The following is a 288,358-nucleotide window of genomic DNA, read 5'->3' on the forward strand; positions in this document are numbered from 1 at the left end:
AGTTTTCTGACCTTGTGTTAGTCTGAGGAGATTTGCGAAAGTTCTATGAATACCACAACAATGATAGTGACATTTTCTGAAAGCCAGAAAAAATACCTACGTTTTGATGTATAATTTGTGGAAGTTGAGTGAATATTGAGCAAGTAGCAAACAGTTGTTCGGACATGAAGAGAAGACTGCAAAAGCTTCAGTGGCACACTGGAAGCCAAGAGCATAGCAACCATAACAACGCATGTATTTTGTGAAAAATCACAATTTTGCAACTCAAAACTTTAAGAGGCATAAAAGTAAAACAGTAAAAGATTTGAAAAAGCTGAATCATACCTGAATAGCCCAATAATTTGTGAACATTTTAAAATTTGAATGGTTGTTCTAGGTGAAAGTATGAGGAAGTAGTTAAGTTTCAAAAACAAGCAAATTTTAGCAGAATTGCTGAAGTTTCCCATTCATTTCAATGGGACAAATTAAAGGAAAAAAGTGGAATATTTTAAAAAGTATAATAGTTAAAAATAGCAAAAGTCATAGCCGGAAAGAGCAAAAATAGCTGAATAGTTTAAAATTTGAACGGTGAAAATCGGCTGAAAATTGTGGAAGTAGTTTAACGGCGAAAAGTGTACGGAAGTCCTAAGAATAATAATAATAACTAGAAAAATTTGCATTTCCTGCGAAAATGCAGTGTGGATGCTTAAAGCTGAAGCTGTATGCAAAAAGTAGCTGAAAAAGCTGAAAAGTTGCAGAAATTGTAAAAACTTTGCAGAAGCAAAAGAACTTTGCTAAAATGTAATAACTTAGCAGAACTGCAATCACTTAGAGGAAACTGTAAAGCTGAAGCTGTCTGCTGAAAATAGTTGAAAATAGCTGAAGAAGCTGAAGAAATCAAAGTCAGTGTTTAAAAAGTTGCTGAAATTTTAATAACTTTGCAGAACAATATCAAGTTAAGAAAAATGTAATAACTTAGCAGAAATGCAATAATTTAGAATAACATAACTTAACATAACATAACAAACAAAACCTAGCAGAAATAATATAATTTAGTAGAAAATTAAAAACTTGGCAGAAATATTACAACTTATCAGAACTGCTAGAAATTTGCAGAAATGTAATAATTAGGCAAAACTGTCAACAGATAACAGCTGAAAATGCTGAAGTAACCTCAAAGTTACTTGTTTAACTGTGAAAAATTACCAAAAACATTAGAAAAGGAAGAAAACGTGCCGGCAGATAAACTAATGTGGAACAAAACCAAGGTAAAATTGCGAGTTTGCACAGCTGGTGAAATCTAAAAATGGCAAAAAAACATAACAAAGGCAAGACCCACACAAACAACATTTAGGTAATAAATGCACAAGATGCTGCGGTCAGAGATTAAAACACCCAAAAATAATGTTATTGAAATGCCAAAAAGTGGCAGAAAGTTTAGAAAGTAGAAAACCAGTAGTAGAAAAGTAGAACATTCAAATATTTTTAGAAACATATGATACAAAATATTTACTCAGTTGTTTCCAATGATTACAATAATGGCATAAAGAAATAAAAATACCATTTGGGACAAACAGAAAAATATTAATAGAAAATGCAAATCAAATTGATCTAAAATCTATACAAACAATTGAAGCATCTGTTGGAATTGTGAACATATCCTTGTTTGCCATGTTTATGTTTATGGCCCTAAGATGCGCAGACACATGATAGGCTATTAACTGCAAAAATATACACATATATAGCAAGTGAGAGACAAAAATATATCCTCTGATTTGCTGGAGTTTTGTGTAAATACCATTTGGCAAGGATAAACAACATGTTCCTATGCCACATTAAAATTTTCATAAGCTTAATTTTTTCAATTAGTTTACAGTTTCCTGATTTGATGATAAATATGGTACCAATCTACAAAATACTGTCAAAATGAAGTCCACATTGTGATATATTTGAGGTGTGGAGAGTCACACAGCTGAACAATCGATTTGCATATTTAAAGAAACAAGGATCAAATAAAGAACATCGTTGTGGAATAAATTACAGTGAAAAATAATCACTGCTTTGCGTTAGAGAGTGACTTATGATGAGGTATTAATTGGCTTAACTTTACCTCTAAAAGCTTTTCACATAGTGCTGTGACCAGGGTGAAATCCATCATAAAGTAACTGTAAACAGTAGAACCATTAGCATGAATGTTATGGTTCTACTCTGATCAAAACTCAAGTCAGCTGTTTGACCTGATATAAAATGATAAAGAGGAACACATATAAATGACCTTTATGAACTTTTCAAAATGACTTTATATGTCTGACCCATTATCTATATATATTACAGCAGCGGTCCCCAACCCCCGGGCCTCGGACCGGTACCGGTCCGTGAGTCGTTTGGTACCGGGCCGCGAGAGATGAGGCTCAGGTGTGAAATGTATAGTTTTCAGGGTTTTTATCGGTTTTCAGCGTTATTTTGTTATCGTTTTTATCGTTTACTCGGTTTTCCTGGGTCTTTTCACGTGTGTTATGAATAAATTTTCTTTTTTTCAGTACCGGTACTAGTTTTATTTTGTTATATTTATCCGCGACACCTTAAAGGCCGGTCCATGAAAATATTGTCGGGCATAAACCGGTCCGTGGCGCAAAAAAGGTTGGGGACCGCTGTATTAGAGCAGATGTGGAAAACCACTGTTAGACCTACTCTATACTAATGTAGTTACTGACACCCCATACTAAGGCAGGATTCATACAAACACACATTATTTATTCTCTTAAACACTTTCTTTTTTCACATTTTGAGATTGTGTAATTTCTAAAAAGAATACATGTAATGGTTCAATAGATATAGTTATTTAAATGTCCATAATAATCACATGATCATTTTTGTACATCCTACAATCCAGGATTTAGAGCTGTGTGTCTGTATGAATTCAGCTTGCTATACTTATAGACTTAGATATATTAATCCACTATTTACCCAAACAAGTTACATTGTTTGGGTAAATAGATTGGGTTTGTTCTACAAAATAATTATTCAACAATAAAAAAAAACACAAAAAAAATCTGCACATTAATCCAGAGTTCAGTTTCATATGTCTGATATTGTTAGTTAAATCTGATGACACAAACACAGTCAATAATTCATTGCTAGTGTGACATGTGGTCCTTTTTGCCTTTGACCAATGATATGCTGGGTACTTGGACCAGTTTAGTATTTGCTGTCACAGAGGAATGTTAACCAGAAATCCAGAAGACAAAACTTAAAAAAAATATGTTAATTGCAAACATGTTTTTGCTTAGTAAAAGGATTGAAATTACATGGAAACTGTCACCTTAAAGCCTCATTGTAAATATCATCACAAACAGATGTTTTCCACACAGTTAACAAAGCTCCACCACATCCGATCAGTGCACATAAATCTAAAAGAAAACAAAAACAAATAAAAAAAATAAAATTAACACAAGGGAAGACTTTTGACTTAATAACTACGCTTAAAATAAGTGTTACCTTTGAATATTTGTGGGAAAAATCTGATGCTACCCCAAGAATACAAAGCCACACTGGAAACGATGACAGGCTTGCAGCCCTCTGTCTTCCTGGAGTCAGGTGCCTGATCAGTAGCAGTGAGTTGACAGAAGTCGGTGTCTGTAAGAGTGGCCAAACACTGATACTCTGTCCACTTGAGTAGAGTCTAAGAAGCTGGAATGCAGGCACACTGGACGAGCTTGTTCTAAAAAATACAGAAAAAGGAACATTTTATTTGTGTTAAGGCCTAAAAACTACAAATAAGTTATGCAATGAACAATGTTGAAATACCTTATAGGTGCTGCAGGCCACATAACCAGAATCCAGAGCAATCTCACACTCACATGATGGTGAGGAAAGACATGAGCTCTGCAATGAGGTTTGAATGTCTCAGTTGGGACACTGAAGAACTCAGAAGACAGCAATACCTGCACAGAGAGACAGAGTAGAAAAAGCATAGATTTGTAATCCATAATGTGAATTAAAACTCAAAAAGTGTCAACAAGTATAATCATTTGAGTGTGGAATTATTTATGCACTAAACAGGATTTTAATTAATTAATTGAATTAAAAACACTGACATTTTTTTATCAAAGATAAAGAATCATACCGCTCTCTGCTCTGAGGATCACTGAGCATCTCTGACAGGAAATACAGTTTCCTCAGTAGGAGTCATCATTCATGGTCTCAGAGGTGTGTAGTGTGGCAGCATCATGATGGTCTCCAGATCAGGCAGGAGGTCAGGTGATGGGTGTGTCATCTTCTCCATTGAAGACATACTGGTATGGCAGTTCATAAAACAGCAGTCTCTGTGTGGCATGTAGTTATCTGTGCAGTCCAGCACTGATGGATCAGGTTTGGCTCAGCAGTTCATGAAGATGGTGTTAAGATGTTGTTGTTTCAGCTGAGGATGGTGAAGTTTGAAGGTTTTCCCACAAAGGAAACAGGACTGTGTGTGCCCTGTCTGAAAAAAATACATCTACAAAACATAAAGTGCTTTTAACACCACCCACCCCCCCTCCCCACCCACCCATCTCAGCCCCCAAGTGTCTATATAATGCTGGTATGGGGTGTCAGTTACTAAATCTAATTAGTGCGTCAGAAAGCGGGGGCTACACCTAAAGCCCCCGCTTTCTGATGTCTTTGTTTATTAGCAGCTTTTTCCAGCTGCTCAGAGAATTCTGACTTGGCCTTTATCCACCCAAACCCAAACCCACCCGGATAAAGGCCAAGTCAGAAAATTGATGCAGAAACTTTCCATGTACTTCTAAATCAGTTTTTATACAAATTCTGTAAGCTGTGAAAATGTTTTTCTCTACATAATGTATAATTATAGACATCTCTGGTAGCCTAAAGATAGTTTAAAACTTTTAACATTTTTTACCTGTAAAACATGATAAGCAAAACCTCATTCATCCAAAAAACATTTGATTCTACAAAATGTACTATAATCAAGAAAATATAATTGTCTGTATTTATTCATGTGACCCATAATAAATACCTGCATTTATCTGTGATTTATTTATTTACTATTTCATATTTGAAAGCATCTTGGAGGGGAAGATCTCGTTTGTTGAGATACATACGTCAGAGTAAAAAAAGTATCAAAAAAGGAGATGACAATTAACATCCATGAAAAAATGTATAAGTAGATTTAGTCATTTAAAACATGAGAATAAAAAATAAATTATGTCCGTTTAATGCAGTATATTTCAGATCTGAGGTGCATGATAACAGAAAGCAGATCTCCCGGCTCTGCATGAAGTACAGCCATGATTTGGTGACATGATTAATAACATTGCAATAAGAAAGGGTCTTCTTACAGACAGAGTAGGGAAGACAATTTTTTCCAATGAAAAATCTTTTTCATACTCTACAATCAGTAAACTCTGTAACAAACATGATCTGTAATTGTTTCAAAACTCACCAGACGACTTCATGATTGGCTCGAGGACAGGACACAAAACACAGGGTTGTGGTAACTGTAGTATGATCTCAGAACACCGGAATGGAGACATTGATCTGGCTGAGAAATAAAAATGAGGTCAAGCAGGGTGTTCTTGTCTGTAGTGGCAGAAGTGATCAGCTGTGAATACCCTCTCGACTGAAACTGCTCCAGAATCTGTTTTCTTCCACTCTGCAACTGGTTCTCATTAAAATCTCCACACACAATGATTGGGTGACAGTCCATTATTTCAAGGGAATCTAAAAGACTTACCAGGTTTTGCATGAATGGTGTCAAACTGTAGTCAGGGGGTCTGTACACAACAGCAATGAGTGCAGGGAATGGAGCCTGAACCTTCAACACTAAAAACTCAAGATCAGTGACATTATGCAGATACTGTTTTACCTGAACCTGAAAATGATTCCTCAAATACACAACAACTCCACCACCACTTCTGCTGGCCATGTGAGGAAAGTTTGTGTAGGACACATGTCTGTTGCGTTTGAACATGGTGTAGCCGTCCAAATGAAGACTGTCTGCAACAAAGGAGCCTTGGAGGTGAGACTCTGTGAGACACAAAACATCTGCTAAACACATTTCATGATGACTCTTGATGTCACTGATGTGAGATGGCAAACCCTCCGTATTGTGATGGATCAGTGTAAGAGTGTCAAGTCTGCTGGCTGTTTCTCTGACCTGAAGAAGAGGCATCATTTCCTCAACGCTGGCTTGTCTCATGGTTTGGAGTGCTGCAGTTACCTCGGGATTGGAGTAAATCTTTTTCTCATCCAAGTCCTGCAAATAGAGTCCACTGAGAGACGTCACCCTGCTGAGAGCAACATAAGCCATACCTGGTTCAAAAATGTTCTTCATTGAAACTACAGCTGTCTGTGTTGTAAGACCCTGAGTTTTGTGAATTGTGCAGGCAAATGCTAGCTTTACAGGAAACTGTCTGCGTACCGCTCCTTTAAACTTCAGACTCTCCTCTGCTCTCTCAATGTAAACCAGATCATCAGATGCTGCATTAGCACTGCGGTTGTGTCTCATAGGCTGCCGGTTGTCCATTCTGAGCCCCAGTTTGATTATGTGTCCATCATTTTCAGATCTCACCACCTTTACCAGTATACCAAAAGCACCGTTGACTAAACCGTTTAGTGTGTCCAAGTTTCTGGTCAGCATGACTCGAGCTCCTTCAGCAACATTCAGAGTGTCAGGTAAATCATTTCTCCCACCTGTAAATGGTTTGTCTCTTCGTTCCATTCTGCCTGTACGTTTATCCTTCTGGAAATCGTCTGCAGTGATGATTATGATGTTTGAATGAAGCTTCTTCAGGGTATCTGTGTTATGGGATTCCACATTCTTGTTGGTGGCATAAATGTGTAAGACCTCAGTTGGACATTCTTCTGGTGCAGTCACAGCCTGTGACAACAAATCTCTGTCGCACTGAGAAAGCTCATCCGTCTTTTCTTTCACTCTAATCCTGTTCAGCATCTCTGCAAAGGCCACATCATCTTTCTGACGCATGATCTCGGTTAGAGTGATCATCTGAAAATGTTCCTGCCATAGGTCAATCTGTTCTGGATCGTAAACGCAGAGAGGTTTAGACTGTCGCACTGGTGGCAGCTGGTAAAAATCTCCAACAGCTAAAACTGACATTCCACCAAAAGGTCTCTGAGTGCCTTTGATTTGTTTCAGTCTTGCATCCACATAGGCAAAAAGGGGTTTTGAAACCATTGAAATCTCATCAATAACAATCATTTCTGCATTCATCAGCTCAGATCTGACTTCATCCAGTTGGTTACCAAGTCCTTGAATGGGTGGTTTCAGACTCCTGGGTAGTTTCAGTAGAGAATGTAATGTAGAGCCATTGATAGAAAAAGCTGCTGTCCCGGTAAATGAAGTAAGTAAAACAGTTGGATTTGATATGTCAGCTTCTTCTGCATTAGCAGGCAGTCTGCTCAGGATCTTTGATGCTTCAGAATGAATACACTTAATCAGATGTGACTTTCCAGTTCCTGCACCACCGTTGATATAGAAGAAAAATGGATCTGGGTTCAAACCACAAACTCGCTGAATACACCAGTCTCTTATGGCATAGAACACGCAGGCCTGCTTCTGGTTCAGATTCTGATACATTACACGTACCACGGCTGGATCGACTGCAGGTTGTTCTCTGATGGCTCTGATCTCTGTTACAGCATCAGACTGACGACTGTAGTCGGGGACATTCTCCTGTTCGTTCTCATCATCAGAATGTCTCTCAGGAAGATTCTCATCACATTGCAGCCTCACAACTTCAGATTCAGGAGCAAGATTACACCATTCATCGATCACAACATCCCTATTTTGTTCAAACTCTTCCAGTGCACTCTCAATATCCTCAGAGTTCTTCTCATACTTGTCTTTATTTCTTTTCACAATCCGTTTCACAGACTCACTGTGGTCTGAACATGGAAGTCGCACAAAACCCGAGTTGTAGAAGGACTGATAGGTTTGGAAACATTGTGGTTTCAGTTCCTGCTCTGATCTGTGTGGAAGGTAAAGTCTCAACAGTCGACCATAATATTGCTCAGGATCTTTTTCCTGTGAACAGTGGTAATACCTGATTATAGCTGGTTTATCATTCTTTCGCCTTTGTACAAATCCAAGCTGGTTTAGAAGAGGAAGCACATCTTTTCCTTCATTTGGACCACTCACCAACCGGCACAGGGCAGCAAAATCAGCCAGCGACATTTCCTCATATTCTGGGGTCTCAGGTCTGCATTTGTATTTATCACTCAAACTTGTCATCCAAATATTACAGCTGTCATGTGTTGTGCTTTCCAGGAAGCTCATGGGCCGACTCATTTTTACTGGGTTATCATCTGTTGGTACAAATACAACACTGCGGGAACATTTTTTCATTTTTAGGCCACAGACTCGAGTCACACACTCCTGTGCGCTGATCTCTCTCTTTTTTGAGTAAGCCTGCATCACAGCTCTCATTTCATCACATTCATTGACGGTGTTCTTATCAGAGTTATCGATAACTGTCTTCAGGTATTCAGAGAGGCCAGATTCTTTCTTTGTTATATATTTACAGAGGTATTCTACACATGAATAGGCATTCAAAATGAATGAGACATCTAAATTAGAGTTCCAGGCTTCAAGCAGATCTGGGTTGTAATTGTTGATCCAACAGTCCTTTGGGTCACGTTTCAGAATCAGAGCTGTTTTCTTGTTTATGTTCTGGAGGCATTGTTCATACTCATTCATTGTCAAGTTGCATCGTGACAGAATCTGCTCTATGGTGAGGGAAGCAGCTTCAGGTTCCTTCAGCAGGTTCAACAAAGGTCTGAGTTTGGCTTTTGCAGCTTCAGTGTCTGAATCCTCATCCTGTCTCACAATCATTGTTCTTGTGGATGGTGGTTTTGGAAACCCAAATCTACAACCAGAGTTCACACTCTTAAAGCATGTCTTTGTGTGGTTCTTGCTGTGCTTTTGTAGTTCAGAGACTTTTTTGTGCAGTTCAGGTTGTTTTTCTGGATCAGGGAGTTGAGCTGAGATGTATCTGTCCACAAAGTCACAGACAGTTTGGTCGTCATCCACATCTGCTTCTACCTTTTCTCGAATCCACAGCAACATGTGTATATGCGGACTACCTCTGTGCTGGAACTCAACTCTGTAAAAGTAATCAATGATCTCACCAAGGGGCTGTGCAGGAGAAAAAAGCAAATCTCTGAACAAAGCCTCAACACGCTTATCAAACATCCGCATGGTGGTTACTGGATTTGATCTTAGAATTTCACACTTTTCTGACCAGTCCAGGGCTTCAAAATCAACCTCTTCACCTTGCTGTCTCTTTATTGCTTGAATCACTTCAGGCCATCTCATCTCAGCAGCAGAGAAAGTGACAAAGAACTGAGGTGTTCCTATTTGACGAATCATACTGAATAAATCTTTGGTAGTTTTCTGCCAGTAAGCTGGAGTTCCTCTGAGTGGCTGCATAAATCTGATTGCATCTTTATTTCTTACCAGCTTCTCTACTTCTGTCTTACTTTGTAACATTCCCGATGTGATTTTGCGTCCATCTTTGGTCATAGTTTTACCTTTCCTTAGCTGTATTGTCATGCTGGAATTAGCCAAATGTATTTCAGTGACAAACTGTGAGAAAAACAGGTAATTTGTGTCTTTAGCAAATCTTGCATCAATGTTGAAAAGCCTTGACTTGAAGTAAGCACTTGGTGTGAGTTTAAGAAGTCTCTTTTCATCCAGTGTATTCTGACCGGTAGGAAACTGCACAGGAAATGCCATGGCTTCCAAATGAGGAGTTCTGAAGAAGCTAACAGGATTGTTTCTTTCTGCAGGAGCCACACAATATGTGTTATCAGTGAAACAGAGAATCTCTTCTGAAATGTCAACAGGCTGCAGACAACTTTCTAGAGCAAAACCTCCATTGTTCAAATCACTTTCTGGTTCATCTGGATTTTGTTCCTCTGGTTGTTCATCACAGGATTGCATATTAATAGCTTGGTCACTTTCAGACTCACTTTCGCACAAAAGGGCATCTTTTTCATAGTTGTCAATTTCCATTAAATCTGCTTCATCATAATCATCACTTCCCATGCTGGCTTCATCACTGCTGTCATCATCAGGTAACGTTGGATCACAAAGCAATGCATCATCTCTGATAATAATATCTGTGTACTGTGGATGAATTTGTTTGAGTTTACGCAGGGCTTGAATGAGTTTAGACCAGGTGACAGTCTGGAACAGCTGATGGCCTTTGTAGCACAGTCGTCTTTTCAGCTTTATCCTCATGATCTGTGATTGGCTTCTGATCCTCGGTAAACTGTCAACTGTTTGTTGGACTTCAGATGGTACACACACCACATTACCACGTATGAGTCTCTGTCTGCCCTTTGGAAGTGGAATAATCTTAGCAAATGGTATGCATTTGGCAATCAGATGTCTCTCCAGAATGTTGAGATCGCACAGTTCAGCTGGAATATCCTGCAGTTCTAAACCATTAACAGCAGCAAGTCTTGGCATGCGTCCACTTTTGAGGGAACTGTGACACGTGTGACAGATATACTCCTTTTTTCTCTCAACAGGAAAGCTGCAGTGATCATGACATGCTTCATCACACACATGAACAAATTTACCAGTTAGACACTGCTGAGCTACAGTTTGGTGTTTTGAGTAATTTTCTCTTTTGCAGATTTTCACCTGATTAGGAAAAGAAGCTTTTAGACAAACAGTACAAACATAAGATGGTGCTGACTTAATGTTGGATCTGAAACGAGATATGGCCTCATTCATTAAAGTGTTCTCTGGATGACACTGTAAACTGTCAGCTGGTCGATGCATCTGACGATATTTTCTTTTTATTTTCATTGCACATCTGATATTATGCATCTGTCTAAAAGAAATACTGTTCCAATATTTTACTCTCATTCGTTCTCTCATATTCTCTTTGTGTTGTTGCTGAAATTGTCTCTCTTCTCCATAACGTTTAGTGATGTAACATTTTTTTTTCTGTCTAAATTCTACACTTTCTTTATATAGGTTAGAAACATATGACCTCATGTAAGCTTTATGTTTCTCTCTGAATCCAGCACAAGTTCTGTAATTTCTTCTTATACGTTCCTTCTGCTGTTCTTTGAATATAGGAGATTGTCTATAAGATTCTTTATATGTTTTTCTCATACGTTCCTTCTGCTTTTCTCGAAAAATGGGAGATTCTCTATATGTTCTTGTTATACGTTCCTTCTGCTTTTCTCGAAAAATGGGAGATTCTCTATATGTTCTTGTTATACGTTCCTTCTGCTTTTCTCGAAAAATGGGAGATTCTCTATATGTTCTTGTTATACGTTCCTTCTGCTTTTCTCGAAAAATGGGAGATTCTCTATATGTTCTTGTTATACGTTCCTTCTGCTTTTCTCGAAAAATGGGAGATTCTCTATATGTTCTTGTTATACGTTCCTTCTGCTTTTCTCTGAATGAAGAATCTTCTTTATACATCCTTATGACACGTTCTCTTTTTCTCTCTCTAATTTTAGCACTATCTCTATAGATTTTTCTAAAATGTTCTCTCTGTTTCTCTCTATATGTAGCATTGAGTTTACACAGATTATTTTTGTACACACTCTTCTTCTGTCTGTGATCAGGATCATGAGACTTTCTGCTAGAATCTTTTTTCTTTGCCTTAAAGCTTTCATCAAAAGCGTACATCTGTCTTTCTTTCTTTTTCTGATTTTCCCTTCTCTGTGGTAGTTTTTCTTGGACCAACAGTCGTCTCCTAATCTTTCTCCTTTGCTGTTTATTATGCTTCAACAGTTTATGTGAGAGTTCATCTGTTGTCATAGTTAAACAGGAGGCAGTGTTTAAATCATTCAGAGGAACAGAATCTTTTGTTACCTGAGTGTCTCTTACAGAAGATGCAGAGGTTTCTATTTCTAAATAATCAGAATTGTTCAGCTCAGCAGCTGGCTCATTTGAATAATCCACTCTGGATGACATCACTTCAGTAGCTAAAGTGTCGGCCACAGTTTTCTGTGTCTGCTCAGTGGACTTTGGGGTTTCAAATTCAGGTTCATTTAAAGCTGGTGCTGAAACAGTTGTAGCTGTTTGTCTGTTTTCATCAGCATTTCTTTGGTCAGCAGCGTTTTCACTGTGGAACTCAACAGGCTGTAGCTCATAAGCACAGGTTGGTGCGATGCTACACATTCGGTACAAACGTTTGATCCTGTCAATCATGTCGTTAAGACGTGTGAATTTTAACATAACTGCAGTTCCACCACTTACACTTAGCGACAATGGCATTCCTGTAGACTTACGTGGGTGAGGATCAAAATATGCGTATTCACCTGAAGTCAGCCTGGAAACTGCAATGGCTGTTCCTCCCATGACTAGCAAAGCATAGCAAATGTCTGAAGCCAAACACTGTAGTCCCTGTTCAAGGCTCGGAAGATGATCTGTACCGTCAAATGTGCCATAAAGAGCAAACTGAGACATGTCGACTTGATACTCGTGTCTGCGGCTGATGATCACAGTGGGAAGTTCATCACAGGCTAGAAACACGCTGTTCACAAACCTCTTTCTGGCATCTGAATACACGGCATGGCCTTTGTCCAACACACGGTTAAGATCTGCTCTGGTAATGAATTCATCCTCGTGTAAGAATGACAGGAAAACCAAACTGTTCGCCATGCATTGCTGATTTCGGTACTTTCCATACTTAGCATTGGCCTGGCTTCGGGATGCACAGATGCTACTCACTCGTGGACGACTTTCACTGTTTGCAACCTGTACATGAGACGGTCCTGGAGCTTCTCCATCATGCTGCGTTTGCACAGTTAGCTGGGGTTCAGTCTGGATTACCTGCTGTACTTTAGCATTTGGCACCGATGATGAGCAAACACCTCTCTTTACCACATCTGCATAAGACACTGCGGCTGTCTGAACGCTGAGCTGCACTTCTGGACTGGGAATACTTGTAACAGACACCTTTACCTGCTCACTGGTCTGAGAAAGATTTACCTGTTCCTTCTGCTTTTGCCATCTAAGCTTCTGGGACTGTGACCTTTGACCTTTCCTTGGCATTTTGTGCAAGTACAAACTGGACCTTATATGTATTTATACACAAATGTATACAAAAATCAACCTGTAAACACTGAAAAACTCCTCAAGTTTCTATTAAATGGATAAATGTAAAACTATACAAATGGTAAAGTGTTCTTATAACTGTTTAATTGATGTAAAAGGCTGACTTAAATACAAACTCAATATAAAAGTTATTGAAAGATCTTTAAAAAGTTTTATTGTAGCTTTTTCAAAAACTGTATATTATACTTTTTTTTTTAACCAGACTGGTTAATGAATAGGTCTATACTTCTGTGAAGTAATATGCAGAATAAATCTCAACAATCAATCAACAGGCTATAATAAAACTCTTAGTTTTAAAGTAGACTTTGTGTAAATCTTTCAGATATCTAAAATCTAAAGCAAATATAAGGAGCTGTGGTGGTGTAGTGATCAGATGACAGGCGATGAGGATTCTTCAGCTGGATGTTCTGCAGCAGTCAGGAAACAGGAAGTCTGGGTTCTCAGGGCAGCCTCTAGATGACAATTGTAACTGAATACTTACACTGAGTGACAAAAAAAGGGTTTGTCCTTAAATAATAATAGTTTAAACTTGTAGTCAAATGTTATAGCCAGTGAAACAGACTTGAAAAATGTATTTGAATCTAATTTAATATTTATCTAAATAGAGCAGTCTGAATGTATATATTACAAAATAACCAGATTGTCTTATTACAAATAAACCTTTAAGAGGTGTATATTTTATATAATTTATCAAAGTAATTGCACCTGTAAGCCAAACAGCCAATCAATGTTTATTCCAAAGTGTAATGCAAAATTAAAATGACAAATTTAGGGCTGTGTAAATAGTTTCTACAGTGACTTCTACTGTACTGTATATTCAACTTCTTACTTGTAATTTCCAGTAAAATGAGTGGATATGAGAGAGTTTAACGACAGGAAAGAAGGAGCAGTGAGAGCAGAGATCTCTCAGATTTCTGAAAACAGATCGTCGAAGTTGCGGTAACTTCAATTTCCAAAAACTTGGTTTGTTGTCAACCTTGGTTTGTTGTCAAACTTGGTTTCTTGTCAAACTAGGGCTTATGCTTGTCAAAATTAGATAGAGTACATGGCGGAGAAATGATAGAAGATAGAATCCCTTGTCAAAAAAGATGGAGCAGGGAGAGGGAGAGTGATAGGACAGACTGAATTTGCTTGTTAATGGCTTGTTAATGATAGAGGGAGAGGGTTTTCTGCAGCAGGTCACCTGTAAGACAGAAAGAAAGTGGAATTAGACACACTTCCAATAAACCTGGCTTTACCGTATTTTTCAGACTATAAGGCACATTTAAAAGCCTTTAATTTTCTCAAAAATAGACAGTGCACCTTATGTATGGTTGTGCTTACTGATTTCAAACCAATTCTATGTGGTACACGGCACTCTGTCAAATGTTTTAGTATGACTTTGGTAAGCTACAAAGCAGCACCACTTGATGTATCGTCGGAGCATGGCTACCATAGTCAGCACCCTCGTAGAGTAATTCGTACTGTGCTTCAACATAATATGGTGTGTGTGTATAAGGGCCTGGCACCTGTTGAGAGCCATGCTTATGTAGCAGATTTCAAACTGATCAATCCACATTCATCAGTCCATAAATCCTGAAAAGTAAGTGTATTGTTCTGTATTTTATGTCTTACAACTGAACAATTTTGAGAGTTATTGTAAATGAGTTGAATAAAGTTTGACTTATCTGTTTTGTTTGGCTTAATGTGCCTTAGAATTTAGTGCGCCTTACAGTCCGAAAAATACAGAACATATATATCATTACACACTGAAGAGTTGTACAGTACATTATTAGATTCAACTGAATAAAAATGTTTATCATATGGTGGTGGAACATTTCTAAGGACATTTTCGCATTCTATTAACACAACAAAAACAAACAGAGTCTGTAAACCAAGATATGGTGCTATAGTAACTTACTATAAACATTATATGGTCAAGCTAAACCCACACAATGAAGTCAGAGCAGACAGTTTCAGACCACCTGCTTTAAACACTTCACATGCACTCAACTCACATGATCCTAAATGCCCAAAGGTCTCAAATTCCCGTTTCTGTGTGTACTTACCTGGTACAACAGTATATCATAATGTCTGGGGAGCAGTTAACATAAAAGTAAAAAATAATTTACTCAGTATGACTTTTGGCAAAATGAAAAATTTGGAGACAGATGACTCCTAAACAGCAGTTTCTACATTTTTCAGTCAAATTTGGGGCATGTTTAATACACACTCCACTAAATCTACAATAAACTTAGCATGGCCGATATTAGGGCCTAATTAAAAATGTACTATGATGATAAGAGAGATCTGTAAGTCTGGAAATGTTTACATAGACTTTTCTATGATCTGATTATTCCCAAGAGCTGTGCTGACTCACTGCACTAAACTGAATCTCCTATAATGAGAAACATTTCCCAGAACTGCACCTCAGACAAACCTTTACTTACCAGACTGAGACGATCAGATCAGCAGTCTAGAGAAAGGAAACAATTCATCAGATCACTGTTTGATGATTCAGACTGTTGAGCCTCTTCACACACAATCCAATTTACTGTGACATAAATTAACTAGTAAATTTATTTAAGGCTTTATGAGCTTACTGTAGTCTAAAGAGGAGATAAATGAACTGCAGCGTCTCACATGGCTATAGCAAGTGTAATAAAAGCATTCTTTACTACAGAAATACAAAGAATAGCCACCAATATTTGTTGGCACAAGTGCAGGATATACCAAATATTTCCTACACAGAAGCTTTGTGGCTCCAACATTTTCTACAACAGGTCAGTACTAGTAAAGTGTGAAAACCAAAACTTTTAAAAATGTTAGATACAAAGTAATTATATAAATCAGAAGCAACAGAAAACCTCATCATGTCTGATATGAATATGTAAATCTTAAAATAAATATTGACATGTTACAATAGCAGAGGTGCACCATGTTTTGTAATTAAAATTAAATGTCTTAAATTTTTACACTAAAAAGTCCTCTCATTGTACCCGTTGCTAGGAATATTTATGTATTTTGCAGTGTACCTTTTTGGCAACTTTTCTATTTAATTTTAAAACACATTATATTCACCAAATAAGTGATAAACTAATTAGACACACTGGCTGTAATGTACCTAACAATGTCCACTCACACCTCTGGTTCTCTTAGTTTTTCATTATGACTTTGTGTTTTTGCCAATCAGTAAATGGAAACATATCACAAAAAGTCAGACTACTGTATGTAAGTTGCCAAATGTGCTACGCAATGCCAGGTTCATACTGCTTCAGTTACAATCACTGTTTACTTACCAGCAAAGGCAAAACCAAAGATCTCTTTCACTCTGTGTAACAAAAGACAAAGCACAAAAACACAGAATGAGACAACTCAAATCAGCATCACAGTCAATACTGCATCACTCTGTGTAGTCCAAAAGATTAAGTACACTTCTTTGTTTACCACAGCAACAAACAACTCACCTCTTTTTTCTACACCTTATTAAAGATTACGTCTTCATTAAGGTAAAATGTGGTTTCATCCATTTGTAATAAGCCACACACGTTTCTCAGTTATGTGATAGCTCTATTAGTTTGGTGCTATTAGATAACACAGTAGATTTAATAAGCAATGATTTACTACACCTAGCTCTGCACACTTTATCAAATTCTGACATCACAATTTCAAAGCATGAACAATCATAAATGAAAGCTTGGATGATATTTTTGTAGGCTTCAACATTTGAGTTCGTCTGCATTCAAATTCTGCTTCCTAAAAATATTATCACCTGCACACAGTATCATTTAATATGCTGTTGTTTTAAATATCTACATATCATATTTATAATATTAATGGTGCACTGCTGCATTTTATTTATTTGAAGGTGGACGTTTTTTATATTTCGTTAGTTTTTCACAAAGTGAGAAGTTAAACAGAACTGCAGGTGAAGGTTTTATTTTAAAAAAAAAACAACCTGCACAAACAAGTGTTTGTTAAACAGTTCTTAAAATTTAACTAAAAAACTAAAATTACCTAATTAAAAAAAACTTCTTGTTAAGAGATGTTATTATTCTTATATTATGTGTTTCATCCTCACTCTCTCTCTCCCTTCTGTTAATTAACCCACAGCACAAAAACACACCGGTACAGGCACGTGACTCTTCTTCTCCCGGCTTTCAGTCAGAAGCTGTGTCCCAAAATGTCGGCTGCATCCTCCGGAGGCCGCATTTGAAGGCCGATTATGTCACAGCCAGTCGACGAAGGCTGTCTCAAATGCGGCCGACAAATGAGTCCTTCATTTCATAAACTTTTAACATATTTTTAGGCGAGAAAGTAGCGGTGTAAATTGCAAATATCTGCTTGGTTTATCAAGACATCGCATATTTGCAAAAGTGTGCCGACGTTTTCAGAGACGTCTGTCACCCACCGGCTCGATGGCAAGCCGGGAGGGGGGTTCAGACCCCCGCTCTTTCGCTACTCAGGTTAAACATGATATACAAGTCACTCTGATAACTTAAAAATGTAATTGTTTGCCTTTTTCTGTGTTTTATTTGTTCTGGAGTAAATCTGTTTGGCTGAGATCAAGATTATTAGATTAAATAAAGCTTTATTAATCCATCCGGTGGGTTCCTGCGGGATTTTCACATAGCTCAATAAACGTTAAACGGTCGAGAATTTACTCCAGTGTCCTGTTATATTTTAAATAGCAAGGAGCAGACGGCCGAGTTTATTAAACTCCAGCGAGACAGCGGTGACGCAAATCTGAAGGCTAGACCGTCCAGTTTCACAGCCTTCTCGGTCCACGTAGACCGCGAAGGCCGGGTCCTCCGAAAGATGCAGCCGACGTTTTGGGACACAGCTAATGGCGGTAAAATGGCTCCTTTGAAGTTGCCGACCCTGCTGCTTCAGCAGCTAATCAGTGGTTCTAAAATGACGGCTCATTACCTCACAACCGAAAGAATGAGGCCGTTTTAACTGACTGATTTGTGAAGAGAACTAACTTCAGCTTCCCTAACAGACTCAGAAACACTAACACACCGAATGAACCAAATACAACACAATAACTGTAATAAACAATCAAATGAACCATATTAATTTCACACTGGGCCTATAGCAGCTAGGCTAGGCGTTAGCACTTAGGGCTAGCATACCAAACACTCCTTTTAAATAGTAAAATTACAACGTTTCACTAAAAAAGCAGCCATTGTGTTACTTTAACATGACTTATACTTCGACTGGCTTCATAAGTCACTAACAACAACTGGGTAAATCCCTCATACAGCTTATAGACATTTCATTTCAGAAAAGAGAGACAGAGAAGCAGCGCTTACCGGTGGGGATCGAGCTGAGAGTGGACGGAGATTCAGGAGTCAGGCAGAGACGTTAAAAAAAGAGGCATTCACGGGTAGTGGGAAACTCCGCAATTACACAAAATTGGCATGGAAAACGTGAAAAATATATGTAAATTTAAATATTATTATACTAGATTTTTTTGCAACAAAAAGCAACTAGCAGAAATTTAATTCTATAAGTTTAATAAATGTTTAAAACAGGATTCTTTGAATTTGAAATAATGGTTAAAAGACATAAATAAACACAAGGTCATTATGTTAAAATGTACTTTATTATGATAGATTTATTTAACTGACTGCAGTAATAAGAACAGTCTTCTGCTGAACACCAACACCAAGGAGCTGGTGTTGGTGATCGCCTAAGCATCCTCACAGTAGGAGCTGCAGAGGTTCATCTCACTCCACTACAGGACTCAAGAGGTTCAGGAGGTCCCTTAACCCCACTGCTATGAGACTTTTTAACAGGGACTCCTGATATGTTCATTGCACATTTGTTTCTTTTATTCTACTACATATTGGTTGTAATCATGAATTCTGAATTGCTTTAAAGCTGAAGCTGTCTGCTAAAACTAGCTGAAAAAGCTGAAAAGTTGCAGAAATTGTAAAAACTTTGCAGAAGCAAAGGAACTTTGCTAAAATGTAATAACTTCGCAGAACTGCAATATCTTAGAGGAAACATAATACTTGGCAGAAATACAATAGCAGAACTTAGCAGAAATATTGTAACTTACCAGAAACATGATAACTTCTCAAAAATACAAGAATTTAGGAGAAATAGTATAAGATAACAGAAAGAATATATTTCGCCAAAAATACTTAAACATTACAGAAACACTATGATTTAGAAAAATAATACAACAGAGCAGAAATATTGTGATTTACCAGAGATACTGTGATGAACTATGAATATTGTAATTTTAAATTAAGACTATGTTTTAGCACAAATATTATAATTTGGCAGAAATACTATAATTTGGCAGAAATACTATAATTTGGCAGAAATACTATGTTTCAGCACAAATACTCTGGTTTAGCACAAATATTATAACATAGCAGAAATACAATTATATAGCAGAAATGCTATATTTAGAAAGAAAAATATAATATAGTAGAAATAGTATGATTTAGCAGAAATACTGTATTTAGCACAAGTACCAAAAAGTAGCAGAAATACTATGATTTAGCAGAAATACTATGATTGAGCAGAAGTACTAAGATGTAGTAAAAGTACTTTGATTTAACAGAAATACAATTATGGAGGAGTAATACTTTAAAATGGGAGAAATAGCCTAAAGGGAAGAGTATTTGTGCCATGGAGTGTTAACAAGAATGTGAGGTCCATATTAGAAAAGCTGGTAAAATCATAAAAGTTTGCAGAATTGTAATAAATGATGAATATGAATTACTGGTCTGTGACAGTGTATTAATTTGTAGGAAAAAAAAAACATGTTGACCAAGGTGGAATCGAACCCACGACCTTTGGTTTGCAGACCCGTGTCATTACCAACTGCGCCACTTGGAAAGAGAGGAGCCACTTTGAAAAACAGGGTGATGAGGAGTCAGAATTAGAGCGCGGTGAGAGGCGGAAAACCCCATTTTTTGCAGTTACAAAACGTTGTGTAACTCAAACACTAGGTGGACTAGAAGCATAATTCTTCTACTGGCTGAATCAGTGGACTTTGGTGTACTTTGACTGCGATTTTCATTGCTCTTTGTACAACCGTCACTGAGATATGACGAGAGAGGAAACGGAAGACCTCAGATATGATTGGCTGACTGGGAAGCCGTGCAGGCCCTGATATGTGATATGTGTCTGAGTCCGCACAGAGGATTGGCTGCCTGGCAGAAATATATAGAAATAGTATGATTAAGCATAAATACTACATTTAGCAGAAATACTATATTAAGCACAAATCCTATAAAAAGCAGAAATAGTATATTAAGCACAAATCCTATTAAAAGCAGAAATAGTATGATTTAGCACAATAGTAATAAGTTAAACAGAAAAATCGGAAAAGCAAAATGGACAGCTGAAAAAATGCTGAACATGCTGAGGGTCCCTCAAATATACTTGTTAAATGAAAAAAATCAGCAAAAAAAAGTATATAACAGCCACACAATCAGAAATATGTACACATAAGGAAACACACATGCACAGAGAGAGACACACACAAGATCCAATTCAGTCAACCAGTCTAAATATATTGAATTTGAAGCTTAGAATGAGGTCATCCCATTGAAAGCCTTTCTCTCTCTCTCTCTCTCTGTCACACACACACACACACACACACACACACACACACACACACACACACACACACACAGGGAGAGAGAAGTAAGTTTCTAGGTCAGCCTGGGAGCTGCTGAATTTGAATCCACCAATCAGAGAGCCTGTGCACTTTTTCCCGCCAAAACAGGTGCTTCTGTTTACACACGCAGCACAGAGACACACAGGAGTTTTGCAGTCTATTTCTCATAGTGACGACTCCCCTCAAACAAATGACCATAATTTCCTAACCGTAGGGGCTAGAGCGGTCATTCTTACACCGTTTTGTTCAGAAGAGATGGGGGAATCTTCAAGTGTTGACAATTTATCATTAAAATATGAATTTTTAGAGATATATGACATGGATGACTTGTTGACTTAGAAGCCACGAATTCCCCAATATGCAAATTTGAATGCCTGGAGCCCACATACATGATTGGCTGGCTGGGAAGCTGTGCAGGCCCTGATTTGTGGATTTGAATTCCTCAGCCCTCAGATATGATTGGCTGGCTTAGAAGCCACGAAGGCCCCAATATGCAAATTTGAATGCCTCAGGACACATATATGATTGGCTGGGAAACCGTGCAGGCCCTGATTTGAAAATTTGAATGTCTAAGTCCTCACAGAGGATTGGCTGCCTGGGGACCTGGCAGAAATATATAGAAATACTATGATTAAGCATAAATACTACATTTAGTAGAAATACTATGTTTTAGCACAAATACTATAAAAAGCAGAAATACTATAATTTAGCAGAAATACTATATTAAGCACAAATCCTATAAAAAGCAGAAATACTATATTAGGCACAAATCCTATAAAAAGCAGAAATAGTATGATTAAGCATAAATACTACATTTAGTAGAAATATTATGTTTTAGCACAAATCCTATAAAAAGCAGAAATACTGTACTGTGATTTAGTAGAAAAATTATAATTAATCAGAAATACTATATTTTGCACAAATCTTATAAAATAGCAGAAATACTATGATTTAGCAGAATAGTAATAACTTACAAAATTACAAATATGGAGGCATATTGAAACAAATGCAGAGAGGGACACACAAACACAGGCTCTAATTCAGTCAACCAGTCTAACTATATTCAATTTAAATCCTACAATGACATGCTGCCAAATAAGGGCAGGGTCCTCTCTCTCCCACTAAACACACACACACACACACACACACACACACACACACACACACACACACACACACACACACAGAGGGAGAGAGCTGCCGAATTTAAATCCACCAATCAGAGTGGCTGTTTACGTTTTCCCGCCAAAACAGGTGCATCCTTTTTACACACGCAGCACAGAGAGGCACAGGATTATTGCAGCCTATTTCTCATAGTGACGACTCCCCTCAAACAAATGACCATAATTTCCAAACCGTAGGGGCTAGAGCGGTCATTCTTACACCGTTTTGTTCAGAAGAGATGGGGGAATCTTCCAGTGTTAACAATTTATCATTAAAATATGAATTATTAAAGATATTTGACTTGTAATGCACCATAACTGAGTAGAGCGAAGCAAAAACTGCCTTGACTTGCCCTCAAACAACGCTTTGTGACTTGAAATCTATTTGGAGTATCGATATCATTCTTTCACCGTAAGAGACAGCAGGCTTTGGTGAACAATCATGGAAATTTTCAGGTCTCTGTGGAAATCCAACAAAAAGTTATGACGAGAGAAAAAAGTGGTTCATTTCCAGGGTTTGAAATCTGAAGAAATCTGAGCGAAGGACAAATTTCCTACCCTCAAACAAGTCCAACTCATTTCAGAACGGTAATAGGTGAGAAAGAAATTCTTGAATTGTGAGCGTCAGGGGGGTCTGAAGATATTCGGGGACAAGCCTCATGTCTTAACTTTGCTTCGTTAGGGAGATATGACGATTCGAATATGCCTCTCATTACAGAAATCCAGCCGTGATTTTGAACAAACTCTCCATTGACTTTATATGGAGAGTTTTCCGACATTGTGTTGGTCTGAGGAGATTTGCGAAAATTCTATAAATCCCACAACAATGATAGTGACATTTTCTGAAAGCCAGCAAAAATACCTACGTTTTGATGTATAATTTGTGGAAGTTGAGTGAAAATTGAGCAAGTAGCAAGAAGTTGTTCGGACATGAAGTGAAAATTGCAAAACCTTCAGTGGCACACTGGAAGCCAAGAGCATAGCAACCATAACAACGCATGTATTTTGTGAAAAATCACAATTTTGCAACTGAAAACTTTAAGAGGCATAAAAGTAAAACAGTAAAAGATTTCAAAAAGCTGAATCATACCTGAATAGCCCAATAATTTATGAACATTTTAAAGTTTGAATGGTTGTTCTAGGTGAAAATATGAGGAAGTAGTTAAGTTTCAAAAACAAGCAAATTTTAGCAGAATTGCAGAAGTTTCCCATTCATTTCAATGGGACAAATTAAAGGAAAAAAGTGGAATATTTTAAAAAGTATAATAGTTAAAAATAGCAAAAATCATAGCAAGAAAGAGCAAAAATAGCAGAATAGTTTAAAATTTGAACGGTGAAAATCGGCTGAAAATTGTGGAAGTAGTTAAGTGCCAAAAAGTGTACGGAAGCAACTGGAATAATAAAAATAATAATAAAGTATAAAGAATAAAGAGAAACAGGAACTCAATAGTGTGGATGCTTAAAGCATCCACACAACTAGAAAAATTTGCATTTCCTGCGAAAATGCAGTGTGGATGCTTAAAGCTGAAGCTGTATGCAAAAACTAGCTGAAAAAGCTGAAAAGTTGCAGAAATTGTAAAAACTTTGCAGAAGCAAAAGAAGTTTGCTAAAATGGAATAACTTAGCAGAACTGCAATATCTTAGAGGAAACATAATACTTGGCAGAAATACAATAGCATAGCAGAATTTAGCAGAAATATTGTAACTTACCAGAAACATGATAACTTCTCAAAAATACAAGAATTTAGGAGAAATAGTATAAGATAACAGAAAGAATATATTTAGCCAAAAATACTTAAACATTACAGAAACACTATGATTTAGAAAAATAGTACAACAGAGCAGAAATATTGTGATTTACCAGAGACACTGTGATGAACTATGAATATTGTAATTTTAAATTAAGACTATGTTTTAGCACAAATATTATAATTTGGCAGAAATACTATAATTTAGCACAAATACTATAAAAAACAGAAATACTATAATTTAGCAGAAATACTTTATTAAGCACAAACCCTATAAAAAGCAGAAATACTGTACTATGATTTGGTAGAAAAAACTATAATTAATCAGAAATACTATATTTGGCAGAAATACGGTATTTGGCACAAATCTTATAAAATAGCAGAAATGGTATGATTTAGCACAATAGTAATAACTTAAACAGAAAAATTGGAAAAGCAAAAATGGACAGCTGAAAAAATGATGAACATGCTGAACGTCCCTAAACTATACTTGTTAAATGAAAAAAATCAGCAAAAAAATCTATAACAGCCACACAATCACAAATATGTACACATAAGGAAACACACATGCACAGAGAGACACACACACAAGATCCAATTCAGTCAACCAGTCTAAATATATTGAATTTGAATCTTAGAATGAGATCATCCCATTAAAAGCCTTTCTCTCTCTCTCTCTCTCTCCCTCTCTGTCACACACACACACACACACACACACACACACACACACACACAGGGAGAGAAAAGTGAGTTTCTAGGTCAGCCTGGGAGCTGCTGAATTTGAATCCACCAATCAGAGAGCCTGTGCACTCTTTCCCTCCAAAACAGGTGCATCCTTTTTACACACGCAGCACAGAGAGACACAGGATCATTGCAGTCTATTTCTCATAATGATGACTCCCCTCAAACAAATGACCATAATTTCCTAACCGTAGGAGCTAGAACGGTCATTCTTACACCGTTTTGTTCAGAAGAGATGGGGGAATCTTCAAGTGTTGACAATTTATCATTAAAATATGAATTTTTAGAGATATATGACACGGATGACTTGTTGACTTAGAAGCCACGAATTCCCCAATATCCAAATTTGAATGCCTGGAGCCCACATACATGATTGGCTGGCTGGGAAGCTGTGCAGGCCCTGATTTGTGGATTTGAATTCCTCAGCCCTCAGATATGATTGGCTGGCTTAGAAGCCATGAAGTCCCCAATATGCAAATTTGAATGCCTCAGGACACATATATGATTGGCTGGGAAACCGTGCAGGACCTGATTTGAAAATTTGAATGTCTAAGTCCTCACAGAGGATTGGCTGCCTGGAGACCTGGCAGAAATATATAGAAATACTATGATTAAGCATAAATACTACATTTAGTAGAAATACTATGTTTTAGCACAAATACTATAAAAAGCAGAAATACTATAATTTAGCAGAAATACTATATTAAGCACAAATCCTATAAAAAGCAGAAATACTATATTAAGCACAAATTCTATAAAAAGCAGAAATACTATATTAAGCACAAATCCTATTAAAAGCAGAAATACTATATTAAGCACAAATCTTATAAAATAGCAGAAATAGTATGATTTAGCACAATAGTAATAAGTTAAACAGAAAAATTGGAAAAGCAAAATGGACAGCTGAAAAAATGCTGAACATGCTGAGGGTCCCTCAAATATACTTGTTAAATGAAAAAATCAGCAAAAAAATGCACAGGGAGAGAGAAGTAAGTTTCTAGGTCAGCCTGGGAGCTGCTGAATTTGAATCCACCAATCAGAGAGCCTGTGTACTTTTTCCCGCCAAAACAGGTGCATCTTTTTACACACGCAGCAGAGAGAGGCACAGGATTATTGCAGCCTATTTCTCATAGTGAGGACTCCCCTCAAACAAATGACCATAATTTCCAAACCGTAGGGGCTAGAGCGGTCATTCTTACACCGTTTTGTTCAGAAGAGATGGGGGAATCTTCCAGTGTTAACAATTTATCATTAAAATGTGAATTTTTAGAGATATACGACATGGATGACTTGTTGACTTAGAAGCCACGAATTCCCCCAATATGCAAATTTGAATGCCTGAGGCCACATATATGATTGGCTGCCTGGGAAGCCGTGCAGGCCCTGATTTGTGGATTTGAATTCCTCAGCCCTCAGATATGATTGGCTGGCTTAGAAGCCATGAAGGCCCCAATATGCAAATTTGAATGCCTCAGGACACATATATGATTGGCTGGGAAACCGTGCAGGCCCTGATTTGAAAATTTGAATGTCTAAGTCCTCACAGAGGATTGGCTGCCTGGGGACATGGCAGAAATATATAGAAATACTATGATTAAGCATAAATACTACATTTAGTAGAAATACTATGTTTTAGCACAAATACTATAAAAAGCAGAAATACTATAATTTAGCAGAAATACTATATTATTAAGCACAAATCCTATAAAAAGCAGAAATACTATATTAGGCACAAATCCTATAAAAAGCAGAAATAGTATGATTAAGCATAAATACTACATTTAGTAGAAATACTATGTTTTAGCACAAATAGTATAAAAAGCAGAAATATTATAATTTAGCACAAATAGTATAAAAAGCAGAAATATTATAATTTAGCACAAATAGTATAAAAAGCAGAAACATTATAATTTAGCACAAATAGTATAAAAAGCAGAAATACTACATTTAGTAGAAATACTATGTTTTAGCACAAATAGTATAAAAAGCAGAAATATTATAATTTAGCACAAATAGTATAAAAAGCAGAAATATTATAATTTAGCACAAATAGTATAAAAAGCAGAAATATTATAATTTAGCACAAATAGTATAAAAAGCAGAAATACTACATTTAGTAGAAATACTATGTTTTAGCACAAATAGTATAATAAAGCAGAAACACTATAAATTAGCAGAAATACTGTATTTAGCACAAGTACCGAAAAGTACCAGAAATACTATGATTTAGCAGAATAGCAATAACTTACAAAATTACAAATATGGAGGCATATTGAAACAGAAATGCAGAGAGGGACACACAAACACAGGCTCTAATCCAGTCAACCAGTCTAACTATATTCAATTTAAATCCTACAATGACATGCTGCCAAATAAGGGCAGGGTCCTCTCTCTCCCACTAAACACACACACACACACACACACACACACACACACACACACAGAGGGAGAGAGCTGCCGAATTTAAATCCACCAATCAGAGTGGCTGTTTACGTTTTCCCGCCAAAAAAGGTGCATCTTTTTACACACGCAGCAGAGAGAGGCACAGGATTATTGCAGTCTATTTCTCATAGTGACGACTCCCCTCAAACAAATGACCATAATTTCCTAACCGTAGGGGCTAGAACGGTCATTCTTACACCGTTTTGTTCAGAAGACATGGGGGAATCTTCCAGTGTTTACAATTTATCATTAAAATATGAATTATTAAAGATATTTGACTTCTAATGCACCATAACTGAGTAGAGCGAAGCAAAAACTGCCTTGACTTGCCCTCAAACAACGCTTTGTAACTTGAAATCTATTTGGAGTATCGATATCATTCTTTCACCGTAAGAGACAGCAGGCTTTGGTGAACAATCATGGAAATTTTCAGGTCTCTGTGGAAATCCAACAAAAAGTTATGACGAGAGAAAAAAGTGGTTCATTTCCAGACTTTGAAATCTGAAGAAATCTGAGCGAAGGACGAATTTCCTACCCTCAAACAAGTCCAACTCATTTCAGAACGGTAATAGTTGAGAAAGAAATTCTTGAATTGTGAGCGTCAGGAGTGTCTGAAGATATGCCGGGACAAGCCTCATGTCTTAACTTTGCTTCGTTAAGGAGATATGACGATTCGAATATGCCTCTCATTCCAGAAATGGAGCGGTGATTTTGAACAAACTCTCCATTGACTTTATATGGAGAGTTTTCTGACCTTGTGTTAGTCTGAGGAGATTTGCGAAAGTTCTATGAATACCACAACAATGATAGTGACATTTTCTGAAAGCCAGCAAAAATACCTACGTTTTGATGTATAATTTGTGGAAGTTGAGTGAAAATTGAGCAAGTAGCAAACAGTTGTTCGGACATGAAGAGAAGACTGCAAAACCTTCAGTGACACACTGGAAGCCAAGAGCATAGCAACCATAACAACGCATGTATTTTGTGAAAAATCACAATTTTGCAACTGAAAACTTTAAGAGGCATAAAAGTAAAACAGTAAAAGATTTGAAAAAGCTGAATCATACCTGAATAGCCCAATAATTTGTGAACATTTTAAAATTTGAATGGTTGTTCTAGGTGAAAGTATGAGGAAGTAGTTAAGTTTCAAAAACAAGCAAATTTTAGCAGAATTGCTGAAGTTTCCCATTCATTTCAATGGGACAAATTAAAGGAAAAAAGTGGAATATTTTAAAAAGTATAATAGTTAAAAATAGCAAAAGTCATAGCCGGAAAGAGCAAAAATAGCTGAATAGTTTAAAATTTGAACGGTGAAAATCGGCTGAAAATTGTGGAAGTAGTTCTACGGCGAAAAGTGTACGGAAGTCCTAAGAATAATAATAATAACTAGAAAAATTTGCATTTCCTGCGAAAATGCAGTGTGGATGCTTAAAGCTGAAGCTGTATGCAAAAACTAGCTGAAAAAGCTGAAAAGTTGCAGAAATTGTAAAAACTTTGCAGAAGCAAAATAAGTTTGCTAAAATGGAATAACTTAGTAGAACTGCAATATCTTAGAGGAAACATAATACTTGGCAGAAATACAATAGCATAGCAGAATTTAGCAGAAATATTGTAACTTACCAGAAACATGATAACTTCTCAAAAATACAAGAATTTAGGAGAAATAGTATAAGATAACAGAAAGAATATATTTAGCAAAAAATACTTAAACATTACAGAAACACTATGATTTAGAAAAATAGTACAACAGAGCAGAAATATTGTGATTTACCAGAGACACTGTGATGAACTATGAATATTGTCATTTTAAATTAAGACTGTTTTAGCACAAATATTATAATTTGGCAGAAATACTATAATTTAGCACAAATACTATAAAAAGCAGAAATACTATAATTTAGCAGAAATACTTTATTAAGCACAAACCCTATAAAAAGCAGAAATACTGTACTATGATTTGGTAGAAAAAACTATAATTAATCAGAAATACTATATTTGGCAGAAATACGGTATTTGGCACAAATCTTATAAAATAGCAGAAATGGTATGATTTAGCACAATAGTAATAACTTAAACAGAAAAATTGGAAAAGCAAAAATGGACAGCTGAAAAAATGATGAACATGCTGAACGTCCCTCAACTATACTTGTTAAATGAAAAAATTCAGCAAAAAAATCTATAACAGCCACACAATCACAAATATGTACACATAAGAAAACACACATGCACAGAGAGACACACACACAAGATCCAATTCAGTCAACCAGTCTAAATATATTGAATTTAAATCTTAGAATGAGATCATCCCATTAAAAGCCTTTCTCTCTCTCTCTCTCTCTCTCTCTGTCACACACACACACACACACACACACACACACACACACACACACACACACACACACACACAGGGAGAGAAAAGTGAGTTTCTAGGTCAGCCTGGGAGCTGCTGAATTTGAATCCACCAATCAGAGAGCCTGTGCACTCTTTCCCTCCAAAACAGGTGCATCCTTTTTACACACGCAGCACAGAGAGACACAGGATCATTGCAGTCTATTTCTCATAATGATGACTCCCCTCAAACAAATGACCATAATTTCCTAACCGTAGGAGCTAGAACGGTCATTCTTACACCGTTTTGTTCAGAAGAGATGGGGGAATCTTCAAGTGTTGACAATTTATCATTAAAATATGAATTTTTAGAGATATATGACACGGATGACTTGTTGACTTAGAAGCCACGAATTCCCCAATATGCAAATTTGAATGCCTGGAGCCCACATACATGATTGGCTGGCTGGGAAGCTGTGCAGGCCCTGATTTGTGGATTTGAATTCCTCAGCCCTCAGATATGATTGGCTGGCTTAGAAGCCATGAAGTCCCCAATATGCAAATTTGAATGCCTCAGGACACATATATGATTGGCTGGGAAACCGTGCAGGACCTGATTTGAAAATTTGAATGTCTAAGTCCTCACAGAGGATTGGCTGCCTGGAGACCTGGCAGAAATATATAGAAATACTATGATTAAGCATAAATACTACATTTAGTAGAAATACTATGTTTTAGCACAAATACTATAAAAAGCAGAAATACTATAATTTAGCAGAAATACTATATTAAGCACAAATCCTATAAAAAGCAGAAATACTATATTAAGCACAAATTCTATAAAAAGCAGAAATACTATATTAAGCACAAATTCTATAAAAAGCAGAAATACTATATTAAGCACAAATCCTATTAAAAGCAGAAATACTATATTAAGCACAATATCTTATGAAATAGCAGAAACAGTATGATTTAGCACAATAGTAATAAGTTAAACAGAAAAATTGCAAAAGCAAAATGGACAGCTGAAAAAATGCTGAACATGCTGAGGGTCCCTCAAATATACTTGTTAAATGAAAAAATCAGCAAAAAAATGCACAGGGAGAGAGAAGTAAGTTTCTAGGTCAGCCTGGGAGCTGCTGAATTTGAATCCACCAATCAGAGAGCCTGTGTACTTTTTCCCGCCAAAACAGGTGCATCTTTTTACACACGCAGCAGAGAGAGGCACAGGATTATTGCAGCCTATTTCTCATAGTGAGGACTCCCCTCAAACAAATGACCATAATTTCCAAACCGTAGGGGCTAGAGCGGTCATTCTTACACCGTTTTGTTCAGAAGAGATGGGGGAATCTTCCAGTGTTAACAATTTATCATTAAAATGTGAATTTTTAGAGATATACGACATGGATGACTTGTTGACTTAGAAGCCACGAATTCCCCCAATATGCAAATTTGAATGCCTGAGGCCACATATATGATTGGCTGCCTGGGAAGCCGTGCAGGCCCTGATTTGTGGATTTGAATTCCTCAGCCCTCAGATATGATTGGCTGGCTTAGAAGCCACGAAGGCCCCAATATGCAAATTTGAATGCCTCAGGACACTTATTTGATTGGCTGGGAAACTGTGCAGGCCCTGATTTGAAAATTTGAATGTCTCAGTCCTCACAGAGGATTGGCTGCCTGGGGACCTGGCAGAAGTATATAGAAATACTATTATTAAGCATAAATACTACATTTAGTAGAAATACTATGTTTTAGCACAAATACTATAAAAAGCAGAAATATTATAATTTAGCACAAATAGTATAAAAAGCAGAAATATTATAATTTAGCACAAATAGTATAAAAACCAGAAATATTATAATTTAGCACAAATAGTATAAAAAGCAGAAATATTATAATTTAGCACAAATAGTATAAAAAGCAGAAATATTATAATTTAGCACAAATAGTATAAAAAGCAGAAATATTATAATTTAGCACAAATAGTATAAAAAGCAGAAATACTACATTTAGTAGAAATACTATGTTTTAGCACAAATAGTATAAAAAGCAGAAATATTATAATTTAGCACAAATAGTATAAAAAGCAGAAATATTATAATTTAGCACAAATAGTATAAAAAGCAGAAATATTATAATTTAGCACAAATAGTATAAAAAGCAGAAATACTACATTTAGTAGAAATACTATGTTTTAGCACAAATAGTATAAAAAGCAGAAATATTATAATTTAGCACAAATAGTATAAAAAGCAGAAATATTATAATTTAGCACAAATAGTATAAAAAGCAGAAATATTATAATTTAGCACAAATAGTATAAAAAGCAGAAATATTATAATTTAGCACAAATAGTATAAAAAGCAGAAATACTACATTTAGTAGAAATACTATGTTTTAGCACAAATAGTATAATAAAGCAGAAATACTATAATTTAGCAGAAATACTGTATTTAGCACAAGTAGCAAAAAGTACCAGAAATACTATGATTTAGCAGAATAGCAATAACTTACAAAATTACAAATATGGAGGCATATTGAAACAGAAATGCAGAGAGGGACACACAAACACAGGCTCTAATCCAGTCAATCAGTCTAACTATATTCAATTTAAATCCTACAATGACATGCTGCCAAATAAGGGCAGGGTCCTCTCTCTCCCACTAAACACACACACACACACACACACACACACACACACACACACACACACACACACACACACACACACACACACACACACACACACAGACAGACACAGAGGGAGAGAGCTGCCGAATTTAAATCCACCAATCAGAGTGGCTGTTTACGTTTTCCCGCCAAAAAAGGTGCATCTTTTTACACACGCAGCAGAGAGAGGCACAGGATTATTGCAGTCTATTTCTCATAGTGACGACTCCCCTCAAACAAATGACCATAATTTCCTAACCGTAGGGGCTAGAACGGTCATTCTTACACCGTTTTGTTCAGAAGACATGGGGGAATCTTCCAGTGTTTACAATTTATCATTAAAATATGAATTATTAAAGATATTTGACTTCTAATGCACCATAACTGAGTAGAGCGAAGCAAAAACTGCCTTGACTTGCCCTCAAACAACGCTTTGTAACTTGAAATCTATTTGGAGTATCAATATCATTCTTTCACCGTAAGAGACAGCAGGCTTTGGTGAACAATCATGGAAATTTTCAGGTCTCTGTGGAAATCCAACAAAAAGTTATGACGAGAGAAAAAAGTGGTTCATTTCCACAGTTTGAAATCTGAAGAAATCTGAGCGAAGGACAAATTTCCTACCCTCAAACAAGTCCAACTCATTTCAGAACGGTAATAGGTGAGAAAGAAATTCTTGAATTGTGAGCGTCAGGGGTGTCTGGAGATATTCGGGGACAAGCCTCATGTCTTAACTTTGCTTCGTTAAGGAGATATGACGATTCGAATATGCCTCTCATTACAGAAATCCAGCGGTGATTTTGAACAAGCTCTCCATTCACTTTATATGGAGAGTTTTCTGACCTTGTGTTAGTCTGAGGAGATTTGCAAAAATTCTATAAATCCCACAACAATGATGGTGACATTTTCTGAAAGCCAGCAAAAATACCTACGTTTTGATGTATAATTTGTGGAAGTTGAGTGAAAATTGAGCAAGTAGCAGGAAGTTGTTCGGACATGAAGTGAAAATTGCAAAACCTTCAGTGGCACACTGGAAGCCAAGAGCATAGCAACCATAACAACACATGTATTTTGTGAAAAATCACAATTTTGCAACTCAAAACTTTAAGAGGCATAAAAGTAAAACAGTAGAAGATTTGAAAAAGCTGAATCATACCTGAATAGCCCAATAATTTGTGAACATTTTAAAATTTGAATGGTTGTTCTAGGTGAAAGTATGAGGAAGTAGTTAAGTTTCAAAAACAAGCAAATTTTAGCAGAATTTTGGAAGTTTCCCATTCATTTCAATGGGACAAATTAAAGGAAAAAAGTGGAATATTTTAAAAAGTATAATAGTTAAAAATAGCAAAAGTCATAGCCGGAAAGAGCAAAAATAGCTGAATAGTTTAAAATTTGAACGGTGAAAATCGGCTGAAAATTGTGGAAGTAGTTCTACGGCGAAAAGTGTACGGAAGTCCTAAGAATAATAATAATAAAGAATAAAGAGAAACAGGAACTCAATAGTGTGGATGCTTAAAGCATCCACACAATAACTAGAAAAATTTGCATTTCCTGCGAAAATGCAGTGTGGATGCTTAAAGCTGAAGCTGTATGCAAAAAGTAGCTGAAAAAGCTGAAAAGTTGCAGAAATTGTAAAAACTTTGCAGAAGCAAAAGAAGTTTGCTAAAATGGAATAACTTAGCAGAACTGCAATATCTTAGAGGAAACATAATACTTGGCAGAAATACAATAGCATAGCAGAATTTAGCAGAAATATTGTAACTTACCAGAAACATGATAACTTCTCAAAAATACAAGAATTTAGGAGAAATAGTATAAGATAACAGAAAGAATATATTTAGCCAAAAATACTTAAACATTACAGAAACACTATGATTTAGAAAAATAGTACAACAGAGCAGAAATATTGTGATTTACCAGAGACACTGTGATGAACTATGAATATTGTAATTTTAAATTAAGACTATGTTTTAGCACAAATATTATAATTTGGCAGAAATACTATAATTTAGCAGAAATACTATATTAAGCACAAATCCTATAAAAAGCAGAAATGGTATGATTAAGCATAAATACTACATTTGGTAGAAATACTTTGTTTTAGCACAAATCCTATGAAAAGCAGAAATACTATATTAAGCACAAATCCTATAAAAGCAGAAATAGTATGATTAAGCACAAATCTTATAAAATAGCAGAAATAGTGTGATTTAGCACAATAGTAATAAGTTAAAAAGAAAAATTGGAAAAGCAAAATGGACAGCTGAAAAAATGCTGAACATGCTGAGGTTCCCTCAAATATACTTGTTAAATGACAAAAATCAGCAAAAAAATTTATGACTGCCACACAATTACAAATATGTACACATGAGGAAACACACATGCACAGAGAGACACACACACAAGATCCAATTCAGTCAACCAGTCTAAATATATTGAATTTGAATCTTACAATGGGATCATCCCATTAAAAGGCTTTCTCTCTCTCTCTGTCACACACACACACAAACACAAACACACACACACACACACACACACACACACACACACACACACACACACACACACACACACACACACACACACACACACACACACACAGGGAGAGAGAAGTAAGTTTCTAGGTCAGCCTGGGAGCTGGTGAATTTGAATCCACCAATCAGAGAGGCTGTGCACTTTTCCCCACCAAAACAGGTGCATCTGTTTACACACGCAGCAGCACAGTGAGACACAGGATTTTTGCAGTCTATTTCTCATAGTGACGACTCCCCTCAAACAAATGACCGTAATTTCCTAACCGTAGGGGCTAGAACGGTCATTCTTACACCGTTTTGTTCAGAAGAGATGGGGGAATCTTCAAGTGTTGACAATTTAATATTAAAATATGAATTTTTAGAGATATATGACATGGATGACTTGTTGACTTAGAAGCCACGAATTCCCCAATATGCAAATTTGAATGCCTGAGACCACATATGTGATTGGCTGGCTGGGAAGCCGTGCAGGCCCTGATTTGTGGATTTGAATTCCTCAGCCCTCAGATATGATTGGCTGGCTTAGAAGCCACGAAGGCCCCAATATGCAAATTTGAATGCCTCAGGACACTTATTTGATTGGCTGGGAAACTGTGCAGGCCCTGATTTGAAAATTTGAATGTCTCAGTCCTCACAGAGGATTGGCTGCCTGGGGACCTGGCAGAAATATATAGAAATACTATTATTAAGCATAAATACTACATTTAGTAGAAATACTATGTTTTAGCACAAATATTATAAAAAGAAGAAAAACTATAATTTAGCAGAAATACTATATTAAGCACAAATCCTATGAAAAGCAGAAATAGTATGATTTAGCAGAAATACTGTATTTAGCACAAGTACCGAAAAGTACCAGAAATACTATGATTTAGCAGAATAGTAATAACTTATTGAAACACAAATGCACAGAGGGACACACAAACACAGGCTCTAATCCAGTCAACCAGTCTAACTATGTTCAATTTAAATCCTACAATGACATGCTGTCAAATAAGGGCAGGGTCCTCTCTCTCCCACTAAACACACACACACACACACACACACACACACACACACACAGGGAGAGAGGACTAAGTTTCTAGGTCAGCCTGGGAGCTGCTGAATTTGAATCCACCAATCAGAGAGGCTGTTTACGTTTTCCCGCCAAAACAGGTGCCTCTTTTTACACACGCAGCACAGAGACATAGACCTGCTTCTTTCAGTTTATTTCACATAGTGAGGATTCCCCTCAAACAAATGACCATAATTTCCTAACCATAGGGGCTAGAGCGGTCATTCTTACACCGTTTTGTTCAGAAGAGATGGGGGAATCTTCAAGTGTTGACAATTTATCATTAAAATATGAATTTTTAGAGATATACGACATGGATGACTTGTTGACTTAGAAGCCACGAATTCCCCAATATGCAAATTTGAATACCTGGAGCCCACATACATGATTGGCTGGCTGGGAAGCTGTGCAGGCCCTGATTTGTGGATTTGAATTCCTCAGCCCTCAGATATGATTGGCTGGCTTAGAAGCCATGAAGGCCCCAATATGCAAATTTGAATGCCTCAGGACACATATATGATTGGCTGGGAAGCCGTGCAGGCCCTGATTTGAAAATTTGAATTTCTCAGTCCTCACAGAGGATTGGCTGCCTGGGGACCTGGCAGAAATATATAGAAATACTATGATTAAGCATAAATACTACATTTAGTAGAAATACTATGTTTTAGCACAAATACTATAAAAAGCAGAAATACTATAATTTAGCAGAAATACTATATTAAGCACAAATCCTATAAAAAGCAGAAATAGGATGATTAAGCATAAACACTACATTTAGTAGAAATACTATGTTTGAGCAAAAATCCTATAAAAAGCAGAAATACTATATTAGGCACAAATTCCATAAAAAGCAGAAATAGTATGATTAAGCATAAATACTACATTTAGTAGAAATACTATGTTTTAGCACAAATAGTATAAAAAGCAGAAATATTGTAATTTAGCAGAAATACTATATTAGGCACAAATCTTATAAAATAGCAGAAATAGTATTATTTAGCACAATAGTAATAAGTTAAACAGAAAAATTGGAAAAGCAAAATGGACAGCTGAAAAAATGCTGAACATGCTGAGGGTCCCTCAAATATACTTGTTAAATGAAAAAATCAGCAAAAAAATGCACAGGGAGAGAGAAGTAAGTTTCTAGGTCAGCCTGGGAGCTGCTGAATTTGAATCCACCAATCAGAGAGCCTGTGTACTTTTTCCCGCCAAAACATGTGCCTCTTTTTACACACGCAGCACAGAGAGGCACAGGATTATTGCAGCCTATTTCTCATAGTGAGGACTCCCCTCAAACAAATGAAAATAATTTCCTAACCGTAGGGGCTAGAGCGGTCATTCTTACACCGTTTTGTTCAGAAGAGATGGGGGAATCTTCCAGTGTTTACAATTTATCATTAAAATATGAATTATTAAAGATATTTGACTTCTAATGCACCATAACTGAGTAGAGCGAAGCAAAAACTGCCTTGACTTGCCCTCAAACAACGCTTTCTAACTCTAAATCTATTTGGAGTATCGATATCATTCTTTCACCGTAAGAGACAGCAGGCTTTGGTGAACAATCATGGAAATTTTCAGGTCTCTGTGGAAATCCAACAAAAAGTTATGACGAGAGAAAAAAGTGGTTCATTTCCACAGTTTGAAATCTGAAGAAATCTGAGCGAAGGACAAATTTCCTACCCTCAAACAAGTCCAACTCATTTCAGAACGGTAATAGGTGAGAAAATAATTCTTGAATTGTGAGCGTCACGAGTGTCTGAAGATATACCGGGACAAGCCTCATGTCTTAACTTTGCTTCGTTAAGGAGATATGACGATTCGAATATGCCTCTCATTACAGAAATGCAGCGGTGATTTTGAACAAACTCTCCATTGACTTTATATGGAGAGTTTTCTGACCTTGTGTTAGTCTGAGGAGATTTGCCAAAATTCTATAAATCCCACAACAATGATGGTGACATTTTCTGAAAGCCAGCAAAAATACCTACGTTTTGATGTATAATTTGTGGAAGTTGAGTGAAAATTGAGCAAGTAGCAGGAAGTTGTTCGGACATGAAGTGAAAATTGCAAAACCTTCAGTGGCACACTGGAAGCCAAGAGCATAGCAACCATAACAACACATGTATTTTGTGAAAAATCACAATTTTGCAACTCAAAACTTTAAGAGGCATAAAAGTAAAACAGTAAAAGATTTGAAAAAGCTGAATCATACCTGAATAGCCCAATAATTTGTGAACATTTTAAAATTTGAATGGTTGTTCTAGGTGAAAGTATGAGGAAGTAGTTAAGTTTCAAAAACAAGCAAATTTTAGCAGAATTGCTGAAGTTTCCCATTCATTTCAATGGGACAAATTAAAGGAAAAAAGCTTAATATTTTAAAAAGTATAATAGCAAAAAATAGCAAAAGTCATAGCCGGAAAGAGCAAAAATAGCAGAATAGTTTAAAATTTGAACGGTGAAAATCGGCTGAAAATTGTGGAAGTAGTTCTACGGCGAAAAGTGTACGGAAGCAACTTGAAGAATAACTAGAAAAATTTGCATTTCCTGCGAAAATGCAGTGTGGATGCTTAAAGCTGAAGCTGTATGCAAAAACTAGCTGAAAAAGCTGAAAAGTTGCAGAAATTGTAAAAACTTTACAGAAGCAAAATAAGTTTGCTAAAATGGAATAACTTAGCAGAACTGCAATATCTTAGAGGAAACATAATACTTGGCAGAAATACAATAGCATAGCAGAATTTAGCAGAAATATTGTAACTTACCAGAAACATGATAACTTCTCAAAAATACAAGAATTTAGGAGAAATAGTATAAGATAACAGAAAGAATATATTTAGCCAAAAATACTTAAACATTACAGAAACACTATGATTTAGAAAAATAGTACAACAGAGCAGAAATATTGTGATTTACCAGAGACACTGTGATGAACTATGAATATTGTAATTTTAAATTAAGACTATGTTTTAGCACAAATATTATAATTTGGCAGAAATACTATAATTTAGCACAAATACTATAAAAAGCAGAAATACTATAATTTAGCAGAAATACTTTATAAAAAGCAGAAATACTGTACTATGATTTGGTAGAAAAAACTATAATTAATCAGAAATACTATATTTGGCAGAAATACGGTATTTGGCACAAATCTTATAAAATAGCAGAAATGGTATGATTTAGCACAATAGTAATAACTTAAACAGAAAAATTGGAAAAGCAAAAATGGACAGCTGAAAAAATGATGAACATGCTGAACGTCCCTCAACTATACTTGTTAAATGAAAAAAATCAGCAAAAAAATCTATAACAGCCACACAATCACAAATATGTACACATAAGAAAACACACATGCACAGAGAGACACACACAGAAGATCCAATTCAGTCAACCAGTCTAAATATATTGAATTTAAATCTTAGAATGAGATCATCCCATTAAAAGCCTTTCTCTCTCTCTCTCTCTCTCTCTGTCACACACACACACACACACACACACACACACACACACACACACACACACACACACACACACACACACACACACAGGGAGAGAAAAGTGAGTTTCTAGGTCAGCCTGGGAGCTGCTGAATTTGAATCCACCAATCAGAGAGCCTGTGCACTCTTTCCCTCCAAAACAGGTGCATCTGTTTTACACACGCAGCACAGAGAGACACAGGATCATTGCAGTCTATTTCTCATAATGATGACTCCCCTCAAACAAATGACCATAATTTCCTAACCGTAGGAGCTAGAACGGTCATTCTTACACCGTTTTGTTCAGAAGAGATGGGGGAATCTTCAAGTGTTGACAATTTATCATTAAAATATGAATTTTTAGAGATATATGACACGGATGACTTGTTGACTTAGAAGCCACGAATTCCCCAATATGCAAATTTGAATGCCTGGAGCCCACATACATGATTGGCTGGCTGGGAAGCTGTGCAGGCCCTGATTTGTGGATTTGAATTCCTCAGCCCTCAGATATGATTGGCTGGCTTAGAAGCCATGAAGTCCCCAATATGCAAATTTGAATGCCTCAGGACACATATATGATTGGCTGGGAAACCGTGCAGGACCTGATTTGAAAATTTGAATGTCTAAGTCCTCACAGAGGATTGGCTGCCTGGAGACCTGGCAGAAATATATAGAAATACTATGATTAAGCATAAATACTACATTTAGTAGAAATACTATGTTTTAGCACAAATACTATAAAAAGCAGAAATACTATAATTTACCAGAAATACTATATTAAGCACAAATCCTATAAAAAGCAGAAATACTATATTAAGCACAAATTCTATAAAAAGCAGAAATACTATATTAAGCACAAATTCTATAAAAAGCAGAAATACTATATTAAGCACAAATCCTATTAAAAGCAGAAATACTATATTAAGCACAAATCTTATGAAATAGCAGAAACAGTATGATTTAGCACAATAGTAATAAGTTAAACAGAAAAATTGGAAAAGCAAAATGGACAGCTGAAAAAATGCTGAACATGCTGAGGGTCCCTCAAATATACTTGTTAAATGAAAAAATCAGCAAAAAAATGCACAGGGAGAGAGAAGTAAGTTTCTAGGTCAGCCTGGGAGCTGCTGAATTTGAATCCACCAATCAGAGAGCCTGTGTACTTTTTCCCGCCAAAACAGGTGCATCTTTTTACACACGCAGCAGAGAGAGGCACAGGATTATTGCAGCCTATTTCTCATAGTGAGGACTCCCCTCAAACAAATGACCATAATTTCCAAACCGTAGGGGCTAGAGCGGTCATTCTTACACCGTTTTGTTCAGAAGAGATGGGGGAATCTTCCAGTGTTAACAATTTATCATTAAAATGTGAATTTTTAGAGATATACGACATGGATGACTTGTTGACTTAGAAGCCACGAATTCCCCCAATATGCAAATTTGAATGCCTGAGGCCACATATATGATTGGCTGCCTGGGAAGCCGTGCAGGCCCTGATTTGTGGATTTGAATTCCTCAGCCCTCAGATATGATTGGCTGGCTTAGAAGCCATGAAGGCCCCAATATGCAAATTTGAATGCCTCAGGACACATATATGATTGGCTGGGAAACCGTGCAGGCCCTGATTTGAAAATTTGAATGTCTAAGTCCTCACAGAGGATTGGCTGCCTGGGGACCTGGCAGAAATATATAGAAATACTATGATTAAGCATAAATACTACATTTAGTAGAAATACTATGTTTTAGCACAAATACTATAAAAAGCAGAAATACTATAATTTAGCAGAAATACTATATTATTAAGCACAAATCCTATAAAAAGCAGAAATACTATATTAGGCACAAATCCTATAAAAAGCAGAAATAGTATGATTAAGCATAAATACTACATTTAGTAGAAATACTATGTTTTAGCACAAATAGTATAAAAAGCAGAAATATTATAATTTAGCACAAATAGTATAAAAAGCAGAAATATTATAATTTAGCACAAATAGTATAAAAAGCAGAAATATTATAATTTAGCACAAATAGTATAAAAAGCAGAAATATTATAATTTAGCACAAATAGTATAAAAAGCAGAAATATTATAATTTAGCACAAATAGTATAAAAAGCAGAAATACTACATTTAGTAGAAATACTATGTTTTAGCACAAATAGTATAAAAAGCAGAAATATTATAATTTAGCACAAATAGTATAAAAAGCAGAAATATTATAATTTAGCACAAATAGTATAAAAAGCAGAAATATTATAATTTAGCACAAATAGTATAAAAAGCAGAAATACTACATTTAGTAGAAATACTATGTTTTAGCACAAATAGTATAAAAAGCAGAAATATTATAATTTAGCACAAATAGTATAAAAAGCAGAAATATTATAATTTAGCACAAATAGTATAAAAAGCAGAAATATTATAATTTAGCACAAATAGTATAAAAAGCAGAAATACTACATTTAGTAGAAATACTATGTTTTAGCACAAATAGTATAATAAAGCAGAAACACTATAAATTAGCAGAAATACTGTATTTAGCACAAGTACAGAAAAGTACCAGAAATACTATGATTTAGCAGAATAGCAATAACTTACAAAATTACAAATATGGAGGCATATTGAAACAGAAATGCAGAGAGGGACACACAAACACAGGCTCTAATCCAGTCAATCAGTCTAACTATATTCAATTTAAATCCTACAATGACATGCTGCCAAATAAGGGCAGGGTCCTCTCTCTCCCACTAAACACACACACACACACACACACACACACACACACACACACACAGACAGACACAGAGGGAGAGAGCTGCCGAATTTAAATCCACCAATCAGAGTGGCTGTTTACGTTTTCCCGCCAAAAAAGGTGCATCTTTTTACACACGCAGCAGAGAGAGGCACAGGATTATTGCAGTCTATTTCTCATAGTGACGACTCCCCTCAAACAAATGACCATAATTTCCTAACCGTAGGGGCTAGAACGGTCATTCTTACACCGTTTTGTTCAGAAGACATGGGGGAATCTTCCAGTGTTTACAATTTATCATTAAAATATGAATTATTAAAGATATTTGACTTCTAATGCACCATAACTGAGTAGAGTGAAGCAAAAACTGCCTTGACTTGCCCTCAAACAACGCTTTGTAACTTGAAATCTATTTGGAGTATCGATATCATTCTTTCACCGTAAGAGACAGCAGGCTTTGGTGAACAATCATGGAAATTTTCAGGTCTCTGTGGAAATCCAACAAAAAGTTATGACGAGAGAAAAAAGTGGTTCATTTCCAGACTTTGAAATCTGAAGAAATCTGAGCGAAGGACGAATTTCCTACCCTCAAACAAGTCCAACTCATTTCAGAACGGTAATAGTTGAGAAAGAAATTCTTGAATTGTGAGCGTCAGGAGTGTCTGAAGATATGCCGGGACAAGCCTCATGTCTTAACTTTGCTTCGTTAAGGAGATATGACGATTCGAATATGCCTCTCATTCCAGAAATGCAGCGGTGATTTTGAACAAACTCTCCATTGACTTTATATGGAGAGTTTTCTGACCTTGTGTTAGTCTGAGGAGATTTGCGAAAGTTCTATGAATACCACAACAATGATAGTGACATTTTCTGAAAGCCAGCAAAAATACCTACGTTTTGATGTATAATTTGTGGAAGTTGAGTGAAAATTGAGCAAGTAGCAAACAGTTGTTCGGACATGAAGAGAAGACTGCAAAACCTTCAGTGGCACACTGGAAGCCAAGAGCATAGCAACCATAACAACGCATGTATTTTGTGAAAAATCACAATTTTGCAACTCAAAACTTTAAGAGGCATAAAAGTAAAACAGTAAAAGATTTGAAAAAGCTGAATCATACCTGAATAGCCCAATAATTTGTGAACATTTTAAAATTTGAATGGTTGTTCTAGGTGAAAGTATGAGGAAGTAGTTAAGTTTCAAAAACAAGCAAATTTTAGCAGAATTGCTGAAGTTTCCCATTCATTTCAATGGGACAAATTAAAGGAAAAAAGTGGAATATTTTAAAAAGTATAATAGTTAAAAATAGCAAAAGTCATAGCCGAAATTTGCAAAAATAGCTGAATAGTTTAAAATTTGAACGGTGAAAATCGGCTGAAAATTGTGGAAGTAGTTTAACGGCGAAAAGTGTACGGAAGTCCTAAGAATAATAATAATAATAAAGAATAAAGAGAAACAGGAACTCAATAGTGTGGATGCTTAAAGCATCCACACAATAATAAAGAATAAAGAGAAACAGGAACTCAATAGTGTGGATGCTTAAAGCATCCACACAACTAGAAAAATTTGCATTTCCTGCGAAAATGCAGTGTGGATGCTTTAAAGCTGAAGCTGTATGCAAAAAGTAGCTGAAAAAGCTGAAAAGTTGCAGAAATTGTAAAAACTTTGCAGAAGCAAAAGAAGTTTGCTAAAATGGAATAACTTAGCAGAACTGCAATATCTTAGAGGAAACATAATACTTGGCAGAAATACAATAGCATAGCAGAATTTAGCAGAAATATTGTAACTTACCAGAAACATGATAACTTCTCAAAAATACAAGAATTTAGGAGAAATAGTATAAGATAACAGAAAGAATATATTTAGCCAAAAATACTTAAACATTACAGAAACACTATGATTTAGAAAAATAGTACAATAGAGCAGAAATATTGTGATTTACCAGAGACACTGTGATGAACTATGAATATTGTAATTTTAAATTAAGACTATGTTTTAGCACAAATATTATAATTTGGCAGAAATACTATAATTTAGCACAAATACTATAAAAAGCAGAAATACTATAATTTAGCACAAATACTATATTAAGCACAAACCCTATAAAAAGCAGAAATACTGTACTATGATTTGGTAGAAAAAACTATAATTAATCAGAAATACTATATTTGGCAGAAATACGGTATTTGGCACAAATCTTATAAAATAGCAGAAATAGTATGATTTAGCACAATAGTAATAACTTAAACAGAAAAATTGGAAAAGCAAAAATGGACAGCTGAAGAAATGATGAACATGCTGAAGGTCCCTCAACTATACTTGTTAAATGAAAAAAATCAGCAAAAAAATCTATAACAGCCACACAATCACAAATATGTACACATAAGAAAACACACATGCACAGAGAGACACACACACAAGATCCAATTCAGTCAACCAGTCTAAATATATTGAATTTGAATCTTAGAATGAGATCATCCCATTAAAAGCCTTTCTCTCTCTCTGTCACACACACACACACACACACACACACACACACACACACACACACACACACACACACACACACACACACACACACACACACACACACAGGGAGAGAAAAGTGAGTTTGTAGGTCAGCCTGGGAGCTGCTGAATTTGAATCCACCAATCAGAGAGCCTGTGCACTCTTTCCCTCCAAAACAGGTGCATCCTTTTTACACACGCAGCAGCACAGAGAGACACAGGATCATTGCAGTCTATTTCTCATAATGATGACTCCCCTCAAACAAATGACCATAATTTCCTAACCGTAGGAGCTAGAACGGTCATTCTTACACCGTTTTGTTCAGAAGAGATGGGGGAATCTTCAAGTGTTGACAATTTATCATTAAAATATGAATTTTTAGAGATATATGACACGGATGACTTGTTGACTTAGAAGCCACGAATTCCCCAATATGCAAATTTGAATACCTGGAGCCCACATACATGATTGGCTGGCTGGGAAGCTGTGCAGGCCCTGATTTGTGGATTTGAATTCCTCAGCCCTCAGATATGATTGGCTGGCTTAGAAGCCATGAAGTCCCCAATATGCAAATTTGAATGCCTCAGGACACATATATGATTGGCTGGGAAACCGTGCAGGACCTGATTTGAAAATTTGAATGTCTAAGTCCTCACAGAGGATTGGCTGCCTGGGGACCAGGCAGAAATATATAGAAATACTATGATTAAGCATAAATACTACATTTAGTAGAAATACTATGTTTTAGCACAAATCCTATAAAAAGCAGAAATACTATAATTTAGCAGAAATACCATATTAAGCACAAATCATATAAAAAGCAGAAATACTATATTAAGCACAAATTCTATAAAAAGCAGAAATACTATATTAAGCACAAATCCTATTAAAAGCAGAAATACTATATTAAGCACAAATCTTATGAAATAGCAGAAACAGTATGATTTAGCACAATAGTAATAAGTTAAACAGAAAAATTGGAAAAGCAAAATGGACAGCTGAAAAAATGCTGAACATGCTGAGGGTCCCTCAAATATACTTGTTAAATGAAAAAATCAGCATAAAAATGCACAGGGAGAGAGAAGTAAGTCTCTAGGTCAGCCTGGGAGCTGCTGAATTTGAATCCACCAATCAGAGAGCCTGTGTACTTTTTCCCGCCAAAACAGGTGCATCTTTTTACACACGCAGCAGAGAGAGGCACAGGATTATTGCAGCCTATTTCTCATAGTGACGACTCCCCTCAAACAAATGACCATAATTTCCTAACCGTAGGGGCTAGAGCGGTCATTCTTACACCGTTTTGTTCAGAAGAGATGGGGGAATCTTCCAGTGTTAACAATTTATCATTAAAATGTGAATTTTTAGAGATATACGACATGGATGACTTGTTGACTTAGAAGCCACGAATTCCCCAATATGCAAATTTGAATACCTGGAGCCCACATACATGATTGGCTGGCTGGGAAGCTGTGCAGGCCCTGATTTGTGGATTTGAATTCCTCAGCCCTCAGATATGATTGGCTGGCTTAGAAGCCATGAAGGCCCCAATATGCAAATTTGAATGCCTCAGGACACATATATGATTGGCTGGGAAACCGTGCAGGCCCTGATTTGAAAATTTGAATGTCTAAGTCCTCACAGAGGATTGGCTGCCTGGGGACATGGCAGAAATATATAGAAATACTATGATTAAGCATAAATACTACATTTAGTAGAAATACTATGTTTTAGCACAAATACTATAAAAAGCAGAAATACTATAATTTAGCAGAAATACTATATTATTAAGCACAAATCCTATAAAAAGCAGAAATACTATATTAGGCACAAATCCTATAAAAAGCAGAAATAGTATGATTAAGCATAAATACTACATTTAGTAGAAATACTATGTTTTAGCACAAATAGTATAAAAAGCAGAAATATTATAATTTAGCACAAATAGTATAAAAAGCAGAAATATTATAATTTAGCACAAATAGTATAAAAAGCAGAAATATTATAATTTAGCACAAATAGTATAAAAAGCAGAAATACTACATTTAGTAGAAATACTATGTTTTAGCACAAATAGTATAAAAAGCAGAAATAGTATGATTAAGCATAAATACTACATTTAGTAGAAATACTATGTTTTAGCACAAATAGTATAAAAAGCAGAAATATTATAATTTAGCACAAATAGTATAAAAAGCAGAAATATTATAATTTAGCACAAATAGTATAAAAAGCAGAAATATTATAATTTAGCACAAATAGTATAAAAAGCAGAAATACTACATTTAGTAGAAATACTATGTTTTAGCACAAATAGTATAATAAAGCAGAAACACTATAATTTAGCAGAAATACTGTATTTAGCACAAGTACCGAAAAGTACCAGAAATACTATGATTTAGCAGAATAGCAATAACTTACAAAATTACAAATATGGAGGCATATTGAAACAGAAATGCAGAGAGGGACACACAAACACAGGCTCTAATCCAGTCAATCAGTCTAACTATATTCAATTTAAATCCTACAATGACATGCTGCCAAATAAGGGCAGGGTCCTCTCTCTCCCACTAAACACACACACACACACACACACACACACACACACACACACAGACAGACACAGAGGGAGAGAGCTGCCGAATTTAAATCCACCAATCAGAGTGGCTGTTTACGTTTTCCCGCCAAAAAAGGTGCATCTTTTTACACACGCAGCAGAGAGAGGCACAGGATTATTGCAGTCTATTTCTCATAGTGACGACTCCCCTCAAACAAATGACCATAATTTCCAAACCGTAGGGGCTAGAACGGTCATTCTTACACCGTTTTGTTCAGAAGACATGGGGGAATCTTCCAGTGTTTACAATTTATCATTAAAATATGAATTATTAAAGATATTTGACTTCTAATGCACCATAACTGAGTAGAGTGAAGCAAAAACTGCCTTGACTTGCCCTCAAACAACGCTTTGTAACTTGAAATCTGTTTGGAGTATCAATATCATTCTTTCACCGTAAGAGACAGCAGGCTTTGGTGAACAATCATGGAAATTTTCAGGTCTCTGTGGAAATCCAACAAAAAGTTATGACGAGAGAAAAAAGTGGTTCATTTCCACAGTTTGAAATCTGAAGAAATCTGAGCGAAGGACGAATTTCCTACCCTCAAACAAGTCCAACTCATTTCAGAACGGTAATAGTTGAGAAAGAAATTCTTGAATTGTGAGCGTCACGAGTGTCTGAAGATATTCGGGGACAAGCCTCATGTCTTAACTTTGCTTCGTTAAGGAGATATGACGATTCGAATATGCCTCTCATTACAGAAATGCAGCGGTGATTTTGAACAAACTCTCCATTGACTTTATATGGAGAGTTTTCTGACCTTGTGTTAGTCTGAGGAGATTTGCGAAAGTTCTATGTATACCACAACAATGATAGTGACATTTTCTGAAAGCCAGCAAAAATACCTACGTTTTGATGTATAATTTGTGGAAGTTGAGTGAAAATTGAGCAAGTAGCAAACAGTTGTTCGGACATGAAGAGAAGACTGCAAAAGCTTCAGTGGCACACTGGAAGCCAAGAGCATAGCAACCATAACAACGCATGTATTTTGTGAAAAATCACAATTTTGCAACTCAAAACTTTAAGAGGCATAAAAGTAAAACAGTAAAAGATTTGAAAAAGCTGAATCATACCTGAATAGCCCAATAATTTGTGAACATTTTAAAATTTGAATGGTTGTTCTAGGTGAAAGTATGAGGAAGTAGTTAAGTTTCAAAAACAAGCAAATTTTAGCAGAATTGCTGAAGTTTCCCATTCATTTCAATGGGACAAATTAAAGGAAAAAAGTGGAATATTTTAAAAAGTATAATAGTTAAAAATAGCAAAAGTCATAGCCGGCATTAGCAAAAATAGCTGAATAGTTTAAAATTTGAACGGTGAAAATCGGCTGAAAATTGTGGAAGTAGTTTAACGGCGAAAAGTGTACGGAAGTCCTAAGAATAATAATAACTAGAAAAATTTGCATTTCCTGCGAAAATGCAGTGTGGATGCTTAAAGCTGAAGCTGTATGCAAAAAGTAGCTGAAAAAGCTGAAAAGTTGCAGAAATTGTAAAAACTTTGCAGAAGCAAAGGAACTTTGCTAAAATGGAATAACTTAGCAGAACTGCAATCACTTAGAGGAAACTGTAAAGCTGAAGCTGTCTGCTGAAAATAGTTGAAAATAGCTGAAGAAGCTGAAGAAATCAAAGTCAGTGTTTAAAAAGTTGTTGAAATTTTAATAACTTTGCAGAAGAACATCAAGTTAGCAAAAATGTAATAACTTAGCAGAACTGCAATATCTTAGAGGAAACATAATACTTGGCAGAAATACAATAGCATAGCAGAATTTAGCAGAAATATTGTAACTTACCAGAAACATGATAACTTCTCAAAAATACAAGAATTTAGGAGAAATAGTATAAGATAACAGAAAGAATATATTTAGCCAAAAATACTTAAACATTACAGAAACACTATGATTTAGAAAAATAGTACAACAGAGCAGAAATATTGTGATTTACCAGAGACACTGTGATGAACTATGAATATTGTAATTTTAAATTGAGACTATGTTTTAGCACAAATATTATAATTTGGCAGAAATACTATAATTTAGCAGAAATACCATATTAAGCACAAATCCTATAAAAAGCAGAAATGGTATGATTAAGCACAAATACTACATTTAGTAGAAATACTTTGTTTTAGCACAAATCCCATAAAAAGCAGAAATACTGTACTATGATTTAGTAGAAAAACTATAATTAATCAGAAATACTAAATTTAGCAGAAATACTATATTAAGCACAAATACTATGAAAAGCAGAAATAGTATGATTAAGCATAAATACTACATTTAGCAGAAATACTATATTAAGCACAAATCCTATAAAAGCAGAAATAGTATATTAAGCACAAATCTTATAAAATAGCAGAAATAGTATGATTTAGCACAATAGTAATAAGTTAAACAGAAAAATTGGAAAAGCAAAATGGACAGCTGAAAAAATGCTGAACATGCTGAGGGTCCCTCAAATATACTTGTTAAATGACAAAAATCTGCAAAAACATTTATTACAGCCACACAATCACAAATATGTACACATGAGGAAACACACATGCACAGAGAGACCCACACACAAGATCCAATTCAGTCAACCAGTCTAAATATATTGAATTTAAATCTTAGAATGAGATCATCCCATTAAAAGCCTTTCTCTCTCTCTCTCTCTGTCACACACACACACACACACACACACACACACACACACACACACACACACACACACACACACACACACAGGGAGAGAGAAGTAAGTTTCTAGGTCAGCCTGGGAGCTGGTGAATTTGAATCCACCAATCAGAGAGGCTGTGCACTTTTCCCCACCAAAACAGGTGCATCTGTTTACACACGCAGCAGCACAGAGAGACACAGGATTTTTGCAGTCTATTTCTCATAGTGACGACTCCCCTCAAACAAATGACCGTAATTTCCTAACCGTAGGGGCTAGAACGGTCATTCTTACACCGTTTTGTTCAGAAGAGATGGGGGAATCTTCAAGTGTTGACAATTTAATATTAAAATATGAATTTTTAGAGATATATGACATGGATGACTTGTTGACTTAGAAGCCACGAATTCCCCAATATGCAAATTTGAATGCCTGAGACCACATATGTGATTGGCTGGCTGGGAAGCCGTGCAGGCCCTGATTTGTGGATTTGAATTCCTCAGCCCTCAGATATGATTGGCTGGCTTAGAAGCCACGAAGGCCCCAATATGCAAATTTGAATGCCTCAGGACACTTATTTGATTGGCTGGGAAACCGTGCAGGCCCTGATTTGAAAATTTGAATGTCTCAGTCCTCACAGAGGATTGGCTGCCTGGGGACCTGGCAGAAATATATAGAAATACTATTATTAAGCATAAATACTACATTTAGTAGAAATACTATGTTTTAGCACAAATATTATAAAAAGAAGAAAAACTATAATTTAGCAGAAATACTATATTAAGCACAAATCCTATGAAAAGCAGAAATAGTATGATTTAGTAGAAATACTGTATTTAGCACAAGTACAGAAAAGTACCAGAAATACTATGATTTAGCAGAATAGTAATAACTTATTGAAACACAAATGCACAGAGGGACACACAAACACAGGCTCTAATCCAGTCAACCAGTCTAACTATGTTCAATTTAAATCCTACAATGACATGCTGTCAAATAAGGGCAGGGTCCTCTCTCTCCCACTAAACACACACACACACACACACACACACACACACACACACACACACACACACACACACACACACACAGGGAGAGAGGACTAAGTTTCTAGGTCAGCCTGGGAGCTGCTGAATTTGAATCCACCAATCAGAGAGGCTGTTTACGTTTTCCCGCCAAAACAGGTGCATCTTTTTACACACGCAGCACAGAGACATAGACCTGCTTCTTTCAGTTTATTTCACATAGTGAGGATTCCCCTCAAACAAATGACCATAATTTCCTAACCATAGGGGCTAGAGCGGTCATTCTTACACCGTTTTGTTCAGAAGAGATGGGGGAATCTTCAAGTGTTGACAATTTATCATTAAAATATGAATTTTTAGAGATATATGACATGGATGACTTGTTGACTTAGAAGCCACGAATTCCCCAATATGCAAATTTGAATACCTGGAGCCCACATACATGATTGGCTGGCTGGGAAGCTGTGCAGGCCCTGATTTGTGGATTTGAATTCCTCAGCCCTCAGATATGATTGGCTGGCTTAGAAGCCACGAAGGCCCCAATATGCAAATTTGAATGCCTCAGGACACATATATGATTGGCTGGGAAGCCGTGCAGGCCCTGATTTGAAAATTTGAATTTCTCAGTCCTCACAGAGGATTGGCTGCCTGGGGACCTGGCAGAAATATATAGAAATACTATGATTAAGCATAAATACTACATTTAGTAGAAATACTATGTTTTAGCACAAATACTATAAAAAGCAGAAATACTATAATTTAGCAGAAATACTATATTAAGCACAAATCCTATAAAAAGCAGAAATAGGATGATTAAGCATAAACACTACATTTAGTAGAAATACTATGTTTGAGCAAAAATCCTATAAAAAGCAGAAATACTATATTAGGCACAAATCCCATAAAAAGCAGAAATAGTATGATTAAGCATAAATACTACATTTAGTAGAAATACTATGTTTTAGCACAAATAGTATAAAAAGCAGAAATATTGTAATTTAGCAGAAATACTATATTAGGCACAAATCTTATAAAATAGCAGAAATAGTATGATTTAGCACAATAGTAATAAGTTAAACAGAAAAATTGGAAAAGCAAAATGGACAGCTGAAAAAATGCTGAACATGCTGAGGGTCCCTCAAATATACTTGTTAAATGAAAAAATCAGCAAAAAAATGCACAGGGAGAGAGAACTAAGTTTCTAGGTCAGCCTGGGAGCTGCTGAATTTGAATCCACCAATCAGAGAGCCTGTGTACTTTTTCCCGCCAAAACATGTGCCTCTTTTTACACACGCAGCACAGAGAGGCACAGGATTATTGCAGCCTATTTCTCATAGTGAGGACTCCCCTCAAACAAATGAAAATAATTTCCTAACCGTAGGGGCTAGAGTGGTCATTCTTACACCGTTTTGTTCAGAAGAGATGGGGGAATCTTCCAGTGTTTACAATTTATCATTAAAATATGAATTATTAAAGATATTTGACTTCTAATGCACCATAACTGAGTAGAGCGAAGCAAAAACTGCCTTGACTTGCCCTCAAACAACGCTTTCTAACTCTAAATCTATTTGGAGTATCGATATCATTCTTTCACCGTAAGAGACAGCAGGGTTTGGTGAACAATCATGGAAATTTTCAGGTCTCTGTGGAAATCCAACAAAAAGTTATGACGAGAGAAAAAAGTGGTTCATTTCCACAGTTTGAAATCTGAAGAAATCTGAGCGAAGGACAAATTTCCTACCCTCAAACAAGTCCAACTCATTTCAGAACGGTAATAGGTGAGAAAATAATTCTTGAATTGTGAGCGTCACGAGTGTCTGAAGATATACCGGGACAAGCCTCATGTCTTAACTTTGCTTCGTTAAGGAGATATGACGATTCGAATATGCCTCTCATTACAGAAATGCAGCGGTGATTTTGAACAAACTCTCCATTGACTTTATATGGAGAGTTTTCTGACCTTGTGTTAGTCTGAGGAGATTTGCCAAAATTCTATAAATCCCACAACAATGATGGTGACATTTTCTGAAAGCCAGCAAATATACCTACGTTTTGATGTATAATTTGTGGAAGTTGAGTGAAAATTGAGCAAGTAGCAGGAAGTTGTTCGGACATGAAGTGAAAATTGCAAAACCTTCAGTGGCACACTGGAAGCCAAGAGCATAGCAACCATAACAACACATGTATTTTGTGAAAAATCACAATTTTGCAACTCAAAACTTTAAGAGGCATAAAAGTAAAACAGTAAAAGATTTGAAAAAGCTGAATCATACCTGAATAGCCCAATAATTTGTGAACATTTTAAAATTTGAATGGTTGTTCTAGGTGAAAGTATGAGGAAGTAGTTAAGTTTCAAAAACAAGCAAATTTTAGCAGAATTGCTGAAGTTTCCCATTCATTTCAATGGGACAAATTAAAGGAAAAAAGCTTAATATTTTAAAAAGTATAATAGCAAAAAATAGCAAAAGTCATAGCCGGAAAGAGCAAAAATAGCAGAATAGTTTAAAATTTGAACGGTGAAAATCGGCTGAAAATTGTGGAAGTAGTTCTACGGCGAAAAGTGTACGGAAGCAACTTGAAGAATAACTAGAAAAATTTGCATTTCCTGCGAAAATGCAGTGTGGATGCTTAAAGCTGAAGCTGTATGCAAAAAGTAGCTGAAAAAGCTGAAAAGTTGCAGAAATTGTAAAAACTTTGCAGAAGCAAAAGAAGTTTGCTAAAATGGAATAACTTAGCAGAACTGCAATATCTTAGAGGAAACATAATACTTGGCAGAAATACAATAGCATAGCAGAATTTAGCAGAAATATTGTAACTTACCAGAAACATGATAACTTCTCAAAAATACAAGAATTTAGGAGAAATAGTATAAGATAACAGAAAGAATATATTTAGCCAAAAATACTTAAACATTACAGAAACACTATGATTTAGAAAAATAGTACAACAGAGCAGAAATATTGTGATTTACCAGAGACACTGTGATGAACTATGAATATTGTAATTTTAAATTGAGACTATGTTTTAGCACAAATATTATAATTTGGCAGAAATACTATAATTTAGCAGAAATACCATATTAAGCACAAATCCTATAAAAAGCAGAAATGGTATGATTAAGCACAAATACTACATTTAGTAGAAATACTTTGTTTTAGCACAAATCCCATAAAAAGCAGAAATACTGTACTATGATTTAGTAGAAAAACTATAATTAATCAGAAATACTAAATTTAGCAGAAATACTATATTAAGCACAAATACTATGAAAAGCAGAAATAGTATGATTAAGCATAAATACTACATTTAGCAGAAATACTATATTAAGCACAAATCCTATAAAAGCAGAAATAGTATATTAAGCACAAATCTTATAAAATAGCAGAAATAGTATGATTTAGCACAATAGTAATAAGTTAAACAGAAAAATTGGAAAAGCAAAATGGACAGCTGAAAAAATGCTGAACATGCTGAGGGTCCCTCAAATATACTTGTTAAATGACAAAAATCTGCAAAAACATTTATTACAGCCACACAATCACAAATATGTACACATGAGGAAACACACATGCACAGAGAGACCCACACACAAGATCCAATTCAGTCAACCAGTCTAAATATATTGAATTTAAATCTTAGAATGAGATCATCCCATTAAAAGCCTTTCTCTCTCTCTCTCTCTGTCACACACACACACACACACACACACACACACACACACACACACACACACACAGGGAGAGAGAAGTAAGTTTCTAGGTCAGCCTGGGAGCTGGTGAATTTGAATCCACCAATCAGAGAGTTTGTGCACTTTTCCCCACCAAAACAGGTGCATCTGTTTACACACACAGCAGCACAGAGAGACACAGGATTTTTGCAGTCTATTTCTCATAGTGACGACTCCCCTCAAACAAATGACCGTAATTTCCTAACCGTAGGGGCTAGAACGGTCATTCTTACACCGTTTTGTTCAGAAGAGATGGGGGAATCTTCAAGTGTTGACAATTTAATATTAAAATATGAATTTTTAGAGATATATGACATGGATGACTTGTTGACTTAGAAGCCACGAATTCCCCAATATGCAAATTTGAATGCCTGAGACCACATATGTGATTGGCTGGCTGGGAAGCCGTGCAGGCCCTGATTTGTGGATTTGAATTCCTCAGCCCTCAGATATGATTGGCTGGCTTAGAAGCCACGAAGGCCCCAATATGCAAATTTGAATGCCTCAGGACACTTATTTGATTGGCTGGGAAACTGTGCAGGCCCTGATTTGAAAATTTGAATGTCTCAGTCCTCACAGAGGATTGGCTGCCTGGGGACCTGGCAGAAATATATAGAAATACTATTATTAAGCATAAATACTACATTTAGTAGAAATACTATGTTTTAGCACAAATATTATAAAAAGAAGAAAAACTATAATTTAGCAGAAATACTATATTAAGCACAAATCCTATGAAAAGCAGAAATAGTATGATTTAGCAGAAATACTGTATTTAGCACAAGTACCGAAAAGTACCAGAAATACTATGATTTAGCAGAATAGTAATAACTTATTGAAACACAAATGCACAGAGGGACACACAAACACAGGCTCTAATCCAGTCAACCAGTCTAACTATGTTCAATTTAAATCCTACAATGACATGCTGTCAAATAAGGGCAGGGTCCTCTCTCTCCCACTAAACACACACACACACACACACACACACACACACACACACACACACAGGGAGAGAGGACTAAGTTTCTAGGTCAGCCTGGGAGCTGCTGAATTTGAATCCACCAATCAGAGAGGCTGTTTACGTTTTCCCGCCAAAACAGGTGCATCTTTTTACACACGCAGCACAGAGACATAGACCTGCTTCTTTCAGTTTATTTCACATAGTGAGGATTCCCCTCAAACAAATGACCATAATTTCCTAACCATAGGGGCTAGAGCGGTCATTCTTACACCGTTTTGTTCAGAAGAGATGGGGGAATCTTCAAGTGTTGACAATTTATCATTAAAATATGAATTTTTAGAGATATATGACATGGATGACTTGTTGACTTAGAAGCCACGAATTCCCCAATATGCAAATTTGAATACCTGGAGCCCACATACATGATTGGCTGGCTGGGAAGCTGTGCAGGCCCTGATTTGTGGATTTGAATTCCTCAGCCCTCAGATATGATTGGCTGGCTTAGAAGCCACGAAGGCCCCAATATGCAAATTTGAATGCCTCAGGACACATATATGATTGGCTGGGAAGCCGTGCAGGCCCTGATTTGAAAATTTGAATTTCTCAGTCCTCACAGAGGATTGGCTGCCTGGGGACCTGGCAGAAATATATAGAAATACTATGATTAAGCATAAATACTACATTTAGTAGAAATACTATGTTTTAGCACAAATACTATAAAAAGCAGAAATACTATAATTTAGCAGAAATACTATATTAAGCACAAATCCTATAAAAAGCAGAAATAGGATGATTAAGCATAAACACTACATTTAGTAGAAATACTATGTTTGAGCAAAAATCCTATAAAAAGCAGAAATACTATATTAGGCACAAATCCCATAAAAAGCAGAAATAGTATGATTAAGCATAAATACTACATTTAGTAGAAATACTATGTTTTAGCACAAATAGTATAAAAAGCAGAAATATTGTAATTTAGCAGAAATACTATATTAGGCACAAATCTTATAAAATAGCAGAAATAGTATTATTTAGCACAATAGTAATAAGTTAAACAGAAAAATTGGAAAAGCAAAATGGACAGCTGAAAAAATGCTGAACATGCTGAGGGTCCCTCAAATATACTTGTTAAATGAAAAAATCAGCAAAAAAATGCACAGGGAGAGAGAACTAAGTTTCTAGGTCAGCCTGGGAGCTGCTGAATTTGAATCCACCAATCAGAGAGCCTGTGTACTTTTTCCCGCCAAAACATGTGCCTCTTTTTACACACGCAGCACAGAGAGGCACAGGATTATTGCAGCCTATTTCTCATAGTGAGGACTCCCCTCAAACAAATGAAAATAATTTCCTAACCGTAGGGGCTAGAGCGGTCATTCTTACACCGTTTTGTTCAGAAGAGATGGGGGAATCTTCCAGTGTTTACAATTTATCATTAAAATATGAATTATTTAAGATATTTGACTTCTAATGCACCATAACTGAGTAGAGCGAAGCAAAAACTGCCTTGACTTGCCCTCAAACAACGCTTTCTAACTCTAAATCTATTTGGAGTATCGATATCATTCTTTCACCGTAAGAGACAGCAGGGTTTGGTGAACAATCATGGAAATTTTCAGGTCTCTGTGGAAATCCAACAAAAAGTTATGACGAGAGAAAAAAGTGGTTCATTTCCACAGTTTGAAATCTGAAGAAATCTGAGCGAAGGACAAATTTCCTACCCTCAAACAAGTCCAACTCATTTCAGAACGGTAATAGGTGAGAAAATAATTCTTGAATTGTGAGCGTCACGAGTGTCTGAAGATATACCGGGACAAGCCTCATGTCTTAACTTTGCTTCGTTAAGGAGATATGACGATTCGAATATGCCTCTCATTACAGAAATGCAGCGGTGATTTTGAACAAACTCTCCATTGACTTTATATGGAGAGTTTTCTGACCTTGTGTTAGTCTGAGGAGATTTGCCAAAATTCTATAAATCCCACAACAATGATGGTGACATTTTCTGAAAGCCAGCAAATATACCTACGTTTTGATGTATAATTTGTGGAAGTTGAGTGAAAATTGAGCAAGTAGCAGGAAGTTGTTCGGACATGAAGTGAAAATTGCAAAACCTTCAGTGGCACACTGGAAGCCAAGAGCATAGCAACCATAACAACACATGTATTTTGTGAAAAATCACAATTTTGCAACTCAAAACTTTAAGAGGCATAAAAGTAAAACAGTAAAAGATTTGAAAAAGCTGAATCATACCTGAATAGCCCAATAATTTGTGAACATTTTAAAATTTGAATGGTTGTTCTAGGTGAAAGTATGAGGAAGTAGTTAAGTTTCAAAAACAAGCAAATTTTAGCAGAATTGCTGAAGTTTCCCATTCATTTCAATGGGACAAATTAAAGGAAAAAAGCTTAATATTTTAAAAAGTATAATAGCAAAAAATAGCAAAAGTCATAGCCGGAAAGAGCAAAAATAGCAGAATAGTTTAAAATTTGAACGGTGAAAATCGGCTGAAAATTGTGGAAGTAGTTCTACGGCGAAAAGTGTACGGAAGCAACTTGAAGAATAATAATAATAAAGATAATAAAGAATAAAGAGAAACAGGAACTCAATAGTGTGGATGCTTAAAGCATCCACACAATAATAATAAAGATAATAAAGAATAAAGAGAAACAGGAACTCAATAGTGTGGATGCTTAAAGCATCCACACAACTAGAAAAATTTGCATTTCCTGCGAAAATGCAGTGTGGATGCTTAAAGCTGAAGCTGTATGCAAAAAGTAGCTGAAAAAGCTGAAAAGTTGCAGAAATTGTAAAAACTTTGCAGAAGCAAAGGAACTTTGCTAAAATGGAATAACTTAGCAGAACTGCAATCACTTAGAGGAAACTGTAAAGCTGAAGCTGTCTGCTGAAAATAGTTGAAAATAGCTGAAGAAGCTGAAGAAATCAAAGTCAGTGTTTAAAAAGTTGTTGAAATTTTAATAACTTTGCAGAAGAACATCAAGTTAGCAAAAATGTAATAACTTAGCAGAACTGCAATATCTTAGAGGAAACATAATACTTGGCAGAAATACAATAGCATAGCAGAATTTAGCAGAAATATTGTAACTTACCAGAAACATGATAACTTCTCAAAAATACAAGAATTTAGGAGAAATAGTATAAGATAACAGAAAGAATATATTTAGCCAAAAATACTTAAACATTACAGAAACACTATGATTTAGAAAAATAGTACAACAGAGCAGAAATATTGTGATTTACCAGAGACACTGTGATGAACTATGAATATTGTAATTTTAAATTAAGACTATGTTTTAGCACAAATATTATAATTTGGCAGAAATACTATAATTTAGCACAAATACTATAAAAAGCAGAAATACTATAATTTAGCAGAAATACTATATTAAGCACAAACCCTATAAAAAGCAGAAATACTGTACTATGATTTGGTAGAAAAAACTATAATTAATCAGAAATACTATATTTGGCAGAAATACGGTATTTGGCACAAATCTTATAAAATAGCAGAAATAGTATGATTTAGCACAATAGTAATAACTTAAACAGAAAAATTGGAAAAGCAAAAATGGACAGCTGAAAAAATGATGAACATGCTGAAGGTCCCTCAACTATACTTGTTAAATGAAAAAAATCAGCAAAAAAATCTATAACAGCCACACAATCACAAATATGTACACATAAGAAAACACACATGCACAGAGAGACACACACACAAGATCCAATTCAGTCAACCAGTCTAAATATATTGAATTTGAATCTTAGAATGAGATCATCCCATTAAAAGCCTTTCTCTCTCTCTCTCTCTCTCTCTGTCACACACACACACACACACACACACACACACACACACACACACACACACACACACAGGGAGAGAAAAGTGAGTTTCTAGGTCAGCCTGGGAGCTGCTGAATTTGAATCCACCAATCAGAGAGCCTGTGCACTCTTTCCCTCCAAAACAGGTACATCCTTTTTACACACGCAGCACAAAGAGACACAGGATCATTGCAGTCTATTTCTCATAATGACGACTCCCCTCAAACAAATGACCATAATTTCCTAACCGTAGGAGCTAGAACGGTCATTCTTACACCGTTTTGTTCAGAAGAGATGGGGGAATCTTCAAGTGTTGACAATTTATCATTAAAATATGAATTTTTAGAGATATATGACACGGATGACTTGTTGACTTAGAAGCCACGAATTCCCCAATATGCAAATTTGAATACCTGGAGCCCACATACATGATTGGCTGGCTGGGAAGCTGTGCAGGCCCTGATTTGTGGATTTGAATTCCTCAGCCCTCAGATATGATTGGCTGGCTTAGAAGCCATGAAGTCCCCAATATGCAAATTTGAATGCCTCAGGACACATATATGATTGGCTGGGAAACCGTGCAGGACCTGATTTGAAAATTTGAATGTCTAAGTCCTCACAGAGGATTGGCTGCCTGGGGACCAGGCAGAAATATATAGAAATACTATGATTAAGCATAAATACTACATTTAGTAGAAATACTCTGTTTTAGCACAAATACTATAAAAAGCAGAAATACTATATTAAGCACAAATCCTATAAAAAGCAGAAATACTATATTAAGCACAAATTCTATAAAAAGCAGAAATACTATATTAAGCACAAATTCTATAAAAAGCAGAAATACTATATTAAGCACAAATTCTATAAAAAGCAGAAATACTATATTAAGCACAAATCCTATTAAAAGCAGAAATACTATATTAAGCACAAATCTTATAAAATAGCAGAAACAGTATGATTTAGCACAATAGTAATAAGTTAAACAGAAAAATTGGAAAAGCAAAATGGACAGCTGAAAAAATGCTGAACATGCTGAGGGTCCCTCAAATATACTTGTTAAATGAAAAAATCAGCAAAAAAATGCACAGGGAGAGAGAAGTAAGTTTCTAGGTCAGCCTGGGAGCTGCTGAATTTGAATCCACCAATCAGAGAGCCTGTGTACTTTTTCCCGCCAAAACATGTGCCTCTTTTTACACACGCAGCACAGAGAGGCACAGGATTATTGCAGCCTATTTCTCATAGTGAGGACTCCCCTCAAACAAATGACCATAATTTCCAAACCGTAGGGGCTAGAACGGTCATTCTTACACCGTTTTGTTCAGAAGAGATGGGGGAATCTTCCAGTGTTTACAATTTATCATTACAATATGAATTATTAAAGATATTTGACTTGTAATGCACCATAACTGAGTAGAGCGAAGCAAAAACTGCCTTGACTTGCCCTCAAACAACGCTTTCTAACTCGAAATCTATTTGGAGTATCGATATCATTCTTTCACCGTAAGAGACAGCAGGCTTTGGTGAACAATCATGGAAATTTTCAGGTCTCTGTGGAAATCCAACAAAAAGTTATGACGAGAGAAAAAAGTGGTTCATTTCCACAGTTTGAAATCTGAAGAAATCTGAGCGAAGGACGAATTTCCTACCCTCAAACAAGTCCAACTCATTTCAGAACGGTAATAGGTGAGAAAGAAATTCTTGAATTGTGAGCGTCAGGGGTGTCTGAAGATATTCGGGGACAAGCCTCATGTCTTAACTTTGCTTCGTTAAGGAGATATGACGATTCGAATATGCCTCTCATTACAGAAATCCAGCGGTGATTTTGAACAAGCTCTCCATTCACTTTATATGGAGAGTTTTCTGACCTTGTGTTAGTCTGAGGAGATTTGCAAAAATTCTATAAATCCCACAACAATGATGGTGACATTTTCTGAAAGCCAGCAAAAATACCTACGTTTTGATGTATAATTTGTGGAAGTTGAGTGAAAATTGAGCAAGTAGCAAACAGTTGTTCGGACATGAAGAGAAGACTGCAAAACCTTCAGTGACACACTGGAAGCCAAGAGCATAGCAACCATAACAACGCATGTATTTTGTGAAAAATCACAATTTTGCAACTCAAAACTTTAAGAGGCATAAAAGTAAAACAGTAGAAGATTTGAAAAAGCTGAATCATACCTGAATAGCCCAATAATTTGTGAACATTTTAAAATTTGAATGGTTGTTCTAGGTGAAAATATGAGGAAGTAGTTAAGTTTCAAAAACAAGCAAATTTTAGCAGAATTGCTGAAGTTTCCCATTCATTTCAATGGGACAAATTAAAGGAAAAAAGTGGAATATTTTAAAAAGTTTAATAGTTAAAAATACCAAAAGATATAGCAGGAAAGAGCAAAAATAGCTGAATAGTTTAAAATTTGAACGGTGAAAATAGCACAAAAATTGTGGAAGTAGTTAAACGGCGAAAAGTGTACGGAAGTCCTAAGAATAATAATAATAACTAGAAAAATTTGCATTTCCTGCGAAAATGCAGTGTGGATGCTTAAAGCTGAAGCTGTATGCAAAAAGTAGCTGAAAAAGCTGAAAAGTTGCAGAAATTGTAAAAACTTTGCAGAAGCAAAAGAAGTTTGCTAAAATGGAATAACTTAGCAGAACTGCAATATCTTAGAGGAAACATAATACTTGGCAGAAATACAATAGCATAGCAGAATTTAGCAGAAATATTGTAACTTACCAGAAACATGATAACTTCTCAAAAATACAAGAATTTAGGAGAAATAGTATAAGATAACAGAAAGAATATATTTAGCCAAAAATACTTAAACATTACAGAAACACTATGATTTAGAAAAATAGTACAACAGAGCAGAAATATTGTGATTTACCAGAGACACTGTGATGAACTATGAATATTGTAATTTTAAATTGAGACTATGTTTTAGCACAAATATTATAATTTGGCAGAAATACTATAATTTAGCAGAAATACTATATTAAGCACAAATCCTATAAAAAGCAGAAATGGTATGATTAAGCACAAATACTACATTTAGTAGAAATACTTTGTTTTAGCACAAATCCCATAAAAAGCAGAAATACTGTACTATGATTTAGTAGAAAAACTATAATTAATCAGAAATACTAAATTTAGCAGAAATACTATATTAAGCACAAATACTATGAAAAGCAGAAATAGTATGATTAAGCATAAATACTACATTTAGCAGAAATACTATATTAAGCACAAATCCTATAAAAGCAGAAATAGTATATTAAGCACAAATCTTATAAAATAGCAGAAATAGTATGATTTAGCACAATAGTAATAAGTTAAACAGAAAAATTGGAAAAGCAAAATGGACAGCTGAAAAAATGCTGAACATGCTGAGGGTCCCTCAAATATACTTGTTAAATGACAAAAATCTGCAAAAAAATTTATTACAGCCACACAATCACAAATATGTACACATGAGGAAACACACATGCACAGAGAGACCCACACACAAGATCCAATTCAGTCAACCAGTCTAAATATATTGAATTTAAATCTTAGAATGAGATCATCCCATTAAAAGCCTTTCTCTCTCTCTCTCTCTCTCTCTCTCTCTCTCTGTCACACACACACACACACACACACACACACACACACACACACACACACACAGGGAGAGAGAAGTAAGTTTCTAGGTCAGCCTGGGAGCTGGTGAATTTGAATCCACCAATCAGAGAGGCTGTGCACTTTTCCCCACCAAAACAGGTGCATCTGTTTACACACGCAGCAGCACAGAGAGACACAGGATTTTTGCAGTCTATTTCTCATAGTGACGACTCCCCTCAAACAAATGACCGTAATTTCCTAACCGTAGGGGCTAGAACGGTCATTCTTACACCGTTTTCTTCAGAAGAGATGGGGGAATCTTCAAGTGTTGACAATTTAATATTAAAATATGAATTTTTAGAGATATATGACATGGATGACTTGTTGACTTAGAAGCCACGAATTCCCCAATATGCAAATTTGAATGCCTGAGACCACATATGTGATTGGCTGGCTGGGAAGCCGTGCAGGCCCTGATTTGTGGATTTGAATTCCTCAGCCCTCAGATATGATTGGCTGGCTTAGAAGCCATGAAGGCCCCAATATGCAAATTTGAATGCCTCAGGACACTTATTTGATTGGCTGGGAAACTGTGCAGGCCCTGATTTGAAAATTTGAATGTCTCAGTCCTCACAGAGGATTGGCTGCCTGGGGACCTGGCAGAAATATATAGAAATACTATTATTAAGCATAAATACTACATTTAGTAGAAATACTATGTTTTAGCACAAATATTATAAAAAGAAGAAAAACTATAATTTAGCAGAAATACTATATTAAGCACAAATCCTATAAAAAGCAGAAATACTATAATTTAGAACAAATAGTATAAAAAGCAGAAATACTATAATTTAGCAGAAATACTATGTTAAGCACAAATCCTATAAAAAGCAGAAATACTATAATTTAGCAGAAATACTATGTTAGGCACAAATCCTATAAAAAGCAGAAATACTATAATTTAGCAGAAATACTGTATTTAGCACAAGTACCGAAAAGTACCAGAAATACTATGATTTAGCAGAATAGTAATAACTTATTGAAACACAAATGCACAGAGGGACACACAAACACAGGCTCTAATCCAGTCAACCAGTCTAACTATATTCAATTTAAATCCTACAATGACATGCTGCCAAATAAGGGCAGGGTCCTCTCTCTCCCACTAAACACACACACACACACACACACACACACACACACACACACACACACACACACACACACACACACACACAGAGGGAGAGAGCTGCCAAATTTAAATCCACCAATCAGAGTGGCTGTTTACGTTTTCCCGCCAAAACAGGTGCATCTTTTTACACACGCAGCAGCACAGAGAGGCACAGGATTATTGCAGCCTATTTCTCATAATGACGACTCCCCTCAAACAAATGACCATAATTTCCTAACCGTAGGGGCTAGAGCGGTCATTCTTACACTGTTTTGTTCAGAAGAGATGGGGGAATCTTCCAGTGTTAACAGTTTATCATTAAAATGTGAATTTTTAGAGATATATGACATGGATGACTTGTTGACTTAGAAGCCACGAATTCCCCAATATGCAAATATGAATGCCTGGAGCCCACATATATGATTGGCTGGCTGGGAAGCCGTGCAGGCCCTGATTTGTGGATTTGAATTCCTCAGCCCTCAGATATGATTGGCTGGCTTAGAAGCCATGAAGGCCCCAATATGCAAATTTGAATGCCTCAGGACACATATATGATTGGCTGGGAAGCCGTGCAGGCCCTGATTTGAAAATTTGAATTTCTCAGTCCTCACAGAGGATTGGCTGCCTGGGGACCTGGCAGAAATATATAGAAATACTATGATTAAGCATAAATACTACATTTAGTAGAAATACTATGTTTTAGCACAAATACTATAAAAAGCAGAAATACTATAATTTAGCAGAAATACTATATTAAGCACAAATCCTATAAAAAGCAGAAATAGGATGATTAAGCATAAACACTACATTTAGTAGAAATACTATGTTTGAGCAAAAGTACTATAAAAAGCAGAAATACTATATTAGGCACAAATCCCATAAAAAGCAGAAATAGTATGATTAAGCATAAATACTACATTTAGTAGAAATACTATGTTTTAGCACAAATAGTATAAAAAGCAGAAATATTGTAATTTAGCAGAAATACTATATTAGGCACAAATCTTATAAAATAGCAGAAATAGTATTATTTAGCACAATAGTAATAAGTTAAACAGAAAAATTGGAAAAGCAAAATGGACAGCTGAAAAAATGCTGAACATGCTGAGGGTCCCTCAAATATACTTGTTAAATGAAAAAATCAGCAAAAAAATGCACAGGGAGAGAGAAGTAAGTTTCTAGGTCAGCCTGGGAGCTGCTGAATTTGAATCCACCAATCAGAGAGCCTGTGTACTTTTTCCCGCCAAAACATGTGCCTCTTTTTACACACGCAGCACAGAGAGGCACAGGATTATTGCAGCCTATTTCTCATAGTGAGGACTCCCCTCAAACAAATGACCATAATTTCCAAACCGTAGGGGCTAGAGCGGTCATTCTTACACCGTTTTGTTCAGAAGAGATGGGGGAATCTTCCAGTGTTTACAATTTATCATTAAAATATGAATTATTAAAGATATTTGACTTGTAATGCACCATAACTGAGTAGAGCGAAGCAAAAACTGCCTTGACTTGCCCTCAAACAATGCTTTCTAACTCGAAATCTATTTGGAGTATCGATATCATTCTTTCACCGTAAGAGACAGCAGGCTTTGGTGAACAATCATGGAAATTTTCAGGTCTCTGTGGAAATCCAACAAAAAGTTATGACGAGAGAAAAAAGTGGTTCATTTCCACAGTTTGAAATCTGAAGAAATCTGAGCGAAGGACGAATTTCCTACCCTCAAACAAGTCCAACTCATTTCAGAACGGTAATAGGTGAGAAAGAAATTCTTGAATTGTGAGCGTCAGGGGTGTCTGAAGATATTCGGGGACAAGCCTCATGTCTTAACTTTGCTTCGTTAAGGAGATATGACGATTCGAATATGCCTCTCATTACAGAAATCCAGCGGTGATTTTGAACAAGCTCTCCATTCACTTTATATGGAGAGTTTTCTGACCTTGTGTTAGTCTGAGGAGATTTGCAAAAATTCTATAAATCCCACAACAATGATGGTGACATTTTCTGAAAGCCAGCAAAAATACCTACGTTTTGATGTATAATTTGTGGAAGTTGAGTGAAAATTGAGCAAGTAGCAGGAAGTTGTTCGGACATGAAGTGAAAATTGCAAAACCTTCAGTGGCACACTGGAAGCCAAGAGCATAGCAACCATAACAACACATGTATTTTGTGAAAAATCACAATTTTGCAACTCAAAACTTTAAGAGGCATAAAAGTAAAACAGTAAAAGATTTGAAAAAGCTGAATCATACCTGAATAGCCCAATAATTTGTGAACATTTTAAAATTTGAATGGTTGTTCTAGGTGAAAATATGAGGAAGTAGTTAAGTTTCAAAAACAAGCAAATTTTAGCAGAATTGCTGAAGTTTCCCATTCATTTCAATGGGACAAATTAAAGGAAAAAAGCTTAATATTTTAAAAAGTATAATAGTTAAAAATAGCAAAAATCATAGCAGGAATTAGCAAAAATAGCTGAATAGTTTAAAATTTGAACGGTGAAAATCGGCTGAAAATTGTGGAAGTAGTTTAACGGCGAAAAGTGTACGGAAGCAACTAGAACTAGAAAAATTTGCATTTCCTGCGAAAATGCAGTGTGGATGCTTAAAGCTGAAGCTGTATGCAAAAAGTAGCTGAAAAAGCTGAAAAGTTGCAGAAATTGTAAAAACTTTGCAGAAGCAAAAGAAGTTTGCTAAAATGGAATAACTTAGCAGAACTGCAATATCTTAGAGGAAACATAATACTTGGCAGAAATACAATAGCATAGCAGAATTTAGCAGAAATATTGTAACTTACCAGAAACATGATAACTTCTCAAAAATACAAGAATTTAGGAGAAATAGTATAAGATAACAGAAAGAATATATTTAGCCAAAAATACTTAAACATTACAGAAACACTATGATTTAGAAAAATAGTACAACAGAGCAGAAATATTGTGATTTACCAGAGACACTGTGATGAACTATGAATATTGTAATTTTAAATTGAGACTATGTTTTAGCACAAATATTATAATTTGGCAGAAATACTATAATTTAGCAGAAATACTATATTAAGCACAAATCCTATAAAAAGCAGAAATGGCATGATTAAGCACAAATACTACATTTAGTAGAAATACTTTGTTTTAGCACAAATCCCATAAAAAGCAGAAATACTGTACTATGATTTAGTAGAAAAACTATAATTAATCAGAAATGCTAAATTTAGCAGAAATACTATATTAAGCACAAATACTATGAAAAGCAGAAATAGTATATTAAGCACAAATCTTATAAAATAGCAGAAATGCTATGATTTAGCACAATAGTAATAAGTTAAACAGAAAAATTGGAAAAGCAAAATGGACAGCTGAAAAAATGCTGAACATGCTGAGGGTCCCTCAAATATACTTGTTAAATGACAAAAATCTGCAAAAAAATTTATTACAGCCACACAATCACAAATATGTACACATGAGGAAACACACATGCACATAGAGACCCACACACAAGATCCAATTCAGTCAACCAGTCTAAATATATTGAATTTAAATCTTAGAATGAGATCATCCCATTAAAAGCCTCTCTCTCTCTCTCTCTCTCTCTCTCTCTCTCTCTCTGTCACAGACACACACACACACACACACACACACACACACACACACACACACACACACAGGGAGAGAGGACTAAGTTTCTAGGTCAGCCTGGGAACTGCTGAATTTGAATCCACCAATCAGAGAGCCTGTGCACTTTTCCCCACCAAAACAGGTGCATCTGTTTACACACGCAGCAGCACAGAGAGACACAGGATTTTTGCAGTCTATTTCTCATAGTGACGACTCCCTCAAACAAATGACCGTAATTTCCTAACCGTAGGGGCTAGAACGGTCATTCTTACACCGTTTTGTTCAGAAGAGGTGGGGGAATCTTCAAGTGTTGACAATTTAATATTAAAATATGAATTTTTAGAGATATATGACATGGATGACTTGTTGACTTAGAAGCCACGAATTCCCCAATATGCAAATTTGAATGCCTGAGACCACATATGTGATTGGCTGGCTGGGAAGCCGTGCAGGCCCTGATTTGTGGATTTGAATTCCTCAGCCCTCAGATATGATTGGCTGGCTTAGAAGCCATGAAGTCCCCAATATGCAAATTTGAATGCCTCAGGACACATATATGATTGGCTGGGAAACCGTGCAGGACCTGATTTGAAAATTTGAATGTCTAAGTCCTCACAGAGGATTGGCTGCCTGGGGACCTGGCAGAAATATATAGAAATACTATGATTAAGCATAAATACTACATTTAGTAGAAATACTATGTTTTAGCACAAATCCTATAAAAAGCAGAAATACTATAATTTAGCAGAAATACTATATTAAGCACAAATCATATAAAAAGCAGAAATACTATATTAAGCACAAATCCTATAAAAAGCAGAAATACTATATTAAGCACAAATTCTATAAAAAGCAGAAATACTATATTAAGCACAAATTCTATAAAAAGCAGAAATACTATATTAAGCACAAATCCTATTAAAAGCAGAAATACTATATTAAGCACAAATCTTATAAAATAGCAGAAACAGTATGATTTAGCACAATAGTAATAAGTTAAACAGAAAAATTGGAAAAGCAAAATGGACAGCTGAAAAAATGCTGAACATGCTGAGGGTCCCTCAAATATACTTGTTAAATGAAAAAATCAGCAAAAAAATGCACAGGGAGAGAGAAGTGAGTTTCTAGGTCAGCCTGGGAGCTGCCGAATTTGAATCCACCAATCAGAGAGCCTGTGTACTTTTTCCCGCCAAAACATGTGCCTCTTTTTGCACACGCAGCACAGAGAGGCACAGGATTATTGCAGCCTATTTCTCATAGTGAGGACTCCCCTCAAACAAATGACCATAATTTCCTAACCATAGGGGCTAGAGCGGTCATTCTTACACCGTTTTGTTCAGAAGAGATGGGGGAATCTTCAAGTGTTGACAATTTATCATTAAAATATGAATTTTTAGAGATATATGACATGGATGACTTGTTGACTTAGAAGCCACGAATTCCCCAATATGCAAATTTGAATACCTGGAGCCCACATACATGATTGGCTGGCTGGGAAGCTGTGCAGGCCCTGATTTGTGGATTTGAATTCCTCAGCCCTCAGATATGATTGGCTGGCTTAGAAGCCATGAAGGCCCCAATATGCAAATTTGAATGCCTCAGGACACATATATGATTGGCTGGGAAACCGTGCAGGCCCTGATTTGAAAATTTGAATGTCTAAGTCCTCACAGAGGATTGGCTGCCTGGGGACCTGGCAGAAATATATAGAAATACTATGATTAAGCATAAATACTACATTTAGTAGAAATACTATGTTTTAGCACAAATACTATAAAAAGCAGAAATACTATAATTTAGCAGAAATACTATATTAAGCACAAATCCTATAAAAAGCAGAAATACTATATTAGGTACAAATCCTATAAAAAGCAGAAATACTATATTAGGCACAAATAGTATAAAAAGCAGAAATACTATAATTTAACAGAAATACTATATTTGGCACAAATCCTATAAAAATAATAAATACTATAATTTAGCAGAAATACTATATTAGGCACAAATCTTATGAAAAGCAGAAATAGTATCATTTAGCAGAATAGTAATAACTTACAAAATTACAAATATGAAGGCATATTGAAACACAAATGCACAGAGGGACACACAAACACAGGCTCTAATCCAGTCAACCAGTCTAACTATATTCAATTTAAATCCTACAATGACATGCTGCCAAATAAGGGCAGGGTCCTCTCTCTCCCACTAAACACACACACACACACACACACACACACACACACACACACACACACACACACACACACACACACACACACACAGACAGACACAGAGGGAGAGAGCTGCCGAATTTAAATCCACCAATCAGAGTGGCTGTTTACGTTTTCCCGCCAAAACAGGTGCATCTTTTTACACACGCAGGACAGAGAGGCACAGGATTATTGCAGCCTATTTCTCATAGTGAGGACTTCCCTCAAACAAATGACCATAATTTCCTAACCGTAGGGGCTAGAGCGGTCATTCTTACACCGTTTTGTTCAGAAGAGATGGGGGAATCTTCCAGTGTTAACAATTTATCATTAAAATATGAATTATTAAAGATATTAGACTTCTAATGCACCATAACTGAGCAGAGCGAAGCAAAAACTGCCTTGACTTGCCCTCAAACAACGCTTTCTAACTCTAAATCTATTTGGAGTATCGATATCATTCTTTCACCGTAAGAGACAGCAGGCTTTGGTGAACAGTCAGAGAAATTTTCAGGTCTCTGTGGAAATCCAACAAAAAGTTATGACGAGAGAAAAAAGTGGTTCATTTCCACAGTTTGAAATCTGAAGAAATCTGAGCGAAGGACAAATTTCCTACCCTCAAACAAGTCCAACTCATTTCAGAACGGTAATAGGTGAGAAAGAAATTCTTGAATTGTGAGCGTCAGGAGTGTCTGAAGATATACCGGGACAAGCCTCATGTCTTAACTTTGCTTCGTTAAGGAGATATGACGATTCGAATATGCCTCTCATTACAGAAATGCAGCGATGATTTTGAACAAGCTCTCCATTCACTTTATATGGAGAGTTTTCTGACATTGTGTTAGTCTGAGGAGATTTGCAAAAATTCTATAAATCCCACAACAATGATGGTGACATTTTCTGAAAGCCAGCAAAAATACCTACGTTTTGATGTATAATTTGTGGAAGTTGAGTGAAAATTGAGCAAGTAGCAAGAAGTTGTTCGGACATGAAGTGAAAATTGCAAAACCTTCAGTGACACACTGGAAGCCAAGAGCATAGCAACCATAACAACGCATGTATTTTGTGAAAAATCACAATTTTGCAACTCAAAACTTTAAGAGGCATAAAAGTAAAACAGTAAAAGATTTCAAAAAGCTGAATCATACCTGAATAGCCCAATAATTTATGAACATTTTAAAGTTTGAATGGTTGTTCTAGGTGAAAATATGAGGAAGTAGTTAAGTTTCAAAAACAAGCAAATTTTAGCAGAATTGCAGAAGTTTCCCATTCATTTCAATGGGACAAATTAAAGGAAAAAAGTGGAATATTTTAAAAAGTATAATAGTTAAAAATAGCAAAAATCATAGCTAGAAAGAGCAAAAATAGCAGAATAGTTTAAAATTTGAACGGTGAAAATCGGCTGAAAATTGTGGAAGTAGTTAAGTGCCAAAAAGTGTACGGAAGCAACTGGAATAATAATAATAACTAGAAAAATTTGCATTTCCTGCGAAAATGCAGTGTGGATGCTTAAAGCTGAAGCTGTATGCAAAAAGTAGCTGAAAAAGCTGAAAAGTTGCAGAAATTGTAAAAACTTTGCAGAAGCAAAAGAAGTTTGCTAAAATGGAATAACTTAGAAAAACTGCAATATCTTAGAGGAAACATAATACTTGGCAGAAATACAATAGCATAGCAGAATTTAGCAGAAATATTGTAACTTACCAGAAACATGATAACTTCTCAAAAATACAAGAATTTAGGAGAAATAGTATAAGATAACAGAAAGAATATATTTAGCCAAAAATACTTAAACATTACAGAAACACTATGATTTAGAAAAATAGTACAACAGAGCAGAAATATTGTGATTTACCAGAGACACTGTGATGAACTATGAATATTGTAATTTTAAATCAATACTATGTTTTAGCACAAATATTATAATTTGGCAGAAATACTATAATTTAGCAGAAATACTATATTAAGCACAAATCCTATAAAAAGCAGAAATGGTATGATTAAGCATAAATACTACATTTAGTAGAAATACTTTGTTTTAGCACAAATCCCATAAAAAGCAGAAATACTGTACTATGATTTAGTAGAAAGACTATAATTAATCAGAAATACTAAATTTAGCAGAAATACTATATTAAGCACAAATCCTATGAAAAGCAGAAATAGTATGATTAAGCATAAATACTACATTTAGCAGAAATACTATATTAAGCACAAATCTTATAAAAAGCAGAAATACTATATTAAGCACAAATCCTATAAAAGCAGAAATAGTATATTAAGCACAAATCTTATAAAATAGCAGAAATAGTGTGATTTAGCACAATAGTAATAAGTTAAACAGAAAAATTGGAAAAGCAAAATGGACAGCTGAAAAAATGCTGAACATGCTGAGGTTCCCTCAAATATACTTGTTAAATGACAAAAATCAGCAAAAGAATTTATGACTGCCACACAATTACAAATATGTACACATGAGGAAACACACATGCACAGAGAGACACACACACAAGATCCAATTCAGTCAACCAGTCTAAATATATTGAATTTGAATCTTACAATGGGATCATCCCATTAAAAGGCTTTCTCTCTCTCTCTCTCTCTCTCTCTCTGTCACACACACACACAAACACAAACACACACACACACACACACACACACACACACACACACACACACACACAGGGAGAGAGAAGTAAGTTTCTAGGTCAGCCTGGGAGCTGGTGAATTTGAATCCACCAATCAGAGAGGCTGTGCACTTTTCCCCACCAAAACAGGTGCATCTGTTTACACACGCAGCAGCACAGAGAGACACAGGATTTTTGCAGTCTATTTCTCATAGTGACGACTCCCCTCAAACAAATAACCGTAATTTCCTAACCGTAGGGGCTAGAACGGTCATTCTTACACCGTTTTGTTCAGAAGAGATGGGGGAATCTTCAAGTGTTGACAATTTAATATTAAAATATGAATTTTTAGAGATATATGACATGGATGACTTGTTGACTTAGAAGCCACGAATTCCCCAATATGCAAATTTGAATGCCTGAGACCACATATGTGATTGGCTGGCTGGGAAGCCGTGCAGGCCCTGATTTGTGGATTTGAATTCCTCAGCCCTCAGATATGATTGGCTGGCTTAGAAGCCACGAAGGCCCCAATATGCAAATTTGAATGCCTCAGGACACTTATTTGATTGGCTGGGAAACTGTGCAGGCCCTGATTTGAAAATTTGAATGTCTCAGTCCTCACAGAGGATTGGCTGCCTGGGGACCTGGCAGAAATATATAGAAATACTATTATTAAGCATAAATACTACATTTAGTAGAAATACTATGTTTTAGCACAAATACTATAAAAAGAAGAAAAACTATAATTTAGCAGAAATACTATATTAAGCACAAATCCTATAAAAAGCAGAAATACTATAATTTAGAACAAATAGTATAAAAAGCAGAAATACTATAATTTAGCAGAAATACTATGTTAGGCACAAATCCTATAAAAAGCAGAAATACTATAATTTAGCAGAAATACTATGTTAGGCACAAATCCTATAAAAAGCAGAAATACTATAATTTAGCAGAAATACTATATTAGGCATAAATCCTATGAAAAGCAGAAATAGGATGATTAAGCATAAACACTACATTTAGCAGAAATACTATGTTTGAGCAAAAATCCTATAAAAAGCAGAAATACTATATTAGGCACAAATCCCATAAAAAGCAGAAATAGTATGATTAAGCATAAATACTACATTTAGTAGAAATACTATGTTTTAGCACAAATAGTATAAAAAGCAGAAATATTGTAATTTAGCAGAAATACTATATTAGGCACAAATCTTATAAAATAGCAGAAATAGTATTATTTAGCACAATAGTAATAAGTTAAACAGAAAAATTGGAAAAGCAAAATGGACAGCTGAAAAAATGCTGAACATGCTGAGGGTCCCTCAAATATACTTGTTAAATGAAAAAATCAGCAAAAAAATGCACAGGGAGAGAGAAGTAAGTTTCTAGGTCAGCCTGGGAGCTGCTGAATTTGAATCCACCAATCAGAGAGCCTGTGTACTTTTTCCCGCCAAAACATGTGCCTCTTTTTACACACGCAGCACAGAGAGGCACAGGATTATTGCAGCCTATTTCTCATAGTGAGGACTCCCCTCAAACAAATGACCATAATTTCCAAACCGTAGGGGCTAGAGCGGTCATTCTTACACCGTTTTGTTCAGAAGAGATGGGGGAATCTTCCAGTGTTTACAATTTATCATTAAAATATGAATTATTAAAGATATTTGACTTGTAATGCACCATAACTGAGTAGAGCGAAGCAAAAACTGCCTTGACTTGCCCTCAAACAACGCTTTCTAACTCGAAATCTATTTGGAGTATCGATATCATTCTTTCACCGTAAGAGACAGCAGGCTTTGGTGAACAATCATGGAAATTTTCAGGTCTCTGTGGAAATCCAACAAAAAGTTATGACGAGAGAAAAAAGTGGTTCATTTCCACAGTTTGAAATCTGAAGAAATCTGAGCGAAGGACGAATTTCCTACCCTCAAACAAGTCCAACTCATTTCAGAACGGTAATAGGTGAGAAAGAAATTCTTGAATTGTGAGCGTCAGGGGTGTCTGAAGATATTCGGGGACAAGCCTCATGTCTTAACTTTGCTTCGTTAAGGAGATATGACGATTCGAATATGCCTCTCATTACAGAAATCCAGCGGTGATTTTGAACAAGCTCTCCATTCACTTTATATGGAGAGTTTTCTGACCTTGTGTTAGTCTGAGGAGATTTGCAAAAATTCTATAAATCCCACAACAATGATGGTGACATTTTCTGAAAGCCAGCAAAAATACCTACGTTTTGATGTATAATTTGTGGAAGTTGAGTGAAAATTGAGCAAGTAGCAGGAAGTTGTTCGGACATGAAGTGAAAATTGCAAAACCTTCAGTGGCACACTGGAAGCCAAGAGCATAGCAACCATAACAACACATGTATTTTGTGAAAAATCACAATTTTGCAACTCAAAACTTTAAGAGGCATAAAAGTAAAACAGTAAAAGATTTGAAAAAGCTGAATCATACCTGAATAGCCCAATAATTTGTGAACATTTTAAAATTTGAATGGTTGTTCTAGGTGAAAATATGAGGAAGTAGTTAAGTTTCAAAAACAAGCAAATTTTAGCAGAATTGCTGAAGTTTCCCATTCATTTCAATGGGACAAATTAAAGGAAAAAAGCTTAATATTTTAAAAAGTATAATAGTTAAAAATACCAAAAGTCATAGCGCACATTAGCAGAAGAAGCAGAATAGTTTAAAATTTGAACGGTGAAAATCGGCTGAAAATTGTGGAAGTAGTTAAGTGCCAAAAAGTGTACGGAAGCAACTAGAATAAAGTATAAAGAACTAGAAAAATTTGCATTTCCTGCGAAAATGCAGTGTGGATGCTTAAAGCTGAAGCTGTATGCAAAAAGTAGCTGAAAAAGCTGAAAAGTTGCAGAAATTGTAAAAACTTTGCAGAAGCAAAAGAAGTTTGCTAAAATGGAATAACTTAGCAGAACTGCAATATCTTAGAGGAAACATAATACTTGGCAGAAATACAATAGCATAGCAGAATTTATCAGAAATATTGTAACTTACCAGAAACATGATAACTTCTCAAAAATACAAGAATTTAGGAGAAATAGTATAAGATAACAGAAAGAATATATTTAGCCAAAAATACTTAAACATTACAGAAACACTATGATTTAGAAAAATAGTACAACAGAGCAGAAATATTGTGATTTACCAGAGACACTGTGATGAACTATGAATATTGTAATTTTAAATTGAGACTATGTTTTAGCACAAATATTATAATTTGGCAGAAATACTATAATTTAGCAGAAATACTATATTAAGCACAAATCCTATAAAAAGCAGAAATGGCATGATTAAGCACAAATACTACATTTAGTAGAAATACTTTGTTTTAGCACAAATCCCATAAAAAGCAGAAATACTGTACTATGATTTAGTAGAAAAACTATAATTAATCAGAAATACTAAATTTAGCAGAAATACTATATTAAGCACAAATACTATGAAAAGCAGAAATAGTATATTAAGCACAAATCTTATAAAATAGCAGAAATGCTATGATTTAGCACAATAGTAATAAGTTAAACAGAAAAATTGGAAAAGCAAAATGGACAGCTGAAAAAATGCTGAACATGCTGAGGGTCCCTCAAATATACTTGTTAAATGACAAAAATCTGCAAAAAAATTTATTACAGCCACACAATCACAAATATGTACACATGAGGAAACACACATGCACATAGAGACCCACACACAAGATCCAATTCAGTCAACCAGTCTAAATATATTGAATTTAAATCTTAGAATGAGATCATCCCATTAAAAGCGCCTCTCTCTCTCTCTCTCTCTCTCTCTCTCTCTCTCTCTGTCACAGACACACACACACACACACACACAGGGAGAGAGGACTAAGTTTCTAGGTCAGCCTGGGAACTGATGAATTTGAATCCACCAATCAGAGAGCCTGTGCACTTTTCCCCACCAAAACAGGTGCATCTGTTTACACACGCAGCAGCACAGAGAGACACAGGATTTTTGCAGTCTATTTCTCATAGTGACGACTCCCTCAAACAAATGACCGTAATTTCCTAACCGTAGGGGCTAGAACGGTCATTCTTACACCGTTTTGTTCAGAAGAGGTGGGGGAATCTTCAAGTGTTGACAATTTAATATTAAAATATGAATTTTTAGAGATATATGACATGGATGACTTGTTGACTTAGAAGCCACGAATTCCCCAATATGCAAATTTGAATGCCTGAGACCACATATGTGATTGGCTGGCTGGGAAGCCGTGCAGGCCCTGATTTGTGGATTTGAATTCCTCAGCCCTCAGATATGATTGGCTGGCTTAGAAGCCATGAAGTCCCCAATATGCAAATTTGAATGCCTCAGGACACATATATGATTGGCTGGGAAACCGTGCAGGACCTGATTTGAAAATTTGAATGTCTAAGTCCTCACAGAGGATTGGCTGCCTGGGGACCAGGCAGAAATATATAGAAATACTATGATTAAGCATAAATACTACATTTAGTAGAAATACTATGTTTTAGCACAAATCCTATAAAAAGCAGAAATACTATAATTTAGCAGAAATACTATATTAAGCACAAATCATATAAAAAGCAGAAATACTATATTAAGCACAAATCCTATAAAAAGCAGAAATACTATATTAAGCACAAATTCTATAAAAAGCAGAAATACTATATTAAGCACAAATTCTATAAAAAGCAGAAATACTATATTAAGCACAAATCCTATTAAAAGCAGAAATACTATATTAAGCACAAATCTTATAAAATAGCAGAAATGCTATGATTTAGCACAATAGTAATAAGTTAAACAGAAAAATTGGAAAAGCAAAATGGACAGCTGAAAAAATGCTGAACATGCTGAGGGTCCCTCAAATATACTTGTTAAATGAAAAAATCAGCAAAAAAATGCACAGGGAGAGAGAAGTGAGTTTCTAGGTCAGCCTGGGAGCTGCTGAATTTGAATCCACCAATCAGAGAGCCTGTGTACTTTTTCCCGCCAAAACATGTGCCTCTTTTTACACACGCAGGACAGAGAGGCACAGGATTATTGCAGCCTATTTCTCATAGTGAGGACTCCCCTCAAACAAATGACCATAATTTCCTAACCATAGGGGCTAGAGCGGTCATTCTTACACCGTTTTGTTCAGAAGAGATGGGGGAATCTTCAAGTGTTGACAATTTATCATTAAAATATGAATTTTTAGAGATATATGACATGGATGACTTGTTGACTTAGAAGCCACGAATTCCCCAATATGCAAATTTGAATACCTGGAGCCCACATACATGATTGGCTGGCTGGGAAGCTGTGCAGGCCCTGATTTGTGGATTTGAATTCCTCAGCCCTCAGATATGATTGGCTGGCTTAGAAGCCATGAAGGCCCCAATATGCAAATTTGAATGCCTCAGGACACATATATGATTGGCTGGGAAACCGTGCAGGCCCTGATTTGAAAATTTGAATGTCTAAGTCCTCACAGAGGATTGGCTGCCTGGGGACCAGGCAGAAATATATAGAAATACTATGATTAAGCATAAATACTACATTTAGTAGAAATACTATGTTTTAGCACAAATACTATAAAAAGCAGAAATACTATAATTTAGCAGAAATACTATATTAAGCACAAATCCTATAAAAAGCAGAAATACTATATTAGGTACAAATCCTATAAAAAGCAGAAATACTATATTAGGCACAAATAGTATAAAAAGCAGAAATACTATAATTTAACAGAAATACTATATTAGGCACAAATCCTATAAAAAGCAGAAATAGGATGATTAAGCATAAACACTACATTTAGTAGAAATACTATGTTTGAGCAAAAATCCTATAAAAAGCAGAAATACTATATTAGGCACAAATCCCATAAAAAGCAGAAATAGTATGATTAAGCATAAATACTACATTTAGTAGAAATACTATGTTTTAGAACAAATAGTATAAAAAGCAGAAATATTGTAATTTAGCAGAAATACTATATTAGGCACAAATCTTATAAAATAGCAGAAATAGTATTATTTAGCACAATAGTAATAAGTTAAACAGAAAAATTGGAAAAGCAAAATGGACAGCTGAAAAAATGCTGAACATGCTGAGGGTCCCTCAAATATACTTGTTAAATGAAAAAATCAGCAAAAAAATGCACAGGGAGAGAGAAGTAAGTTTCTAGGTCAGCCTGGGAGCTGCTGAATTTGAATCCACCAATCAGAGAGCCTGTGTACTTTTTCCCGCCAAAACAGGTGCCTCTTTTTACACACGCAGCACAGAGAGGCACAGGATTATTGCAGCCTATTTCTCATAGTGAGGACTCCCCTCAAACAAATGACCATAATTTCCAAACCGTAGGGGCTAGAGCGGTCATTCTTACACTGTTTTGTTCAGAAGAGATGGGGGAATCTTCCAGTGTTTACAATTTATCATTAAAATATGAATTATTAAAGATATTTGACTTGTAATGCACCATAACTGAGTAGAGCGAAGCAAAAACTGCCTTGACTTGCCCTCAAACAACGCTTTCTAACTCGAAATCTATTTGGAGTATCGATATCATTCTTCCACCGTAAGAGACAGCAGGCTTTGGTGAACAATCATGGAAATTTTCAGGTCTCTGTGGAAATCCAACAAAAAGTTATGACGAGAGAAAAAAGTGGTTCATTTCCACAGTTTGAAATCTGAAGAAATCTGAGCGAAGGACAAATTTCCTACCCTCAAACAAGTCCAACTCATTTCAGAACGGTAATAGGTGAGAAAGAAATTCTTGAATTGTGAGCGTCAGGGGGGTCTGAAGATATTCGGGGACAAGCCTCATGTCTTAACTTTGCTTCGTTAAGGAGATATGACGATTCGAATATGCCTCTCATTACAGAAATCCAGCGGTGATTTTGAACAAACTCTCCATTGACTTTATATGGAGAGTTTTCCGACATTGTGTTGGTCTGAGGAGATTTGCGAAAATTCTATAAATCCCACAACAATGATAGTGACATTTTCTGAAAGCCAGCAAAAATACCTACGTTTTGATGTATAATTTGTGGAAGTTGAGTGAAAATTGAGCAAGTAGCAAGAAGTTGTTCGGACATGAAGTGAAAATTGCAAAACCTTCAGTGGCACACTGGAAGCCAAGAGCATAGCAACCATAACAACGCATGTATTTTGTGAAAAATCACAATTTTGCAACTGAAAACTTTAAGAGGCATAAAAGTAAAACAGTAAAAGATTTCAAAAAGCTGAATCATACCTGAATAGCCCAATAATTTATGAACATTTTAAAGTTTGAATGGTTGTTCTAGGTGAAAATATGAGGAAGTAGTTAAGTTTCAAAAACAAGCAAATTTTAGCAGAATTGCAGAAGTTTCCCATTCATTTCAATGGGACAAATTAAAGGAAAAAAGTGGAATATTTTAAAAAGTATAATAGTTAAAAATAGCAAAAATCATAGCAAGAAAGAGCAAAAATAGCAGAATAGTTTAAAATTTGAACGGTGAAAATCGGCTGAAAATTGTGGAAGTAGTTAAGTGCCAAAAAGTGTACGGAAGCAACTGGAATAATAAAAATAATAATAAAGTATAAAGAATAAAGAGAAACAGGAACTCAATAGTGTGGATGCTTAAAGCATCCACACAATAAAGAGAAACAGGAACTCAATAGTGTGGATGCTTAAAGCATCCACACAATAAAGTATAAAGAATAAAGAGAAACAGGAACTCAATAGTGTGGATGCTTAAAGCATCCACACAATAATAATAATAACTAGAAAAATTTGCATTTCCTGCGAAAATGCAGTGTGGATGCTTAAAGCTGAAGCTGTATGCAAAAAGTAGCTGAAAAAGCTGAAAAGTTGCAGAAATTGTAAAAACTTTGCAGAAGCAAAAGAAGTTTGCTAAAATGGAATAACTTAGCAGAACTGCAATATCTTAGAGGAAACATAATATTTGGCAGAAATAGCATAGCAGAATTTAGCAGAAATATTGTAACTTACCAGAAACATGATAACTTCTCAAAAATACAAGAATTTAGGAGAAATAGTATAAGATAACAGAAAGAATATATTTAGCCAAAAATACTTAAACATTACAGAAACACTATGATTTAGAAAAATAGTACAACAGAGCAGAAATATTGTGATTTACCAGAGACACTGTGATGAACTATGAATATTGTAATTTTAAATTAAGACTATGTTTTAGCACAAATATTATAATTTGGCAGAAATACTATAATTTAGCAGAAATACTATATTAAGCACAAATCCTATAAAAAGCAGAAATGGTATGATTAAGCACAAATACTACATTTAGTAGAAATACTTTGTTTTAGCACAAATCCCATAAAAAGCAGAAATACTGTACTATGATTTAGTAGAAAAACTATAATTAATCAGAAATACTAAATTTAGCAGAAATACTATATTAAGCACAAATACTATGAAAAGCAGAAATAGTATGATTAAGCATAAATACTACATTTAGCAGAAATACTATATTAAGCACAAATCCTATAAAAGCAGAAATAGTATATTAAGCACAAATCTTATAAAATAGCAGAAATAGTATGATTTAGCACAATAGTAATAAGTTAAACAGAAAAATTGGAAAAGCAAAATGGACAGCTGAAAAAATGCTGAACATGCTGAGGGTCCCTCAAATATACTTGTTAAATGACAAAAATCTGCAAAAAAAATTATTACATCCACACAATCACAAATATGTACACATGAGGAAACACACATGCACAGAGAGACCCACACACAAGATCCAATTCAGTCAACCAGTCTAAATATATTGAATTTAAATCTTAGAATGAGATCATCCCATTAAAAGCCTCTCTCTCTCTCTCTCTCTCTCTCTCTCTCTCTCTCTCTCTGTCACACACACACACACACACACACACACACACACACACACACACACACACACACACACACACACACACAGGGAGAGAGAAGTAAGTTTCTAGGTCAGCCTGGGAGCTGGTGAATTTGAATCCACCAATCAGAGAGGCTGTGCACTTTTCCCCACCAAAACAGGTGCATCTGTTTACACACGCAGCAGCACAGAGAGACACAGGATTTTTGCAGTCTATTTCTCATAGTGATGACTCCCCTCAAACAAATGACCGTAATTTCCTAACCGTAGGGGCTAGAACGGTCATTCTTACACCGTTTTGTTCAGAAGAGATGGGGGAATCTTCAAGTGTTGACAATTTAATATTAAAATATGAATTTTTAGAGACCACATATGTGATTGGCTGGCTGGGAAGCCGTGCAGGCCCTGATTTGTGGATTTGAATTCCTCAGCCCTCAGATATGATTGGCTGGCTTAGAAGCCACGAAGGCCCCAATATGCAAATTTGAATGCCTCAGGACACTTATTTGATTGGCTGGGAAACTGTGCAGGCCCTGATTTGAAAATTTGAATGTCTCAGTCCTCACAGAGGATTGGCTGCCTGGGGACCTGGCAGAAATATATAGAAATACTATTATTAAGCATAAATACTACATTTAGTAGAAATACTATGTTTTAGCACAAATACTATAAAAAGAAGAAAAACTATAATTTAGCAGAAATACTATATTAAGCACAAATCCTATAAAAAGCAGAAATACTATAATTTAGAACAAATAGTATAAAAAGCAGAAATACTATAATTTAGCAGAAATACTATGTTAGGCACAAATCCTATAAAAAGCAGAAATACTATAATTTAGCAGAAATACTATGTTAGGCACAAATCCTATAAAAAGCAGAAATACTATAATTTAGCAGAAATACTATATTAGGCATAAATCCTATGAAAAGCAGAAATACTGTATTTAGCACAAGTACCGAAAAGTACCAGAAATAGTATGATTTAGCAGAAATACTGTATTTAGCACAAGTACCGAAAAGTACCAGAAATACTATGATTTAGCAGAATAGTAATAACTTATTGAAACACAAATGCACAGAGGGACACACAAACACAGGCTCTAATCCAGTCAACCAGTCTAACTATGTTCAATTTAAATCCTACAATGACATGCTGTCAAATAAGGGCAGGGTCCTCTCTCTCCCACTAAACACACACACACACACACACACACACACACAGGGAGAGAGGACTAAGTTTCTAGGTCAGCCTGGGAGCTGCTGAATTTGAATCCACCAATCAGAGAGGCTGTTTACGTTTTCCCGCCAAAACAGGTGCATCTTTTTACACACGCAGCACAGAGACATAGACCTGCTTCTTTCAGTTTATTTCACATAGTGAGGATTCCCCTCAAACAAATGACCATAATTTCCTAACCATAGGGGCTAGAGCGGTCATTCTTACACCGTTTTGTTCAGAAGAGATGGGGGAATCTTCAAGTGTTGACAATTTATCATTAAAATATGAATTTTTAGAGATATATGACATGGATGACTTGTTGACTTAGAAGCCACGAATTCCCCAATATGCAAATTTGAATACCTGGAGCCCACATACATGATTGGCTGGCTGGGAAGCTGTGCAGGCCCTGATTTGTGGATTTGAATTCCTCAGCCCTCAGATATGATTGGCTGGCTTAGAAGCCACGAAGGCCCCAATATGCAAATTTGAATGCCTCAGGACACATATATGATTGGCTGGGAAACCGTGCAGGCCCTGATTTGAAAATTTGAATGTCTAAGTCCTCACAGAGGATTGGCTGCCTGGGGACCTGGCAGAAATATATAGAAATACTATGATTAAGCATAAATACTACATTTAGTAGAAATACTATGTTTTAGCACAAATACTATAAAAAGCAGAAATACTATAATTTAGCAGAAATACTATATTAAGCACAAATCCTATAAAAAGCAGAAATACTATATTAAGCACAAATTCTATAAAAAGCAGAAATACTATATTAAGCACAAATTCTATAAAAAGCAGAAATACTATATTAAGCACAAATCTTATAAAAAGCAGAAATACTATATTAAGCACAAATCTTATAAAATAGCAGAAACAGTATGATTTAGCACAATAGTAATAAGTTAAACAGAAAAATTGGAAAAGCAAAATGGACAGCTGAAAAAAATGCTGAACATGCTGAGGGTCCCTCAAATATACTTGTTAAATGAAAAAAATCAGCATAAAAATGCACAGGGAGAGAGAAGTAAGTTTCTAGGTCAGCCTGGGAGCTGCTGAATTTGAATCCACCAATCAGAGAGCCTGTGTACTTTTTCCCGCCAAAACAGGTGCATCTTTTTACACACGCAGCAGAGAGAGGCACAGGATTATTGCAGCCTATTTCTCATAGTGAGGACTCCCCTCAAACAAATGACCATAATTTCTAAACCGTAGGGGCTAGAGCGGTCATTCTTACACCGTTTTGTTCAGAAGAGATGGGGGAATCTTCCAGTGTTAACAATTTATCATTAAAATGTGAATTTTTAGAGATATACGACATGGATGACTTGTTGACTTAGAAGCCACGAATTCCCCCAATATGCAAATTTGAATGCCTGAGGCCACATATATGATTGGCTGGCTGGGAAGCCGTGCAGGCCCTGATTTGTGGATTTGAATTCCTCAGCCCTCAGATATGATTGGCTGGCTTAGAAGCCATGAAGGCCCCAATATGCAAATTTGAATGCCTCAGGACACATATATGATTGGCTGGGAAACCGTGCAGGCCCTGATTTGAAAATTTGAATGTCTAAGTCCTCACAGAGGATTGGCTGCCTGGGGACCTGGCAGAAATATATAGAAATACTATGATTAAGCATAAATACTACATTTAGTAGAAATACTATGTTTTAGCACAAATACTATAAAAAGCAGAAATACTATAATTTAGCAGAAATACTATATTAAGCACAAATCCTATAAAAAGCAGAAATACTATATTAAGCACAAATTCTATAAAAAGCAGAAATACTATATTAAGCACAAATTCTATAAAAAGCAGAAATACTATATTAAGCACAAATCCTATTAAAAGCAGAAATACTATATTAAGCACAAATCTTGTAAAATAGCAGAAACAGTATGATTTAGCACAATAGTAATAAGTTAAACAGAAAAATTGGAAAAGCAAAATGGACAGCTGAAAAAATGCTGAACATGCTGAGGGTCCCTCAAATATACTTGTTAAATGAAAAAATCAGCAAAAACATGCACAGGGAGAGAGAAGTAAGTTTCTAGGTCAGCCTGGGAGCTGCTGAATTTGAATCCACCAATCAGAGAGCCTGTGTACTTTTTCCCGCCAAAACAGGTGCATCTTTTTACACACGCAGCAGAGAGAGGCACAGGATTATTGCAGCCTATTTCTCATAGTGAGGACTCCCCTCAAACAAATGACCATAATTTCTAAACCGTAGGGGCTAGAGCGGTCTTTCTTACACCGTTTTGTTCAGAAGAGATGGGGGAATCTTCCAGTGTTTACAATTTATCATTAAAATATGAATTATTAAAGATATTTGACTTCTAATGCACCATAACTGAGTAGAGCGAAGCAAAAACTGCCTTGACTTGCCCTCAAACAACGCTTTGTAACTCGAAATCTATTTGGAGTATCGATATCATTCTTTCACCGTAAGAGACAGCAGGCTTTGGTGAACAGTCATGGAAATTTTCAGGTCTCTGTGGAAATCCAAAAAAAAGTTATGACGAGAGAAAAAAGTGGTTCATTTCCAGAGTTTTAAATCTGAAGAAATCTGAGCGAAGGACGAATTTCCTACCCTCAAACAAGTCCAACTCATTTCAGAACGGTAATAGGTGAGAAAGAAATTCTTGAATTGTGAGCGTCATGGGTGTCTGAAGATATTCGGGGACAAGCCTCATGTCTTAAAGTCGCTTCGTTAAGGAGATATGACGATTCGAATATGCCTCTCATTACAGAAATCCAGCGGTGATTTTGAACAAGCTCTCCATTCACTTTATATGGAGAGTTTTCTGACCTTGTGTTAGTCTGAGGAGATTTGCAAAAATTCTATAAATCCCACAACAATGATAGTGACATTTTCCGAAAGCCAGCAAAAATACCTACGTTTTGATGTATAATTTGTGGAAGTTGAGTGAAAATTGAGCAAGTAGCAGGAAGTTGTTCGGACATGAAGTGAAAATTGCAAAACCTTCAGTGGCACACTGGAAGCCAAGAGCATAGCAACCATAACAACACATGTATTTTGTGAAAAATCACAATTTTGCAACTCAAAACTTTAAGAGGCATAAAAGTAAAACAGTAGAAGATTTGAAAAAGCTGAATCATACCTGAATAGCCCAATAATTTGTGAACATTTTAAAATTTGAATGGTTGTTCTAGGTGAAAGTATGAGGAAGTAGTTAAGTTTCAAAAACAAGCAAAATTTAGCAGAATTGCAGAAGTTTCCCATTCATTTCAATGGGACAAATTAAAGGAAAAAAGCTTAATATTTTAAAAAGTATAATAGTTAAAAATAGCAAAAGTCATAGCAGGAATTAGCAAAAATAGCAGAATAGTTTAAAATTTGAACGGTGAAAATCGGCTGAAAATTGTGGAAGTAGTTTAACGGCGAAAAGTGTACGGAAACACCCGGAATAATAATAATAAAGATAAAGAATAAAGAGAAACAGGAACTCAATAGTGTGGATGCTTAAAGCATCCACACAATAACTAGAAAAATTTGCATTTCCTGCGAAAATGCAGTGTGGATGCTTAAAGCTGAAGCTGTATGCAAAAAGTAGCTGAAAAAGCTGAAAAGTTGCAGAAATTGTAAAAACTTTGCAGAAGCAAAAGAAGTTTGCTAAAATGGAATAACTTAGCAAAACTGCAATATCTTAGAGGAAACATAATACTTGGCAGAAATACAATAGCATAGCAGAATTTAGCAGAAATATTGTAACTTACCAGAAACATGATAACTTCTCAAAAATACAAGAATTTAGGAGAAATAGTATAAGATAACAGAAAGAATATATTTAGCCAAAAATACTTAAACATTACAGAAACACTATGATTTAGAAAAATAGTACAACAGAGCAGAAATATTGTGATTTACCAGAGACACTGTGATGACCTATGAATATTGTAATTGTAAATTAAGACTATGTTTTAGCACAAATATTTTAATTTTGCAGAAAGACTATAATTTAGCAGAAATACTATATTAAGCACAAATCCTATAAAAAGCAGAAATGGTATGATTAAGCATAAATACTACATTTAGTAGAAATACTTTGTTTTAGCACAAATCCCATAAAAAGCAGAAATACTGTACTATGATTTAGTAGAAAGACTATAATTAATCAGAAATACTAAATTTAGCAGAAATACTATATTAAGCACAAATCTTATAAAAAGCAGAAATACTATATTAAGCACAAATCCTATGAAAAGCAGAAATAGTATGATTAAGCATAAATACTACATTTAGCAGAAATACTATATTAAGCACAAATCTTATAAAAAGCAGAAATACTATATTAGGCACAAATCCCATAAAAAGCAGAAATAGTATGATTAAGCATAAATACTACATTTAGTAGAAATACTATGTTTTAGCACAAATAGTATAAAAAGCAGAAATATTGTAATTTAGCAGAAATACTATATTAGGCACAAATCTTATAAAATAGCAGAAATAGTATTATTTAGCACAATAGTAATAAGTTAAACAGAAAAATTGGAAAAGCAAAATGGACAGCTGAAAAAATGCTGAACATGCTGAGGGTCCCTCAAATATACTTGTTAAATGAAAAAATCAGCAAAAAAATGCACAGGGAGAGAGAAGTAAGTTTCTAGGTCAGCCTGGGAACTGCTGAATTTGAATCCACCAATCAGAGAGCCTGTGTACTTTTTCCCGCCAAAACATGTGCCTCTTTTTACACACGCAGCACAGAGAGGCACAGGATTATTGCAGCCTATTTCTCATAGTGAGGACTCCCCTCAAACAAATGACCATAATTTCCAAACCGTAGGGGCTAGAGCGGTCATTCTTACACCGTTTTGTTCAGAAGAGATGGGGGAATCTTCCAGTGTTTACAATTTATCATTAAAATATGAATTATTAAAGATATTTGACTTGTAATGCACCATAACTGAGTAGAGCGAAGCAAAAACTGCCTTGACTTGCCCTCAAACAACACTTTCTAACTCGAAATCTATTTGGAGTATCAATATCATTCTTTCACCGTAAGAGACAGCAGGCTTTGGTGAACAATCATGGAAATTTTCAGGTCTCTGTGGAAATCCAACAAAAAGTTATGACGAGAGAAAAAAGTGGTTCATTTCCACAGTTTGAAATCTGAAGAAATCTGAGCGAAGGACGAATTTCCTACCCTCAAACAAGTCCAACTCATTTCAGAACGGTAATAGGTGAGAAAGAAATTCTTGAATTGTGAGCGTCAGGGGTGTCTGAAGATATTCGGGGACAAGCCTCATGTCTTAACTTTGCTTCGTTAAGGAGATATGACGATTCGAATATGCCTCTCATTACAGAAATCCAGCGGTGATTTTGAACAAGCTCTCCATTCACTTTATATGGAGAGTTTTCTGACCTTGTGTTAGTCTGAGGAGATTTGCAAAAATTCTATAAATCCCACAACAATGATGGTGACATTTTCTGAAAGCCAGCAAAAATACCTACGTTTTGATGTATAATTTGTGGAAGTTGAGTGAAAATTGAGCAAGTAGCAAACAGTTGTTCGGACATGAAGTGAAAATTGCAAAACCTTCAGTGGCACACTGGAAGCCAAGAGCATAGCAACCATAACAACGCATGTATTTTGTGAAAAATCACAATTTTGCAACTCAAAACTTTAAGAGGCATAAAAGTAAAACAGTAAAAGATTTGAAAAAGCTGAATCATACCTGAATAGCCCAATAATTTGTGAACATTTTAAAGTTTGAATGGTTGTTCTAGGTGAAAATATGAGGAAGTAGTTAAGTTTCAAAAACAAGCAAATTTTAGCAGAATTGCTGAAGTTTCCCATTCATTTCAATGGGACAAATTAAAGGAAAAAAGTGGAATATTTTAAAAAGTATAATAGTTAAAAATAGCAAAAATCATAGCAGGAATTAGCAAAAATAGCTGAATAGTTTAAAATTTGAACGGTGAAAATCGGCTGAAAATTGTGGAAGTAGTTTAACGGCGAAAAGTGTACGGAAACACCCGGAATAATAATAAAGAATAAAGAGAAACAGGAACTCAATAGTGTGGATGCTTAAAGCATCCACACAATAATAAAGAATAAAGAGAAACAGGAACTCAATAGTGTGGATGCTTAAAGCATCCACACAATAATAAAGAATAAAGAGAAACAGGAACTCAATAGTGTGGATGCTTAAAGCATCCACACAATAAAGAATAAAGAGAAACAGGAACTCAATAGTGTGGATGCTTAAAGCATCCACACAATAATAATAATAAAGAATAAAGAGAAACAGGAACTCTATAGTGTGGATGCTTAAAGCATCCACACAATAAAGAATAAAGAGAAACAGGAACTCAATAGTGTGGATGCTTAAAGCATCCACACAATAAAGAATAAAGAGAAACAGGAACTCAATAGTGTGGATGCTTAAAGCATCCACACAATAAAGAATAAAGAGAAACAGGAACTCAATAGTGTGGATGCTTAAAGCATCCACACAATAATAATAAAGAATAAAGAGAAACAGGAACTCAATAGTGTGGATGCTTAAAGCATCCACACAACTAAGAAACAAACTTTGAAGAAGAAAGAAGATGTGGATGGGCTGGTGTTCGCTGACTGGTCATTTCTGGTAGTCCGCTATCATTTCTGTAGTTTTGCTGATGTTGAGAGACAAGTTATTTTCCAGGCACCACTCGTACAGTGCCATCACCTCTTCTCTATAGGCCCTCTCATCGTTGTCTGCGATGAGGCCTATGATGGTTGTGTCATCTGAAAACTTGATAATGGTGTTGGACTTATGCTTAGCAACGCAGTCGTGTGTAAACAGGGAATAAAGGAGGGGGCTAAGCACACAAGCCTGTGGCGTTCCTGTGTTTAGGATGAGTGATGAGGTGGTGTGCTTACCAATTCTCACCATCACCAGCTTTTCTTTGCTCAAAATAAATTTCTCCTCAAAATGCAACACTTGCACCTGCATTTTTATTTTATTTATTTATTTTTTACGTGCGCTCAAAAGATTTTTTTAAGTGCACTCAGAATAGTGACACAAAAATAACGCTATAAATGGGGAACAGGTGGGAACACAGATGAGACAAATCAGACCTAACGAGACAAGGGCAAACAAAACCAGACGCACAGCACATAGGACAGGACTTTCACAATAAAACGGGAAACAGCATGGAACGCAGACATGACAACGCAAACTTGACAACATGGACAAGACGAAACTGAAAATGTTACGTCCAGATGAACAGAATCAACCTTTTGGGATTTTCTAACCCGGATGGTTAAGCATGTATCAGGATAAATACTCATATATAACTATTTCAGGGATCATCTAAACTCCAAGACATCAGGAATTATCACCCAATAAAAACTGCTGGCTGACTAACCGACAAACACAATGAATAGAACCTGATGTAAAGCTTTATATATGAATTATTTTCTTTTTGTTAAACATGTAAATGTGCAGAGTCTTTGACATCAAAGGTTGATGTAAATTTACTGATTTGATAAAAATAAAAGGTTCACTCTATTGTAATGTGTATGACTTAAAACACTGAGTGCAAAATGTGCTGTTTAAAGCAGTTTTCTGTGAAAGTGTTTGATGGTTAAACTATGGCAACATTAATAAAATGTATTTTGTTGCTCTTAATATTATGAAACTTACTGCAAATAGCACTATTATTAAATCGATAATGGTAAAGAAAAGAAATACGTGACCTTCAAATATAAAAAGATTGTGTAGCTGAAAACAGACACTTGCAGAAGACTGAAAATGATAAAATCTGCAGCAGCTGCAAATGTGCAGCAGTTAAATATTAATCGTAGATGAAGGTCAAATCTTCATGTGGTTCTCAAAAGTGAAAGCAGAGTTTGCGGGTTTCAATATGACTTGTTTACAACTTTATCTACATTTATAGTTATATTGAATGCTTTATCTGAAATACTTTGTCATTAATATTAAAAAAAATAACAGACAAACACAATGAATAGCACCTGATGTAAAATTTTGTATATGAATTATTTTCTTTTTGTTAAACTTGTAAATCTGCAGAGTCTTTGAGATGAAAAGTTGATGTAAATTTACTGAACTGCATTTCTATATTATTAAAATATACTCAACCTGTTCTTGTTTCATAAAAATAAAAGATTCACTCTGTTGTAATGTGTATGTATCACGTCTGGTGTGGCAGACGTGTGGAGTTGTAGAAAGGACCCAAAAGGCGGCAGCTCTGGTGCAGGTGAGTATTTATTTACAGGAGTGGGTACAAACAGCAATGGTGGGTGAACATGAAACCGGAAACCTAAACTGGGTAAAACTAACAAAACAACCCAGAAACGAAGATGCAGGGAGGTCTGGGGAAATACATACAGAGAGACGCAGGGAGATCGAGGGGAAACAACACAGACGAACCAGCAACGAGGACGAGGTAACACACACTATAAACACACACACCAGGAATCAGGAGAAGGGAAACAGGAGGGGAACACACCTGGAAGACATCACAGCTGACGAGGCAGGGGAAACGTAACCAGAACACACTGACATAAGACACAGACCTTCACAATAAAACAGGAACTTACAAAGCAAGGACACAGACTAAGAAACGCGGACTTAACACAGGAATACATGAGCAGAACCGAATAAACACTAAACAGAGGAAGAACAGAACCAAAATCGCAATAAGAGAAAACACAAAACGCTGGGTCAAAAGGACCCAGGATCATGACAGTATGAGTTAAATATTAATTGTAGATGAAGGTCAAACCTTCACGTGGTTCTCAAAAGTGAAAGAAGAGTTTGGTGGTTTCAATATGACTTGTTTACAACTTTATCTACATTTATAGTTATATTGAAATATTTATCTGAAAGACGTTATCATTTATATTAAAAAACAACCCTATGCCTTTTTTTCCCCATTGTTAATGTGTAACTAAAGTAAGTCATTTGATGAGAGGGAGAGAGTCTCTCCAAACCTCTGCAGCCAGCAAACCCAGCTTAACTCTGATGGTCTCCCTCACTCATTTTCCCCCAGGATGAATGTGTCTGTTGATGATAATTTTGACTCTTGGTGGTGTGGTTAAATGAAAAGAACAAATTGGAACTAAAGGTTTAAATCTTTAGTTTAATATTATTCCCAGTCTTATGTTTAAATTAAAGGACAATGTTGACTAATTGTCTCCCAGTCAACCATACATGCATGATTTTTAGATATCATCTCCCAGTCAGCTATAAATCAGTGACTTTTCAATAGTGGACAGATGGGCTCTACCACTTTAATCTCCCAGTCAACTATAAAGCCACATTTCTTCAACTATATAAATCAATGGCATTTCTGTAGCACCTTATAACACGACGCAAGTAAGGGACGAGTACACTGTACTTACGTGTGTTTTGCAGCCAACAAGTCAGGTTTTTGCCAGAAACAATGAAACAAGTACACTTTAAGTACCCTGCACTTGCATACAAATTGCACACACAAGTAACCTTTACTTACATGCAATTTGCAAGAAACAAGTATCACTTTTTGCAAGAAATAATTAAACAAGTACTCTGTAAGTACCCTGTATTGGCATGCAATTTGCAGGCAACAAGGTGGAAGTACCCTGTACTTACATACAAGGTAGGGCTAGGTTTCACAATGAGCTCACCCGAAACCTCAGCTGATTTTGACATACACCTGTTTTCACACCTTGGCTCGTGTGATTAGGTAGAGGATCATTAGAGTGTCCATGTCCCTCTTGGGGGGACACTCCTACAGGGCTTAAGAATTTCAGAGTGATCTGTTATTATTAAGTAAAACATCACTGATGATAAATAAAATAAAATAAATAAAACAGAGAAAGTACTTTAAGGATTAGAGAATGACTGCCATGATAACGTTTATGTTTTAGAGGAAATGCTCAGCTTCCTATAAGATAAAGTGCACACGTAGTAATTGTGTGAGAGTCACACCTAAACAATGAGTCATCACAAGCCACCTAGTGGACATTGACCTTGAGAGTTTGCTTCAACTGATAAGGATGAAGTGCAAAGCTTCACATGTTTCTCAAAGGTGGAAGCATATAAGTTTGCTGATTATATTATGACTTTTTTACAAGTTTATCCGGGTTTACTGGTGTCTTTGTTACTACAGGTAAAGAAATAGTATATAAGTGGTTAATCAAACTTCAACAGCTTTATGGTGCAAAAGAAGCACAAGTGATCTCCAATCAGAAAACTTTGTCACATGTTTCTGAATTTTGTTCTCTGATTTTATATTGTTAACATGAAGAGAACTTTGAATATATTGTGACAATTTAAGTTTATGCAATGTGCAAAAAATGTTTTAGAGTTAGAACTGCATTTAATTACATTGTTTTATCAAATGTGTATGTATTCACTAATATCCCAAAAGGTTGATTCTCTTCATCTGGACATAGTGACGAAACGTTTCTCCCACTGAAAACGTTACGTCTATATGAACAGAATCAACCTTTTGGGATTTTCTTAGCTGGATGACTGAGCATGTATCAGGATCACTAATATATAACTATTTCAGGGATCATCTAAGCTCCAAGACATCAGCCAGGAATCATCACCAAATAAAAACTGCTGACTATTTAAAAATAAAAGATTCACTCTGTTGTAATGTGTATGAGTTAAATATTAATCGTAGATGAAGGTCAAACCTTCACGTGGTTCTCAAAAGTGAAAGCAGAGTTTGCGGGTTTCAATATGACTTGTTTACAACTTTATCTACATTTATAGTTATATTGAAATATTTATCTGAAAGACGTTATCATTTATATTAAAAAACAACCCTATGCCTTTTTTTCTATTGTTAATGTGTAACTAAAGTAACTTGTAATGTATAAACAAGTGCAAGAGAAATCTGCCAGAGATATAAAGATGCTGAATGCTTCAGGTCTAAACTTGTAAGTTTGTCTAACATATACAAAGCAAAGGTCACTATCACACTGTTCATAAAGTGCTGGGTTTGTCCATCTTCTACGGTGGAGGTCTGAAGATTTCCCTCTGAGGGAGCTGCTGGTGAAGATTCTGAGTCCTGCTTGATCCTTGCAATGAGCTTCAATCTCTCTGATCTTTCTGACAAGATGGGTGCTTCAGTGAGTAACAGAACACTTAAAACAGGACATGTTTGATGAAACCTCTGCAGCCAGCAAACCCAGCTTAACTCTGATGGTCTCCCTCACTCATTTTTCCCCAGGATGAATGTGTCTGTTGATGATAATTTTGACTCTGGGTGGTGTTGTTAAATGAAAAGAACAAATTGGAACTAAAGGTTTAAATCTTTAGTTTAATATTATTCCCAGTCTTATGTTTAAATCTCAAAGGACAACATTTAATGTTGACTAATACAGGATTGTCTCCCAGTCAACCATACATGCATGATTTTTAGATATCATCTCCCAGTCAGCTATAAATCAGTGACTTTTCAATAGTGGACAGAGGGGCTCTATCACTTTAATCTCCATTTGTTATGGAACAAAAAAGTTAAACCAGCAAAATAATTTCACCAGCACGAACCAATTGGCTGTCCTTTAAGACATTGGACGATCCAAATTAAGGCTTTTACTGGTGCGAACTGCAGCCCCATAACCATCAAGCGGCATACTCAAGGGCTTCAAAAAAAAAGGGGCTTCAAAGGCCTTGTTTCCTTGAATGCCACAGAACACTGAAAAGTGGAAGAAAGTTTTATTCTCAGATGAAAAAAAAATTAACCGTGATTGTCCTGATGGTTTCCAACGTTACATGATGTTCTCAGAGATGTAAACATGCAGAACACTTTAGATCTACAACAGATAAAACTAAATTCTTTCAATAAGGCCACGTGGCACTATAAGATTAAAATGCCAGTTAATAACCCCCCCCACAAAAAAAAAAAAAAAGGATTACGTGCATTAATCTACTTTAATTATCAAAATTGTTTGTCTGCTCTCAAAGAAACAGGGGTTACACAGTAAATAAGGAAACTGGTCACAACCAAACTCTCAAAATAATTCTGGGAAATCTCCTACATTGGGTTCGTTCCTCCGTCCCTGCCCTTTCATTTTTCCTGCGATTCTGGAAGTGTTTGTGTTTTCAAACCATATGCACTCCATGTCTTCAAGCACCCAGCAGTTCCCATGTCACACTCAAACGTGGAACTCATTCAACAAGTATTAGTTACGTCTTTAAGATGGCAACGCAAACTAAGGAGAAGAGCTCTGGTAAATCTTAACAGAGAACTTGATATATAAGTTAAAATACTGCTTTATCTATCAGTCTGGTAAATCATTTATTATGCTAAAATCAACACAAAACAGCTTTTTCAGTCTTTTTACAAGAATAAACAGTAATTTAGATTTTGTACATGTAGACAAGAATATTGATTATTTTTAAGGAATTTATAGCATATCATTATGAGACAGCTGTATTTTCTCTCAAAGGTTCAATTTTCTTAAGAATTTCAGAGTGATCTGTTGTTATTAAGTAAAACATCACTGATGATAAATAAAATAAAATAAATAAAACAGAGAAAGTACTTTAAGGATTAGCGAATGACCGCCACGATAAAGTTTATGTTTTAGAGGAAATGCTCAGCTTCCTATAAGATAAAGTGCACACATATTGTGTGAGAGTCACACCTAAACAATGAGTCATCACAAGCCACCTAGTGGACATTGATCTAGAGAGTTTTGTTGTGGATTTTTTATGATATTTGACATATATACCTGTATACACTGGACATATACTCGCAAATATACTATATATACCTACACTGGAGTGTTTTATATAATGTAATCATTATGATAATCCTCTAACATACATGTTCAAATCACAAGACCCACATATTTAGGTCAAATATTATCTATAGTTATATTAATGAAGTTTGTGCCACTTCTTGTATGAACACATGTTGATCAATGCTGTTTGAAAATGTAATAATTAGGATTGATTGTGTTATGGCCAATGGTGACAAGTCCAAACATAGAGTTATTTCAACTTGGCACCTGGGACTCTCTGCTCGTCTTCATTCTGTATCCAGCCCTTCCACAGCCTATATGGTAAACAAACCTGGCCCTGCCTAGGATGCACCTAGGATTCTGTTTTCTTGCCTCAGCCACCATAGGTGAAAAGTACCCTTTCTTATCATGGATAGTCGTGTACTTCTGACAAGCGAACCCGACAAAATTGCCAAAATGATTAACTGTTATCTGCCTTTTTGCAAACCTTCGAACTCACTTTGGCCATTAAACTGACAAAGTGACCCAATTATAAATGATGGATGCCAGGACTGGCACTCGAAAAGTTATGGTGCCAGAAAGTTGTGTAACCAAGTTTAAGATTAAACAAAAGAAACATGTATGATTAAAAACTGATTGGGGGAAAATATTGATAAACATATAATGATTGGGGTAATATGACATTTGTACAGTTGAAAGAATAAAATAAAAACTTAAGACTCACCAAGAAAGAACAAAGGATGAAAGGGTACCCAACAGCAGGAGGAGGGGTTCAGGACTGCTGTGTGTACTCAGAAGCTCTACACCCCGGGGTTTGCGTTGCTTCACATTGGTTCAATTTTTATTGGTCACTAACATATAACTATTTCAGGGACCATCTAACCCCCAAGACATCAGCCAGGAATTATCACCAAATAAAAACTGCTGAGTGACTAACACACAAACACAGTGAACAGAACCTGATGTAAAACTTTGTATATGAGTTGTTTTCTGTTTGTTAAACATGTAAATCTGCAGTCTTTGAGATCAGAAGTTGATGTAAATTTACTGAACTGTATTTCTATATGATTAAAATATACTCAACCTTTTTTTTTGTCTGATTAACATTAAAAGTGTATGACTTAAAACATTGAGTGCAAAATGTGTTCCGTTTAAAGCAACTTTCTGTGAAATTACTATGTTGAACAATTGTCAAATTCTCTGATGGTTAAACTATGGCAACATTAGTAAAGTGTAATTTGTTGCTCTTAATATTATGAAACTTACTGCAAATAACACTATTATTAAATGGATCATGCTAAAGAAAAGAAAACAGATGCTTGCAGAAGACTGAAACTCCTCTGATAGAAAACCTGCAGCAGATGCAAGTGTGCAGCAGTTAAATATTAATGGTAGAATGTGGTTGAACCTTCACATAGTCCTCAAAAGTAAAAGAAGAGTTTCAATATGATTTGTTTAAAACTTTATCTACATCTATAGTTATATTGTCTTGTTATATTGTCTTATACTTGTCTGTGGGGCAGGGATAGCTCAGTAGGTAAAGTGGTCGCCCCATGATCGGAAGGTCGGCGGTTCGAATCCACTTAACGGCTACCCTGAGGTACCCCTGAGCAAGGTACCGTCCCTACACACTGCTCCCCGGGCGCCTGCTTAGTGGGCTGCCCACTGCTTCACTGAGTGAATGGGTCAAATGCAGAGAAAAAACAAGTAATTTCCCCATGGGGATCAATAAAGTATCCATTATTATTATTATATTGAAAGCTTTATCTGAAAGACTTTATCATTTATATTAAAAAAAAAAAACAACCCTAAGCAGTTTCTATTGTTAATGTGTAACTAAAGTAAACTGTACTGGTACAAATCATCAATTCAGGTTTGGGTTACTGATAGGTTTGTAGCTTGAACCTATTCGCTGGAAGACAATATAATTACACAGCAAGCAAGACACGAAGTAGGCAAAGTTCTTCATGTTTCTCGTGCATGGGAGAGAACCGGACAAACGCCGTTCCTTCGCTTGACCCCAGTTGCTCTCGTCCGCTCCCCCGTAACACTGGTCTTTTATTGAGGTTAAATGAATATGCATAGGTTCATTAACATATGACGTCTTCATACAAACAAAGAGTACCTTGCCTGCGTGTGTGTCTGTGTGTGTGTCTGTGTGTGTGTGTGTGTGGCCCCATAAACAACTTCCCTAAACCTGCTGGTCTGGAAAATCCAACAGTTCATCTATATGTAAAAAAGCACTTAGACTAAAACAGATATAGCCACGTTTATCCTACCAAAAAATTCCAGGAATGCACACCAAGCCTTTGCAGCCTGCTAAAGATCACACATCCTATCACTACACAATTGATTATACACCTCTAAGCATATATGGTTGAATATTTCTAAGCATAAATGACAATCAACAATACAAAACCTAACAGTTACCAAAAAAAAGATGTTTGATGCTTCTTCAAACGTCCAATTCAGTCCATTTAGTTTTATTATTATTTATTTACATTGTTGTATTGTTTGCAGTTGTAAATGTCATAAACTGCATGCAGCAGGCAGGAAGGGAGGACCCAAATGCATTTGGGTGCATTAATGCAGACTCCAGGATGTGAAACATAAACTCAAAAAACAGCTTTATTGCTGAACAAGGAAAAACTAACTTAACTGAAGATACAAAATAAACTAGCAGTTTTAGCAGACAGAACACACAGTGTGGACTGAGGGAGACCGTGACGGTGGACAGAAGAAAATAAAGCTAAATATAACAGATCAGACAAGGTACCTTCACAATAGCAGAAGCAAAGCAAAACATGGCGCACACAGATAGGAAACTACCAAAATAAAACAGGAAGCAATGGGAACACACGCACAGAGGTGCAGACAGACACAGAGACGTGACTGACTGGGGAAACATGGATAAACATGGCAGGCAGGTGAAAACAGAATGAAACACGAGGAGGAAACAAGACACAAGACAACGCAGACACAGAGAGAGACATCACAGACACAAGGGGAAAATACTAAACAGGGAATATAACTCACAATGGAAAACTAAAGACCACTAATGAACCAGAACATAATCTAATAATACAAACTACCACAGGAATACAAGAAAACACAAAATGCTGGCCTAAAAGGACCCAGAACCATGACAGTAAAATCTCAGTGAAATTAAAAACCTTATTCTCTATTGTCAGACTGTGACAAATTAATAACACTGGTGGTCAAAATAAAACAAAAATAGTTTGTAGTTTGATTTTGAAGGCCCAAATTTCCATCCTCAGCCCCACGGAGCTTTCCTATTGTTTGTTTGTTCGTTATTTCAAATAGTTTATTAAAGAGCTGGAAGACTGATTGGCTGTGACATGAAAATTAATGAAGATCAAGGCTAACTTTTGTATTCGGCTCTCGTGGTTTGATCTTCCTGATAGGTGTAGCACCTTTTCTTTAGTATGCAATGTTACCCCATATTTGTATAAAAAAACGTATTCTTTAACTTAGAGTTCAGTGAACAAACAACATGCAACAACAAATCAGCAGGTTTTAAACTTAGTCTTGTTCTGTGAGTAACTATTTGTATTTATAAAGAGGTGTGATTCATTTATTGGACATTTTTCAGATCCTAAAGGTTTTTTGTTTCTTGTGTTGTTCTTCTCATTTTGGATTATATATGACAAAAGCCTTACAGCCAGAGTGTCCAACCTTCCAGGCCTCGGGGGCCGTTGTCCTGCAGGTTTTAGATATCACCTTATGTCCACACACCTAAATCAAATGATGAGTTCATTAACTGTTGAGGAGGTCATTTAGCCATTTAAATCAGCTGTGTTGTGGATCAAGGACACGTCTAAGACCTGCAGGACACCGGCCCTCGAGGCCTGGAGTTGGACAATCCTGCCTTATGGTCATAAACTCTTTCCAAATTCACTTCTTCTCCTTAAGTTTATGATTATGTTTATGCTTTTTGCCATGGTTGTCCTGTTTTCACTCAGCTGATGTTTACTGCAGCACATTGAACTTACATCAACAGAAATCTAAACATAAAAATTTTTTTCATCCCACCCACTGCAGCAATGACAAAAGAAAGAAAACTAACCCTGAATTTTAAATCAAAGCTCATCTAGTGAACTGTTTCTGTCGGTAACTCATCTGACTAAGGCCAAACTTTAACCTGGTCTGCAAAAGTAAAAGCAAGAGTTTGGTACTTTCATTATGACTTGTGTACAGGTTAACTTAAAAGCTTTATCTGAGTCACTTTATAGTATAAAAAAAAGCTGCGCTGTTTTTCCTTTGTTAATGTGTAAAGGATTTCCTAATGCATGAACGAGTGTAACAAAGTTCTCAAAAATGCAGATAGATGCAGAGATTTACAACCGATAAAAGTCACTCCCAGAAAAGGTCAGGTTAACAAAGATTAAACTGACAGCAAAACAACAAAGAAGCCATCTCCTAAACCTTCAGCGTCATTAACTATTACACTACTGTTAATGTTCTAATATCTATCTAGATTGTGCATGAAAAGTGCATCACTCTTCTACAGTTCAATGTGTTTCGGTTTTATAGCCGTAAAATATCCATCAAAATAAAAACTAAAACCAAAGTAGAAGACTGACAAAGATACTCCAAAGCAAACCAAAAAACAGCAATATTTTTAATTAGCACCATCATCATCCAGTTCTTTTGTTTTTTCTTTGTTTTGTTATTCAAACAGAAAGTCTTTATTATGTCCCTGGAAGACTGTCTGGCTATTTTGAAGCATGCAGGTTGGTTTGGATTTAATTCCTGACAAGTGTAAAAAAAAAAAAAAAAAAGCATTTTGGGCTGATATTTCACATGTATAAACAAAGCCTAACAATAGTACATATATGTACTATTGTTAGGCTTCTGTGCACAGATTCTATACTATAGTATAGAATCTGTGCACAGAAGATTAAAGCTCAATAAGACTGTTACTGTGAGTGTCCTGATGTCCTCACTCAGCTCAGACATTGAACTGTGAATGGAGGTTAATGACATCATCGGAAAGTACAGTAACTTCCCCAGCCCCTCCTCTTTTCCTTTCCTGGTTATGCTGGGAGTGTTTGTGTTTTCAACCCACATGTGGAAACTATAAAGGAGCACACACACTATCATCCATCAGGACTCAGCTGACAAGTATTATTTACAACTTCAAAATGCCATGGTCACGCTCTATGAGGATTTTTAAATGTAAGTTACAGAGCTGCTTTATATATCAGTTTGGTAAATCAAGAACTATTATACCCAAATCAACAAATGTCAGCTGTTTCTATATTGTTACTAGACTAAACAGTTATTTATATTATATGAAAACAAGCAACATAATTGACTTTGGAAATTATAGTGCATAAATATGAGAAACAGATGTTTTTCACTTGCAATTTTGAAGAATGTAAAATCTGCTGTTATCTATTGAAATAAATCCATGAAAACTGAATGAAAACAATAAAGAATATATGAAAAATGGCAAAGTACTGTAAGGATTAGCAAACGACTGCAAAAAAAAATCTTAATTATAAGCTGTGAATTAAATGCAAAAATCTTTAAAGATAAAGTTTATATTTTAGAGGAAATGCTTATTGCCAAAGATAAAGTGCAAACACAATAACTGTGTGAGACATAAACAATGAATAATCACAGGCCACCTAGTGGACATTGAATGCAACTTAGTTCACTTTATTTAATGATCAGGATGAAGTCCAAAGTGTCACATCATTCTCAAAAGTGAAAGCACAGGAGTTTGCAAATTTTATTACGACTTGTTTACAAGTTTATTAGCTTTTATTATTGCACTAAAATCTTTTTCAGAAACATCTTAAAGGTGTAAAATAAGCTCATGACAGAAAACCTTGTCACATTATTTTCAGTTATCTTTTATTAATAGTAAGTCAGACTACTAATTTTCCATTAAACCATTAAATGTATGCATGATATTTAAGCATCTGATCACATGCAAAGAAATATTTTTATATCACCACTAATAAGTTTTATTTAATTCTGTGTAGTTGGCAAGTCAGAGGTGTCACACAGATGCAGCTCACGCTGTGTCAGTCCTCTGTCCTTCGACAGTCAGGCTGTGGGAGAAAAGGTCCGCTTGAGTCATGGAGGTCGACTCGCAGAGAAGACTGATAACACCTTCAAGAATGGGCTGGTGTTCAGCAACCGTCCAGTGAAGATCCAGGAGAAGATTTGTCTGAGAATAGAGAAGGATTCATCCATCTGGGATGGGGCTCTGCGTGTGGGCTTTACCACTGTGCCACCCTCAACCAGATCTCTGCCTCTGCCCAGCATGTCCATCCCCAACCTCACTGACAAGTCCGGACACTGGGCTGTTCCATTGGATGAATCTGTCTGCCAAGCAGGTTCAGAGCTGGAGTTTTGGGTTTCTTCTCATGGCAGCATATACATAGGTGTCAACAACGAGGAGTACGAGCGACTACCAGGAGTGGACACTAAACAGCCGCTGTGGGCCATGATAGACATCTACGGGCAGACGCGCTCCATTTTGCTGCTGGGTAAGTTCACTAGAACCACGGTTATATTTGACCTACAGAATGTTTTTCCTGTTCTGTGAATGCAGAGCAATTCACATGCTCTGAGAGTTATAAATGTTGTCTGATTCATAGACTGAATGACTATTCAAATACTCCTTTCTCTTTGCTGAAGACTCCAAGAAAAACAAAAAGCTGCTTTACCGTAGAAGATCCTGTCCTGCACCTGAACCGCTCGCCTCACCTGATCCTGACAGTCACTTTCGTTCAGTTCCTGATGTTTCAGACTTCAGACGTGAGGACTGCATCTCCTGTCTTGACACAAAAATGCCAGAAGGTAAAGAGTCATTTCAAACATTTTTGGCTGTTTTCAGTTGCACATTTCTGACCAGAGAAGATAAAAGTGAAATCAGCTGTGATAGTGTGGTCTCATTTCCTGATGTCACATATGTAATTGGGATCTCTCTCTTTTTACAACAGATAACGTCTGTGTGGTGTGCATGGCGAAAGAGGCCAGAATCACACTGCCTTGTGGCCACCGATGTTTATGTAAAGACTGCAACTTCAGAGTCTGTGAGCAGTTTGGCACCTGTCCGCTGTGTCGACACACGATCAGCGCTCCATCAGTGGGGGAGCGGTGGTTTATAGAGGTCAGCTGATCTTTGAGACAACAGCATGGAATTGTGACAGAAGAATAGCAGCAAGAGTGAAAAGGAACGTTTACAAGATGCTAGTGAAGGTCTGCTGATGTGGAGATGGTGGCACAGACAAACAGACAGGAGGCCAAGTGTTGGCAGTATTGAAGATGCTAAGAATGTCTCCGTTAGTGACCATACGGGATAGGACTAGAAATGAGTACATTTAGAGGACAGCTCAGATTGAGTGGTTTGGAGACAAAGTTAAAAAAGCAAGGCTAAGATGGTTTGTACTTATGCAGAAGAGTGATGGTGAATAAACTGGCCAAAGGATGTTGAAGATGGAGCTGTTAGACAGGAGGAAGAAAGCAAGACAGAAAAGGATGATAGGATGATCCACTGTGCCGACCCTGGAAGGGAACAACCAGAAGAAGAAGAAGAGGAAGAAAGAAACTTTACTAAAAGGTTGATGACACTGAACTGAAATATTTCTAAATTGAAATAATTGAAATAGTACATCTCTTTTTGTTTTATAAACAAAATGTATTTTTGTAATTTTTAAGTCATTGTGTGACTTAAACACTTAAACACAAAATGTGCTGTATGGTTTATTTTTCATTGTTATTGTAAATTGTAAAGCAATGTTGAATTTTTAAAAAAATACAAAATTCAACTGTGCCAGTATAAATAATCTGTAATATGCCATAATAAGCGCTTTTCTGTTATTTAACTGTATGTGTTTTTATGGAACTTACTGTAAACAAGAGTGATATTAAATGGACTGTGATGAAAGGGAACCTGTCGAGACCATGTTTGATTAAAGATGTCTCTACAATCAGGTATTTACTGATTATGGAGATATTAAGTGAAAAATCAAAGCAGGAGTTCAGGTAAGAACAGACTGTATTGCCGACCCAGGCCAGCCCACATACGTGTTGATGAAGCGGCCCCGATGGTCACAAACTGCCTGGAAGATGACTGATGGGATCAGTTTCCTGTTTCTGTAGCACTGACCATCAGGGCTGCTTGGAGACTTGATGCAGATGTGGCAGCTGTCGATTGCACCAACGGCTCTCAGAAAGTCTCTATGGCGTGCCAGCCATGCAAACCCACAGGACAATACCTCCAGCTCCTTGAGGGTCTTTGGGAGCAACATGATCTAGTGGCGAATGGCCACCACCCCCTCTGTGAGTCTATCAACAATGTAGTGAACAGTAGAATGAGGCATCCCGAACACTCTTGAGACCACCTGTAGGATGCTCCTCTTGCCAACCAGAAAAGAAACATCAGGGTCTCAATTGTGGCATCCAGGAGATTTAGCAACACTGCCATAGACTCCCTGCTTAGCCGAAAATCAAGCCTGGGATCCTCCTGGTTAAAAAAACGGTCCAGGACTGGTACACTCAGATTAATCCTGCAGTACAAGACTCTGGTCTGGTTAAGCAAAAGGTGGAGAACAACATAATCAGTTTTAGTAATAAGTTATGATTTAATTTATTTTAAGAGATCAAAGTATTATTTTCAATATTATCTCATCACTTTTGACGCAGAGAATGTATTTTATTGACTAATATTAGTAGGCTGAAGCCTTTTACTTCTACTTACTTCTGATTGGCTTTTACTATATATTAATATGCTTTTTTAAGGATCAAGACGTGGGTGTGTTTTTCCAGCTTCATTAACAGTTGTTTTTTCAGAGATCAGATGTCCTCACATCTTCAGCAGTAACGTTAATCTATATTGCACAGAGTGCATGTTTTGTATGATAAATTTTACCCATACCCTGCAGAATGAGAGACAGAGCAGCTGGGCTATGTAAAAAGTGTAAGGGGGCGTGTTCACGGTCACGTCCAGCGGGTGTGTGGGCAGAGACGCTCCACCACGAGTTACTACTGAGCAGACTCTGGCTCCAAAAGTGGAACATGGCAGCTCCCACAAGCGGGATATTTTGGCTTCATTTTTGCACAATGGGAGGAAGTGCTGTCGTGTCGTTCATCTTTTATACAGTAATTGGTTAGGACCAATCAGCAATCTTCTCCTTAAGAAATTTCAAAAATATACAAAACAATATATATAACTTCATAAGTCGACAAAAATAAAATCCAGAAAAATCATGTAGCTTTTCAGATTCATGATTCTTTCGGTTGCATCATAAAGATGTTTCAAGTTTATACACTTAACCTTAAGTTGAGGTCTTTCATGTCTCTTTAACAAAAAACAGAAACAAAATCCCTATTCAGAAATCTCTCTTCTATATGATGGTTTGTGTGTGTAAACGTGTATGCGTGTCTGTGTGTCCACACACAGCAAGCATTTGTTTGGCCAGCTGATATGGCGCCTCGAGCAAAAATCCTGGCCACGCCCCATCCCTTAAGATCCCGCTCCAAAGTCCTATTAATTTAGAAAGAAGACGCTGCATTGTTAAGTCAGAGGGAGATGGAGAATGAGCCTATTTCCAAAAAAAAGTGGAGTGTGTTCCTTTAAATACTATATATTGTTAAAAACTAAAACACACACACACAGACCTTTTGAAATGTATTTTGGTCTGAAACTAATAAAGATCACACTAAAGTGATGGTTCATCATAGAAAGGAAGGCCTTCTCTGAATGAGACAAACTCAGAATCTGTGTCTTTCTTTTCTTGTTTAGAGACTTCAGGAACTTCATTTTTTCCATATATGATGATGATGAATTATGATCACAGCTGGCTCACAGCTCAGTGGACATTTAGATGAGAAAATATATATTTAACACATTTAAGGAAAATACTAATAAAATAAAAAATAAAATAAAATAAATGTTTATTAAGCAATTTTGATAGGAAATTGCTTAATTTTAGAAATGTTTTTGCTCTTTTTTGCTGTTTAGTTGTTTTCTTTTAGAATCATTCATCTTAGCCAAACCCGTTCTCACTCCCGACGTGTAAAATACTGACGATTTGTCACGTCCCTTAACTTCTCATGCTGACGCTAAAGGTACCCTTCCACATTTTTATGCGACGCTGTGGGTTGTCAATTCATTCCAATATGAACCCGCTCGCGGCGATCAGAGACGCTTCGAGCAGAGGCTCCAGCCATCCATTTACTCCAATAATAACCCCGTCACAGCAAAACATGACGCCGTGAAGCACAATCTAACTGGAGAACCGGGGACCCTCTCCGCGAACGGGTTCCCCCCCTAATTTAATGCTTTCTTTTAATGACATCAACATTTCTCAACAAAAACACATGAAAGTATCACTGATAATTCAACAATAAAATCGCTTCATGTTGTGGCCATCACACAGTGTTTTCCAGTGATTCACGAGCTGAAAGTGCGCAGATTTAACGTACATAATCCTTTGTTAGGTTTATTACTTTCATTTCACACGTAAAACACATTTATAGATTCATCCACCACTCCTGTTAGTTTTGGATGCGCTCGGCTCCAACCAATCAGACCAATTTATGCAGACGGCGCACTAATCCCGTAACTGCACACTACCCATAATCCTCAACCGCCGTTGCTATGGAAATGAAGATAACAACAGCTTGGTGCTACCCGTTATTCCTTTATTTACTCTAAAATAATAACCAGCGATAATACGAAAATAAACTGGCCCAGTGTTTAATTATGTAATTACAAATTGCAAATTTTATTCTTTTATTTTTTTAAAAATTGCAATATTTATCTACAGCGCGCCTTTAGCGACATGTCAACAGATCTTAAGCAAGGCGATTGGATGGTTTTTTACTGCAATGCATCTTGGGAGTCATAGTAAATGTATCTTTCAACTCACGGTCCTGCAGCGAATTTTTCGACTCGACACGAGGCAGATCCTAGCTAAGTAAGTTGTGATAAACTGTGGGTAATTTGCATGTTAAACTGATATTAAACTTGAAATGTTTTCACAGAGCAGTCTGTGTACCAAGAGAACTACTTCTGCAAAAGTTTATTTAATTTTTTTTTGGTGATGTATTCTCATGTGTAAGACACTTGCTTGGCCACCCAGCTAATGTTAGTACTGCTCTATTTTAGCAATGTATCTTTTCTGTAATCAATTGAGTTTTTTTAACCCTATTCACGTAATTAACTCAATATTAACGACTTTAATCTCGTAATTGATTTTTTTTCTAAATATGGTGTAATACTGCCTCGTAATATAAGTTATTTCTTTGGTCATGAATTATTTTTGTAGTCATTTAACCAAAACAGACCTGAAATGATCCCTACATGTTCCATTTTCATTTGCAGAAATGACAAAGCCAAAAACCAAACCATGCCCTTCCTGTCAGGCTCCAAACACCTGCAACAGGAAGACATGCAGTGGATGCCTGGGCAGCCTGAACGTAAAGGAGTGATTGAAAAAAAACAAGAACAGTTTAAAAACAGTAACTGGGCTGCCTCTGTTAAAAACAACAGAAATGCGAGCAGGATGGTTAATTCAGCCCAGTTGTCAGTAAGTTTAAAAGTTCTGATCTAATAAGTGGTTGGTCTGGTAGACAATTCTTTATTAATCACAGTTGTCAATGTTTTCTTGTATATCATGAAGTAAGAAACTAACAAGACATGTATATACACATAAAATATTAATTTATAAAAGAGCATAAATAAAAAAAGTTATTCACATCAGAATAACACCATCGCACTAAAGACATCAAACTAGAAAAAACTTGTTAAAAACAATTTTTATTTAAGCTACTTCTGATTTTTAATTTAATCGGCTATTAACTTAGAGACAAAACATTTCAAGATGGATTTTATCATACATTTACAGGTTTGGTCACCATAAATACTTTTTAACTATCTACAACAATAAAACAACAAAGATGTGAAACTTAAAGGTTTGTTATACATCAATTTGCTTACATGAAAGACTGGCTGCATGTTTTTCTTTGTTGTTCTTGCAGGTTTCAAAACTACATGCCCTGGGCTACCAGCCAATTCTGTTTCTTGGACAGTTTGACCGTAAGTGCCGTATAGTAGGGGACGTGATCACTCAGATCTAACCAGCAGAAGGTGCTGCACGTGACATCCTCATGAAGATGAGGAAGCTTTATGAACACCTTCTGAGAAGTAAGATATGCTTTGTCCATTATCTGTAACCAGGTGTCCTTATCAGGTAGCCTATCCTAGCTGTCTTTGGGTGATACTCATGGTACACCCTAGATAAGAAGGCAGATCACCACGGGGTACACAGAGACAAACAAGATGGTGAGGATGAGGATAGTTAACAGTCACCAGCTATTCTATTCTATTCTACTCTACTCTACTCTGTTCTGTTCTATTCTATTATTCAGCCAAGGCTCAGACCAGTAACCTTCTTGCTGTGAGGTGACAGCTGCCCTACATGTCCTGTTGCTAATAGAGCAGGGCGATATGGCCAAAAATATTTATCACGATATATATTTGAAAATTTGCCATAACGATATAACTGACGATATAATTGATGCGAGACAAAATACAACTCCACAACATTACTAGCGCAAAAAGACAACCTTCCATTTATTTTCACTTAAACAAGAAGCTGGTTTTTATGTACATTAAAGCTTTATAAAAATGTAACAGTGCAAATGCAAATTCCTTGCTGAAAGTTTAACCAAAAGGCATTTCCAGTAGAAATGGGCTGACATATCCTGAGCATAACCATGTATAATATCCACTGAAGTTAAAAAGAGGTGCTTTGCAACATTAAACTGCAGTGTGCAGTGCGTATTTTTCGGACCATAAGGTGCACGGGATTATAAGGCACATTAAGCGAAACAAAGCAGTCAGATAAATCAAACTTTATTAAACTCATTCTTCTTGCTTCCTCCACTTCTGTACCATTGATTCATTAATGTTGAATTCTTTGGCAGCGGCTCTATTCCCATGTTGTTGCAGTATATTAATGACTAACCTTGTATTGTGGATGGATTATCTCAGTTGTTCTCCTAACTGAAGTTTGGTCCGTTTACAGCATCCTGCCATGCGATTGCATTTGTCTCTAACCATGAGGAACCTTCACGTTAACTTTTATAAGTGGAAAAGTGTTAGTGTTCGTCCTCCAGCTTCACTGTTTATGTTATGCTAACATAGCTGTGTCGCTAGCGATCACGTAGCACATCATTATATACCAGCTAGCTCAACTTCAGTAACCCTACAAACGTCACTGCTGTTTAGTTTCCTGTCTTCATTTATGTTGGAAGTGATAGCAGAGCTGTACGTTTGAATTTTTTCAGAAATCTCTCAGTCAGAACGTGCTATATCATGCTTAGGTAACTAGCGAAACTAGCGAGCTAACTTCCGCTAGCTTCCTGCTAACTTCTAACTCCGTTAAATATAATAACTTTTGTTTTCATGGAGTTAAACTTTATAGTTACACCTGGTAAAGCAGCAATGCTGATCGTTTTATTAAAGATGAAAGAATTTAGACAGTTTTTAACTCTCAGTGATGCTGCAGTGTTGTTTGACCTGAAGCATACAGAGTTTAGGACCCAGATTACTCCCAGATTTAAGAGCATCTTAGTCCGACAAATACGACAATGCATGTTCTGCAAAAAAATGTGCTTTGTTGTGTATCTGACAGACAAACACCAAACCAGTTCCACATCACGGAAGTTGCACCATTTTTACAAACCAATTCTGGTTCATCTGTTTCACTCAACAATCGGCCATGTGCGTATGAAAACAAAGGCACTGTGCGTTTTACTCCCATTCTATCGCGATATTTCATTTTCCTATCGTTGCCTAACATTATACCGGTATTACCGTGAACGGTATAATATGGCCCAGCCCTAATAGCTAAACTAATTAGCCGGTTTCCATTAATACACCCGTCTCAAAACGCGCACTGCTGGTTTTACAAGGCTCTTTTCAGCCTAATGTAGCTAACGCTAATGCTAGAAACGAGCTAAAGCTAACATAAATTTATCATATGCGCCTTCACTGCCTGCAACACAATGCTGTCGATAAATAAACCAAGTTGGATTATTTTCTTACCGTAGTAACTGAAGACGAGCTGTGGCAGACGTTAAATTAAAAAAATGAGAAACAAGTCCACGAAAATGAAGATAGCGTGCTGCCGTAGTCCAAAGCAAAACTTGTGTGGAGCTGTACAGACGTTATCAGCGGTGGAGCCTGATGCAGTGCACTGATTGGCCCGTTTGAAATCAGGCGCCTTGATGTGAAACGGTGCTCTAAACTTCAGGGGAAAACGCCTGGTTTGGGGAGGAGGTTCTTTTAAAATCTTTTTTCTTCATATGATAATTAACTATGAATATGTCTGTGAAGGTTCTCAGTCATCCAGGTCATCGTAGTCAAAGGAGCTTGCAAAGAAAAGCGTCTGGACTTCTTTAAGTTGCTTGAAGAAGTGGATAAAAACATCAAGTTCACCAGGGAAGACACAAAGGACAACTGTCTGCCTTTCCTGGACTGCGCTGTGCACATTGAAGAGAACGGCAAACTCAACATCGAAGTTTACCGGAAGCCCACACACACGGACCAGTACCTCCTCTTTGACTCCCATCACCCTTTGGAACACAAACTTGGAGTAATTAGGACCCTACACCACCGGGCAGAACATGTTCCCTCTAAGCCTGAAGGGAAAAAGAAGGAACACACACATGTAAAGGAAGCACTCAAAACGTGCGGCTATCCTAAATGGGCGTTCTTAAAGTCAGCAAAGAGGCACAGAAAAGAAGACCAGACACCAGCGAGGGAGGATAAGAAGGACAGACACAACAACATTGTCATCCCCTATGTAGCCGGTGTATCAGAGAAACTCAGGAGAGTTTTCTCCAAGCACGACATCCCGGTGTATTTCAGACCCAGCAACACGCTCAGACAGAAACTGGTTCACCCGAAAGACAAAACGCCAAAACACAAACTTAACAATGTGGTGTATGCTGTACAGTGCAGCGAGGAATGCTCAGACCTCTACATTGGAGAGACCAAACAGCCACTTCACAAGCGCATGGCACAACACAGAAGAGCCACCTCCACAGGACAAGACTCAGCAGTCCATCTGCATCTTAAGGATAAAGGACACTCTTTCGAGGATGCCAATGTTCACATTTTGGACAGAGAGGACAGATGGTTTGAAAGAGGAGTGAAAGAAGCCATCTATGTCCACTGTGAGCGACCATCTTTGAACAGAGGCGGGGGTTTACGACACCAACTCTCTGCCATCTATAATCCAGTTTTGAGATCTCTTCCCAGACGCCTTAACGCCCACTCACATCCTGGGCCATCTGACCTCAGGAATTCGCATGATAAGGTGGGGCCAGGTTTCACAATGAACTCACCCGAAACTCTGGCTGATTGGGACCCACGCCCAGTTTCCCACCTTGGCTCAGGCGATTAGAGGATCATCAGGGGGTCCTTTTGTCCCTCTGTGGGGGGTCACTCCCACTAGGTTTATATCTGGGACTCTCCACCATTTGACCTTAGAACTGAAGAAGCTTCTCGGATGAGAGGTGAAACGTCTTCAAGCAACTTAAAGAAGTCCAGACGCTTTTCTTTGCAAGCTCCTTTAAATAACTATGAATAAATAGAACAGACAACAGATTATTATTTTAACACTTTTGGGATTATATGAATTCACTAAATAATATAGTATGTCTATCATTAGCTGTAGGTCTCTCAAGTTGTTGTTAGCGTTTACATTTTAAACTCATGGTTTATTAGGTTCAACAGAATGTAGATTTAACAGCTACATCCCATATTCTTTACAAAAACTACATCCAAAAATTGCCCTAATACATTTCTAGTATAAAGATCTTGGGACATATGTACCTGTTATATTACAATTTGAGGAGGAATATGCTGTATTAAATATGCTATGAATCAAGAATGGATTTAATGTAAAGTGCTTTGGGCTTCTTGAAAACCGCTATCTAATCCATTATTATTATTATTATTATGTGAAATTAATGCAAAAATCACAAAGTCATATTACAGCATGTATCCATTACCAGCACAACCATGCTTACATTCAGCAATTAAAACCTGTATTTTTTTCAATAAATAAATGTAAAAAAAATTGTGTTTGCCTGTTCTAAACTTTATTGGAATCTTCTGTTAAAAAAACTATGCAAGAGTGATTTACAGTAGGTTTATGTATTTTTTTCAGAGAAAAAATGTACATTTACAGTTTTTCCACATTTCTTTATTTACGGCAATTTCACATCAAATCAACAGTTTTAAACTGTTTTATAGTTAACAGTTTTTTCCTGTCGTATTTTTACTGTCTTTCACTGTTAAATATACGGATCTTTTTTACAGTGTACGACGAATCCTGTAATAGACCCAACAGTTCCCCTCAGAGCCACAGAGGGACAGTGTGGTACTATCTTTCATGTTAAGGTGCTTTCCAATGCAAAGTCTGTCACAGTGACATTTTGGGGTGTTGCTTTTCAGACTGCAAAGAGGATCCAACAGAGAAGAGGGCATACATCATTTGACCACTGATGGAAAAAATAGCTTGCAAACTTGTACTAGTGTGTCTGGTGTTTCAGAGATGAACTTTATTAATCAAAAATGAGTTTTTCCTCTGTGAATAATAACCTGAAAACTTGGTTCTAGAAGAATAATTAATGGTCCCTGTGCAGCTGTTTGGTAACATGCTTGTCTTTTGTCTCTAACACAAGGGCAGACTCACAGAGGTGCGACCTTTGATTCCTGGTCTCACAGCCAGACTGTTAAATATTTATCTTGGATGGCAGGGCTGCGCTGCTTCTGGACTCAGGGTGAAAGAATCTAACAGATAAAACCCTCAAGAACTTAACAGAAGCTTAACATTTGTCCAGAAATGCAGCTGATCTTCATGATTACACTGTGGACTTTACAAGAATACAGCTTGAATACAAAGTCTTTCTCATATTGGGTGGCTGCATAGGGCCTGATACTGAGGATGGAAAAACTGACACTTATTTTGGGATTAGTCTTTGTGTCCTAGTCTGGGGCAAGTGTTTGCATATTTGGGGTTGTTAGCGGGTATGAGTTCATGTGAAAGAAAAAAAGAAATACACTTTCCTGGATCCTATCTGCTATCTGGATGTCATAGAAAGTGCTAAAGACTGTCCTTTTTCTCTTTTTTAGATTGATATGAATGTGACACACACTAAAGGCTTAAGACAGTGAATAGACCAACGCCATTATAACACTAAGGCCTATTATTGAGATTGCTATAGAAATCCTCTTTCTTGGCATGTGCTGTCAAACACCGGAAGGTGGTTCTGCTGCGCCTGTATGGGAATTTCTATTATTTCCAGCTGTGGATGGAAACTATTACCAAGCCCCTTTTCCCCTGATGAGCGTTAAAGAGCATGCTCACACAAACACAAGAAACATGCACACACACACATATTACATGCGCACGCCTATGGACACCCAGTCAAACATTCAGACTCAGGCTGAATCATTCACAGAAGATAAAAGACACCCTGTTGGCTTTACAAAGAGAAAGAGGGAGGGAGAGTTTGAGAGAAAGAGCAGCAGCAGTAGTGCCCTCCTTCTTTTTCATTCACTTCCTCTCTCTCCTTGTGTGCTGCAGAGACTTCACCGCTCAGCCTGCACTCTACAGCCTGTAAGTACTGTACAACTTGTGCCTTGGCGTCTCACAGTGACGAGCGCAGAGGTTAGAGCTACAAGGATTTAAACGCTCAGAAAGAAGACTTAAGTTTTTTTTAGCCTCTGTCAGTTTTGACTTCAATTTTCATTTGAGACTCTAGCACAGATGTAATATTTGCTTCTTGTCGTCACTACTCAGTTCATCACTGGCACTGACAAACAACACAAGGCATTATTTTTTTCACTGGTCTGTTACTGCTGTGGGTTTATCTTCAGAATGTGTTTAAGTGACCTTAACCAGCTGTCTGTGGTTCAAAAGATGGTTATCATCTGACCTTTATCCACACACCGACTACTATGGTGGCTTTACATGTGTGGATATTTCAGTGTTTTCATGCTTGAAGTGCACTCTATCACTCTTTTGGAAACAGGCATTAAGACCTGCAAGGATTTATTTCTATACAAGACATGTTTAAAGTGTGATCCAGAGTCCTGGGACATGTACAGCTCAGAAAAAAAATGTTGTTTACCGCTAAAATAAACTCTGATGCATTTTTGTTTGTTCTCAGTGACATTCCACATGGGCTACCTCAGCGCATAACCTGTTGTATGGCCGTCGTCCCTTATCAGTTGTCTATCATGGTGGCAATGTTTTTCTAAGCATCTTTCATTTGATTACAACAGTATCTGCTGTCTCCTGTCTCCTCAGAGGACAGAGAAGTTGATGCTTAAAAAAAAAGGCTTGGGCCGTAGCCACCAAGTATTTTAAGGTTTTTAGATGATTAACTTCCTGAGATCTTTAGCTGTCATTGTTTTAATTAGCTTGTGCGGTAAAAGTCTGCTTGATTTCATCAGTAACAACGAAGGGCTGAAGTACAAGATCATCTGTGATCCTTCCTATGGTGATTATCTGGTTAAAAAATAAATAAAACAAAAACAAAAACATGGAGCTGACAATGAGTAAACCTTCATGTTTGCTTGGCAATAAGAGAGTAAGACAAACTGAGCAAGGATTTTAACTCAGAGATGTGCTGAGCACCACCGCGCCAAACCTGCTATTGCCTCTTGCGTGATTACCTCGTTTAGGGGCAGAGTGACAAAGTACCAGATTTGGTCACAGCAGGGTTAAAGTCTGTGCCAGCAGGACACAGATTATGAAGGAAGGCTCCTCTAGATCGCCCTGCACTGTCCGTTTAGGTTCAGCAGCTCAACTGGTTGGCGAAAACAACCCGTGAAGCGTACAAGCTCAGTAAGTGGATATCTGCACCGAGCTTTGGTGTACCAAGCCAGACCGCTGAATTATTGAAAGAGCTGAGTGCTTCGATTTCAAGTTGAAACTGGCGAGCACATGCACAAAAACATACACTTTTAAACAAATGGGCAGACCGTTGGGTAGGCTCTGATAAATTTCCTTCTTTGTCCTGCTGGCTTTCAGTTTATTGCTGGAATAAAACATGGATTTAAAAGGAGGGATTGCATCTGTCAGCAGGTGATCGGATCACTCACCTGCAACACGGACATTGTAAATCAGTCTTCCTGCTGCATAATATGTGCCAAAGCCAGCCTGTCAGCACATTGGATTTCAGGTTTTACACCGTTTGTCTTTTTTGGCGAGAACTGTGGGCAAACTGGAAATCCTGGTTTCATTTGGGCAAGAACTGTGTGTTTATGTGTGTGTGTGGGTGTGAAAGACAGCGGGATTTAAGAATGTGTTTGTTCTTGTTTGACTGATCCCCTTCTAATTTGCCTTTAAAAGGGCAAAACATATTTCAGTCTCTTGTTGTTTCATTTTTATCTTCACATCCAATAAAGTATCGCTATTGTGTGCGATCATGGGAGAAAAGTCAGCAGGACTTGTGCTGTCAGTGGTTGCCTATGTGGCGTAGAGTAATGACTCTGAAACACTTCCAGAGCTACAGGAACAGAAAGAGCTCTTATTCTCCCTTCATGCCTTTGGCTAGCCAAAGACCTGGACTGTGTACACACACACGTTCACATAACACACACACACACAGACACACAAAAGGAGAGGAAGCCATGGGATAGATAAAGTTAGGAGGGGACATGATGGAGTCACTGGGTAGTGTCTGGGAGGTGGAGGTGATGAACTATTTTGGTTCTCCTTTGGTTAACCCTGTGCTGTGAAATATCACCTTATGACAACAATAGAGCTGCTTCACTGAAGGAGGTGCCCCAAACTGACAAGTCAAGTACGAGGGGGGCACTTTTTGAATATGGGGGGGTCAAAATGGGTTGTTATGGCAATGCCTGTCAACCGGAGAAGTCTTCAGTGGAGGCAGGGAGAGAGAGGACTGGAAAAGAGAGAGAGAGAGAGAGAGAGATTGTGTGTCCTGGCTAGTTTCATGAGTCAGAGAAAGTGGAGGGAAGGTCTGCAAGTGTGGTTTTCATGCACAGCTCATGCAGACAGAAAGAGGTGTGAGTGGGTAAGTACACCAAATGGGAGCACAAATATATGAAAACCAAATGCAGGGATTGACCTTAAGCATTGTGGCTGTCTGGAAACATGTGTAAGTTTTAAAACTGTGTTTTGTTTAAGGTTGAGTAACCTGTCTGACTGCTCAGGGATTACGTGCTGCTCTACAGGATTAATGTTGAGGTTTACAGTGTCTTAAAGCATGTTAACTCATGTAGTTAGTGTTGATACGGACAACAGGAGTGGGCTCCACTTGCATCTGAGCAAGTGGAGAAGAGAGCAGCTGGAGTCACAGCTGGAGCACTGAGGAAGAGAGGGAGAGTAAGAGAGAGCTCTGGCTGTGCGTATAGCAGAGAGAGAGAGACCTGGCATTGGGGATAGTGTTTCCCAACATGTCATCCCTTGTTGCTTTGCCCAGTGGGTAAGTGTACACTGGCAACTGTCAGGTGAGCTGAGAGGAAATAATTAGTTCTGTCAGGATTACTTTCCCATCTTGCAGCAGATATCAGGCCTAATGGCCCCAGGACCGTCCAGGCATCACTGTCGGGGTAATTTCCACAGTTGGCTTTGACTCCCTTTGTAATATTACTGAGGGTCTAGCTGCCAGCACTCATAACCACTGGCTGCACTCAGCTTTGAAGATGCAAGATGACAGGCATGAGGATTTGTGACATTTTTCTGCAGTTACTCTGCTCTGAGCTTTGTATTTTCTCATGCTTTGTCTGGTGTATCGAACACAAGCTCAAATAAGGAATCACTTTAAATGATGTGAAGCATGCTTTTTTTTTGTAAGAGCAAATCTGATAAAACGGAACCTACTCTGGCTGTGATTTACTGCCTTTGGGCTTCTCCTGGGAACGCATCGCCTCTCCATTGACAAGAAGTACACAGACTCCTCCTGCTGCTCAGACTGGACGAGCACCATACAAGGAGGTGAAATACTTCCCTCCTGATAAATGTGTGTATCCCCTCAATAACTGCATATCATAAACTTGCGGCCGCAGGACCTTGTATGGGCTGCGTCGGCACATCTGCGATGCTGCACACGGGAAGCAATGTTGTGCCATCGACCTCGCAGAGCTGACCTCTCGCATAGCTGCAGAGTGACTCACTTTATGTGTTTGGAAATAAAAGCCTGTTTTATTTACTCGACAAATGTGCTTGTAATTACCATCTCACCACTTTTTAAGGCAGCATTCTGTTGGTTTTTACGGCGCTCTTATGTAATTTACTGGGCAGCAGTAACACTGTGTACGTGCAGATGAGGTGATAAGACTTTACCCTTCAGAGCAGGTTAAAACAATATCCACACTCCTATACATGATTAGAATCTTTTTGCACATTTTAAGGATTTTATGGCATTCTAAGAGTGTTTAAGTCGACACGTTGTAGCCGGTTTTCTTACACAGCTTTTAGAACTTTTAATCAGACTCTTTGCAGCAGTTCACTCTTAAGGAGTAAATGATTAACTCTTTTGCTTCTGCTTACCGTGCTGCACAAAAGACTTGGGGGCTCATAAATGGTGATCAATTCACATGGCACTGTTTTGCTTTCTTTTAAGACCATCTTTCCTAATTTGCAAAAAAACAAAACAACCATCAAATCACGACTTTCCCAGTAGCAATCGCACAAGTTCATGGGTCAGCACTGCCGCAGTTATTCATCAGAGTATGTGCGGCCACCTTGACAGACTTGCTCCCACTGAGAACAATATAGGACGTGCTCTCTCTTTGTGCAGTGCAGATGGAGGTCATCATAGGTCAGAGTGTTCGCAAAAAGACCTGGCTGCAGCTCTCTATGGAAGATAGAGAGATTTAGGAAAAGGTTGACTTCTTGCCATCAGCTGGTGTGATTAGTGAGAGCTATGTGATCTTTGAAATGGGTTTACATTTTTTTTGTAGTCTGCAAAACTGCTACTATATTAGAAATGTTATTAACAGCTGTGGAAACCTCCTTTTGTGACTCAGAGGAATCACAGGGGTGTGGTGAAGTTCACTGACCTCGTAGCTGCTGACTGGTTCTGCTCTGCCTCAACAACTTCTGATAATAGCTTGGTTTGTCATCAACTCCCTTTGGACTAAAAGGAGAAGTAATCTTACAGCTTCACTAAAGTCACTTTTTAAAGTTAATTGTGATACAAATGTTTAATTTGATATTGCTGATAAAACTAAGTTGACGTCAGTTTTTTCAATCGAATATGTGGCTCAATTCTTTGAGACACTGGATGAGTGTCCTTGGGATCGATTCAGAGAATTTCATATGAAAATCCCCCGATTCTAATTCAGCCTGTCCTCAGTTACCCTCTTCTTTACTGAATGGAAAGCAAGAGAAAATAAGAAGTATTTTCAGCAAGCTGGAAGTATAAAATTCTGGTGTTGTGAAATCATGTCTAGAGCGGGGCATCCTCCTTTCATCTCAAGTGCACATGGGCCTTTTATGGCTCTGTTTTTCTTCCACCCCCAACCTGATCTAGGGGTGATAAAGGACCTCTCACCTAGCAGGGGGCTTTACTTGTAAATACGTCTGCTATGGCACTGATGCAATTTCACCATGACAGCATCACAGGTCTGCCTTTGAAAGCTTGTAGCAGCCTCCTATGTTGTGTCTCAGTAATTACATAAGAATGAACTGGGCGTTCAGATTAAATGTAGCCAGACATCTGAACAGCGGTTTTCTTGCTACATATCAACTCAGAGTTTTCCTTATTAGGTAGGATTGTGTTTGGTGCTGTCAAACAGGGAATGCATGCAGTGCTGGAGAATTACTGGGTTGGATTTTGCTCTCCAGAGGAATGAGAGTCACTATTATGACATGAGCTTACTCATCAGGAAGCTACTTCGCTGAAGTAGGATATTTTAGCTCTTAGGCTTCTGAACAGAGGGAGACCTTATTATGCCTCTCTACTAGTATAGCACTGCTTGATTCAGTTCAGAATATTCCATATTTGTGTTATACTGGCCATTTAAGTGTACCCACCCAACGGTTCAGAGCCACCCTCCCTTTGAGGCCACCCTTGAAAGTTAGTTTGCTGCTATACTGACAGCCAGAGCTGTATGCCTCAAGACCATGTTAAAGATAACCACTCTCATTCACATGAAAGTGTGAATGAGAAAATGCAGTCTGAAGCCTGAGCCTTTGGCTAACAGGGATAGGTACATACACTGAGCTGGTTTGATCCCTTAAGGAGACACAAACGCCTTTAGGGGCTGTGTCAGCAAGGGTATCCAGAGTAAAGCCCTACCAAATAAAACATGCAGAGTTGCCTGCTGTTATGACCCCTTGTGAATAAGGAAGCAGCCAAAAGTAGCTACACTGGCCTAATTATTAGAGAATTTGGCAACAACAAGTACTCTTTAAAATGAGTTACAACTGTAAGAGTGTAACGTCTTCGGGGAATTCTTTGATGTTTGCAGATATTTGGAGGCTAGAAGAGATAATGCTGAGCTATCTTAAGGAGACTACAAAGACATATGACAAAATGCAGCTGTCACTGACTACTTTATGTGGAAACTGAAATGGCAGCAGTGACAGGAAAACTGTTTCGTCTTCCCAAGTTCTGCTGAAAATTACTCATCTATTATTCATCAGTGGCACAGCCCCTTACAGTGAGAGGCTTTATAGAGCCAGGGAGACCAGATGTAAACACAGAGCAGCGTGTCAAACACGCTGTAAATGAGACTTCATGTACGGAGCTTGTTTGCAGTGTTTCCTGCCGTAGGATGGATAATAATTTTGTTGTGATTGCTTTGGGCAATGATAGGTCATCGGTCATGCTTGAGCATTAATGGTATTGTTGAAGGCACAAACCTCGGGTTCCCATCTATTTTGTGTTATGTAACTGGGGTAATTGAGGGATGATGACTCAAATGAGTGACATTGTTGTCTGGAAACGGGAACATTTGCTATATCAGAGCACGGACTCTGTGCTGTCTCTTTCCCTTGTGCACAGAGACGCAGAGTGCTTATATTTCTTGGTCTTTACCACAATGATTATAGACTAATGTTCAGCTGCAAACGACACATGGAAAACTCATTAGTGCAAATTGTGCTGGGCAGCTTTCAGCCTGTAGTAGCCTGGTTTGTGCTTGGTCACGACTTTCTTGGCATGCTTCAAAGACATAGCTTTGGACTGCAAACTATCCTTAAATTAGCCTTATTGTTTCCTTCAAAAGTTACTACTATTTTCTGTGTTTTCATGGGTGTAGGGGGCGGTTTTCAAACTGCCTTTGTAATAGTTTGGGTTTCAGGAATTAGTGCTGAAGAGAGGGTGTGGTATGCATACGTACATGATGCGGACCATTTAATCTCTATAGGAGTCTGTCTCATTCAGGAGCAGAAATAGCCTTCCTCTTATTCTCAGCCTGCCTCTGATGTTGAGACAGCAGGCACAATCTGTTAGTCTGAGGTGCAGCTGATTTGAAACTGGTGTCTGCTTTCAGTAGCTGGCCCTTTCCCATCATCTAGCTGCTTCAAGTCCAGCTTATTACGACACTGGGAAGAGTGAGGCAGACGTGTGAGTCACACTCATTGTGTTTGGGTGGGTTTTTCCTTAGTAGTGGGAAAAAGTGGGTGACGTTCATTTTCCCTTTTTGGAAAGCTAGTGGGATGGGATAATGGAACAGCTGGACAGTCTGCCTAGATGTAAAATATGAACTTATGACTGGGGAGCTTTGTGCTACACCACACAAGACATGACCAACAAGGAGATAATTGGGGGACATCACCTGAAATAAAAAAGTAAACAATAATATCCTTCGATCTATGGATTCTCACAGATACACTGATGGGACACTTCTAGCAAAAACAGAAATATGATCCATGAAGGATATGAAAACCAAATCTATTTAAAGTTAGTTTTTAAAAGAAAGAAATCACAATTTTTGGCATACAGCAGAACTGTTGTTATGAGCCATTTCTGTGAAGATGAATCAGAATTTAACGTTACTTCTTATTTAACACTTTACCTTACACAGAAACATTAAAAGTCACATTTGAATAAAAAGAAGGCAGCTGGATAGGTGCTGTCAGGGGCGTGTCAGGAGGGGGCATTTGTCATTGGACAAAAATACTGTTACTCTTACAACACAAGGATGAGTTGAGAGCATGGATAGGATAAGTAGGAACACAATTTAGGAAGTACTTTACTAAAGTACAGGTTTAATGTACTTGTACTTTAAGTATTCCTGTGTTATGCTATTTTCTCCTTTAATTCCATTTTAATCCGGATACAATTACTATACTTTGTACTCCAGAGAATTTTAAAGCTTTACTTTCTTATTGATTTTTTTATGAATTTGTGTCTCTGCAGATGCTTTTGATGCCGTGCACAAGAACTTGATATCTGTCACACAAGAACCACAACAGATCTAATGCAGTCGCAGGTAAAGTCAATTGCAGCTATGCTAAATATTGACATTTTCAACTGTTTAGCAAATGCAGCTGTCTTGAATAAGCAAATATGAACAGGCGGGAGAAACACTCATTAGTGTGACGCAGATCAGTCCAGTGTAGTGTCACAGTCACCATGCCATTGGTGCAGATAAGAGTTCAACCATGAGGCAAAGGGGATTTCCCATGACCCCTAGGATGAAGGACCAAAGCACCTGATAAACAGGGTTGGAACAGAGGATCCAGCATGGTCTGGGGTATCACTATGGAGACCGTAAGACAATTGCTGCCACTGCTGGAGTTTTGGTTGACATCCTCGACCCCTTCCCAACCTCTCTGCCCTGACTCCACCCCCGGCTCAAGAACAGGGAGACCTGGTGAATGGGGAGTTAATGGGCTCATAATGACCCTCTCCTGTTTCAGTGCTGCCTTTCTGCAGCTGGAGCAAGAGAGACGACAAAGTGGGTGCAATACGACTTTTCCGCTGCTGGTGCTTTAAATAAATTTGGGGTCTTTTCATCAGAAGCTCTTCTGCTCAGGCCAGTTATTCTCTAGAGAATAGCTTGACCGCCAACAAGTTCACATGACCTTATATAAGCGAGTGCTGTTTACTCAGCGTCAATAGGAGAACATGACAGGAGCAAAGTTCACACACTGTTTTCGTTCATCCATATTTTTCATTTCCTCTCTGTTTTAGCAAAGCGTGGAAGTGGTTGCTGATCCAGATGGCACCCGGATAATCTACTCCGGGAAACCTGGAGTTTCTTCAGATCAGCAACTAATAACTTCTCCGGATCTGACCCTCAAAGTGATCATCTCTCCTGGACTACCCACTCCTCCCCTGAGCCCCTTCCATTCTGCAAGGCTGCCGTCTGGAGAAATGAAGGTATCTAACAATGCTGAGGCTGAGGGAGCGGTATTCAGGATGCAAGTGCTCCTCCTTGTGGAAAAACAAAGCATCACACGCTATATATACATCAATGTTTCGAAATCATCACTCCTGCAGGTTTGAGCTACATAACGCTCTGACGTTTGGCACAGGGCTGATTTCTACATCTCTGTCCTTTTCAAGGTGTCAGAACTAAATGGGGGGAGCCCAGCAACTCTCAGCTTTGGATCATACTATGGACCCTCGCAGTCAAATAGTAAGATTACAAAATTAAAGTAAAGAAGTTGTAGTTTGAAAAGGGAAGAATTTGTAACCTGGAAGGATTTAAAATGTGAATAACAAGAAAAAGAGTTACCACATGTGCTGAAAACAAAGATGAATCAAGTCACTGTGATTTATATGGTAATAAATGAAAGCAGGTGAAGAATAAAATGTTAAATTTGGTTGAAAAATCAGCCGGTGTGTAATACCCTTAACTTGATCTATGGGTTTCATATGATGTAGGAGGATTTATAAGCAGACAAATTCCTGTGTAATTAAGTGAAACAGCACAATAAAGGAAATGTTGTTACTGTGACAACTTAGGCGGACTGTCCAACGGCCTTCGGGGTTCTGCCACGTTACCACGCAGCACGGGCCCCACCAGGGAGGAAAGGCTCATCAAGTTCTCAGGAATTGGCCCAGTGGATGAGACTGGGATGCCCATTGCTTCAAGATCAGTAAGCCAGAGCTAGCACTGCTTTAATTCTACAATGCTAGTTACATAAGAAGTGTTGTTGTTTTTAGCCAAATCCTTTGACTTTCTGCGCCTCCTCTTTCTTTCAATACCAGAGTGTGAACAAACCCAAAGACTGGTACAAGAGCATGTTCAGGCAGATTCACAAGAAGCCAGAAGGTAAGGACACTCCCCCCTCTCCCTCACATACCCAGCTCCAGTGTGAATTCCTCTCGGTGTCCGTGTCAGGTACTGCTGAGGTGATCCAGCAAACAGATTACTGCGGGGGCAGAAAAAGGCATGATGAAAGAGCCCTAAGGTCTTATGTCTGTTCTGTTTATTAGCTTTGACAATAATCCAGCTTCTTATCTCAGCCCCTCCTAGATCAGGCTGGTTATTTGCAGTCTATTAAAGGTTTCATAATAGAAAAACATTCCCTGTGCGCACAGTAAAAAGTTCCCTCACAGCACTCGAGTGGATCCTTGCAAGTATTTTGGTTTAGACAAGCAGGTGCTTTGCTTTATCTAACAGTATTACAAAATGAAACCACTGAGTCCCAGCTATCAGTATCTCATCCGTATCTCAACGCATGAGATATAGTTTAAGAATGAAAACACTGGAACATCTGCATCCTTTACTTTATGCTTATTGACTCTTTTCTATTAAAGCCTTCCACTTCTATAATTGGACAGCTGCTTGTGTAGATTAAAGCTTTATGTACAGAACATATACAGCACATAATGGACTCTTTAGTACACTAGTAGAATGTTTAGTTGCTTTAATTTAAATGAGATCTACTTTTTATGTGTGAAACATTTACTTATAAGTCTTAAATTAGTAAAGAACAACAAAACACTGCAAGTGAGCTGCAAGTAATTCTTAAACAAGCACATAAAAGAAATATGTTGGTGTGACATTCCTAATCACTTAGTCTAAGAAATAATTTCCTTGTTCACCAGAACCTGAGCTGGAGCCTTCAGAGAAGTGGTCAGCTGAAAGTAAGGAAATTCCCCAAATTCCACATTGTTGACTTGTTCGGTTATGTAATCAGTTTTTACTTAAGGCTGATGTGCACTGATCTGCAGGGATGCAGTTGTCTGCCAACACAGAAGAAGGTAATGAAGCAGACAAGAACCTCTTCAGACTAACACCTCATGGAGCTCTACCAGACTGGTGAGATTTGAGATAACTCCTTTGTGGTCACGGGATGACTTTTCATATCCCAACATGAAAAAAGACAGGAGCACCGAGAATAACAAACGTTTGCAACTTTGAGAAATTTAATCAAGCTTTTATATTCAGTGTAAGATGGATGTTTTAGACCTAAGAGTATGAACTTAGACAGAAGAGGGTCGAAAGCAGGATATCCAACACAGGTGCTTGCTGATTAGTGTTAACAATTAAATACAATAACACTAGAAATGCACTCATTTCCAGAACTCAACATTGTTACAATCAACCACACAGAAAGTCACATTATGCCAGATGCGTTCACTTAAAATGTTCTAAAAAGGCACAAACACTGCAAACAGGTCAAGAGGTCAAGTAAACTGACTCAGACCGTCCGAGTAATGATGAGCAGTAGATGGCTTATTGCCATCCACCTTTTTCTGAAAGCAGGCAATCCACTAAAGTGCTCATTCCTACCTATGAAGTTGGAAAGAAATTAGCTATAGAGATGAAAAACTTTTCAAATTTTTGAGACTTATGGATAGCAAAAAAGAAATGTTTTTAAGTGGCGGAAAAGAGCTTTCATAGAGGGGCTTCACATTATGCTGACAGGAAATGGAAAAAATGTGTATAAAAAAAAAGTCAAATTCTCATTTTGAACTTATGCTTGAGATTAATGTTACTGTGCTTCTGCACCACATCCAGATCTATAACAGGTTAAAGTTTTAGATCAGATCAGTTTTAACATATTTTTATTGCATGAAGCACATCTAAGTTCCATATACTTATTTATAAATTAGTATTTGTTTATATCTTAATTAATAAATACTGATTTACAGCAATTTTCACATGAGATACAGACTGCTGCTGATGTCTTATGTGAATAGCTGTACCATCAAAAACTACAAAGCCAAGAGCGTATGGGAAAAAATGTGTGGGACGGACAAGTTTGGATTTGTTGTTACAGGCGCTTACAATGAAGTCACCATTAAACTGCTGTCCATGGTGTGCGTCTGTGTGTGTGTGGGTGTGGGTGTTATATTTCAGGAGCGAGGATGTAGATAGACTGTCAGACCCAGGAAAGCAGCACGCTCAACCAAAGAGCATATTCGACTTTGAGCCTGGAAAGAGCACCACCTCAGAAAGCCACAGTCAGGTACAAACTCACATGCTCTCATAGTTTAAAAGCAGGCTCTGATTCCTGCATTAAAAATGTTCCTTCATGATTCTCTAAGCTCCAGGTTGTTGTTTGTTCTTACGAATCGCATTCTTTCTACAGTCTTGCACTGTTTTCCCAGTGCAGAGCTCAAGAAGAGGTTGCTTACCTTTTCTGTAAGGATTACAGTCTAAGTCTTTGTATTCCATCTTCTCACGTGAGGTGTTTAAATAACTTGAGAGTGTGGTCAGTGTACGGTACCTACCACTTACCACCAGATGTACTCACTCCTTTTATTCAGAGGATCCAGTAGGCTCCCAGCATTCATTCATTTATCTTTTCAGTCAAAAAAAGACACTACCTATGTATTTATGTTGAGCCTTGAGGGGTTTTACACCTTAAGTCAGTGATTTACAGGCTGGTGAGGCTGACGCTCTGAACTAAGAGCCATTGTAACTGAGTGTGCAGTGAGTACTAGACCGGTGTCTCTTTAGAGTTTCTATTTTGAATGCGTCTTGCAACAATGTCCCAGATCTGGTGCATATTGTGCCTTGTGTCTACACTTGTGAAGAAAAGAAATCTTTGTTTCCACTCCCCCACCGGAGCTGTGGGGTCTTGTGATGCGTATTATGGTCCTAACCTCTTGTGGTGTATAATGGCTCACAGCATGGAGACTTATTTCATTTCCTCTTTATGACACTGGCCAATGTTGAATCCCCTGGATAGTATTTACAAAACCAGCTCACAGACCATATCAGGTGTTGTGCTGCTTCACAGTGACATTACAGTTTGTGACTGTAGTGAGGATGACCGCCCCCCCAAAAGGAGGGAAGGACTTGGCATTCAGAAGGACATATTAAGCCAAGGTGCTACAAAAAAATAGAGCATTAGTCTGTGTTTCATACCAGCAGAGCCTTTTAAAGTAATGTTTCATAGAATCAGGGATGAAGGCAAAGAGGCATTAAAAGAGGGATTTCTGTGCTAGTTAAACCAAAAATGCAGATTTATGTCTCTTGGCAGCCAGCCTATTTCTGAAGAAGCTACAAGTGTTAGATTGTACACAACCTGGGCCTCAAAATCCAATAAAGAACAATATAAATTAGTGAAATATTTTACAACTAAGCAACCACAGAACTGAGACATCTCTGGGAATTACATGGGGCGTCTATATAGCTAGAGCCCAATCGATTTATCTGGGGCCGATATTATCAGCTGATATTAGTGGTTTGTCGGTTTATTGGTGTTGGCATTTATAACAGCCTGTAAATGAACATTTAAAAAGTAAAGAAATGCTGGGTGAAACGCCCGTCAGCCACGTTATAAGTGTTGATGTTGCATAGTTTGTCCACTGGAGGGCGCTCCTACTTGTTCTAACGGCACAAACACCGACAAGCTGATCCTGGCAGAGCAGAACGACTAAATAAATAATTACATATTATAGGGAAATCTGTTTATGCTTGGTGTGTGTGACAGAAAAAAATAACTGATATTGGAATATTGGATTTTTAAATCACCAAATATCAATATTGGTATTCCAGTATCAGTAAGGCTCTATTCATTAATATCATTTCATTTCAATTGTTTTCTTTTTTGTTTTTTTGTCCATAGTCACATCTATATGCACAGAAGCTACAAGAGAAACCCAAGTCTCCTTCAATAGAGGTGAGCTTCTATTTATTTCTCTGTTCTAAGATGTCATCTGTTTAAAATGCATAACAGGGGACATCATCAGCTCCAAACTTCAGACTCTGTATTAGTGTTTTAATCCTGCTATTCCACCTCCATAACTGTTCGGACTCAGGCCAGTCTGGTGTCTGAGCTGAGTCGATTTGAGGCTGAGCTGGACTCGGATATTCAAGGCCTGGAGCGGAGACTTTCCCAGAAGAAGCAGCATCGAGGCTGGGGTGAGGTACTGAGCCCCCCTCCTGACTCTCTCTGCTGAAGCATCCCACCCCCCGACACCACCAATTTAGTAGAATTGCCACTTCCCTACACTTCCAATGAAGGCTGTGCGCCAGTGAGATCCCTCTGCTTCCTTATCTGACATGTTTTCCTATGCGACCTGGATGATATAGTCTGCCTGTCTGCCTTTGCATTCGGATCAGTCTGCTTTGTAAATCGCCTGCTTGCAAGTTCCTCCACAGCGAATGTAGACCTGCCTGCTGAAAAAGAATTACAAAATCAAATTCTTCAGTACTCTTTGATTATTTTCTTCTGAACTCTCCTTGCAGTATCACAGCCAAGAATTGTCATGCTTTTTCCTGATTCCTGTGTGATTGAATCAGCCTCATAGTCTGCAATTTAACTGAAATCACAGGCGGCTCAGACAGATCATGAGAGGTGCTGCTTGTAGCCTAAGGAGGATAGGACCCAGGGGAATTCTTGCTCCTTTGGGAGTGGTCAGCACCTCGACTTTGTCTGAGTTGTTGTGAGATTTCCTCTGAGCTGTGAGATACAGAAGGCTTTAGGGGAAAATAACTGTGTTTACTGTTCACTCTGCTTGCAGGAGGCTAGAGGGAGGGATCCAGTAACTGCTCCAAAGAGTGGCGCTACTAGTTACAGGTCAGTCACTGGCATTGTTACACTTATAATATGTAGACAGAGTAAGGGATGTAATAATGATTACTCTGTATGATATGCAGCTGGATTTAAATTATATCTTTTTTGCTTTCTTACGAGCGATTCTCTATTTTTCCTTACTTTATATGTACCCATATTAACTGGCATAACCACGTATTATTATCCGTAGTTTTTAAGTAATTTAGATCATTTCTACCTCTGTCTGTATGCATTTCAGGTTGTTTGAGGAATTCTTATTTTGTGGCAATGTTTAAAAGTTTTCAAAGTGATTTTCATCTCCTGTGCACATTGTATCATAGTGGCATATGCAGGACAGGTTAATAGAAAATCCAGGGTCACTACATAACAGACCTCCTCTGAGAGCAACTCCCTGCCTCTTAATCCACTTTAATATTGCGTCATCTCTTAGTAGTAACAGCTCCTTTCTTCCTGCTGTATTAAGAAAACCAGCACTGTGATTTGACAGAAAAACCATTAACTTCGCATGGAACCTGCTGGTTTTTCAGGTGACTTTCTGTTAATTGAACAAGTCCAAGTACAGTATTTACCTTAAACAGCTGACGACATTCCACATTTCTTCCCGTGTGTGTAATGCATTCTTGGAGGATTCTCTCTGTTGTTTGCTAAGTTGAGTTCATTGGTTGTGAACTTTTTCAGTCTCAGGGGATTTGGCTTAGGACATAGGAAATTTAAAACACACAGCAGGGAAACTCTGTCAGCTCCTCACTGCTTCCTGTTATCTGGACACTTTGTTTAGCTGTGCGAGTCCAGCTGCAACCACTAAGATACAAGAACTGTGCTGTCTGCATATGCAAATCAGCTCATGAGGAATCCAAGCTGGAATCTTTCGGGTTTCGGATTCATTCCCAACCCAAATGCAAATTCAAATGCAAACACTCAGGATTGGGATTAATGAATGGTGTATAGGGGCTGTAAAGACAACTAAAGCCTCATACTTTACTGGAAGCAGATTTTCAAGTCAAGGAGTCTGCAAGCCCTTCCAGCCTTTCAGTTATATACAGGAAATGTGCAGGAAACTCACACACTCTCTCACACTCATACACACTCACACTCCCAGCTTTAACTTTGTGCCTTTTCTAAATGTTTGATATTAGAACTGAAAAGAGACATAAACTTTTCAGATTTAAATCAAGGTCACTATGTTCTCCACTTTTTCAGCAATTCATCAGCATCAAAGCAGCCTGTCCATCACTTTGTTGGCCCATCATCACCCTCTGTGCCCACATATGGTAAACACGGAGCAACACACATGCACACTGAGGCCTTCCCAGCATCTCTGCAATGTCGTCGATAGTGATTTATTACAAAACTCTCCTTAAGTTGATAACAATCAGCTTTTCCTCATTCGTTAATCCACTCTCACTCAAAGACACATGTGCTTTTAGAGAACAGGCCTCTCATTTAATCAATCCGCATGTAGTTGATGAAAGCCCTGAGTAATCTAATATTTGCTGTTAGTCTCATGGCTGTCTTTCATTGCTAACGTTGTCTCCTGCTATTTTACTTGTTAGCTGAAGCTAACAAGTTACCACAGAAAGTCTTTGTAGTTTTTTTTTCCTCATAAAGAAACAGCTGTGGATGGGTGGGGAGGAAGCCCTTAAAAGTAGGAAGTGAAACCCGGAAGACCTGATTAAAGATTAGCGCTATCCAATTGTTTTTCCTGGAAATTCAAAATCCCTTTTAACCCCATGTAGCTGTTATGATTATAATTGCTTTTACACAGCAACACATTCAAAAACAACAAGGGAACAAAGAAGTGCATGTATCAGACTTCACTTGCTTTCCCTACTTTGCTCCACAGTAGAACGTCTTTCGCCTGCAAATGAAACCATGGAGGTCCCACCTAAAAAAGAGGAGAAAAAGGTATGTTTCTACCACTTTATTGCTACGTAAAAAAGAAGACCGTAATAAATATATTTGCATTTTGATTTTATTTTGAAGGCTGGATTGTTTGCATGTGACAACTGCATTGTTCCCAAAACACTATTTGTTTCTCCAGATGAAAGCAGCACGAGCCAAGTTTGATTTCCAGGCTCAGTCACCCAAGTAAGTTACAGAAGGAACTGATATAATAAAGTTGTAATTTCTTCTCTGAATCTAAAGTTATAGGTGTATCAGAAACTGAGACGTTCCTTACTATCTTTTTTTCTTCCTTCAGGGAGCTCCCACTGCAGAAAGGCGACATTGTTTACATCCACAGGAAGGTAGATGACAACTGGTTTGAAGGAGAGCATCATGGAAGAGCTGGTATTTTCCCCACAACATATGTGGAGGTAAACTTCTTCTTCTTCTGTGATGTGCTGATATTATGTATAATGGCATGAATTTGGCTAAAAACTCCAATGTCTTTCACAGGTTTTGCCTCCTACAGAAAAACCGACACCTATAAAGTCTCCCACTCTGCAGGTGCTGGAGTATGGGGAAGCTGTGGCTCTATTTAACTTCAATGCGGACCTACCTGTTGAACTTTCTTTCCGTAAAGTAAGTGGCTCATAATGCATCGCTTGTTTGAACTAAAGGTTAGAGCAGAAACAGAGCAAAAACATATTTCCATTTAGGTTTTCCGAATCAGTTCTTACTGTTTATGTCACCATTTAAAGCTTTTTTAACCTCGATTCTCTATTTTAGGGTGAGGTGATCAGCATAACCAGGCGAGTTGATGATCAGTGGTTGGAGGGCAGGATTCCAGGAACAAGTCGCAGCGGCATCTTCCCAGCCAATTACGTTCAGGTCAACAAGATGCCCCGCACCAAATACTCCATGGATGACTACTCACCGGGACCCATGTCACCAGTCTCTCCTGGACCCCAGAGTCCAGGACGTCCACTGCACTCACCTTCCCCACGGTCACCGCTGTCCCCTTTCACCTACACTTCCCTGAGCCCCAAACCCGACCACTCCCCCGTGAAACCGTCTTCACCTTCACTGCTCGGCAGCCCAGCTTCACAGTCACGCTCTCCCACTCAGACACCCGTGCCCAAAGAAATGGCTAATCGCTTGCACCACATCATTTCCAAACCGGTTTCACCCACCAACCACAACAATCACTGGGCTGGGACACCCTCAGCTAACCAGAGTGCCGCCGTTAAAACCATTTCACCCTCCACTCATTCATCAACGTCAGCACACAGAGCGGGAGCTCCCACAGCGAACACTCCCCGATACTCTGACCACTCGCAGGTCTGCTCTCACTGCCTTTCTGATAAAGTGACACATTGTACACACCCACAGTGTTATTGTTTGTGCTGACAGGAATGTTGTTCATTATTTGCCATTTCATAATGATGACATGAGGTTTTTGGTTTTTTCCTAGGGTGCAATACCTAATCAGGCTGCTCCACATGCCAACTCCCTGCCGCAAACGCAAGCACCAAACAGCCCCGGTTCACTGATGGTGCAACACCAACCGTACGTCATCAGATGTTTTTGTTTGTTCACATTGTTACAGTACAGAACAAGTGTTGCAGCTTTGGTGACTTTGTGGTTAAGGCTGCTTGCTCTCAATTTTAGGTATAAAGCTGTTTACAACTACAAACCACAGAATTCAGATGAGTTGGAGCTCAGAGAAGGAGACATTGTACAAGTGGTGGAGAAATGTGATGATGGCTGGTTTGTAGGTATGTGGTTTATACCTTTATATATAAGTGCTATTTTGAGTGCATCATACTGTGTATTGTAGAAACAAGACACTGAAGCAAGGCTTTATATAAAAATGGATGGAATAAAAAAAAGAAAGAAAAGGAATGTTTTGGCTTTGGGCGACAACTTGAATGCATATCTTTATTCATGTATTCACAATGTAATACTTGTCAAACTAGTCAAGCGTCTACAATAGTTTTTGTCACCAGGAAACAAAAACACATTCTTTTAATTCAAGTTTGCCATTTGACATGTCACCCTTATTTAGATTGTCTGGGAATCACTACAGATATGTCTACAGTGTTAAAATGTACATAAGCAGACACGAGCATCCTTTTTTGTTAGCAATTTCAAAACATTCTGCAGTGTCAGTGCCCCATCTAGTGGACAAAATGATGTATTGCATATGTAACAGGCACAGTTAAACAGCAGAAGATCCCACAGATTCACAGTTTCTGTTTCATGAACACACCATATGTTCTGCCCCCTTTCTAGGTACGTCAGAACGGACTCGTGCTTTTGGGACTTTTCCTGGGAATTACGTGGCACCGGTTTGACTTCCTCACTTACTGCTTGCCCACATCCATCAGGGGTCATTAGAGGCCAACTAATAGTGCCAATATCCACCACACTCCCCAAGTGTTGATTAGTACAGCCTGCATGTTCATGATCTGAAAGGGAAATGATGTGATTTCTCACCTCACCTCCCTGCATGTTTCCATGTGTGTTGCACAGAGATTCAATGAGCATATTTTCAAGCACATCACTTCAGAAGATTGAATGAATGCAGATGACACTGTTTCAGATTGAAAGAATGGATTCTATTGTTCCGCGACTCTTTGCAGCTGCAGGACATTTGCATTTCTCCCCACTGAACAGCACTGTTTCTCCAGAGGTCCTCACAGTACGATACTGCATTCAGCTTTTCATCACCACAGTGCCATCACAAACCACTGAAGTTTCAGTGAAGACCAGAACCTTTTCTAGCTTTCATGGAATATTAATATTTCCTTCAAATATTTTCCCCAGATTTTCTTTCAGATCTCTGAACAGACCCGACGCAGTTTTGAGGAAACAACACGATAATCTGTAAATGGTGCTCAAAGTAAAGGGCAGTGAGGGCTCAGACATATCAACCTATTAATGCTGAAAAGTATAAAATGCATGTATTGGTCGCCTAAGCAAGTTATTGATTGTATAATGGATGGTATTTCTCATTTATAAGAAACAAAGTTAAACGGAAAATTTGAAAGTAAAGAGATGGAATGTGTTTGATGCTGTAAGAGAAGTATTTGCTTTGAAATTGAATGTACAAGATGAGTTGTGTCTGTAAGTCAAGACTAGACGATGGCTTCACAGCGATTGGCTGAATGATCTTTTAAGGTATCTGAATTTATTCTGAATGTGCCAAAGCTAACCTTTATTCACACGCCTGTGTTAACCTGCACATTCCCAGCTCACTTTATTCTTGCTACATTGTTCTACTACTGCTTCTACAGTGTTTTCCCAGCTTATGGGGGTAATTTTGATAACAGTATTCAGAAAATCACATATATTTGTGCCCATCCAACCTCAGAGTTTGTAATCCTAACTAAAACATCTTTATTCTAAAGTTATTTTGCAATTTTATAAGATACATTCATGATTTCACTGTAAAAAAAATGTATATTTAGCACACACAAAAGATGATTGTACAGACTGTAACCTGTTATCAAATGGAAAGCATAATATATATTTGTTTTTAAAAAAATATATTGCATATGTATGGTACGCAATTTTTAAAATAAATCTATTAAACATTACAGAGTGATAATGAAAGAAGCTTTTGTTCATGTGTTAATTTTGTGGAACAGTAATATTATTAGATATTATTAGAATAGCTAAACTAGATTACATATAAGGTGACCGGGACTGTGTTTTTAAATGTTTATGCAGGTTTTAATGAACCAATAACACAAACACATACATGGTTATCTTTCTCCATATGTGCAGCAGGAAGTGAACAAGCCCACGTGAAATGAACAGATATTAAACATATTAAATGTATTAAATAAGCTAAATAAATGGAATGATATCCTACTGACAAATTGATTGGTAGTTGTGTTGTTTCTCTTGTGTTGTTTCTCTTGTGTTTTACCTGCTATATTTCTGCAGGTATGTTTGAATTGTGTTTGTCAAAAAATATTATATCCTTTTTAACGATGTCTGAGTTGTAGACTGGGTACAGTAGATCTTTGTTGGTACCATAAAGTGTTGTGCAAAAGTCTTTATCCAGCCCTCATTTCTTTATTTTGCTAGCAGAAAAGCAGAAATAGGTTCACTGCAATGAGCTGTGTTTGGCATCAATGTCATGCTAAAACATGAAGCTGCTGCCAATCAGATGCTTTCCATATGCTAGTGTATGGTGGATCAAAATCTGTCTGCATATTTCCAAATACATCATTGTATTAATTTTAACAAGATTTCCAACACAACTGGCTGGAATGCAGTCACGAACTATGACAGAGCCTCCACTATGTTTTACAGATGGCCGTAGAACCAGAAACTTCCAATTTGGATTCATAACTCCATAACACCTGTTGCAAATGATTTTCAGTCCAGTTCTTGTGTAATCAGTCCTCCACCCCCCCCCCCCGTTTCCATTAAGAATAGCTTCTTGACAGCCACTTATCCACTGAGACTATTTCTGATGAGTCTTCAGTGCACAGCAGATGGATCAACTGAAGTGCCAAATACATCTCACCGTGTCAGATCTTCACTTGGTTTTTTCCTTATTTCTAACATGACTTACAGATACTGTTCATCTGCTGTAGTGGTTTTTTTAGGCTGCCACCTGTCCAGTTTCCTCAGATTTTATTAAGGACATTGCACACCATGCTCAGATTTGCTAGGTTTTTGGCTATTAGCCCTTTCAGAATTGACCCATTAGTGCAAAAGTACAAATTTATGCCTGTCAAACTGTGTTATGTTTGGCAGTTTTCAAAGATTGGGCTAAAGAAATGGGAACGATGTGTTATTGCAACAAGTTGCCAGTAAAGTAAAACATACAGTTTAAAACTTTGCTAACTTGTCTGTTATGTGAAAAACGCAACACTCATCCCTTAAGGCAGGTGGGATTTTTTTAATCCTTGGGTAAATCATAGGTCCGTTTTAAGTGCCTTAGATAAGTAAATTAAAAACAACTTTTTTCTTTAAAGTGGTCAGATACAAGGTATGGACTTAAAAACGTTAAAAAAAAAACAAAAAAAAAAAACAATGTCCGATGAAAAAAACTGAAAAACTCTCAGAAAGCCTGGAGAACTAGTCAAAGTCTGGCTGCTTAGAAACAATGTATTAGGGGGGGGGAAGGATGGCTCGCGACTTTTGCACAGCGTGTCCCTCAACATTAAAGCAGTCCAAAGAAGCTGCTTGTGATTCTAAGTTTAACCGAAGCGACAGCCTCACCGCTAACGTGAACCAGCAACCTGTTCAGTCTCAGGTGAAAGCCATGACACTCAACTAGCTGCTTCGAGTGGGGGCGCGTGCCGTTGTGCTCTGCTCCGTCAGCAGGTGGCGCGTGAACACACACAGCGCAACCACCGTGTTTTGTTTCGGGTTTTTTTTTTTAAACAAATGATTCAATTATCATTGCGGTACACTCCTCTCGCCTGCTCCTCCTTGATGTGACACGCCCTGGGCCGGTAACCATGTCATCGTTTTTATTTTGGGAACGGCACATGGCTTCTCGAGCTCATACCATCACTGTTACAACTACGCGCGTCGTCACAAGTGGTGTTCACGCGTGCCATCCTCTCATCTGACTCAACACTCCAGAGACACAGACTCGGCGGGAGTAGCAGTGGAGCTTTTCTGTTTCATGTTTGCGATTTGGTGACTGGAGTGAGCTGTGACCTGTCTTGTTTTTTTTTTTTCCAATTTATTATTTTTTTCCAAACAGGTGGGAAAAGAACCTTAAAGCCTACTACATTCAGTTTGGTAAGTGGCTACAGCGACCTGAACAATTTAAACGGCTCTCAAGCCTTGTAGCTAATTAATTTCATTCACGCAGCTTAATTGTGACTCTCAATACTCCTATTTTTCGGAGGGGTGGTGGTGCAGTTTTTTCCCCTTCTGTTGCAGTGTTTGATTTATAAAACGTGACTCATTATGAGTCTAAATTTGTCATTAGGTATCTGTTGTATGGAAATATTAGAAAATATGAGGTAGAGCAACACACAGGGTTTATATGCAAAAGTATATTAAAGTTAAAAGTGCACGGTACCAACGTGTGAGCTGTTGTAAGTAATGATGCATGATCCGAGTGGAAATCAGTCTAACACAATAGATGAGCCTAAAGCCACAATGTGCATGTTTCCAGCACCTACTGTAGATTTTCCATCCCTCCCGAGTTCAGAGAAGCAGATTTTTTTTTCTTTTTTTTTCTTTTTCGCACATTAAGCAGTCATGCTGATTTGTGGAGAGGCTGAACCAGGTGCAACCTCAGGAAGCTCTAAGTCAGTATTTATGTCACATTAGCCGGCTGCTGGTGCTATTATCTTCCCTCTCACTTCACTTAAAGTGGTTTTAAAATGACCTGGCTGTGTGAGCGGATGAGAGGGTGAAACTGCTGAGGAGTGCAATCCAGAACAGTCACAGTGAAACAATCGTGTTTTCAAATCTCCATTGCCTGCTGTCTCTATACTTTAGCCTTTCTGATTGTGTCTGCTTGCCTTTCATGTGCCTGCTCTTTATACTTTTCCTCTCACTGTTTGTTTCCCGATGGTTTTGCTTTATTTGAGAGAACTCTCTGACAGGATAAAGTCATCCAGAAACCCAGAAACGGTCCACTGTAATTTTGTACCAAAGCAGCAGCTTTTTAAGAAAACACACAGAAAGGGCCAGGTCATTACTTCTAACTCGGAAAGATATGTTGTTTGTTTTTACGATCGCACTGAGGTTTTAACTGAGCCGAAGTAACGTTTTCTTCTTTTTTTCGCCTACTTTTAGTTTTAATCCTCCTGCCTTGCTGTAACTTTGATTTTTGTTCAACTCAGATGAACATGCATGCAGGAAGTCGTTTTTATCTTTGGTCTGAAAGATAAGTGTGGGTTGTTTTTTGTTGCAGAAGTTTGTTTTTCAGTTTTAACTGAGCCAGAGCCAGAGTGGTGGTTTAGACTGTTATTTATTTCACTTTACACCAAGATTTATGAGCCGCAGGATGTTCAGCTTTCTCAAAGGTTCTCAGTTGCCTCGGTACCTTTGGCATGCAAAGAGCACCACAGTTGTTGGTGTGAGGAGCCAGAAGGTGAAAGCAAAGGATGTGGTGAACCCGTTTGATTGCTGAAAATCTGCAAGTGAAAATGTAAAAATGCAAAGAGCAATAATGAAAAGGGACAAGTACAGCCAGTGTCACAGTATTCGTTTCAATTCTGTCAGCTGTATCAGTGCTGCCACAAAGTGATGAATGCACTTTGGTAAGTGGTGGATGTTATTAGATGCTACATTGCATTAAGCAACACTTTTAAGACCATAATAATGTGAGATCAAATCCACTAGCAGCATCCACCCTTGAAAGTTTTCTTATTGAAAAGGGAGTAAGGCATTTTTCAGGTGTGTTTCATTCCACAACTATTTTGGTGACACATCGTAGCCATATGCAACAATGCAGAAATTCACCAACCAACACCCCATTTGACATCACATGTTATTGTTTGATATTCTCTTCATCTCCTTAGTGATTGCTGGTATATATCTGACCAGATGGGTATGATGTGCAGAATGTGCTGAATGCTACTGCTTTCGACTTATTGGAGGGAGAGGCTTGCCACTGCATTCTTTTCCTTTTTATTCAGTGGGTGTGTGTGTCCAGGTAGGTGCCAACCTGTCAGTGTACTTTGTGACACAGGTTGCAGACTGCATCGCTGACATGAGATTGTGGAAAGTTCACATTGGTGCACGGCGACCTGTGAGAGTTTTGACAAGTGTGTGATTCATACCAGGAATATTTCCCTGAAGCCACAGGAGTTCTTTTAAGAGAAAGCGTTCCTTCACATTAAAGAGCTTTCAGTTGAATGTGTGTGTCTGCTATGTTCATCAGCCATTGTTTATTTCACTCCAGTGGATTTTGGCACAGCTTTGACAGAAGAAAAACTGTCTCACTTAAGCACTCTAGTGATAAAAGAAAGTTATAGAGCCAAAGTAGGTGCTCAGTTTTGGCTGTCAGACATTTTACTGTACAGGGCTTTTAAGTTGGATCACCTAGTGGCATATAGTTTACACGAATATTCGATTTCCAGTGCTGTACATATGGTAACAACTTGTTTTTCCAAAATATTCATTCCTTGAAATAAATGAGGTGTTAGTTCTCAGCTTTGTTATGCAAAATGATGGTAACGGTTTCCTGTTTTGGTGTTCACAGTTTGCTCTGTCTGCTTTGATTTAATGAATATCAATGCATCTGTAAATATGACTACTGGTTCCCATGCCAGTGTCAAAATGGTGATCAAAGTTAATGACTCACCCTTGATGAGTCATTGTAATACCACACTAAGACACATGATTTCAGGCCTGTGTCAGCAGGTTTCATTCAGCCTAACTGCCCATAGCAACTTGTTGCTTACTAAATAGATTGCATATCAGTTGATGTTAATGTCTTTACACTGAAACCTGCATGTGCCTGATTTATCATCAGACACTGATAAAGACAGCTACAGTCCTGCAAGACTTTGCTCTCAGAACATAAGCTCAGTGTGGCAAACATAAGCTACGTGTAACAGATTAGTTTCATGATGTATGTCATACAGTAACTAATATTTTATTTTTATAATGTAAAAAGCAGCTGTATCTATTGGTAATATCAGAAATGTTTTATACAAATGATACATTTTAAAACTACTTTACATTAAACCCTGAAGGCATTGCACAGGTACAGCCAATGAATCTTGACTCTGACATTATGAAAGGCCTATTCTGCCCCTTTGTACTGCTTGTAACCGTGTTTGCCTGTAGAGAGCACCACTCAGAGATTGCAAGTACCCAGAAGCCTTTAACATATAACTCCTAACATCAGTTTCCTAAAGTGCTACCTGATGATAGCCAGTTTTCTTGTTTTGTCTTAAACAACAATGTAAAACCTCAAGATGTCTGGTTTATTGCTGGATAGTGCAGCAATGTTTAGTAGCAGTTGTTAGACAAACTTTAAAGTACTTCTTGGGGGTAAGAACTGATCCTCTACACACTTTCAAATTCTTTTTCTTTTCATGTAATAATCTTAACCAAAACTTAAGTTAATGAACAAATCATTTAAGTGCTAAAAAAGTAGCAGAAACGATGACGGCTGCATTTAGGAATGTGAGGCAGAAAGAATTATGTGACCACACCATGTGGTTTGTTAATGTGAGTGGAAAAAGAAAAGGAATGTGAAGCATTCAGTAGGATATGGACAATACTTTGTGTTGCTACCTGTTTGCAGTGACAGAATGTGATTAATAAAACTTTGGGTTGTCATTTATGTTGATGACTATGCTTGTTATCTACGAGTGGGACAGAATCCCACCAGTAACAGGCATCAATTTGTCAAACACCTGTTTAACAAAAAAGCTGTGATGAACATTTTAAACTGCTCTGAATACCCCTGGTCCACTCGATGATGCTGGTGTGCTCCATATGGAGCCTATAATGCTAAGTGGAAAATTGGTCTAAATGGCCAGTAATTTCATGAAACTAATCAGTTGTTAGCTGTATTGTTGCAGACTTTGAAGTGCCCTTCTTAAAACATAATTTTTACCAACATTGACTGTGACATTTGATAAAGTAGTGTTGTACTGGAATACAGTAATTCTTGCTGGGTGTATGCTATGCAGTTTGAGTTTGTTCAGAAAATTATGTAGCCTGTAGTAAAAAGTAATCTGACTTGACGTCTCACTGCTTGTTGTAGCAACAGGCCGTACGCAGTTAAGTTGTAAACCTGTCTATTGTATTAATTGGAGGTGAGAGGGATCGCTTTCTATTCTCATGCACACTTCCAGCTCTTTGTGGCCGGTGCTGAACTACAAGCTATAGAAATAGCTTCATAACTAGAATTCTTTTCATTGTGTTGGGCGTATTGAATTGTGCTGCAAAAACTGGCCTGGCAGCAATAGCAGTGAGATGTCACCAGAAGAGAACTTACCTTTATGTGTGCTGGCACCTTCCCAGCAGTAATTTCATGGACTAGAGACATTTCATTAAACTGTGTTCAGCAACACAGCCTATTTAAAGCTCATCAGTCACCAATTAAACGCAGCACATGACGAGCGTGCCACTTATCTTCACCGCCACAATGTGTTGTCGTCCATCTCCACTGCCCCCAGACTTTCACCATACTTTCCCTTTCCACCACAAGCATTTTTATGATGCAAACAGTGAATGTTTACACAGAGAATTAGCAGGTTTCTCGGACGATAATGGCCTCTCTATAGGAGTAGTTGTAGAGACTTATGGAACTAATTGACACCCCCGGAGGCTGGGAAAGTTTTGGACAGCAGCTCTCTGTCATTATCACTACTGCACTTATTTCTGGCCACAGCAATTAAGAGATACTAATGATGGAGAGCCCGCTAATTGGCCCAGACTGTTAATGAGTAACTGGGTCTGCATTGCTTGTTCCAAACTCTTGTGGAATGTGCGTACCATGAAGTGGGCCAGTGTTTGGAGGGATTCAGGGGAGTAGCATGGCTGCTGTCCTAGATCCACTTTACTTGGTCTGTGATTTATGTTATTGTATTTTGCACAACTCTGTTGCTTGTGAAGCTCGCACGCAAGAATTTCACTCGCATGTGCTGTACCAATGTACCTGCACATGTGATGTGACAATAAAAGTGATTTGATTTGATTTCTCATTGTCCTGCCTGTTTGTCATATTTTCACGATCTGTGATAAGTGCATTATGCAATCACTAGCAGTATTTGTTTACTTTTTTTTTTATGGGGACCTTGAGTAACATCGCTTAAGATGAAAATTGACGTTGTTGGAAAATGTACGTCACAGGGTGTACAGTGTATAACGTACTATAGTTGGCTCATATCTGTTTTTTTTAGACCTTATCAGAAGATTTGCTGATACAGTCACAGTGTGCAATCAGAGGTGCTACAGACTGTGCAGGTCAGCATATTTCACACTCTGTCACTGAAAAGAATTACTGTGGTTAAAGAGTAAAAACATCCATAGTGTTATTATAGAAAAATGACAGTCAACAATAAAGTGTAATTTCTGTGTTTATTTCCAGAAGCTTTCTCTTAGACTGAGCCTTGTGTTATGAGTTGCGTAGCAGAGAATAGAAAAGAGATGCTACTTGGTGTTTATTTTTTCTGTTTGATCGCAGCGGTCTATACTTAAAATAGCTTATGTCATGAGCTGCGTGTAGAACTATATATTACTTGTTGCGCTAATGTCTTCACCGCTTTTTCTCTGTGAGATGAGTTTCAATGAGAAGCTGCAGCTGTGTGTGTGTTTTAGCAGTACGGGTGTTGATGCGTATATGACTGTAAGGGCTTATCTTTTCATCACATTATCACACTGCAGAGCTCTTTGTCTCCAGGTGAAGTCGTACTACAGACAGGCTTCAGTCCATTAGCAGAGCCTGAGAAAACCTGCAGGTGAATCACGTCTTACCAGTAACATCAGCACAAGAATTTTAATGCTTTAAAAGATATTCTGGGTTTATGCTCATGAATATTTCAGAAGTTGTGTAACTGATGATTAGTTAGTGCCAGGTTTTAATTACATTAGTGGAATCTACCCCAGTGTTTACTGAGATACATATTCACATATAAAAACTGTTGGTTTTACCTGCAATAACCAATTAACCAATAGTTGCTATTAGTTACCCTTTAATACTTTGCTGTTATCGTCTTGTCTCTTTGTGTCAAAGTACACAGAGATACAATGAGAAGAATTTTTGATAATGTGTTTATTGGGAAAAGTAAAGCAGTAAAAGCATTTTTTAAGATGTTCTTAGTTTCAGCAGACACTATTTAATCATGCTAATGGCTTTCTTTTGTTTAATACATAATATCACAAAACCAAAATAACTTCTGCATTAGAGTCCGTTATACAAGATTTGATTTTATTTATATATATATATATATAAATAAATAAAATTAATTATACACACACTCTACTGTACTCTAGAAAATAGTCAGTAACAGTTAACTATGTACTCTTAGCACATTCCACTGTACACTGTGTTTCCTTAGTCTTCAAAGAGCACTTGGATTTAATGAAACTATTTAACTTAACAAACGCTTTAGAAATGTTGGTCATGTGAATTTGGTCTCAGATTCTTTCCATTCTTATTTGATGTGGTTGGATAATCTATGTCAGAGAGGACTTAGGCCAGTGAAAGAAGCTGTGCTGGAGATAAAGGCCATCTTGTGCAAATGATCGCTGTCCTCTCCTGTTGATTGTATTTTGAACCTGTCTCAGGCATGTGACTTGAGATCATTAAGGCATGCACATGTTTAGGTCTGACATTTCTTATACCTGATGTTGTTTCTTTTATTTGTTTTTGATTTTTTTCTCCCAGAGTTTGGACAAGAGTGAAAAAGAAAGATCCGATCTCGCCATGGCACTAACAGTGAACCTGATTGGCCCTTCACCATGGGGCTTCAGAATATATGGAGGACGAGATTTCAAGAAGGCCATAACTGTATCAAAGGTATTTGTTGACAGCAGTCCTGACGCTGAACCCTGTCACACCTTATAATACCATACCCATTTTTTTTTCAAAACACAGACTGGAATGCCATGTCATGCAGTCAACTTCCTACTTGCTACGCCTCTTTTCTTGTCTTTGTTTATGTCCACTGCAACAGCATACCTATTTCCTTGACAACTGAACCCATTAGAATAGAATGGAAGTAGATTGCATTAGAAGGAAATCGCTGATTACAGTAGAAATGGAAGCTGAGGTGGGAGGTGAGAGGTTCCTGAGTTACAGCGACGTGTAAATGTGTGAGAATATGGATTGCCCTGTGAATCTGTGCACTTTAGCATGTGTGTTTTATTTTTACTGACAATATTTTCCCAGTTGGATGAAGTAGAAGAAGTGGAAACATTACTACTGTAAGCAGACATTCTGCAGTAAACACATCCAGGAAACTTGCTCAGACTAACTACATGCCAGAGACACCCTGTTCACCCGCACATCCTGGTGCTATATCACCATCTCAGCGTGTTTTGTTTTTTTTTTTTTGGCCCTGTTCACTGAGCCTCCCCTCAGTCCATAAAGGATAAGTTATGGCAGTGCCATGAAGAGGCATCCATGCTTCAAACAGCTGGAGTTTTAAGCTCCTTAAACTTCAAAAGCACTTTGTTTGGCCCCACTCAACAGCTTATGCTAGAAAAACTAGTCTTCTCATGAATAATGGGTCTGATTTTGTTAGTGCTATCCAGTAAACAACACCAGTGTTTACTTGTCTCAAATATCAAACGTATCCTGTGAAGTGACAAGAATTCCTTCTCAAACAACAACTTAATTACTGAAATTGGTTTGTAAAGTGTGTGTGAAACAGTTGGTCCCAAATCCCCAAGCAGAGATGTAGGTTTAACCCTCTGTAGTGGTTTGTGCTTGGCACAGAAATACCACGGATGCACTCTTTTTATTTCTGTTGGCCTGAAAGATAACGTGCCCTTGTTTTTCTTAAGCACAGATTTGGGAAAAGATCCCCCAGCTGATCTTAGTTTATGTGAAACCAGGCATGTCCTGATCAGAGAAGGCATGCAAAACTGTGGGTCACCACAGCAACCCTTAATTGCCTCTCAAGTTGGCCCACAGACATGGTACCTCTGCCTGGCTAAGTGGGCAAATGGCCTGTGACTGGCATTTACTCCACATACATTTGCCTCTAAAGAGGCAGCAGAGAGTGATAGGCTCTTTATTCATTTTGCTTTGCATTCTTTGTTTTATTGCCTCTCTCTGTTTTTAATTGTGAGGCAACACAGTTTGTGGCAAATGACATACTTTCTACTAAAGTTTAAGCTTCAGATTAAGTATGCCTGTGTGCTGGGTCACAGGGACCAAGCTGAGCGAGATCGTTTGGACCTTATATTTTGGCCCATTAGTGTGGAATTCCCTCTGATGTGGGGGCATGGTACTGACTCTGACACGTGGAGAGGCTGGTTGCAAAGGTCAGAGCAGTCAACCCATCGAGTACAGTCACACTAATGACTTCTCCCCAAGGGTGTCATGAATTCATCTGCTTGTGACCACTATTGGGAAATCCTGTGGTGTTTGTCGGCATTTACCGAGGGCTGACTTTTAGGAGAAGACATTTGGGTTAATTATGCAACAAAGTATGAAACAACTCTTCAGTGTCTTTTCTCGTTTATTCATTTGTTGTGCTGGAGGTCAGTCGATGTCAGGGTATACACACACTCATGGGATAAGTCAGAGATGTCTATGCTTGTTAGATAGCTTCCTAAAAAGTGTTGTTTTTAAGACCTGGGGCTAGGACTAAACTGGAGCTCATGCCTTTGTTCAACAGGTCAATGAGGGCGGCAAGGCAGAGCAGGCAGCCCTACAAGCCGGTGACATTATTTTGGAGATCAATGGAGAAAACACGGCTGATATGCTGAATGCAGAGGCCCAGACCAAGATCAAGAACTCCAAGACCTCTCTGCAGCTGGTGGTGGAGAGGTATGCTGACATGCAGATCTGAAGTAGGACTAACATTTGAGCTACAATGTCATTTTTTTTTTTTTGTGAATATGTCTTATAGACATAAAATAAACAAATACAGTGCCATGCAATGCAACAACATGCAGGCTGCATAGTCCCACATAGAGTATCTTTTACGTCTCTAATTTTCTCTGTTTGTGCCAAGACCACAGTCTCCCTAGCTTCCATCTTTCTTTACACCATTTTTAAGCACTGTACAAACAAAACAAGTGATTATAATCAGGGGAAATGCCAGCATGTATGAGAGCCACCCTACTCCCTTCCCTGGTCCTTCTTAATAAACTTTACTTTGAGATTTTCCTAGTTTGGATGACGGGAGTTGGGAACTAAGAAAAATCTTTCCCTTCAGTCGGAATTGCTCTTGGCTTGATTAAAGGTCCTCCCTGAGGTATTATTTGTTGTCACAGTTGCCTTCCAATCATTTTTTTTTTTTCATCTCTGTTATTACACGCACGCGCACGGGCGCGCTCGCACACACATCCTTTCTGGATGTCCTACGTCCATGTGAGTGAATTTTTCCCGTCTGACCTCATGTCTCCTGCCAAGCCAGAAACAACAGTAATTCTCCTTCGCTGCCCAAGACAGTGCCACTCTGTCTGTTAGCTGTCAGTGGTTACACCGAAGCTTCTGTTTTTAATTTTACTCATTTAGCACTTCAGATCTTTGACTTATGTTCAGATGAGCTCTCTTGAGGATGGTAATTGAGTGGCACAAGTCTTTAATGTTTAATGAGTTCTTTTCTTAGCTGAGAGCACTCTCCTTCCAGCAGTGATGTGGGTGCCCACTGAAGGAAGCTGGCATCAGTCTGTACTCAGAAGTTTTGTTTTTAGCTGTGCCTGATGTTTTAAACTGAGATAGTGGTTTATTGTTGGTCAGTTCAACATCAGATTAATCCCAGACATAGCTAACTGAATGTTTTCAACTGAAGGAGTAGCTACCACATTTCAAATTTGATCCTTAAAACGTTATACATTGCTTTTTTTTTTCTTTTCTTTTTTTTCCTGCTGGATGATGTTGACCCTTTTCTTCATGGAGCTAGCTTTTAGCGCACCTTTTGCTTTATTGTGCAGTAGTTTTCTTCTAATTTCCTGCCTTTTTAAAGTAAAAATGATAAATAAGTAAATCCAGGTTGTATGCCGGATTTATATATTTATTAATTTTTTTATAGAGAAAAGGGTAATGTGATATCAACAAACAAAAATCAGCTCTTGTTTATTGCCGGTTTCAATCCTTTTCAAATCTAGTTGTAGATGAAGTGTTTTTGGTTCATTTTCTCAGAGTGGTATTCCAAAAATTCACATTTTGAATTTCCAGATGTGAAGGCTATTATCAGTACGGGGTTTCAGATGCTGCTTTTGGGTCAGTTTTACATCTCTGTGGTTCAGAATCACACATTGTTACCACTAATAATTCTTCTGTAAATGAGACCTGTTAACCAAGAGCATTGGTTACAGCCTAAATACTCATCTGACTTCTTACCGTCCGTAGGCCACAGCTTCCTCTGATGTTTGATATACATGCTACAAAGTGGAAGTAATGAGTTTTTCAGGCGTACAATATTAATATCCTTCCTATGGGAAGAAATGTCTTACAGGGACTGGATCAGTTTTTGTCTTCTTGCCATCTCTTCTCCACACAGTATGTGGAGCCAGAGCCACTAGAGGTGTGTTTCTGGGTGATTTACCACAGGCATCCAGGCCTTCCTGTGTGCCTCATTAGCTCAAGCTCAAGCAAGAGGCAGGCAGCTTCTGGTCCTGCAGCCAGGGGGGCATTGTGTGTTTGCATTGGCGCTTCCACTACCCACATTTTCCCCTCCAGCTTCAGTGATAGACTTGCTCATAATGTATCTTCTGTTCAAGAAAGAAAAACAACAGTTGAAAAGCTGCAGAGAGATCAAGAGAATATTTTGTAAAGAAGGCTCTGCAGTAATCTTAAAGATTCATGACAACATAATGGTGGACACTTGGCAGGGCACTGACACTATTATTATTATTATTATTATTATTATTATTATTATTATTATTATTATTATTATTATTGTTATTTTTTAATAACTGATTATTTCGCATTGCTTTGGCTCTTTCTCGATCGAAATTGATTTTTTCTTTTCTCCATGTTTGTTAGAGAAAAGTCGGCAGTCCTATATAAAGTTGCACGATATCCCGTGTTGATGCTGTTCCTGTATCATTATAATAAAATTAGTCCGGGTCAGCATTGCAACAGACCATGGATGTCAATGCATTCGGTTAACAGGTAACCGATCAGGTGGCTGATGCTACAAACATGAGTAATCATAAAATAGTTATTATACTGGATAAATTAATCAAGAAAACACTGGAAACGTTTACATTTTGTAAGGGGGTTTTATGTAAACAAAGACATCTTTTCTTTTTTCCCCACTTTACAAAGTTAAGGCATCACAGTGTGTTTTTGGTCACTTGCAGTAAACCAGTATTATTATTATGATGCAGGAATGCAAGAGTTGATCAGATACACCTATAAAGTCATTTGATCTGCTGTTCTCTCTCTTTCAAGACCTGAAACTCCCGGCGTTGGACAAACCAACGGCACTCCTGAACAGCTCATTGGACGTTTCAAGGTCAGTGCTGAAGCTACGGAGTACTTCAACATATTTGATGTCCCGCACTGGACAGAATAATATCCATAATTGTCATGTTTTCTTTTTTTCTGTATATTCAAGTCATGTTGGTTTGTTTGTAAAAATGTGTAATGCATGTATACTGTCAAGATTCGTTTACATCTGTTTACAAGTCTGTTTTTCTGTCCACAAATAGCCGTAAAACCTTAAATCATTTTCAGTACTTGTATTTTACTGAGCTCACACCGGGTGTAAGAGTTCATCAAACAATATGTAGTGATAGATGACATGTTTTTGTGGTGACATTTCTCACAAGTACCTCTGTTGATCCTTTTACAGCTTGCATGGCCAAAACACAGGATTAAAGATCAAGTCATGTTCAGCTGAGTCTAATGTAGTAACATTTCTCTGATGTGATGTATTTTTTTTAGGAAACAGTAAAACTGAATCAAGATGAGAATCAAAACTATAGAGAGTACACCATCTCCAGCCCTGTGTCACGATCTCCAGGACCGTACTCAACAGATCGTCCTGCCAGCCCCGATACAAGGATGGAGATGGTGACACCAACCATCAACAAGAGGTAGTGCACTCATGCTTTTCAAATCACTGTGATACTTTATGTTTAAGCAAGTCCACTTTTCATACTTTTTGACATGCAAAGTTGTGTAGTTTAAAGAATTCTCTGCAGAGAAACATGAGTTACAGTTTTCTCCTGTAACATTAGAGACACAAAAAAGCATTTCCCTAAGCGTTAGCGGTCTAAAAAAGGAGATTTTTAGAGCTCCACATTTCAGGTGTATGTTTTTTTTTTTTGGGGTTTTTTTTTTTTTTTTTTCTTTTGTTACTGTTTCTTTTTCTTTTTTTCTTTCCAAAAATCCAACCGTTCACTTCCTAAATAGGCTTGTATCTGGACAAAAAGTCTGCAGCAAGTGGTCTCTTGACCAAACAACAGGCAAGCCAATAGGTATGGGAATAACAGACAGAAAGTGGAGCCATGGGATTGTGCTGTAGTAACAAAGGATATGCACAGGATATCACATTCCTCCGTTTGCATTCACGTTAACAAAAGGCAGAATGTGGAACATTCACCGCGGTTTTGTCTGCACTCGGACGTTTGTTGAACAACCTTTAATAGGCCATATTTCAAACTAGATTTCCTCCCTTGCATGCACTGGTAAAGTTTCCTGCCCAGGACTTGATTTAAGTATTAATATAATTTTTTGTTTTTGTTTGTTTTGGGGGGGGGGGGTTGCCTCATAACCTATTAAATCTGTATTTTGTAATGCAGTCCTATTGATTTATTAAATAGAATAAACTCTTTGGCACAGTAACTTGTAATGTGTATAAGGAAATAAAGTGCATAGATCATTCACAACAGTCATAAAAAAAAACCAATATAGCCAGGGTGAGTTGATCATAGAGTTTGTGTTATTATTATGATATTATTAGCCTTTTTGAGGCAGCAGGAACTATGAAGCCACAATAATATCACAATAGTGTAATACATACTGAGATAATAAAGGTGCCACGTGCTACAGTAAAATATATGCAGTACAGAAGAATCTCTGACGACTGACGCGTGTCTCTGTGTGAATTGTGGCCAACCTAAAAGCACAAGTTCTTATGACTGATATCTTTTTTTCTTTTCTTGTCCATATGTTACAGTTTTCAGCTGCACTCAAGGTCACCAGAGGAGAGAAATACGAGATTGTCAGGACTCGTGTCACAGGTTGGTTGAAGTGTTTTTGTTGAAGGTTTTCAGCAGTCTGCCTTACACGTAGGAGTTATTGACTTTTGTTCAGTCATTCTTTTTTCTACCTTGCAAATAATGAAGCACAATTTCTGTAATAAAGAGCACTTAATTAGATGGAGACAGTGGTTGCTAAGTAACTTAAAATTACTGTCTTCAAAACACAGTTTGTGGGTGTCCTTTTTTGTTTTACGGTATTTGTGAGTCAGAATCATTATTTGCGTGTCCAGGCTTGAAAGCCATAGATTTTCCTGGACTGTCGTTCATCTGTAGCTGCAGTTTTAGGCTGCAGTTCACACAGACAGTACAGCTGAAGATTTTTGTCCACTGTGTATTACTGTGTGGAGAGTATTTATTTTGACTGGGCTAGTCCAGTCCGCTAGAATGACTTATCTGAAGCCTCAGCCTTCCCATTTGAATTGTTTGTTTCTGATGCCACAGAAGGTGCCCTTGAATAGGTTTGCGGACAGTGTACTGACTGTGCACTTAACAGTAAAGGCAGGAAACTGATAAGGTTTGGCATTTTTATAGCAGGGTGTGTACAAACTACAAAGGTCAGCGTTCAAAATATCTGGCATTAAGATGAACAACCGTCTGGAGCTGCTTCATTCAAAGTCTGGGCCAAGAAAAAAAGCTATTGCTTTCCTTCAGAACAATGGCCATAACCTTTAGTTGTCAAAAATGGAGACTTATTAATCTCAATAGGCTGCAAGATATGGAGAGACGTAAAACACAGACTTATCTGTAAGTATGCTGTGTCCATTCCCCGTTCCAGCAACAGAACCAAAACCGGGGGACTAGAGCGTCTGGAAAGACTTCCATGAAGTAAAGAGAGAAAATGTTGTGGGAAAGTTCATCATAAGCTATTTCAGCTATGCCTCCATACTTAGTTACATGCATGGGTCCCACTGAAGACGAAACATGTGAAATGACAGAACAGGAAAAAACATTCAAGACCTTTTGTAGTGCCACAAGGAATTCCATCCATTTTTATAACTCTGGACATTACATAACGTTAGATAAATATGCAGAGGTTTGAACTTCAAAACATTGGAGCATTCCTCCTGAGAGGCAGCTGCGTAAGGCAGTCCAGTTTAAAGGTTTTCCTTCAAGTTTTAGATTCTTTGTCACGTCCTTGAAGGCCGGTGGCTCATGTTGGGGTACTCTTGGTTGTTTAGACACCACGAGAACCACTCTAACTAATATTTAGCTAATATCAATTTAGTGTAACTAATTTTGACAACTGAATTCCACAGTTTGCTACAGTTAACTGATACGAGGTTAAAGCTTTATTAATTCCTAAAAAACACTGTAGGCCACTTTGACATATCAGTTCACTTTATTTTTAGGGGGGGCATTTACAACCATGTTCTGAAACTGACTGTGGAGTTCCACTGTGGTGACCTGAAAACCATGGTGCAGTAAACTGGAAGTTGGCTTGCCCAAAACACATTAGGAGCTGTATTGTGGCTCAAAGCTCCATTGGCAAGCTCTTAGGAATGAACACACGCCTGTTGGGACAGCCTCACATGTTTGTGGTATTCATGGAGTCGCCCGTTCTTCCATTCTTCTTAACATTTTTAAAAATCATAATTCCTCTTATTTTTCTTCATTTGGACTCTGTATTGTCTGACTTCCTCTTGGAGCCTTTTCTTGGTTATTTTTAACCATTTGTTGAGTATCTTTGAATTAAATCAGTCTCAGGAAAGAGAGTTTTGGGTTTTGGCTGACCCCAAGAGATTTCTATCCCGGTTTTAAAGTAGTGATGAGCCTCCCACTGCAGCGCTGAGATTAGTGAGTGGAGTTCTTTCAGAGTGCTCGATGGGGAGATGGCTTGGAAGAGTTCTGCCATGGGTACATTGTGCATTATGTTGCTTGCGCTGGCAGGAACTCAGCATCCCATTGAGCGCTGAGATGTGGAGCGTCTGTGCCAAGGGCCTCTGTCCTGACTGAGAGGTGCAGAGTGCTTCTGTATCAGGTGATCAACTTCACTGAAAAGCTCCTAAAAGGCTTTTCCACCCCTGATTTGGCTCCCTGAGTGCAGAGAGAGTGGGGTGCGCAACAGGATCCGCCATTTTCCAGGGTGTTGGATATCCTGAGAAAAAGCCTGTATACAATAGTGGCTGTGATGGCCTGGTGTTGCTTTTTCCCTTGTGTCACAAGGATGCTGTTGTGTGATGAAACTCAAATGGATGGGGGCTGGGGTATGGGGTGGAGTTCAGTGGACACCAGAGAGCCTGCTGACACTCGCAGACTGTACTTAAGCCATGTCACTCTAAGGAGAAACTTTTCAACACACAGCCATGTCTTTTGATTGGAGTTTAGACCACCTGCGATACCAGACCGACCACATGTATGACAGAATCGAAAGATTTAAATGAATGTTTAACCCAGTAATACCAATTCTACCACATATCATACAGAAGTATTTGAGACCTCTACACAAGTGGGGATATATTTTTTTCCTGATACACTAGAATTATCTGCAAATTATTTCATGCTTCAGTCTTTATAAGGTTAAAAACAGACATTTTAGTATATTTATATTTACTATAGTGCTGTTTCTACCTCTACTTTTATACCAACTTGCCTTGTGGTGAATATGAACTATAGAGTTTATTTATCAGTGGCTCATATTTATCAATCAAGAATACTTCAGGACGTGGAGGGACTGGGAATTGAACTCTCAAATCATTGGCTATATTACAAACTGCTTTTGAAGTCACAGTCGTGACAAAAGAGCTAAATGCATGGTGCATCCTAGATTACTGGAATCTGGACATAAGCTTGTTTCTGAACTGCTCGGCCACTGTCATGATTCAGAGCATCTGTTTATATCATCATGAAGTGACCACAATGGGATCTCTGTTGCACTGAGCAGAGCCAAAACCAAACTGCTCTTCATGAGACATGACCCGTCGCTCGACCATTAAGACTAGGCTCCGTGTCTGGGTTTGCAGTTTCTGCACTTTGAGGTTCCTGAGGGTTGCCTTAGTGGGCTGTCCGATCCTGTGCTGGGACAGTGAGGTTGCTTTACAAATATCCTCAGTAGTGTAAGATCTCCAGCTACAGCCGGGCAACACAACATTTTGTGCCAGCGCTGGCCAAACTTTTCCTCTCGATTCTAAATTTGGTGCAGTGGCCTTGGCTGTATGACATGTCACGGAGTTCTTTATCTAAAGAAGTAGCTGTCAATCCCCACATCCTCTATTTCATGCATTACTGTCCATTGTTCTCTTCACAGGAGGATAGCCGTCACAGAAGGAAGGCGGCCTTGTGCTTCGTTATTCTAAATTGAGGCCAAAACTGTGCTCATCAAATTGGAGCAGGAAAAATGACTTGGCATTCAAGAATGGAGTTTATTTTTAATGGTGTCAAAATATAAACCTTTATAGACACAGTTGGATGAAAATTGAAGTAATTAAAGTATCAAAGAGGCTGGGAACTTAAGGAAAATTCAGCTCAACAGAAATGGCCACTCCTTTTTACTAAATAGAAATATACATATTATATAGATGATGATGATGATGGCTTGGAATGATGCACTTTCTCAGATCTGATGTGAGTGGGCCTCTTGTTTGGTTTGGCATGCTGGTGCTGTGCTAAGCCAAGCCAGTGTCTGGGGAGCAGTGCTGGCTGCACGGTCATGGTGGAGGGATGTTTTCTTCTCTGCACAGTGAGCTCTGTGACTGGGCAGTGTGAGGCCCTTTCACGTGGACTCGTAGCCGTTAAGCTCGGGGTCCATTGTGGCCTCTCCGTGGGCAGCATGCCTCTCGTCATCCCCTCTGATTGATCAGCACAGCTGTTTTTCTTTCCCCTGGAATGGAAAAGCAAACTGGGACACTTTTGATTCCCTGAGCTTTGCAGGCCTCTGGGTGCACTCATGGGGATAGATGGCCCTGAAAGTTTTATGGAGAACTGTTGGCTGAGAGAGATGGACCTTTTTAGAAGTTGTTGGTGTTTACGAAGGTGGTTGAGCATAATGTCAACATTCCTAAAGTTGTTGTCAAGGGAATGACATGAATAACTGCCCCTTGATATGTTCGTGCCAACAAAAATAGACATGTTAGCATATATTTTTGTAGTTTTACACAGTACAACACCCACATTTTAGTGTAGTGATTACCAGGGGTGGATTGGGTGATCGTGAATCATAACTGTTAGGCTGCAGAAATGACATGTGGAGAGTAACTCTTCTGCACTGACATACCATAAATGCTGACATGTTAGATTTATGGTCTATAGTCATTTGTGGACATTCCTGTTGAAATATATGTGGCAGTTTTCCATCGCTATACAGAGTACTCCAGTATTCAGTACAGTTGGTTTAAATCTGTGTGAAATGTGAGAGTGGAACATATTGTTGTGATGCTGTGAGACTACTTACAGTTAGAGCTCTGTTATCTTTGTGGGAGGAACTGTAAAAACACCAAAAAAACTACAAAAATGTCTTTATAAAAATTTGATCGTCAGTCTTGTTTACATTCAGCTCGTCTTGACTCTTACTGTAACCCCACCACACATTTTTTTTCTTTTTTGGCGCATGTGAAGAGAGTCATCTCGCCAACCATGAATTGGAAGTCCAGTGATTTTTAGTCCAACCATAATGAACTCCAGATGTCTAATGAGCTTGATATGCTGATTCAGTCAGAGCCTTGTGGGGAATTTTATAGGGATAAAAATGTGTTGCTCAAAGCACCCTTTGTGTATAAAACACTATGCAGACATATTATTGACCTATTCAGTTTTGGTAGCAGTGAGTCTCTCTCTCAGGCCACCTACACTAGAGATCTTACTTCATTACTTTTAGCTTCAGGAATCATTTGTTTATTAAACTAAAACTGCAGCACTTAATAACTGTTTCACGATCTGTTTCTGTCAAGCATGTTTTGCAGCACCCAGTATGCTCATCCATTCAGAGGTGTATCAGAATGCTGCTCATTCGATATCCAATGTTTCTTGGCAGTACTGTATGTTTAGAATCATCCTCTTATCTTGTTTTCTATGTTCTTCATTTAATCTTGTACAGTTTGATTGTGTGTGGCCATGGTAAAGGAGTAGAGAGTAGAGGAGCTATTAGGACCAAAGTCACAAAAATCTATTCCTTTGTTCAGTGTCACTGCTCTATATAAGCCTATTTTACAAATGTCTATGTATAAACCCTGAGAAAAATGAGCTTGACTTGTAAAGAATTGCATGCTGCAGCATAGACTGGAGTCCCGTAAGACTTTTGCATCAGTATTTTGGAAAAACAAAACAGAACACGAAGTTAGCATGCATTTAGATTAAAAAGAAAATTACCTTTAAGTCTTAATTGTCTTAGATTATATGCACAGGTATAGTCTCAGCACATTGTTTTAGTCATATCATTATTGGAACCAGGACTGTAGTCGGAGATGTAAGACCTTTCATAACGCAGGGGCAGTCGGACATGAGCCAATAAAAAAGGTAAAGAATGTTAATTACATGATTTTTTTTTTTTTTTTTTTGTTCCAAAAAGATGTCCTGTGTTTAACCATGTATTGTGTTTTATTTGTAACAGAATGTGTACACAGTAATGCACCATTGCTCAGACATAATTACAAGGCAGGGATCTATCAGTAACAGTGGATAACGAGTAGGTTACTCTTCGCCTCAGGCCTTTGCTCAGGACCTCCACCAGTGCCCACTGCTGGATAGGAAAAAACCTACACAGCTCTGATTATTACCAAGCCCAGAATGTCTGGTGTCCCCCGCCTCATTGTAGTGCAGCACTCATGTCTGAGGTGGAGACAGTGAATTAGCAGTTACAGCACTTTCTTACAGCGGCAACTGTCTTCCCAAAAGTAGCTCCTCTAGGCATCACTCCTATGTGCTGCTGGCCAGTGCCCTGTAATTGAAGCTGCAGGGTGGTAATGATGATGCACAGTGGCTTGGTTGGAGCCAGACTGAAGACTCCTCTGCTGGCACTGTCCCCAGTGTTTCCCATGGGTCTTTATCTGAAACAGCTGCCTTCACTTTATTTTGGCATTTTATGCTTGTTGTGTCTAAAATGGATAAACTCTTGATTGTGTTTAGAATGATTTTTTTTTCTTTTGTAACAGTTTTTATAATGCACTAAGGCTTTATCTCTAATATTGGTAAATGAATACGTCCCATTTATAGTTGCCCACAGTTTTGTTTTGCAGAGATCAGCCACAACAGTAAAATCACCTGCCTTCTAGTGGGTTGATTACTGTTATGTGCCAAAGCAACGCTGATCACATATTAGGAGTATATGAAAGTCTTTCAAAGGTGTGTGTAGCCACTGCAGTGTCTCAGGCGTTTTTGGATTCTGCATTCTGAATCTTCAATTAGTGTTTTGGCTGCTGCTGTGTTTTTTGTTTTGTTTTCTTTTTTGGAGACAGACATTACCACCACACAGGCCAGGCCAAGGCCAACATACCAGTTGCCAACCATCTTGCCAGAGAAAAATATTTATTTTCTAGCTGGTGGGTTGCTGTAGGTTATTGGTAGTTACTGTGAAATGGATTTGTAAAGGCCTAGAGATCAGTCAGCGGCTAGAGAGAATTTTGTGTTCTTTGACCGGTTGGCAAGTCATTGTGGGAGGTTGCTGGCAAATGTTACAAACACCCACAAATTATTTGACGATCAGTAAAACTGGTCAGTTAAAGTTGCGACTTTTGAAGTGTGGTGGTTGGGAAGAGGGAAAGAACAGTGTCCATTTCTGGTTTGCACCAAACTTCTTGTAGTTTCACTACAGCAAAAAACTACAGGCGGCCACAACATTTATTTTACCTGGTGACAGCCAGCAACCTATGTAGTGACATGAGGGTCATCAAGCCTGTGTGACTGAGGCCTAAGCTCTTAGCTAGTGCTATTAAGCTGGTTTAACTTTGGATGGGTACAATCCACAGATAGGAATAATCAGCATACATTTATAACTAACATTACTAATAAATATTTGCAAATGCACCCAGAAGTGTCTTTAAAAAAACACAATCGTGGATGCTGGCAGCAGATCTTTTGGGTCTTGTAGGTTGCCAGTTTGGCCCTTCATAGACTGGGTTGGATCAGGTGCACCTGTCAGAAGGGGACCAACAGATCTCCATCTGACCAAGGCTGGAGAACTTTTTTGTGTTGTGCATGTTCTAGTTGAGACCACTTGTGTCACTTAATAGTGTGTGGTTATGCTTTATGTGAAAGAACATTAAGGTGAATGGTACTTGCCAAGGTAACATCTACATGAATGTCAAGACTAAAGAATGTAGGTTTTAATACAATGTATACTTTGTAATATGTGAGTTTCTGGGGCACCAGTGTTTGTATTTTCACATGTTAAAATCAAGCTGAATCCCATAAATGTCGGGTCAGTTTTTGCTGACGCACAAGGGTCTTCTCTGTTTCTTTCCCCAAGCATGCTGGGATAGGCTCCAGCCCCCTCTCCCCTGCCATGGAAGATGTGAGTGTATAAAATGGATGAACGATGAAAATAAACAGCAGGTTTCAGCACAACCTTAAGTTGCCATGTTTTCCACAGTAAGACAGATGTGGCCCTCCGTCTTACTGCTGCAAAGGGCCTCATACATAAAGTTAGAGATTTTAAAATTAAGACATTTTAAATGCTGGAGTTTATTTTGTTTTGTGTTGGTATTGGCTGTTTGGGCATTATATTAAATATCATAGAACTTCAAGCATGAAAAATGGTTAACACTGAAATGGAAAAAGCACATAGAAAAACCCAAATTCTGAAACCTTGCATGTTACTTTGGCAAAAAACATTGTTTGTGTTGGACCAATGGGACGTGGATATCCAATCTGTTCTCCAGGCAGATTTTTGTCTCTGTGCATTTGTATGTACAAACACACCATAATAAGCTAAACAGTATACCTAAAGAGGATATATATAGTGCTCAATAGCTTGATATGTTATTTTAAATGCAGTACAGCATTCCAGCAACTTGCCCTAATGATCTTGGGATTGTTGACTATGAACTCCTGATTACAGTTCAGCGCAGCTTTAATCAGAGCTTCCTCTTCTTGCCAGCCACTGGAACCACAAAAAAATTGGCTGATGATATTCTCCGCTGGTCTCTTCCATCTGTGACCATTCTCTCATCCAAGAAAGAAAATAGGCTTTCCTCAGCTCACCCGTATTTCTTCTTGAGTTTTCTAGTACATGAAACATGGGGGTATTGTTGGCACTGTCATGATGCAGTTCCCCAAATGCACTGTAGAACTGAGATCACTGTGTGTAATGGTTCAAAGGCTTAAAATGCAACAGTGATGATCTGGAACAAAGCATATGCAGGAAGCATTGGTTAAGGCTTTGCTAGTCATGTAGCAGTTACCGCTATAAAATTCTGGCACTGGATTTCGCAGAATGGATTGTGGTGATGGGAGAGCTGCTCTGGTTGTGCAGACAAAGTTTTTTTTTTTAACTTTCTAAGGTCAAGCTCAGTCACAGCTGCATACTCCCTGTCACAGTGGAGCGCATGTGTTTTTTCTTTATCCCTTTTGTTTTTCTTTACTTCATTGCATTCCTCTTGAGTCTCCGAGCCGAGCTGTGATTTTTATCCCTAAATTCTTATGATGTTGGAATGCATGAAGATCCACATTCAGTAGCTGGACACTTATGTAACATATATTTGGTTTGTATTAGAATAGATTCATCAGTACATACTGCTTGGCTTCACTAGGTCTGAAAGAATCTATACATATCCCTCCAGTACATTCCCTAGAGATTTGCTCAAATAAAGACAGCATGGATGTCTCTATTCGTGCATAGTGATAGTATGAAATATATGATGTTCTGAGCCTCTGCCTTTTGTGGTGGGTTTATCCTGGGAGGAATCATGGGGAGCCATCCCAGTGATCATTTCTGGTAAAGGCTTCCTGGCATCCGCCACTAATCTACCCACTCACTAAGGAAAAAGAGCAGGAAAATTGGACTCGATTGAGAACAGAGACATTGTTCAAAGAGTTTCTGAATTGGAAGCGGGTGCTGGCATTGGGCACACAAATCTTTGACTCCATCCATGCTATTTGTTCAGTACTGAGCTCTTGCATCAGCTCCAGCTTGACTTTCAGATGTGTGCTGGTTCAAAAGGTTGGGTGGAGCCACTTTGCTGTGAAGCCCATGTAACACTTGTGCCAGCTGGTGACATTTGAGGGAGGAGAAAAAAAAAATCGGTGAGCTTTATTGCAAAAGCTGTACTCTTGGGTTGTCTGTGGGCTTTGCGATTTCTAGCACAAGATCTCCTGCACTGTGTGCACTGTGTGCGGGAGATGAAATGAAGTAACAGCTTTATTTCACAAGTAAACTTCAGTAGGAATATTGCAGCATATGTGATCAACAAGTATGACTGCTAATTATTCTGAGCTGTGCCAAGTAGTCATGAGGACTTAAAATACCAGTTTTGAAAAGACAGCAGTGAAATAACTGCCAGGTTTCTTTTTGCCACAGGTTGGCTAGTCCATTATCCTTGTTGAATGATATTCACCAGGAAATAGTCAGACCACATGTAACACATGTACTGCTCTAAATCATAATCAAGCTTTCAGCTTCCAAGTTCAGGATTGGGAAATATAATATGGCATTTTGATGATTCTGTCTTAACTCTGTACTGCATATTTCTTTTCCTGAGCTAAACTAACATGCTGAGGAATGAATTTCAGGAGTTTTTTTTCAACCCATACTGTTAGAGTAAAGATGGAAAAATCTACCTTTAACTTAATGGTGGAACTGCTGGATCACCTGTAGGTACTTAGCGCCCTCTTCTGTCAAAAGTCAAATATTTTTCACTTGACTAAGATTTCTCAATTTCAGTATTTGTACTGTAAGTGTTCATTTTGACTGATTTGTGTGATGCTGCTGTTTAACTACAGTAACTACAGATGAATAATCATCAGGTGTGTAGAGCATCTGGAACCTATTACAGTACAAGCTGGCTCTGAGTTTCTCTTCAAACCAATTTTCCAGTTAGTACCAAACACCTGTTGCTACACCATCAGTCATCTATCAGCTGTGGGAGTGGAGCACACCTAAGACTGTGCATGATTATCAAGATGAAACAATGTTAATTCAGCTTGCTGAGATTGAAATGGATCAGCAGGAACAACCAGTAAAAGGAATGTCGGTGTGACTCAAGCTGTCAAAACCTTGGCAGCACAGTGAATCACATTAAACAATGCAAGCATGTAGCTTATTTGGTACTTGAAGTTGAAACATTTGTCTAAAATCCGATGAAGGTTTCAATCGGATCTCGCCTGGTTTGATCTTGACTGAATGTGTCTTTCAAAAGATATAATTTTATTTCAGGTTTTCATATTTAGAGTTTCTGGAAATATGGACGAACTGCCTTCAATACCAAAACACTCCTTGGTGGAGAAGCTCTTCAGAATCTCACCCACTGAATTCCTGTCTCTGAATGGAGCAAAACACTTGGTGTGTCTCTTATGTTTAAATTGCATCATTTCATACATTTTTGCTCTCTCCTTCTCCACAGGACTTCTCGCCTTCAGACTACAGAAACAACTCTGTGTCCAACACAACTCCACAAGGACGCTTCTCACCCCAAAGTCCCACTGAGCGTGACGTACCAGTGTCGCCTCATCGCAGGTAAATGTTACACTTTTACTCCAACATAATTAAAACCTACTTTTGACTCCTATACACACACAGGATTACCACACCAAATGGATTGTTCTCTTTTTCTGAGAGCAAACCGGGACTCTTTCACTTCTTTAGGCTTAAAATTTAGGTGCACGCTCAAAGGAAAAACCCGACTTGGTTTACAGTGGCTGTGTTAAGCCGTGGTTGGCATTTTGTGGCCATAGTTGGGAGTTAACTTGGTCAACTTTGTGGGAACATTCTGTCTTTAAGTATGAAAATTATGTTAATCATGTGTTATGGCCTTCACAGTTCCCAACTTTTAATGCAGCTGGGAATCTCCTGGTTTTGTGTAAACAGTGCTTCCACCACATCCATAACCAAGATGTTCTGGAGGAACATGGAGGCAAAATATTTTACAACAGCAGTTGGTTGACGATGGCTTTTCCTTTGATTTGATTCTCTGGTTTTTCTTTCACATGATAGCTTGATATCCAACTACTCGAGGGCCCCTTTAGAGGACAATGCACAACAGAACCTAAAGCTTTAACATGTACTACAGCGTAAGTTTTTTTTCCTGTCTAATTGGAGTATACACAGTTTCAATGCAGTAATTTAGTGCCACCTATAGGCCTGTAGAGGCTGCACCTGCACATTCCACCATCACCTGGTACCTCATTTATAACTGTAAAGCTGCAAATATGGCATGAAAGTGGGTACTTACAGACCATGCACACATGTATTTTGAAATTTTGGAAAACTACTAAAACGGGTGGTAATCATCGAACTTCTTTATTATTAGATTTTTATAGAGAGATTTGTATTTACATTTGTGATCCTTCTCAAATTTTGTACTTTATCAAAGACATAATTACACCCAAATTATAATAACAATTAAGGCTATTTGCATTACACTGTGTTAGTAGTAAGACACTTATTATTACCTCTACAGAAGTGAAAATAGTTTTATCTGGTTGCATCAGTGATCTCATCTTGAAAAATTCTTTCAGTTTCTCAGTTGTTTCCTCATTTTTAAAATCTCTGTCAAAATGCAGATTAGCTGAGAAATCTGCCAAACCAGTTCCTTCATTTAGAGTAAAACAGCCAGCTTGTGAATCTACTGATATTGTCCAGGTGGTTCTCGATGTTTACTGCTTTTTGCAGAAACATTTGGAGTCAAATGAACCTTTGGGAAACGGCTCATCACCTCCCTCAGCAACACTTTAGTGTCTTGTTTCCTGCCTCACCCTCTCTGATTAGGTGATGTAGCTGTAATTTGATTCTGTTCCCACTGTGCAGGTGCTGCCCTCCTAAGCATTGTTTGGAATATTTGTTGTCCCAGAAGAAATTGGTGTTTTCACTTCAGTCTCTCACACAATCCTTTCTGTCAGCACGCTCACGGTGGCTGTTTTTTCTTTCCCCTCCTCAGTGCACGATAGTTGACTTTGGACTTTAGACCCAAGTCCAGCTGGGCTAACCATAGCTAGTGATGTGTCAGCAGCTGTAGTCAGACCCTTCCCAAAAAAGATTGATTTTTGCTTCTCCCCCTAATTGGCCCCCAGTCTAGAGCTAGCACAGAAAGTCTCTCCCTGTTCTTTCCAGCCAATCACAGACTCTGTAACACCCATTTTCCCACCCCTTCATGATGCATGGCCAATGAGTTTCAGCTAAAGGCACACCTTTCAGTCACTCTTGCATTTTCTGTGCCGTCTGGTTTAGATAGAGGTGTGTGCTCTTCATCTGCTTGTGTGTCAATATTGTTTGTTCTTTTGTATGTTGGTATGTTTGCCGAGTTGCTCTAGCACTGTTAAAAGGACAAGGACTTTAGCTGGAGTTGTTCTTCCCCACTTTTTTCACTCTCTTTCTCTCTTTTTTTCTTTTTGAGGTGAGTCTCGTCATCTTATGTTTTGCTGTTTTTAATTCCTTCTCTCCATATGTTTTGACTTTGGTTTAGATGTTGTACTTCAAGGAAACCAGTTCATAAATATGGCTGGAATTTAGCTTTGTGATCTTAGATGTTTCGACTACATGCAGCTATGCCTTGGGTCTCATTGTTGCTCGCGTGAGCCAAGTCTGGATACAGAAACCAGCAGCACATTTGTCTTGGCCACTGATATATACATGTGAGAACATTGGAAAGCGCAATTCCCAAGAGTTTTGTGGAATTAGATTTAAAAGTGATAGTTGTTTTAATGTGCTTGCACTAATAATCTGTGTGCTTGACTGCTTGTTCAGATGCATGTTATTTTCTCTGACCATAAGTCCTGTTATTTCTATTCTTTTACCTAGAATTTCCATTTGTTTTGAGATAGCATGTCATGAGGGATGGTGAGGGAAAGGAAAAGGGGAAATGGCTTGCTTAGGGTGGAGCTGAGCATGTGGAAAACTTGGAGAGGTCTGAGAGGTCTGTTTTCAATTTGAACCATGTTCAGTGATGCAGAAGAAAGGGTCTGAGCATTTGTTTCATTCACATACTTGTTGCTATGTCTGTTTGCCCTTGTTTGTTGCAGCCATGTTCACTAAGGGGGAAATGGGCTTTGCATACACAGAAATATATCTTATGAAAATTCTCTGAACATGTTCATTTAAAACCATTACTCATCTTTGCAGCTGGACAGTGAACCTGAACCTAAAACCCAAGAAACCAGGGCTGTTTCCTTTTTCAATGGCCACGTCTGTCTCTTTGCCTCAGCCCAATTCCAGTTTAACAAAGTTGTCTAGTCTCATAATTTGAATTATCAGTCACGCAAACTGATTTGTTTTTTAAAAGCAACACAGTCACAGATTTCTCATCTTGAATCTGCTTTAAACTCATAATAATTGAATGTATAGAGCCAGGCTACATGAAGTTAAAAAATGTTACAAATCTGCCAAAACCCAGCAACACGCTAACTGTAATGTTGTTGTACAAAAAAAATAAATAAAAAGCGTTTATAGGTTCACATCTGTATGTTAAATCACAACAGTGTTGAATGAAGTTGAGGGCTTTGTCTTCACACCACAGGTGTCAGTTAAAGCATAAATATCTCTGCAGTAGGTGACAACAGGTGGGACAGTCAGTCAGGTTGGGTTATTCTAGCTGACAAAACGGCTCCTATTTGAAGTAATCAAATCGCACCTAGTCTGAACAGTGTGTACCTGGCCGACTGGTTCCACATGACTGAAAACACTCCCTCCAGACAAACACACATACAGGAACAAAATTTTGTGTCTTACCAATGTTCTGCCAATCTACATTTTAGTACATGGGTTTCCTCAGCTCGGGTTGCTTGGAAGACGGAGCTTTTATCTGTTAAGTAATAATCATTCAGCTCACAGTGTCTAATCCCCTTTGATGGAAGCTTCTTCTCCCCTCCTGCCCTTAACCTGAAGCTGAAATTGCAAAAATGCAGAGTTTGAAGTAATTTTCTATGGCTGTGTACCAGCGACAACAGTGGCTGGAGGCGTCATGTGTTTGAGTTGTCAGTCTGCATGTACGTGCAGGGATTCTCATGAACATGATGTGTCAGGTCACCTCGAGGGATTTTATAAAAATTTGGTACAGATTTGCAGTTGACCTCAGGGCCAGTGCAGCTTGTCGAAACACGTTTTTCACCACAACTCAAGAACTCATGGGCTAATTTCATAAGTTTCTAATGGGATAAAATGATGTGATGACATTTCATTTTGAAAAGGCCAAAGGTCACACCTTCACAAAAAGAGACACGCAACTGCGGGATCTCATGTTTCTTGGCTGTTGGAGAGGCTTTTGAATCAATTTTGTACTTGGTGATGTTATTTTGTGCTATAGATTATGTAATGCACAAGCCTCTCTTATTACTACTTTGTTAACCGGTTTTAACTAATCAGAAGTTTTCTAAAAAAAACAAAAAAACAAAGCCGCTTTTCGTTAAGCTCTTTATTTTATTTTTTCTTTAAGGATTTTAGATTTGAGATGTGGCTCTCTCAGTTAGCCTTTTGCCCTCCTTGTTTCTTCCTTGTAGCTGTTTGCTGAGTTAACAGCAAGACAGCAAAGTATGGTGTTACTGGTGGAGCAGGTTGAGCATTAGTTTGATATTGTTTGAATTCTTGTACAGAGTTGCTATTAATGTAGAAATAAACATGCCATTTCAAATCATACCAGATCATACTTGTATGGCTTTTCTTGGCATCAACTAGTAATTTCCCAAGAACCTTCCTGAAATAACAGTAATCCCCTGATCAATAAATTCAACAGTTCCCACTGTAATATCATATTTTAAATTTTGATGAGAGGGGAGAATTCTCTGGTTTGGTCTGGGTGTTGTCTCTGCTATTGTACAATGTTGGAGCTGTTGAAGCAGTCGTTGGAAGTACCTGCCAATATAGATTGATTTAGGAACAAATATGGCAGAAATCTCATAAATCAGATAAGTTGTTTTACCATTTTAGATTAGATAAAAGCGCTGTTCTGAGCAACAGCTAAAGAAGTTCAAACTTAGATGGGCCTCTTAGTTGGCTCTTTACAAACACACTTCTGGTGAATCTGCAAATGCATGTGATGAGTTGCAAATATGTGTGTGGAGAGAGTTACCCTTAACTCAAAGCTTTGATTTGCCCTGAGCTTATACTCACAGGCTCATGTGTCCTGCTCTGCCTGCACTCTGTCAGAGTGTAATACAGCAGACATTCATAATGAGCAGCACTCAGTTTCAGTTACTATTTAAAAAAAAAAAAAAAAAAAACTTTTACATCTACATAGAGGAACCAACTGATATCCGATAAAGTTTGCCTTCTGCCTGCAAAACTGCAGCCAAAACACTCAACACAAACTTGTGCAAATTGCAACACTCCAAAGTGCAGCAAAAATCAAATGTACAAAAGAGAGCCGGAGAGGCCTGCTTTAAGTTATTATTGGTGACTTGGTTTTATGTCCATCTATTCAGTCATAATACAAACTTTAATGCTTTAATATCACCGTATCATACACATTTATATATTTTAAATCATATATAAATGAAGAGATCCTATACTGATTATTATTGGTTTGTTTTACAGCAGTCCCAGTTCTGACTTTGCCATGCAGAGGTTCGACACAGACTCAGAGGTGTACAAGATGATCCAGGAGAACAGGGAGTCCCGCAATCCACCTCGTCAGTCCAACACCTTTAAAATGCTGCAAGAGGTCCTGGAGGCTGACGAAAAAGGTGAGACGCTCATTCATCCAAAGAGCATCCTTTATAGACAAAAGTGCACATTGTTTCATAAATATAAAAGTGTGTGTGTATGTTAGAACACACAAGAAAGTGGCAGTAGGTATTAGTTGAGCACAAAAGGGCTTTGTGACTGCAGAGATTTTATCCATGTGGACTGGCTGCTTTGAGACTTATTTTCTGCATCTGTCAGCTATATCAAGTACTTTATAATTCACTTCCTCTCTTGTTTCTGTTTGCTGCCCACATCTCCATCTTGAAACCATCCTTGACAAATGTGCATCATTCAGAACCATATGCACTTCCATATGTTTGTCATGAGGAGCGCAACTCTGCAGTGTGTGGGTCATAAAAATGTTATCATGGAATACATCTGTCTGATTCCCCTTTGGCTTTGATCTTTGGCAGTGAAAATAAATCCAGATAGTGATAACATTCTTTCATGACGTGATAATGGCCAGTATTTGGAAATTTCATATAGCGTGTCCCATAGGCGACGACCTTGTGATGACAGTTACCGGAAACATAAACAAGCTGCACTGACAGAGGACAGTGAAGACAAACAGAGTGCTGATGTGTTGAGCAGTGAGACGCAGCGTGTCAAAGCTTCATCATGAGCAACTCTGTGTGTGTGTTTTTCTCCAGAGGCAGCTCTGAGGTTTCCAGGAAATCTTTCACCAAATGCCCCCAAAGCAACCACATCAGTGGGAGGAACCAGCAAATACCACACCTGCGAGAGGTGTGGTACCAAAATTGTGTAAGTCTGTGGTCGCCTGCAGTTACATGCTTAATTGGATAACATAGCCGTTGATATAATAATATATTTGTGTCTCAGACTCAGAAGATTTGATGCTGGTTTGTTTTACTTATAAATCTGCAAATGATGCTACACAATTACAAAACCTTCACACTTGAGCTGTGGTACATGAGACTTCTAGACCTGCCAGCCCAACCAGATTGAGCTATTATGGACAAAAGGTGTTTGCCTTGGTGACGAGAGTCAGACTTCCGCTCCCCTCTTATGCGCACCACTCAGCCATTTATGGTAGAGTGACCGAAGAGAACGGGTTCCTCAACAAAAGACAGAAGACACTGTGCTTATAGTTCAAAAGCAAAATACTTGGGTCTTAATGAACAAAGATTTAAGTATTTGGCTGCAAATGGTAATATTTATCTGGAACTGGAAGACTAGTCAGGATAGAGAAGTGTGTACATGACAAATACAAAATCCTTTTCTGGAGGGAATTCTTATTTTTTTTAATTTTTTTTTTTATTTGAGGCTTCACGTGTTTATAGAATATAATACTATATATATAATATACTACTTAATCGTTATCAGATTATCATAAAGATGTATATGAGATCAGGATATGAGTTGCCGTGAAACTCGCACATCAAATCACTGATTTTAAATTATCTGACCTCCAATTTGAGTCATACTCTGAAGGCCATGAGCCTCTTAACATGACCAGAATAAACTGGTGAAACTGAAATATGTGAACGAATGCTTCTGGTTTACCTGGTGCACAACACTGCCATTGTGGTCTGCTGTGTAACGATTTGTGGGGGAAAAATAATAGACAAAATTTCAAATGGAGTCTGAAACATCAATTGTAGACAGTTCAAGCGGGTCTATTAACTGTTTTGTTTTAGCATGGTGATTATTTGTGCTGATTGTTGAAACTCATTTCACCGTTCGATCATCTAGTCTGTTTTCTTGGTGCCTGATTGCGCTCATCTCTCCACAGCTCACAGGCCGTGCGCATCAACGACGATCGATTCCGCCACCCCGAGTGCTACACGTGCACAGATTGCGGTCTTAACCTGAGTATGCGAGGGCACTTTTGGATTGGAGATGTGATGTACTGTGAGAAGCACGCCAAAGAAAGGTACCAGGGCCCGGGCAGCTCCCCCCCAGCCACCGTGTCCCCTCACCACTGAGTCTGCCACTCCACCCCTGCCTCACTGTGGACACAGAGGGCCGCCTGTTTGGCTTAAATATCCACCTCATCTGACTGAGTTAGATCTTGGGAAGATACACGGAGGTGGAGATGAATCAACAATATGGTCGAGGATGCTCTTTTCTGATCACATTTAACCATACTTTGCAGTAATATAATACACTTTGTTGCCTTCTTTGTAAATGTATGAGAAATGGGGCTTTGTTTGTCTTTTCTTTTTCTTTTTTTTTTTTTTAAATTAACCAGCCTCCGTGCCATCTTTAGGTTATTCTTAGGCCTAATGATTCACAGCTGCCATGGACTCAAGCCACATGACATTATGCTAAGGCCAGATTTACAAATCACCACTGCTTTGGACAAACTCAACAGGGCTGACTCTGAGGATCAGGATCTTCATTTAAATTTTCTGCTGACACAGTGGGATCAAAAGAAAACTTACACTGCATGCCTTTTTAAAAAATGTAATGTACACAGATAGTGCTGTGTGGGTGTGTATGTGTGCATACTTTCTCATGCAGGGGTGTGGCGGCTTCTTCAGGCGTTCCCTTCATCTGTGGGTGTGTGTGCACATGTGAGAGTGAGAGGCAGAAAGGAAGAAGGGAAAGGGTGTTCACACTGTTACAAACACAGGAGTTGCAAATTTAGTATCAGGCCAAAAACCCCTGAGTTTTTCTGTATTTCTTTTGTAATCTGAATTTATAAATAATGAGGGGATTTTTTTTTGTGGCTGTTTTTGTTACCTTTTGAGGGACTAGAGTTTCATTTAATATGCAAATATTTTTGATGTTTGTGATTGAAATGTATTCTATAATGTAGATCACTTAAAATGCATAATGTATGCACAGGACATATAGTGTGAAAAGAATCGATGATGCTACACTTACAGCAGTACTCAGAGATGCACTATAATGTTCACATTTCATGTGGCACTTAATAAATTCGCACAACCTGAAGCTTCCTCAGCGATAATAACTGTTTTGCAGTTGTGTGTACCAAAATGTGTATGTGTGTATGCAGTGTTTTCCTGATGTGTTATTGTTTCTTTAATGTAACTATGTCTGCCAACTTGAAACATTTATTCTTCCCATATTAACACCAGAAAGAGTTTCGCCAAAAGTAGCACAGAAAAGAGTTTAACTGCTGCTGTAAGCTGGTTCTTTACCGCACATTTTTGAATGTAGAACAAGGTCTGTGACATACACAAACTGCAAACATCTCTTTGTAGTAGAAGTTGTACAGATAGGTAGACAGTTTATTTAAATGCATTTTTGCATATTTATTATTCCACATATTATATCGCACACAATCTAGGGATTATGTTTGTCATTATATTTAATTGTTTTACTAGTGGCTCCATAGTGCAGTGCCAGTAAAAGCTCTGCAGTTCATCCCAGGAGGAGACACAAATCCCTTGGGGTGGTTTGTGTCAGAAGAGGCATCCAGATTAAAAATCTGCCAACATGCTTTGTGAATAGCAGACCAGGCAAAAAGGAAACTAGAACGGTAGTTTGGATGCTTTTATTTTCCCACAAGCTTATCTGCCATCCAGGTCTTGTAACTGAATGAGCATTACAAAGTTGTTGGGAGACCCACGTCTATGACAAGAGATGTCTGATATAATTCTGCAGCACATGAGGAGGGAGAGTTATGACGTGCGTTGCCTTTGAGGCTGTGTAACAGCTATGTAATTCACGTTCCTGACCAAAAGACGGCAGTATTACTGCAGTTTCAGACTTGTTCTTTATGAATTTATGAAAGCGATAAAACTCAAATTACACATGGATTAAGATTTTTAAACTCCGTTATAAAATCTTTGCGCAGGATTAGAAACAAAATATGGACATGAGCTGATTCATTTCGTGGAGAAATCTGATGGTATGTTTATATAAACAAGTGGGGGGAAGCATAGGCGAGTGTACTATGATTTCGGTTACTAGGCAATTATAGAATTGATTTCTGCATTATTTGTGGATCATTATACAATGACTACAAAGATAAACCTCCTTTGCAGCATTATATTGGATTAAATTCTAAATTACTTGAAAGACTTCGGATAAATGAGTGTTGACAGTACAGCACCACATCGTTTGATAACCCCTCAAAAATGTAGAAGTAAAGAGCTTAATGTTCTCATAAAGTGTTAAATAAAACCATTCACCCAGGAAATGTGCAGAAGTGGAGGAGTGACGAGTGCGCTGCGGATCTCACCACTAGATGTCACGAGCTCCTCGAGAAACACTCGGCAGCAGGTCGCCTGACGTCTGTTTCCCGGCTGGAAGTTTTCTTTTGTTTATCCATTGGCAGAAATCCGGACTTTTTGCCTGAAACTCAGCAGTCAGTGGGTCTGGTTTCTCTAATTGTGCTGAAAACCCCATTGTTTTACATGTTTATCTACCAGTGTGGGATTTGTAGAAGACGACCGACATACAAAACCATCTCTCAGCCTTCGTCACACATCCCCAAAAAGCTTGTATAACATCAGCCAAAATCGACACTGAGGCACAATCTCAACCCTATACGTTTTTTGGCTTTTTTAGCCTCCAACCTTCTCTGTTTTCCACCTTCGTGATGTTCTCCCCCTTTCTCAATAACTCCACCTGGAATGGAGTCCAGATGTGGAACAGGGAAGAAGGAGAGACTTGCTTGCTAAGCTATAAGGAGCAGGGGGAGAGCGTGTGGAGTACATAGAGAGAAAATGTTGGACCGACATTAAAGTTTGTCTGGATGCCATTAAGTACAATTTGATGTAATGTGCAGTTTGGGACGTGACATTTTAAAATGGAAACTGTGCTCTCCAGATGAGAGAGATCTGGGCCTTGTGGAGCTGGACGGGGGTGTTGTACTTGAAGCCTTATTTAACGGCTTGGATAAACAGCCCTCTGTTTCATTGCTGAACAGGCGCCCATCTACTCCTTGTGCTTTCTTTCAATAATTGCACCGGCTTTTTCAGCCCATTCCCGACGTAAAGTATCATATACAGGAATAACACACCAGGGGTCCACTGTGTGGTTCAGAGCACAGTGCGCTTTTATACTGCCAGGCTGCTTGCATGACTGAGGTGCCTGCAGTTTGGATATGTCGGTGAATAGTTGTCAAGCCCAATTGCATAAAATCCCGTTTCAAAAGCTTTCCTGCTTCACCTTCTCATATTTTGAAATGCTCTCCAGATTTGAATCGCCACGGTTTCCATCCTACTGAGCTTCTCGTATATCAAAAGGTATTTTTAAAACTGAAATATTGTATTTTGGGAAGTTTCCATACACGCAGGGAGAAAAAAAGAGCAGCAGAGCCAGAGGAAGGATTCTTTTACTTTTAGGGGAGAAATGTAATGTTTCTGTAAAATAAATAAATAAATAAATATTTATATATATATATATATATATATATAGTTCTTTCAACAAAATATTTAATGTTTTTTATTATCTCAGAATAATTGAGGAAGAACATTCAGTGAAAATTTGATAGAATAGGACTGAAAAAAGCTTATCTGTATTGGAGCCCTGACAGCTTCTTTGTGCCAGCCACTCCAGTTTCAGCATTTATGAGAAGCCACGGAAACAAAAGAAAACATGCCATTAATCTAGAAGTTATCATCTACAATATGACACCCCATTCTCTACGTCTACATTTTAAAGATCAATAACTCTAATCATAACTCTTTCTGCAGCAACAATATCACATTTGCCGTAGCGTATCTGTAAAAGTCTTTGCTTCCTCTGCTTCCCGTCGATTGAATGAAAACTCTTTGATCTGCTCCAAAGGCACAATACAATGAAGGCTTTCCACATTCATTCATAATTTTAGTTTTAGGCTCCCGGTGCAGGCAGGCACTGAAATCAAGACCTTTCAGACTTTTACACCCAGGCCGATCAACATTTTCAAAAGCAGTTTCCCTTTCTGATGAATTTATCATTGAACGTATTATTGTTGTAATGGGATAAAAGCCAAAAGTTGAGTTAATAACTAGGCCTAATTATTTCGATAATTATTTCAGTTTTGCTTATAGGGGAAATATTTGTGGGTTTTAGGCAAACTCATATCCATAATATTAAACCTAATGGGCCGTATGTTTGTTTTTCTTTTCTTTTTTTTTTGTGAAGGCGTGTAACGTGAGTCGTCGTTGCCCTGACCCCCTCCCCGGTCACATGTGGAACCTCCTCTCTGTCTCGCTCTGTGCAGATCCGGATGCGCTAGGACCGCGGGGACCAGGGCGCAGACGAAGACGGAATGGGCGCACTTGGGGTAGTAACCAAGTGATTTTTGAGTGTGACAGAGGCAAGCAAGCAAAACCGCTAGATTCTGGGAATTACACCGCAGCTCCGAGCTCACTTCTAAACGAACTAAAAGTTGCTGTTTTTTGTTTGTTTCTTTTTTCCAACAAGTTCAAACTGAATTCAAGTTGCGCATGAGAGTAAGCAACGGTGAGCTTAGGGATTGGAGGAAAACACTGAGGGAAACTTTCAAGAGATGCGAGCAAGTGAAAAAGAGAATTAATTTTTGTTCATATAAACGACAGCGTGGCTGTGGATGTGACTGCTCAGCCGTCAATCTCACCAACCCCTGGATTAAGTTCGCAGAAGGCGAGATAACGGTAATCTGGACACTCCCACTTCTCTAAAGGTAATTAACACAGCCATCAACTTTTTAGAGACATATTGGATCGCTTTTTTTCTAACTGTTGTGGACGTTTGGAGGGTGACACATCTCTTGGATTTATTAAAAGCGTTTGGACCAGAGGGAGTTGTGCGCCCGGGCTGCCATGACATAACGGGACACTTGGGGAAAAAATCAACGGCGCTGAATATTTCTGGAATGACCGGATGACGAGTGTCCATTGTTGAGCGGATCCTTTAACCTTGCCATTCATTCAAGGCCTGAAAGCTGATTTTATTATTGTTGTTGTTATTACAACTTTCTTCTCGCCCACATTACACCCACTGAAAGCTCCATGCTGCAGATATGGGATGATTGGAGGCTGGGGTGCAGCTGAGGTGAGATCCAGCCGAAGGACAATGTTTGCGCCCGGCGTTGGCATCCCTCTGCTGCCGGGGCGTCTGGTACTGATGCTGCTCCTGTTGCCGAGGCTCTACCAGGCTTGCCCGGGGCTGCTCGCCTCCACCAGTGGCTGCAGCTGCGCGGAAGAGCGCCCCAAACTGCACAGCGTCCAGGCTGTGGGGATCAGGGTCAGCTGCAGCAAGGGGGAGCTGACTGAACTTCCGGATCCCGGCTTGCTGCCCAACAGAACCGTCACTCTGTGAGTTGGAACACTTTGAGCATCACTGTAACATTCAAACTGACGAATTAACAGTGTATTATTATCATAAGGCTGGATTTTTGAAGGCTGGGCCTGACATACTGGTGTCACTGGTACAATTAGGCCTCATTTCTGTTCTCTGGTGTCACTCAGCTTTCATAATAGTATTTCTGAATGTCCCCTAAACATTTTGGAGGGGAAATATTATCCAATCTTTTTAAACAACTTGTTTCCATAGTTAAATTAAGTTGAAGTCACAGGATATCCATGTTATAGGATTAGGGAAGTCACCTTTAGTTGTTCATTCTTAAAAAGTACTCCCAATGTGATTATCATCTAAGGCTTAAGTATTCTGGGAGCCACACACCGATGACCCCTTGACCTTAGTTTTACCTACATTAATGGCTTTCTGAGTTAATAAGACTTGTCAGGTTAGGCGCTTACATCTTGATTTACTTTAACTGCTGGGCTGAACGCTGCCATGCTGCAAACCATTAAAACAAGCGTTGAGAGGGCATAGGGCTGACTGTAGCCATCATCTGGCCCTGCCTCTCTGACACAACTCTGTCGCTTTAAATTAGACTCAGCTAGACGCCCTGTCTTCAGCTCGCTCCTTCTTCTTCCACCGCCACCGCCGCTCGTGCACATGGCCCAGCTGACTTGGCCTCGCAGAACTAGAATAAACAGAAACAAATTATAAGTATTTTATGTCTGAGTCTTTGCTTTACTGGTGGGCGGCTCCTTAAATGCCGCAACACCCTGCCTCACTATCTCCTTCTGTTGAAAAGGGAGGAAGAAAAAAAACATCTGGCGAGAGCTGGACAGCACTAATCCTGACCCAGAATAGTTGCATATTTGTAATTATAAAGCAGTTATTTGTGTGGTCTGTTTTGGACCAAACTTGAAAGCACTACCATCACTGGCCAAAGTACACTATTGCCCATGACTGATGGCCTACCGATCTATTAGTGACACATTTCTTTGGACAGTAACACACCACTTTCTTCACAGCTGCTCAGTCTTTTGAAGACATTGCTCATTCCCACAGTGTGTTAGTGTCTCTGTACTCTGACCCAGCGGGAGAAATGCTAAGTGCACATCGTCACAGGGGGAAAAACATGTTCAACTGCCCCACTGGAGAAAGCATATGAGGTAAAGTGAGGGGATTTATGCCCAGGAGAGCTAAAGCCAGCCAGCAGTCCATTTATAGGGCTTTATGTTTCTTGCTTATTAAAGGCAGGATAAACATCTGGGGAACACATTGCTGAAAAGCTGGAGGAGGTGAAATGGCTCGGGTGGCAGTGGTTGAGGTGACTTAAGATAATCTCCTATACCCACACCTAACTTTGGTTAAGATGTTTTGTGCATGCGCTTTGCATTCTGTGACACTTTTTTGATTAAGCTCTCTGCCAGGCGAAAACAATTCCGCTTGCAATCCACCATTTTCTCTATATCCCGGGAACGACGGTGTCTAGAAAGTTTGTTTTCCTGAGGATTCGGTGAGTCTTTTCAAGCGCCTGCGTTCCCACTGTTGCTCGTGACATTAGCTCCAGATGTGGAATGTGAGAAGTTGTGTGGGTATTCGTGTTATTCCTGACATTCCACAGACGCTCTGAAACTGCAGACAGTATCCCAGGTGCGGCATAGGAGCTTTTTCCATGCCCTACATCACTTTTCCTCCTCTCCAGAATCGGAGGGCTTGAGAGCCAGGCCCTGCTGCCCTCTCTCTGGGGCAGCCTGGAGGAATGCTCTCCTCCATGCTGAGCAGGCAAAGGCTGGAGGACACCAGGCCTTGGGCTTCCGGGGCTGGCTGCTACGTGTAATTCACAACAGCTGGCCCCTGTGAACATTCCAGCTGAGGCCCCTGAGCCTCATGGGAAAACCCGACGGCGATTTGTTTATTAAAACTATTAGCTGGCTGTTTGTTGCTCCTGCCATCCATAAAGGAGCAGCAAACAGTCCACCCCCCTGACCCCCCCAATATTATCACCTCCTCCTATGGCTCGTCAGTATCTCTGTTTGGAGTTTGTTTACACTGCAGTGTGTGTCACGTTTACACATCGCCGTTTCTTTAAACTTATGCTTATCAGTAGTTTAATGGTGTATAAATTTATTCTCAGCCTTCTCCATCGAGCTCCAGTCGTTTGTCCCACTTTCATTCGTTTCTCTTTATCTCCATCCCCCCTCCCCCCGCTCTCTATCATGAGTTCATCCACATGCAGTAACTCTCAACCTAAATATTTAGTCGTCTTGGTAGGAAACTGCCATGTCCAAACTTCTTCCAGATGTGAGCTTGAGCAGGCTTGTGTTTAGGCCTAATTATGCACGGCTGCAGAGGAGGTGGATCGCTGAGAGAGGAAGAGGAGTGGAAAGGGAAGAGAGGGTAAAACAGATAAGGGTGTGAAAGTGAAAAGTTCTGTTGAGGAGAAAGTGGGAAAAGACGGTGTAGGTTAAAAAGAGGCCGGAGCGAGGGAAGAAGGTCGAATACGAGGAGTAGAAGAAGTGGGACGAGGAACTCAAAGGGGAAAGAAAGAAAGCTGAGCAAGAAAAATGATGGAGAGAGGAGAAGTTTGGCAGGCAGTTCAGAGGGATGTGCCCCTGGAGACTGAAAACTCCCCATCCCCTGACTAACAGATCTTTAGCTCCAAGTTGAGACACAAGAGGAGGAGGCAGGGCTCCTAAATGCATCAACATAGCTTCACTTTTAATACATTACTTCGTGTCTCTAATATTTTGGATGTTACATTTGTCTTTGCCTGTTAGCAGAATTATGCAAAACTACAATTTTGGGTAACACCACTGCCGCTGAAGCAGCTGGTTGGAGCTGGAGTTAATTTTTAAACAATATGCCCAATATTCATAAGATCTATGATAAATCCATATGATATCAATTTTTTTGGTTTGTGTTTTAAGTTTGCTAAAATTTCACAGGCTCCGTTGTTTCCGATCTTCATCAGAACTGGACCAGATCATCTTCATACCAAGATATTATATGGATTTCTCATTTTCAAAAGCTTTTATTCATCATGGCAATGAAGCTGTTGAAAAGGAAGTTAGGTCATATCTTGGCAACGCGTTCAAGGACATACATGGACGCGGGACTTTGTTTTGACGAAGTGCAAACAGTCTTTCTTCATTTGCTGCAAAATCGAATAACTTTTGGTTACTTAAAAGAAATAATTCTCGTCTGTGATAATGCCAAGGGAGGTTCAAATCTGAGACATTTTCTAATGCAACTGGCATATTGTTTTTTATCAAGAGCAGATTGGATGTTTCTGTCATAATAATTCAGCTGGATGAACTGAGAGAACTCATCTGTGTCAAAAAAGACTGCAGATCTCTACAGCTTAGACACTGAAGGCACCAGCTTCTCTACACAGTCTTCTCCATGCCCCAAGCTTAGGTTATTTAGTTGTGCTTCACACCTGGCCAGTCAGAATGGTACAGGCCTTACTAGTACTGGTAAAAGTCAGAAAAGCTGTTTGGAAAATGGATTTAAAGGTGATGCATAAAAGTGAGGAGTGGAATACATTAGGGTAGCGCTAGACCCAGTGAGAGTGTTAATGCCAGGTCTGAACCTATTCAAGTACCAGTCATCAGTCATTATTGGACATGTTTGAATTAATAGGGCAGGACTGAGTCATTCAAACATCTGCTGGGGATGCCACATTGAACAAGGTGACATTGTTCACATGTCTGTTCCAGCCTAACGACCCCGACAGTAATTCATAGAAAGACGTAGGGACAACATGGGCACCAATGTTGGTATATCCCCAGTTTTATGCATCCCAAATAGCCTAAAAGAAAATGAGTGAATTGGCAGGAGAAAGGCTCAGTGACACAGGACGCTCCCAGTAAAGCTAAGAAGACTATACTGAGGCTATTGACAGAGGGAGGAACATCTGTACCTACTCTAAACGGCTTACATCTCTAACAGAAGCTGTCTCTTATGCCTCTATAGCAAAAGTTCATAGTTTCCATTCTCTCAACTGGTTTGGAGTGTAAACACACTTTTCTTACATACCTGTCAATACCAGGGACTAAACAGAACTGTTTCTGTCAGACTTCAGCCTGACAGCTATAGTATGTTTTTTAAGACTAATGTCGATATTTGATGATTTAAAAATCCAATATATCGGCCGATATTTTTTTTCTTTCAGACACCTGAAACGCAAAAAAACTTCCATTTGTTATGTGTAGGTATTTAGTGATTCTGCCTGACTCTGTTTTGTTTGTAGTTCCAAACACTTGTTGGCAAAAGGGATGTTGCAGAGTGCCCCCTGGTGGGCAAACTATGCAACTTCCTGGCTGAAGGGTGTTTCTGTTGTCTCTTCTTTACTTGTTTCATTTTCTGTCATTTGCTGTTATAAATGGCAATATCAATAGATCAGAAAATATTTAATAGTGGCCTAAAATTTTGGCCCGTTGATAAATTGGTCCAGCTGTAGAGTTCGAAATTCCAGTTAGCTAACTGTTTATGTATGCGATTGGAATAACAAATCTGGCATTTTTGTTAACCCCCCCTCCAAAAAAACCCATCCAGGTTGTTATTCCAATAATAATGTAATTTGATCTGAAAAGTGTGGATGCCAGCTGTTGCAAAATGAGCCCATTAATCACAATGATTGATGGGCTCATTACTAACAAGTTATTATAATTTTAATGGAATATCCACATACGCATAATTTCATCAACCCCTGTGTCCCAAAGCCAAATGTTGTTTATTATGTTGAAAGTTTAGCTCTGCTGACTAAAGAAGCTGTAATCTTTCGGTATCGGCTATTTCAGTGTTTTCAGCATCTTCAGACTTTCTTCGTAAACTGATCACAGAATTCTTGTTGTATGAAGTGAAGGCTGTTTCAGAAGATTTCATACTGTAGGTTCTACTACTGCATTAGGGAACAGGACAAAAATGGCTTTAATAATAATGAAAATGTGGGAGGCTGTGAAGCACAACTTAGCAGAAGGAAGAGTTCATTCAATCTTTCATCTGAAAAAGGATGTTTCACAGACAATCAGCTGGCAGACATATGCAAATATGCCAGTTTGGGGTATCTGTGTTGAAGCAAGCAATATATATGTATCATTAGCTAACTGGTATACGTATCCTACAGATTCATGCTATAGCCCTGAAACACCCAAAGAAAAATGAGTGCAGCGTGGGGGCAGCTGTCTTTGTTTTAGCGTTTTAATGAATAACAGACAAATGAAGAGAACGTACAGTGGCAGCTCATGTGCAAATGTGCTGGTGCTTCATAACTTGTGGTTTGTACCCAAGTCAAAGCTGTGCTCCTCCTTTGGCGTATTTTCTTGTCATCATTGTCAGTGACTGATGGCTGTGGCTCAGTGGATGCCAGCCTGAGCGAGTGGGCTCAGATACTCAGAGTGAGGGTCAGCAGCATGCCCATCCTTGGCGTGATCGTCCCCCCTCCCTCCCCATCCAAGACAGCTGCAGTTGCTCTCTCTGCGTGCTTGAACTTGAGCCCAGTATGTCAGTGTGGCTAAATGGCAGTCAAGGGTTTCAGATGAAAGTATTTCAGCCACGGCAACAATATTTTTTATCAGTGAGGATCATGGAAGTGAATGTCTGCCCATTTACTTCCTTCAGACAGTATGTTTTTGCATGATTTTTGCATTAAAACCAGCATCACTTGAGATGCAAACTTTATGTTCACATATACAGAGATAAGCTAGTTTTTGCTCTTTAGTGTCACATTTTTTTGTGTGACCTAGGTCACTTTGACATTATTTTTGTCCAGTGTCCTGCACAAACTTACGTTAGGTCATTCTTGCACAGCTAACAGACAACACATCAGCATAAAACAGTTGGCTCTCCCTTCCAACTTTTACCAGTTCAACTCTTAGCAAGAAAGCAGATAAAAGCTTGATTTTCGAGCTACTCCTACAACCACATTTTGTCTTCATCTCATGTAGATGGTGTGCTTGAGTGGCACTGCCAGCAAACACACCATCGACATGACCAACTCAGCTTATTCATTTGTTTTTTAAATTATTCATGAGAAAAAAAGAGAAAATGTCTAAAAGGTAGCTATTTGATGCTGATCATGACTCTGTCATGTTGAGAAACACAGTACCCGATTACAGCTTTCTAAAGCTTAATGACTCAAAGAGATTATTAATTCAATTTATTCAGATTTACAGTTTGAATACTGAATTGGCTCCAAGTGTGTGCTGATTATTATTATTAAAAAAACATCCACTTGTAGTACAAAACACTGCTGTCTGTGTGTTCTTTTCACCATGTTTGTTTAACTAACTTACGTATAGTTTCTCTATCAAATGTCCTCATGAGCAGTCTCTTAGTTTGTTCACAGCTGCTAGCAAAATGTACGGCACACGCCCTGTTACACTGTTGTGGTTGCTCCTTCTCCATTTGAACCAGCATAATTATTAGAATTTTACAGGATTTATATATTAAAATTCTTTCTATAATATTACTAGTGTTAGCAGTGGCTGAACTAATCCTGCATAATCTACACCTACAAGAATATGCTACACCAGCATCTAAGCAGTCTGCCTCTAAAAAGTGATTTACGACTTTCTTCGTCTATTTTTTCAAAGCCAGCTCACCTCAGTAGTATAATTGGCTGCCTACAGTATTAATCTGTGTGCCTTTAATCGCTGTGCTATCTTCTGAGTCACATCATCAGCCTCTCACTTGTGGCAAATGGGAGGCTGGATACCCAAGGGCCAGCAGATGTGTCGGTGGTTTATGATTGCTCTGTGAGTCAGTGTTTGTCAGATAGGAGCGTGACTACGAGACATCCCGAATGACATCTTATCATCAGGGAAAGTTCACGGAGAGAGAGAGAGAGAGGGAAAGAGAGAGCGTGCTGGCTGGGCATTCCTGAAGAGTTTATTTATGTGGGGAAAGGTGTTGAGACGAGGGGGAGCAGACTCCCCTCCACACATGTTAGGTGTGGCCGTGGTCAGCAATAAATCAAAAAAGCAAACAACGGCCTGACACTGGATACTCCGAGTTTTCTACTGCAGCTGCAGCACCTGCCAGTGCCACACAAGCCTTGTATTTTATTAAGTCCTTGCAGTTCAAGGTAACATAAGCAGAGAGGGAGTCTTCGCCGTCATACTGTGTGTACTGCAGCTGCCCGCCCGTTTGCTTGATGAATGTGCATTTCACTTATCACCTTGTTGTGTTTGTTGATTAAATGGCCCCGGTGTTCCAAAACTTGGCAAAAACAGCGGTGTGTTGTCATAGTAATCTCATACCCCCAAGTGGCTTTTTGTTATTTTAGTTTTTCCTTTCTCGCTGCTCTCTTCTTATCTTACTCCAAAAATGCCTGACTTTGGCTTTTCTTTGCCAGCGCTAACTTCCCGCTCCCTGTGTCTGACCACAGCGGCCCCCAAAGTTCCTGCTCCGGGTCGACAACACATGGGACGGAGATAATGGGTGTCTGTAGTGGGAATGCCTGTGGCTTGCGTGAGTGTATGTGTGTGTGTGCATGCATGTGTGTGTCTTTGAACTAATCTATGGCAATGCAGTGCAATCATCTTCTGAATTTCATATACTTTTATATTACTTAGAGTATACTAAGTAACTGTATCCATCAGTATGAATAATGTGCTTACACTTTCAGTTTTAGAGGGTGGGTTGACCAGGACAATTATACAGCAACTACAGAAAGTATCGAATGTGCAAGAACAGTAACATGTCGAGCAAAGAGGCTGAACTTAGTGCTTCATGGCTTTGGACATGGCTAGTGCCATTTTATCACCAATCTGGATTTAAGCACAACAATTAAGAGCTAAAAGTCTGCATTAGTCTGTGTACTAACACTAAATGAACATATGGCAGAATTTAAAGTCAAGGAAAGCTTTTGGGTTTCCTTTTGTCAGTCATGTCAGTGTGCTTGAATGGAAACACATGCAGATAGGTTGCTCCTCTGAAAATGTTTTTAAATGCCACATTGTCACAAACAAATAAGCAGTTCAATCAGCAGCTTATCCACCGCTCTCTTACTGTGAATGAACTGCATATGGTAATCCTTCCTCTGGATAATTGTAGGGGTCTTTTATAAGCGCCTGTTGTTGTGATTTGGTGCCATATAAATACAATGAAATTGAATTAAACTGAATTTCAAAGTTCATCAGGTTGGAGGCTCTCATTAGCTTGCAGCAGCTCTCCATAGCAGAGTAAAGACTGCTGTCGACAGATGTTGGAGTTCACCAGACTGTATGATGATAGATGACAGATTGTAAATTTATAAATTACATGGCAAGTATAGGTGTAAACCTTTGCCAATCTGTCCTAGAGTGATTGCAGTCGATCTGAGTTGTATGGCAATTGTTGGGAGACAGCTTGCCTTCCACTGGGCGACCTGTGCAATCGCCATGTGGTAGAAGTGGATCACCCAGAAGTTGAGGGTGTTGCACGCACAAACTATGATTACCGATACAACCAGAGCTTATATTGTTCACTTGCACTCCCCTATCAGCAGCACAGGGATGGAAAACAAATAAATTGCTTTATATGTGGAAGGGGCTTTAGATGGAAAGATAAATACTGCAAGTAGTGGGAAATAACAACCCCAGCTTTGTCCCCGAGGTAACGTCATGTGACCACATTTTTTTTTCCTAAGAAACAAATTGTTAAATAAAAAAGAGATACTGATAGTGTGTTTTTGTATCTTTATCAACGGTACTCAAGTATATAAAACCAACCAGCAGCTCATCTTCATCGTTACTCAAAACCATTGTATTATTGAGTAAGCTGTTACACGGAGCCACAACAAACTAAACATCTGTTGCTTGGATTGTTTTATCCTTTACACTGTCTATGAATACGATCTGGTTTAGAGCTACATTTAAAGTGACTGAACAAGTTGTGACATGAAGCAATAACCCTTGATTAAAATCTTCTTGATGGCTTAACCGCTGTTTAAAGATACAGTATGAATGTGTGTTCCTTCGGAAAGAATGGTGGTCTACCAGTTTTTATTACAGATGCCTTTTGACTATTTAATACACTGTGGTATCCTCTGGTGTTGAAACGTTGGTAAATCTGAATTGAGCCCTGACTGTCATTCGAGAAAGCATTACTGCTGCACAGAAATGAAAAAAGAAAAACAACCTTCTCACAGATTCCTCTAAAGGCACTCAGTATCTGGGGCAAAAAGATTTTAGCCAAGCCTTTGTAAACGCGGCCTGATTTCCCAGCAGTCTTTGCTGGGAATCAGAAAACAGAGGCTGGTTATGAAACAGAACAATGAGACAATGTTAACAGGCATACACCACATTCCACTCACTGTCTCAAATGGCTAAATTCACTAAATTGCCTCATTAAAAGTGTAAAAACACTTTAGACAGTGATTAAACTGACTATTGTGTTCCTGCACTCCAGCCATAAACTTTCCAGTTTGGTTTGTCTTGACGAGTCTTTGACTATAAATATTGCACTAATTTATTGCAGCCTCACAGTAAGGCGGTTTTATTTTAGCTTGTGTTCCCTGATTGTTAATATTTGTGGCAGCTACTTGTTTATGTCTTTGGAGTTCACTGGTTTCTCAGCTTTAATAAATTGTATATTGAAGCGCTTTTGGTAGACAGTTCCTGATAGCAGAACTCGATGAATTGTCTAATAAGACCAACTTGAAGTGGAGACCTTCCTCTCCAAATCGTGTATTGTGTGTGTGTGTGTGTGTGTGTGTGTGTGTGTGTGTGTGTGTGTGTGTGTGTGTGTGTGTGTGTGTGTGTCAGCCTGTGCGCACACATATGGGAAGGGCGTGCATGGCCACATCTCTCAAAATAGGCTCCAGTCCTCCCCTCTCTAATTAGAGACATTTAAAAAACCCAGATTTAAATTTTAGACTAGTAGTTTTTGGACCACTTATGCGCGCGCACACACACACATACCCATCGAGTTAAACATACACACTTTCCATATAAATAAATCTGATAGGTCACACACTAGTACATATAAATCTGCGCGCACGCACACAGACACACACACACACACACACACACACACACACACACACACACACACACACACACACACACACACCACAAACCACAAAGCCTAACTGCTTGGCCCTGCATGTTAACCCAAGCACAATGCAGTACACTCTATAATAAGCGGTTCAGCATATCAGATGCAGGAGCACACTCCCCACGCTAGGCCTTGAGGGACATAAATATGATAACAAAACTGAGTAATGCAAGAAAATTATTGGCATAAATCATTAAATTCATCTATTTTGTCATATACACGAATGACAGGAATCTGTACCACTCCTTCATGTGGCTGCTCTCACCCTCTTCTCCCTGTTTGATGACTAAATTACTCAATGTGGGTCTGCAAAATGATTTCATAAAAAATATTTTTCATGCAATTACATGCAAGTGCCTTTCCATGACAGGCGGTAAATGGGGCTTGTAGCTTGGCAGCGTTCCCTGGTGGCTGCTGCGAGCCCACTGGTGGGTCAGGCACAATGGGCACATTCACATCTTGACATGCATTTGCTGTTTAAGTGCCTGTTGGGCTCAGGGGCATTTAGTCTTTCTGTTATATCTGGTGCCACGACTTGCATAGGACAGGCTCAGGGTGCAAGGGGCTCCCAGGACTGCTGGCTTAGGTGACTCTCTGTCTGAAAGGGTTAAGCTATTAGGAATAACCCATGTGCTGAATAGTCGGTGCGATCTGGAAGCCTCTTTTAAAGCACTTATTGTAACAAGGATGACACAACTGGCCTCCCACTCTGAGAGATCTCTCTGCTCTTATTCCTCCTCCCTCCACTTTCCTCCTCTGCTTTCTACAAAATGTGTCTGTTAGTAAGGAAGAGACTTAGAGGAGAGAGCTGGACTGCAATGGATTGCTGTAAAAAAAAAATACACAATTTTAGAGTAAGCAGGCTGTATTTCAAAAATACAGTAAAAAAAATGTAAAAAGAATTACAGTATGGTCACTTTAAATTTTACAATAAAGTGCTGCCAACCCTGCTGCCAGTATTTTACTGTAAAATTTACAGGATTTTTCTTAAAGTTAGAGTTCTGATGCAGGCTGTGAACCATAACCACACATACTGTCAGCAGTCCTACAAATGAAAATGTGAATATTTTCACAGCATAGAATAAATAATTCCCTCAGAAAAAAATAATGCAGTTCACACATACTGATGCATTTCAATATCCCCTGAATTAACATTTACATCTCCTTAAACTGACACTAAACAAATAATCTACATTTACTTTAATACTTAATACTTATATAATTCCTCGCTGTTAACACACCTCACGAAATGTCATTACCCACAATTCTCAGCTGCTAATGAATGTCTTCACAGCTTATGTGTATATGTACAGGTGTATAAATGCTTATTATTGTCTGTCACTGCAGGTTTATTTTTTTTAAAAATCAATTCAAATAATTAATAATGACTGCTGTTTTTAATTGTATTGCCTACATTGTGTTCCACTTAAACAAACATCAGCAGTACTTCATGGCAATTCATTCATTTAGCAAATAGCTTTTTTATAGACGCACTCTTGCATTCTGCATGCAAGACTGGAAGATTAATTGCTGCTGTTAGTAAAAGTTTTCCAGATTGGCTTTCTCACATATCACAGCGCTGAATGTATAAATGGCAGCCCGCTTTAATTACGGCTCTAAGTTTGTCCAGACAGGAATCTCAGCTTAGCAAGTTGTGTATGTTTTTCTGTGGGTGTAAAAGTATCACAGTCATCACAGTCTGTCACTGAAACATTTTCTAAAAGTTTACAGCTCATCTCTTATGACACATCCGATGATGTTATCCTTTCTCGCTGGCGTGCCCGCAGCTGAAGGGATCATTTTGATTCTCCTGGTTTGGGAGCTTAAATTGCAGTGTAATCCACTGCATGCTTCCATCATTTTTTTAAACCACTTATTTGGTTCAGGGTTGTGAGGGTGCTGGAGCATATCCCAGCTGACAGCGGGCGAGAGGTGGGGTACAACTTCCACAAGTTGCCAGCCCGTCATAGTAGCAGTGTAATGTAGATGGGTAATGGCGTCTGATTCATTAGAGCCCGTGTTTGGATGGAGTAAGTGGGATTGGGAAGCTAAATTAGGTAATGCACTTTCTAATCCATCTTTTGGTGTAACCGCAGTATTTTGTTGATCCACCCCGTCTGTCTGCATTACTCTGAGGGATATGTGTGTGATGTATATATGAAGAGAAGTGCTGCCATGTCCACTTAGTTCTCCTCTGTGAATGGCACATATTCTTGAAATGCACCTTTGGCTAGAAAAAGCTGCTCAAATGGAAAGCTAAAGGGGAAAATGCAGTAAAATAAATCAGCACTGGTTTTGCAGCTCAGCTATAAGACACAAATGAAAGAGCTCACACAAAGCTGGCCTCTTGTAATCTAAAAGTGGGTAATTGCACCACTTTCAGCAGAGTTCAGCTCCCTCACGGTTAAATTCTTATTAAATTTTATTTATGTGAAACAAACCAGCATGTGCATTATCAAATCGGCTAATTAAACCAGACTTAATTCAGTAATGATGCTCTGAGACTCTCATTTACAGTTAGTCTCATTATCTGGCTCCCATTGGTCTCTGAATTACGACCGGAGTTTTGCCACGTTACCAATCTCTTTCAAGGGTTCTTGTCTCTCACCCCGCGTGTGGTCCTCGAGCGTAAGAGACCAATCCAAAGTTAATTGATGTTTACACAGTGGTGCTTTGGGTTGTTTTTACTCTTTATTACGCTGAACCTGAGCACCTCCGTCTCTTTTGGCCTCGGAGTGCTAGATCGATCGCATCTTTCAAGCGCTCCCGTTGTTTCATCATTGGTGAGACTGCTGCAGCTTCAGGTGTTGTAAAGACTGGATCTGCTGAAGAAGAATGAATCTGTAGTCAGTATGAAAGAAAACCATACTATTATTCACAGAACGTGAAGTGTACTACATACATAATGAGCTCTAGGAGCTTAGCCTGGAGATGAATTCTTATTAAATATAAATCCTTGCTTAAGACTCTTTTTCTGCTTGTGGTTTGCTGTAGAAGCCTGCAGCTACACAGAGCTCACTGTCTGAGTCCAGCATGCCTAAATATTTAGGAGCCAATTGAAATCGGGGCTTTTTACTTAAGTACTGCTCATTTATGTTCGGGACTACATGCCAAACCAGGCTAGAGCATTTCCTGTGTATCCTTCCCCACCCAAAAAAATAAAGAAAAAGTTTAAAGTGCATTTGGCAAAGAAGCAGGATGAGAGGATGAAGGTGGGATGATACTGACACCAAAAAGCAAACAGGACATCCTGTTGTGTTTGAGTTTACAGCATTCTTGCTGTGGTTAGGACAGATAATAGAGGGATGTATCTTTTTTTTATCGCCTGTGTTCAACCAAACGACGGCCCAAAATCAGCTTTAGAAAGTATACAGAATACAGAAGACAAAGGTGCGTAAGCACCCGCACAGATCAGGCCTTATCCTCCAGGCTCAGGGCAGCGTGTTACCAATGAGACAGCTATGTAGTTAAGAGTTGGGGGGTGGGGAGTGGAAGTAAATCAAATACGATTTGTGACGTGCTGTCATTGCTCCCGTGTGGCCCTCAAAGGCTTTGTGGGTTTAGTAAGCAAATTGAGCAAACCAACAAAGTGAGTGGCATGATGCAGGGAGGAGCTGCTGTGGTCTGCTAGACAAGATGCTTTGTATAGTTCTACTTTTTTTACACACCATCATGCAGCATAAGAAGCCTGATCTAACACGGAGCTGTGGCAATGGAAGCTAAAAAGTCAAGTGTGATTCGATGCGTAAATTTACACATTTTTTGCCACTGAACTTCTGGAGAGAAGGTTTTTGCAGGTAGGGGATTTTTTGTTTTTGCATGATGTCAAAGATTTAAATAATACATAATTTGGCATTTTTAAAGATGTAATGTTTACAGAAATTTACTTGAGAATCGAGCTCACTTATTAAAAGGTTTTTTTTCTTAAGAATATTAGTTTACTTGATCTCTTTGGGGATAAGTTTGTGAAAAACCAAGAATACATCCATATGTGTTTTTATGTTATATATTAAAGAAAACCGTGACGTCAAGTTGTTGCTATACATGTGGTGTTTAACCCTTCTGCTGAGTGAGAACTGCTAGAAGAGAAGCTGGTAACTCGGTTTGACCTGGTGCTTTTCATATGACCTCTTTCTTTTTGATCCTAATGTAAATGAATTATGCGAAATGGTTAAACAAGATCCCTGGGGCCTGACATGTGGCCCTGCTTTCCCTCTCTTTCTCTTTTTCCTTTGGTTGCATGAATTAGATGGATTCAATTAGCCCATCTAATTTAGGCCTCTGTGCTCTGAAAGGGTTAAGTGAATGAAAGATACCATACCGTAGTCTGGACTGAGTTAGCGCACTGACGTGCCATGCGAATAGGTCTTGAAAACAGAAGAAGATTAAATCAATCTGCCATCTGATCTGTCACTTACAGACAGATCTGGCAGAAATGTGCAGTTAAGCCTCAGTAGCAATACTGTGTGCTGAGCAGACATTAGGCCTCCTAGTAGAAGCTGCTTATCTTCTTTGTTTGTAAAGCTCTGTTAACCTACAGTGATGAAGCGATGGACCCTCGTTTGCCTCAGCTGTCACCTGTGTCCGGACCCTGCTCCATCTGTCTGATGACTTTCCAGGAAGTGCTCTCTCTGCAACCCCTGACCTCTCAAACCGGGTTCTGAATAAACAGCTAATTGGCTGGGTTTCCTGTTTAGCCTGATGGGAGCGCTGACTATTTCTGTCTGTTTACAGAGTTCTGCTTCTCTCTCTTTCTCAGAGTTGTACTCTTTGTATTGTTTATAAAAGAACAATGCCCTCCACTACAACTGTGCTCCAAACATCAGGCTTTAGGGATTATACAGCAGTGTCTAGGCCACACAACTCCCCTGCGTTCCTGGAAATCTGCGCCTTTTGTTGCTTATGGGAGGAATTCGGTTAGCTCATTTTGTGTGCGCTGTTTATTTGCGAAAGTCAGCTTTCAAGTTTTAGCGAGATAATTGAAATACCGTGTGTGGAATGTGTGCTGGGTTTAGACCTGAATGCAACACACAAATAAATAAATCTGTGCAGGTTTGGAGAATGCATATTAACTCAGTGTGTGATTATATGAAAGGAGGTGTTTTGTTCCTGTAGGCTTGCAGCGATGTGCACATGTGGGCCTTCGGAGCACACCAGAAACAAATGTGCATTATTCCCTGACTAATAGTTTTCTGCTTAATAAGCAAAGTCCAAAAGGAACTATCTGTATCTCAGCTGTCTGTGTTGAATTAAATGGCTTGTTTCTTTGCCAGATGTGACTTTCTCCTCTCCTATCTGCACTGAATTATTCAGGCAGTTCCGGATCTTCTGTAACTTTCATCCTGGGCCTGCATCCATTTATAGGAGAGATTTTGTGCCCAAAAGTCGAGCAAGAGACCTCAAGGCCCAGGAGTCACGGGTTCAAATCCAGGCTACACCACAAGAGGATTGCTCTCGTCTAACATCCTCTCTCTGCCTTAATAATAATGATTTATTTTGAGGAGTTCAGTGGGAATTTGTGAACATGACATGTTTGTATTTTTTCCAAATCTTGGAAAGGGTTGGGGGGGGGGGGAGCTCAGATTTGGGATGACGTCAAAAATGGTGGGAGAGGCTTTACTTTCAGTATTCCAGTCGTTATCATTTTTAGTGTCTTGATTGCAGCACAGCTTGAAAATGTGTTTTCTTTGCTTTTGAAATTTTGCTGATAATTGTCGCAAGATATTGGCTGAAGAGTCCACGATGTAGCTGTAGCAAAAGATGATTTACTCCCTACGTTTCCATTTTGCAATGCTGGCTTTCGACACTTTTAACTGTTACAGGAGGGAAGAAGTGAGTCGGGCCAGCTCATGCTTGTATACTGAGATTGGACGATTAAATCCGGTCATTAAGCGGGCTGGAAGGCGCGGAGCTGAAGGCAGTGTTTTTATTGATGTGGCAGGAAACGGGGGGCTGTGCACTGCTGCTGTAAATCTAACGGACGCTTCACAGTGAGCTCCCTCTCTTAAAGCCGCACACACACAACTTCACTCTCTCAATTAAGAACACACTTAATGTCACAAACAGCCCATTAAAAGCTGTGTGGCAGGGGCAATAATGACGTGAGACTAAAGGGTGTGTTAATGATGGCAGCCTGTCTCCAGGGCAGGGTCCTGGCTGTACCCTGAGCCCACGCTGAGAAGGATATAGACAGGTGTCTGAATCCGAGTGATTATGGTTGTGTATTTTCTTGTTTAGGTTTAGTTTCTATTGTTTGAAAGTGTTATGATTTCATTAGTTTCAGTGTTTATTGTCGTCTTTTTAATTATAGTTGTTATACGGAGGGCATATATCAGAGGCAGTATTCAGGAAAATCAGTACAGGTAGTCCATTAAAGCCTCATTAGCTGTAATACATTTTTTACTAACAGATACTTAAACAAACAATATGTTCTCTAGATTTCTCTAATTTTAGTTAGTCTTAATTTTATTTTCAAAATTCTACTTTTAAGTTAATTTTTAGTTAACTATAACAACCTTGGTTAGCCGGGATAGACCCCCCCCCGGCGATCCTGATAAGGATAAGCAGAAGAGGATAGATGGATAGATGGATGGTGTAGCTCCATCATAATTGTGATTATGGTGACAGTAATGTGCTGCGTATGGAGAATAAAGTGCTATCAATCTTGACCACTGGTGTTTTTGTGCACCAGTTCTCCACCCAGACCTCCTCTTGAACTTTTTGTGCACTATAAAAATGTCATTCTTCCTGAATTGGAAAAAATGGCGCTGTGACTGTAATTCAATACAGTAGCAGATTTGTTTCAACCCTTATCTGCTACAAAACTTTCATGGTGTTTTAAGTTAATAAATTCTCATGATGCGTTTCTCTTCCTTTCTCTGGCTAACACTCATTTATACAGGTTAGCTTTCCTTAATCACCTCTTTATTAATTGTCCTCTTTATTTTTGGACATAGTTTGCAACTATTTGCATGTATGTGTGTGATGAATGATCGTATGGTTGATTATGTGTCTGTATCTTCAGACATTATCTTTAATGTGTGGCTTTTATTCAAACTGTGAAGGACTCTGTGTTTTGACAAATGTCATACAAATAAAGTTGTTTTTATTAAAAAGTAACTATTTTGTTGTAGCTTTTTTTTCTCTATAAAGAAGACAATTAACTTGCTGCACTTTCCATGATCCATGCCTCAGACTAGAAATTTTCCCTATCATGCTTCTACTGTTGTGAATAAGCTAAGCCAACAGGCTTCTGCATGTAGTGTCCTATTTACTTAACTCTCACAAGTATATTGTCACTGAAACTAGGGGCAGAGTATAAGTCTATGCAACTTCTAAAGCAGCCTTGGCCTATTGCCTTATATTTTTGCATTTCCCTGTCAAACCGAGAGATCTCAGCCTCACTTCCACTCTGCCCTCTAGCATTTTGCTCTGTGCACTGATAAGAACTCCAAAGGCCAAGTGATTTGCCAGCGGGGAAAGAGCTAATTACCGTGGCATGTGCCGCCATTTGTTTGATATGGAAAGACATCCCTTTGATCTTAAAAAACAATAACTTATAAATGATTATCAAGATTGCAACCTCTGTCTTGATGCCCTTCTGTCTTATCATTTATTTGAAACATCTTTAGGTAATGCTAATGCTAATCTCTCATGTGACTGCAGCACTGAATGGACATTTTCTTTGGCTTTTTTCCTCCTCCTAATTTATGTTTCTATTCTATTTCTATTCCTCATGTTTTTTTTTTCAACCTATTTTTAACAACCGTGTGATTTGATTTGTTTCCATTTTTTTTATTTACAGGATACTGAGCCACAACAAAATCCGAGTTCTGAGAAACGGATCCTTCCTTGGACTTTATGCCTTGGATAAATTGTGAGTATCCTTTTCTCATCGTCCTTTATTAAATACTGTGCTTCTGCGGGTGCTCTAATGTCATGTGTATTGTTTCCACTGGATTTATGTGTGAGCTGATTTCTGGCTTGTCTCTGGCCCGGGCCTTGTGGAGACATACAGACAAGGTATCAGAGAGATCTGAGCAGATCTGAGCAGCTATGGCCCATCTATCCAATCACGGGCTTCATTCCAGAAGGGAGGATGATACACTCAGACTGGCTATCACAGACTTATGTTGAAAACTTCACATAATTACACTTCACTCCTCCATTATCAGTAAAGCCCCACTCCACATGACAAGATAAGGGAGATCTCTGGCAGGAGCTGCATGTTGGCAGCTTTGCCTGTGGCTTGCAGACAGTCTGGCCCTCCTTAGCGGCATCGTAATCTCTCTATGAATGGGGTGTGAGACAAGTGAGAGATGAAATATTTTCTTACGAATTTGAGGCGATGCACAGCGCCACTGGTGACAAACGGGAAAGGAACTATAGTTGGAACTGCCAGTGGTGACACATGGCTATAATTGCACGGCCTGTAAGACGATCCACCACCTTGGTCCAGACCACGATATTACGAAAACAAATACAACCCTGTTTTCAAAAGAGCTGGGTTGCTTTGTGTATTGTAAATAAAAACAGACTGTAATCATTTCAAATAATTGAAATGACATATTCAATTGATAAAAGTACAAAGGCCAAACATATAATGTGTTTTTTGCTTTTTGGAAAAAATGTATATATTCATTTCAAACTTGTTGCCAGTAACATATTTGGAAAAACAAAAAGAAAGAAAAAGTTTGGCCATCGGTATGTTTACAGCTGTGCTGGCTTGAATCTTCTTTTAATCGTGTTTTATAAGCGTTTAGGAAACTGAGGAGGCCAACTGTTGTACATTAAGAAGCTAAATGTTTTCCCATACTTGCTTGACATGCAGGGCCTCCTTAGCTGTATGTTTCATTTCACAGTGTACCAAATGTTTCCAGAGGTTGACGGGCCTGGACTGCAGGCGGGCCAGTTAAAGCCCTGAGACTTGTCCTACACAGCCATGTTGTTGTAACACTCTCTGTCATATTTAGGTGGGAATATAAATTGATCAAAACCTGCATGCATCATTCAGAGCAAGTTATCCAGGCTGTGCACACTAATGCACAACAGCCATGCTTTCACACATGCTGGCTTTCCTTCTTCAAATTTCCAAATTTTGACTTTTCATACCACAGGGCAGAGTTTGAATGAGCTTGGGTCTACAGACGTTGACAGTGTTTCTGGTTCTTATACAAAAAATAAATCTTATAAATCATGTTGCCCAATGAATGAAATACAAACAGGATGGGTGTTAAATTAATTAGCACCTACACTCTACTATGCCAATCTCCCTGAATACTCTGATATTCTCACACTGTCCTTGAATCTAGTGTACGTTTCACAACAGATTCATTTTGGGGTTTTTTTTACAGTGTGCTGTTTCACAGGGCATCCCAGTAAAGCTTTATGGCAACAACACATATGTTGCAGCTTCACTTCGCAAACTTGGATGCTGTAGTCTGGCAGACAGGCTTATATTGTTGGCGAGGGGGCTGGTGGGTATGTTGCAGAGATATTAGTTCCACATGGCACTTCGAGCTGCCACCCATGAAGCTAACGAGTTTCTCAAAAATGTTGAAAGAAAGAAAAATATGGTAATTTGTTGCAGTTGTTAGCTTGTTAGTACCTACCACTGAAGTTCAGAGCAGATGTGCCAGTCGAGAACAAAAGCTATATTTGCTCAAATTTATGTTTTTTTTTCTAAAGTCTGACACGAGAACACCATTGGTGAATAGTTTCAAGGCCAAGTTGTCAGTTCTCACCTCAGCAGTCTTGCACCGAGGACGCTGATAAAGCTGTTGACAGGAAGATCCTGAGGCTAATGCTACTTGGGCAGTAATGTATAGTAAATTAAAGCCTGATCTGTGGCTCAGAATGAGCTGATGTTGCATATTTTTGTTAGTGTGGAAAAGCCTTCCTGTAGCGCCATAGGGTCGGTGGGTCGGGTAATCTGAGCTCTCCCATGTACCTGGAGCAGTGATAAAAAACTAGCAGGAGGCAGCAGAGTGGAGGTTTAACTAAAAGAGGTTGGGAGAAAGACAAAAAACAGGCAGATAAACCCCTGGCTGTGCTCCACAGTGGGAGATGCAGGCGTCTGGCTGAGCACGAAATGTAAATCACACAGGCCTCATTTCACTCCTCCGCCTCCACCTCTGCTGGCTTGCTGACACACAGTGGTGGAGGTCCACTCACTCACTCTGACATCTTCAACCTTTAATTGAGCCTCGGGCAGCTTATAATCACATCTGAGCTCATGGGAAATTTGCTGTCTGTTGTGAAAAATGCCACACTGATGGAAGGGTTTGCAGGGATGAATTCAGATATGAGCTTAGAGTGTGAGTTTTGTCTGCGCTTGTGAGATTTTGGTTTTGTTTTGTCTCCTCGGTCCACCACGGCTCTTCGGGTCTTCTCATTGTTTCCAGTATGGCGTCAACATGTGCTTGTCATTTGGAGCAGTAGTGAGCAGTTACTCATATTATGTGACCAGCGGTGTAATCAAAGGCCAGCCCACTGGGGCTGAGTAAACATACATCAGGGAATTACACTGCATCTCTTCCCCTACGTGACAAGGATAAACACAGTCTGCGCCCCCTAACTGCACGCACACACACACACACACACACACATTGGGACACATGTTGTTGTGAAACATACACACACAGGGACACACACACACACACACATTCTCGTTTTGATATCTTAGTGAGGACATCAAATTGATAGTGCTTTCACTAGCCCAGAGGTTTTAGATATCACCCTGGATCAACACAGCTGAATCAAATAATTAGTTCATTACCAAGCTTGAGAACTGTTGAGGAGGACATGTTGAGGAGGTACTTTAGACATTTAAATCGGCTGTGTTGGATCAAGGACACATCTAAAACTTGCAGGACACCGGCCCTTAAGGCCCAGAGTTGGAAACCTCTGCCCTAGCCGCTTACCCTAACCCTAACTAATCAAAATGAATACCTAACCCTAAGCCATAGCCTAAACCTAACCATAATCTAATTGTAACCCTGACACTAAATCCACATTTTAAGTCTCAAAAAGTCTTCAGTCTCGCAAGGACAGCCGCTTTTGTCCTCATAAGTGACTGTTGGTCCCCACAAGTATAGTAACATTCCAATTTTTGGTCCCCACAAAGATGTCTAAACAGGTACACACACACTCGCGCACACACTCTCACTCTTGGCTCATCGCTGCTGTGACTTCAGTGTATACAGTAACCCTTGAGTGTGCTTCCTAGTATGGGCACCCTCTCTTCTGGCCCAGTCTAACAGGTCTCAGCAGACACACACTCACTTCCACACGCTCACAGCATACTTCTATTCAGAGCTGAATGCAGTCTGATCTGCTGTTATTAAACGGAGAATTCAGCTCCAGAGTAGAACACCCTCCTCCAGGCCTGGACAAGGCCGTGCAGCAATCTACACAGTTAGCCCTTTCATTGGGACAAACCTCCTCAAAGCCACTATTGCCTTCATAACCTGCCAAGCCACCCAAGTGCAGAGGAGCAATTTAGGATTGTTTGTTTTTTGCCCTCTTACTAGACTACTGTGTTTTTGTAGGTCTTTTAAACAGGCTTGCCATCCAATGGCTACATTTGGATCTTGGAATACTTCATTTCTTTCCAGCTCTTTGGATGAACACACTGGTTAAATCATGCCTCGCCTCTGTGGCGGTGGTTGCTATGCGCAAAATAAGTCACTTTCATACACACCGTCAGACCTCTGCTCGTGTACTTGCGCACCTTTTGAGTACCTCTACCGCTATGCACACCCTTTCTGATGGAAGTTTTCACTGGCAACCCCACTAATGAGCCGGGACCTTTATGAGTTGTGGACAGATCCCAGCAGCCTGTCCTGCACTGATTTGAGGCAATGTAATGAGAATAATGAGCAACGAGGGCCGAGGCAGTCTGGCTCCTTTCCAAATGGGCCCCACTGCACCATGGGACACAGGACAGGCAGGCAGGGCACAAGGGGCCCTCATTACTAAGGCTTGTTACCCTACAGCGAGAGAGGGAGCAGGGAGGGAGAGCAGAGGGCAACGATGATGATGGATGAGGGAGCAGCAGGGTGTTTGTAGTGGACAGGTCTGAAAGGCAGGAGTGAGGCTTGTGGTTAGGAGGCTCTAGGTGTTGGCAGCGTGACCGTTTTTGTCAACAAGAGAGGCTGAGATGATCTCTACAGTGGGAATCTTTTAAACACTGCGCTTCTTTGGACTCATTGGAGTAAGCACATAAAACATCACATAAGACAACCAAACACTTCTTGTAGACTCAACTTAGTTTAAGTGTAGAAAATAAGGAGGTGCTTGAGATTTATGCTGATAATGCAACAAAATTAAGGGAAGCCTGAAATTAAACCTTGGGCTGGAACACTGTTTCTTAAAAATGTCTGCATGAGAAAACATGCACAGTTATAGTGTTATGATTATGTGCAGGCCTAGGCCAATTCATATATGTTTGGCTTGATAGTATCTGTTCCGCAAAAGCAGAGGCAGACCATTCATTCACTCTTTGCCTGAAATCTCTCCGAAACCAACCTTGAAATCGCCTCTGCCATTCTGAGCGGTAGGGGTTAGGACGGAGTCCAACTTAAACAACTTTACCATCTGACATGAGGGACGCGGAGCCAAGATGGCTAAAGATGGTATGGTGGTGAGAGAGAGGGAAAGGGTAGATGAAGAAGGGAGAGGGAGGGAGCGAGGGTGAGAAAGAAAGCACACTCCTGCAGTTTGTCTTGTATAAATCTGAGGCCGTTTTCCTTAGCAGGAGATTTCCACACAAGCTGAGCAAATTACCTTGATGAGTGGGAACAAAGAAGAGGTGTGCCACACTGTAACACTTAAAAACAGTGGCCAACGTGTAGGCATGGCGAGATGGCAAGGAGCCCCTCTGTCTAGACTGGCCTGACTAAAAGAAAGGCTCAGATTGTACCAGCCCACTCTGGAGAGCGCTAAGGACAGCTGCTGTGATTGCACAGGGGAGTCTTGTTTCCCCCTTCACAGAAAAATGAACATTTGTTTTGGTGCATTTTTCCCGCACATGCCACCAGGTGGCTCCCGGTTAGGCAACAGTCACCTAATGAGAGTGCATGACCCATTAAGGGGTGGAGTGGGTGAGGAAGGGGTTAAGCGTGGTGGAGAGTGGAAACACAAAGGGGGTACTGCAGGAGTTGATAGACTCCAGATGTGTCTTTCAGATAAACTGGAGGAACGGGTGTGTTTGTATTGCAAGCTTAGCCCAGTCATGGCTCTGGGAGTTTATTGAAACAGCGAGTAAACCCCCTCATAAGCCCATTACCAAATCATATGCTTTATATGCCAGTAACTCACTCTCACACACTCTTTCGGCAAACTCGATATGGTTTCAAGGGCATTTTCCTCAGGAGGAACTTGAGCTTTCTCTAGACCTTCTTCCCCCCCCCCCCCAGCTTCCTTTTCTGCTTTATTTTTGCATCTCCCTTTTCCGAGCCCACTCGGGCTCTTGCTGTTCCTCACCTTTTACACTCTCTGCATGCTGCAGTCCACCTACTGGCTGAAAATTCACTCGCGGACACGAGCCACTCTTTTCATTGACAACCTGAACAAAAGGCACTTGTCCCTGCTGATTTCTCAGCTGCAAATTGTTACAACTATATTTTTACTTAACTTTCTAATAAAGACTGAATGACCCAGATGAAATGAAAATAAAATGTTCTTAGCATTTTTTTTCACTGTATGTTCAAATCTATCTGATCTGATCTGACTTTTATTGTTTTTGATTATTTGCATTCTGGTAGGTCTCGTGAAAATCTGCCAAAAATGGGCACGGCACTCTTCTCTATGCCGCTCCTAAAGCCAGACCTGGAGTCAATCACGATCCGTGGTTTCAGAGTTTTCCTTGGCAGAATAATCTTCATCTCTTCTTGCTGCAGATTATAGGAACATATAACCAAGCTAGGAAATTTTACACTTCAAATAAAAGTGTGTTGCTATTTCTGCACATCCCACTAACAACAGTGCAGTTGGACCCACGGTTTATGTTATGGTCAGTCATGGGCAGAGCTGCGGGCCTCGTGTTTTTGAACCATAGTACGGTCCTGATGCTTGTTGTCCGAAATTGCAAGGAAATATTTTAAACATGTGTCCTGCAGCAGCGCTACTGACAGAAAATCATAGAAAATGTGTATTATGTGTGTAAGGTTTCTTGGCTGTGCTAGAATAAATGCTTTCCAGATGGCAAATAGCTGATCAGGTATATCCAATCTGAGAGGAACCAGAAAAAAATTAAATAAATAATCTAGGGACGGGGCAGCAAAGCAGGAAATTAGTAGAAAAACAAGAGCTCAGCAGATCCTGGTTTCCTGTTTTAGGGGGAAAGCAAGAGCACGTTGGGGTCGGTAGTTACAGAGCCCCATTGTGAGCAAGTGTGTTGTGGAGTAGGGGGGTGGGGTGTACAGGGACCATACGCAGGGCCGTATTTTTCTTCTTATTACTGAATCCTTTAACCCACCTGCCCCTCCCGACAAAGGAAAACTACCTAGTTAAAAAAAAAGAGAGAGAGAGAGAGAAAGGAAACTGTAAAAATAAACGAGCAAAGGCCTCTGCTAGACCCGCCAACCAGACAGGAAATGACACGCGGCACAAAAATGGTCTCCGCTGACCTCTTTCAGGAACCAAGGTGGCAGTTAACACCCCCTCGCTTTTTTTCCATCATACCTTCAGACATGTTTGTTTCTGTCTTTTTTCCTTTATTGAGTCGTATACAGAGAAAACTGCAATTAAAGTATAGAAATCACGCCGCAACCCACTGACTTTCCATTAAAAAAAAACTTTAAAAAAAAACTCCAGCAACAGGAAATTCTTAATTCCAGTCTGGTGATAATGAGTGGCCATTCCCCCGGCTTCCGTCATTTTCCCAGCTCCCTCCAGGGCTGGAGCCTAAACAATGTCAGCACTCCAGTTGCTGCTGCTGTGCTCCTGATAATGGAGCACTCCATGTCTGGAGCGCTTTACAGACCATGTCTTCATTATTACCCTCTCGCTGCCCTACAAGCACGTCGCTCTTCTCCAGTCTGCATGGGGCCCAGGCGCTCATCCCCTGTATCCAACAGAGCAATGACTCTTCAGAATGGCAGAGGACCAGTCCCATTGATCAGGAGGAGTTTTGGGGGGGGGCATTCTTAATGGCTGCCTCTGGTGTTAGGCCCAGCGGCGGCAGACAATGGCCCCTTTTGGATTTGGGAGCGAGCTTGAGTTTGTCACCGTCTAATCATACGCGCCACATGTAGCGTAGGGGATGAAGCACTGCACTCAGAAGGTTACAAAGCATAACTCAAAAAGAAAGGTCGTAGTGACTGTAACAATGTGTCGCCATCAATCAGCTCATCGAGCTTTTGGAAGAAATAGATGCTGCTCCTGAGGAGGATGTTGAAAAACTAAAATAATAGCTACAATTTAAACTTTAGACGTTAAAATTGTTGATATTTTCATGGTCTGCAAGCATGAGGCTTTGAAGCATTCATTGTCTCTGCTGTTATCCTCTTCCTTGGTGACAGCTGTTTTCATCAGTGTCGAGGTCACTGAGCTGTGAAGCTGCTGTAAGATGGGGCGCTGGCTACTCCAGAGGGCACGCACACAAGTCATCGCCTGAGTGTGAAGCCTGCTACTCTATTTTCAATCTACTGTACTGAAGGTTTTAAATAGCGCTGGAAACAAATCGGACACTGTGAGCCAGTGGTAAGAGGCGGCTCCAGACATTCAGCTGGGATTGTGCCGGCGAAGTGCTTGGACAGTGCTTCAGTTCCTGTTTTCCTTCACGTTTACCAGCCTGGTGATAAGAGAAGGGATCAGAGGCAGCGGTGTGTTAATAATCAGGTCAGAGCCTTGAGCCAGACAGGAAATGCACATTGGCTTGATGCAGTTGGGATAAGATTCCTCTTGAGAAACATGAAATCCACATTGGCACAGTCACTATATAGTTCTGGCTTCATTCATTCGCTTGAATGATACATTTTGCTCCTGTGTTTAAGATTTAAGACTTCCAAACCAGCAAATCAGAGAAAATAAAAGTACTGACTTGATAAAGGAGAACTAAATTATTTTCACAAGGGTCAATTTCATAACTTTCCCACATATAGCATCTGTGTTTGAATCGAAATTTAACTACCTATCAAAAACAGCACCCAAATATTTACATATCAGTGCACTGCAGCGACCGGCTCACCTTTAATAGCACATGTTGCAGGGACAGAAGGAAGTGGCCTCCTCCAAATATCAACAAACGCTTCTTTGGTTTGGTTTGGTATCCAGGCACAAATTTGAACTCAGTCTAATGTCCTGTGAGAACAGCACGGCTAACATGTTTGTGTACTTGTGTAAGTCTATTTGGATTTATGTCATGTTTGTGTCATTCTAGTATCATCTGTTGATTTTTGATTTTTTTTAGGTGTTTTTTTCCACCAGACAATATAACAGAAGATAACACACCAGAAGAAATGAGTTAATTTAGTTGTTCTGTGCAGTACATTACATTTATTAAGAAGCTAATTAAAATTAGCCATTATATTTTTCTCGAGATCTTTAGTTTGCTGATCTGAGGAGATTTAAGCAGGAGATTTTTACAATATAAAGGAAAAGAAATAATGCACTGTCTTAATAATAAATGTGTTGTGTAGATCATATGAGCAGTGTTATAGTAAACATTACCTCCATCTGCAAGAAGGAGGTGACAAAAACAAGCATTTAAAGACAAGCCTTGAAACTGACACTTCTATCTAGCAACTGAATCCCAGCTTACAGCGACTCTGTGGCACTTTTGTGTTAGCATTTTAATCCAGCTGTAAGAGCACGTTTGGTAACACAGCAAAGTGTGTGGCTGTGCGCACGTGGAGCATGTGTGTGTCAAAGGGACAGACAGGGAGGGAGCGAGACAGATCTCAGGGAGAGGAAGTAGTGGGCAGTGCCGCGTCTTTCATCGCTGCACTAATGAGCCCCGTGACACACAGACTGGAAACAGCAGTATTGTTCTTCCCCTGCCTGGGTCAACAAATTCTATAAAGCTAATGTCCCCCAGAAACACATGTATATTCAGAGTGAGACGCAGTACCACAAAGATTGCTATTTTATATTGTGACAGACTCACAATATAGTCCGGAGACACACACAAACACACACACAGATACTGAAAAGTGTAGCTGTTCTCTGTCAAACACCCAGATTGCTCTTTGATTTGATTGGTGATATGCTTTTTTTTACTGCTTATTTAGAATCACAGAGGTGGAAATATCTCCGATTTTTAAAAAGCTGTGAAATTGTTGCAAATGTTCTGACTGACAAGCTGGCACAAACTCAAAGATCTGAACCGAGCAAACTTTAGCCTGTTGGTCTGGGGCCAGTTTTTTTTTTTTTTTGCTCCATCGTTTCAACCAGTCTCCTGTTTCGAATCTAAATATGAGTGATGGCTTAGAAGGACCAATAGCAAAACCCCCTGATCTTTTTGAGCATGTCTCAGCCACACCGCAGTGTAATTTCTTTGCTCGAAGCATTTTCTACAACAATTTTCCCGCCGTAGCTTACCCAGAAAAGTTCATCTCTTGGAAAGCAGACAAAACAGTGGTTAAGAGACGCCTGAGGTGATGTGAAGCAGCGTGGTTGACAACCGCCGTGGAAGATAATGTTTTGTGGAAAACAAAAAGGACCAAAAGGTCCTCTGAGGTCTAACATAACATCGAAGTCTTTGTTAAAAAGAGAAATCGAGAAAAACGCAGCTGCTGCACTGATGCTCCTGTAAGGAAATCTGACTCTGCGACTGCTCTGATGAGAGCAGAACTATTTCATGCTATAGGAACGTGGATAACATGTGCTGTTCATAACCATCCGTCTCCCGACCTCATTTAGCCTTGCTATTCTCACCTGGCCAAAAAAAAGGTTCAAAATCTAATCTACAGCAGCTGATGTAGATGGGAGTATCTAGCTAAAGTCTTTAAGACTGGAGTGTGGGTGTAGAAGTGGAACAGGGTGGAGAAGTGCAGCGGATAGTATGAAATTAAATCTTCAAAGAAAATTATTATTTATGGTTTGAATTGGGTAAAGCTTATTGCGGGAAGGACAGTTTTGGAAAAAAAAGAATCAATAAATAAATAAATAACAGAACTTAGTGTTAATAGTTTCAGATTCCACAAGTGTTTTATGTGGTTGAATATCTCGCTAGTCTCAAGCCCAGGAGGCAGTTCGGATAATATTTCCTATTTGTTTGCACAAATATCCTGCTGTGGCTCGCTGGACGAGCCAGGTTTAGGATGTGTGTCCCTGCTCCCATTCATTTAAACCTAACAGCGTCTTCTTTCAATGGTAAATGGTGATACCATGCTTGTGACTATTACTACACAAAATCCCTTAAAATGCTGCTGTTATTTTTAAACTTTCTTCTCTGAAAGGGTTAATTAATCAAGCTAGAGCCTTACAACTTTGTGCCCCTTGAGGACTCATTTTATTACAATGACATACCAGGTTAGCTGCTTCCCTTGATCCAAGTTTATGCTAAGCTCAGTGAATTAGCTCCAGCTACATATTGATTACAAATATATGATTGCAGTACCAATCTAAACATTGCAACTCTCAGTGAGAATACAAAAATGAAAGTTTGCAGTCCTCTTGTTAATGTGTCAGTATAGTCCTTGCGTGCACCTAACATTTTCTCTTTCCCCCAGGGACCTCAAGCACAACTTAATCAGCACCATCATGCCTGGAGCCTTCCAAAGCCTCTCTGAGCTTCGGAAACTGTAAGTAGATATTAAGATGACCCACATTTCACTCGGGTTCACAACTCAATAAACACAGAGAGTTTAATCCTAAGGTTTAGCATAAGATGGACGGAGGTTAGTTTGTTGCCCAGATAGGCAGTAGTCAGGAGAAAACCCACATATATATTTTTTTGGAAGCTCACAGATGTCATATGTCATATCAGGTTCATGGTGTTATTGTCACCATAAAAGCTTCCTTTCCTAAATGTTTCTGCAGAGGGGACACTGGGATGTCATCTGTGAGCCCCGCTTCAAACCTCAGGGCTCCTCACACGCAATTGAATGTGACAAGGCGGCTGTTTGAGGCCGCTTGCTGCTCACTCATTGTGTTTTTGGACACCGAGGTCTGGTTGCAGCGTGGGTCCAAAGAGGCTCCTCGGCGCAGCGCCGCATGACTCCCTTTCCCTCCTCCCCCTTCTTGTGTTTTCCCTGCAAGGTCTGGGGCTTCTCAAAACAAACAGATAGAGATAAACACATGCTATGGACAGCTCTCTGCTGGGTAGTGTCAGAGGTACAACAGAGCAGATCCCTCTCTGACTGCAGATATACATCACACTCAGAGGTGGACAGCAGAACTGGGGCCCTGCTTTTACCCCAATGATGATAAACTCGTACTTGGGTCCCTTTGTGTCCTGATAAGGAGAAGTAGCCAGAACTGTTGGAACCCTTCTTTAACTTCCCAAATATTAAAATATATAATGTTCTGACTACAGTTGAATACAGCTACTTAATTTTTAAAGACATGAAAGGAGATCCTATACAAGTTATTGCATATGTTTCTTAGACAAATGACATTTCACATCAGTAAAGCAATGCGGCCACTGAAAGAGTCAAGACACCACAATCTGGTGCTGAGTGATTGAGAAAAGGCCTCTTAATTTGAAAATAACTGACCACATTCTTTTGTCTTTTACACTTTTAGTGACCTTTCCAACAACCGCATTGGCTGCCTGACTGCAGACATGTTCCAGGGGCTGACCAATCTTACTAAACTGTAAGAGGCAGATGAATTGATTCGATTAAAAAAAGTCCTCTATGAGTTACAGCAAAGCTATGAAGTTACACTGTTCATATCTAATTTGTGTTCTGTTAGGAACCTCTCTGGCAACATCATATCAACCATGAATCCAGGGGTGTTTGAAGAGTTGCCGTCCCTCAAGCTAGTGTGAGTATTAAACTCTGTCGGCCTTTCGTTCCCCCGAGGTTACCCTCACGGCATACCAGTCCATAGTTTAACAAAATATTTTTGGACATCCTAGACAAAGATAACATTTATTTTCAATTAATATTTATTTTCCCGTGTGTATGCCAACCGTGTTTCACAGTGAAGCCTGTGTCAAAGCTCAAATAATCAAAGAGGATTTATTTGACATGTATTTATTTTAATTTGGATATTTTTGTCTATACTGTGCATGCTTTTTTTAAAAAAAAACTGAAAGCATATCATTTATGCTACCGTAAAGAAACATTGAAGTTTATCTACAAACATTTCAAAACTGAACCACAGACTGTATATAAAAGATGGACATGGGCATGAGATATTTGTGAAGTGGCTGTTTTTAACCCGTGTGTTTGTTATTTTGTCATCTTGTGTTTGTGGAGTCAAAATGGACCATATTAGGAGAAGAGAGTGAACTTGCTAGCTTAGCAAGCAAAGTGCAAAACACAGATATGGATACGTGCTAATTAGTGCTAACATTCAAATTAAATAGTATTAGAATAATGTTAGAATTTAACTCATCAAAATTGGAGCACAAAGTTCTTTGATGGTCTGTTAGTACTATTTACAATACATTGGTTCTCTCTTCAGGAACTTCAACTCAGACTACCTAACATGTGACTGCGAGCTGCAATGGGTCCCGAACTTCTTTCGCGGCAGTCCAGCACGGCTAGGGGAAGAAACCCTGTGTGCCTACCCCATGAGCCTGAGGGGAAAGCCCCTGCGTGGACTAAGGGAAGGCCATCTGAGCTGTGGTAAGAGCCTGGCAGCAGTGAGGCATATGAATGAGGCGGTTCACCACTTTATTTCAGAGAATGTTGCACTGTGAATGATAGCAACAGTTCACTCATTATGAAGTTCAAGCTCATCTCAGCTATTTCAAGGATTAACCGACCAAAAAAGGGTTGAACAAAATCAATCCCCGCTGCTCTGCGGGGACATATTTCCAAAAGGCTCAGTGAGTTGTGTTGACAGCTAATCCTGTGGGTTGAATTTACCAATTGCTGCAGTCTGCATCCAGTCTGCTCTAGAACGGCAGACTCATAATAGCTTCTGTGGAAAAATGTAGCTGAGGCTTGGTAATGAGAGAGCAGCACAAGCAGTTCCGAGCGATGTGTAACCTTCACATCTGCATCTTTTCCCACCGTGTTGCTCAGATGGTCCTCTGGAGCTGCACACCATGTCACTGCTGCCGTCTCAGCGTCAGGTGGTCTTCAAAGGCGATCGGCTGCCCTTCCACTGCGCTGCTGCCTTGGTGGACAAGATGACCACTTTACACTGGCGTCACAATGGTCAGCCGGTGACCACTGATACAGAAATGGGTGTCCAGCTGGAGAGCAGTGTCGTGCATGACTGCACCTTTATCACCAGGTGTGGTAAATAGAGCAACGCAGACAGAGTAGTAGTAGATCAGATGAGTTGTTTTCGTTTTAGTGCAAAGACAGTCCTGAGTAAAAAAAAAAAAGGGAGAGGCTTTATTAGTTACAATATTATGTGTTAACGATGTGTTATAATGAGCTGTCACTATCATCTTTATCCAGTGAGCTTATTCTATACGATGTGCATGTGGAGGCCAGTGGAGAGTGGGAGTGTGTGGTTTCTACTGGGAGGGGCAACAAGTCTCTCACCGTTGAGATAGTGGTACTGGAGAACAGTGCCTCCTTCTGTCCAGAAGATAAAGTTGTCAACAACCGCGGGGAGTTCAGGTCAGTTAAAACTTTAAATATATCCTGTATATTATAATATGGAACATACGATATTAAAAAAAAAGATTCAGCGTTGCCATTATTCTCTGGCATTTATCCACAGGTGGCCAAGAACTCTGGCAGGAATTACCTCCCACCAGTACTGCCTGCAGCTGCGTTACCCTTCCCTTTCTGTTGAGGGGGGCATGGAGCAGAAAAAAGCCTCTCGCTATTGTGACCGTACTGGAAAATGGGAGGATGGCGACTACTCAAACTGTCACTACACCAACGGCATCACACGTGTCTTGCATACCTTCATCCTGGTCAGTCGCAGCACTGTCACCACTGTTCAATAAACATTCGCAGCATGACGTGACTCCTTATGTCCTCACCATATTTCCGCTCTTGCTTTTCAGAGGCCCATCAATGCATCCAATGTTGTCACAGTGGCACATCAAGTTCGCACATACACCCTGGAGGCTGCTGGTTTTACTGACTCGGTCGATGTACTGTACATGGCGCAAATTATGGAGAAGTTTATGGAATATGTGACACAGATAAAAGAGGTGAGGGCACTTTAAGTAAATGTAGTAATATATTCTCTAGAGTTCCTTATTAAATCTCCTTTTAAATTTCCCTGTGCTCCAGTTGTTGGCGGTGATGGTGGAGATGGGCAGTAACCTGATGCAGGTGGATGAACAGATTCTCGCTCTGGCCCAGAGAGAGAAGAGAGCCTGTAGTTCTATAGTCAACTCCCTTGAGACATTGGCTTGGTCTCAGCTACACAGTAATGCTAAAGAATTTTCCATGGTGGGAACTATTAACTGTTTTTTATATATTTATCATGTGATTTTCAACAGAGCATGCTTGCTGTGAAACCTGTGAAATCTTTCTATAGTTCATTCATGCAGTAGGAAATGCATGTGTGTGTGATTTAGAAGAGCGGTGCATGTCTTTAATCATATTTCTGTGTGAAATTGTCTGTGTAATCCAACAAAACCCATAGTAATGTTTAAATGAAAGTGTCAGGGTGTTTACCTTGCCTGGGTGACTTCATGTTTACAGATGTCTAAGAACATTGTGATGGAAGCCCATCTAATTCAACCTGCCCACTTCACTGGGATAACTTGTACTGCGCATCAGCAGCGTGAGGTGTCAGTGGGCAACCTGGGAATGGAAACGTCAGAGTCTGGCCATGAACAGCAGCTTCGCGTCCACTGTAGCACTGGTGCCCATAACACCTCTCTCAACAATTTTTTCCTAAAGGTGAGGCTTATGTATGCCTTCTTGCATCCGCCTGTTCTGTCTACTTCATTAATAACCACATCATATAGACACGGACAGTTTAGGTTTAATGAAGGATTTTGATACAATCAACATTTGCAGTTTGGCTTCTTGTGTGACTTACACCTTTTTTAATTCTCCAGAATTCTGTAGCCTTGGCCTCGGTGACTCTTCCAGCTAATCTGTTTGCTTCGGATGCTGCAGCAGACTGTAAACTGCAGTTTGTAGCCTTTCGAACAGGCAGCTTTTTTCCTTTGACTGGGAACTCGAGCACCACTACTGAACACTCCCGCAGACGCACTGTCAACAGCCCTGTAGTCTTTGTAGGCCTAGGTAAGGAAACCTTTAGTATATTAAAGAGACTCCTTTTATTTATTTATTTATTTATTTATTTATGTATGCATATTTAAAGTTAATGTTTTAAAGTTAAAATCATGGGTGTTTGGATGCTCTGTATGCTTAGGCATCATAATAAAACACATTAGTGTAATTCTTCTGCTCTGTGACAGCTACAAACATCATAATTATGCTTCAGGATGAACAAAGAACGAACCACTTTGCGCTTATTTGAATTAATTAAATATGAAAAATCCCTTGCAGTCAAATGGGACAGTTGCTTTCTTCACCAAACGTAACCCGGGTATAATTTTTACAGATCCGATACTGTGTGAAACTCAGTATAATGAAAGGCTACTTTGTCTGAACCACTGCACCAGAAAAACCTTGAGACTGTTCTTTGTTCGTTGCTTGTTTTTGCCTTGGCAGGTTTTTCTCTCTCTTTGCCAAGAGTCATTTTGCAAATTGTAGCGACCAATCATGAAATATAAACAAAGCCTTCAATCCATTTTTTTGCACTTATACCCCAGTTTATGTAATTGTTTTTACAAAAACAACCAGGTGGAAAGTAGAATGCATTGGGTATTCTATTCAGTAAACAGTAGGTTTTTAGTTATTTATTAATTTCATTCTGTGACAGATGGTTGCAGCATGCAGAACAATTCAGACCCCATCTGGGTGTCACTCCGCCACTTGTCTCCTGGTACCGATGCCGTGGCAGCCCATTGGAGCCTTAAGGGACCGGAGAAGCAGGGAAGCTGGAGTCAGGAGGGCTGCCAGTTGGTCCGCAGTGACAGCAACACCTCCACCATGCGCTGCTCTCTGCTTAGCAACTATGCCGTTCTGCAGGTAGGCTCAAAAATGTAATGATTCATCCAAGATCACCGTGGCTAAATGAGAGTTAACTTGACTTCTGTGGTTTCTAGGAGGTACCTGACTTCCCTAGCTCCCCACTGACTGTGAGGGTGCTCCATCCAGTGGTCTATGCCTGCACTGCAGTTCTGCTCCTTTGCCTCTTTACTATCATCATTACACACATACTGCACCACAGGTACTGTAGTGTATTTGCAATTTCTCGCTACTATTTATTTATTTTTTGCTTCATTATCTAATTAGCTTACTCTTCTCCCATAGTTCAATATGCATATCAAGAAAAAGTTGGCACACATTGCTGAATACCTGCTTCCACATTGCAATGACAACAGCGATATACGCAGGCGGCATAAGCTTAACAAGCTATCCAGTCGTTTGCCAAGCAGTAAGTTTTGAATTTCAAGTATTGCATTTTTTTAGAGGAATTTAAGATTGATGTCTGATCTGACAACATTACATGACAGGTTGGCATTGCCTTGCATTACTCCTCGCTGTCAACCCTGCTGTGGATTGGAGTCAGCGCCAGGGTGATTTACAAAGAGGCTGTGTGGAGAATGCCCCGGCAACCAGATGGAGAATCTCCTGTTCCGCCTACGCAACGACCTATGCTCAGGTCAGTAAACAAGATTCAACTCACCTTCACCCACTTCCTTTACTGTGAGATTATTGTTTGTTGTCAATAAGGTTTATATTTTGGGCAGATGCTGTAATTCTTGTGTGTGACCACCCAAAGTGTGCACGATCAAAGGTGGTTATTGTGCCCAATGGCTAAGGGGAGGGGGAGGGGGGAAAGGGGCATGAGACCACCATAAGAGAATGAGTGGGAGTTGTCATGAATCTGAGCATATCTATCATATCCAGTATTCCCGATTTTCTTCTCTTCCTGCTTTTCTGTTCCTGTGATCTAGAGGTTGTGCTCATACTACACTGTGCCTCTGACCTCCAGCCACCATTTGTTGCCTATTCAGCCACATTAGATGAGAACATAGATTCTGGTGTCTGTGCTGACCCATGTAACACTGTGCCTACTAAGACAGCCAAAGATCATAAAGCCCTGCACATGATAGAGAGCCAGGAATACATTAAAACACCAAAAGGAAAAGAAAAAAGATCATGGCAGCCGAAGGTCAAACATGCACAAGAATCGCTTTTTATCGCATGAGTTTGATATGTGTCTCTCTGTTATTCAAGGTTCTATTTGATAGCTGATGGTGTTCCTCTCATCATTTGTGGGATCACAGCAGCTGTCAATGTTAACGACTATGGAGACAACAGCCCTTAGTAAGTGCCTCTCTTTTTATCCTTGAGCCATTTGGCCCTTGACTTTGTGTTGTTTGGATTGCTGCTGAAGCGAATGACACACAAAGATGTCCTTGTTTTGTGCTGACTCTCCTGCAATCTTTTCTGCCTCTTGCAGCTGCTGGCTGGTCCGGCGCTCCAGCCTGGGGTCTTTCTTTGTCCCCGCTGGCCTGGTGGTGTTGGTGACCTGGATCTATTTCCTGTGCACTGTTTTTCGCTTGAGGCGCCGTGGGGCCAAAGAATGCACAGGAACCACTCTGTCTTCTCCTGTGACCGAGAGCCATCCTGCGCTCGCAGGAAGTACCAGCCTGCTCTCCACAGACTCAGTGACTGGACCTGTACACCCTGTTATGTCTCCAGAGGATCAGTATTCGCTCAAGACACAGTTCTCTGTGCTGGTGGCCACCCACTTCCTGTTTGTGGCTCTGTGGTGTTGTGCAGCCATGGCAGTGTGGCTTACAGGTCACACTAGCTTGTTGTTTAGCTGTCTCTATGGGATAGTCGCAACAGTTTTGGGGGGTTTTCTGGTGGTGCACCACTGCTTCCGGCGACAAGATGTCCAGACCTCTTGGCTGGCTTGTTGCCCAGGCTATCAACGCCCTCATCCCATGTCTACCTACACCCATACCTGCACTACTGGGAGTGGGGTCCAGACCTCTGAACAGGGATCCCAGCTTTTTATCAACTGCCATCCACCTGGTGACTCTCATAATTCCTCATCAGCTAGGTCGTCATCCACACCAAGTGGGATCAGCAGCGTGGGCCCAGGGCCTTGCAAGCTCACCAACCTGCTGCAGGCGACACAAGACAATTCAAACGGCACTTCACGTGCTCCTACGGGCAACAACACTAGCACCAGTACTGACAACATCACCAAGCCTACAAACAATGTTCTGCCCACCATTAACTCTGCAGCCCCAGGACAGCCCCAGAGAAGGAAAGCGAGCAGCAGAACTAAACAAGGCAGTAGTCAATACTATCATCGGGGCGAGGGCAGAGGTCACTATCGTCTCAAAGCTCTAAGGGCTGCTGGAGGTGGGGGCAGTCTTGGAGCTTTAGGGCCCATAGGTTTAGACCACCTCAGTTCATCGCATGCTGTTTACAAACAAGCCACAAGTGAGAATGGCAGCATTCACCACAGTCTGTCAGAGAACCAGGCCAGCGTGCTGACAAACGGGAAGCGAGTGGGAGAATCAGTAGCTACGAGCCCCTCGGAGGGAAGCGATGGAGGCAGCAGCGGGAGTCGCAAACCATTCCCCCTGCTGCCATCGATGGCCAGCCGAGTGGCCATGCAAAACGCTCAGAGGCGATGTGCCAGCAGAGACAATTTAAAAGTCGCAGCTTCTGCGGAAACAAAGCGCTGCTCCTACCCTCTGAACGGCGACACCGCCACTGTGCCGGGGGCCGCTGGCCAAAATGGCAACCTGAAAAACTCTGTGCTGGAACTAGAGCAGGACATGAGTGGCACAGACCAATCACAGAGCTCTGTTGGAATGAAGAGTGGTTTGTGGAAAAGTGAAACCACGGTGTAAATTATGCTTACATGTGAACAACTATGCATGTCCTTAATGAACTCTTGAATGACTGGGTTATGTTTCAACGGTCTCTTAATAATTATCTAATTTAAGATATAATATCATGAAGGCATCCAGGACCCTAAACTGGTACTTTTGCCTCAGTAGCGTTGAGAGAGTTTGCTGTGAAATGATTTAAAAAATAAAAAAATACTAAGGCAGGTGTTTTTATTGTCATTTTCAAAAATAAGATACACATTTATCTTATAAAAAAAATGTACAAGTCATTTCTAAAATTGGCATATGATGTTGATTTTAGATGTCTAATGAAAGCTTTAATATTTTAATTGTGATTTTTCTATGCATATCAACTATAGCATGAAATGGTTTATGAGATGGGCCATTTCCAAAGTCAAGCTATATGCATTTAATCCGTGGAAAAACTTTCACCCTTATGTGCGCTTCGAATAACTGGTTGTGTTACTCATGTATGCACTTCTATGTTGTCTGCAAGTTTATGCTTCAGTGTGTGTGTGCGTGTGTGTGTGTGTGTGTGTGGTTGTGTGTGTGCGCGCTCACTCAACAGAAGAGGATTTGCGTGAGTGTGGCTGTACAGAATCTCAGAGTGAAATAAAAAGGCTATGCGAAACTTTTAAATATAAAAAAATGTTTCCTTTTCATTTCTATGTACTCCTATCAGCACTGCTGGAGCTTCTCTTGTGTGATAAATTCACAATATACCCACTCAGACCTTGTCTGATCTAATACCTGAATGACTGCCCCCTCCTGGATAGCAGAGGAACCTGGATTGAGATTTCCTTTAAGCTGTATTTAGCAGGTTTTTGATTGTGGAGGTCGAGCTGTTTGTAATTTAGGGGCCACCGTAGTATTGCCTTGAGTTGACTCACAAATCCAAAGCCATACTTCTGTTTTATGAGCTTTTTAATGCACTTGCAATTCAGGAAATTACATTAACAGGAAATAGTATTTCTGCTACGCACCTCATTGCCACGTTTCTCCATTGTTCTCTGGGCACCACACCCTGTGTTGTTACACTTGTTGCTGTGTCATAATATGCTCTTTCTTTGTCATATTTTATTATATAGGAGTGGTATGATTTTGTTGATTGAAAGATAGACTTGTCTGGTTCATTTAATATCATGGGCGATAGGTATACATATAATCTTAATGTTGCCTCTCTATCAGTAACTATGCTTTTGTTAACAATTTCCAATTTGCAAGTTGCATGCAAGACAATGTCTTTATTTAAAAGGAAAAATAATCAGGGCACTAAAATATTCTGTTTAATTTCTGATGTATTTTTCTTTGTGCCAAAGAAAAACCTTTATGTTGCTGAAGAATGGAGCCACAGCTGCTTGTTGCTTGATTTCAATAATTCAGATCTTTAATTATTTATAACTGAATGTTGCATTTTGTAAATAACCCAATCGTCTTCATTTACTGAAATATCCAGTGGAGTGTACTCTATTTTGCAATTACACAAGCCTACAAAAACCCAGTATTATTGTGGTCATATGAAATATTGTGTTCTTAATATGATGTTCATTTCATTAAAGGGACATTGCCTGAAAATAATTTGCAATGGCTTAAACTTTGTTGAAAAGGGCCTGGTAGATAAATGAATTCATAGTTACTGTATGATAGGATTTTAGATGCCCTTAGATTTATGTTGCTGTGACGTAATTTCATAAGTCTTACCTGTAACACACTGTTCCCTGTGCTCCCGCAGGCAAAGAACAATGTAAAAAACAAAGTAAGACAAAAGTACATTACATTACTGGTAGTTTTTAAATTAATGACGTAAAAACACAATATTTTTTGTAATTATTTTTTGCTTAATAATAATAGTAATTTAATTAAATTATTAAAAAAACATTCGTTTTAGACTTAACAAATAAAAAAAACATTTGTAAAAATGTGTTGTAAAAATGTTTTTACGTTTTTAAAAATGGCCATTTTCTGTCCCTTACAAGCACGCAATTACCAGCACTGGACTCAGTTCGGTGGTAACTGCTGACCTCTTTCAGTCTTGCATTGCGTTTCCCAGGCTAAACTGATTCCTGGTCAGTGCTTTTCAGCCACGGTTAACGGTCTGTGAGTTATTAAAGCCCTCCTCCTCTGCGATCCAATCGCTAACTCACTTTTTACAAACGACTGAAGAATTGGCCAATCAGAGAGCGATATGTAGAGTATGGGCGGGAACTCCTTACATCAGGGAAGTAAACTATTCAACTTGGCGGAAAGAACTGTGTTTATAAAAGCCTCTTGAAGGATTTAGTTGCGCTACAGTGCCCTGGTTGGGTTACCTAGGCTAATATTACCATGCAAATGTAATGTAAATGTAAAGTAAGTGTGAACTGAACTCAAATGTTATCAGAGGCTGAGGCACAGCCTTCCAAAGAGGAGGGAGAAGTATTACGACATCATACTGAGCTTCCCGAACTGAAGTCAAGCTAGGTAACCCACACCTAGAACCGCAGAGGACGCCGAAGGTGAACAACAGAGTTCAAGAAAAGGTTAACCAGTCTTCCGTTTTATTGAGGTATTTTTCGAGACAGTTCTGAATAACTTTTAGGAAGGCTTGACGGACTTTAGCGATGTCTCTGGGCGACCAGAGCCAGCAGTCGTATCCTACGAGTGTCCAGGTAACGGTGCACCAGGCTCGGAACCTGCGTACCAAGGGAAAGAATGGCACCAACGACTCCTACGCCATCATCCAAGTGGCCAAAGACAAGTTTTCTACCTCCGTGGCTGAGAAGTCTGTCGATCCGGTGTGGAAAGAAGAGGCTTCGTTCGACCTGCCGCTCTTCCACCCGGGAAACGCTGAGCGCTGTATGCTATATATCATAGTAATGCACCGTGCCCAAGTAGGGCTGGACAAGTTCTTGGGCCAAACTGTGATAAACCTGCTGCAGCTTTATGACAACAAGGCTCGCAAAAAGACAGAGTAAGTGTCAGCTAAGCAGTTTTGGGAGGGGTTTGGGGTCTCACAGATTCCCCCATTAGTTCTGACTAAGTATGTTTAAGTCTTCTTTTACATTTATAATGAGTCTGGGTTTTAGTGCAGCAGCAGCCTTAGAGCACTGCACAATGAAAAATGACTATCCAAATAACTTTCGTTTCAGAGCTTCATATAGAAGAGAAGAGAATAGGGCCCTTTATTGTCATTGTACATGTACAATGAAATTCTAGGTGCTCCACACAAACCGTGCCGGAATAAACTATAAATAGTCGACAGTAGGAATAAATGGGACACAGGAGAAATGTATATACAAAACAAGAGAGAAGTATACAAAAATAAGAGAAAGGCACACAGTGGAGAGCAAACTAGTTGCAAATGTAATGTAGTCTAGACCATAAGGCTAGGTTAAATGCATTGTTTCTAGGAAGGGGTAAGTAAGCTGATATCGAGTTTGTTTCCACACAGTTCTCTAGCTGGTATCTATATTCTGCTAAAAAAAACGTTTCCCACTGAAGAGAACAGACTTTGAAGAAGCAGTAATCTTAATAAATGTTACAGCCAAAGTGCCACCAGTTTTACTGTGACTGGCTTATCATGTGTCACTGTAATTCCAGGGCTGTATATTAACTTTTAGAATCACTGGGTAGTTGGATTCGATTTTTACCTCTCAGCTGCAGACTTGAACTTTGCTTCAGCTATTCTGAGGAGGTATTAGCATACCTATTGGGCTTTATAAGTGCCTGTCTGATGATCTAGTTTACCAGCATTTGCTTTGCCCAAAGTAAGTCTAACAATTTACCTACCATTTACCACCAGATTAGCTTTTTATTCAATTAAAAGGAATTCCAGAAGAATTTATGTCAATGTTTGTTATAAAGCGGCAGCACGGCTTATAGTCACTGAGAATTACATTATGTGAAATACTCTGGAGCATCTTTTGACTTTGTATGTGTCCACTGTGAAACACAGCAGTGAATAATGTCATAGTCATTGAGTTTATTGGTTTACTGACTTTGCAATTGCAGGGCTTATCTAGACAAGTTGAGTTTCTAGACACCCACTTGAATAATTCAGTGTTCTGATGTCATATATTTCTTTTGGTTTGCTGTTAAAGATAAACATGAACGTGGGTGGAGCCTCTGTCCTCTTCCTCTTCCTTTTTTCTTTTGTGTTTGTGTTTTAAAACTATCCACTGACTTGCTTGGAAAATGGTCTGAGATCATTCTTTCCTTTGCTTGTCTGTCGTCATTGGTCCAACCCTGCATGCTTGTGGGTTCACTTTTACTTCACAAATTATTTTAAGACAATGACAATCACTAATGCTTGATGGTGGAGGCATGCCTTAAAATCACTTAGCTTTTGTTAATCCTGAGCATTCCTCAAGACTAGCTTAAAATATGTCTGTTCACACCCAGACGCATTACATGAATGGCGCTGACATGGGTGTAACGTGGGTGTAACGTGAATCCAAACAGAGCTTTGCTTTAGAATTGTCAAATTGGGTTGGACACCCTCTTATGTAAAAGCAATGTTAAAAATAAAGGTGGTTTATTTTAGGCTACACTGGTAAAACTTTCCCAGTAACTTTGAAGTGACCTTTGGTAATGAATGAGTGAGGTAGCGCTTGCTACTTCTTAGTAATCACTCACCCCGGGGGCAGCCTAGATTATGGTGCTGGAATGACCTCATGCTCTTTGTTATTGTACCACCATATTTGAAATGTTATCTTTTGCTTGCTCAGGTTCTTTTTCCATGTTCATGCCAAAGTTCATTCCCTGCTATTTCCATTTCATAACTGAGCTCCTTCGTTCTCCTGCCTTGTCCTGCTCCTCCTGTTCTGTAAGATGCAGTATGCGTGCAGGGGTATTGGATGTTGCTGGTTTTCCCTTGAAGTATCTGGTGTTAGATTACTGCGCTGCTCCCCTGTTGTGGTGATACAGGGTGTGACACCGAAGGCTTTGTTTTCCAGTTGAAAGGGAACCTGACACTTTTCCTCTAATACAAAACAGTTTAGCGAGATGAAATTAGGTTTTAAGGCCAGACATCAGATAGATAGATATCAGTTTAACAATTTACTTGGACTTACTCATCTTTGCAGCTCCATTGGAGTGCATTTTTTTCTATGAATGCAAGTTTTACTATCTTAATATACCAGATTGTTTTAAATGTTTTGGTTTTTTTTTTCAAAGATTCCTCTAAACTCAGTTTTTCACAAGTAGGATATTGAGCTATACTGCATTATGAATGATCTACAAGTAATAGTTATTTTTGCACCGTATTGTCCTAAACCCAGTGTTTATTGTCTCAAAGGACAAAGCAGGAAATTCCAGCCATTTGAAAGCTTAAACTTGCAGGTGGTTGAAAGTTCTGCTGAAACACTCACTGAAATGATTCATTTAATTTATTGTCCAGTTTCCAGGTAATCCGTTTCGCCTTTAGATGTTATTTATGTAGGTTTTAAATTTTAAAAACGTCAAACAGTCCATTAATTTGTCTCTGCAGAGGCAGTAAGGACAAGATCTTGGATAGATATACTTCAACATGGAGAGCATGACAGGGCGAACACTCAAGATAAATAAATCACAAACTCAAACAGAAAAATCATTGTATTTACAAATGCCTCCTCTCAGCTTGGGGTCCTGGATACATTAGAGTAATCTACAACAGCGGTCCCCAACCCCCTGTGAAATGTATGGTTTTCAGGGTTTTTATCGGTTTTCAGTGTTATTTTGTTATCGTTTTTATCGTTAACTCTGTTTTCCTGGGACTTTTCACGTGTGTTATGAATAAATCTTCTTTTTTCAGTACCGGTACTAGTTTTATTTTGTTGTATTTATCCGCGACACCTTAAAGGCCGGTCCGTGAAAATATTGTCGGGCATAAACCGGTCCGTGGCGCAAAAAAGGTTGGGGACCGCTGATCTACAACATATTTGTGGTGGTACCGCTTTTGTTTTTGTCTTCTACCTTCCCGGTGCCTGAGACATTAAAAAGTGGTATCGACTGTTCTGTGTTTTGTTGCCTGGAGCTGAAGTCTCTCGTCTCTTATAAAGACTCAGTGGGCAGTGAGGAGGTGGTGCACGCTGTGCCCAGCTGAAGTGGGTACTCTGTTTTTAGAGTTCTTGATAACTGTGCTTGTTGGTGTGATTGCAATCAAAACTGTTGCAAACAAAAAGAAACAAATAATAAGAGTCTTCTAACCTTTTCAGGAGCTCCCATCTACCACTGCTATGCAGAACCACAGCACACTTATTGGGCTAATATGAGTTGTTTAGAACATACATAAATGAACAAAGTGCTAAAATTAACATTTTAATCTAAAAAGAAAATAAAAATATAAGTAAAAGCAATAACCTTGATAAAAACATGGTAAAACAGACACTAAAAAGTATGCTTGAGAAGAAATTGAGATAAATGGTCTGGAGCTAGTCGCTGTAGTGCTCTGTATGCAGTCATGAGAATTTGAAAACAAATTCTTCAATCAACTGGGAGCCAGTGTAAAGAGTATAATATAGTGGTAATGTGAGCTTGCTTGCTGGGACATATAAGGAGTCCTGCTGCGGTGTTTGTACATTATTTGGAGGCAATTTTTGTGGTACAGCTTGTCGCATTCACTAAGTCCAGCACGAAAGTTGAGTGAAAATAGAGTGGTCTCATTTTTTTAAAAGCATTTTACACTTTTCATTTTGCTTTACTGTGAAATGTAACAAAATGATTGTTTCACTACTGTAGTTATGACTTTACAGGACAGCTTTAATTTTCCATTTGTATATTTATTCATATTTAAACTAGAGAATATGGTCTATTTTTTTTAAGTCTCTGTTCCAAGTTACGAATCCTGATCCATTTGTAATTTGTAAAGAAAAACCAAGTGGAACATTTCAGGCTTTTATCTTTAATAGTTTTTGAGATACTCAAGCAGAAGGCTCACAGTGATTTGACATGAAATAAACCAGTGACTTTTCTACTTCTGTTTTAGTACCAGTAAGGATATTAATGAAAAAAAAAATCATTTTATTATATACATACCCATCATTTTTTGCTAACTATACAGGGAAGAAGAAGAGAGTACGCCCACAAAATATCAGATGTGCTGATCTGAACTGTATGACTAATATGCATACTTCAGTATTTGTGTATTATTTGCATGTCATGGTGGGCCTCTCTGGTGCTGTACACAGCTGGTTCACTTCCTATCTCTCTGACAGAACTTTTATGGTGAGTATGGATACATGCTCCTCTAGATCCATAAAATGACATGTGGTGTGCCTCAAGGGTCGGTTCTAGGCCCTGTACTTTTTAATTTGTATATGCTCCCTCTCGGCGGTGTCATCAGGAGGCATGGAGTGAACTTCCACAGTTACGCTGATGACACGCAGCTGTACATCTCCGTGTCTCCTGATGACACCAGACAAATGGATGCCCTTTTTAACTGTATCTTGGATATAAGATCTTGGATGGCAGAAAACTTTTTACAACTTAACCAGGACAAAACTGAAGTTTTAATTGTCGGTCCTGAGGCTCAGAGAGAGAAACTCTTGCCTAAATTAGAGGCATTTTCACTATGTCCTTCGCTACAAGTGAAAAACCTGGGTGTTATTTTTGACTCTGAGCTTGGTTTTATCCCACATATTAAACATGTAACTAAAATTGGATTTTATCATCTAAAAAATATAGCCAGAGTCCGCCCTATTCTCTCTCGGGCCAACACGGAGATGCTGATGCATGCTTTTATTACCAGTAGCATTGATTACTGTAATGCCCTGCTCTCTGGTCTTCCTAAGAAGAATATTTCAACTTTACAACTCTTGCAAAACTCGGCAGCTCGTGTGCTGACGAAGACCAGAGGGCGGGCCCACATTACACCGGTTTTAGAATCGCTGCACTGGCTCCCCGTGTGTTTCAGGATCGATTTTAAAGTTCTTTTATTGGTTTTTAAATGTCTTAATGGTCTTGGGCCTTCTTATCTCTCAGATCTGCTTTTACCATACGAACCCTCGCGGACCCTGAGGTCCTCTGGTACTGGCCTTTTGATTGTCCCTAAAGTCAGGACACATACTCACGGAGAGGCAGCTTTTCAGTGGTATGGTCCTCGTCTGTGGAACAGCCTGCCGGAGGAGCTCAGGGCCGCAGAGAACGTACATGTTTTTAAGAACAGGCTCAAGACCCACCTTTTTAATTTAGCTTTTACTTAGCGTTTATTTATTTTATGCTTATTTATTCTATCCTGTTATTCTATTATTAATTTAGGATTTACCTAATATTTGTTTGATTTTATTCTTATTTGTTTTTTAATCTTCTTATTCTATTTATATTTATATTGTATCCTGTTCTTATTTATTTTATCATTTTACCCTATATATATTGTATTGCGTCATATCTCCAGTGTTTCCTCGGAGGGCGCCCTCTGCACCGGGGCTGTTATTGACCGTGGCTGCTGGGTCTCTGGGGTCCTCTCAGCCTGGCTGGGGGGCTCCTTTGCCTCCCTCCTGCTGTGTGCCCAGCCTGGAGGCTGCGGTCTGTGACCGGCTCCCGGTGCAGACGGCTCTCTGTTATAGTGTTTCCTCACTTGGCTCATGCGAGCCCAGCCCAATTTTTACTCTTTAAGTGTGCGCGTGTGTGTATGTGTATGTGTGTGTGGGTGGGGGGATATATGTGTATTGAGAGTGTGGGGAGTGAGTTGGAGGGTGGGGTGGGCTGCTTTTAACTATGTAAAGCACTTTGTGCTACATTTTCTCTGTATGAAAAGTGCTTTATAAATAAAGATTGATTGATTGATTGATGTCGTGTGATCGTGGCAGTATTGAACAATTTTATCAGCCGTTATCAATTTTCCTCGTATTGTGCAGCCCTAATGCAGAGGCAGTTCCCAGAGTAGGACTCATGTGTTCAGACATATGAGTCACAGTATTTTGCAAACAAAGCGTACAGGAGAATTTCCCATCCATGTGAAATATGACGCCCAGTAACATCAGACTTACCTAATGCTGACATCAGACTAAACTTTCCTAAAGATCATTTTTAACATGGCTGTATGTGGAACAGTAACAGCCAATTGTAGCCCATCTGTATGAGATTGTTTTTATACTTCTTTGTTTTTTATTGGCTGAATCATCCGTACTGGCTGGTGTTGGTTCACAAGATAAGGATGTTTGTTAATCATTACACATGAAAGGGAAGCTATTGACAGTTAACAGAGGGAACCTGTCCAGCAAGACCAGTGAGCTCATGCGTCAGGGAGGAGGCTTTATATGCATGTGCAAACAATACAAAAGTTGGAACAGCCTGACAGCTTGTTAGTACTCGTGTTAATTCATATTGTTTTCGTAGTCCTCTTGGTGCACGCCCTGTTGTTATTGAAGACAAGAGGACAAAGCTGTTTCTTGACTGACTTGTGAAAATGTTATCTCCGTACCCTTGTGCCTCGACTCGGCTAGCGATTGTTTGCTTTGGCATTCTTGGTTTAGAGTGGGAGATGAAGAATGTTTGAATTAGAGTCAGCTTAAATTTAATTATAACACACTTCACACACACAGGGAGGTGCCGTGAGGAATGCTGTTTCACTCCCATGCTTGTTTCCTAGCTGTTTTTCCCTACAGCAGACTATCTGCATATCTGCTGCATGACAAATAAATGTGCTGGCTGTGAACTTCCTTTAAATTGCAGTTTGGTGTCAGATTAGGACTACACAACGTTTTGGGCGGAAATAGATAGCTTCAGAGACCTCAGTTTAAGTCATGCAAGGACAGACGGAACTTTAATAAGATTCACAACATGTTGCACGAATGAAATCAAACTGTGACCTTTACCTCATGTGAAACGGTCAGAGGAATGTACTGTGAAACAAAAAGGTTAAAAAGGGGAAAGGCTTGACAAAATGGGCGCGACTGCTGAACTATTAGTACATCTAATAATAGCATGGTTTTGAGAAAAACCTTTAGAGCCCTTATAATGTCTTTGTTTTAAATTATACAAATGGAGAGCAACAGTATGCAGTGGCACTAACTGCGTGTTTTGGCTTGCTTTTAAACGGGCCTCTCCAGAACACTCTTACCTTTCCCTTACAGAAAATAAAAGCTGATCCTGTGCAACAGAGAGGACATGATGGGGGAGCCTGAACAAAGCTGCCGTTGGCATGGTACTCCTAACAGGAACTACAACAAGCTGTACAGTATAGACACCTGTCAGTCTCAGGTTAACAATCGGCAGACAAATGCCAGCAGGGCTGATGTATTAGACATCACAGGTGTTAGGAATCTGCTCATTTTGGTTCAGTTTTTTTTTTTTTTTCAGTCAGATATTTATTCTTCAATGTCTTTCATACATAAAACGTCATTTAAGCCCTGCATTCAAATTATTGTATAAAAGAGTAATGTCATGACCAAAAGCAGGTTTTTGAAAAGCAATGCACACTCCAAAATTACACTGAAAAACTGCAGGACATTTGATAAGCCAAAATCAAAAAACATTTTCAGATTTAGCTCACGTTATAATCACAATAACAATTGTCAAATTGTTGAAACCATTAACATTTTTCATGTCTAATGCATTGTATCTGGGAATTTTGACGTGATGGATTAATGAGGCCTGTAACAACTAGAGTGTTTTCTATATGTTTAAAAATCTATTTGTATATAATAATTTTCAGTATAATTTCCATCACATTTTTTTATTGTGAGAAAAAGATTGATAGTAATTACATAAAACAAATATAGTTAACTCAATTTGCACTTTGTAGCAGTGTTTAAGAATAAGAGTGGTGACTGTGGAGGCAGCATTAAAAAATCTAAAGTAGAAATCCTGAGAATAAAGTTGCAATAGTAAATCAACCTGTGTTACAGAGTTTGGGGGATTTAAGATTTATTGTTTACATGTCTCAATTTAGGGCTGTTCGACATAATGATATATATCGGATGACGATATAAAAACGTCTATCGTTTCATTTTACGCTATCGTTTGTTTCGTGGTGTCGCAAAATAAACTGTTTATGGCAATATTTTCTCATCGTTTTGATGGTGACTGTAGTGGCTATATTAATTTCTTAAAGTTCTCTCTTTCTCTTATATTTTATGTAACCACACTACGGAAGGACAAGCGCCTGTTTTTATGCGTTGTGGTTAGCAACAACGACGATAACAACATCGCGTGTCCATATTCCAAATAAATCTTTCACAATAAAGCTCAAGATCCTGTTGAGACTTTTCAAAGTAAACTGAATCACGTGAAAGAGCAGATTATTTACGGATGAGAATTAAAAAAGAGCCACCAGGTGCTAAAAAATAAACCTTAGACTCAAACGTTAGAACAGGCTTTTCCCCACAGCACGCTGTGTAATAAATACTCACAAAGAAAACAGCGGCTGTTACAACTTATGTCTAAAAATGTGTAGTTTCATGCATCGGTTAAAACATTCGACTCCAGCTACATGACGCGCAGCTGGAAACACTTCCCGCAAGACGAGCTGCCCGAGAGTCGCAGAATTTACAGAAAATGTTACATTTTTGTGATTTATATCGTTATCGGACGATAGAATTCTTATATCAGGATATGAGATTTTGGTCATATCGCACAGCCCTATCTCAATTTTTTTTTTTTTAAGGTTCAGGTTTTTGTGTTTGTGTGAATCTGTGCATCCTATATAAAGATAAATCATATAAATAGTTCTGAAACAAAAGTCAAATCCTGTTATCTTCCGATAACTCAGTTTTAACACATGATTCGTTATTTCTGACATTTGCAGATGGTTCAAGCTGGTGGACAAAACGGGAAAAGAGGACAAGGCACGAGGAGAAGTGCTGCTAGATATCCAGTTTATGAGAAACAATATGTCAGCCAGCATGTTTGACCTTTCCATGCAGGACAAACCACGCTCTCGCATTTCCAAGATAAAGGACAAAGTGCGAGGGAAGAAAAAGGATGGTTTCTCCGACTCGGCCTCAGCGATTGTGCCCTCTGTCAGCCAGGTCCTCACAGACAGTGAGGGCGAGGCTGACGCGCAGTCACTTAACCAATCTCCAGATGAGAAAAAGAAATCTAAGCTCAAAAAGCTCTTTGCCCCCAAATCAAACTTGCAGCGTAACATCTCACAGTCCATGTCCACACTGGGGACGCTGCCTGAGAAGAATTCATCTCTGAGTGGCAGCCGCTCATCTGGTCTCAATGTCAACTCTCCTGATGGTAATTTAACCTCTGTTCTCTGTTTATTGTTTGCTGTTGCCAGCGCAAGTTGCGTAAGTTGTTTTGCATGTCAACAATGACATCATGCCTCACTGTCTCTCTCCCCGCAGTTAAGAAGAAATTCAAATTGGGACACAAACGAACCGGCAGCTCTGACAGCAAGGTGTCTTTGGGTCCTTTCTCCCTGCTGGGCCGCTCCAAGCAGAGCAACAGTGACCTGAACAACCTGTGCATTAACGGCAGCCATGTGTACACAGAGGAGACAGAACCCAAGAGTGGATCTACTCTCAGTCTAAACAGCTCTGGTCGAGGCTCTGTGGAAGATGTCCGCAAACACACTTCTGATCTCTCTGCAGATGCTTTCAGGAGTGTATCTGTCCCATCAACAGACAGAGCATCACAAGAACAACAGCACCATCAAGAGGAGGAGGAAAGAAGGCAAGCAGAAGAAAGGCGCATAGCAGAAGCAAAGAGGATTGAGGAAGAGGAGAAACACAGGGCACAGCTCAAGAGGCTGCAGGAGGAAGAGGAGCGTAGACTGCAAGAGGAACAGGAGAGGAAGAGACGCTTCCTGGAGGATGAGGCCAGGAGGAAGAAACAGATGGAGGAGGACGAGAGGCGAAAGCAAGAAGAGCAACGCAAGATGATGGAAGCAGCAGAAAATCAGCGGCTTGAGGAGGAGCGTCGTCGAGCAGAGGAGCAGAAACGTCAGGAGGAGGCGTCCATGAGTGACAGACTGTCGTCCTTGTTCGGGATGATCAAGAAGAAGGAGGAGAAAAAGGAGGAGGTACAGCTGCCCACCCCAGCCCGTACTTTGGATGCGCAAGATCCCAATCAGCCTGTCTCCCGTCATTCCACCAACCCATTTGAGGACATCACCCTCAGCTCAGATGTTTCTCTAAGCAGCAACGTCAGCCCAACCGATCATCAGAAATCCAGCAGCAAGGCACAAACCCCCTCTGCCATGGTCTTCCTTAACCGCACCGCAAAAGTGTCTGCAGTCAAACCCAGGTAGGCCTTTTTCTCACTACATTGCACAAAGCACACTTAACCATACAGTCTGCACTAAATATGTCATGATGTCACGTGCTTCTGATTGGTCAGTTTTGCTGTATATTATGCCTTTCAACACTGAACCCTGGAATTTACACAACCTTCTTATCTGATCTTGCTTTTGTCATGAGTTACTCTTAACTCCATCCTCCGATGGCTGACGAACCTGTGAAACCGGTTTGGTTTGTACCGATGACAATGAAGGTGGGGTTTAAATCTGTAAAGATGTTGTGGAACAAGTTGTAGGCTGAACAAAGTTCATAAGGAGCGACTGAGCCATAGTGCTGCTTTCTGCGTGAATGTCGTGGCTGGTTCGATTTTCTTTTCTTTTATATTGTTTTTAAGATCTTTTTTTAATATCATTGTTTGTGTTCTGGATCGGACTGGAATTCTTAGATCTGGATCATAATGGTAGGTGAATGACCTTTTTATTGCTGCTGTTGTTGCAGTAATCTTTGATTTCCAAAATGTTTTAGAGATTTAGGCCATGAAAGATGGCCTTTAAATTATGTTGCAGTGTTAGGCCTGCATGGAGTGATCGAAGTAGGATGATGTTATTGTTGTGTACAGTCATTAGGATAAAAGAGCGACCGTAAAATGTGTAAATATCAGCAGCTTCCTCTCATTGAATAGTGGACCATTTTATGGGAAAATATTTTGTTATACTAGCGGCTTGTTTCAGTACAAAGGTGGAACAGTCGATAAATCAAAGTGAAGAGTTTATTGATTAGTGTTAAACAACAGCTACATTATATGAGCCAGTACATGGGGAATGTAGTTACCTGCTTGTTGAGATGTTATCTGCTTGTTATTGGTGACGGTTTATACACTGGTGAAAGTGTGGGTGCCAGTAATGACCTGTAGGCCTTTGTTTTCACTCCTTGGCAGATTGGCTCAATCTTTGGAGCCTGAACCTGCTGACTTCCAAACCCCCAGTCAGCTGTCTCCTTCCCCAGCCAACTCTGAGTCCATCCTGTCCAGAGTCCCATCTGGGTCCCCTGATACTTTCTCCAGCCTCCACTCATCTTTAGCTCCAAGAAATAGCAATCAAAGCCCACCTAGTTCTCCCCGTGGCAACACAGAGAATTTGTCATCTGGATCTGAGGGGTCTTCACCCACCATGGCAGATCAGAACAGAAGGGCCCTCCTACCACCCACTTACAGGAACCAAACCAGAGGAAATCTTACTCCTGTCAGAGAGATTCAAAACCCGGCTTATGAAGAGCCAGAAGAACCGCAACCAGGCAAAAACTCTGTACCACTTCCAGATTATGAAACCCTCTTCCCTCAGAGGAGACACGGGGTGAAAGGGCAGCCTCGATGGGATAATATAATTGCTGAGGTCAATCAGAAACACAAGAGTGCACCTGCACTCTTGGGTCCTGAGATGAGTGTGGACGGTCCATTGGAGCATACACCAAGTCCTAGGTCTTCTGTTTCACTGGAGACTCCTAACATGAGGCTTTCCCAAGCTAAACCTCAGGAGACCAAACCTGTGTCAACAAAAAAAGCACCAGCCCCGACTCCTCCTAAACCAGTGACATCTCCACTTCCACGATCAGCAGCAGATTCCAGTCAGAAACAAAGCCCGAGTGTTTCTCAACAGTCTTCAGTGACACGTAGTCAACCTGCATCCCCAGCATCAGTAATATCGGACACTTCAAGCAGAGTTACGTCAGGAGATGGTGCAAGAAAGGTGCTGCAACCTTCACCCACACCTTCACCCAGAACACCAAGCCAGATGGACTTGAATACACCACCTTCAAGTGATCAAAGCAAAGAACAGGCCACCATGAACAAAGAAGCACCCACAGCTAAACCCAGACAAAGGGTCAGTGTCAACGAGCTAACAAAGGAACCACAATCTGCTGTGAACGGTAACATCCCAAAAGTATCTAATTCAAGTATGAGCAGCACGGACAAAAAGTTAAAAGACGGCTTTGCAGAGGAGGACCCATTCCCCAGTACTCAGCTTCTTTCCAGAGACCCATGGACGCTGCAGAAGGAAAACGGTGATTCACTTTTTACTGGCGATGCTAGTAGGAAGGAGGCGACACCTCGAGATTGGGGAATGACAGCAAGTGACTTTGATAAAGTTTTTGGTCAAGAAAAAACACCAGATCCTTTCACCAGTTTTAATGGCAGTGATCTGAAGAAACAGAGTGAATACAGGAAAACGGATGATGAGTCAAAACTAGACAGTCCTGCTTTCCAAAGAAAGAATTCACAAAAAGGAAAGAAGAGCCTTCCATCCACAACTCCCACACAGCAGATAATACCCACTGCCACTCAAGGTTTCAGAGATATCCCACTGCTGCTTCCCAATGATGGGAAAACACAGAGCAGTTTCGGTGAAGGAGAGGATCTTTTTGGAGACCGATCTTTTTTTCAAGCTTCAGAGCCCCTTCAAGTAGTTATGGAGGAACCAGAAATCTTGTCTGGGGGGAAGGAAACTTTGCGAGCGATGGTGTCACCATCTGAGGTTCAGCCTGTCAGTACTCAGAATAGCAATGGAAGCGGGCTAGCGATAAATTCACGCAGGTGAGATTGACCAGGCTATTTTCAGAGTTAGCCTTTGATGAGGGTTGAGCTTGATTCAGTTATGGTGGATCACACGTGGTGCTGTTATACTGGGAGGCGAATAAGTCGCTGGGATTTATCTTGTGGTGTGGCTGTTTTCCAGGCTGTGATTTCTTGGAAACTTTCCTCACACTTGATTTCAATCTGAATGTTGAATATTGCACTTCAAATGCACTTTGAATACGATAGAAATGATTATGGAAGATGATAAAACACATCATTTAATTGTTTTTCTCCTACACAAAATATTTCTTAATCATTTTCTGTGGGGTTTCTGTACCTCTTCTTCTATTTACTTAGTAAACTATCAGGCCTTACAGTAACGTAATGCCTTTATTTACAGGCCTCATCCCGTGAAGCCTATGAGCACATCAGAGAGCCAGAGCGTCCACGCTATGAAAGAGATAAAGGTCCGGGACAGCACACCAGCGAAGATAAAGGTACTGTCATACTGGTATAATGTACTGGCACGTAAACACCGTTAACCTGACCGGCTTTTGCTGCAGGAACAATTCGTGCCTGGATAACCTAAAATCTCTTTTCCACTGTGCAACATGGTCTGCACTGTGCTCTTATTTACAAGGAGTAGCATGGAAAAAAATGCCAGGTGGTGCTATAAGACGATTGGATTTTACACATCTAAGATCGTCTGGCAGTCTGCTCTCAAAGTGCTTTTAGAAACTTTCTCAAAAGTTCTTCTTGTCTCTCTTTTCTTTAACTTGGCAGATGGTGATGATATTAATTATTTTGTCAGAAAAGTAATGGAACTTTTATATTCCAATTTCTTTGATTTGTTTTTCTTTGTGTGCTTAAATGAATTCCTCAATATGTCCTAATTTAAAAAGCATTCACCAAATTATCTTTTTTTTCATTCAGATGATGGACTCTGTGGAAAGTGGACCGTACACTCAGCTGACTCAGGAGGAGCTGATCACAATGGTGGTGAAGCAGCAGGCTGACCTTACCAAGAAGGACGCCAAGATCGTTGAGCTTGAGGAATACATAGACAACCTGTTGGTCCGTGTCATTGAGGAGAAGCCGAGTATCCTGTATGCCCTCAATGCTGCCAAGCCAGTGTAAAGGAATGTAAACAGGACTTAATTCTGCTTCCTGTTTGTGTTTGTACTGTATTATAAGACAGTGTCTTAGAGCATATGCACTTTTTTAACTTTCAAACAAATAGATGCTGGAGTGTAAAAAGCAAGCAGAAAATCTTTATATTAAAAATAAGAAAAAAAAAAATGTTGTCCCGACACTAAGGTACTGCAACTTATTGCAAAATATACTAATCATTATAAATAATGAAAACTGGATTCAACTTTTATTTAATAAAGTAGTTTTTTTAAGTCTACACTGGGCAGTCTCTAAGTTTTGCTGTGTAGTGAATAATCACTGAAATCATTCATGTATGTTGTCTTCCTCCACTAAAGTCTTTATTTTTATTTTCTTTGCCTCATCTTTTTGAAAGCATGTATTCTTTTAACCACTTAACAGCAGTCATTATATTGTACTCACCACATATGAATGTCACCTGGATATCCAGTCCTTAAAGACACTGTGCCTATTGTTGCTTCAGAGAGGTCTTACATAGAAAACCAGCATCGACTAAAATAGAGCAGCTGCTATGTTCTCAGCAGATTTTGAATCGTATACCGAGTTAAGCAATTTTGTCTCCATTGTGCTCATAGTTCAAATATTATGCAAGTTATACTACAGTTTCCTGTTCTCCTTAAATTAATTAGAAACTTTGAGCACTATGATGTGTTTTGTTGTCTTTTGTGAAGTAATTTAAAAATCAAGATCAGAGTAAAAGACTTGTTTTAGTAAGTCGCCTTGTCTCTGTTTGATCTTCACTAATGATGCCTTTACAAACTAAAACTGTTTGATGATAGCATGGCAGTAATGATAGCAATATTAATCAGTATGTCTGTCCAGACTTGTGCCTTCCAGACCTTCTTTTCATGTATGATCTGTTGTTTTTCTGGAGTGAGAGCTCACTGCATGTACAGTCTGATCTATCCAGTGTTTGTAATATTACAGCTGATGTAAATGCCTGAAAACGCTGTGTTTATTTTCAAATAAAGACACTAATTATGCCTCTGGACTGTGCATGTGGTTGTTTACCACCATTGTGTGTTTGCAAGTAATATACAACACAACTAAATGAAATATTTACATAATAATTATTTAGCTCTCAGCGAAGGTTCTAATTGCACTAACAATTCCAGATGTTCGGTGTCTTCCAATTTCTGGCAGGTTTATTTTTATGCTTCTTATCTCCATACCTACGAGGATGAAAAAGCAATGTAGCCATGGTAACATACATAGCATGTTTTATTGTACACGCTGCCTGACTTTTATCCAGAACAATAACATTGCATTTGAGCGTGTTTACTTTTTCACAATATTCTCAGTCTTTTGCGTTGTTCTCGGCAGTTACAGCATTGTAAATGTAAATGGGTAGGAAGTGTACATATATTTCGAGCCTTTACAGTTTAAATGGCAGAAAATCACCTCAAGCTGTAGCGATCAGAGTTCAGGCATATGGTAGCACTCAAACAATCAGCAGCTGTTGATAAATAATAAGCACTTGAACACGTACGAATTGCTGTGAATATGCCAAGTAAGAGTTGGGCACGTGGGGATTCAAAACAGACGGTGGAGAAAGCTGGGATGCCACGAAAGCTGAGGGCAAAGCCATCACGCGCAAAACTGGAGAATATATATATATTTATATGAAATATCTTCAAATGTATTTGCACGCCATTGCAAGCAATCATACTCACTTTTAAGGAACTGACTGTTATGACCCTAGATCACACGAACTGCAGCCAATTGAACTTTTCACATACGTGGCGCGCTCTAGAGGTGAAGCACTCTTATTAAGCATTAAGCGCTCTTAAATATGTTTCAAATCCTTCATAACTTATTGGAAACGTGATCTATTTGACATTATTTCATTAAAGACTTTAGATGTTCCTCACCCAGTACCAAGTCTAGTAACTTTACGTTTCATACTTTCCATTTTATTTACATATGATGCTGAACAACAATAATCTTATGTTTACAGCCTCTTCTCTTGCATGAATGATAAATAAATGAGTTGGGACTGAGCTCCTTAAAATTCATATCTATAATATTTGCATTTTACTGTATTTTTGTGAAGAGGACATGTTTTCATAAAATCCTAGATTTTAAAAAGATGCCAAAAGTAAATCTTACTCTTCTTCTTTTGGATGCTCCCTTTAGGGGTCGCCACAGCAGATCTCCCTCCATCTCATCCCCAGCATCCTCTGTCACGGTTGATCTGATCTTGTCTCTTTCCTCCTGTCTTACAGCTCCATCTTTAATATCCTTTGTCCAATATATCCACCATCTCTTTTTTGCACATGTCAAACCCTCTCAAGCCCTCTCGAGCTTGTCTCTCTCTAACTCTGTCTGCTCATTTCTAATCCTGTCCCTCCTGGTAATTCTTTTCTTAGCATCTTCAATTCTACCACCAGCTCAGCCTCCTGTCTTTTTGTCACCAGCACGTCTTCAAACCACACATCATAGCAGGTCTCACTGCCATCTTGCAAACTTTCCTTTTCACTCTTGCTGTTATCCTTCTGTCACGAATCTTCCACCTGCTCCCTACTCTCACAATATTATCTGCAAGCATCACAGACACCACAGAGACTCCTCTGACCTGACCTCCTCTGCCAGACTGCCCATCACCAGTACAAACAAGAAGGGGCTCACACTTGATCCCTTATGTAATCTCACCCCCAAACTTGGAACCATTACTCCTATCTCACACCTCACCACTGTCTTGCTGTTCTCTTACATGTCCTGCACCACCCTCACATGCTTCTCTGCCACTCCTCATTCCATTATGCAGTACCACACCACCTCTCTTGACACCTTTTCATATGCTTTCTCTAGATCCACAAAGACACAGTGCAACTCTATCTAACCCTCTCTACACTTCTCCAACAACACAAAGCAAACATCACATCTGTAGTGCTCTTTCTCTACATGAAGTCATGTTGCTGCTCACTTATCATCACCTTTTTCTCTCAGCCTAGCCTCAACCAGTCTTTCCCATCTCTTCATGGTGTGGCTCATGAGTTTTATTCCTCTACAGCTCTGCACATCACCCTTGTTCTTGAAAATCAGTACCAGTAAACTTATTTCCTGTTCCTAAAGCATCGTATTGTGTTAAACAATCCTGGAGAGTTTGAAAAGAGGAGTGATGGAGCATATCTCTGGATTGTAATGCTATATCTCTGTCTGATCAACAACACGGGGACATGTTTGACAGTATCCTACTAATTTAGTTTGTATATCATATGGATGCCGGCTAAGAGCTGGATCATCATACATTAGACTCCTACCCTATCCCATCTATGCCTAGGCTGCTCTAATTCTGACTGTTTTAAATATTATCACTGCTTTACCAAAATGAGATGAGTGTGGGTACCCAGTTTCAGCTTAAAACACAAAAGCTTCACAATACCACACTGGCTGTGGCGCAGTTGTTGGCTGAGATGCCAATGCGACGGCGGCACGTGAACATTTTGCGAAGCTCAGCTCGAAAGCGGTCGTGCAGCCAGGCGTAGAGGAAAGGGTTACAGCAGGATGAGCTCATTGCGCACAGATGGCAAAGCAGCTGAATGAGTAAAAAGTACTGCTTGTCGATCAGATCGATGTCAATGTCACGCAGGACATTGAACACGCTGATGGGCATCCAGCAGATGCCAAATGCCGCCACCACCAGGGACACCAGACGGAAGGTCTTGCGTTTGCGAACGCGCTGAGCCTCTGCCTGGCTCTCTGTGTGGTGGCCGGGTATGACGCAGTTCCGCAGTTTGACGGAGATGCACAGGTAAGAGATGCAGAGGGCCGACAGAGGCAGGACATAGGTGATGAAGAGAGTGCTGTAGGCGTAGGCCAACCGCTGCCTCTCCTGGCCCATCCAGAACTCCTCACAGATGGTGAAGCCTTCATTTTTAAATTCCACGTGGTAGGTGTGAGCCACAGCCGGGGCCACCAGACAACAGGACAACAGCCAGATCCCAGACAGGAGGTAGGTGCACGCCAAGACCGAGATCCGCTTTTTCAAAGGGTGCACCGTGGCATAGTATCTGCGGAGTCCATGAGTAAAAAGGAGCAAAGGAAATGTGGATAGAAAATGATGGAATCAGTAATTGGCAGGGGCAAAGACAAACAACATTTACCAGTCAATATGAGCGACAGTAATCAGCGCACAAATTACCATATGCTGTTAAGGACAACGGATAATACAGGCTGAAAAATGGCAGCAGCACAACATCAATACTAAATTGTCTGTTACCAGGAAAGTAACATGTTTTAAGCTTCACAAATAATAAATCTAATTCAGCTCTGTCACTGCAACCAAGGTGAATGGATAAGCCTAGATGTGTGCTGGGTTACTGAAACAGACACACGAGTCCGACAGAGCTTCACTTAACAATAATGTCCTCATTCAGACAGACTTACATTTAGGTAGCACTAAACTGATTGAATTAGTGCAGAATATTTAGACTAGTAGAGTAGCTTCAAATGTCTTTCCTTATTTTCTGTCATATGTGCAACAACAGCAGATGTTGACAATAAATAAACAAGCTCAAAGCTCAAGCTTGGATCCCTCAGTTTTACACAGAGTTATATTCAGTTTTTCTACTCTTGCTCTGTAAGACATTAGTGAAAGTACAGTCATCGTAGGCAGACAGCTCTGTCTGTGAGCGCAGAAGCCCCGCCCACCTGCCTTTCAAATCTGGTGTTTAAGAGCCAGATCAGAAGTTCCACAGTTGCACCTCAATGTAGTCGTTTTTTGTGTTAGCTGTAAAATCAATAAAGATTGTTTTTCTCCTTGATTGTGAATACGACCCAGTTTTGAGGGCAGATGACTCAAAACGAATACAGGTTGAAACAAGGTGTGGTATAGGGTAATTAAGGATTATTTTGAACTGTGAATCATGCAGAGCTGCTTAAGAGCATGATAGGTCTACTTTACAAAGCAGTGAAGTTGTACATCAATAGTAGGTGATGCGCACTTTAGCTAAAACCAAATAATTTAATACTGTATTGCATTTAGGGAGATACCACTGTGTTCTTTGTAAGTTCTTGTCATGAATGACCTTCACCTGTTTTAGATTTGAGGGTCTGCCTTTTTGTCGCAGTGACCACCTGCTTGATTTAAAGTCTCAGGTTTTGGACTTTCACCCTTCTCTGGTGTTTCTGGTCCTCTGTCTTTTGAGCCATTATGCACATTCATGTCATGTTTGCACTTAAGAAAAAAAACAATCTTTGTTGGTTTTACAGATGACATAAAAACTCACCACATCAAGGTGAATTTGCATCTGAAGCCGGAAACTTGTTCACTAGGTCCTTCACACAGCAGCTAGACTGATGCGTGGTGTAGCATGGCAAGGTAGACACAGGTGTTATTGATAACAATCAGTTAGGGTGCCATGCTATTTAGTGTTTCACAGTCATTCAAGCAAACAAGCAAGTAGCAGGGGGTCCTGAACCATCAAAATAGTAATTACAATTACCGTTTATCCTGCCACTGCATGTCAAAACAGCGGCTGCTGAAAGTGTCTATTTTCTTTGAGACAACAGTCATTGTTAGGTGTTGTGTGCAAAATGAATGCTATATTTAGCTTTGTTTTTGAGGGATAACTAGAGCTGGTTTACAAACGCTTCATGATGAAAAGTTTTTTGTCCTTGTTTGTACATTGTTTCTCACAGACACAGCATGCTGCATGCCAGCGAGATGCTGGAGGTTTACTTACAGTTTTTCCCACTGCATTCTGACTCATTGTGACTTACCTGTCTACACCAATGGCAGTGAGGGTGAACACTGACACGTACACCGTCACCGGCTGTATGAGGTACACCAGGTAGCACATGAAGCGACCAAACACCCAACCGTGTGGGTTGAAGGCATAGGCCAGCGTGAAGGGGACACACGTAGCACACATCAGCATGTCAGAGAAAGCCAGGTTTCCAATGAAAAAGTTGGTGACGTTGTGCATCTTGCGAGTGCGGCAGATGACATAGAGGAGCAGGTAGTTGCCAAAGACGCCCACCAGAGCCACGAGGGTGTAGCAGGGAATGATAAGCAGCTTGAAGGACTGCAGCAGCTCCACGCCCGCAAACTGGGGGCTGCGCTTGGAGGAGCTGTTCTGCAGCGCCACCTCAAACACCTGACCAGAGTCGTTTCCATTTGCAGCTTGTGTCACACACGGAGGGGTGAGCTCAGCTACCCACCCACTGCCCGAAACCTCCATCCTGAAAGGATGGTGTGAGCCTACAGAGATGACATCATAAACAGAGTCAAGTACAGTTCAACATGCACAGTGAAATGTCAAATTTGGCCAAGGGAGACATGTGCAAACAAGAACAGGCAAAGTGATTGAGAACGCGTTTCCTTTTATTACAGGCCTGCAGACAGGCTGAGCAGCTTCATGAGCCTTTGTCCAATTATTTTTCTTGTCCTTGAAGTAAATGATTTTTTTCCTCCTGTGTAGCTACAAAAAACAAAAAACCCACTATGCTGAAAGCAAATTCCTTTTATTAGACTACGGTGACAATTTACTGACTAACTACATGCAGAAACCAAAATGAACTGGGGTTATTACTTCAGTGTAACTCAGACGAGTAGGGCCTAGTCATTTCCCAGTCAGTTCCACAAAACTTCCATGCAAACACTCAATATCAAAGCAAATGCTGCTGGATGACTCACGCCATTATCTCCCCATGCACCATGTATGTGCAGTGTTTATGTGGTCAGCACAAGAGGTGTTGGTCCCTGTTAAATCAGTTCAGCATATATACTCAAGTGAGGGAATTTAAATGATTCAAAAAAAAAACGCAGGATAATATAAGCACTATAATAAACTCACCCAGCAAGGACACATTTGGCCAAGACTGTGTAAGAAATTTATGTTGATGAAGAAAAAACCAGCAGTGGAGGCTGAATATTTGAACTGCCAGGAAATATTACAGGGGGAAAAATGGCCAGAAGGTGCAGTGTAAGGACGGCAGTCAATCACAATATCTCAAGTAACCAGTACACAACCCCACACTGTTGTGTCTCTAAGAAAGATTAAAAATTTGGGTTGGTCTTTCTCGATTTTAGAGAATTTGCCCGATATTTTTGCCTCTGTGCTTGCTTTTGTGATCCTTAGTTAATTGTTTATATATCTGAACACCGTAGATTGCAGCAATTTATGTCCTGAAGTTACGCCACACTGTGAACAGTGGACAGAGAAAACTCACATATGAGTCGCTGTTCATCAATGGACGAGAGTGAGAGTAAATGAATGTAACACGTTTGTCCACAGGAAAAATGTTACAGGAAAAATAGGTCAGAGATTTTTGGCACAAAGCTCGTTTCCTGCGCCAAAAAGACCCGATATTTCTTTTTTATTAGTTTGTTTTAACACTCCCGTATTCCTTATGCCAAGAAAAAAAGGAGAGAAAATAATAATAACGCACGCTGGTACCAGTAGCGTGATCTCATACATTTTAAAGAACATATCACCATTTAAAAGCATTGGAAATATTTACAGTTTCAGGGTCAGCTCTGGAATACCTCGACGCAGATAAAGCGAGTGGACTGACAGCTATAAAACTGTCGGACATACCGATGACAAAACGCAAGTAATTAAAAATCCTCTAAATAACTTTCAAATGTCTCCAAGGATAAAAAGCACGTTGCATCGTGCCTGCATCATTTCCGCTCTTCTCACACTCGACGTGCTGACTTTAGATGCAGTTAGACTTTGTCAATTTAAATTTGCACAACATTACAAGCCAAAGCAGCACACCTACCGTCTACAGATGTCTCAGTGTTCCAGCGCACGGAATATCCAGCTCGGAGCTTCTGTGCGTCTGTGGAGAGATGCGCGCTTCTCACACAAATCCACGCTTATAGGTTTACGGACACCAAGCACAGCCATGCATTCCGAATCCTTCATTAACGTGCACTGTAACAACTTCAGTTGTTTTAATTAATCAAGTGTGTGTGTGAGTGTGGGTGTGTGTGGTGATCAGCAGGTGCAGGCTGACTGGGGGAGGAAGTCTCGCTTATATATCTGCCCCAAACTTGAGTGACAGCTGTGATGACTGGACGGCGTTTCCGACGCGTCTCCTTGGAAGATGGTGTGGCCTGAAAAGCCCGAATAAAACCCTGCAGACTGTACACCTGATTTCAAAAGCAAGGACAGAGCAGGTGGTTAAAGAGACTTTGCAGCTCCATTCCTGCATGTTCTCCTGCTCCTGTAGTTTCAAGTTGCTGTGGCAGATTCTATAGCAAACATTCTCCACGGTATTTGTTGATCATTTCTATTAATGGATAATTTAAAAAATGAATAACGGTTTTATTTCCATACAATCTGTTGCATTAAGTCAAGAATGATTTATGCCCACGCCAAGACGGCTCAATATTTTGTGGAATAAGAGAAGGTTACTGCTATTATGGCGCTTGTGCTTGAACTATCCTCCTTTTGTTATAAATATTTGTAAAAGGAACAGAGGGGCAGACTGATAAAGAGGTGACGTAATGTGATGTCTCAGTTTTTCGTGGCCCTTGTGTGGAGAACAGTCAGAGGTGGAGGTTCTGCGAGCACGATGTTTGATTTGTGCAAACTAACTCTCGGGGGCAGAGGCGAAACGATCCGAGCTTTTTTGTTGTCATTAGCAAATTGATTGAGAATCAACAACCTGAAGCCAGCTGATCAGGGGGATCCTGGTGTGACGTCCACGGCAGATGCTGTGCTCAGTGTGTCTGGGGTTTCAAACCGTCCATTTAAAGCTAGAGAGTTTCGAGTGAGTGCGATCAATTCAGGTTAACTCTCCTCACTTTTCATTCTGCATGGAAAAATCACCATGCAGTTCCCACTCAGCCACCAGTGAGTAGTATCTGCAAAGTCAGCGTTAAGCTAGGATTTATCCTTGAGGGTCCTCAAAGTAGTCAAAACACAGCACTGAGCACCGGTATCAGAGGAATTGTGGAACTAAAATGGAATCATCTTCAATTCTTGGTGGCATGGATTTAACAAGATGCTGGAAACATTCTTCACAGATTTGAAATAGTCAGCATCAGCACTCAGACAGGCTGTGACATTTAAACAATCCTCATTTGCTACAAAAGGGGCCCAAAGTGTGCCAAGAAAGCAGCAGCCTGAACTGTTGTTGAAGTCATTAACTGGCAAAGTACCACTGCAGGAAAATAACAAGTTGTTTTTTGGCCTTTAAAACTAAATAGGGGGGACCGGGGATAGTTGTAACATTTTTGACATTTCTGTCTGTAAATTAGAGCTCTTTTAAGGTAGTGGATTCAAAATGTAATGCAAAGTATTTACATGTCGTCGCTATTAAATAGTGCAGCTATTTTCTCTGCAGCACAATTACCCATTGCATGGTATGATCTCAAACACAAAGAGTGAAATGTTACAATTAACCCCACAGTCTGGGTTAGTTGTAACATATCCTGGGGTAAAATGTAACACAATGAAATAAGGGTACTGACAAAACATTAACATGTAATCTTTTTTATTCAACACATGAATGCACTTAGAACCATTTATGTAGCTGTATATATGTGTGTGTGTGTGTGTGTGTGTGAATATTTCATTAATTTTGGTTGGTCTTCCTTGAGTTTGGCCTCATTGGCTCAGTGGGCATTATAACCTACAACTCTTGCACCAACCTTTGAACATAACAATGAAGCTGAAAAAATGTAGTTGTGCACCAGCATTGCAATTCCATTACTTTTTATCATGGCTTACCTTGGTGTGGTTTGCAAAGTGCTTCAGAAAGATGAGGAAATCTGTTTCGTGCACCCATCCTGATTTATTTCCACTACCAGTACTTCCTACTGGTCCATCTCTGACACAGTGGTCTGCATAATGTATGTGTTGGAACACAAACAGTGGAGGAATTGTGTTGCCAATGGCATTAACCGCATATACAAATGCAACCAGTGAACCTCTCTCTGCTGATGTCGTTGCCCCAACTTGTTTAATATAAGTTAAAGTAATAGTGTGGTTAGTTGTAACATCTGCGTTATTGTTACAACTAACCCAGACTGTTGCTGTTACAACTGACCCAGACTCCTATCCATGAACTAGCCAACATTACAGCCAACGGCTAAAACATTAGCACTAAAGACCTACACAGAATATATCCCCAACATAATTTAAGTTTGATGAGTTTAACTGCAAAGCAGATAATGCTATTAGAAATTGAAATAAAGTAGAAATACTTACTTTTTGGCATACAAATTACTTTTTTTTCATGTTAAATTGTCTGTGTTTGACAAAATGTGCTAATTTTTCACATGTGATAGCAGAACTGAATTGGGCATGTACAGGATGAATCACATCATTTGAAACTTAGCCCTGATTGGAGAAATTGGAAGTGTTACAACTGACCCACGTTACAACTATCCCCGGTCTCTCCTACCTCTTTAGGAAACTATAGGGCAGCCTTTTTTTTGGTTCGGGATAGGAAAATACTATAAGCTAAAGGAGAATATTGCAGCCATCTTTGCCATCGTTTAACAATAACGGAGACTTTCAGAGCTGTTCAGACTGAACACTGCTTTAGTTTGATCATGTCAGATTCTAACACTTGCCTGGATTTATTAAAAGGCTTTACTGTGTCTTTTCATTGAATTAATAATGAACAGATGCTGTTTAGTCAAGCGCTATAGAGTGCACCATCCCAGAAGATTGTTTCTTGTGAGAGAAGAACAACTTAACATGCATGAATTTCTTTTCTTTCTTTAATTTTTTTTCTGTCATATACTAAAACTTGCTGATGAGTGACAACCATGTGACCTTTTTTGCACTAGCAGGAATGAACAGCATTAGAATCTGTCACTGTGTTCTGAGCTTCATGGGGACTGTGTAATTTTTAGACTACTTGTCTCCACGGCCACTGCCGGTGTGAAGAAATCAAAACTTCAGACCCTGAGCAATGAATAAGAAGAAGGTATGATGAGTCACTGTGGTGTTTCACCTACCTGCAGAATTATCAAATACTTCAACCTTCAAGTTCTTTGAAGGCTGAAGGACATTTGAAATGCAATTGCAGTTTGCATGCACTCATCATGGGCACGAATGTGATGGTAATTTGGGGCTTTTACGGATTTCTGTTCATTTTCCAGGTTGGAATGATTGTTCAGTAGACATCTTTAATGAATTTATTTTGGATTTTTACTTTTGACCCTGTGCGGGTCAAAAGTTTACATACAGGCTCAAATTTATACAGACATCACCACTAACGTAGTTAAATGTCTTTTGGCAAGTTGCACCTCGCCCAGGCATTTTTGGAAGTCAACAAAATTCTAGTATAATTCTGGCTTGTTGGCAGAATTAATAGAGTCCATGTAAACTGGCTGGTTTCCTGGCACACACCTGGCTTTTAAGTATAGTCCACAAATCTTCAGTAGAGTCGAGGTTGGGGCTTTGGAGAGGCAATTCCAGACACTAAATTGTCTTAATGGGTTTTATAAACAGCTTCCCAGATCCTCGGTTTAAACAATTGCACTTAACTGCAGTTTATTCAGATTTGACATCATTTGGCCAAAGTTTGGAAAACACAAAACAAATTGTCACCCTGAAATAAGAAGAAATTGGTTAGGATGTTCAGGAACACCCGGGAACCACCAAGGCGCAAGCCAGCCACTAACCGGAAACTGCTGGAACACCGATGTCACTGTCCACAGTGAAGTGAGATAAAGCACGCACAAAAATAACGTTTCTGGAATAGCTCAACCCTTTTGAGAATTTGTGGACTATGCTTAAAGGCTTATATTAAACAATACAATTTCACAAATACCAGCTTGAAACTTAATTAATAATAAACTTTGAAAGAAAATGATAGCATCTGGCACCTGGCAGCTTTCATCTTAGATGAATCTAGTTCATAGGCAGTGGTTTTTGTCTGTGAATTAAGGTGATCTGACCTCAATGAGTTTCAGTTGTCTTATGCAAGCAGGCTGCATGATGAGTGTTTTTTACTGATAGACTCACTGATGCAGACACAATGAGGCTTTTACAGATCAGGTCACAACTAAACAGTAACACATGAGTCGGTGCTCAGTGATGATGTTTTTTAATTTACTGCAGCCCATTGAATGTTTTAGAGCGACACTGTTAAAATATTTCTGATAACATGCTAAAAACCTCCAGTTCACCTTTACAAATATCATCGTCTGACATTTCCTGATTTTAAAAAGCACCCAAATTAGATAATAATAAATATATAATGAACTGAAGAATACCAAAATTGAAAAGAAGCAAAAAGAGCAGGAAGGAAAACTAGAACAAGATGCATGACAAAACTAAACTTTAAAAAGCACAACAACAAAGTAGCAAACTACCGTACATGAAAGCAGAGACAGAGGAACACGAGCACAGAAGGCACAAGAAAATCAAGATGCTGAAAGCACTAAGAACACAACAAAACGAGCAAAACAACAGGACCATGACCAAAGTCCTCGGTTAAATTCTATAATTTGGACACTGGAGGTGTTAACAAATGCTTTTTCAGATAAACAATGAGGCTGTATTAGTAGTTACGCACTGATATGCATTAGTATGCACAGCAATTGAGTTTCAAACAACTCCTCTGCAAAATCAGGAGACTGATCTTTGTTTTTATCACCAACTTTTTTGACTCTTTGGAGTCACCTGTCTTTAAACAGGCCATACCCCCATCGTTACCTTTAAAAAATGATGTCAACTAATGCCAAGATTTTAAATGCTCACAATCTGCAGTTCATGGCTGTATTCACAATTTTTACTGTCAGGGACAATCACACATTTCAGATAATTTCTGTGTGATTCATTCTCCACTTGAAATTATTATTATTACTGCTTGACAGTTTGACAGTAACTGTCAGGCATTTATGTTTCAATTGTGTTTTGCTCTGGTTTTGTTTGATTTTGTTCATATTTGTTCAGTGTTCATGGGTCATAACTGATCAGTGATCATCCATACGTACACATTCAAGTGGACCTGAAGACCAGGTCAGCTGAAATTATTTAACCTGGAGGTCATGAAAGACTCTCCTGGGTCTGCTCAGTGATGACTTAAAGTTACTACTAATACAAAAGTCCAAGACTTTTCTATTTGACATGATTATCTTCACTAGATAATGGCAATTTTCTCTGTTTTATGTCTCACCCAGAGAAACCCACAAGGATAATAATCAGTGTAATGTGCCAGCTCAGTAATCAGGCTTATCCTGGTGCAACAATATTGTTTGATAATACATATCAGGCCCATAATGAGTTCCTTTTGTAATACAAATGAACTGCACGTGTCTATAAAACAAAGCACAAACAGTGTAAGAGGGATTTACAGATGAATTTTTATATATAAATCTCCACTGTGACTCTGAATTGGATAAGGAAAAGATGGATGGTTGGATGAATCTGCATTCATAAATCACTTTGCAAACCTTTCATAAAGGTTGTCTTTCTATAAAGAAGCACCAATTAATGTTTTTTACTCTCTTAGACAAAAGGCAGGGCTGTCCAGAACAAACAATTAATAAATCCTGAAGTTCCACCTGTTAAAAACCTGAGTGATTTCTATTAAAAATTAGATGGAAGGAAAAAATACCTTCTTCTGTTTACTCTGTGCAACTGTCAGATTTACAGTAATGCTCTTTATTCAGGATTGTCTGGATAACTGCAAGCATACTATAACGATGCCTGTAACCTATTACTAACAAAAACCTGAAACCCCTGATAGGAGTAAATATCTGCAACACTGTGTACATGCAAAAATGGTCAGATACAACTCAAAGAGGTCTAGATGGGATTTAATGGCTCAGACTCTGTGATGGTGGTGCATGTTGATTATCCTCGCTGTTCTCTCAGGGTCACCGAAATGAAAAGAGCTAGCACACTGCCTCCATTAAATACCTTGTTGTAACCTGTTACTCAGAACTGAACAACACGCACAATAATGGCATATCTCACAAATGAAAATAGGGCCCCTGAGGATATAAAGTTAGTTGGATAAAAGCCATGTGTTTTCCTAAAAAAAGAGAAAAGAAAGAAAGAAAAAAAGACATGTTTTTCATAACCAAAGAAGAAAATACCACTCATTTCTAAGTGGAAATGTTTCTTAATTGAAGAAAAAGGAGATGCTTAAAAAAAAATCGAACCATGCCAGGTAGAGGACCCGAATGATCCAACATAAACACAGACACAATACAGAAAAATTCTCTTACCTGTAGCATTGAGAAAAGTAGTTGATATTTTACATTTCAATTTCACAAATGACAACAGCGCTTCTCAGAACACGATGTTAGTTGGATAAAAGCTCCTCATTTGTCTAATCTTATCTTTCTTGTTAGCAGTCGGATATCAATTCAGTTCTTAATCGCGCAGTCGTGTCCTGAGAGCAGTGGCCAAACAACCTTCAAGGTTGTTTATGGAAATATGGTGCACAATGGTACATCAGAACCTATTGAGTGAAGTGCAGATGCTTGTCACAGCAGTCAGGGTTGTTCAGCCTTGGTGAATAATAAAGGCAGCTGAAATCTGCTGAGTCTACAGCATGTTTATCAGCACAATTCAGAGTATTTTGTCTGAATGATGTTCACAGTAGCTGCAGTGAATTCACGAAGCAGGAGTGCTTTCAGTAAATATGAAAGGTTAACCGTTAATCCACAAGCTCTCAATTAAGCCCTGCTGAGTGACTGGTGATCATATTATAGAACATAGTGTTGTTACTTACAGCATAAATTAAGCCACAGTAAAACATTGTACCATGTATGTTATAAAAACTAGAGTTTATAGATAAGTTAAAAGACCTTAAAAGAGATCTTAATTGTCCTTTATTAAAAAAAAAGTAACCAAAAATGTATGTTTGGGTGAAAAAAAGTGCTACAACAATTCAACTGTAAGTCACATATGATACCAAAATGATGGTCTTACAGCATAAGAATTACTTAATTGATTAGAATTATAGAGGCACTTTAATGTTATGGGGAAAACACTTCTGTGCTAACACAATAATAATTTCATTTTTAAGGATATGATAACATAATGAATGCCCATCTTGAAAAATTAGGTCTAAGGATGTGACATTATGACAGTTCGGGGATTTAGTGGGATATAGACTCGCACCACTACACATGCTTGAAGTTCATAAATAGATAAATATTCATAATTACCATTATGTTTAGTACCACTGTTGATACTGACAACTATAATGTAGCGAATGTTGCCAGACCATCTAGAATTTATTGTCTAGGGACTAAGTCTACATTGGAATTTGGGATCCTGGACAGATAAAAGTACAATCTCCAGTTATTTGTAAATAAAAAATGCCCTGGGGGAGAAGAAAAAAGGAAGAAGGAGAAAACAAAGTTGGTAAAACAGGGAGGGGGGTGTCAGGAAAGTTTCAAGCTGACTTAATTATTCACAAGGGGTCAAGCCTGCAGGTTGTTGTATGTTGCTGCGTGTTTGATTTGGCAGATTTACTTTATATCAGATGATCTTCCTGACACAGACCTGAAGGGAATTATGTGTCACCCAAGGCTTCAACTGGAGATCTTTCACTTTATGATTTTTGATTTTTAAACCCTAGCTCCAGCTCCCATGTTGCAGTATGATAAATATTTGTAAAATATCCCACCTTTTTATGCAGATGATACGCAGTAATATTTTCCTCTGATGATCAAAACCCCTGTTCACAAATTAATAAGCAGCATTGATTGACTGCTGGATATCTAGAAGCCTTTTAGAACTGGACAGAGACAAGGACATAGTCCAAAAAGTCTGCAAAAGTAAATTTGTTCATACTTACTATTCCTTCATCTGAAAACAGTGGATAAGGCAGGAAACCTGGCATTTTGTTTGACAAATTAATAAAGTCAACAAGCAAAGTAATCCTGTCCTTAGACAGCACAGCTTCTCATCTGCAATGAATATATGTATCCATCCTTCACATTATTGCCATCTTGTGGCCATGCTGTCGCTGAAAGCTGTGCTTGTTTCAATCTCACAGAAAACTGCAGCTATTTTGAGGGCGTGGCCATGTGCTGTTAACTAGTGGTGTGGGATACTGCATATTTTGGTATCGATCCGATACCAAGTAAATACGAGTCAGTGTCGCTGATACCGATACTTTTCAATAAACAAGCTGGATGCGTCATTGAACTGCTAAATCTCAATTAATTTTCATGACCTTAAGTGTTTTTGTGATGTTTCCTTTTTCAATATTAGCATTATTATTACTATGGCTGGCAGCGGGAGAGCTGCAGCCGTTGAATGTGGTGTTACAGCAACTGTGTGACTATTGTAAGAATAAATGATGCTGCGATGCATGAAAATGCCATCGGGTCTGCCGTGGTGGTTTACAGTTATCAATTTTTTATTTATTTATTTTTTAGAAAAATCTTTTTTAAAAAACCCCAGTAAACTAATTAAAACAAACAAGTACTGTTGAGAAACCATAATACAAAAGTTATAATTAAAATTCTCAACAGCAAAAACAACTGGTGAAAATATAATTGATATGTAAACAACTTAACAACCCCCAAAGTGTCTAAATCACGTCAGGTGACGGCATAACATCTAAACACGGGGGGGAGTGTGCCTAAACTGCAGGTATATGAATGTAAACTAATGGGAGATCAGCATGTGAGGCAAGCTGCTGCCAGTCTGCTTTGACTGCTCTGGGATCAGTTACAATCTACGCTTCATACAGAAACACAGCTAGCATTAGCAAGTAAAACATCTTCAGTGATTCAGCATCGTTAGCTCTTGCTAACCACCTTGGCCAACAACAACTAACAATTTCTTTAGTACATTAGCACAGAAACCATGATGGGGAGAACAGCTCGGATCCTTTTCGGTCTAATAAAACTGATTAAAACAGTACATCTGTAACTTGCTCAGTGTCTATAATCCAATTAGACCTCTCAGGTCATCAGATGCACATCTTTTAACTATCCCAGAATTAGATCTCAGTGTGCTGAGGATGCTTAAAGTTGCTGTGTTCCTGTTCTTTGGAACGAGCTGTCTGCTGATCTGAGGTCAATGACAACCGTCTCACAGGTCTGTGTGTCAGCATTGATTTGTATTTCTCTGTAACATTTTATTATTATTGCCTTTACGTCATTGTAGACCTACGCAGGTTTTTAAGTGTACATGTAAAAACCTTTTAAACGTACATAAATAAAAGTGACACTGACATTGACGCTACACTATGGAGCCACTACTAAACAAAAAAAAAACATAATGATGACAAAAATGATCACCAGATTTTGTGTGATCTATTCTGTGGATTCACCCATTCAAGCACAGAAACATACAAAACCTGCTCAAACTAACGATACCTACACTGTATAATGGGGTTGTGTAAATTTTACCTCTTGGCCACATGTGATATGTACGCCTCAAATGGTGATGATGAGTTTCTGAGTGACTTAATTTATCAAAGAGTGCATTTTATCAAAAGTAAATCGATATATTTCATATTACCTGACTTATGATAATTGTAAAACTATGTTGGTTCTGTGCACCAGTGTATTCACATTTACCTTTGTCATGCAACTATTAAGTAAGTAAGTAAGTAAGTAAGGCAATATTAGCCAAATTGTATGAGCTTGAGCTCCTAATATGTGTGAGAACAATTTTTTAAAGCCAAAAATCACAAATTATGATGGGGCACCATTAGGGTCCAAGGTTAGCAGTACATTGACTTTGAGGGTTAACAAAAATTTTATTTATCAATAACATTAGGTAAACACTTCATATCCAGACACTTTCATAATCATGTTCAGTTGAGAAGGCTATAAATCTAATATTTTTTCATTAAAGATGAACTGCTGCCAGCTGTCAGCTAGTAATTATGATTGAACTAAAGGCAAAAAGCTACCCTAGAAGTTCAAAACACACAAAGTCTGTCTAGCAGCTCTCGGTGACTAACTCTTTTTTATTTGTTTATGAATCTATTTTTTACTGAGGTGTAGAAACAATTTCTGCAAACATCTTCCATAAAAAGGAAAAAAAGTAATTTGTTTTCTACACTACCTTCTGTTCACATTCCGTATATGTAAAGTGAGAATATATAAATATACACCTCAATCAACTCTTAATGTAAACAGACTGAACAGGAAAATCACTCCACAGCTTCCAGCAGATCTCCTGATATGGCTGACCCAACAGAGCACTGGAAACATAAACATCCCTTTTTTAAGTAACATCATAATTACACTTAACTTAAAAAGGAACATTTTAATGAAACACTTGAAAGGTCCAAACTCATTGTGAAGCCCACAGAATTTGGATGCTGATAAAAGCTGCGTGGTCAGAGTGAAGAGGTCAGAGCCAAATGGATGGACTCGGCTATATAGTCCAGGTTGCGGCAGTTGATTGCGCTCACGTTTAGACATCCGCCGGGAAGCAGGTACACCCGTCTCCTGTTTGACAGAAATTCTACTTGCTCACCTAAAAAGGCCAAAAAACAGTCACAAAAAAGCAAAATCATGAAAGCTCATCAGTGTATCAACCTATGTTATTGTCATGTGAAGAAAAGCTCTGTTTAAAACATGAATGCTACATAAAATATATCTTCAGCAGTTAAGTTTTCAAGTTATATTTTTTGAACCAAACTAAAATCACAAACAGCAATTCAATGTAGACTGATCAGGGTTATGGCCTTCGTATAAGCCATATGTGTGCATAATGTGTGCGATTGAATAAGTGCATCAGACACTGATAAACTTTATGAATACATTAAAAAATTGTATTGCAAATGCCAATTAGCTGTTTCAAAGGATCTTCCAGAGAATCGCGGCAAAGCAAGAGCTGAGAAAACTAATTATGAACATCAGACAGCATTTATGTTGTCCTTGTTCGAGGCTGATGCAGTGAATCATTTGTCCTTCTAGATTGTGAGAAACATAATTCTAAAAAAAAATTGAGAGGAGGGCTGAAACAGTGCTTTTCAGTTTTTACCATTTAACCCTGTGCAGCAAAAGAGTCCACCTTGTTGAGTCAGATGGTCCCAGCGACCAGGAGTTCCCAAAAGCCTCAGCTTCTCTCTTAAAATGGCTCTGATCAGCATACACCTTTCAACAATGTGCTTAACCTCTCCCTGCCTGGGGAACACAGTGAGAAAAATATATATATAATTCAATATCTGCACTATGAAAAATGAGGGTGGAAAGGGGCGTGTATGCATAACATCAAGAGACATACAACACATGTACTGATAAAACAGCAACAGCTAATGTCCGGGCCAAATTCTTCAAATGCCAGATCATTTGCAGCATGTCTCACCACTCAACAAGATGGGCTGAGTTACTGAGCACTGTGGTGACAACATGTGCTCCTCCTACGGATGGCCTGGCCCACAGTGATCTCACTATTTTGTCAGCCTGAGACTGCACGGGCAGCAGGACGGAGTTCTGCTTTAAGACGCACAGGAGGTGTCCAACAGCTTCACCTGGTGAAGGAAACAATATGAGCTCAACGTGAAGAAATCTACAGAATGTCCCAGCAGCAGTGAAGTAACGTTATGCTCTGCTGAAAAGAAATGCTTTGCATCAGTATACACCGCAAGCCTGTCAGGTTTTTCCATTTTTTCTGGTAAATATTCACTGGGTCACAAATGAAAGATTGCAAAGATGCTTTTGGATGCACATGAAGCAGGTTTAGTTGCCACTTTTTTGATTCTTTCTAACTTGTGTTTAAAAGATGAGCGCAGAAAAACAGCACATTTCATTTTCGACATTTCATCCCAGAGCCAATTACGAAGATCAGAGGAGCCCTTTCTAAAAACATGAACTCCCCTGGAAACATGATTTGCAAAAGACTCTAATGAGGACATATGCATTTTTATTTTTCACAGGTACTTTCAGCTGCTCCCTTATTTCCCAAGGGGTCGCCGCAGCAGATGGATCTGCAAGTTTGATTTAGCACAGATTTGAAACCGGATGCAACCCTTCCATTTATCTGAGCGTGGGACCGGCACAAGGAGTACACTAGCTTGTGACCCCCTGCGGCTGTTTTGTTTTTCTCCTCCCTCCTTCACATGTAAGCAAATGTGTTAACCTCTGCATTTTTATGTTTTAGTCAAATTATATTAAAACCAGAAATAAAGTTTAATGTTGCAAACAAGCGCCAACTCTCTCCAAGTGTGAAGGCTGCAAGTCCAACAACAGCAATTTTTTCCCTTTTTTGTTTCTTATTTATTTATATTCTTACTCACTTCTTCAACTCACACAACACGGAGAGGGTGCTCTTCTGACAGGTTAGGTGAAGAAAAAGTCAGGGAATGCAGCAACAATCCACAGTCCCTGGAGCACACTGGATAAATTTGATCTCATGCACTCAGCATAGTAAAGCTTGGCCTTTAAATATTTTTCCTCTCTATGGCTACTGAAGTCTGCCTTTTTCTGATGACGATTATGGTTCAAAGATAAGTAAAGAGGTGCTCTTGTCAATTACCTTGAGTCGGTTCATTCAGAAAAGAAAGAGTTCAAACTGACTTGTATCAGCTCCAGGCAGCGCAGTTGTTTTCTCACCGCAGAGTGCAGTGTTCGTTTGTGCAATAAGCACATTTTGATAGGTGTGGCCCCTTCAGTGCACATACGTTCTCACCATATAGTCCAAAGCAATGGGAAAATGACTGAGCGCAGAGAAGCTCCATTCCCAGCGATGCACAGTGCTGCACAGGCCAAGCATCACGCTCCATGTCTCCACAGCAGAGTGCCTGTGTAGGCAGCAAGAGGAAGGGGAAAAGTCTACGGCTCTGTTGAAAAACAGTGCCAGGAGAGCAAATTAAATTAAGTATGAGTGAAAAGCTGCTTGTCTGATAAAAATAATTTCAGCTTCTGTCGGAGAGCATAAATGCACAAGTTAGTTACCGTAATGAGCCGTGTAATCACAGCCCATTGACTCTGAGAGAGGTCTGCTCCGGTCGGGTAGTGGGCAGACGCTGACAGAACAACAACACTGTGCTCAGGAGCACTCTCCAAATCCTCCAGAAGCCTCTCCAAACAAATGCCCCGCTGCTTGTCATCCCAGTAATAATACTCACGGATCTCTTGGATCCCTGCTGCCTGGAAGATACCAGCCAATGAGTCTGCAGGGAGGATCAAGACAAAACATTATACTGGCTTATTAGATATAAAAGCAGTACCAACCCCTAAAGATCAATGACACTTTTGTCCGCAGCATGTACACTCACAAGAAAAGTATGTGAACCAGGATTTATGAATTAATTACTCAAAAAATGTGGTCTGATCTTCATCTAAGTAATAACTAGTGACCGATGGAGCCTAACTTAATCAGTGTAATACAAGGCAAGCAGTTTCATATCTTTATTAAACACAATGAGTAATCACTCACAGCTCAGACTGAAAAAAGTAAGGCTCGGTTCAGTAACTCGTGGACTCACTTATGGCAGCAAAAGTCGGGGGATTGCTGTAGAGGAATTTGGAACCAATTATCCTTACAAAAAGGTTTCAGGCCATGACACAGCCATTAAGTTGAATGAATTTTATGTCCTTTATTTATGCATCTGCTTTCAATCATTCTCCTGTAAAATTTGACCAGATTCCATTAAAGCTTACATTTTCAATTCTACTTCTGTGACAAAATTACACGGAAAATAATCAAATAACTTAAAAGTCAGCATTTTGGGAAGAAGTGTTTTATGAGTCTATGCTTAACGGCTGGGATGAGGTTTTGGTGTTGGAGTGTTCCTCCAAAGACAGCATATTTTGGCTCATCTGTCCATTGAACATTGTCGCAAGTGTTGTGGATCATCTTAGATGACTGTGGTTTTATGTTACCACCATTATTATTCACTATTTTTCTTATTTTTCACAATTAAATAAAGATATAAGTCACAGAGCTCCATGCGGGCATTTTTCTATGACAGATATTTATCTAATGATGTGGAATCCTTGACATTTTGTCTCCTTTATGTATTCATTTTCAAAATCTTGTGTTGCTATGGAAACAGCGCTGATTGTTTACAAGACATACTCTTTTGTAATTATTGGTGTGTGTGTGTGTGTGTATATATATATATATATATATATATATATATATATATATATATATATATATATATATATAAAGCCCTACACCCCGGCCCAGAAGAAGATACATAAGATTTGTTTTGAACTGTGTATTATGCAAGGCAACTTTAGAAGAGTCCAAAAATACAATTATGTAACTGGAAATGGGCATAATTGTTCCACTTTAAATGTTGTTCAGTAGAAGCGGTTTTTTATTTACCATCACAGGGGGAAGAGAGGTAAACCGGGCCACACCAGTCAGCACTGAGATCGTACCAGCACCTCAAGAGTTCAGCTCCAAGACGAACAGCAGCAGTAAAACCAGGAGTTTGGACACCTAACACCTGCAGCGAAAGCCAGGAAATACCAGCAGCAGAGTTTTTTGATATAAATGATGTTTGCTTGCTGATCTTCTATTGATTTATTCTGCAGTTACTTATAGTAACTGCAAATAACGTCTTTCCGAGTAATGCTCGGTGCTGACTGACTGCATGATCAGTCCTAGTTTTTGTTTTGTGCAAAACGAGGTTCAAATGAGTTGAGCTGTCTGTGTGTAGCTGACATTACCTGGTTCTCCACTATAGCCCTAGAATGCTTCCCAAGGGCAACTTCTGTGGCTTTCCTGGTGAATTCTCTCAGTCCAAGAGAAGAGGGATACTCAGGATGAAGAGTGGGATCAGTGCTCAACTGCTGCTTTATTTTTCCAACCAGACGCAATTCAAAGGGTTTTCCCTCCTCGCTGTAATACTCTGCAAAAACATGTATTGCAAAGAGCAGAATATATTTAATCTGACACAAAAATACAACGCACCCTCAGAGCCGAAAAACTGAAATTAAAATCCCTTTAATAATTGTGTTGCCTTCTAACAAGTGGCAACAAAGAGTTAAAATGTTTAAACAAGTGCAGTAGTATCTTAAGGTACAGATCATTTACTTGCAACATGCTCACGTAATTGTGGCCTTAGCAGCTATTGCACTGTATGCGTCAGCAAAGGCTGAGAAAATGAGGTACAAAGCGAGGCAAGAACTGAGTTTCTAGCAGCTATTTCAAGAAGGCTCACGCAGAGCTTCAGCTGCTCTCTATTAGGCTCAAAGTAGCTGATTAAAGTGGGAGAAAATGCAACCTCCAGGCTTTAAAAAGCCCCTTCAAACACCCACTGGTACAATCTCATGAATGCTTCCTGTTTTTAGCATTGACACAAAATATAAATGTTAAAGGCCATGACTGGCAATTAATGATTTTACTGAAAATCTTAATGTACTGCTCACCGGGCTTTCTATAAAGATATGAGTATACAGTGTCTGATGCACTGAATATCTTCTTCGGTGTATCTTATTACATTGAATAAGATACTGACTGGTGACTGGCGAACCAGTCCTCTGCTCAGATTAGAATCTGCGGAGGCTACACGGTGTATATAGCAGTATTTTTCTTTCTGCTCACATATTGCCTGCCATAATGCGGCTCACGTATTTCCAGCTACATTGCAGAACTGTGGAGGCACATTACATTATATGTGCAATAAAGCAAGCCTGTAACAAAAAACAAAACAAAAACAACAAAAATAATAATAATAAAAGCACCTATATTAGCATATGTTGTCTGTGTTAAATTATAACAGATGTACTTCACTAAATTCACATTTAAAAATCAAACTGCACTTTGTGGATAAAAGTTAAGTTTATTTATTTAAAAAGTAAGTATAAGTAAGTAAATATGTCATACAATGTCTGCATCTTTGATCTTCACATCTGTCGATAGCTGTTGTCTATATTAATGTAAGTTTGCTAAGTTTGGATCTGACTCATGAGATCATCAGTGCATTTGAGTAAAGTGTACGTTTGTAGTTAATGTAGTTACCACTAGAATAGTGGTTTAAAAAAACCTGCGGTATTTTTTTTTGGGGGGGGGGGGGGGGGGGGGAGGAGAGATTACTAACTACATAGAGATGACATAAGCATTTTTTAAAATTACATTAAAATTAAATTTGAAGTTGCACAACATTGTTTCTGTTTGAGTTATATTATCTATCTATCTATCTATCTATCTATCTATCTATCTATCTATCTATCTATCTATCTATCTATCTATCTATCTATCTATCTATCTATCTATCTATCTATCTATCTATATAACGTGATAAGACTCACCTCTGCCTGCCAGATCAACTTTCCTGGCCTGGGTATCTCTGGCGAAGGCGGATAACAACCTTGTTTCGGGACTCACTGGTGCGTTGAGCGTATTGGTAAACAGTGGGCATTGACCTCCTGGGTCTCCATTTTGGCTGACCCCTTTTTCATCAGGGCTGCTGCCGGGTCGGCTCATCTCGGAGGCGGTCAGACAACTCAGACCGGCGGGAGCTGCGAACCTTTTGTTTGGGCACTGTTGCCAAGCTACAGCACATATTTGGATTCTGTGGCCCAGGCAACGGGGATGGATGAGTTTTGTCGCTCCCTAATGTGTGGCTCCGGTGAGTTTACTTTTGCCCTGACGGTAAGCCATCAAAGCCACTGGAAAAAGAAAGGATGAGCTATTATCAGTGAAGACCCAGATGCATCTTTAGCTTCTAACACCGACAACACGCTAGTCTAAAGCTCAGCTTTGTGTCCTTGTTAAGGCTTGTTTGGGAGCTTGGCCCGTAGCCGCCATAAATTAGCCCTATTGCAATACACAAAAAAAAAACAAAAAAACAACAACGAAGAAGTAAGCAAGAGGCTTGCTCATTAATTGTACAAGAGTGTTCTGTGTCGGTCATATATATCTGCAGATGAGGCTATTTCCTGCATCCATGGCTTCCACTCATCCATTTCTTATATGTTTACTCAAATGCATTCATTTGATGACATTTATCCCACTATCATTTTCACAGATCAGACTAGTCTTAATGGTGGAGTTCATGTGTAATGTGAATTCATGAGAAATTAAAGTTCCATGTGCAATTTTCCTCCTTGGAAACCAACTGAAATCCAGCGTGCAGTGTAAATCTCTTCAGGCTATTACTGTGCTCCTGCATAATACTGCTGGGAAATAGTGGTTTCCTTCCAGGCAGCGAACTAAGGAAAGAAAGCCATTTCCAGGGGATAAAGAGGTAGCAGTGAATATTGCATTAAATGAAATTGCAGAATCAAAGTAAACATCTGATGGAGGTGATAAGTGAGCCTGGCTTTGTAGTTCACTTTATGAAGCTGGAAATCACAGATAACTGCACTAGATGGCAGTAGATGGCCAAATCAGCCATCAACTCTTGTCAACTGGTTGACTTGGAGTTAAAGATGCTCTTGTCCAGCCTGTCCAGTCCTGGTTTTTATAGATTACATGACAACAACTTTCTTTTTTTTCCAGGAAAGAAATAGAAAAAGATTCCAAAAATGTAAGCTTTAGGTGGGGAATTGGATTCTGGTCTTTTCACACGGCTGTTAAATATTTTTATCCTTGCCCCGTTTTTTAAAAAACTCATTTATCTTTGTGTGGTTCTCACACAAAACACATCGGTACAGTCATTTTATCCCAGGGAATGACAACAAAAATTCTACCTTTGACTTTGTCATTTGCTGGATATTTGAGCCTCCGGGTGTTATTGTTGAAGTTGGAATATTTCTGTGAAGTCAAATTGTTTCTGAATGCCGAGTTGGCCTCTGAAGCAAAAACGAACACACAGATAAAAGAAAGAAAATGTGACAGAGAAAGACATTTAGAAAGAAAGAAAACCCGACAACACTGTTGACTCCAACTCTGGGAAAAATATCTGGATTCTTAAATCTACTCCCGTCAAGAGGCTGTTAGTGAGAAAGGAAACGACACGTTAGAAGAAGCTCGGCTTGTGCCTTGATCACGCTCCCACGTTGTCAGGAAGAGTTCACGATAGTTTATTAAATTAAAGATGCAGCAGACACAATTAGATTTAAGAAACCTTATCTGGTGACTATTGATGTCCAAGCTTAGTGTCAAAGGTTTTTATTTTGTTTTGTTTTTTCATTTATCTGAAGCAGGTTCTAAAAATATCCTGAAGAAAACTGAGCTACACGTCTCAGACACTGGCTGTGGACTTACATGTGTAATTGAGAGTGAAAGTCATTTAAACTTCCAAGCAGATCCAAGACTGCCTCAGTCACATTTAATAGTAAAAGCAGAAGAAAAAAGAGGATTTTATTGAATTCATTTTCTTATGTAGAATATTTTCCTAATCAGATGTTCCGCCTCTGTTTTTATAGTCTTTTTGTTTCCTGTACTTGTATCTTATCAAACCCTCCCAGTCGTACTTTAAGTGGTGGCTTTTCCTTGAAAACTTTAGGATTGATTTCGGTCTGATACCACTCATGGAAAACATTGGAACAGGAATCAGCTGATAGGAATGTGGCTTCAGACAGGGCCATTATTTCCATTCTGAGTTGTTGTGTGGCTTTTTTTTTCTCTCTCCGAATGATATTTTTGGTAGTCACACTGCCCGTCTGGCAGGGCTAATGTCAGTTTCGGCTTATTTTCAAATGTCTTACATTCTGCTCTTGGTTTATTTTTAAAGTCCCAAATCTTGTAAATTCCTCTCATAACACGGAGATATTGCCCGCTCAAACAGTAGCCAAAGCCAGAGATGACAGTAGTTTAGATAGTGGGAGGATTACTTAAAATAACATTTCAATAATGCATTGTTTAGATTTGTGTCTTGAGCTCACATCAACAGTAGTTTTACTTGCTCAGTGTTGTGGAACATGGAGTGAAGGTCGGGACCCTCAGGGCCTCCCAAGATAAATCCGAGGGGCCATAAGTAGATCAAAGGGTTAGGAAAAGGGGAACAAATATTCCTGTTCACAAAGCTGTTTATTTTTTCTGACTTTTTTTCCTTTTTTTTCTTGTGAAAGTACTTAAAGTACTACACTTTCACATCTACAGCATCCCAAAAAACCCCACTTCAAATGAAGCCACCTATGAAGGACAAAAATAATTAAATCCCTCTTAAGTCATTGTCTGTGACGGTTACATACAGCAAAAGTTAATAATAATAATTATTATATTGTTACAGTCATTTGTTGTTTGCTTCCAGAATGGTGAGTTTGCACACACAGCACGCATGACCAATGTTACACAGTTTTAAAATACTTTATTTTTCAATGCAACAGATGATGTTATGTAAAATCACACCACAAGGTGCCTTATGACAATGAAATAATACATAATGTGGGCAGAAGGTTTTCTGTGCGTGTGGACATTTCAGGGGACGGTGTTGGGCTTATACTGTGGCCACAAGCCAAAGAAAATAAACTAGCAGCACGGCATGTTGCATATGCTGCTGTGTTTACCTGCAGTTCGTAATACTGTACCTTGTACAAGGACATACCCACAAAAAGATTCTAGACAGCGTGATGTTTGAGGCATCCAGACGTAAGGTTCTGTCATCCATTATTCGTAGCCATGGCACAACTTAACATAGACATGGGCTTTTAAATCCCAGTTTCACTGTTGTGTGCATACAGACTCAAAATAGAAACATTAAGACTTTAAACCGAGACAAAAATGGAGTATTTCTATTCATAGTTCTTTGGTTAAGCTGATATTAAACTGAAAGGTTTTTGTAAAGAAAATGTTCCTACAGTGGAGACAGGCTTGCCAGAATGATCGCTTAGTCGAGTTTGCTACAGATTCAGTGTATCGTCATTACATAACTTACCAGATAATATACTGTACAAAAATTAGTTTATACTGACATTTTTGAAACCACAAGCCACGTGACACTGTGTCCATGTACTGGAATGCATTTCAGTGTTGATGTCAAACACTGTCAGTCTGGAGCAGAGAGCCTTTTTCCAAACAACACGTAGAGGACTCTGGGAGGTTCATCCGTGATGCCACCTAATCTCGGCTGTACGCCAACAAACAAACAACAACAACAACAACAACAACAACAAAAACAGTCACAGTGTTCCCATTCAGACCGAATCATCTGTTTCTCCACAGTCAATCCAGTCATGTCTTTGGGGCTAGCTTCATTCTGCTGTGCTTTTCAGGGTTTGGGATTGAACTTTTCTGTAGCTTTTCTTTGCTGTTTGGTCTCAGACTTTGCAGAAATCACAGTAACAGCTGGAAACGCAGTTCGCTTCAGTAGGTTGACATTTCACTCTTCATCTGTCCTGTTCCTGCAACGTGAATCTGAAAACAGATGGATATATTAGCATCCAGCGTTTCCGTGACAAAATCCATACCTATTGGTAAAATAGCATCGCATGGCATTTTGTTGTTTTAGGCTGTCTCTTAGTAATGAGAATAAAATGTCTAAATATGCCGCACCTGGGATTATGTCACTTGCATATTTTCGATTTTCATTTTGTTTGCTTTAAATAGAAGCCTTATCTGTATTGAAAAGTACCTGATATTCGAGACCAGATTACTATCGTGTCGTGAATCGCCTCATATTTTTGACTTGTGCAGCCATGTGTTATGTGACCGTGCAAACTGAGCTTTTCTCTGTGTGTTTCTGTATGACTTGTTGGTTTGTGTTGGTCTCGCCCTGCACACCATTTTAGTTTTGATCAGATAAAGAAGGACTTGGAGACAGCAGCCGCTGTTTGTTGTCTTACAGGTTATTTGTAAGTATCTCGGTGTTTTCGTGTTCATTGATATCATCGCTGCACCTCTTCCCTTTTATTTATTTTTTCTTCCTAATTACAGAAAGTTACTGCATAGTTGCCCTCATCATTCTGTCCTTTGTGAAACTTCTTTTCCCTTAAACAAGACAGGAATTCTGATGCTATCACTTCAGCTGTACATGTCTCCACAGGAAGGCATAATCTACCTTCCACTGGAAGCTGCACAGAAATACGAATGCTTATAGGGAAGAAAACAGCTACCATACAGTTTACAATGTGGTTTCATCAGAACTCCTTTCTTACATTATGTACTGCTGGAAAGTGACATCACTGTTGTCTACTTTGTGTCTTGTGGCTTCAGTGTGCGGTATTTGGATGGTTTAACCCCTTGAGCCTCAGTTGATTATTTGACACTTCTACATTTAAAAAACATCTGCACTGTAGTCGGCATCAGCTGCAAAACCGTAAAGCCAAGATAAGCAGTCTTGCGCTTTATGGATAAGAGACGCTTAGAAGAATTTTGAATGCAATAGGTCTCCTTTTTCCTTATCACCAGTCCAGATTGAACTTGAGAAACCTTCATGGTTTTTAAGCTTTTTTTTTTTTTTTCGTCTTTATGCATCTTTCCACCTGGAACCTGGTACACAGGACTCTGGGGTCAAAAGGAGTTAATGGGAAGAAACTCCAAGAATAATAGAGCCAAAGAGCTATACTTAAGTCAGTTATTTTGAATTACAAAACCACAGATATGTGTGCAGATATTGTGTAGCCTCCATTAAAGCTAAAGTAGCCTCTGCTCATCATTAGTTAGGAAAAATCCATTCATCATATCTGACGTGTGTGTTTGCCGAATCTGAAGCTGTCTTTATATAGCAGGATGCGATTCACTGTTAAATGCAAATAGAAAGTCCTTAGTTAGTTGTGCAGTTTATGACTTTCAGTTTCTACTAAATGTAACAATGACAGTTTTGTTACGGACTATTTTGTCTTGTTAAAATAGTTTTCAAAGCAGCCAAAGCAAAGAAAAGAAAATCCCTCCATCCATTCTCTCCTGCTTATCCACTTTTAGGATCACAGGGGACCAGAGCCTATCCCAGCTATCATAGGGCAAGAGGTGGGGTACAGTCTGGACAGGTCGGCAGCCTTTCACAATGGCAAACACACAGAGACAGACAACTATTCACACCTATGGGCGATTTGCAATCACCAGTTAACCTCTCTAATTCCACGTCATCGGACTGTGGGGGGGAAACCAGAGTTCTCAGAGAGAGGCACACAAACACAGGGAGAACATGCAAACTCCACACAGAAAGGCCCCAGCCAGATGGTGGATTCAAACCACCATGCTGCCCACAAGAAATCACATTTACAGTAACTATCTTTTTTTTTTTTTTTAAATCATATATGTATCTATCCTGGGTTTTTGTTTGTTTGTTTTAAATGGATAAATACAAAGACTGAATCATGTAGTAAAATTAAATACAGCTAACGCAAGTTTCAACTGGTCACACTGGGATTCATTCTGACAAAGAGATACACAAGCACGCATTAAAGACGCAATAATGTATTTAAAATATAGATCTATCTGTGCAGCCATTATAGTACATGTCAGCCAAGCAGTTTCACTAACCTTGGGCACAATAAGCAGAAATAAATATACAGTGGAGAGTATCTCTCTCTCTCTCTCTCTCTCTCCATATATATATATATATATATATATATATATATATATATATATATATACACACATACATATATATACACACACACACACACACACACACACACACACACACACATATATATATATATATATATATATATATATATATATATATATATATATATATATATATATATATATATATATATGTATGTATGTATATGTTTGTGTGTGTATATATGTTGTCAAGTATCCCAGATGCCTCCATTTAAAGATCATATTGCAGTGTTATTGTTTGTGATATCAGCCAGGGTATTGGAGATTTCCCACAGGTCAGTACCACCATGTTTTGTGTTTCCCTACTCCATGCTTCATGCTCTCTTAGGCCTGAGCTTACTCTAAGCTATCTAAATGCATATTATGGAACAGACCCAATTAGCAAAGCGCAGGGAGGCCTTTGCATTACAGGGTTCACGGCACTGAAAACAAAACCAAGCATTTGTGCATGTTGCTCCCGAAGCACCTTCAAAACTCTAAGTGGCTTCAACACGTTCCACTGCAGTCTGTCAATGTGCAACACCATTTTTAGGCCATTGTAATGTCACATGACACTTGAGTCACCACACATTGGCTGCCCAGAGAGGTAAAAAGCTTGTTTCTAACAGGCTGCAGAGTATGTTGCATTAAGCCTCACGCTTCGACACGCTTAACTAGTAAACACAACACAGCCGAAATATGTGTTTACACAGTTTTTAAATTGTCTACAATTACCGTGTACTATATTTTACACTAACAACACGTCCATTAATAAAAATCGGGCGCTCTTGGAGAATACAGCATACATGTGTGGGTAATTATATGTACATTTTTAGCTGGCATAACGATACAGTTTGTTCTAGTAAGACACACTCAGTCACTTATAGTAGGAACCTGAAATGTCAGACGTATATACAAAATGTCCTTTTAGATTTGCTAAACTCTAAGTTGTTAACTTTTATATGTCAGAGATATTTACAAGATCCTGTGGAGCTTCTTGTATGGACTTCAGTAAGCTGGCGTTAGTACTGGAAATGGAATTCGTCATCTATGTTCGTCATTGTTGTTCTTTTGAAGGTTCACAAGTTAAAAATATGAGCATATATTCAAATATGCACTGCATAGGTGTAAGCACTGCCGGTACTTAAATACTGCCATTAAACTCAGTGCAGTCATCTTTTTAGTTGACTTGCTCTACTCCCCATGTTGCCTACATGCTTGTTTCGTTTAATATGCACTTGAGTTTGCTGATTGCGGATAGTTCCTCTCAGCTTAGTGCTAAGGCTTGTGGGACTGTTAATCTTTAATTTCACATCACTCAGCTGTGTTATGACTGTTAGGACTTTGATTGCTGTGTATGTTTGATGTGGTTTCTGATGTTTGCATACCCACTCAGAACATTGTTAAGCTTTAGCTAGGAGATGGGCCGTCGTGACCTAGACTCTTAGTGATTAATGACTTCCGCTCGGCGTTCATGTTGAGGGGCAGTTACTATCAAAGCAACACTCCACTACCTCTGCGGAGAATATGGATTTTGAAATGTGATAAAAAATGAAATTATATACAATCAGCTTTCTCTGCTATACTAAAAAAGTTCATGTGGCATATCTGTTTACATAAGATCAGGTGTTACATCAGGTGTACTACTTGATTTAAGTGTTGTACACTTGTAATATTATCCTAACTTGTGATTAAGTTCCTACAGAAATGAGTTTGAACACTTTCAGTTTCCTACATTTTAAGTGTACTATATTTTTAATGTTATGAAATTTGTGTATTAATTTTACTTTTCTTGCATCACTTTATTTCATATTTAACCTGATGCAGTTTTATTAAATCCAATACATTTGAGACTTTAATAAAGTGGTGTCAAATATATGGCCTGGGGGGGCAGAATCGGCCCACCAAATGCTCCAATCTAGCCCACAGGACACTTTTTAAAAAAAAAAAGTAAAGGGTGTGTTTATAAACGTTTAAATAACACAAAGTTTCAGGGTTTTTTTTTACCATCTACAACAGAAATGACTATTTATGTTCTGGTGGGTAAGCAGTAAAAAGCTAAATAAATAAGATTTAAAAAATGAGGAAAATATTTGTTTTATTATCACAGAAGAGTCTCGAGAGTGAGCCCGCAGAATCTTTTCTGTAATTTTGCACGTTTATTTCTTACACCTTAAACCCAAAGAGTCATGCTGACAGATTATTTCTATTGACGACGACAGTATTTATCATGCTGTTTAAATACACTTGATTTTTTCTTATGCCAAGACATCTTAATGATGCAATGTGTAGTTAAACTTTTTTACTCGTTCCGCCCAGTTAAGGTCAAAGTGCCCCACAGTGTAAAATGAGTTCCACATCCCTCCTTTTGTACATCTCTTGAAACTTCATCTGTGTTGCCCGAGCAGCGTGGACTTTTTTAGATGGCAGCACATGGTTGTGTGGCTTTTGTAAACCTCAGGTATATTAGACCTGCACAGCAGAGCTCTATGTTTCTGAATCAGTCTATCAGTCATCTAACAGACGCCGTAATTTCTGCTCCACATACGTAAAGTATTTTAGTCCACAACCTAGTTGGCTGCTGCTCTTTGAAATCAAATGTTCCACTCTCTGTTAACTTAATTTTAATGTTCTCAGTGATGGATAAACTGTGCTAACAAACTCGCTCTGCTTGTAATACACAGCATTGCCTTTCAGATACACGAAGACTCACCTCTCGTATGCATATTAGGGCTAATGTTAAGAGAAACAAGGCAGATAAAAACAAAGGGAGACACGGAAAAACTAAACCCTTAACCCTTAGTCATGTAGCAAACATGACTAAAGGAGAGATGTTTTGAAGAGAATCCTTGCAGAAGTGGTCTCGTCATACGCCACAGCATTACGTGACAGAAGCTGATGGTTGGTCTGGATGTTGATGAGGGCATCACTGATATGCCAGCATGTATTTCTATGAAAACAAAGTAACTATTGATAATCTCTGTTCTGTGAAGTACAGCCTAGTAACCATTCGTATCAGTGGTTGGGCTTTGCTTTTTTTCCACTCTGGGTTACATCAGCTCCTGACTTAACTAACTTTGTTGTCCCAGGGTGAAAAGGAAACATGCTGCTCTACTGCTCTTTTGTATTCTTTGAAAGAGGTGGAGAAACTGACAGGGATTACTGTGTGGAGGTCCACAGTCGCTTATGATGGCGACTGAAGCAACAAATTCGGCAGTGAACAGACTGTATCTGAAACGGTTTGTCATATTCCTTCATTAAGGCGGTCTTTGAGCCTTGGACCTGTCGAAGTCATTCTTGAACGGCTGGTCTCACTTACATTTGTAATCCTGCTGAAAGCGTGCAGTGAGTCTGCTGAGCCTTCCCCTTGGGGTGATTTACTACAGAACACACCAGGCTCCTTTTATGGATGGCTTTTATATGCTGCTAAATGTCTCCTGTTTTGTAGCCCCATTGATTATGTCTGTAAAATTCCACTGAGGGGATGCCATTAAAGGGGAAGAGAAAAATAATTTATAGTGTTCAGGGTAAATATTTAAAATCAGAAGCACGGCCCTTCCATAAAAGTGGATCAGTCATGGGAATTCATATGCGGCATAGAGTTGTGCAACTTATTAAATAAAATGTATCAACATAAAGACTTTTTTTTTTCACTGTTTGATCCAATTTGAAGTCATATAAATGCACTGTAACCTGAAACACTGCATTTATAAAAAAATAAATGTACATGCAAAAGTTAATTCCATTCATGCAAGAGCTCGCAATAAAATTTAGTAATCATAAATATTGGCGACAGAAACTAAACACAGCGATGAGATATTTAACGATCATTGTAGTGCAGGTGTAATTGTAAGTGAGTTACGGCCTTTGTCTTGTCTGCCTTTAAGACGGTACGGCTCTGAAAATAACTTTATTTCAGCTGTAAATTCACTAAGAAATATTCTGAATATTCAAGTGGGTTTTTTTAAATTCTTTTGTTAAAATGATAATTGATCAGTTATTTCATAATTCAAATTCATTAAAAAATGTAATTAAATTATGTGAGAGGTATAATTCTTACATAAACACTACATAGATGATGCCATAACTTATAATTTCGCCTACTATTTTTATCTGTGAAAGACCTGGTTTCATCTCGGGGTTGTGCATTAGGGTAGTAATGAATTGAATATTGGGCTGTCCGCCTACAGTTAGAGTGTGTTAAGGAGAGCGTTCTCATTGGCTGTCACTCTTGTAAACAGTCTCTCGAGTTTTGAGGGAAGTCTTGTGCATAAGTGATAAAGATTTATCTGCTGCAGGGGTTGTTGGGCTGGGCACACTGAGGCCCACTGACAGGCACACACACTAAAATGTTCTCAAATGTACCATGCAGTTCTCCGAATCAGACCTTTGCACAACGCCCACTGAGTTTCCAAAGCCTCTTTACAAACATTTTTGGCGTAACCAAAGTATTTTGGGTTGACATTTTTTACAAATAAAAATTTACAATTATGACACTTTCTAGAAAATACTATTTTAATTAATTCAATAATTGCATTGTTTTTTAATCTCTATGACCTACAAACCTAGTAGCCACATGCGCATACTACCAGGAACTGTGCTGTGCACATCTGTTTGTTATTTTTGCCACACTGACATCAGCTGAGTTGAAAGATTGATTATAGGTAGCGTGGCGCAATAAGCAATACAGGTACAGTCCTCAAAGGTTTATTTAATCATGCATGAAAAACAAATATAAAGTTTCACTTGAATGTTTGAACTCTTACAGTAACACTTTAAGAGCCTAACAGCTGCCAATACTTCTGAAATTGTTTATTATTCTGCACTGTTATTCTCAATATATTTTACTTCTGGACTATAGCACAACGGTGTAGTAGAACATGTCTAAATATGGATTTCTGCTTTTATTACATTTCTTTCATTGTCAAACTGCAAAGAAAAAAAATCAAAAAGCATTTTGTTTGTGGTCCTGGGATTATTTTAAATGGCTTTAAACTGGGCGTATCAACCATAATACAAAAAGAAAAAAAGCGAGAAATGATTTTTAATTACAATATTGTAATTAATGTCATGAAACACAGCCTAAAGGGGAGTTTGGTAGCAAGTGATGAGTGTTTCAAACATTAAGGTATATTTTTAAAATGTCATATTTCATTAATTATAACACTGTTTTTAATGTAAGTAACTGTCACAGTTCCCAATTGCTAGAGATAAATTTTGCCTTTTCATTCAAATTAGTATGATTTTTATTTTCAAATATATATTAATTTATATATATATTAATATATATTGAATCTCTGGTTTACCTCACTGTCCTTTAAATGCAGAAAAACAGAGAACCATAAGTGTCCTCGCATAAACTAAACTGGAGTTTTATGAATAAGAGAACCTAATTCTATATTGAGGTGATTGCCCCTCTACATGACAGCATTAAATATTGCTAGGTGTTATTGTTCTTTAACCCTGACTTGAGGAGGTGGAATTCTATAAGTATTAGTATATACTTATTACTTAGTATTATATTTAAGTATTATAATATAAGTATTAGTAGTAAACTATATGCCTTTAAGTTCACATATGTGAGCTTTTACCATTGTTTTAAGAAATGACTGCTTTGTGAAGTCATAACAAGATAAATGAACTTACAACGTGGTTTCTGGCTCCGAATAGTCACTGTACTGTGTGCAGCCGTTGGACTGTGGAGGACCAGGGGAAGTCTCTTCACTTCTGCTGCTTGCCTGTGTACTGGCCAGGCTGTCACTACCCTCAGTCCTACTGGTTGAAGTCTTCTGAAAAGGGCTTGCTGTGCCTGACTCAGCTTCCCATAGAAAGCAGGGGCAGCGAGTCCGCAGTTCTTTATAAAAAGAATTGATCCACAGAGTGGACATCCATGGGCAGCCCATCAGGTTCTTGAACGCAGTGCGAAACTCTGGAGTCCTGCAGTAGATGATGGGATTGAGGCCAGAGTTGATATAACCAAGCCAGTTTAATAGTCGAAAGAGTTTTTTATCAGGAACTTCTTTGTTAAAAGAATTAATGATATTGGCGACAAAGAAAGGAAGCCAGCAAACAGTGAAGACCCCCATGATAATGCCCAAAGTCTTGAGGGCCTTGTGCTCTTTGACAAGTATTAGCCGTGACGGCCTGCGTTTGGTACTCTTGCTCCTCGCTGCACTGTTGCAGTTGCTGGACGATGACGGTGTATTGTTGAGCTGGGGGCCAACTTGTGTCTGTGATGTTGGATATTCATTTTGGAAGCGCATCCGACTCTTATCTATTTGCTGGACCTGCCGGGATGCTATTAAATAGACTTTTGCGTAAACAAATATCATTATGAGCAGTGGAATGTAAAAAGAGATTATAGAGGATATTATAGCATAGGTCTTGTTGGTCACGAAGTCACAGCATGCGGGATCTTCATAGCACTCCCTCGCCAAAACATCATTTTCGTCTCTCCATAACAAAGTCATTATTGGTACAAAGGAAATCAGGGCTGACACAACCCACACTATACAAACTATTATTCTGGCACGCCACTTACTGAGCAGAACTTTATGCCGTAGCGGTCTGGTAATGGCTATATACCGATCCACTGCTATGACACAAAGTGTCTCACAGCTCGCCGTCACACAGAGGACATCGATAGAAGTCCAAAGGTCACATAATGTTTCAGTAAGTTGCCACTTATCTGTCACCACAACAGTGGCCCCAGGAGGCACGACGAGGACCCCCATGATGAGGTCCGCACATGCTAGGGACATAATGAAGATGTTTGTCGTCGTTTGAAGCTGCGGAGTTCGTGCTATTGCAATGATGACCAGCAGGTTTCCCACCACTATGATGAGTATGATGAAGACAAGAATAACGATGATCTCTTTTCCCATGGGTGCGTATATGGCGCCTGTCGTGTTCAGTGAGGATGATGTGTTCAAATTGTTCATCTTTGCTTAGTCAGGGAACTTAGTCACAAGAGGTGGAAAGTGTTAGATTTTCACATCAAAGTCAGCACAACTGAGGGACTGTAGGAGCCTCATGCAAGCATCATACAAACGATTTTACAAAAATCTGAGGTAGTTTGTCTCACTGGACAGTGTCTTTTCTGTGCAGTTAGTGATCACATTTCACACCTTGCGAGTCTTGTTTGGCAGTGCTCAGAAGGGAGTAGCAGTGGCTCGTCATCACCTCCGAAGATGTTGTTGTTTCTGGAAGTTTGTGCAGGCAACAAAAACACGTTCTCCAGAGAAAAGATGAATCCAAACTGTCCGCGAAGCCAAAACAATACTGGTTCACACAGTTTCAGCCCTTTCATAAATCCAAGGAAAATATCAAAATATCAAGTAAAAAAATAAAAAAATAAAAAGTTTGGGAGAAGAAAAGCCAGCCTTTTCCATTTAAATACGTCCACTGGAATTAGTTTTGTCGCAGGATCATGCATGAGCCTCAGTGCCACACTTGGACTGTTTGGAGATCAAGCAAACAGTGACGCTGTTACAAGAACCACCAGAGTGCACCAGAGCAGCTGGCCGATCTTTCTTTTGCTCTCTCTCTCTCTCTCTCTCTCTCTCTCTCTCTCTCTCTCTCTCTCTCTCTCAGTGCAGGTTGCCCAAGATTGTATTGGCTGTAATCACACCCTGGCTGAAGGCAGAGGGGAGGAGTTAAAAAGTGTGCCTGTGTGTCAAAGCCATACAGGGATCTGTACCCTGATACAGCCACACACATGGGAACAATCACACACGCAGACATAAAAACGGGAGTGACAAATTAAAGGAAAAACCAGCATAGAGCATCTTAAGGTGTTGAGGCGAACCTCATGCAGCTTAAATACTTCTTGGAACCGATTTTCCAAATATCTGAAGCTCTGCTGGAGAGATGCACTCCATTCACATAAAGATATTTCCCCTCATTTGGTATTTTGATGGTAGGTTTTGGAAAGAGCTTTCTAACTTGTCAAATTTTCACTTAGTTTTAGTTTATGCTACTCAGTGAGCCTTGGTGCCCTGTGAATTGAGGGATCATCATGCTAAAAGAGATGACATAACTAACTTGAGGATAGAAGTGTTTCATCACAGCATAAAGAACAACTCTGAACAACTTTTTTGGTTTGTCAACCTAGACGAGAGTAGGACCAAACTACTCAGAGAGCCACCAGATCCTCTCACTTAGGCAGTCAAAGGTTCAGGTTTTCCTTTTATGTGTCATGCATCTGTATAAGCCGGAGCAACAAAGTACTCCTGTGTGACAGCAGATAAAATGTGTAACAACACATCAGGTTAATACTACAAAATTGTAGGGTTAAAGGTGAACGATGACGAATGGCTCTTTAATGCCACTTTTGTTGTGTTGAATGTAACAGCTATGCTAAGATTGTTAACACATTAATATCTGTCACCTGACTGTGTCAACAACGTAACAGCTGCCGCTGGCTCCTGTTCTGATTGTCACATGCTGGGTAATGTCAAACACACACCTCCGGGCAGTCGAACACCAGCTTTGCACTAAACATCAAAATATATGTAGCTCACAAGTTTAGCCGCTTTCTAATTACGATCGTCCCCTCATTATCTCAGTTTTAACAGTACGGCTCTAATGGGCTCCAAAGATTTATTTGTAATGCAGTTTGTGGTCAGCTTCTCAGACCACAAGGCACGAGACATTACCAGCTGCAGAGAACAGGAAACAAGTGCCCTCTCTTTGACTCGGCGCAGTAAAGAAAATAATAGATTGCTATCTCGCTGTTGCTCAAGCCGGTGCACTGAAGAAGAACAATCGGGCGAATGCCTTTCATGCGATTCACTTCAGATATCCAGCGCTCTACTGCAGTGTCTTGTCGCCGAGCAGCTCCTTCTTTGGTCTGAGTGACGCTTCGGGTGCAACTGTGATTGTTCTCTGATTATTCCCGCCTTGTGTTTTACTTCTGCTTAATGAGGATAAACAGGAAAGTACTCACATTCAAACTGACACTTTTTAGCACTTTGGTAATTCCAGAGAGTTTTGATTCATTCATATTTTGCAGTTCCTTCTCCGAAGATGTTAATAATTATTATTTTTCTAACAACAGCTGTATTAAACTGAATGCACACTGAAAAGCTCGTTTTTTAGCTAGCTCACGACAGTTCCCTGTTTTAGTTTATTCTCATTGCTGTAAGCTTGTTTGACTTTGTATTTTCTGCACATTAAAGAAATGGAGCATAATATTAAAACTGAATTTTATTTCTTAATGACAGAGCCAAGCAAGCTGGTTCCCATCTTTCCAGTCTACATTTTAAACTTAAGCTTGCCAGATCACCTTACCTGGCTACTTTTTTTGTTACCATCATACACTTTTTATCCACTATTAGGCACTGTTTACTGGTTGAACTACTTACATTTTTTTTGGCATAGATTCAGTGAGGTGCTGGAAACATTCCTCAGACACTTGAAATACTCAGCAACAGTACTCAGCTAGGGTGTGGCATTTAAACAATGCTCATTTGCTAATAAGGAGTCCAAGGCATGACAAGAATATTATTTTTATATATGGTGAGTCCTGTGTACACTTTTGTGTAGAATCTGTGTATTACAGCTCATTACATTTCATATCAAATCTGTTGTCCAGCACGCATCCGAGTGTACTTCATAATGTGATTTCTTGGCCTTCAATAAGTTTAAGGTGACAACCGCACAGATATATTTTTATGTGCAAAGCCATCTTTAGCTGCGTAAACTCTTAATACCTGCAAACAGTTACTATGACTGGCGACCTCAGGATTTTTTCTTATTTTGCAACTTGGTCATGGACTACTCTTCAGAGCAAGTTAAATGCTTCTGGGAGAACTCAGCACTCACATGGAGACTTACGCAACTGAAGAATGTAACTGCTATTCATAAGATGGACCTTGTGTTTTGATGTTTTATTAATTTTTTGACTCGTAACACTGTATTGTTGTACCTTCTTGGGCATTTTAGAAAGAGATATCAAGAGACTTCCTGCTTAAAAAAAGTTTGAATAGATAAATAGAATAAAGGAAATGACATCCAATGTGATCTTCTGCTGCTGTACCCCATCCTTTAAGGTTTAACGTGTTCAGAGATGCTGTTCTGCATACCTTAATTGCAACAAATGGTTATTTGAGTTTATGTTGCCTTCGTGTTAGTTCAAAGCAGTCTGGCCAATCTCCTCCGATGCATTTTCTCACAGAAGACTGCCACTCGCTGGATGTTTTCTCTTTGTTTGGGCTGTTCTCTGTAGACTCTAGAGATGGTTGTGTGGGAAAGTCCCAGTAGATCAGCAGTTTCTGTAGTACTCAGACCAGCCTGTCTGGCACCAACAACCATGCCTCTTTCAAAATCAATTAAATCACCTCTTTTCCCCATTTTGATGCTCGGTTTGAACTTCAGCAGGTCATCTTGACCTTTTCTACATGCCTAAATGCACTGGATTAGTGCTATTGTATTAAATAAGCAGTGCACCTAAGGAAATGGCCAGTGATAATAAAGTCTCTGCAGCAGCACTTTTGGCAAAATGCAAACAAAGAAAAAAAAAACCCCACACATTTTCCAAATTGTCAGACTGTTCCTTTAAGGGTTTATTATAAATATAGCAGTGTCATTTAAAACAAGTTGTTATAAGAGGGATATAAGAGGGGCATGCTTTGTTATTCGGTCATATACACGCCTGCTTTGCTGCCCAATTTAGGTTTAGATAGGCTGGGTCACTTTGTCACTCATCTGACAGGAAGCTAAGGAGTTGCAAGTGCATTCACAAAAGGAAACAGCGGGCAAAAGCAAAACACTGGTGCCTTTCTAAACTTGATGACCAAGAGGCCCCATCTGACAGCATTTCTGCAGATGAAGGTCATCACTGTGGAGCTGACAGCTTGACAGCTGCTCATTTGTCTTTGCGTGAGAAGATGCCATTGGTCGATCTGGAGCTGGTCCTAGTGTAGTCAAGCACAGCGGCTGGCACGAGCTCAGTTGTTGATAGTGGATTCAGCCGTGACAGCTTTCTCACCATGTATACAGACAGGCCTGTAGCTGAAGCATTAGGGTGCTCTGCACACAGTCACTTATACTGCATAATTAATCGCTTGCAAGCAAAAAAAATTGCATTTTCATTCACGTCACACAACTGACAAGGTTAATACAGTTTGTTGAGGATTCTGAGATGACAGCGATATGCATGCAGTGGTTTGACATTGTACAGCATGGAAAAATATGCCACTAAAATGTAACACTTTCACCTGTTGTCTGCTCTGGAGTTAAATCTAACACACTTCCTAGAGAGAAAATAATTTACAGTGAGCGTAGCAGTCAAGGATTTGCTCAGCTCACAGTGGCAGTGTGTAAATCATCAGAACTCTCATAAAGCTTTAGGAAGCCTGTTTATAACACACTCACACCCCATATATACTATATCCTGGGAATGTTTCTCTCCTCACCATGGAAACCTCAAAAGCGATATGCTTCAGTCCTCTTACATTCAAAACACTGCTTTGTTAAAGCTTGCAGCATGTAGCACAGCAGGCCTGATCTGTGGCAGCCGCCTGGACTTTACAAACTCACATTTCAATCCGCGGTACCATCCATCTTCTCTTTGCCAACGCTGCCATTCTTGGAAACATCCGTGCAGTTGCTCTCCTGCTCACTTTTAATAGCACAATCCCCAGGAAATATAAAGTTATCGACGTCAGAGCTCGCTCACGTTCAGTAGGGCTCATTTGTTGATCATTTGCTCAATACGAGATGTGACTCTTCAAGTTGTTTGGATGTGCTGGAAGTGTCGCCCATTGCTTTTCCATAAGTAGACAAGAGAGAAGTGTAATGGCTACATCTTGTCAAACAAAAGGGGAAGAGGAGCCAGCAGTACGAGGGAGTTCACAAAAGGGTACATTTACCTCCACTTTTCATTTGATTTTTAATCCCTGTCACACTTGTCATCCTACAAATTCATGGACTGCGATGAGGAGTTTCGCATCGGATAATGGTTTCAGTTTTTTATTTTCACACCACAGCTCCACAGTGCTTTGGATTGTTGTGACTTTTCTTTAAATCAGATATTTAGATTGCTGAAGGCTTCCTGCGAGTTTGTTTGGTTTGTGTCTGTGTGTGTGCGTCCATGCATGTGTGTGTGGAAGCACAGGAAACTCTCCATTAGCTTGAGAAGCTAATCAAGGCTAGAAGGAGTGGCTCCGAGAGCAAAACACAACTCGGGGAACTAATGATGGGTCGGCTGTATCTTGATTTAAAAAAAAAAAAAAAAAAGCAAAAAAGAATCTGATGTGCTGTAGTTTATATTAATGACCATAAAACATATCATACACCAGGAATTACAGGCAAGTGAATGACAGATATGTAACCAGGAAGATTTGTTCCTTGTGTTTGCATCCTGTGGGGTACAAAGCCCCAGAGCAGTTCCTCTGCCAGCAGATATATAGTGTGAAACCATGTGTTGAGGTGAAGGGAGAGCGGTTTGGAGACCGCCTTGTACAGCCTTCCGTAACTATCATGGTATGTTTAAATCACGCTCATTAAATTCTGAGCGGAACCACATGCTGAGGTTTTCTGGGGGATTCATACAGGGAATACTGAGGGCTTGAGACCTCTGTCCTCTCATACAAAGCACTGGGACGTCCAAGAACAATGTCAGGCTATTTTTTGAGTGTGCAGCTTTTTTGTTCTGGTCACCCCCCCGGATGCAGACAGATGCTTTCAATCTCAAGCTTATGTTCATACAACAACAAAAAAAACATGATTGCACGATCTACCTCCCAGTATCTGTCTTAGGCTTGTACGATTGCCCTATCAGTTTCTTTCACTCTTTAGATCCTGTACTACAAACCTGCATAGCGACTGGGTTAACTCTAAATGCTTCCTGTGTTTAATTAAAGCCCTGATTGGCTATGACTCACTGCTTACATATATTAACATAATAAAAGAAACCTGCTTGTTTATTTTAAAGACACCACAAAATCTAGATTGCAATTGTTAATGCCTTCCAAGCATGAAATGTGAGAAGAAACATAACCCACATAAGCGTCTGTAATCCAGAATTATTTTTAAGTGGAGTATGTTTTTTTTTTTCCAGTGGCACAATCCAGGCTCCATGAAGCATGTCCATCTGTTTGTTTTTTAAACCACTCTTCCTGCTGAGGGCTGTAGGGGATCCCAGAGAAGTGATCTTGCTGATGTGTGGTTTATTTACTTTACTTGGCCACAGCAGTTGCTTAGTTAATTTACCCTTTGGTTTTTCTGTTGTGTTTTATAGGTTTTGTCTTGCGTGTGTGCGGAGCTTAATTACTCGCTGTCGCTCACTCGTCCACCAACAGAAATCCTCCTGTAAGCAGCCTGTCACTACTTTATCATTTGTTCGTTAACATGGAGGAAGCTTTGCTTGTTTTCTTTGAAAGTACCCATACAGGACACCGCTTCGAAGTACAAAACAGGATACAGGCTGCAGACAACAGGCTGCATAATTGAGTGTCTTGTTTGGCTAGTTTTGAAAGCAAGGCACTGTCACGACACATTATGAGTAAAAACCATGCCGGTGTTTCCATTTAGTAAACACTGAAGCAAAAATAAATGTGACCTCCTTTGTTCTGCTGCTTGTGATCAAACCGCCAAAACCTTTGTCAGCAGGAGCGGGTCAATACGAGGTTGTAAATCTGCAAAGACTGTTGACGATGGCCATTACAACATGCTGTAAAAAAATACAGCTACAAGGTCTGCCATTACTGCTGAAAGGCAAACAATAAATTAGAGGCCAAGGTTGACAGCAGCTCTGCATCTTAATAAAAGGAGTGGTTTGCTTCTGATCATCATCTGAATCAGTGTCAGAGTGGGGAAGGCAGGAGTGCAGGGTGCTGGCGCCACAGATAAAGACACGCAGACACAGAAAGGGAAGAGCTCTGTTTCAGCTATCATCTGGGCCTGTGGGGATCAGCGACTGCAGCCGGTGTCAGCAGCATGTCAACCCCGTGCACCGAGATTCAGTTTAGTTGACATTAATCACCATAAAATCCCATTCATGCCTGTGATCTCACTGGATTAGTGATGGAGGTCCAGGTGAGATCCTCCGCTGGGTGAAATCTTTTAGGTAAATATGTCAGATGCAGATTATCCACTTTGGAAATTTGATGTCTTGTGCGATGACAGTCTTGTCAGTACAAAAGAAGAATGTGAGCCAAAACAACAGACAGGTAATTGAGCATAAAAAAAGTGAAATAGGGGCACCAGAATAGAAGTGCAGATATATGTGGGAGCATACATGAGGAATAAAGAGGGCACACAAAGTGCATTATGTCAGGCTGCATTATGTGACTTACGTGTAATTGTGTAGCAATGTTTTGTAAATTTGATATGCGTTCATTTAAGTAAGATGATTTGAAGATTTGAGCAAAACCTTTATTCGAGGTAAACTGAGCAAGCTGAGCAACACAGATAATAAGATGAGAACATAGACATAGAATTGAGCCTTCATTTTCTTCACTTAAGTCCTACATTGGCACGATCACAGTGTGTGTGTGTGTGTGTGTGTGTGTGACCTTTGAGATTTGACGACAGAACTCTTCTTTTTGTTATTTATCACTTGGGACGTGTTTGCAAAAAACAACAACAAAAACGAGACAGGTTTCAACAGATTGCAGTTCATGAATGTGTTCAAGATTGTAAGATACGAGTGGTTCTTGGAATCGACTTGTCAGTCAGTCGTCCTTATCCACCAAATCATCTTGAGAGGCGAGAGACTTCATGTTGCTGCACCCCTCGTAAACCTAGATTTGCTCAGTTGCGTTTCTTCTATTTATGGCACATTCGTGTCTAGTGTTTAGTTACAGCCGAAGCTTTTGTGTCTCTCTGCCTGGCTCCAGTTCTCTACACGTTAATGAAAAATTAGACATCGCAGATGTCAACTCCACTGATGTTTTGACCTGCTCCAGTGTGCAATAGGTACAGCCACAGCTAATGTCAAAGCCCTGCCCAGTCTGAGTGAGCACTTTGGGCCTTACTTATAAACAAGGTGCACCACCCATTTTCTGTGGCTGCATGAAGCCCAGTGTGTAATGCTTAAGATATGAGGATCCCGTCAATCAGCCTTTTTGGGGGGGGTAATAGAGAAATAAACAGTCCTTATTTGGGCCCACAGAACCCCTTTTCACCAGCCTGCATCCTCTGGAGTGGTACTTCAGTAAATACATACAAATAAAGTAAATGTTTCCACCAACTTGTCATGTACACATGCGAGAAAAGTGCTCTAGCCGCAGCAGATCAAGGCGAGTCATTGTATGCTGAATTACACTACACCGCCCACATGCAATGTTCTTAATACAGACCAAGTCGTTTATTGTACTGTGAGAGTCAAAAAAAGCTCCCTCATCACTTCTTCTGCTGTTTGCAGTCTTGCTGTGGTGCACTTGGTGAGACCGCAAATCATTTGCGCTGTAATCAGATCATTCTCATTTACAGTTTGTACATAGAGTCACCCGATAAAAAAGATGAAACAAACACACCCATGCTGCCATATTACACATACTTCCTTGTTCTGGTAAAATTGTGGGGACATTACACTGACTCCTATTCATCCTATAATCTCGGTCTATGAAACCTTAGTATGAACCGACTGCACTTAATACTTGCTCCAGAACAAACCCCTATGTGCTGCATTCCTCCATTTTTTAAAATCCCACAAACATGCACTTTAGTACATCCACACAAAAGCTATATGTATCGAGTAAACATCATTCCCAGCATGCGTGCTGGGCGACTGAGAATCTTAGAAACCTCGACACAAAGATGGCAGAAGATAATGTCCGGCGTGTGGGCAGAGAGCAGGTACTAAGGACAAACCTGCAGAAATATTTTGGTCTTTAAATGTATCCAGCGTTTTACTGTGATAGCTCATCACACTGTGAAACGTGTCTGACTGAAACAAGCTACAGTTTGCACAAAAATAAAACATGAATTCATCACTGCCAGGTATTTGCTGTCATTGTGTGACTCAAACCTGTAGACACCTACTCCACAACAAAGGGTCAGGTCAGAGCCAGCTGATAGGTGTCTTTCTGCCTGCCTGCATCACAGCCATGGAGGATGCAGTCAGAAAACTGTCCGTGTGTGTATTTGACATCAAAACAAAGGCTTGGTTCAAAGGTGGACACTAGCTGACGCGTGATTACAGAAAACATGTAGGTCATGCACTGTGCAACAATACAAATGTATTCATTTGGATGTAAATGATGCAGAACGAGAATAAGTCTGACATAATGAAAGACTTTTCCAGATTTAATTCAATAAAATGGTGCTTCTTTTTTTTTTTTACTACCTGAATTAATTTCTGCCACTGGAGGAAGGAACAATCCAGCTTTTACTGTTGAACTTACCCAATGCAAATTAGTAATAGCCTACTCTGTGCACTCAGTCGGCATTTATTTGTTGATCGCAGTTACTTGTTTATTTAAATACATCCAGGAAATTACTCGTCTTCATATTATTTGCTGGCTTTCTGCGTCTCTTTTTATCTGGGTGTAAATGCAAAACTGTGTATGGATGCAAGACTGTGGAAAACAGCTAAATTATTATCACATACTGTCGCTAAATTACGGTTTTACTGCCACTGAACAGAAGATATGTGATGCTTTTAATGAATACTTTATTTTATAAGGTCACATTTAAAAATGTCTTTTATCATAATTACCCTGCTATCATTACAAATTAATCATCCAGTACTTATTAAAGCATCCTCGTGCGAGATACTGAACCTCGAGTTGCCCTTGATGCATCCACTGGAGTGTCAATGTTAGGCAAAGTGTCCAGGCACAGAACAAAGCACTTGTGTGGAGGAGGCTTGTAGTAAGAAAGCACTTTGAAAAGAAGAGTGAAGTCCATTTACTGTTTCAAATCTCAGCAATCAGATTTTTCTTTTTAACATACAGTCTACATGTCATTGTGAGTACAGTTTGTCCTAAGTGCGTTTTCCTGTTTAAACAAATGAATGAAAATAGCACTTAAACACATGTTTTTTAGAGACATACGTAAATGATCACCACACCTTACACATAAGTTCATAATGAAAAATGATCATGTTGTCATTTTTTTGATAATTATGAACACTAACATATACATACACATACACTAACGTACTTGCTATAAGCCAAGTGCTTTAGAGACAAGCTTCCTAATGTTCAAATGAGAAACTCGACGTCTTATCTAACTCCATTATGCCTATAGGAACAATAAATCTAAAGTCAAATAGCAGCGATAAGGGAGCGGAGGTGAAACGATATTTCACAATGCAAAGTGTCCAAGTAAAGGAGAGTTGTTGGTCAGCTCATTCAGCCCCAGTTCCTGAAGGTTTATCGAGACTCTATTTTAGAAAGTGTCCTTTCATTTTCAGGACCAAAACACTAAGCTCGAGCAAATCATATTCCTTCCAGTCAAAGGGTGTTTTGTAAATAGAGTCCTAGATGTGCTCTTTTAACCTCCTAGGACCTGGCATCCACATATGTGGACATCACATTTTGGGTTATTTAGACCAAAATACTCAGTTTTGGCCTGATATCCACTTACGAGGACATTATACTGCTACTGTTCTATCAAAATTTTAAACGAATATCCTCATATGTGGCTCTCATTTTTCTTAAAAACAAAAATAAGGTTAAAAAAAATCAGGTAATTCTTTGTTTTTACTTTCATCAGGCCCCAATGTGACCAAATATCAAAGAGAAATTAAAAATGCATGCCGTGGAAGAGTTCGGGTCTTGGGAGGTTAATGGACAATTAAAACTGAGTAAACCAAAAATATGAAGTCTGCGAGCCGTCACATCACATTTTTAACAGCTTACAGGTGACAGCGTACTGGGGTATAACAAACAACGCTGTGCAAAGATTTTGACAGGTTCAGCTGAGCAGTGTATGCACGCTACTGCCAACTCGCCTTGATGCCAGTGTAAATGTGCCGAGTTCAGTTTGAACTACACTACCAGCCTTGTCTTCATACTCACCAACAATGTGATCAGTTACGTTGACATAAGAAAAAAAAATTATATTTATATATATTTAAAATCAAGATAGCGATTGAGAAAACAAGCCAACAGAAGTGGTTTTGGCAGTCATACAACACTGTGCCATGCTGATTGTTTTGCAAATATAGCTACTAGATAAAGTCATAAGAGTTGTGCCAAAGGCTTTTTTTTTAACCCAAGCAGAAAAACTAAGAAGAACACGGCAAACTTTGACGAACATTTTCTGCCGCCTGTGTCCCAAATATTGTAGACATGCAAGACATGTCAATCAATTCAAATTAAAACTAATTGCTCTTAGCACAAGGTTTTATTGGCAAATGTAACCTCTGTTGTGAAATGATTATCATATATGATTTTTTTTTATGAATTAGAAACCAAGGCAAGGATGCCCCAAACGTTCTCACTGTAGGCTGTCATCATATGTGAATTAAGATTACCAAAGAACTTATTTACTTTAATCATTCTCTACTTTTACCTTATTTATTTACCTTATTACCTTAAGTTTATATGCAGATGTCTGAGGCAATAACTATAAAAATACATTACAGTCACTTTTAATTGCATCATTCACAGTGCAGGTACTAGAAGATCATCAAAATTTATTATTCTTTTTAGCTTGAAATGTTGCAATTTCAGATCTAGAGTAATTTTCAAACAAATTCTGTTCAGAGAAAAAAAAATCAACTACCAGGCATTTTGTTTGAAAGAAGGTATTTATTGTTTAAGCATTTTTTTTCTAGCTTTAAAACTGTGAATGTGCATACTGTTAGGAAATGTTTCTGTGTTGTTTGTGTTTATTGTTATTACATTTTTCCAGGGAAAGTTTCTGCAGTCAGTCTGGTTTGAATCATTTTAACATTGACTACTGGAAAAACTAAAGTGCAACCTTTCTCCTGGTTATGATTAACATAATAATAAAATGTTCCTGTAAGATGATGCTTCTTGATGCTTCTTGTCTGTTTAAACAATTTAAAACAGTGTTTTATTTCTGAACACTCAATTAGTTCTGTCTTCCAGCATCTTCACTGGCTCCTTGGTACAGAATCAATTTCGAAGCACGGCTCAACAATTTCTGCCCAAAACATATATGAAATCTCTTTAAAGAATATAAACCCCAAAGAACTCTTTGATCTTTGGGAATAAGTAGGCTGGAGTCCAGTCCAAACAGGGTGAGGTTAAATTCAGCTCCAATGCTGCACACAGATGGAAAAAGCTTACAAATGTTCTCCACTCCTGCTCTGTCTCTGTAAAACATTTTGAAATGTTCGGTACATTGTGTTGCTTATATAGATCCAGCTGAGCTATCATGCAGAATAAAAGCTGGAAAGTAGTAAAAAAAAAAAAATTGAATAGTAGATGAATGGCTCATTTGTGTTTTGTAAGGGGCTGTGAGAAAAGGATTATGGGAGTTTGGGGGGAATACTTCATGCTTTCTCTTTTGGTTAAAAGGAGAGACTTTTGAGCTTTTATGATTTTATTCTCATTTTGGATTTTTTTTCTCCACCTTCTGTTTCACGATGAATGAATGTAAGAAAAGAATAAACAAATATGGATTTTTTTTGTGGTAGGAAAAAGTCCAGTCTCTGTTCTGGGCTTAAATTCACAGTGCAATTGCTTGGTGGGTCCTACAAAAAGCAGTGTCAGACATTGTTGTCACTATTTTGATAGCTAGGTAACATAAACCTGCACAGAAATCAAAGTAAAAGTGTTTGCATACCAAAAAATATTCAGTAATACCAATGCCTGGTATACATGTCCAATGCAGTGAAGTGTTTCCTTAGCTGCGGTCACTTAGAGGTCACTTACTAGAGCTGCTCACTGTTAGCTTCGTATCGTAGCATCGTCTAAGAATGTAAAGACTCAGCGTCTTCCTGAGACACAAGAAGGGCCTACAGAGTTTCTCTTTGCTCCTTCAAGAGAAAGACCTTACATAGTTAACATGCCTTTTCCTCTTTTAAGGCCTGCTACATACGTAATGTCTTGCTTGCGGTGAGTGACGTATGGGGAGGAATTCACAGGACACGCTGTTATCAGAGTGGATGTAGGATTTACATGTGTTAACCTGTACTGCTGCTGCTCTCTGTTCTCCTCAGCGCTCGCTGTAATAACTGTTTCTGCACAAGACAGCTGAGCGTCCTTCATGTAATCCAGCACATGAAAACATTTTTTATTCTTCTCCTAAATGAAACCTGCTTGGGAGCTGTTTGGGAGTACTTTAACTACAGTTTGCAGTAGGACTCTGCTAATTCACATTCAGTGTTGGGAAGGTTACTTTTAAAATGTATTCAACTACAGATTACAGATTACATGCCCCAAAATGTATTTTGTAACGTATTCCATTACGTTACTCAGTGAATTGGTCAGCTGTATTTTCCTGTTTCATATGTTCGGCTATGCCCTCTCTATTTTTGGTAATTCCACGCCGGTGGAAACCCAAACAAAACACGCATTAAGACCTCAAATGCCTGTGTCTCGATCTCGCATCTCATAATGATGTGAAGAAATATTTTTTTTAAATGATTTAATATGAAGGCAATAGGCAGAGTGTTACAGGCATCGCCCTAAAGAATGTAACCTCATGGGTAGTGTAGTCCGTGCTGCAGGGAGAATGGACTGCCATACCCGTTACGTGTCTGTGAGCCAGTCATTGGTTTGCGTTTTTGTAGCTAAATGACATTTGTCACGACATTGACTACTAAAAGTCCAAAGAGAGGATATTTTGGGACATCATTTAATCATTTTTATTTTCCTGTTGCTTCTCTACAATAATAGAACCTTCTTTTGACAAACTCTCCTTTTTCTGCCATCATCCTCGCCGCTGTGAAGGCATATTCGATGTACTCATCAGGCAGTCACCACCACTCAGCGTGGAGATGGAAGCGTTTTACTCAGTGTTCACACATCAACAGCATGGATAAAACCAAAGCTGACATTCCTGCACTTTTTCGTGCACACAGTTTTTTTACATGTGACTTTTTTTCTTTTTTATAATTCTACAATTATAACATTGTTTTGTTTTAATTAATATTCAGGCAGAGGTTGCATGCACAGCATCACTTACACAGCATCTTATTACATAGTTGTCAGTAGTTATGTATATGTTTGAATAGAAATGTCACACATGTGTATTACTACACTGTATGATGATACTTTAAGAGTGTAAATTCATATTTCCACTTTTGAACACTTATCTCTCAGCTTCTGTTTTACTTTTACTGCAACACCACAGGAAGAGTTGAAGTGAAGATTTTGTAAGTGGCCTGCTCCTTTGGTCTATCTCTATTTGTCATTATTATTCAGACTGTAATTTGAGGATTCAATTTTATAAGCAGGATTATAGAGCAAGAAAAGTCCAATTTCATGAAACTTCCTGGAGTTGTGAAACATTGGCAAAGGAAGAACCTATTACATTTTGGTCCTGTATCACTCGACACAGGGTGTGATGAAGTACGAGCTCTCCAAAATGCCCCAGAGTGCAACTGTGCCCAAGCTGGTGAGCATATTTTTGTGAGTCCCTGCAGGAATGACTGTGGCTCTCAGGGCTCTTATCTCATATCATGTAACGGCTAATTTTTCAGGACTGTTGGACTCCAATTTTATCAGCATTGAAAATTTCTGTTCTGGTCACAATTCAGTGCCACCTAAAGTGTGGATAGCCTTGAAAACAGTAGTTATACATTATACACAGGCAACAGAGTAGTTACAGTCATTTGACTCGTGGCAAACGGAGAGTGTAATAACATGTAGATTCAGGATTTGTTTTTCTTTTCTATTTTTTTCTTTTGGTATTCTCACAGAAATGAATCAATACGATAAATTTGTTTAGCCTTTCACTTTTTTAAATATAATTACAAAGAACTACATTTCCTTTTAAGGCATTTTTTTTCTTTAACTCTTAACTGAACTCTTAACCTCTCTTACCCTATGCCTATCACCACCCCATCAAACAACATAAGAATACTGCAAAAGCGTGATATTTATCAGCAACGCTGAGAACCCACTGGCATGTTTGCACAATCAGGTCCAAGAGTATTTTGTGCAGGAGACAAAGGAAGCTGAAAGTGGGAACGCTGCGCTTTCCTGTTTATTGTAAAATTCTTCATTTTTTTAAAATAAGATTTTGCCTTTTCCCACCACAAAGTTCTTCTATAAAACACAAAATAGAAAAAAAACATAATTAATGGTTGACCTGTTTTAAAAGCCCTAGATGAGACTTGCCCTTTGCATTAGGGTCCCTTGTTTCTCCTTTAATGCTGTAACTCAAAGGGTGGCCACAGCAGGTTATGTCCACTTTGCTATTTTTAAATATCACTGAAAACAACAAACCCATTTTGTACGAGGCAGTGAACCGGACAAGTTGTAGTAATGTACCCAGAGAGAACAGAGAAATGTCTTTAAGTTCATTATTTGTTTTTTCTAGCATGCATCATTAGTGCTTCTGCACTCAGCACTTCAGCTCATGTCTGATGCTGCTGAATCATATTCTAACAAGTTGTTAGAAAAGATTAATGCTGTAATTACAATCACCATAAGCTCACTTAATAATGTGCTTGTATGATAAATACGGGATATTTCTCCATTAAGCCGATTATTTGTCACTGTTGTGTTTACAGAACGTCTCAGCTTCCAACAAGAGGCCAAAAACAAAAAATCCTGTAAGTTAAATAATGTGTAACAGCCATTTCTGTGTATCTATCTGGCATATAGCCTCTCATAGTTTGCTGATGCGAGCAAAACAATCATGCTTATGCCATTTCATTTTTTCTTAGGAGGCTGTTGTATCATTGTGTCACCGTCGTCAGTGACTGGCTTTGTAAATTTAAAGGTACTCACATGAGCTCTGCCAGAACAGAGTGGAAGAAAAATACTTTGCAGGTTTTGCAGCATATTTCATTTAAATGTTAAGGTAATGAGAAGTGAAGTGAATATTCATTAGTTCCCAGCATAAGTGCACCTTTGAGACTTTGTCAGAGGGCTCAGCCCCTGGCGCCATGTAAAGCATATTGTAATAAGGCTTAACGTGCTGATTGAAGATAAAGCTGAGAAAAGGAAATGTAGAGGAAGGGGAACTGGGTTGTGTAATCTACTACTGAGTGATCCCTCATTGAAAAGTACAACGTGCTAGAGCATTATAAGTCTATTTTTTGAATTATGCTTCACGAAATAAACTAGTAGACTGTGATATTACCTAAGCTTCATTCTCTGATTGCTCTGGTGGTGATCCCAAGGGACTTTAGAGATGAACTGACAAGCGAGCAGGAGGGGAAGGCGGCATCTGCCTTCCTTTGTTCTGAAATTCCTGTGCTGCACGCAAATCCCTTGACATGCTCACCTCCTCACTGCCAGTTAGATTAAGATTTTGAAAGGCACACCTCAACATTGCTTTCTGGTGCAACAACAGTGCCAGTTTACCCATACATTTGCAAGAATCTCGACCAGCCAGTTTACGCTTGAATTGTATCGGGGAGACAGAGCGACAGAGAGCGAGCAAAATGATAGATGTGAATGTCAGAATGTGTGGGTGGAGGAGGGATAAGCATGAAGTAGAAGATAGGTAGGAGAGGTTTAAGGCTTCAGATTGAGACAGCTGAGGGACATGAATGGCATGAAAACATGACTGTGTGCCCAGCGATAGCATCTCTTCAGCCAGCTTCCTTTTGCTTTGGAACATTACTCAAATAGCTAATGGTATATGTAGGCACTCGACAAGCTTAAACCTGTTCCTCTGACTTTTAAATAGAACAGCCAGCCCCTGTGTTTGGTTCTTCCTTTGCGGCAAGGGCAGCTTAGTACCAGCCCAAAAATGCAAACAGGACATCTCATTGCTCAGGGGAAACTTATCCTCATTATGTGGGGGGAAAAAAACCAACATAGTTTGAGAAACATTCCTTGTTATCCCGAAGTCATTAGAGGTAGTTCCTTACTGCCGAACCAGAATAATAGGCAGCAAATGCTGCCTTTTACAGACAAACAGGCATAAAATGCTCAACCTTTGCTTTCTAAACTACACGGACCAGCAGACGATGCATTAGACACCACAATAAAACCATGAATTGAATGTCAGGCAGGCTATATTGTTGTCCACCTTCTCTTATAAATCTCTTGCAAAGATTTATAAGTGTTTGTGGAGCTCATTTTCTTATCTTATTTCCAGTTTGTCAAGATGGGTTTCAAGCAGTGTCAGTGAGGTCAGCCAAAGGGTAGAGAAGTGGGAAAGAAAACCAAAATTACACGGTGCTGATAACAGTTTACGGCAGCAAGACAGATTTCTAATGGAATTACATGATACTGAGACTTTTATTGCTCCTATAATTACAGCTTGTCAGCCACAGATAAATGAGAATGCAATCAGGTGGGAAGGACTACCACTCTGCCCACAGTGTTTCTACGTAGGTCATTAGGAACCGATCAGATATTAATTGATGAGACTGGGTGGGCCAGAGAGAGAAATATGATCCCTCTGAATTGTCAGATATCAACATCAGCTTTCACTGGAGCATATTTTCCTCCTGCCTAATGGATTTAAATCACAGATTCACTCTTTATTGCATCCCTGATTCAGTTGGCACCAAATAACTTATCCTACAGTCACTTTAAATAAAAATAAATACCACTACAAAATGTCCCTTTCTCGTCTCATGAGCTGTGCTTTTATGATAGGCGGGGCAGTTTTGGACCAAAAAGATAAAATTAGCATAGACAGAAACATAGAACCAAGTCAGTTTATGTTGGTTTACATACACACATAGTCATTTCATGTATATTTTAAATATATTCATTTTAAAGATACGATGACTTATAACTTATGGCTGTTTTATTATTTTTTCCAGCTGACTTAAAAGCAATGAGTGTGCGAGGTTGCCAAAATCTGATATTCAAGTTAGATGTTGAAACAGTGATGGTGAAATTTGAATTTTGAGGTTTGTGTTGTGATAGTGAACACAGCCTTCAGTGGCTTCGTGGTTGTGTTTCTCTGACTGTAACTCTGCTTTCTAAAGCAGGCTGGTAGATTAAAGCATGATTTTCTAGAAGAACTGTGTTCTTATAAACTTTACTTCAACTTGAAAATTAAATTCTGTTCAGCAAAATCACATTTTCTAAGCTTTTGCGTTCGTGACATACATTTTAGTTATGACTTTTCCTTTGTTAGTATGCACAGATCTATAAATGTGTTATGAATGCAATTACTCCCCCTTCTGTGGCCTGGCCCACTCTACTGTTGTAAGCTTGGAGGAGATGCAGCACTGGTCCACACTGCTGAAGCACTTTCAAGCAAGAGAGGAAAACCGAGTGTCAGTTTTGTAAATAAAGATGTTCTTGCTTTCTTGTGATTCACGAGAATCACAAGAAAGCAACATGGGGTTAGTATCTTGTCGAAGGATATTTGGCTTGTAGCCTGAAGCAGAGAAGGATCAAACCACCAACTTCTGGTGAGTAGGTGACCCAGCACATAAGCTACAGCCACCCCATGTATGATGTCTGTTAGTGGTATCATATTTGAATCATCTCTGAAGAATCTTTCAAAGATGTATTGGAGCTTCACCATTGCACTGTTGTTCTTTTGTGTAATAAAAATAAAAATAATATCTGTATAGCCAGTCCTCACAAGTTATAGACTGCTCCATCATTTTCCTCCTCTTTGCACATGAACTTAAATCAGCTGATTGTTGCTCAAGTGCACAGAAAGTCTCTGCACTTCAAAAACTCGTCTATCTGCCCATTGTGCAAATAACTAAACCTTACAAGTAATGACAAAATTGTAACTGTGATTGTGCTACTGAATTTAGTACATTAATGCTATGCATTATTGCTTTATGTAATGTGATTACAGTAACGCGTTACACTCGGTGTGATAATAATGAATTAACATGGGCAGTTTTACTGTTGTTCTTGCTCTTTTTTTTCCTCACTCTAAGTCTTGAGCAGGCACTTTCTGGTCAAATATTAAGCTGAACAGCGGACCATGATTCCATCCGCATCCATGCACAGAAGTTTTGTCCATTACTTCATGCGCTCTGTGTGTGTGTGTGTGTGTGTGTGTGTGTGTGTGTGTGTGTGTGTGTGTGTGTGTGTGTGTGTGTGTGTGTGTGTGTGTGTGTGTGTGCCTCAAACTCGTAAGTGTGTGTACGTGTCTAATGTTCAAAAAGCCAACTGCATAAACCATTTTGTAATGATTGGCCTCTCCCCACATCCCAACGCACACGCACCACCACCACCCCAACAGTGTGCCAAGTGAGACATGTCTGCGGGGGCAGCAAAATGAAGGATGCAAGCCGCTAAAGTGAAAACAAATATTTGTTCATAGACTATTTTTCCATGCTATGTTGAAATGATGGCCAGTTTTCCAAGTGAGGAACCAGAAATGTGGACACACAGGAGGTTAAGCTCACTGACTAATCTTGAGATTGTGTGTGATTTTAAACAGAGGCCCTTCCCACCAAGAGAGAGATGTGCTATACTGCCAAGAGTATGTAGTGGTTAAAATCAAATAAAGTGATCTGATTATCCTGTCTATTGTCATGACCCACTTAGCCTTAATAGAAGGAATGATGAAGTCTGTGCGCACTGTTTTCATAGGACTGCACTGGAAAAGATGAGTTCAGTTGGAGTTAACGCCACAAATAAAAAGTCAATTAAATATGCTTCAGTGATTTCTCATGCGTTTTTTCGAACGCCTACTTTTCCTGTAGCATGGAAAGAGTTAATGCTGTTACCTACAGCGAGCCATGGGAAACCAAGACAGTTGGTCTTTGATGCAGCACAGTGTCTGGATTGGAGTGGATTGGATTAGTGTTGGTCTATTTTCGACTGTTGAATCAGCAGTTTAACTGTTAGTTTATAGCCATATTGTAGTCAGAGTAGTTTGTGTGTGTTGACAGTTTTATACTGTATATAAAGGTAGAGCTGACATAGCAAATCTCCAGTATTTCATGTCTTTCTTCATCTGTCTCTCTCTCTACTGTCTTTTTCTTCCTTACTATTTTCTGATGCCTCACAGATGTCTTCTAATTGAATTCCTCATTTATCTGACAGTAAAATCATGCTTCCTTCTTGAGTTAGAGCTTCCTGGGTTGCTGCCTGGTTGGTTGACTCCAGCATTCCCCTGTCCTCCTCCACTGTGATGGATCCCTGATGCCACGGGGACAGGACCAAGCTTAGGCCAAAGACTATTTGCTCCTTGAGAGGTAGGCTGACTGTCACCTAGGGATGGGTATCGTTTAGGTTTTATCCGATACCAGTACCAAACCGGTACTTTTGAAACGGTGCCGGTGCTTAAACGGTGCTCAAACCGGTGCTTAAAGAATGAATAACACAAACTTTGTCCAAAAACCTCTCATGTTTAGCTGCTTTTTTGTAAAAAGATAACAGTTAGCCTTTTCTGCAGCTATAGGGGATTTATGGCATCACTCTTGGCTGGAAGCAGTGCTTAATCAATGAGGGGAAAAAAACCCACCAACCTTGTCCAAAAACCTCTCATGTTTAGCTGTTTCCCACTTTTTCTTTGGTCATTTTAGCCTTTTTGGCCAAGGTGAAGGGAGTATCTGCCATCAAACAAGAAGACAGCCACATGTAACTACGACGGTGTTTGCTAGTTCACCTTACATGCGTTAATGTAATAATGTGGTTAGCCTACTCAGCGTAAATTACACACGAACAACATGAAGCTACTCACGCAGAGAAGAACGGCTGCTGCTGCCATCATCATCCGTCATCATTTCTGCTACACTGGCAGGGCTAGGGGCCAAGACTCTACTCTTCGGGTTCTTGGGGGATGTTGCTAACTCCAGGACCGATAACAGGCACCACACCCGCAGTAGATGTGCTCGGTGTGAGGTCCTGCAGCAAGCTATCAAATACGGCGCATTTCTCCGCTATGCGTCGCCAGGTGTTTCATCAGATTTGAGGTGTTACCTCCTTTGACAGTATCACAGTATCAGCTTAAAGCACTTGTTGCAGGCTGCTGAGTTTGCATCTTTTGCTGTGAAGTACAGCCAGACTTTTGACCGCTTCGCCTTGGGCATTTTAATCTGTAGCTCTGCTCTAAAAAAACGTACGCACCTGGGCCCGCCTGCTACGCTTGCAAAGGTAAAATGATTGGCTGGAATCCAAAGTGTATGACATCTCAGGGAAATAAAGCACTGAAATGTGCGCTGCTTTTCGGTCTGGTTACTACCGTTTATGTCAGAACCGGTGCCATAATGGCACCGGATACCAGTACCCATCCCTACTGTCACCTTGTACAACAATGCCAGCACGTTCCAGTTTTCTTAATATCACTGCTAAAAATTAATAATTTTGACTGCTTGTGTATCAGTTGTGCAACAATATGATGTCTATCTGTAGTGCAGGTTGAGGCTGAGCTCTTATATTTACTGAGTGTCAGGAATCAGGTGACCTCATACTTTCCTAAGCTGATGACAATGATGGGGGAGTTCACTACTTAATGACACCTACATTTTTCACATTCTTCAGCAAGTTTGGGACAAATTTTATCTTTCTCTCAATGACTCACTCCCTCGACCTTTAATCGCATATCGTAATGCACAAAAACCGAGTCAATGAACTTTCCTAAATGTTGTCTGTAAGGGAGTCAAATGACATTAGAGTTGTGGTCAGAACTTTACATCCACTCATCATTGGCGCAAATGTCGTTTTGGTAGCCATCAACAAGCTTCTGGCACAATTATGACGGGATTTTCTCAAGACAATCAATAGAGTTTGTTTAAATTAGATAATTTCCTGGCACGGACTGAGCTTTTTAACTTTTTAGCCTGTTTTATCCATTTCAAAACCACCATTGTTCTGCTGGAACACCCAGTTGTTTTCAGAGTTTCAACCGCCCAGCTGTTGATTTGAGGTGAGGATGAAAACTCTGGACATAGTCCTTCTTGATCATTATTCCATCCACTTTGTCAAATGTACTGGTACCACTGGCAGCAAAGCAGAGCACAATGCTACCACCACCACCATGCATGCACTTGTGTAGTGTTCCTAGGTTTGAAAGCCTCCCCTTTGTCTCTTCTGATCATAAAACTTAGCTTGTCCATGTGAGCAGCTGCAAATTTCAATTGAGTTTGAAAGTGTCGGTTTTGGAGAGGCTTTCTTACTTGGTCGGAGCCTTTCAGTCCACGTGGATGTAAAACTCACTTCACTGGACAGTGACACTTTGTTCTAGCAGTTTCCACTTCATGGCAGACTTGAGTCTTGGGGGTTCCTGGTTTGTTCTCAAACATCTTAAAGAATTTCCTCTCATCTGAGTGTGACAGTTTGGTTCTTCTTCCAGACCCCAGCAAAGTGATGATACAACTTGCATGTAGTTCAGTTCTTTGAACTGACTATATATATGCAGTTCAAAGAACTGTACATACTGTTGTTTAGAAATGGATCAAAGCAACCGTTCCAACTTGTGTAAATTCTCCTTCTTAGACCTTCACTGAACTGCTTGGGCTGTCCCATTGTCTTGAGTATTGGTCAATACAATGAGTGCTGTCAAACAAATCTTTTTTATGCTGGCAAAGACAAACAGTTGTAGTCAATTATGATTACTAACAAGACGTTAATTGGCCTTGGTCTTGTCAAGTTAAATGACATTGTAGAACTTCCAGCACCACTTGTTACCAAGTTTAAGAGTGTTTGTATGTATCTGAGCCTGTGTGTATATTGTGGTGATCATATGTGGAATAAAAAAAAATGATTGTAAACATTGTAAACTAGTAAACTGCACTGGAATGATTGTAAACGTCTGACCACCATTAACTAGTTTCAGAATTGTAACTATAGTACATCAATGTAACACTAATACATGAAAACACAGTGGGTAAAACCTATGTGTTAATTCACAACAGGTGTGTACTCTTTGGCATGTCATTGACAATTTCCATAACCACGGTGAATCAAGTTTCCTCACTGAGCTTTTTTTAACACTTGATGTGATCACAGTACAAAGGAAATTTCCAGTGCTGCATGTCGGTGTGTTGAATGAATGGCTTTGCTGTGTGTGCTGTGTAAACTCGACCTCCATCTGTGGTTCCTAAAACAGGTAGAGCGCAGATGGCAGTATTGCATCTGACCGTGTTTTGACCCTGAAGATTAAAAAAATAAAACAAAGAAACACACACACATAGCATCATAAATCCAGGAAATAAGAAAGCATTTCATTGTCTATGAAAGCCAAATTAATGGGCAGAGACTGATTTGTTTTGTGTTGCGCTTTTCTTGGCCATGCAGATAAGGAGGCAGATGAGTGATTAGGTTGGCGAGCTGTTCAGCAGCTGCCCTCCAACTATCAAATCTAACAGTACATCATTATACGAGGATTGCTTTTACAAGAGTGACTCAAAGCCTTACATCCATTTTAGATTAGATGATTAGATAATGCTTCTTAGATGGTTACAGACTCACTGATGGGATATTAATGCTAAGTTTAACTTCAGATCTGAATGACCTGTAATAGCATGTCTTTGATCAGGCGACACAGTACCTGCTTTAAAAAAAAACAGCTAAGTTTAAGTATATGGTCTGACCACGAGCCACAGAATGGCATGTCACTTCAGATAGGCGCCACTTGTAAGTCCAGACATATTACATCTGATGATCAGATCTCTTGTAGTTTCCACTCCAGATCAGATAAACCTGCATTTCACCTTTTACCTGGTGCCCTGAACCTGACGTCCGTCTGCAATGTGTTTGTTTAGAAGAGGAAAAAAACATTAGAACTAGTGATGTTGTGAACTCATTTAGACATCACAGCATACCACGTTGACTGCTTATCAGTACATAAATTATGCAACACGGAATACATGATGAAACTTTGATGTTAATGATTAAGAAGGTCTAGTTTGAGCACGCAAGGAGCAGCCTCACCCTAGCTGGCCCAGATGGATGTCTTGGAGAACAGGTCTGTTTTTAGACTTGTGTAATAAGTTTAACTCCGATTGTGGCTGCAAAGTACAGACACTTTTTTTTCTAGTGCATTTAGTCCATAATGGCTGAACAAACAGTGTTGCATTTACAAGACTAGCATTATCAGCTATCCAGGAGATAACGCGGGGTGTTTTTACTGGAGGAGACAATGGGAAAGGAGGGCTCGGATAGAGAACCGAGGACTGAAGGGTGTGCCTATATGAGACCATTTTGAACTTGGAAATGTCTGGGTTTCTTTACACCAGTATGATTAATCTCGCACACACACATGCACACACACACATGCACACACACACATGGCCAATGGGAGTGTGTGGGAACATTTCTGAGACCAATAGGAACCTTCAGTTCAATTACATTCTTCAAAGGCTTGCTCCCTTGAGACACAAGGTATATGTTCTTAATAGCAAAAAAAGAGATAGCTGCATAAACCTATATCTTTATTTAATATACCCCCGGGGTTTGTTCCAGACCCAGTAATGCAGTTTACAGTTGCTTGTGACTTGGTACATTGACATTCCAGTTCTTGTTCTCAGGCCCTCACGCTGGTCTCCACATGGCCATCCCCTGGGTCAGCCCCCTGCCACAGCGCAGCCATAATTGAATCCAGTTCAAGTTTTTTTTTACTCGAGGGCTGAGAGAGGACTGAAACGTCCTAAACTTGTAATCTTATTTGGAACTGAGGAGATCTATACATAAAATCACAAAATATTACTTTAGGTTTGAGTTCAAAATCTGGTGAGAATGGTTTGGGGTGGGGCTGGTGGGCGTTTGCTTTCACTGATTTACCGTAACATATAAATCTTTTGTTTCACTTTGTATATCAGACAGAACATCTCTCATTCTTTCTTATCATTTGCAACTGTTTTAGGGCATTATGGCAAATGACTCAGAACAGCCATCTGCAGTTGAACAACAATGTCTTTGTGATCAAAATAGATTATGTCTGTACCAGCTGAATTGTTTTACTGTCCAAAATATGATAGAACTGCCTATCTAATTATCAAAATCTCTGGAGCCCATATGTGAGTCATGAGTGTGAGTATTAAAAAATATATTTTAGACCTAGAGAGCCAAAGAATTACAGTAGTCTGTGAATGCAGACAAGCCTGCTGATATAGACATTTTACTGCTACCAATGGAAGAGGAGGAAAGGAAGGATGCGTGGCAGTGCAGCAAGACAACAGAAGATAGTGCAGAGGATGGACGCAGTGTAGCAACGGTTTATTCCTGTTACAGGCAAGGCAAGGCATTAGGCTCAGATCGATGAGAATATATGGTCACAGGGACCAGGAGCAACAGGTTGTCCAGTGATTTCCAGCATTGATGCACACAATATATTGTGCATGCATTCTTTGTTCCATGGTGTACTGATGCGAAATTTAAGGCTGTTTTTCTGTTACTGCTGGTGTAGTTTGCTGTATTTTCTTTACCGGAGGACAAATATTATCGTATCATCCAAATTAGAATCGAAAACCTCATGCTCTTAAAATCATATCATATGTGTCTGTGGAAAGAAAAAGTGTAGCAAGACTTTTAGGTGATTGGAAGATGAGGAACACAATAATTTTCACTGTCATACTGACTAAATAGATAAACATTTTGAACAGCTGCGTTTAGACAATGCCAAAAGACTTTGTACTTTTAGTGTCAATTATTTATTTTAAAATGTAATTAATTTTGACGCATGAAAAATTGAGTTGAGATCTTTTGGAAATATTGTGAGGTGTGTGACGAAGCAATTGAGGAAAACTATAATAACACCAACATATTTTCATCTTGGTCAAAACATCTGCAGTGGAAATATATCTTTAAATAACTGTGGAAATAGCCCTTCATGGAAGAAAGCATTATGGCTAATTAGCTGTTGTGGACCAAGTCATTAAATTAAATTAAAAATGTATTTATATAGCGCCAACAACAGCCACTTCAAGGTACTTTAAACTGTAAGGTAAAGACCCTACAATAATACAGAGAAACCCTCTGTGAGAAAGTCAAAGGAGCTTGCAAAGTGAGAAAGCACTTGGGGTCTGTGGGAAGGAAAAACTCCCTTCTAAGAGGAAAGAAGAAGCAGGCTCGGGGATGGTCAGTGGTGACCAGTTGGGGTGGTCTTATTTCAACATTGTCCTACATTGTTATTGCAAGCAACAGCATGCATAAATGTGGAAAATACCAAAGTTGCCAGTAAGTCTGAGCATTTGTCACAGAGATTGAAGTTAATTGCTTGGTTTCCACTCTGGGTTTGTTTATTGGCCAGACTGTCATTAGGTTCTTTTATCTTTGGCCTGACCATGTTAGTCCACATTTTTTGGCAAATACCATGACAATAGCTGGCTGCATGTGTTTATTTTTCACACAGACACAACAGAGTATAGGGGGTATTTTAATAAGCTAGCTGCCATGTTAGCAATGCTAAACGACAGTTCGCGTTAAACTTTAGCCAAGAAAAAAAGAAAAAGGGTGTACTTACTGCAATTTTCAGTGCAAGGATTAGCACTCTGCAATTCTAAAACAGCTGATCCAAAAATATTGGTCCTTGGTTTTGTTGAGGAAAGCATATTTTTTAACTTTTCCAATTCTTTGCACATTCATTCATACATCCATTC

At 38.9% G+C, this 288,358-nt stretch overlaps 9 protein-coding genes and 1 long non-coding RNA gene across 28 annotated transcripts; 5 read left to right on the top strand and 5 right to left on the bottom strand.

Annotated features, from left to right (window-relative positions):
- Positions 1 to 1,361: 1,361 nt before the first annotated feature.
- On the bottom strand, positions 1,362 to 9,507 carry LOC145432316 (uncharacterized). Of its 6 annotated transcripts, none has more exons than XR_013912604.1 (3): positions 5,423 to 9,497; positions 3,787 to 4,474; positions 1,362 to 3,700 (listed from the first exon to the last, which is right to left on the bottom strand). XR_013912604.1 is itself a non-coding variant. In XM_080309067.1 (3 exons), the coding sequence occupies exons 1-2, from the start codon at positions 9,485 to 9,487 to the stop codon at positions 5,432 to 5,434; spliced, it is 3,864 nt and encodes a 1,287-aa protein (XP_080165193.1). In that variant the 5' UTR covers positions 9,488 to 9,504; the 3' UTR covers positions 1,362 to 4,474; positions 5,423 to 5,431. The 6 variants fall into 6 exon arrangements, 5 of the variants coding, with proteins under 5 accessions (XP_080165193.1, XP_080165194.1, XP_080165191.1 ...); XM_080309067.1 differs by having other exon boundaries at positions 1,362 to 4,474; positions 5,423 to 5,521; positions 5,714 to 9,504; XM_080309068.1 differs by having other exon boundaries at positions 1,362 to 4,459; positions 5,423 to 5,521; positions 5,714 to 9,503.
- Positions 9,508 to 13,804: 4,297 nt separating this feature from the next.
- LOC145419421 (uncharacterized) lies at positions 13,805 to 19,100 on the bottom strand. The gene is made up of 4 exons (XR_013900808.1): positions 18,382 to 19,100; positions 16,366 to 16,397; positions 15,517 to 15,542; positions 13,805 to 14,270 (listed from the first exon to the last, which is right to left on the bottom strand). It is a non-coding gene; the product is annotated as an uncharacterized LOC145419421 (long non-coding RNA).
- Positions 19,101 to 100,064: 80,964 nt separating this feature from the next.
- Positions 100,065 to 102,278, top strand: LOC145419422 (E3 ubiquitin-protein ligase NEURL3-like). Its single transcript, XM_080287475.1, has 3 exons — positions 100,065 to 100,194; positions 101,010 to 101,519; positions 101,671 to 102,278. The coding sequence occupies exons 1-3, from the start codon at positions 100,161 to 100,163 to the stop codon at positions 102,141 to 102,143; spliced, it is 1,017 nt and encodes a 338-aa protein (XP_080143601.1). The 5' UTR covers positions 100,065 to 100,160; the 3' UTR covers positions 102,144 to 102,278.
- A 4,888-nt stretch (positions 102,279 to 107,166) lies between these two features.
- Positions 107,167 to 132,470, top strand: sorbs3 (sorbin and SH3 domain containing 3). 9 transcript variants are annotated; one of them, XM_080287476.1, is made up of 21 exons: positions 107,167 to 107,185; positions 120,403 to 120,475; positions 121,180 to 121,368; positions 121,555 to 121,627; positions 121,957 to 122,090; positions 122,203 to 122,266; positions 123,046 to 123,084; positions 123,172 to 123,259; positions 124,304 to 124,412; positions 126,021 to 126,074; positions 126,214 to 126,321; positions 126,919 to 126,974; positions 128,172 to 128,242; positions 128,815 to 128,876; positions 129,013 to 129,059; positions 129,172 to 129,286; positions 129,369 to 129,494; positions 129,642 to 130,193; positions 130,327 to 130,421; positions 130,524 to 130,630; positions 131,148 to 131,680. In XM_080287476.1, the coding sequence occupies exons 2-21, from the start codon at positions 120,464 to 120,466 to the stop codon at positions 131,207 to 131,209; spliced, it is 2,163 nt and encodes a 720-aa protein (XP_080143602.1). In that variant the 5' UTR covers positions 107,167 to 107,185; positions 120,403 to 120,463; the 3' UTR covers positions 131,210 to 131,680. The 9 variants fall into 9 exon arrangements, with proteins under 9 accessions (XP_080143602.1, XP_026043415.2, XP_026043411.2 ...); XM_026187630.2 differs by lacking the exons at positions 107,167 to 107,185; positions 131,148 to 131,680 and adding exons at positions 112,541 to 112,676; positions 131,682 to 132,470; XM_026187626.2 differs by lacking the exon at positions 107,167 to 107,185 and adding an exon at positions 112,541 to 112,676.
- A 1,371-nt stretch (positions 132,471 to 133,841) lies between these two features.
- pdlim2 (PDZ and LIM domain 2 (mystique)) lies at positions 133,842 to 166,377 on the top strand. Of its 4 annotated transcripts, XM_026187846.2 has the most exons (11): positions 133,842 to 134,627; positions 139,709 to 139,772; positions 141,196 to 141,327; positions 143,156 to 143,307; positions 145,885 to 145,948; positions 146,380 to 146,531; positions 147,617 to 147,680; positions 158,189 to 158,301; positions 163,309 to 163,457; positions 164,109 to 164,220; positions 165,212 to 166,377. In XM_026187846.2, the coding sequence occupies exons 3-11, from the start codon at positions 141,235 to 141,237 to the stop codon at positions 165,402 to 165,404; spliced, it is 1,092 nt and encodes a 363-aa protein (XP_026043631.1). In that variant the 5' UTR covers positions 133,842 to 134,627; positions 139,709 to 139,772; positions 141,196 to 141,234; the 3' UTR covers positions 165,405 to 166,377. The 4 variants fall into 4 exon arrangements, with proteins under 4 accessions (XP_026043631.1, XP_080143608.1, XP_026043630.1 ...); XM_080287482.1 differs by lacking the exon at positions 139,709 to 139,772 and having other exon boundaries at positions 163,312 to 163,457; XM_026187845.2 differs by lacking the exon at positions 139,709 to 139,772 and having other exon boundaries at positions 134,181 to 134,627.
- Positions 166,378 to 169,573: 3,196 nt separating this feature from the next.
- Positions 169,574 to 209,278, top strand: adgra2 (adhesion G protein-coupled receptor A2). The gene is made up of 19 exons (XM_026187328.2): positions 169,574 to 170,678; positions 188,510 to 188,581; positions 199,383 to 199,454; positions 200,398 to 200,469; positions 200,569 to 200,640; positions 201,286 to 201,449; positions 201,852 to 202,065; positions 202,236 to 202,400; positions 202,504 to 202,702; positions 202,796 to 202,945; positions 203,028 to 203,189; positions 203,445 to 203,645; positions 203,807 to 203,996; positions 204,640 to 204,848; positions 204,926 to 205,050; positions 205,134 to 205,257; positions 205,337 to 205,485; positions 206,064 to 206,153; positions 206,290 to 209,278. The coding sequence occupies exons 1-19, from the start codon at positions 170,389 to 170,391 to the stop codon at positions 207,701 to 207,703; spliced, it is 4,134 nt and encodes a 1,377-aa protein (XP_026043113.2). The 5' UTR covers positions 169,574 to 170,388; the 3' UTR covers positions 207,704 to 209,278.
- Positions 209,279 to 209,777: 499 nt separating this feature from the next.
- On the top strand, positions 209,778 to 225,581 carry rab11fip1a (RAB11 family interacting protein 1 (class I) a). 2 transcript variants are annotated; one of them, XM_026187137.2, is made up of 6 exons: positions 209,778 to 210,653; positions 219,408 to 219,844; positions 219,955 to 220,855; positions 221,786 to 223,438; positions 223,821 to 223,917; positions 224,354 to 225,581. In XM_026187137.2, the coding sequence occupies exons 1-6, from the start codon at positions 210,304 to 210,306 to the stop codon at positions 224,555 to 224,557; spliced, it is 3,642 nt and encodes a 1,213-aa protein (XP_026042922.2). In that variant the 5' UTR covers positions 209,778 to 210,303; the 3' UTR covers positions 224,558 to 225,581. The 2 variants fall into 2 exon arrangements, with proteins under 2 accessions (XP_026042922.2, XP_026042924.2); XM_026187139.2 differs by lacking the exon at positions 221,786 to 223,438.
- prlhr2a (prolactin releasing hormone receptor 2a) lies at positions 224,947 to 232,540 on the bottom strand. The gene is made up of 3 exons (XM_026187140.2): positions 232,322 to 232,540; positions 230,315 to 230,795; positions 224,947 to 228,603 (listed from the first exon to the last, which is right to left on the bottom strand). Exons 2-3 carry the CDS (start codon positions 230,773 to 230,775, stop codon positions 227,967 to 227,969), a joined length of 1,098 nt encoding a protein of 365 aa, XP_026042925.2. The 5' UTR covers positions 230,776 to 230,795; positions 232,322 to 232,540; the 3' UTR covers positions 224,947 to 227,966.
- Positions 232,541 to 242,225: 9,685 nt separating this feature from the next.
- got1l1 (glutamic-oxaloacetic transaminase 1 like 1) lies at positions 242,226 to 249,521 on the bottom strand. 2 transcript variants are annotated; one of them, XM_026187819.2, is made up of 9 exons: positions 248,709 to 249,521; positions 247,125 to 247,306; positions 246,778 to 246,901; positions 245,570 to 245,614; positions 245,397 to 245,467; positions 245,131 to 245,281; positions 243,808 to 243,973; positions 243,484 to 243,626; positions 242,226 to 242,973 (listed from the first exon to the last, which is right to left on the bottom strand). In XM_026187819.2, the coding sequence occupies exons 1-9, from the start codon at positions 248,881 to 248,883 to the stop codon at positions 242,834 to 242,836; spliced, it is 1,197 nt and encodes a 398-aa protein (XP_026043604.1). In that variant the 5' UTR covers positions 248,884 to 249,521; the 3' UTR covers positions 242,226 to 242,833. The 2 variants fall into 2 exon arrangements, with proteins under 2 accessions (XP_026043604.1, XP_026043603.1); XM_026187818.2 differs by having other exon boundaries at positions 245,397 to 245,614; positions 248,709 to 249,513.
- Positions 249,522 to 251,636: 2,115 nt separating this feature from the next.
- adrb3a (adrenoceptor beta 3a) lies at positions 251,637 to 262,552 on the bottom strand. The gene is made up of 2 exons (XM_026187817.2): positions 260,482 to 262,552; positions 251,637 to 252,699 (listed from the first exon to the last, which is right to left on the bottom strand). Exons 1-2 carry the CDS (start codon positions 261,774 to 261,776, stop codon positions 252,672 to 252,674), a joined length of 1,323 nt encoding a protein of 440 aa, XP_026043602.1. The 5' UTR covers positions 261,777 to 262,552; the 3' UTR covers positions 251,637 to 252,671.
- Positions 262,553 to 288,358: the final 25,806 nt, after the last annotated feature.

The sequence above is a fragment of the Astatotilapia calliptera genome, chromosome 12 (genome assembly GCF_964374335.1).
Source record: "Astatotilapia calliptera chromosome 12, fAstCal68.1, whole genome shotgun sequence".
NCBI classification, from domain to species: Eukaryota; Metazoa; Chordata; class Actinopteri; order Cichliformes; family Cichlidae; genus Astatotilapia; species Astatotilapia calliptera.

Excerpts from the sequence above, each read along its gene's own strand:
- got1l1 (XM_026187818.2), bottom strand. The coding sequence starts at position 248,883 with ATGAGCCGACCCGGCAGCAGCCCTGATGAAAAAGGGGTCAGCCAAAAT. Across the intron at positions 247,307-248,708 it reads AGTTGATCTGGCAGGCAGAG|AGTATTACAGCGAGGAGGGA; the intron begins GTGAGTCTTATC and ends ATGTTTTTGCAG. Across the intron at positions 243,627-243,807 it reads TCAGCCCATCTTGTTGAGTG|GCAGGGAGAGGTTAAGCACA; the intron begins GTGAGACATGCT and ends TGTGTTCCCCAG.
- LOC145432316 (XM_080309065.1), bottom strand. The coding sequence starts at position 9,487 with ATGTTACAAAGTAAGACAGAAGTAGAGAAGCTGGTAAGAAATAAAGAT.
- pdlim2 (XM_026187846.2), top strand. The coding sequence starts at position 141,235 with ATGGCACTAACAGTGAACCTGATTGGCCCTTCACCATGGGGCTTCAGA. Across the intron at positions 141,328-143,155 it reads AGGCCATAACTGTATCAAAG|GTCAATGAGGGCGGCAAGGC; the intron begins GTATTTGTTGAC and ends TTTGTTCAACAG. Across the intron at positions 143,308-145,884 it reads CTGCAGCTGGTGGTGGAGAG|ACCTGAAACTCCCGGCGTTG; the intron begins GTATGCTGACAT and ends CTCTCTTTCAAG.
- rab11fip1a (XM_026187137.2), top strand. The coding sequence starts at position 210,304 with ATGTCTCTGGGCGACCAGAGCCAGCAGTCGTATCCTACGAGTGTCCAG. Across the intron at positions 210,654-219,407 it reads AAGGCTCGCAAAAAGACAGA|ATGGTTCAAGCTGGTGGACA; the intron begins GTAAGTGTCAGC and ends TGACATTTGCAG. Across the intron at positions 223,918-224,353 it reads GCACACCAGCGAAGATAAAG|ATGATGGACTCTGTGGAAAG; the intron begins GTACTGTCATAC and ends TTTTTCATTCAG.
- adrb3a (XM_026187817.2), bottom strand. The coding sequence starts at position 261,776 with ATGAACAATTTGAACACATCATCCTCACTGAACACGACAGGCGCCATA. Across the intron at positions 252,700-260,481 it reads TCGGAGCCAGAAACCACGTT|ATTCACGTTGCAGGAACAGG; the intron begins GTAAGTTCATTT and ends ATCTGTTTTCAG.
- adgra2 (XM_026187328.2), top strand. The coding sequence starts at position 170,389 with ATGATTGGAGGCTGGGGTGCAGCTGAGGTGAGATCCAGCCGAAGGACA. Across the intron at positions 204,849-204,925 it reads GCAACTATGCCGTTCTGCAG|GAGGTACCTGACTTCCCTAG; the intron begins GTAGGCTCAAAA and ends TGTGGTTTCTAG. Across the intron at positions 205,486-206,063 it reads ACGCAACGACCTATGCTCAG|GTTCTATTTGATAGCTGATG; the intron begins GTCAGTAAACAA and ends CTGTTATTCAAG.
- LOC145419422 (XM_080287475.1), top strand. The coding sequence starts at position 100,161 with ATGCCATGGTCACGCTCTATGAGGATTTTTAAAT. Across the intron at positions 100,195-101,009 it reads CTCTATGAGGATTTTTAAAT|TTGGCAAGTCAGAGGTGTCA; the intron begins GTAAGTTACAGA and ends AATTCTGTGTAG. Across the intron at positions 101,520-101,670 it reads GCGCTCCATTTTGCTGCTGG|ACTCCAAGAAAAACAAAAAG; the intron begins GTAAGTTCACTA and ends TCTTTGCTGAAG.
- sorbs3 (XM_080287476.1), top strand. Across the intron at positions 121,628-121,956 it reads TGGACCCTCGCAGTCAAATA|GCGGACTGTCCAACGGCCTT; the intron begins GTAAGATTACAA and ends GTGACAACTTAG. Across the intron at positions 130,631-131,147 it reads TGATGATGGCTGGTTTGTAG|GTACGTCAGAACGGACTCGT; the intron begins GTATGTGGTTTA and ends CCCCCTTTCTAG.
- prlhr2a (XM_026187140.2), bottom strand. The coding sequence starts at position 230,775 with ATGGAGGTTTCGGGCAGTGGGTGGGTAGCTGAGCTCACCCCTCCGTGT. Across the intron at positions 228,604-230,314 it reads ACTGCCATTGGTGTAGACAG|ATACTATGCCACGGTGCACC; the intron begins GTAAGTCACAAT and ends TGGACTCCGCAG.